At 43.4% G+C, this 243,793-nt stretch overlaps 4 protein-coding genes and 1 pseudogene across 10 annotated transcripts; 1 reads left to right on the top strand and 4 right to left on the bottom strand.

The window, feature by feature from the left end:
• Positions 1-5,448: 5,448 nt before the first annotated feature.
• On the bottom strand, positions 5,449-68,906 carry LOC138788054 (solute carrier family 22 member 6-B-like). Of its 4 annotated transcripts, none has more exons than XM_069965520.1 (11): positions 68,752-68,906; positions 25,112-25,918; positions 23,407-23,510; positions 18,607-18,761; positions 16,308-16,476; positions 15,070-15,190; positions 12,163-12,275; positions 10,506-10,720; positions 8,877-8,985; positions 7,369-7,572; positions 5,449-5,812 (listed from the first exon to the last, which is right to left on the bottom strand). In XM_069965520.1, exons 2-11 carry the CDS (start codon positions 25,406-25,408, stop codon positions 5,755-5,757), a joined length of 1,545 nt encoding a protein of 514 aa, XP_069821621.1. In that variant the 5' UTR covers positions 25,409-25,918; positions 68,752-68,906; the 3' UTR covers positions 5,449-5,754. The 4 variants fall into 4 exon arrangements, with proteins under 4 accessions (XP_069821621.1, XP_069821624.1, XP_069821622.1 ...); XM_069965523.1 differs by lacking the exon at positions 68,752-68,906 and adding an exon at positions 63,375-63,446; XM_069965521.1 differs by lacking the exon at positions 68,752-68,906 and adding an exon at positions 30,057-30,100.
• Positions 43,035-136,322, top strand: PPP2R5B (protein phosphatase 2 regulatory subunit B'beta). 2 transcript variants are annotated; one of them, XM_069965525.1, is made up of 14 exons: positions 43,035-43,133; positions 64,759-65,100; positions 98,698-98,894; positions 118,194-118,295; positions 121,625-121,717; positions 122,317-122,447; positions 123,569-123,628; positions 124,052-124,160; positions 124,727-124,780; positions 125,762-125,812; positions 129,290-129,409; positions 131,127-131,254; positions 132,372-132,473; positions 133,497-136,322. In XM_069965525.1, the coding sequence occupies exons 2-14, from the start codon at positions 64,908-64,910 to the stop codon at positions 133,630-133,632; spliced, it is 1,476 nt and encodes a 491-aa protein (XP_069821626.1). In that variant the 5' UTR covers positions 43,035-43,133; positions 64,759-64,907; the 3' UTR covers positions 133,633-136,322. The 2 variants fall into 2 exon arrangements, with proteins under 2 accessions (XP_069821626.1, XP_069821625.1); XM_069965524.1 differs by lacking the exon at positions 43,035-43,133 and adding an exon at positions 62,963-64,006.
• Positions 136,323-138,527: 2,205 nt separating this feature from the next.
• Positions 138,528-138,911, bottom strand: LOC138789573 (cytochrome c oxidase subunit 7B, mitochondrial pseudogene; annotated as a pseudogene).
• An 11,389-nt stretch (positions 138,912-150,300) lies between these two features.
• Positions 150,301-157,351, bottom strand: GPHA2 (glycoprotein hormone subunit alpha 2). Its single transcript, XM_069967852.1, has 4 exons — positions 157,209-157,351; positions 155,530-155,636; positions 154,545-154,729; positions 150,301-150,402 (listed from the first exon to the last, which is right to left on the bottom strand). The coding sequence occupies exons 1-4, from the start codon at positions 157,349-157,351 to the stop codon at positions 150,301-150,303; spliced, it is 537 nt and encodes a 178-aa protein (XP_069823953.1).
• A 16,401-nt stretch (positions 157,352-173,752) lies between these two features.
• MAJIN (membrane anchored junction protein) lies at positions 173,753-219,709 on the bottom strand. 3 transcript variants are annotated; one of them, XM_069968291.1, is made up of 11 exons: positions 219,422-219,709; positions 216,871-217,867; positions 213,905-214,021; positions 211,712-211,757; positions 205,089-205,164; positions 195,897-196,010; positions 195,166-195,203; positions 178,668-178,697; positions 177,032-177,071; positions 175,402-175,513; positions 173,753-173,925 (listed from the first exon to the last, which is right to left on the bottom strand). In XM_069968291.1, the coding sequence occupies exons 3-11, from the start codon at positions 214,003-214,005 to the stop codon at positions 173,880-173,882; spliced, it is 603 nt and encodes a 200-aa protein (XP_069824392.1). In that variant the 5' UTR covers positions 214,006-214,021; positions 216,871-217,867; positions 219,422-219,709; the 3' UTR covers positions 173,753-173,879. The 3 variants fall into 3 exon arrangements, with proteins under 3 accessions (XP_069824392.1, XP_069824391.1, XP_069824393.1); XM_069968290.1 differs by lacking the exon at positions 216,871-217,867; XM_069968292.1 differs by lacking the exons at positions 178,668-178,697; positions 216,871-217,867.
• Between the last annotated feature and the right edge of the window lie 24,084 nt (positions 219,710-243,793).

Here is a 243,793-nt window from a genome sequence, read left to right as displayed (position 1 = left end):
ACACGTCAGTATTTTTCATCAGTATTTGCTCATCAGCAAATACTGAATCCTTTGTAACCCATTAATTTGCTATTCATACATCCTGTAAATTTGTGGATCTGCAATCCGTGACACAAAAAACAGGACAGGTTGTGATACATCATTTTATGTAATCCAGCCCCCCCTCCCCCCTTGCGGATCCACAAGATGCGGAGCACAATAAGGATGCACTACAGATGACATGTAGAAGCTAAAATTATTATGTTAATTTGTTTTCCCTAAGACCCATTGGCATCACAACATATGGGGTAAATTCGCCCCTGCGAGCCCCTGGGACGAAGGAATATTTAATGAAAAAATAACAATTAAATTTTAATCCCCTCCTCCATGAGGTATAAATAGGCTCCACCTCCCCCTAGACCTCAGTCTAATTATAAAGAAACATAAAACACAGGGAGGGAGTCTTGTGATGCCAATGGGTCTTAGGGAAAACAAATTAACATAATAATTTTAGCTTCCCTTACGTCCCATTGGCATCACAACATATGGGGAATTAGCAAGCATTATCCCCAATGGGCGGGTTATTTATTACGTCCGCATTAAGAACAGATCTTGCAAAGGTTGTTCTTGACAAGAAAAGAAGTATCCAGCCTAAATATCTCACAAAGGTAGTCAAAGACGACCAGGTAGCTGCCTGGCATATGTCCTCAAGTGGCACAGCGGCACGCTCTGCCCAAGTGGAGGCCACAGCTCTAGTAGAGTGAGCCCTGGTAAATTCTGGTGGATCCAGATCAGCAGAGGAGTAACATAAGGCAATGGAGTCACAGATCCATCTGAATATTGAAGGTTTTGAAGCCTTTCTCCCCTTGTTCTTTCCTGCGAAAGGGATAAAGAAATTCTTGTCTTTACGAAAATCACCTACTCTATGTAGATAGATCTTGACAGCTCTGGATATGTCTAATAAAGAAAGATCCAAGTCTTCTTTAGATGATCCAGTAGGAGAAAATACAGGCAATACTATTGGCTGGTTGATGTTGGCAAATGAAGCCACCATAGGCAGGAATTCTGGAAGGAACCTAAGGATAACTTTGTCTTGGGAAAAAATCACGTATGGAGGTGCGGAGCCAAGGGCTTGAAGTTCTCCAACTCTCTTAGCAGAGGTAATGGCTAGTAAAAGAGAAACTTTCAATGTTAACTTGAAGTTTACTTCCTCCCAAGGCTTAAAGGGAGGAAGACACAGGCGTCTCAACACAAAGGATAAGTCCCATGGGTCTACCTGCTTTACCAGGTTAGGCCTAGTCTAGCCTTAACAAAATTCTTTACCTCCAAGATCTGAAAGAAACGTGAGTTTAGGTGTGCAGAGAGGGCTGCTATCTGCACCTTGATGGAACTAGGTTTTAATCCTTTATAGAAGCCTTCCTGTAAAAACTCCAATGACTGTGGAGTAGAAGGTTTAAGTCCATCAATACTCCTGCTTGCACACCAATCTTGAAAATCTTCCAAATACGTACCTAAGATTTATTTGTAGTGCTACTACGAGCGTGAGAAAGGGTATACTATACCTACTCAGAAAAACTAGAGTCTAATACGGTCCTCTCAGTCTCCAAGCTGTCAAGCTGAGGCTGGAAAGATTCCTGCACAGATGTTGACCCTGGGATATTAGATCCGGATGCAGAGGTAACCTCCAAAATTCCCCTCTGCTCATATTCATGGGCAGGGTGAACCATGCCCTCTTCGGCCAGAAGGGAGTTATTATTATTACTGACGACTGATCTAGACTGATCTTAGTCAAACTCTGGGAATCATGGCTATAGGAGGAAAGATATACGCCAGCTGGTATGTCCATGGTATTGTCATTGAGTCCACTACCGTGGGATTGTCTGCTCTGTAAAGGGAACAGAAAATCCTCAGTTTGGCATTGCTTGCTGATGCCATGAGGTCTCTCTGAGGAAGCCCCCACCTCTGGGTTAACTGAATGAACACTCTCCTTGAGAGAGACCATTCCCCCGGTAATGTCAGGCCTCGACTCAATCCGCCAATATATTGTCGACACCCCTGATATGAATCGCAGAGAGTCTGGTTATTCTGGTTTCTGCCCAACAGAAAAATCTTCTCTACTTCCCTGAGGAGAGAAAGGGATCTGGTACCTCCCTGTTTAGGTACGCCACACAGGTCATGTCGTTCATCCGGATTCTGACTGCTCTCTGTAAAATAGAAGGAGAAAAATGAAGAAGAGCTAGGTAAATCGCTCTGAGCTCCCTCACGTTGGAGGGCAGAGCGGATTCCTGTTGACTCCAAGATCCTGCAGTCGTGATGACTGTCAGATGAGCTCCCCAACCTGTTCCTGAAGCATCTGTCGTGATGGTTATCCAGTGTGGTTCTGAAAATAAAACTCCATGTTTGACTTGTCTCCACCACATTAGAGAATGTCTTGTTTGAGTCGATAGAACATCATCGCATCCAAGTCCTTCAGTCCTCGGTTCCATACTGTTAGTGCTTCTCTCTGAAGAAATCTCATGTGCCATAACGCCCATGGCACCGAGTCCGCAGCTGAGGCAAGGAGCCCTAGAAAGCGCATTTATGTTCTTATGGATACCTGACGAGGAGGAATTAGGAATTAAGTCTGATTTCTCTATGTTGATAAGCCAACCTAATTGTTGAAGTATGTCCTGGACATAGTTCAACTGAACTCTCAGAAGATCCTGAGTCTGAGTCATAATCAACCAATCGTCCAGGTAAGGGATAACTTTATCCCCTGTAAACGGAAGCGAACCATCATGGTGACACTACCTTAGTGAAAACAAAGGGTGCGGAGGTATTCCGGATGGAAGGACTTTGAATTGTAAGTGTCTTACCTTCCCCTGTATTTGGATGGCGAAGGCTCTCCTGTGAGCCTTCAGAATCGGTACATGAAGATATGCATCCGGTAGATCTATGGTGACCATAAAATCTCCCTCCTGGAGGATAGATTTTACCGATCTTATGTTCTCCATGTGGAACGTCTTCTTTACGATGCACCTGTTTAGATATCGCAAATCTATAATAAGCCTCCAATTTCCGGATGGCTTCAGCACTAGTAACACTGGGGAGTAAACTCCCTGACCGATCTCGGATAGAGGAACATCCTCTAAAGCCTCAATGGAAAGGAGGTAAAGAATTTCCGTCTCTAGGACTAAGTGTCTTTCTGGCTTAAGATTTCTTGACAAAAGAAATCTTGGAGGAGGAAGAGATGATAAATGAAGGACATAACCATTTTGAATAATATTTAACACCCAGTGATCTTTTCTTAATTCTTCCCAGGCAGGGAGAAACAAACTCAGACGTGTCCCCACTGGACAGCTTCTGGCATCAGAAGTCTGGTTTCTTGTTGGTGTCCTTATTCTGCTGCTTCCCGGAACCTCTTCTGGAATAGTTTCTTCCTCGACCTCTGTACTGGTATCTCCCTTTGCCTCGCTGAGGAGATTTTGCTCTGCGAAAGGAATCACCGCTCTTATAGGACAATGGTAGGGACTTCTCCTCCTTGTCAGACAATTCCTCCATTAATTTATCCAGCTCAGAGCCAAACAGCCTACCTGGCTGGAACTCCATATTACAGAGCTGAATTTTGGAGTTAGCATCTCCAACCCAGGGTTTTAACCATAGCGCCCTTCGGCAGCGGTTGAGAGCGTACTAGTTTTTTTACGCTAACCTGGTTCCCTGAGATGCATCATCGCAGAGGAAGTCAATGGCCATAATGACCTTTTTTAAGGAGCGAAGGACCTTGTCCCTGCTAGCTCTACCTTCCAAATTTTCCTGGACCTTGGTCAGCCATCTTCTTAGGCTTCTAGAAACCTCAAAGAAGAAATGGAGACTGCCCCTTGGGCTGCCGCTGCCGTATATGATCTCTTGAGGGCTACCTCCACCCTTCTATCCATCGGATCCTTAAGATTGGATCCGTCCTCCGCAGGCAGCACAGTACATTTTGACAGTTTGGCTATGGCCGGGTCCACCTTTGGAGGCTCAATCCAGTCCTTACATTGTTCTTCCTTGAGAACATATAAGGTCTTAAAACCTCTTGCTCAAACCCGGAGCCTTTTCCGGTTCCTTCCATTCCGCCTGTAACATAGACAATGAAGTCTTACCCACAGAAAAAGCCCTAGGCTTTTTTGAGGAGGACCAATCCTATCCTCTTCTATTTCCTCAGGGTGTATTTCAGCTTGCACAGCTTAGCAGAGCTTGTGAATTCTATCAGCTGTGAAATACCCCCTGAATAATTCTTTCTCATCTTCAGAAGTAGAAGAGGTTTCAGAAGAAGATGATGACCTAACTTCATCAATCACAGTAAAACTGAAAATGACCATAATCCTACAGCCATAAAGTAATATACTCACAGGCTGGGAGTAGAGAGAGAAATGCTCCATTTGGTCTTGAACTTAGGACACGGGCGGCGAATCTCATTAGCCGCTAAAGTCTTTTGCACATAGTCCTTGACCCATACAACTACCTCCTGAACATTAGGCTCCTCATAGGTTTAGGTCTGCATGAAGGACAGCGTACTTAGGCATTATAAATATTTTTAGGCATTCATAAATATTTTTATGAAAGAAAGGATGAATCTTATCTGGAAAAAATGATCCTCCTACGGTATCCATAGCCGTCAGGTAGAGGAGTCTCACACTCGGCACATGAAGTGCTTCCTTAGAAGGTCTTTTGCCAGCAGCAGGACTGGTCTCCATTTCAGACATCTGCAAATAATCAATGTATTACAATACATATAAACCACTAGCCTGGCTAGAGTGATATCGGAAAGAGACACTAGGTGGCAGCAACACTTACTTTTAAGTATATAGAAGAGAGATCACAGCACTTTGCACTCAGATGTTTTCTATTAGATCCAAATGAGCCACAGAAAATCCTTCCAGAGGAAGACAGCCAGACCTAGAGGTAGCAACAGCTTACCTTCTGCCTTGAACACACAGCTAATCCAGCATGCAGAGAGCGCGCGCCGCTGCCGGCCCCTGGAAGTGACATGGCGCTGATGCCGCAGTGCTGAGACGCACGCAGCGCCGATGCGTTCCACAGTCGAACGCAAATGGAAGAAAAGCCAGCGGCTCGGGTGACACGCAGAGTGCGTTCCAAGACGCACCAGGTAAGAAAAACTTAAAAGCTAAGACCTGCAGAAGCAAATATCAGGATACTACCTGGACACCGGCTCCAGCGGCATCCCAGCAATCATTACCTGGAGAGAAAACCTGAATGCAACAGGTTAACAAAGCATAAAAACGGAGGAGGGACAAAGTCCCCTAGGGCTAACAGCAACGAAGTAAAAAAAGACTGAGGTCTAGGGGGAGGTGGAGCCTATTTATACCTCATGGAGGAGGGGATTAAAATTTAATTGTTATTTTTTCATTAAATATTCCTTCGTCCCAGGGGCTCGCAGGGGCGAATTTACCCCATATGTTGTGATGCCAATGGGACGTAAGGGAAAAAAAATGTTGATCATGAATTCCATCCAACATACTGACGTGTAAATGTAGCCTAATCCTTACAATGTTCATTGGAGAATAGTAAATCAATCGTTTAATATAATTGCAGGTAGTTGCTTTGTGCTGGAATATAACATAAGGTAATCTTCGGTGAATGAGGTTAGGTCTAATAGTCTAATTTTTTTAACTATATACTACATATATAAGGGTATGGGGTAATAGGACAAATAGAAATGTAGCTCAGGATTGGCTCCTTGGGTGTCACTCAGGTCATCTGAAACACTCCATCTCCTGTGCAATGTGACAAGGATTAAAGTTTGGTGTTGTATTCCAATTCCTTCTTTTTTTCCAATTTTGCATTCCGATGTCTGAAAGTAGAGAAACATTAGCTGGAGGGTGGTAGGTGAAAATAGGTACAGTCCCAGCAATATAGCAAAAAAAAAGAATGCCCGGAGTACCTCTTTAATATATGGCAAATAACTGAATCAGGCATTCTAAAATGAACATCTATGACATATCCTATTCCCACAATCATCCCAAGGCCCCCCATCCTATTAGAATACTTACAGGCTAGCTGGACATTTTACACAGTTTGACCACTATAAACACTATGGAGTCAGTCAGAGAATCAAGTCTGAATAGTCTGTCTTTAGCTCTTATATCACTACTTATATCAGACAAACGGCCTAATTCATGTAATAGAAACCTATTACAAACAAACGTAGATTATGGGTGGGGATTGAACAGAATTAATTCTTTCTTACCCTTCCCTTATCGTTTCCCTTTAATTTTTTTGTTACTTTCCACAACCTGTACAGTGTCCTGTTATCAGTCCATCACACAAGTTACATTCACACATTTACAGAACACGGATATGGAATGCCTGTAACGGACTCTCCCGTAATTGGATGGTGGGAGCGGGGGAACTGTACAGATATGCGCTGCGCTGTATTGACAGCACCGCACGGCTGATTCATTACAGCACAGGGCACATCTGTACAGTTCCCCCGCTCCCAGCATCTTATCACAGATGCTGCCCGGGCCAAGGGGGAGAGTCTGTTACAGGCATACCACGTCTGTGTTCAGCGAGGAACATGGAACGTGTGAATGCAGCCTAATTCTCTGATGGCTTTGGTATCAGCCCATTTCTCTTCTTGTTGGTGTGACCCTTCACTTTGATTATTGGTGGCTACACATCCCGTTTACATAGGGTAATGTGTGGCCACCAATGAATAGATAAATCAATAAATAGACAGAAAGATACTTTGTTAACTGTGCAAAGTAGATAAAGCCAGTGGTGGGCAGATACTACAAGACAGGGGCGGGCTCCCGGCAGTTGGTGCAATGCATGCTGGAAGATGTAGTTTCCCTGCCGGGTGCCAGCCAGGGTGTACAACTGGGATCATTTGTAGAACTTTCAGTTTATGCTAGGAGGAGCGTAGTCAAAAAGGAAAGGTGTAAAATGATCTGTGGGAAATTGGTGAGTGCACCTAAATGCCTTTTGTGCATTTTATTTTTTTTATGGGATCGCTGGATCAATCATTACACTCTACAATCATTCTTAATTGGATGTACACCTTACAAACCCTTTAGTTTGGGAGGCTACACAGGGCTCTCTAGTCTAAACCCTTCAAGGGGTTATCCAGCGCTACAAGAACATGGCCACTTACTTCCAGAGACAGCACCACTCTTCTTGTCTCCAATTCAGATGTGGTTTGCAATTAAACTCCATTCACTTCAATGGAACCCAAACTAAAGACAAGAGAGGTGCTGTCTCTGGAAGAAAGTGGCTATGTAGCACTGGATAACTTATAATTTTTTATCTATTTTTCATCAGTTAGTGGTATAGCTTTTTTTTTATATTGTAGGGCCAGATAAGTGTTGTTTATTAAGACAAGACAACTTTTACTCTTTGAGCACTCACCTCGCTTCTACCTCTTCCACTGTGTCCATCAGTTGGCTACTTAGGGTCTCTGGCAGCCATAAGATAGGTAATCCACAAAGTACAGGTAACAATCCAAAAATAAGTGTGGGAAGAAATGGTGCGTACACCTTGGTCATCATCACCAGGGGCGCAGTGACAGCCCCTAATCTCATCATCATGTTGGTGAATCCCACTCCAGTCTGTCTGCAGCGAGAAGATATCACTCAATAGACATCAGTAAAGTATGTCGAACATTATTATTGAGAAAATAAAATAGAAAGATTAAACCACAAAAATAATGATTGGTTGCGCTGGCAACATTGTAAAGGTTGTTATGATAGTTCCAGTACAGGAACTTCTTCTACTTTATATAAAAGCAAATTGAGCTACGTATGAATCACATTCAATGCTCTTGGCAAGCTACATTGTACATAATGTGTTATCGATAGGAACAAGATTAGTGCCAAGTAAACAGCACTTAAAGTACAGAGCCGTGCATAGCCCTGGTCTGGCTGGGACCCTGTACTCCTAACATGCAGCAATATTATTCCTTCCTCAAATGGCAGGTTAAATGTACAGGTTTTTGGTTATACATTAAAGAATTATTTTGCCATTAACTAATTCATGACCAAAGGTCATTAATGCACGTATGTCCTGGTCACACTGAAGCAGTTTTTCTCCTCGCCTAAGAGCCATAATGCTTTAAACTTTTTTTGTGCCATGATCTATAGTTTTTACTGGTACCATATTGGTGGAAATGAGAGTTTTTGATTGCTTAATTCATATTTTTTTCTGATGTATTATATATAATAAAAAACAAAAACCAATGTTAGCGTTTTTTTTCCTCTTTTCGGTTAAACTGTTCCCTGTGTGGGAACAATATTGTTATATTTTATAAATAGATCTGACAATTCTGCAACACTAAGATACAAAATATGTTTATTTTATTTAATTATTTTAATATTTTTATTTGAAGAATGGGAAGGGGGGGGGAGATTTATAATATCTTTAAAAACAGGGGACTTATATGAGCAAGCATTAGTGCTTTTTACATAGTGGAATCGGCGCTCTGCAGGCAGACTCAGAGGTAAGTATTATTCCTCCATCTGTCAGGGAAACTTATCGTTTTGATCAGTCAGTGACAGGTACTGCACCCTAAAATGCTGCCCTTGCTATAGATTGCGCTGTTTGAAGGGGTCAAAGGGGAACTATCAGCAGGTTAGACAAATCTAACCTACTGATTTGTCCCTATTGCAGAGGAGGTGCTGAGGAGGAAGGTATGTGTCTTTCCTTCATCCTCAGCGCCATTCCCAAGTACATAGTCATTCACTCCATGGTCTAGTAAGACCGTTTGGAGCACTAAGGGGTCTCTCTGCCTGTCAATCATCTCCACAGAGATACTGAGGTATGTTGTCCGGTCAATCAGTTTAGGGACAAATACACTTTATATAATGTTATATTCTAGACCCAGTCAAACCTATTATACGTGTACGTCATGTACAACTTACCTGAGCTCAGTTGGAAAAAGTTCAAGAGTGTAAAGATACGAACAGACCATGCAAGATCCAACAAAGGATTTAGCACCGATAATGATAGACAACTGCATGGCTGTAAAATCTGAAATACAAAATGAAAACAAGTAATTTTAGAATAATTGTCAGGACAACTGCTCTTGAATGGATGACCCCTCCTGAACCTTGGGATCTGATTGCTGCAGGTCCAGATCCTGAAAACCAAAAATCTGTGGATTTGTATTCATTTATTTTCTATTTATTTATTTTTACTAATTTAATTTTCAAATGTTGGGTTCTAAAGGCTTATTTACACTATGATTGTGCCTCATGAGGAACATACAAATCAGCAACCTGTTAAAATGGGAAATGAGCATTGACAGCCATAGGTCCTATTGACTTCAATGACCCAAACATAGTCAACTAGTGGCTAGGCTTGATTGATTTTTCGTGCTAAGATGTCTTTTGTCTAATTAAAAAACATATATTCACTCAGAAAGTAACCCAAATGTAGTGTCTATGGATGCCCATATCTTATGGCGGATTATAGTGTGGGCTGTTTGGGTGGTTATCTGGGGCCCAAGGCTGTCCAAACCGCTGACATTTTCAGTGGCATTGTACATCACTCTGGGGCCCAATGGGGGATTTTTTGCACTGCAGCGCCGTTTCAGGAATCCCCTGTCCCAGATTACCAGGTGAAAACACTTCAGTTGCATGTGTGTCTTTAAGACACACATACAATTGACCCTCATCTAGGTGGCTGGGACAGGCAGCATCTGTAAAACACACTTTGTGTGCCTAAAGTCATAAGAGAGGAGGACCACATTGGGAGAGGAGGATTGGAAGCAATGGGAGAGTGTGTGGGAGGTGAGTTGTTTTTCTTTTCATCTTTTATGGGAGTTTACGGTATGCCATATATACTAAAAGGGGGGGGGGGACTACACAGGAAGGTGCCATTAACAAAAGGGGGTACTTCATTGGGGGCCATCTACTAAAGCGGGTACTACACTGGTGGCCATCTACTAAAGGGGGTACAACACTGGGGGCCATCTACTAAAGGGAGGGCTATACTGGGGGCCATCTACTAAAGGGGGACTACACTGGGATCCATCTACTAAAGGTGAGCCACACTGGGCTCCATCTACTAAAGGGGGACTACACAGGGGTCCAACTACTAAAAGAGGGACTACACAGAGGCCTATCTACTAAAGGGGAACTTCACAGGGGGACATCTACTAAAGGGGGACTACACAGGGGGCCATCTACTATATAGGGGATGCACAGAGGAACCTAATAGTATATGAAAGCTGCACAAAAAGGCCTAATATTACATGTTAGTGAGGCAGCACAGGCTAACCGATGCAAGCAAGCTTATTTTTCTAGGGTCCAGCGTCAGTGTGTCTGCGCACTGGGAAGGGGGGGCAGGTGGTTGGGTGGACAGTCCGAGGCCCAGGTACATATAATCTGCCCCTGCATTTATGTCTGCATCCTATTTCGACAGGTTGCTGGTGTATACGTCATGAAAGGCATTGTGGTTTGTACCCAGAGAAAGTCACTGAGGATTTCTGGACATCCATGTATATAAAAGCAGTATTAAAGCTGTTACATACAATGATGAACACCTACCAGAAGGAACTGCCAGACCGCACAATACAAAGACTCCAGAAATTACAAGGAAAATGGAAACAGGAAACCGTCTTCCTATATAGGCAGCAATGAGTGTACCCAGGATTCTAAAGGGGAGCTCCACAAAGCCAGAAATCACCTGTGTCAGATATAAATTGTATCCAAACCGCTGCATATCCAATGCAATAGCAAAAAAGCAGAAGCTGCTAGAGAACCTGAAATGGAGACATGGGGAAAAACAATGTAATGTGACATAACAATTCTTATCAACTATCAGTTTATGAACACTGCCTAACACATTATAGACTAGTTTTGGTTAGGCTCACACATAAGGGGAATTTATCATTGCTTTTTTCCCTTACAATCTCTGCGCTTGTTTTTTATTGTTGCATATATAAAAATGTGCATGCTGAGGCTGGAAACCTCAGCACACACGGAAGTTTTTTGTGCCAAAACCAGAAAACAGAACAGAACAAGAGAAAAGAGAAGGACAAGTCCTCCATTTATATTTTCCATCCCATTTGAATCTACTTCTGGTTTTGGCACAAAAACTGCATTGCCGTTTTCCAAAAAACTACTGTGTGTGTTGCCAGGCTGAGGGCCAGTTCACACTGAGTAAAACTGGTGGAATTCTGCCAGCCTCCATGTCATACAGGCTGTCTATGATTGATTCTAATGGAGCCGCGTCATACAGGGGAGGGAATTCCCTCCCACTGGGGACGGGCAGGCCGACCTTCAATGCTTCAGCACGGACCGGTACCGCTGGATAGAACGGCGCCATACATGGGAACCGGGCCGCGGTTCGAAGAACGGACCACGGCACCGGCTTCCCCATGACGGCGCCGATCTATCGGTGTGTTAAATTCAAGAGGATGTACCTGGTGGTACATCCTCTTTAAATGTAAACTGAAAGCATGGATATGCATTTATCCGTGCTGCCAGTTTCCAGACACCGATCACACAAGTGGTGTATACATACCTTTGGTGAAACGCTGTCATCTGGTGTCTTTGGTAAAAAGCTAATTTATTGTATCACAGTACCACAGAGGTGTTTCTGTAACACTGTCTGTGCCCGCACAGCCTCAGCCCACACGCTCTCCGGCCACCTCTGTATCTTTGGGCCACCGCCTGCCTCCTCATTGACAGCAGGGGCCGCCCTTAAGATACAGCAGCAGCTGAAGAACGGGCTGGGCTAAGGCTGGGCAGGGCGGGGGGTGACAGCGTCAGAGACACACTTCTGTGCCACTGTCAGCCCTGAATAAAGATGCTTTTTAATGAAGATGTCGGATCATTGCCAAAGACCTGTATGTATTGCTTGTGTGATCAACGTCTGGAAACTAGCTGCATAGATATATGCATAACGGTGCTGTCAGTTTCCCTTCACTGTGGATTTTTAACACTTTCCTGGTTTATGCACGCAAACAGGCGTAAAGCATGCAGAAATTAACACCTGCTCCAGAGTAAAAGTAGATTTCCGTGCGAGTCTTGAGACAGGGGCACGTCCCGCAGGGTCCCGCTCGCTTTATTTAGACCGGGTAAATGTGGCCGCGCTGTATCTGAGACTGGTGTATAAGTATGCCAGTTTTATTTAATGTCCCCATATGTACTTTACAAGATGAACAGGAATGAGATCAGGATCAGGAATAAGATTTATTACCATGACATTGAGAGGAAAAAGGTTATTTTTCGCATTCCTGGAGTACGAAATAGGTCAATTGGTGTTGGCATGGACACTCTTGTTGAGTTTTTTTCAAAGTAATTTTTCAACATCTGGAAAAGGGAATGAAAATAAGAAACGTGCAGAATCATAGAGACATAGAATCGCCCTTTCTCTGTACTGAGGAAGCAACTGTAATTAAAGGGTTATCCTCTCAAACATCACTTATGATATGTTGCTGCCCATGATGAGACTAACAATTAATTCCATACTTATTATTATCTATTCAGTCTCCTTCCCCCAGTTCTCAGCTGCTTTCTGCTTAAAACACAAAAATCTGTTTGTGAGCCTTTCTCTCTGTCTCCCCCTCCCTGTAAACATGTCCCTGTCTGGCTTTATCTGCAACATTGTAGCTTCTTTGTAATGCAGGGAGGGATAATCACAGTGAGTTCATTAGCAACTTGACCTCAGAATAACCCTCCCAGCATTACAATAAAGCTAAAGTGTTGCAGATAAATACCGCCAAGGGCTTGTTTACATCAGCTGTCTCAGAAGGGAGTGGGGAAAAGAGGGAGACAGAGAGAAAGGCTCACACACACCGATTTTTGTGGGGAAGGAGACTAAATAGAAACAGGTATGGAATGAATTGTTCCTCTCACCATGGGCAAGAACATATCAAAAATTATGTTTGAGTGCAATACCCCTTTAACCCCTTAAGGTCAAAGCCAATTTTCGTTTTTGCACTTTTGCTTTTTCCACTTTATGTTTAAAAGGCCATAGCGCTTGCATTTTTTCACCTAGAGACCCACATGAGCCCTTATTTTTTGCAAAACCAATTGTACTTTGCAATGACAGGCATTATTTTTCCATAACATATGCTGCGAAACCGGAAAAAAAATCATTTGCGCTGTCAAATTGAAAAAAAAAAGGAATTTGTTTTGTTTTCGGGGAGTTTTGCATTTACGTCGTTCGACCTATGGTAAAACTGACTTGTTATGCATGTTCCTCAAGTCGTTACGATTACAACGATATGTAACATGTATAACTTTTATATTGTCTGATGGCTTGTAAAAAATTCAAACCATTGTTAACAAATATATGTTCCTTAAAATCGCTCTATTCCCATGCTTATAGCGCTTTCATCCTTTGGTCTATGGGGCTGTGTCAGGTGTCATTTTTTGTGCCACGATGTTTACTTTTTATCGGTACCTTGATTGTGCGTATGCGACTTTTTGATCACTTTTTATTACATTTTTTCTAGATTTGATGCAACCAAAAATGCGCAATTTTGCACTTTGGAATTTTTTTGCGCTGACGCCGTTTACGGTGCGAGATCGGGAATGTGATTAATTAATAGTTCGGGCGATTACGTGCGCGGCAATACTAAATATGTTTATTTATTTGTTTATTTATTTATATTTATAAAATGGGAAAAGGGGGGTGATTTGGACTTTTATTAGGGGAGGGGATTTTTTATTAATAAAAACACTTTTTTACTTTTATTTTTACTGTAACTAGAAGCCCCCCTGGGGGACTTGTATATAAACAGCACTGATCTCTCATAGAGATCAATGCTGTGTATATACACAGCAAAGATCGATCAGATCGGTCATAGATTGCTTTGGCCTGCTGCAGGCCATAGCAATCTATTGCCGAGCCGGGATCAGCGTCATTCCGACTCTGAGGCCCGGCACGGGCAGAAGAACGGATCTCGATCGTGGGGGGGGAGATCCGTCCCACTAGACACCAGGGACATGTGGATCAAAGCCTCTAAGTGCAGCTGTCAGGTTTGACGTATCAGATACGTCATGGGTTGCTAAGGGGTTAATAATTAAGCTGTTGCATGTCAAAAGATGTTTTTTTTTTCGTGACAGTGCCTCTTTAAATGGCACTGTTCTATAATTTTCAAAATGTAAATTAACAGTAGAAGGGCAAGTACGCGGCTTAACGCATCCATAAATCAAACGACTACCTTGTGAGTGTGCAGATGACCAGACCATAACATGTGTTTAGTCTCTTTTTTTCAACCAGCACAAGACTAAAAGGGCTGCCTTCAGGAGACTAGACATGGATTTCAAGTAAATATAGCTTTATTGTAAAGCATGATAGCTTAAATTAATTGATAACATGATAAATTAAATTGCAAACAAGTTTTATATCACATCCCCTGCTGATTTGGAAAGTTATAATGACAGTGACACTTTAAATTATTATAAAATTACCATTGTTGCAGGTTTTACATTGGCCACTAGATGTCAGTCGAATCTGCATTTATAGGAGCAAACCACACTGCTTTTCAGCTTGCTGCTAAATCAGCAGGACATGTATGACTTTATTGTGGGTCAATATCATTATAATGATACCAAACCTAATAGTTTCTCATGTTTCTATAGTTTCTACTGCTAAAAAAGTAAAATCTTTAAAAAAAAAAAAACAACAAAAATTAACTGGTTTGTATTGCCATTCTGATCCCTATAATTTGATCATACTTCCATTTATCGATCTATAAACCTGTCGTTTTATTGATATATTGATATCATTTTGGGGTAGATGATTAGTGACTTTTTGGGATTTGCTAATTTTCACAGACAGCAGTCTGTGATCAATAACGTTATATGTAATTTAGGGATTTCCAAATGCAGCTATACCAAATAAGTATCCAAGTCATATGTTTAAAATTGTTATTCTTTTTTTATCCCCTCCCCCATTTTTAAAAATGTATGTATACTGCTAAGGGCCTGACTGGTGGGAGGAGGGCAGAGCCAATATGAATATATGGGCAAAAATAAATTTATGGGCTTTATAAAGTACTATTTATTGGTGTGTAAATGTGTCCATTTCCATGTATAACAATGTTCTTTAAGCTGTAATACTGACTGAAATGAATAATTTTGAACTGGACCTTACCTCAAGAGTAACAAAAGTTCCATCTTTTCTCCCATTGACCCTTGCTACTCGATTCAGGTTCCAAAGGGCCTGTTGTGAACGTTTCTTGATCGCAAGCCAACGGTATGATTCTGGGACCCACCTGTGTTCAGGAAATATTGGAGAGGGATGAGATTGATTATATTAATAAAACATCATATAGAACTATTTGAGGCGGAGTAATTCTCGCAGAAAAATCCCAGCGCGGCATGTCAATTCTTTGGGCGGACAACCCCTCTCTGTCATGGGAGAGGTTGATGGGGGTGCTGCAGAGGTAGGGGGCTGCATCGATGCTGATGATACTGGTGTCAATTAGGGATGAGCGAACCAGCCAAGGTTTGGGTTCGTATGAACCTGAACTATCGGCTTCTGATTCCCGCTGTCTGCCCACTCCGTAGAGAGGGTGGAAACAGCCTGAGGACCGCCTGGAAAACTGGCTATGGCTGTATCCCAGTTTTCCAGGCGGTCCTCAAGGTTGTATCCACCCTCTCCACGGAGCAGGCAGACAGCGGGAATCAGAAGCCCATAGTTCAGGTTCATACGAACCCGAACCTCGGCCGGTTCGCTCATCCCTAGTGTCAATGGGGTAGACTCTCTTTCCTCTGGGTAGGGTGTTAAGATGGCGGGGATGCCCTTAATGATGTAAGGTGCTGTGCAGCAAACCAGACAACAGGCAGATGAGGAGGGAGGTGGTGCAACAACAACAACTTTTACTAATAGTCTTAAAGGGGTTATCCAGCGTTAGAAAAACTTTGCCAATCTCTTCCAGAGACATTGGGTGGGGTTGTGCATCTCAGTTCTATTGATGTGAATAGAGCTTAAAAAAGGTTTTCCAGCTGTCGGCTTTTTTTTTTTAAATACCCTGTGGCCAGTGATTGGCTGAGGGGGCAGTCACTCCCAAGACCAGATCCTCTTGCAAGTGGAGGCTCTGCAGTCAGTGGGGGAAACCGATGACACCAGAGAAGGACACCAAGGGACAAGGTTTATCAAAGGGTGTAAAATTTACACTGGTGTAAACTGCCCACAGCAACCAATCACAGCCTCTCTTTCATTTTACCACAGCTGAAAGCTGAGCTGTGATTGGTTGCTGTGGACAGTTTACACCAGTCTATATTTTACACCCTGTGATAAATCTCCCCAACATGTCTATTGTTTTATATGCACCAGCAGCAAATATTAAAAAAGGCTACTAAAAAATACTTCTAATAAACCATACCTACCATGTCACAATGGGGAATATAAAGAAAGGTAAGGAGAGTGCCAGCTGCAGCCAGCGCCAGTCTGTTATACCATAAGCCACTGCTGCCAGCAGAACTTGCCCCAAGGTTATACAGATTCCTTGAATCATTGTTACGGTTGGGCGATATTTCTTTGGAGTCCATTCCATTGCTGCAAGAGAAGGAAGCTTCATTTACTGTCTCTGCTTCTACCAGTGTGTAACTACAGTAATATAATCAAGGCATCAGGTATGACTTCCAATTTGCCATCTAATGGTCCTATACTAGCAAAGGCAAATCCCCTTAACGTAGATGTTTTTTATGTATTCATTCTTAAAGGCCCTACTCCACGGAACGATTATCGGCCGATATCGGGCGTTACGGCCGATATTCGTCGGTAGAATACAAGGCAACGATCAACCCATGTCGTTCATGTCGGCTGATCATTGCAGTCTTTTGACAATGATATGCTGCTGCCGTCGCTCCGTCGAATAGGAGCGGCGGGAGCAGACCGCCGCTATATCCTATGGGCTGCCCAAACGGTGCCCCCCGAACCTACCTGCGTCCCCCTCCCCCGGACTCACCTGCTCGCTGCTGACGCGTGTAATAACGGCGGCAGCAAGTAAGGAACGAGGAGCAAACGAGCGCTAACAGCGCTCATTTGCTCCTCCTGTCGGTCCGTAGAATAGAGGGCAACGATCAACATGAATGATGTCAGCTGATCATTGCGTCGCTTGTTTTTCAAACATGTTAAAAACAAGCGACTATGATAGCAGCGATCTACTGCCGTCGCTCCGCGGAGCAGGAGTGGTGGCAGCAGACTGCTGCTATCCCCTATAGGCTGCCCGGGTGATCTAGAGATCGTCCGGGCAGCCCCTCTGCACCAACCCACAGCCCCTCCAGTACTCACCTGCTCGCTGCCGACACGTGGAATAGCAGCAGCGAGCGGGGAAGAATTTGCAAACAAGCCCTGACAGCGCTCGTTTGCTCCTCTGCATCGCCCTGTGGATAATGAAAAGTACTATGTAGACTATGCAGACTTTCTTTATATGGGACAGTGAAGAACCCAAATAAAAGCACTAAATAGATATCTGTCCATTAATTTATTATCTGAAATATAATTTGGAACAATTGACTTTTCATTAAAGGGATATTCCCATCTCAATTAATGTAGTCATACTTGTAGGATTCATCAAGTTAAATAAGTCCTACAAGTGCCACTGCCACCAGATCCCCCTCTCAACGCACGTTTTGTGTTGTATCGCTACCTCAGGAGGGCGTAACACCCTGAGGGGGATCTGGTGGCGGTGACACTTTTGCAGCAACCATATGGGTGAGTGTGATGTGGTATATATTAGTTACCAGGCTGTTACGAGTATATCCTATGTAAGCTTACAGCTATGTATTAGGAATAACTAGATGCATGCATGATGACATGCTCCCCTGAGAGATGGTATGGTAACCATATAAATGTATATATGCCGCTGTTGCACATTGACATTTTATTCTGGTCTGTTCTATTATTATATGTATTTTTTAGTTTGTTATTTTTTAATAAAGAGAGAATTTTATTGGGAACTAGCCTTATTTTTTTGAGTATACAATTAATCTGCAACATTGTAGCTTCCTTGTAATGCTGGGAGGATTAGTCACAGGTGAGTTCATTTGCAACTTTACCCCAGAATAAACCTCCCAGCGTTACAAAGTAGCTACAATGTTGCAGATAAAGACTGCCAGGGACTTGTTTACTTCAGCTGTCTTAAAAGGGAGGGGGAGACAGAGAGAAAAGCTCACACACAGATCTTTGTGTCTTCAGCAGAAAGCACCAACTGAGAACTGGGGGAAGGAGACTGAATAGATAATAACAAGTATGGAATGAATTGGTAGCCTCACCATGGGCAGCAACATAAGTTATGTTTGAGAGTAATACCCGTTTAATTGATTTTACAGACACACCCTAAAAGGGTCGTATGGAGATAAATGTTTTTGCGGCTGTCAGAGCTCTTATGGCTGCAGAAACACCTGCCGGTGTTCAGCCAGTACAACAACGGCCGTTGTTAAGCATGTTGTTATACTGTGTGTGAACATAGCCTCTGTATAGTATACCCAGTGAGGACCTAGCCTTACAGTCAAAAAATCTCCTCTCCTTTTCTTCAGAAAACACCAGAGGGCTCTTCAGACCAGAAGAAAGGGATCTCCTCAATCAGAATACATATTTCAAGCCTATATTTTTTTATACAGAATTTTCCATTTAAGATATGAGAAATTGTAAATTCTGCACCATAAATGAATACAGACTTACTTAGTCCAAGGTCATTAATGATATAGCCACAAATTCCCATGCCGGTCATAAAGCGGAAGACACAGTAGGCAGCAAAGTTAGGTGAGAACCCACAACCAACTCCCATTGATGCTATCTGCAAGAGACAGCATAGAATCACTGTCCGTCTCCCAAACCTGCAATGTATAAAAAGTCAGAAGGTTTTTATATTTTATATTACTATGGGACTTTGTACAAACATAATACCATTCATGCTAAAGAGTTTATTCATCTCTTTTCAATTATTGTTGCAAAAAGAGCAACCAAGTTTTTTATTAATAATAAGACCACTTTACAATACAAACATTATGCACCCAACTTTCAGCCAGTGCAACCCCAGTCTTAGAGATTAAAGGGATTTTCCAATTTAACCTTACTTGTCCCCTATCCACTGGATAGGGGACAGGTATGAGATTATGGGGATTTCTAGATTGGCGTCCTGGCTTCTTTGTTTTGAATAGGGCTGGAATGTACAGGACTCTGCTCTTTCTGGTGGCCCTATAGAAAATGAATGAAGCTGCGGGACATGCGCCGACCTGTGGCTCAATTCCAAACAAAGGAGGCAGGGCGTCATTCTAGAGATCTCAGGGGGGCACAAAAGTTAGACCCTATGCAACCGCATACTTGTTCCCTATCCTTATATGCCCCTGACCCTCACTGATCAGCTGTTTGGCTCTCGCACATAGAGCCAGAAGCAGTTCTTTCACTTGTAGTGTAGTGGCTGGACCTGGTTAATGCAGCTCAGCTCCCATTCATTGAATGGGAGCTGAGTTGTAGTTATAGGTCACCACCGCTACACAGTAACCAGAGACCTTTATCATAATGTGGAAAACAAACTATATGACAAATCCATCTCTATGCCATTTCACAGGATTAATTTACCCCAAAAATGCATATGACCAAAAATTACAAAAAATTTTGACCAAAAATACAATGACTAGTTAATATTGGTTGGTGAAATAAATGGTTTGGGAGGGATTCCTCTTACACAGTGCACTATGACATGATGGGGCTGATTTACTATCGTGTTCCCAGCAGTAAATTGCCAGGATTTTGACCATTTTCTCTGTCGGTTTAATGTTTTGAGATATAGGCGTGCGACAGAATTTTTCCAAAAACCCCATCAGGTTTTAGTTTTCTCTTGTGTAATACCTTCCAGATTTACCAAGAACATGCTCTATAATAATGAATTTGATGCAAAAAAAAACAAAACAAAAAACCTTTACACAACAGACAGCGTAACGGCTTAAAATTGCCGATTGTTAGTAAATGAGACCCGATATATTTATTTTGTGGGTCAGAGCAATTACAGTGACACCTGATTTGTATTGCTTTTGTTTTAAGGCTATGTTCACACTACGTATATGTCCGGTCGGACATATACGTGTGAACCTCCGGCCGAGGATTTACGTAAGTTGCGGCCGGCTACGTATGGTCCGCGCCCGTAGTCTACTTACGCTTCCCGAGCGCCGTACGTAGTGATCTGACAGCGGTCTTTTACTTGGAAATCTTCGGCTACCCCGGACACCCCACAGAACCTTTTGGATCGGCAAAGAAAAGTGCAAAAATGAAGAAATCACCACTCCGTACGGGACCGCATGTTACGCTACGGGTGTAAGTTACAGCATTTCCATCCTCAAAGGCGTAAGTTCTTACGTAGTGTGAGCTGCGCAGCCGTAGATCGTATACTTTCCATTGTACGCAAACTACGTAAATCTCCGTCCGCTTATTCACGGAACGCGCTACGGCCGTAAACTTACGTAGTGTGAACATAGCCCCCAACTGTAAAATAATGCTTAAATTTGGATAAAGTGTTTATTTATCCATGCTGTGTAGTGTAGTGCTGTGTGAGGGCTCATTTTTGCGCTGTCATCTGTAAACATTATGGGGGGGGGGGTTAAGCTCTTCCCCCTTTTTCGCGGCCTACGCCTTTTAGTGAATCCGGCTGGCTGTGCGCCCAAATCTGCGCCCGGCATACCGAATCTACACCAGCTTCCAGCAGGTGTAGATTTGCGTCATGATTTGCGCCTGCAAACAGGCATAAATCATGATAAATGAGGCACAGGAGGAGGCCACGCCTCCTCTCTGCCTCATTACACCCCCGCAAGGTCTGCCAGCCTGCCCATGGGGCAAACGGGCCACACAGGAGGTGTACTCCAAGGAGAAGGGGCGAATCTGCACCTTCTCCCAGGCGTACCGTTCGTAAATCCTCCCCTCATCTGTACCATTTTGGTATAGTAGGGATCATTTCATCATAGTAACCTATCAGCACCCAGAATAACATTGTGGGGTGACAGTCGGACACTCAACAGATGTGCAACCATGTCATTAAGCAATGCCATAATCTTAACCTTTAAAATAATATATGACCAACATTAGCGATCATGCTGATGTCAGTCATTTAGCAGAAGGTAGTAACTGTCTATAAAGCTGAGCTTATGTGTCTTCCTTATTGTCATGTTTCTGTCATACACAGAACAGACACTTGTTTTCCCCATAAATATAAAAAGGGGCGTCTTTCCTTAGAGCTCCTGTGCCATTCCTGTGTGATTCCCCCTGGAAATATATTGATAACAATAGGGTATGTCCAGGTATGGTAATCTGTAATTGGGCTTTGTGTGTAGAGACATACCCCATTAACAATGCCAACATCCAGAAGACAATTTATTTGTACATTTTCAGGAGGAACAATGCAATGCAAAAAATTAAGAAAAGATTTCCTAGAATTTCTGTTTTATGAGGGATACATGTTTTTTTTTTCTTTTCTCAGATACAGATATATTAGAAGGGAGGATGGATCCTTTTTAAATTCTTAGTTTTATCAAAAAGAAAACATGTTCTCCCCAGTCACAGTCAGTTTTTGTATGGTTTATCCATTTCTGCACAGTGGGATGGCTCTTCTATGATGGCTTGGTATATACCTGACACCTGCGCTGTCTGTGTGAACATGCTGACATGGGGAGAAAGCAGAAAGAGGGATGAATTGATTATAGAGATTGAGGCCTGGAGCAGAATACACAATGAAGACAGAATACTCAGCCCCCATAATATAAGAGGTTAAACGATGGAATGGAAGGTTGCATTCTCCTATCATACAAATGTAATGTCTAGTAAAGGTCTATGTGTGGGGCAGGGTAATGTGCTTGTTCACATGTCGCTGCATTTCAAGGGTGAGAAGGTGAAGAAAACGATGAAACATTGATGCTGCAGGGGAGCGGCAGTGCAGTGTGATAAAACTCAATGAAGATGATGAAGAAGCTGGTATGTACCTTACAGAGAGACTATATCCATCTCTGGTGTGAAGTGTTCTTATCATCACAGACCACATGGGAGGTGGAGTATTATTTGGACTCACATCAAATGCTACCACTTTTCTCACAGTCTTCCGGTAAACCAGTTCTGTGTTTCACATCAATGGATCATAGAGTGCGGGATCATTGTATTTATGAAGACGTTTCTGCGACTGAAAATCACTTCCATTTATTTGTATGGGGATATTTCAGATATGTCAAACACATGCAGAAATTTCTGCCAAATCTGCTACTTTTAAAAGCAACGTTGGCAACATTTGCAGGCATACTGTGATTTACAGTACACATATGGAAGGATGGCCCATATGAGGACAGGAGCTGAAACTTATAGGAGGTTTGGCTGGGAGAGAAGCTTCACACATACCGGATCCGCAGCAGATTTCACGCTGCTAGTTTGCAGTGAAATCTGCTGCGGATCTATGTAGTGTGAAGTTCTATGGGTTTACATATCCGCAGCGGAATTTTCATTCCACTGTGGATATGTAAGCCGGCCCCTTTAACCCCCTACCGCCCGCAGCCCCTGGCCCGGAGCATACATTACCTGCTCGACGCCGCGGCTGTGTGTGAGGTTCCCAGCTCCCCATCAGCCAATCAGTGCTGCTGTACACTGATTGGCTGATGGGGAGCGAGGGGAGTCGGGAGCCTCACACAAAGCCGCGGCGCTGAGCAGGTAATGTATGCTCCGGGCCAGGGGCTGCGGGCGGTAGGGGGTTAAAGGGAATCTTTCTTAGGGTATGTTCACACTGAGGAATAGGTGAGTATTCAGCGAGGAATTGAAGAGAAAATTTTCTGCTTAAAATTCCTCGGAAATTCTGCCGTGTGAACAACAGAGTGGAAATCCCATTGAACACAATAGGACATTGCTCTGTTCATATTTTACGCGAGGAATTTCAAGTAGAAATTAAGAGCGGATTCCTCTTCAATTCCTCACCTTTTCCTCACCTAGTCCTTAGTGTGAACATACCCTTAGAGTTGTTCTTTCCCTTCCATTTTTGACAGCTCGTTGTCTAGGTTACGGTCCACCACTCTGCTCTAAAAGCAGTGCTTGGACTGCATTATGCAGGCAATTTTGCTGAATTAATTAATGTAGTTGCAAAAATATTGAACTTCATGTACCCTACAAGTATAACTATGTAAGTAGAGATGAGATTATCTCTTTAGGGTACAAACACACTGGGCGTATCAGCATTGGATTTCTTGCTGCAAATTCGCAGCGAGATCCGCTGCAGATCTGTGCCCTGTACATTCTATGGGCAGACAAATTCGCAGCAGGATGTCCAGGTGAATTATACGCTCCGGCGGCGGGTGGTTAATGGGGCGGGCTGCTGACATACTTCCAGTGGGATGTCCATCCCTTATCGAATTCACAGCGAGAAAATCCGCTGCGGATACGCCCAGTGTGTTTTTACCCTTAATGTGCCCCAATATGATGTTAAAGCCACACAATTTATCACATTCATGCCCATCTCACCTGTCTGCAAGTGGTCCAAAGACCATTGCACCCACCAACACTCCTGCCATGTAAATAGACTGTGCCAGTTCCTTCATCCATTCTCGTTCGCAAACCAAATCCCACTGTTTAAGAGAAGAGAGGGGAGAAAGGTTACAGTTTGTACCAATGACACTAGCTCGTATTTGGTCATATGTATTTTTTTGTAAATAAATCCCTGTGTAATGGCATTGAGATGGATTTGTCATACAGTTTGTGTTGTATTATGCATTACATTATGATAATAGGTTTGCACTCTACGGCTACGTTCACACAACATAAAATTTCACATTGCATTACAGTCAGAGGGAATACCGTCTGGAGTGTATACACATACACATAGTAAACGCTCTGGCCGGGATTTCTAGCGGCCACAGTAAAAACTGACGTGTCAGTTTCGTGCGGCCACTATTCATTGAATAGCAGCTGCACACCACTGACTGTTCACACAATGGAGAGTGCGGCTCCGGCCGCACTTTCCATTGTGTGCTATGGTAAATTGGGATGCGGGCGCACATGGATGCGCCCGCAGCTTAGTTCAATAGAATTTAAGTTCATCCAGTACTGTTCAGGATGATCTTCACAGATACCGTCCGTTCTGTGACACGGTCAGGTCACATAAAAGCCGGTGTCCTACATAGTGTGAACCCAGCCTAATATCAAATTTACAAAACTAAAAGGAAAGAAGACAATGATTGCCCCTATCTTACTTATGACAGTATTAGGTATGACTATCCTACTGTCATGTGGATTTATTCTGACACACTGAGCAATTTTCAGATGAAGGTGTAGCAGTTGTTTCAGGAAAGAAGGCTATACACAGCAGCTCCCTGATGTCACATTTTAAAGGTAACTTTTACTTCAACGCAAGTCGGAAAACTCTCCAGAAGAAGGGGTTACTTATCTGTAGAAAGCTCTTTGCTTTGTGCTGACAAGTGGCAATAACCCCAAAACAGCTGTCCGCAGATGGGTAACCTCTTCTTCTGGAGAGTTTTTTTGGCTTCAGCAAAAATTCTAAGTCATGTTTTTAAGGCAGAGCACTGACTTGAAGGGAAAGTTACCCCAAAAAGGGGGCATCAGAGAGCTGCTTTTTATATCCTTTTCCCTAGAATTCCCAGTACAGCATGAATTACTCAAAAGTCTTCCTACTTCTTTATGACTCTCCCCTCAAGGAGAAACTTTTCTGCTTTAGTTCAAGTTGTTTCAGGTATCTTTTCAGGAGATGCTGTGATGTGTATATGTGAGGTGTGCTATGGTTTATGTGCTCTGTTTATGTTCATTATGCTTGAATGGGACCTTTTTTTACCAGTTTTCCCTTCTGCTTCCTCCATCTCTAATTTTCAGCTGTCCTGGACCTATTAGGTGGAGACTACCTGTTCATATTTTCCATACATGCCCACATAGAAAAGAAAAATACTGCTCACCACTATATGTTTAGCACATCCTAAAAAGCAACAGCATCAGCTTTAAGACATTATAGGGTTATACTAAGTAGTGTAGGCAGTAAATCTAGCATTTGGCTGACATATAACACTCACTAGAGCGTTCATCAAGGTCTATGTATCTCACTGTGTTAAATTCTACAGACAACAAGGCTAGTTTGCCATTTATGGCCTATATTTCCTCCACAGAATCTCAAATATATCCATATTAGATTCCTGCTGTAATGAGTTTATCTATCACTTACCTCACTGATAATGGTAGAAGTATATATACTCAAGTCATATTTCCTTTCCCCGTGCTTGCATGGTTCTGTATCATTTGACAGCGATGAAGTATATCGGGTACATGAATATTTTGGTATATAGGAGTTGTTAAGTGTAAGGTTTGATTGGCAATGAAAAGGTGGCATCGCAGCTGTGAAAATTTGCATCATATTATGGCTGCTGGTGAAGAAAAATGGCAAACTTAGAATAGTCACTGTGATTAACTGGAAGGGAGAGAACAGACTGTCCTCCTCTAGAGCATCCTTCACGGCCATCATGGAAGAAGCAGATTATTATTCTGCTCTTTTTGGATTGTTCTCAAATGGATATTTGTTTTCTATTGAAAGCTGCTTTCAGTGCAGATTGGCCTCCAATGGACACTTTCTAGAGATACCTCCGATACTGTTCTCAGAAATTAGACCAACTTCTAATGGTGGATACTTCCAAGGCTTCCACTGCTACAGTAAAGATTATTGCAGTACACTTTTCTGTCTTCAAAACTTCTGACTTCAAACAATGGAACCTGGTAATTGTTTCATGTGACTCAAATCCCATGAAGTCTCTAATTTCGTAGATCGATATTGTCCTCTAATTTAAAAAAAAAAGCCGTTATGTAGTAGAATTGACAAAAAATTCCGGTGAATAAGCCCAACTTGAAAATGGCACTTGTCTCCTAAAAATGTTGGCAGTCAGAGATAGAAAGTGACGGGGGATGGTTACCCATTAATACATTACATCCAGAAATGAAGACTACTGGGTAATTCCAAGGATTCCATAACTACTTGCTCCTGAAGAATGAGAGAGTTTGGGTGAGTTATAGAGACTATAAACTATACCAGACAGTAAGCATGACTTAGCATCTAGTTATACATGTTAAATATTCACATCATTGTCAAAGCAAAGTTAACCAGGTTCATATAAAGTTATTCTAACACTTCCCCAAATGGATACAAGAAAAAAAAAACAATCTCCTAAAAATCACTAGTGACATGAACAACAAATATAGGCAAGAACAAAAATGCCAAATAATAGAGGAGGAAGAGAAATACCAGTTTAGCAGCTCAGACGGTGCACAGATGTTACTGGGGGGGAAATGTATGTGGACTGTCTGAGACGGGTGATCCAAGTCAGTTTGTTTGTGATCACACTGGCAGGAGGGGTTTTCACAGGGTTGTCCCATGCTCCATGGACTAAACTATCTATCAGAGGTAGGAGCCCCTAATACTTATACCCTACTTTCTTCAGTAGCTAAAAATTAACTTTTATTTATCTCATTAAAAATTTTTCAAATGTGAGAACAGTGCAGTGGTTTAAAATGCCATTGCAGTTTGCCCTATTTAAAAGGTGCCTGTATATTGCACCCTTTAACAAAATGAGGGGTAGAAGTCCATGACATCCAGTAGTCAATGAACAAGCGAATAGGGAAAAATTTAGAAAGTACTGCCCGGCGTCCGCTCGCCATTGCCAATACATTGAAAAAGACACAGGAGTCTGACGAAACATGTTAGGGTGAAGGCATGTAATTTTAATTGTCATTGCAGCTAGCCACATTGTTACAGCACTAGAGTTAGAATACATGCAGCAAACGGAGATAGAGGAGGATGAGTTACCGAATGTGTACTGAGAAATCACTCATGGTAGGAGTATAACTTAAGCCCCTATTACACGGAGAGACTGTGAGGAGCAAAGGAGCACTGTCAGCGCTCGTTTGCTCTTCGTTCCCTGCTCGCTGCTGTCGCTATTACAAGTGGCCACAGCGAGTGGGTAAATACGGGGGGGGGGGGGGGGGAGGGGGGGGCGGGGAGCTGCAGGGGGGCTGATCAGAAGATCAGCCGACATGAACAATCTGCTGCCGTCGCTCCGTGGAATAGGATAAAGCGATCACCCGGGCAGCTCCCCCCTAGCGAGCGGGGTATGAGGTGCAAACGAGCACTGACAGCACTCATTTGCTCCTCATAGTCACCCCATGGAATAGGGGCTTTAGAGAGCTATATTTATTTAAAAAATGGATTCCCTATATCTCTGCATGTATTGTAGGAGTTCTACGCCTAGACACAGTAAGACAATAAGTAGTGAAGGTGTCTTCAGCTTTATTATTCACCACTTACGTTGTCAAAAACTTCACTGTTCATTATCAGGAAATCTCAACTTGTTTACATCAGACAAGCCCTGTCTAATCTATGGAGAGGGGAGGGGGAAGAGGGAGAGTAGTCACCAGCAGAGAGCAGAGAACAAAGGATTACACAGTGGGAGCTGTGTGAAAGCCGGTATTCAGAGGTCAGAGAGGTCAGTGCTGACTTCAGAGGAGATAGCCCAATGATGTAGCTGTAAATTAACTCTTTGTTGCCCTGGTTTGGTGCCTCATCTCCCTCCACCCCTCCCCTCCCCTCTCCATAGAGAACCATGAAGACAGGGGGGAGAGCTTCAAACTGCTTTTTCATGATAAAAATGCATTTTTCGGCTAATAAACCCAAATACAAAGTTTCTTAAAATCTCCTGTACTATTGATTTTTGCACAAAAATAAATAAAAAATTAAATGACAGTGACACTTTAAGTGCTAACTAATACCTCCCAGCTTAAGGCTTTGATCTATTGAATCTATACCGTGTAGTGGCTTGCACAGTGATATGTCTACACAAGTATAGTAGGTGGAAATGGTGCCTACAGGGTACTTCTTGTAAAGTGTCCAGGTGGATGATTTGTAGGGTGGTCATGATGTTATGGTGCAGGCAACAAGCCAGACACAAGAGTGGTAGTGCGGCTCTGTCACAGATCTGTCTATCTGTACAGTTTCCCTGCTGCCAGCAGCATATCAGAGACAGACTCCAGTACAGGCCTTCCATGTCTGTGTTCCGTGTGGAACACAGAACGCGTGAATGCGGCCGCAAGTGTAACTGTCAATTAAATGTCATTTTTCAGAAATTAATAAATATCAATAGTACAAGCCATTTTAGGAAACTCTGCAATAGGTTTTATTAAGCAAAAGAGTTTCCTTCTGTACTCCAAAAGCTGTTTTCCCACCTCCCGCCCCTACTTCAGAAGAAACATGACCTCTGTGTCTATTATGCTCTGTGGAGAGGGGAGAGGTCAAGGGGGGTAAGTGAGCATGGAGAGGAGAAAAAGCAGCCCTGCAAAACATTACATCCTGCAATCTTCTCTCCCAGATAAGCACTGACTTTTCTGACCTCTGAATCCACTGTTTTATGTTCCAGACAGTCTCCAAACTGCTGGGCTGCTTCTCTGCTCTCCCTACTCACTCATCCCCCTCCTGGCCCCTCCTCCCTTTATAGGTTATAATGGACCATGCAAACCAATCTTCACTTTGCTCCTTTGTAATGAAGACGGCTTTGCCTGATAATGAGCAGATAAGAAGTAAAGGGGGGGGGGCGCTAGGAAACAGCTTTTTGAGTACAGAAAGAGGGTTTTTAATTGCATAATAAAACCTATTACAGTTTTTTAAAATGGCTTGTTATATTGATTTCTGCAAAAAAAAGTTTTAAAAGACGGTTACACTTTGAGGCTGGGTTCACACTACGTATATTTCAGTCAGTATTGTGGTCCTCATAGCAACCAAAACCAGGAGTGGATTAAAAACACAGAAAGGCTCTGTTCACACAATGGTGAAATTGAGTGGATGGCCGCCATTTAATGGCAAATATTTGCTGTTATTTTAAAACAACGGCTGTTATATTGAAATAATGTCAGTTATTTACTGTTATATGGCGGCCATCCACTCAGTTTCTACATTGTGTGAACAGATCCTTTCTGTGTTTTTAATCCACTCCTGGTTTTGGTTGCTATGAGGACCACAATACTGACTGAAATATACATAGTGTGAACCCAGCCTAAATCTAGAAGAGGGCATTATCCTTAATAAGGCAAAATATATTGGAGCCCTAGAAACATTTAAACTTCATCTAGCCCACATGGTAGTTCTAGTCCCAAGTTCTCCTCCTAAAGGGGTATAGTGTGACTAGTTGGGACACTGCATAAGGCTTTGTGTACGCATAGAATTGTGGTTAGTATTTGATCAGTATTTTCTGGCAGTATTTTAGGCTAAACCAGGAACTAAAAACAGAGAAAAGTTCAAATATTTCCATTATACTTTTTGTCTCACTTTTAGTTTTAGCTACAAAAAATAATGAACATATACTGAACAAAAACTACACAGAAGCCATACATAGAAACCAAGCCTAAGTGCACAGGAATGGACCTGAAGATCCAGGGGAGACAAAATACAGAATGATATATATACAGTGGTGATTTGGATTATGAGCATAATTCGTTCCGGGACTGTGCTTGTAATCCATATCCACTCTTAAACCAAAGAAAATTTTCCCATAAGAAATAATTGAAATGCAGACAATTGGTTCCACACCCCAAAAATAATCATTTATTATTCTGAATATCATGTAAAACAGATTAAACAAACATTCAAAAACAGCAGAATATGTGACATTATAAGTTACTGTAGAGTAATGGAGAGGATGGGAAACACAAGGGCTTACAGAGACTGCAGGGAGCAGGAAGGAATGAGCGGGACATATGTGGGCACAGTATAGCAGCGCTCTCTGTCCAGGGAGAGAGGGGTTACAGCTATGAAGAGATTACCTCCACAGTCCTGTCCCCTGATGTAAGCCCCAGCCTGAAGTGGATCTGCCATGATTTGGTAGATAAGGGAGACTTCCTGGGTCAGAGTACAGGGCTGTAGACCCCGCTATGCAGACCATGCCCCTCCCTCACGCACGCTCCCACCCAGTACAGGGAGCTCTTAAACCAAAGCAATGCTCTTAAACCAAGTCACAATTTTGAAAAACTATGAGCTCTTAAACCAAAATGCTCTTAAACCAAGTTACTCTTAAACCAAGCTACCACTGTAAGGCTTGTCTATCCTAAAAGGGAATTATAAGAAGCAAAAGAAATACCTTTAGAATTCCAAATTCTGAAATTTCATATTATTCTCTCTTCATGAAAGTTTTAATGTACTCCAATGGTTAGGAAGTTGAAATAAACTTTGTGATGGGTGGAGGGTAGGATGGATGTTTGCTTAACAAAGCCTTAACATATGACCAAGTAAGTTAAACACCTTGTGGGGAATTTATCATTTGCGGTGCCTTTGACGTATGATCTACCTGTAGAATTCGGATGGTTTTTAGCTTGTTCGCCTAATTTATAAAATCAACACAATCCAGATGTAGTGGTCTTCAGATCTTTATTGAGGAACCAAGCATAAAATACTGTATGTATGTATGTATGTATGTTTGTCTGTATGTATGTATGTATGTTATGCTTGGTTCCCAATAAAGATTTGAAGACTACTCTATCTGGATGCTGTGGACTCTCCAGCGCACATCCACCACAATTTTAAACTTGGATCTATCGGTGCTGTTGGACTTTGCTTTCTTTCATTTTAATTTCATCTAGGTATATCAAAAGTTCATATCCTGCTATACTCTGTCTGGCCACCTGATTCAACTGATTATAGTCTATGGAGCTCTTGGATTGGGACAGAGATACTTGTTTATCTCAATTTTTTATGAAGTCTGGTTTTATCCTTATATATCTGGGCTAATCTATCCCTAAGTATACCAGCCTATCAGAGGGTCAACACTAGATCTGTTGTGAAGTGCCGATTTCATATGTGTAGAACACTTGTTTTAATAAATTTTTTACTTTTAATGCATATCTAATAAAAGTTAGATTTTATACGTGATTCTGGGAAATAGTCTATGGAGCTCCTCTCCTTCCAAAATTCAGATTGAGCAGCAGGCCAGGAAGCGTAGCCTGCTATAACTTACGATTACATTGGGTCTCAAGACTGAGACCCAGTATAATACAAATTGTTTTCCATGTCTGGATGACATTTTAAAAGTTTGAACCAATAACAGTACAGTACAAGTTAGCTGCACATTCATACCTGCGTGAAAACAGGTTCTGATGTGATTTCTGAAAGCTGACCTACACCAAAATCAATAAAGGAGAATATAATAATAATAATAATAATAATAATAATAATAATAATAATAATAAAGTCACTCATAATTTATCAAAATTAATCAAGTTCATTGGATCATCACAGAAAAAACAACAAGCATTAAAAGCAAGACCTGGGAGGTGGGGGACCACGTTACTGGGACAAGGTATTTTGAAGTGCTAGTGCATCCATATAGATGATTATGTAAACAATATATTATAGTTCATGTAGCATAAAGTGCATTGATAACTGCAAGTGCCATGTGCTACAGTACGCTAATCAGAACCGCATAGTGCAAACACTGCATATATGGATGCAAAAATACTACAGTATGTAGATCAGGTTCCAGTCCACTGGCCACCCACCTCACACTCCAACGCCGTATCCCCCCGCTTCGTCAATGAGTCTATGTTAGGCTGCCCTGGACTGGAGTCTACTCAAAATTTATCACCTAAAGTCAATTGTCACCATTTATAAATTTGTCTTCAGCTGTCACATTTGCTGTATGCACAATACTCCCAAATATACAAATGGTGGGGGCGCACAGCACAGTGATGCATAGCAGTGCTAGGGCCCAGGGAACAATAAGCCCCGCCTTGTTGACACTATTGATAGCCCGAATAAAAACTTTTTTTTTATGAAAATGAAAACACAGGCAACAAAGGTATTTTTTGAATGCTTTTATTGATATCTAGGCAGCTGTGTCGCCAGCTCAGTAGGCAGTCAGGCGCTATGTTCCCACTACATTTTTGAAAAGAAAAAATGATGTTTGAAATTTTGAGCTGTGCAGTGATGGCTGTTGGTACATTATTCTACAGTAGTTTAGGTGGACTAATTTTGGGTGTGTCCATTGAATTTAATAGTAAAAAGGACAGTGAAAAAAAAAAACTCTGTGTGAACTGAAAAATAACGTCTGCTGTTTGCAAAAGATGTCCGAAAATAATTGTCATTATTATTTTTACGTCCGCGCAGACCATGTCCATTATTTAATACACTGTGCGCATTGGATGTCCTTCATGACATTAACTTCAATGATATTGCATTGAAATCAATCAAAACGCTGCAAAAACGGACGCCTTATTAGATAAATTGAATGCCTTTTCTGCTTTTTAAATGTAGTGTTAACATAGCCAGGGGGTGACAGATTCACTTCAAACTTGACTCCAACAAGGCCTTGATATTGTTCATGGATTTTACAACTCTCTTGCGCTTTGGTCCGTTCACCTGGTATCTGTTGTTTTATCCCTGGATGTAAGTCCTGACTATTGCCTGACTTTGCTCCTGCCTTTTCCTATAGCCTGTTGCATCCTTGCATCCTTGACAGGTCATTGCAGCTTTAATAGTAATTGGGGTAGTTAGGGATCTGGGCAAAAAAAGAAGCCTGAGATATAGGGCCACATAGGATTCCGAAAAATAGTATTAGGCTATGTTCACACAATGTATGTTTTCGTAAAAGTACAGCTGTACTTTGTACGAAAACATACGTTGCCTTGCTTTCTATGGGATCCCGGCTGGAGTATATACACATAGGGGGACATTTATGAAGTCTGGCGTTTTTTACGCCGGACTTATAAATGTCCCCGCATCTCCGGCGCTACGGAGATTTATGTAGAGGCGGACCGCCTCTACATAAATCCCGTGCGCGTCGGTGCGCACAGCCGAAAACCTACGCCACCTGAAAGGTGGAGTAGGTTTTCGGCGTATCTTTGCGCTGAAAAAATGATAAATCGCGCGGACTCTGACTCCGCGCCCCCCGTAACGCCCCCTCCACACCCCTTCCCCGCCCCCCCCGGCGTACTCGGCGTGAAGTGCCGATATGCGAATATTTTATTCGCAAATCGGCCATCTGCGAATAAAAAAAATATGCAAATCGGCACTTTCCGCCGAAATTCATCCGTACGCCGGATGATACATGTCGCCCATAGTATACACTCTGGCTGGGATCTCTCGCGGCACCGTAGAAAACTGACATGTCAGTGTACACTATAGAACGAGTGGGGAGTTCTGATGCAGGCCCGCATCAGAACTCTGTGGCTGCAAAGATCATCTAGCTGTTACTGCAGCACCGGCCAGGGTGATCTTTTCAGAGACCGTCCGGGACGTAGCTGCCGGGTCACGGAACGGCCGGTCTCTTACTGTGTGTGAACATAGCCTTAGGCAGCATTCTGGTATGTCACAAGGAAAATTAGGTAGTCTGATGCTGGGTTTACACGTAGCGATAATTCGTCCGATCGTCCGATTAACGATTTCAAAGTAACAATTTTTTTTTTATAACGATCAGCATTTAGACGGAATGATACATTGTATGGAAAAATCGTTTTGCAATCGTTTTGCGATCGTTTAAGCCTATCTTGCACGTAGCTTAACCCCTTCGTGCTGCAGCTAGTTTGGGCCTTAACCCTTAGGGGACACAGCCAGTTTTCATTTTTGCGTTTTCGTTTTTCCCTCCTCGTGTATATAAGGCCATAGCGCCTGCATTTTTCCACCTAGAGACCCAAATGAGCCCTTATTTTTTGCGCAACTAATTGTACTTTGCTAAGGCAGATGTAATTTTTGCCTAAAATGTGCCGGGAAACCAGAAAAAAATTATATGTGTGGTGAAATTGAAAAAAAAAAACGCATTTCTTTTATTTGGGGGAAATGTGTTTTTACGCCATTCGCCCTGGGGTAAAACTGACTTGTTATGCATGTTCCTCAAGTCGTTACGATTAAAACGATATGTAACATGTATAACTTATATTGTATCTGATGGCCTGTATAAAATTCAAACCGTTGTTAACCAATATACGTTCCTTAAAATCGCTCCATTCCCGGGCTTATAGCGCTTTTATCCTTTGGTCTATGGGGCTGTGTGAGGTGTCATTTTTTGCGCCATGATGTGATCTTTCTATCGGTACCTTGATTGCGCATATATGACTTTTTGATCGCTTTTTATTACAATTATTCTGGATTTGATGCGACCAAAAATGCGCAATTTTGCACTTTGGGATTTTTTTGTGCTGACGCCGTTTACCGTGTGAGATCAGGAATGTGATTAATTAATAGTTCGGGCGATTACGCACGCGGCGATAGCAAACATGTTTGTTTATTAATTTATTTATTTATTTTTATTTATAAAATGGGGAAAGGGGGGTGATTCAGACTTTTATTAGGGGAGGGGGTTTTGTGTTATTAAAAATACTTTTTTCTTTTACTTTAGACATATACTAGAAGCCCCCCTGGGGGACTTCTAGTATATGCACTCTGATCTCTCATAGAGATCCATGCAGTATAGTTATACTGCATGAATCCATGAGATCGGTGTTCTATTACTTTTGGCTGCTGCAGCCAAAAGCAATAGAATGCCGAGCCGGGATCAGCGCCATTACGGAGCAGACCCCGGCCCGGTATGGATGCAGGGATCGCCCCCCCGCAATCGCGCCGCGGGGGGGCGATCCCCCCACTAGACCACCAGGGATGTGTAACCGCAAGTATTTAGAAGCAGCTGTCAACTTTGACAGCTGCTTCTAAGTACTTAATTAGCGGGCACGGCGATCGGACCGTGCCCGCTAATAGCCGCGAGCCCGGGCTACTCGCGGCACCCGGGATCGCGGCAGTTCAGAGGGTGGTCGCCGCGCGACCCCCCTCTGAACTCCCATAGCGGCACGAGGACGTTAAATAACGTCCTGGTGCAGCTATGGGTTAATGACCAGGCTAATTTTTCAAAATCTGACCTGTCTCACTTTATGCTCTTATAGCTCAGTGATGCTTTAACGTATGCTAGCGATTCTGAGATTGTTTTTTCGTGACATATGGCACTTTATGTTAGTGGCAAAATTTGGTCACTACTTTGTGTGTTTTTTGTGAAAAACATCAAAATATCATGAAAAATTAAAAAAATTTGCATTTTATGAACTTTGAAATTCTCTGCTTCTAAAAAAAGAAAGTCGTAGCACATAAATTAGTTACTAAGTCACATTACCAATATGTCTTCTTTATTCTGCCATAATTTGGTAAACATATTTTACTTTTTTAGGGTGTTATGGGGCTTAGAAATTTATCAGCAAATTATCACATTTTCGTGAAACTGATTTTTTTAGGGACCAGTTCTTTTTTTAAATGGATTTAGAAGTCTGATATCCTGAAAACCCCCATAATTGACCCCATTTTGGAAACTACACACCTTAAAGAATTAATCTAGGGGTATAATGAGCATTTTAACCCTACAGGGGCTGGAGGAAAGTATTCACAATTAGGCAGTAAAAAAATTGAAAATTTTAATTTTCCAATAATATATAAGTTTAGATTAAAGTTTCTCATTTTCAAAAGGAATATGAGACAAAAAGCACCCCAAAATTTGTAATGCAGGTTCTCTTGAGTACAACGGTACCCCATATGTGGGCGTAAACCACTGTATGGGCACACAGCAGGGCTCAGAAGAAAGGGAGCGCCAATTAGCTTTTCCAATGCAAATTTTGCTGAAGAAGTTTCTGAGCGCCAGGTGCGTTTGCAGTGCACCTGTAGTGTCAGCAGAGAGAAAACCCCCCATAAGTCACCCCATTTTGGAAAGTACACCCCTAAAAGAATTCATCTTGGTGTGTGCTGACCATTTTGACCCCACAGATATTACAGGAAAGTATTCAAAAGAAGACAGTAAAAATGAAAAACTCGAATTCTTCCAATAATATGTTCGTTTAGTTTGAAATTTCTCAATTTCACGAGGAACAAGAGGAAAAAAGTACCCCAAAATTTGTAACGCAGGTTCTCTTGAGTACAATGGTACCCCATATGTGGGCATAAACCACTGCATGGGCACACAGGAGGGCTCAGAAGGGAAGGAGCGCCAATTAGCTTTTTCAATGCAGATTTGCTGCAGAAGTTTCCGAGCGCCAGGTGCGTTTGCAGTGCCCCTGTAGTGCCAGCGGAGTAAAATCTCGCCATAAGTCACTCCATTTTGGAAAGTGCACCCCTCAAAGTATTCATCTTGGTGTGTGGTGACCATTTTGACCCCACAGGTATTAGAGGAAAGTATTCAAAAGTAGACAGTAAAAATGAAAAACTCAAATTTTTCCAATATTATGTTCTTTTAGTTTGAAATTTCTCAATTTTATGAGGAACAAGAGGAAAAAAGTACCCCAAAATTTGTAACGCAGGTTCTCCTAAGTGAAAAGGTACCTCATATGTGGGCATAAACCACTGCATGGGCACACAGGAGGGCTCAGAAGGAAAGGAGCGCCAATTAGCTTTTTCAATGCAGATTTTGCTGAAGAAGTTTCCGAGCGCCAGGTGCGTTTGCAGAGCCCCTGTAGTGTCCGCAGAGTAAAATCTCCCAATAAGTCACCCCATTTTAGAAAGTGCACCCCTCAAAGAATTTATTTTGGGGTGTGGTGAGCATTTTGACCCCACAGGTATTTGAGGAAAGTATTCAAAAGTAGACAGTAAAAATGAAAAACTCGAATTCTTCCAATAATATGTTCCTTTAGTTTGAAATTTCTCAATTTCTCGAGGAACAGGAGAGAAATGTCACCCCAATATATGTAAAGCAGGTTCTCCTGAGTAGAACGGTACCCCATATGTGGGCATAAACCACTGCATGGGCACACAGCCGGGCTCAGAAGGGAAGGAGCGCCAATTAGCATTTTCAGTGCAGATTTTTCTGAAGAAGTTTCTGAGCGCCAGGTGCGTTTGCAGAGCCCCTGTAGTGTCAGCAGAATAGATTCCCCCCAAAAGTCACCCCATTTTGGAAAGTGCACCCCTCAAAGAATTCATCTTGGGGTGTGGTGACCATTTTTACCCCACAGGTATTAGAGGAAAGTATTCAAAATTGGCCAGTAAAAATGAAAAACTCGAATTTTTCCAATAATATGTTGGTTTAGTTTGAAATTTCTCAATTTGACGAGGAACAGGAGAGAAAATGTACCCCAAAATCTGTAACGCAGGTTCTCCTGAGTACAACGGTACCCCATATGTGGGCATAAATCACTGTATGGGCACACAGCAGGGCTCAGAAGGGAAGGAGCGCCAATTTACAGGAGCAAAACCGCAGCTAGTAATGGTTATTAGAATAGCGCAGTTACTAAAATAAAATAAAAAAAATGAGATTACAGGTAATGTGGGGTGGTTACGGGCAACCAGGGGTGGTTATGGGCAACCTGAGGTGGTTACAGGTAATCTGGGGTGGTTACGGACAACATGGGGTGGTCACGGGCAACCTGCTGTGGTTACGGCAACCTGGGGTGGTTACAGGCAACGTGGGGTGGTTACGGCAACGAGGGGTGGTTATGGGCAACGTGTGGTGGTCACGGGCAACCTGCTGTGGTTACGGCAACGTGGGGTGGTTACAGGCAATGTGGGCTGGTTACAGGCAACGTGGGCTGGTTACAGGCAACGTGGGCTGGTTACGGGCAATCTGCTGTGCTTACAGACAATCTGGGATGGTTACGGGAAACGTGGGGTGGTTACGGGCAACCTGCAGTGCTTACAGACAATCTGGGGTGGATACGGGCAACGTGGGGTGGTTACGGGCAACCTGCAGTGCTTACAGACAATCTGAGGTGGTTACGGGCAACGTGGGGTGGTTACGGGCAACCTGCAGTGCTTACAGACAATCTGGGGTGGTTACGGGCAACGTGGGGTGGTTACGGGCAACCTGCAGTGCTTACTGACAATCTGGGGTGGTTACGGGCAACGTGGGGTGGTTACGGGCAATGTGGGGTGGTTACGGATAAACTGAAGTTCTTATAGGCAATCTGGGGTGGATACCTGTAATCTGGCATGGGCACCGCAATCTGGAGGGGGTCATTGGCAATTTGGGGTGGTCAGAGGCGCCGTGGCGTGGTCAGAGGCGACGTGTGGTGGTCAGAGGCGACGTGCGGTGGTCAGAGGCGACGTGCGGTGGTCAGAGGCGACGTGCGGTGGTCAGAGGCGACGTGGCGTGGTCAGAGGCGACGTGGCGTGGTCAGAGGCGACGTGGCGTGGTCAGAGGCAACGCGCGGTGGTTACGTGCAATCTGGGGGGGGGGTACATGTAATCTGGCATGATTACGGGGAACCTGGGGGGGTTATGTGCAACCTGGAAGGGTTACAGACAATCTGGGATTGTTACTGATAAACTGAAGTGCTTATAGGTAATCTGGGGTGGGTACATGTAATTTGGGGTGGTTACGGGCAATCGGGAGGGGGTCACTGGCAATTTGTGGTGGTTACGGCCAACGTGCGGTGGTTGCGGGCAACGTGCGGTGGTTACGGGTAATCTGGGGAGGGGTTAGGGGTAATTTGGGAGTAAACTGCAATTATTACTATAATAAAAAGTGTGTGTTTTATTTTTTTGTATGTTTGTCACTTTTTGTACTTTATACATTCATTTTCACTGTATTACTATGATTACTGTGATATTTTCTATCTCAGTAATCATAGTTCAGTGACAGAGACCAAATTGGTCTCTGTCACTTTAAATTTTCAGAGTTGGCTGGTTGTGAAGCGCATGCGCACTTCATAACCAGCCAGGACGTCGAGGAGGAAGGAGCTCCAGGAGCAGGTGAGTATATGGGGAAGGGGGGGGTGACTGGGGGACGGGGGTGACAGGGGGGGTGGGGGGCGACTTGGGGGGTGGGGGGACATCACTTTTTATCCCCTGTCACCAATCATTCATGGTGACAGGGGATAAAAAGTGCCGGGAGCACATGGTACAAGCGATCAGCGGTATATAGTATATACCGCTGATCGCTTGTACCGGGACCCAACAGGGGGGTCCCCGATGACTGCCCCATGCTCTCCGCTACCTCCGGTGGCGGAGAGCATGGGGCTTTCATTCATTTTAACTTTTCCATCACTGTGAACCGACATTAGTCGGTTCACAGCGATGGTGGCGGCCATCTTGGAAATGATGGCCGCCGGGGGAGGGGGGTTAGTGATCGCCCTACTAGGGGGGGCTGATCTGAGGTCTGGGGGACACTTATTTCATCTCCCCCCGCCGTAGATTCACGGCGGGGGGAGATGAAAGGCGGCGGCAGCACCGGTAATCTCCTTTACCGACGGTCGCCGCTATAACGTTAATAGCGGCGATCGTCCGTAAGGGGGGGGGGCCGGGACGGACCCCACACACTGCCCCAACCCCTCAGCTACCTCCGGTAGCCGGGGGGGATGGGGTGGGGGCCGTCCCGGCCCCGTAGCCTTATTCTCTGCCATCGCCGTAAAAAGCTGATGGCAGCAGAATAAGGACCCTTAGTGACCGCCGTAAAAAGCCGTATCGGCGGTCACTAAGGGGTTAAATCAGTGAACGACTGTTTACAAGGAACGATCTGCGAATTTTTTGCGAACAACCAACTACGATTTGAGAACATGTTCAAAGATCAAAATGAACGATTTCTCGCTGACTAATTCCAGTTATGGTCGTGATGATACAACATGTAGCTGCGCTGCATTCACAACATCCTCTCATAACTTTCCACCGCACAGCGAGTGGGCCTGTGTGCTCTGAAATGCCAGGGCTGATTTCAATCCCAGTCCGGCCCTGCTAACATGTAAGCAGTGTGTGTCGGCACTGGGGGTGCTGGGACCGGAACATGGACCATTGGGGGCTGGGGGGGAGGGGAGGCTGCCTGGCAGTGGGACACGACAATGGTTATTGAGGCAGGCTACATAGGGGGGCCAGATGGCCATATGTTAAGGGCAACAACAGAAAACCAGGTGGCAAGATGTTAATTGGGAGGGGGGGCACAGCAGAGGACCAGATGAGGTGGCAAGATGTTTATGGGGGGGGGGCCCAGGTTGGGTGGACAGCCCGGGGCCCAGGGTACATTTAATCCGATCGCTACAATGGTATTTCGATCTAATGGGCCTCTATCAGCCTTAGGTACATACACCAAAACTGTGGAATCCACTGGACACGTCTTTAAATTTCTTCAAAGAAACTTATTTCACATTTTTTCAGCCGATCTTTTCAAGTATTTTGCAGCATTTTCCCTTCAATCTTTAATGTTCTCTGCCTTTCAGAGCATTTTCAACCCATATCCTTCTTCTCCTATGGTATTGCCACATACATATCGTGCGCACTTGATGTCACACGAATGGGCTCCAGCAGATTCCGTTCCACAAACAACGCAACATGCTTTACTGTCACCGAAAGCCACTTTCCCTTCTGACGTGAGTAACACTACAAACGATTGGCCCAATAGGGTAAGCAATGCTCCAGGAACTCGTTCATTTCATCATTTCCCTTAAAGGGGTCAGGGATTTGACCAGACAAACATCATTTCCTCACCTTTTCCCTACCATCAGTCCCCAAATAATGCCTCATGTATTGTAGGTAAGAGAGATTTGGGGGCAGAGTAGGGAAATTGGATGGGTAGGTAATTTCCTCCCCTATAAAGTAGATTTCCCTAGGTCTTCCCATTAGGTAGAAGCCCCAAGTAGTAGAGTAGTAAAAAATCCCTCTGTAGGGAGGTAATCCCTTTATTAGATTAGATGCAAATGTAGCCAGAGCCAACATGACTGCCTGTTGGCAAAAATTATTTTTACAACCCTATTAATAAGTCACAGGGTAAAACATACTATTGTCTGACCTGAGTCATCTATCGCTTTGCTGCAGATCATACAGAGACTATAACACTCATCAAACACACTCAAAAGCAGTATAAACATTTACATCCAATGACTCATGTAGATTGTAAGCCCTCGCAGGCAGGGCCCTCTATCCCCATGTACCAGTCTGCCATTTTGCCTTATCCATGTAACATGCTTTGATGTTGTAACGTTCCTGTGTGTCACCCCCTGACACTTGAATAGTGCTCTGGGATCAAGGGCCCTTCAAAAATAAATAATAATACTAATAATAATAATAATAATAATAATAATAAAGTATTCCATAAATGTAATCAATCAGTACATTTGGAGGGCACTGAGCAGGGAGGGTGAGTTGCTATGAGCAGTTGATGGGAGTAGTAGTTCAGTGTAGTCCAGGGCGGCGGCGGCGGCGAGCGGTGGTTCGGCAGGCTTACCATGGAGATCGGCCCTGGTACTACTCCCCCATTATCTGCTCATACTATGAGCAAATGATGGGGAGTAGTACAGTGTGTATGTATGGCAGCAGCACCGAGCAGGGAGGGAGGGGGAGGTAGATGGCACTTCTCTCCCTCACTGCTCGGTGCCCTCCAAATGTACTGATTGATTACATTTATGGAATACTTTGGGGAGCAAGGACACTTGCTCCCCAAAGTATTCCATAAACGTATTCAATCAAAAACATACTGTATATTACATTTACATACACTGTATATTACATTACATACACATCCATTGTAATTCCAATGGAGTGTCCAGCAGGGGGGCACTATATATAGAAGTCAATGGTACTCCATTGTAATTACACCCCCGGTTCGTGACGTCACAGAATTTCAGAGAATCTGAAGTCTCCCTGATCTACTAAATTAAGGGAAATAGCCCTATATGTGCATTTCCCATAATTTATGTATATTTAAAATTTGCCTAACTTTCCGTAAGTAATAACATATTAAAAAATAGTTTTGGCCGGAGTTGTCCTTTAATGGAAGAATGGAAGAGGTGGTTAGCACTGTAGCCTTGCAACGCTGGGGTCCTGGGTTCCAATCCTACCAAGGGAAACATCTGTAAAGAGTTTGCATGTTCTCTCCGTGTTTGTGTGGATTTCTTCTGGGTACTCCGGTTTCCTCCCACACCCAAAAACATACAGATAGTTTAGACATTTGCATTTGGTTAGTAGACAGCAGAAATTTCTGGTTCTTGGGCATTCTTCTTTTTTCTATGTGATTTATCTGCTATGTCTGGAGAGAGTTTGGCAAGGTATCTGTCTATGCCATAGAAATGCAGCAAGGTAGGTGGTGAAGAAGGTTGTTGGCAAAAGAGATAGCAGAGTTGATGATTAATTAAAGCAGGAGGATTTCCACATTGTTGAAGACTTGAAGTGTAGTATCAGCGTAGAGTGAAAAAGGCTTATGGTATTTTATTAGCTGGCGATCGTTGAATATACACTAAGAACCCACAGTTGCCAATAGTAACAGTTTTGTCAGGACCTGGTTTTGAAGGGACAGTCAAGTTAATGTCCTGGGCCCCGGCAAAATAATGTCCTGGGTCAGCTCCCTATACTTTTTAACTATAAGCAGTAACGCAGACAGAGCAAGGAAGGCAATGATAGAAAAACAACAAAAGAAAATGCTTGGGGCCAAAGGCAGGGAAGGGGTTAAAGTTCCCTTCAGGGGCTTCATGTGGGCGTCAATGGAAAGTGTACAGTTTGCAGAGCTGGCTCTGGGTCTATTTGGGTGACAAAGTCTCAGTAGACTCCTTCGCAGTACAACTCATGTGGTGGCAGTGAAATGGCAAAAAAAACTAGAAACACAAAATGTAATCACTAGGCACTACAGACGAGCGAGCCAAGCCAAGATCCAGGTTCGTACGAAACTGAACCTCAGCCCGGCTCACTCATCTCTGCTAGGCACTGATGCTAATCTCTACTAGGCAATTTTCCATGTCTGATAATACACAGAAAACTGTATCTGAGCTGCTTAGTCCATCTATGCTCTCAACCCCCCTCTCTTCTGAGACGTCTCATGTACACAGCCCTCTGGCCGGCTGTTTATATGCTGTGTGAAGCGTAGGGTAATCTGAGGTTAAATAACACTAAACAGTTATTGGCCTTAAATAATCATTTAGTGTAATAATACATTGTAAAAGGCCACGATCAGTCGACATGCACAGTTTTCTATGTCTTTAACAGAAAGCAGCATGCTCAGAAATGGGGGAAGTAGAAAGAAAAGGTAATGACATGTATGGAATGAAGTGTTAGTCTCCATGAGGGGGACGATCCAACATATATTTTACCTAACCGAATAATCCCTTTAAGGACTGGGCCACTATGTTTTTGTATTTTTTTTCTCCTCCTCATTTATTCTTTCTTGCTTAGAGGCCATATGGGACCAATTGTAATGACATCCTCCATTTAACTATGAAATGTACTGCAAAACGGCCAAAAATGAATAATGAAGGGTGAAATTGAAAAAACACAATAATTTCTTCAGGTATGTATTAATGTATGATTACAATGCCCTATTTATATAGTTTTGTGTTTGTCATTTTAACATGTTAAAATGTAAATTAAAAATGCTTTGAATGGCTATATTCTGACCACTATAACACATTGATCACATTTTATTCTAGTATGTAGTGTAATTCTGGCATTTGGTATTTGTTTCTATTTACAAGATCAATAACTTTATATTTTAATTGTTTGGACAATTCTGCATGCGACAATATGTTTTTTTTTTTTTGCTCTTACAGAGCACTGCAATACAAATATATTGCATTGATCCATTCAATCGGCTGGGAGGCTGTAAATGTTGACCTGTCATTTTGGAAGTGCCTGTGGTTTTTCCCCCCTTAATTATGCAGATTGGGTTGAGTTCAGAGCTCTGTATGGCCCAGTCAAAGACTTCCACTGAAAACTCACCTTACGTTTTTAGGAGCCTTGTTTTGGGCACCGTATGCTGGAGTATTAGGATTTCCCTTTACTGGCACTAATGAGTCATAGTATTATTCCTCCTGGCACAATGTAGTCAGGATAGTACAAAATAGGTCATTTCTGGATTTAAACACATAAATCTTTTGAAGTAGCAATTTGTCCATGGAGCCCATTTTTAACAACAACTTTAATGGAGCAGTCAGTCAAGTACACAACCACCCACTTCTTCTGGCTCTATTTAGTGATTGGTGGACTCAGGGCAGCCATTTAAGTTGGGAGGGGAAGATACATTTGTTGGTGGAGTATCACTTTAAGTGACAGTAATGCTATAAAGCAGGGTTGGGAAACCTGCGTCCCTCCAAATGTTGCAAAACTACTCTACACCAAACTAAACACACCCATATTCCATAAGTATACAGCATGTAGCATGTATCTGGGGTGTGTGGACTGTGTTAGAATGGGATTTATGTTTACTTTGCAACCTTAGTGGACTGGAGTGGAGATATCCTGTATTAACCCCTCGCAGTTACACTCGACTGGTGTCATGTGCCGGTGAGGTGTGTACGTGCAATACACATTAGCAGTCTTCACTGTGAACTGTAAAATTATTATAATTACACTCACAGTTGTCTGTACCATCGCCACCTTCAAAGAAAAGGTTGTACCTAGCCAGCTGCCATTCATCAGCATTGCTTGACTTTTAATGTGCTGAATTTTATCCCTTGGTTGTATGCCTGAAGGTAGACATTAAATGGTGATAATGCTACCGCATGTGGCAGTCATTGTGTATGCAATATTTACATGTATTAATAAATAATGCCCACATCTTTAGAGACACCGCTGGCAAAGTGACAAAGAAAATCTGTGCAGCTTCTGCTAATGTTCAGGCAAAGTGCAGAGGGCTGCGAGATTCAATTGAAATCCTTGTCATGTGTCTGAAATGTACGTACAGGCTAAAGCCCACATAACACAGCCTTTACAGCTTTCATTCTTAGATGCCCAGGTGCTGAATATAATGTACATTTACTGTGAATATTTTATATTAGTGTATCATACAACCCTCATCCTGCCATAGAACAGCATGGTGTGTGAATCACTGAACATAAGACAAACAGTACTTTTTATTTCTTTTGTTTCATCACCCAATGAAACATAAATTATACATAACCAGGGGGCTATGGGGCAAATCAGCTAAACTAAACTACTGTTTTAGTATGACACTGGCCATTCCCTAACGGGATGAACTTCTCTGACCCCAGCCCTTCTGTGACACAGAATGGCCGGTGTCAGTGAAGGTAATCCCGGCCGGTACTGCAGTACCTTCATTTACAGTATTTAGAATTGGGATGCGGGCACATTCGGATGTGCCTGCATTCCAATTACCCATAGGCGACAATGTAAAAGGGGGCTGGAGCCGTACTTTACATTGTCTGCTCTGTCAGGTTTTTCTTCGGGATCTCAGCCAGAGTGTATACAAAGTAAACCATGTAATTGGCAATATTATTAAATAACAGCCTTGGTTGCAAACCTGCAACTACGGCCATTGTTTAAGGAAATTTAGGTGGTATAGAATCTAAGGGCACCTCTGAAATGGGAAAAAAGATTTTACCTGCTAGTGGTTTTTCAATTGAAAAATGTTGAACTAAGTTTGTGTCTGTAATGTTCATTTATTTTCAGACCCCTTAAAGTGTTATTTAGATATTCAGTTTGCAGCCTGCTCCTAGATTTACATTCTTCTCATGTGGCGTATCCTCTCAGTAACACATGCTGGATGTAAGCTCTGTGTGTTCCGCACTCAAGAGTTTGCTGTGGGTACTCTGCTTTCTCCCTACTCTTATCCTCTTCCTTATTTACAACATTTGTGAGCTGCCCTCCATGGATGCTCTCCCTTCTGTTCATATCTTGAGCTGCTGTGTACAACATCATTCCCCTCCCTGCTGCAATTTTAAAGAGAAATGACGGAGAGAGCAGACAGCTCTATCGTAATAATCGTAATAATGCTGGCACGGTATGTAGGCATTAGAAAGCACATGGCACATGGTGACATCTGGGCTGGCACTGCAGGGGGTACTTGGCCTGGAGACACCAAGGGTAGTGTTACACATTATGCGCTTGCTTCAATACTTTTAAGCTGGTAAACAAGGACCAGAATAGACACCATAGCCTCTGTATTGGACTGCCGTAGAATTGGACAGATGAGTAAAGAATTTTATGACTTTTATGTAAAGGGTGAATAACTCCTTAAAGTGACAGGTCACCCAGACATTGCTTGTGAACTGACCACTTTTGCTGTCCATAAGTTAGTTACTTACTATATACATCTGGGAATGGTTACATTTATACCTTACTTATTTACTATATTATTTTTTATGACAACAAGCGAAGTTTTATGCACAACGGGGAGTAAGTATAATAAGTGATTTATAATATGTAATAAACATGCTTATACAACGCTGCAGCCACACATTATACAAACTGTCTAGAAAAACTGTCATCATGCTTCATGAACAGCTTCTTCCCACTACAGTGGTACCTTGGTTTAAGAGTAACTTGGTTTAAGAGCGTTTTGGTTTAAGAGCTCACTGTTTTTCAAAAGTGATACTTGGTTTAAGAGCATTGCTTTGGTTTAAGAGCTCCCTGTACTGGGTGGGAGGGGGAGTGGGGGAGGGGCATGGTCTGCATAGCGTGATCTATAGCCCTGTACTCCATGGAAGTCTCCCTAACCTTCCAAATCATAGCAGATCCACTTCAGGCTGGGGCTTGCATAAGGGGACAGCACTGTGGAGGTAATCTCTTCATAGCTGTAACCCCTCTCTCCCCGGACAGAGAGTGCTGCATTTATGTGGCCACAGTAATTTATAATATCACATATTGCTTTTTCTGAATGTTTGTTTCATCTGTTTTACATGTTATTCAGGATAATAAATCATTATTTTTGGGGTGTGGAACCAATTGTCTGCATATCAGTGATTTCTTATGGGAAAATTTGCTTTGGTTTAAGAGTGATTTGGATTACAAGCACAGTCCCGGAACAAATTTTGCTCGTAATCCAAGGCGCCACTATATATTGATCCTGACTGATAGGTGTTTCCAAATAGGGATAAGCCAATCAGGGCTAAATTGTGGGGGCGGGGGGGGGGGGGCAGAAGCAACCTCAGACCACCCCGATTACTAGTTTAAGCAGCATGAAAGTAATAACTGGTTCATTTTAAGGCCAAAGTATTTTGTAAGGCTAGGTTCACACTGCATTTTTGCAATCCGTTTTTTATCAGTTTTCTGCAAAAAACGGATGCATCAGTTTTGATCAGTTTTTCCATTGACTTCCATTATAAAAAAAAAAAAACGGATCCATTTTTTTGGACAGACACAAAAGTATTGTTGACACTACTTTTATGTTCATCAAAAATAACTGATCCGTTTTGGTCCGTTTTTTTTTTTAATTATGGAAGTCAATGGAAAAACGGATCAAAACGGATGCATACAAATGCATCCGTTTTTTTTTTTTTGTTGCAAAAAAACGAATGAAAAAAAATGGATTGCAAAAACACATTGTGAACCTAGCCTAAAAGTAGAAAACCTTTATTTTATTTTAGTTGCTTCATAAACATCTGTGCTTTGGGAGACATCTAGGTAGGTCGATTAATATCCATTAACTTATTGTACATAGTGAGTGCCAACTCCACAGCTGACGCCTGCTGTCATTGCTAGCAATGTTCCACAGCCAGATCTGCAGCATGTAGTACCACCTGCTGGTAGAACAACACAATGCATTCTTTTCTTCAAAAATGTCTTTCAAGAAGTGTAATTTTGTACCTATTATATCTTAAAGGGGTTATTTAAGCTTAGAACAACACAACCACTTTCTTCTAGAAATAGCATTTCTCTTGCCCTCAGTCCAAGTGTAGTTTTGCAGCTCAGTTCCATTGCAGTGAATGGAGGTGAACTGTAATACCACTCACAACCTGAGGACAGATATGGTGCTGTTTTACAAGATTGCCCCTTTAATTCATGACTTTGTTCTTGTTCAGTTTACATCCATATAAGTTTAACATGTACCTGTCATTTGCCCCCTGGCCCTGTCCCCCAGTTGCTGTCTAGAGCCACAGTCGCCACCTTTCGCAGCGACCAAGCCCACAGCTCAATAAAAAAAAATGCCTGGGGATCTGAGATTTAAGGACCTTAAGTTGCATCTTTAAGACACACTGCACCTCTCAAACGCATGCACAGCTAATGGGAATGTCACGTTAGAGCAGAGACCTGTGCGCTTCCAGTGCAGGCAGCCTCTGTATATCAGTCTGCCTACACCGGATGCTAGAAGAGGATGAGTTTGCTGGAAGAAGAGCTGCGGGGAGCAGTGAGAGGTAAGTAGATGTTTATTTATTTTTTTTTTTGGGGGGGGGGGGGGGGGGTTGTACAGCAGGTGGGATATTAACTCTATCACAGCCAGTTAGAGGTTGACTTTGCAGACAATGAAAACTGCGGCTCTGGACGTAATTTACATTGTCTGCTATGGTTAATCGGAACACGGGCACACCCGAATGTGCCCGCTTTCCTATTCCAAAGAACGGATGTTCACCTGTCTGATACTGCAGTAGCTGTTGGGGAGAACTTCACAGACATCAGCTGTTCTGTGTTATGGCCGTGTCACAGAAGGGCCGCTGTCTTACAGCATCTGAACGTGGCCTGATGCTGTACATATCACTGTAACTAAATAACTGAACACAGCGGATCCTGTACGTGTGAACGCACCTTTAGGTTATGCTCACACAACGTATATTTTCATAAAATTATTAGGAAAATATACATTACCTCTCCGTCTATGGGATCCCGGACGGAGCGTATACACATAGTAAGTACTCCGGCCAGGATCCCTAGCGGCGCCGCAAACAACTGACATGTCAGTTTTCTGCGGCCGCTATTCAGTGAATAGCGGCTGCAGAAAACCCTGTCAGTGCACACTATGGAGCGAGCAGTTCCGGTCGCTCGCTCCATAGTGTGCTGTGGGGAGTTTTGATGCAGGCGCGCACGGATGCCCCTGCATCAGAACCCTGCGTCCGAAAAAGATCATCCGATCTTTTCAGAGACCGCCCGTTCCGTGACCCGGCTGGGTCACGGAACGGCCGGTCTAATACATAGTCTGCACATAGCCACATCATGCATAGAAAATAGTCTTACCTTTGCTAATATCCCATCTGGTCAAATGTTAGGTTTTTAACTAATAAATGCAGCACTCTTAGAAGTCATCCTAAATGTAGCTGTATGCTAGACAGGATAGATAGATATTGGATTGCTCATACATGTACGATCCCAACATGAGAATACAAGCTGCTGACACCTTGTAATGACTAAAAGTTTATTACCTAAACAGCCTTCATATGTAGTTAGAGATAGTCTGGGTAAGGGGTTATCCAGAATTAAAAAAGACATAGTTGCTCTCTTTCAAAAACAGTGCCACCCCTGCTCTTAGGCTGTTTATGGTATTACAACTTGGCTCCATTCACGTCATTGGAACTGAGCTGTAATACCACAAAACATGAGAAAAAGCATGATGTGGCATGTGGGCTTGAGGGGTGTGAATGCCAGGGCTGATTTTCAGTCCTAGTCTGGCCCAGCTTTACCAGCATTTTATACTCAGTATGATGGAGGTCACCCAGCTCTTCCAGCATATTATTCTTAGTATGATGGAGGTCACCCAGCTTTCCCAGCAACTTATACTTAGTATGATGGAGGTCACCCAGCTTTCCCTGCATCTTATACTGAGTATGATGGAGGTCACCCAGTTCTTCCGGCATCTGGTACTCAGTATGATGGAGGTTGCCCAGCTTTCCCAGCATCTTGTATTGTACTTTGTATGATGTGGTCACTCAGCTTTCCAGCATCTTATACTCAGTATAATGGGGCCACCCAATCCTCCCAGCATCTTATACTCGGTGAGATGGGGGTCACCCAGCTATCCAGAATCTTATACTTGGTATGATAGTGACCCAGCTTTCCCAGCATCTTGTACTCAGTATGATAAAGGTCACCCAGCTTTCTAGCATCTTGTACTCAGTATGATAGAGGCCACCCAGCTTTCCAGCATCTTGTACTTAGTATGATGGTGGTCACCCAGGGAGTACAGTACTGTGCAGTGGGGGTCAGAGGACACCCAGGAAGTACAGTACTACATAAAAGGGGCTTGTACTAAGGAGGCTGCGCAGAAGAGGGCAGGGTAAACTACAGAGGGGCCTATACTCCACAGAGGCTGCACAGAGGAAGGCTAAACTACAGAGAGGCCTATAATCCACAAAGGAAGGGCTATACAACAGAGGGGCCTATACTGCACAGAGGCTGCATAGAGGGGGCTACACTACAGATGAGTTTGTATAGAGATGAGGATGAAGCTGGAACGAGAAGCCTAAAATGTTTCTCTAGCAGATCCTGTGGAGATGAGTCATACTCGGAGAAGTCTTCACGATGGCTGGGCAAGATGGAGAACAATGGAAAAGCGAACAACTTTGTATATCAAAAATATCACCTGCAATTCATTCACAGAAGATGCCTCCTGTGAGTCACTGGATGTAACTGCACTGTAATGACTTAAAAGGTCTGCAGAACCTGTGTACAGCTGGATCTACCGCTATATGGTCACTGCTTAGAGAGAATATTGCTCATTATATAGTGAATATTATTCAGTATAGTGGTATTATCCAGTCACTGTATGCTGAGGGTAGTGGTCATGGTGTTTGTATTATTTGTCCTGTGTATACTGGTATTGTTAGTGAAATTTAGTTTATATAGTGGATATTATTCATTGAATGTATAGAGCACAGGTGTCAAACTGTGGCCCTCCTGCTGTTGCAGGCATGATGGGAATTGTGGTTTTGCAACAGCTGGAGGGCTGTTTGACACACTGGTTATAGTTGTATTAGCCATTATGCGGTGGTAATGGTAGTAGTCATGGTGTTAAGGTATTATTTGTTAACTGTATACTGGTATAATTGGTAATATAGGTCTTGGTATACTTGGTTTCGTCAGTAGCAATATGGCAGTAAGATGAATGGTGGTGATAGTTGCTTCTCGTACACTAGTGTTATTTGGAAGCTATGATGCTATTTAGAATGGAATGAGAAAATTCTAAGGTTATTATCTTTTATATACACAAAAATTTGCTGTAGCCTGTAGGTAGTATACAGTATGTGCCGCATGCTAGGCCATCAGCTATTGCACAGTCCTGGTGCTGCCCAATAGATATTAGACAGAAGAGATTGATAGATCTAATAGAAAATATCATGTTTCCTCAAAAATAAGACACCCTCCGAAAATAAGACACTCCATCCACTGTACCCTCTAACCTAAAGTAAGGCATCCACCCAAAAGTAAGGAACCCCCCATTCCCCGCCGCCCTGCCACCCAGGACTCACCTAATGCCCTCGTGGACCTCCGAAACCAGGACCGCAGACAGCCTGGTCCATGGTCCCCATGTCCTCCGCATATCCTGACGCGGAACGTCATGCCGCCGCCACCACCACACGCCTGACCTGACGCATGCCTGAACCAATGCCGCCGCATTCCTGACCGGACACCGCCGCACACCCAACCCGACGGCGCCGCACGCCTGACCTGCCGCTGACGGTGAGTATTCTGGGGAGGTCCAGGTAGAATGTCTTATTTCTCTCCCCCGGCCCAGAAATAAGACATCCCCCGAAAATAAGATATAGTGCCTGTTTTTTTGGGACAAAAAATATGAGGCACAGTCTTATTTTTGGGGAAACACAATAGATATCTAGCAGCTCATCAAATATATTGGATTACACCTACATGTACCATTCCAAGATGAGAGCACAACCAGCTAACACCTTGTAAGCAGTTGTTTGGAAAATTGCCATTGCAGTTTTCAAACCAAAAACGGTGGATTAAAAGTAATGGGTAAAAAAAAGGAAGCAGTTATACAGTATGTCTCCTACCTGCAGGATCCACTGCTGGCTTTGGCTCAAAAATTGCAGAGACTTGTCGGTAATTCCTGGCATCCCAAAGAGGGAGCCTGGGCTGTATCTTAAAGTGGTACTCAAGTGAAAATTTTTTCTTTCCAATCAACTGCTGTTAGAAAGTGTCAGAGATTTGTAATTTACTTCTAGCAGTCTCCAGTCTTTCAAGACTTATCATCTGCTGCATGTCCTGCAGAAAGTGGTGTATTCTCTCCATTCTGACACAGTGCCCTCTTGCTGCCACATCTGTCCATGACAGGAACTGTCAAGATCAGTTGCAAATCCCCATAAAAAAAACCCTTCTGCTGAAACACAGAGGGAACATCTCTCATATATGGTGGTTCTGCCCACTCATTCGGCCCTTTTGGGACCAGATCTTAACACTAATTGCACAACTACCAGGCCCCACCTTGGACATCACCCCTGAACTAGTCCTGCTGTGGACACCTTCCGCCTATTTCTCCCCTAAAAGAGAGAACCTAGTTACGCAGCTACTGGCTGCAGCCAAAATGATGATACCCTTATACTGGAGGTAGACTCCCCCCCCCCCCAGTTGCCAGGTGGATAGAGAAAGTTGAGGACGTTAGGCGCTTGGAGGAGGTCTGTAGTTGGCAAACCCTTTCCCATGATAAGCACTCCGCCTTATGGTCCCCTTGGACATCTCTACTGCAACAGCACTATAGTCCATCCTCATCTCAGTAGTTTGCTCACACGTTCAACCCCATTCCTCCCTCCCCCCTTGCCCAAGTTGCCCACTGTACTCCAGTTTCCCCCTCCCCCCCCCCTTGTTCCTTCTGTACACCTTCCACCCCCCCCCCACCCCCCAACTGCCCTTAGGCTCACCACTGTACCGACACCCACTGTGTTACCCCAATTCATGTATATCTTGTTTACCTGTATGCTTATGTGGCGGGTCGGGGAGGCCCTCTGTTTTCCTCCCCTTATGTTGTACCCTATGTTTATATGAAAAAACATGTCTTCAATAAAAAAGAGATTTCATAAGAAAAACCCTCCTGCTCTTCAGACTGGAAAGAATACACCACTTCCTGCAGTACATACAGCAGCTGATAAGTACTGGAAGAGTTGATATTTTTTAATAGAAGTAAATCACAAATCTCCTGCACTTTCTAGCAGCAGTTGATTTGAAAGACAACATTATTTGATGGATTACCCCTTTAAACACATAATAAATTATCCAGTTTTTTGTTGACAAAATTCTGCACATTTTCACTAGTTTATCTACCCCAGAGTGTTGGTTGGTATATGTGTTTGTAAGCATGCAACCATGAGGTGTCTTGAGAGAATTCTGTAAAGAATGGCAGCCTCGTTGCCCCAAGAATTCATAAAAGCTACACTAGTGACTGGTACAACCCCACAAGTAACAAGTAAGAGGTGTATCCTGACCGCATCTCATGTGGAGCAATGCATGGTCCCTCAGGCCCTGTAAGAGAGCACTCCAATTTGTTGACATTAGTACATTATTACATTTCCAGGCTGTTAAAGGGTAATATCCCATCAATTGTAAGTTGCAACCATCAAACCTATTATGCCATTCTTGTGACTGATTGTGACAACATACAAAGAGACACTTGTTCATACAAAGGCTTCTGCATCATTCTGCAGTCATGCCCCATCCCTTACAGAATATCCCATTCTTTATGTCATAATATTTAAAAAGAATAAAAAAAACCTCATATGCATTATATATAGTGACAACAGGTCACGTTAAATAGAGATTACTGCACGTGACTAGTATAGCACCAGAATTTGTCTCCTTTATTACGATAACAGGATAACAGTATATTTTGTGTCTTTTTATTGAAAGCTTTCCTGTTGGCAATAGCATCACTTGGATTATCTTCAAAGCTAAGCGAGTCATAGACAGCCCTTGAGTGCCAGCCCTGATCTGCAAGAACTAGGGTGGCCTGGGGGGTAACTCTTTCACTTTCCTATTTTCCAGCCTTAGCCTGAATTTACCATCTGTTAACATGCTGAGCAAGTGATTAGCCATTATAAATTATGGGATTTTTGCATGTATGTATATGTCAAGTTTAGCAAAACTATGAAATTGTATATTTGTAGTTTTATTAAGACCCAAGCTATACTGTGGCCTATTTGGCTTGTATATTCACTGAACATATGATAGGGCAGCTGAATACCAATAGAGTCTATTTACATGTGGCAAATTTGTGACTAGAAATTTCTACAGCTTTCTATTCATCTAAATGAGACTAGAAGAAAAATAAAATCACTGATTTTCAATTTCAGAAATTTCTGCACCAGATTGACCATGTCTGACAGTGCTGTGTTGATTTATACATTATCGAGTGGAAAGCTGTGCCACTGGTATGTTTCCAGAATATAATGTGTTGGCACACAATCTACAACTATAATTTTACAGCTGTAAAACTAAGGGCAAGTCCTTTATTGGCTTATTTAAAGCGTAACTGTCATTTCAGGGTCATTTTTCTGAAAACATTAAATATCAACAGAACAAGCGATTTTAAGAAACTCTGTAATAGGTTTTATGTACTAAAAGAGTTTCCTTCTGTACTGAAAAAGCAATCTCCCAGCCTCCCACCTCCCTTCAGAAGAAGCAGAATTTCTGTGTCTATTATTTGGCTATGGAGAGGGGAGGGGCTGTTAGGAGTGACTGAGCACAGAGGATTTCTGCACAGCACAACACCCTGCAATCTTCTCTCAGTAAGTTCATAGATAAGCACTGACCTTTCTGACACCTGAATTTAGCGTTTTAGGTGCCCAGAGAGTCTACAAACAGCTGACCTTCATGTCACCTCTTCCTGCTCCCTCATCTCCCTCAGCCCCTCCCCCCTTCATAGGCTTACAATGGAGAGAGCAGAGCCCGTCTTCACTGGCTTCTCTGTAATGAAGACGTGTTTGCCTGATAATGCACAGATAAGAAGTCAGGAGGGGAGGCTGGGAGATTGCTTCTTGAGTACAGAAGGAGGCTTTTTTGGCTGATGAAACCTATTACAGAGTTTCTTAAAATCGCTTATACTACTGATTTCTGCAATAAAAAAAAAACATAACAGTTACGCTTTAAGGCTCAAGAAATGTTTGGTTTATACCAATCCTGGAAGTGTGCATTATACCAATTCAGTGGGTGCTGTTGTGGCATTATACCAATTCTCTGGGTGTGCATTATACCAAGTCAATGGGTGCTGGCGTGGCATTATACCAATTCTTTGGGTGTTGTGAAAAATTTCATAATATCAGTCAGTGGGTTCTGTGAAAACAGTTGCTAATATCAGTCAGTGGATGCTGGAAATTTAGTGTCCATTCAAACCAGTCTGTAGGTGCGGTGCTTGAAGTTACCCAGTGTTCCTGCTCAGTGGAGTTCCTGCTTGGTTGGATTACTGGATAGTCGGTTCATGTAAATCTTTACTGTACTGTCTTGTAAAACACGTGACAAAAACACAAAAAAATCTCTATCAAACCCTTTCAAACCTCTGTACAATAAAGTATTTAACCCTTACATTCCTAGTGGACCCCCCCCATTTTGGTTAAATCTGTGGCCTGTCCCATCTATTGAGGCACCAGTAGTGGCACTGTCCCTCATATAAATAACTTATTTGGCTCCCTCTTAATTTAATTTGCTCTGTGTTCCCCTTTGTACCAGTAGGGGATGAGTGGTGACACACTGTGCTGTATTTGAGCCAGGAGTGGAGTTATGGTATATGTTTTAAATGTTTTTAAGCTTTTGGAGGTTTCTGTTAAAGCACAATTTTTAATAATGATATTTTTACATTATTGTGGTCGTGCAGTTCATATTTATCTGCTTCCTTTTTCCTTTTGGTTGTTTGCTATTGTTTGTAGCAGGTGGACTAACACCAATATTTGGCTACCTGTGTTGCCCACCTGGACTTTTGAGGTTGCTCAGCTGATCAATGACTTGGGTGGGACGCCGCTGCAGTCACTGATTGGCTGAGCGGGCAATCCATCAGCTGGAAAGGCATTTTCCCCCTCGTTGTGACATCATCAGGACTCGGGCAATAATGCCCGAGCCAGGGCAATAATGCTTCCAGCCAGGGTCCCAAAGCCTGTGTAGCGGCACGGCTTTCTGCAGTAAGTTCTCCCCTGCCACCTGCCTAGAAATAAAAAAGGCCGGACCTCTTCTTTAAAGACATCAATACAATGCAATGAAGTAAGACTGACTGTCTCATGGGATTACCGACTCACTGCCATCTTTAGTCAGGACCCATTTTCTTCTTCAGGACCTCAAGGTGCTTGGGCCCAGTGGGCCAGTCTGACACTGTGTTCAAACATTTTCAGCTCCTCTCATCTGGAGCAGATATTCATTCTTTAAATCAGGGATTGGGAACCTTCAGCACTCCATCTGTTGCAAAACCACAATTCCCATCATGCCTGGACAGCATAAGCTTAAAATATATTGCCAAACTGCTTGTTGCTTATCACAACCTCTGTTGATTTCTTAAAAAAAAAAAAATGCGACAATGACTCTTGAACTTTATGTAGGCATCCAGCTGGAGTTTATTGAGTGGCTTACATCAGGGCGCTGTCCCTCATAGATGCTTTACTTTTTTTTATGGTTCTCCCTGACAGAAAGTGAGAGCCAAGAACTCACCTCTTCCTTTGGCTTTGGCTTAAAAACTGCTGTGTGACACTTGCCTTAGAGGCATTTTCCCCACTGTATTTGTGGTGTTTTTCCTGCCATTGACCACTATAGGTTGAAAAAAAAACATCAGAAAAAATGGTTGTGTACTTGTATGTGTTATTTCTTCCCGGTGTTTTTCCCTCACTCTCTTTAATAGAAATCCTTGAATCACATGACTTGTCAAACTCAATTAGACAAACGTAGGGGGGGAAACACAATAGAAGAAACATATACTGCTAACACTATTTGGGTTCATTGCACAGTGGATCCTAGTGTGCAAAATAAGAGTCTGTGGAGCCTCGGTTGCGAGTCTCTAAACACGGGATAGCCAGATATCTCTAGCCTGTTGCCACGGGGTGCCTCCATGATGGGGAGAGCACCACACCACCCTGATAGGTAGCCCCTTAAGTCCCACTCGGTTGCGAGTATTGGAACCAGGGCCACTTTAACCTAGGTGCATATGGTGCACGTGCACCGGGCCCCCTGGTTCAGATCACGTGACAGTGGCCCCCTGGCTGAGTCGCCACAAATTTTCACCCCCGCTGAGGAGAGCAGTGAAGGGTAAAGAGCTGAAGACACAAGTGTCGGCGCTCTGTGACACCTGTGGCACTGCGGGGCTGGTGGTGGTCGGGAAGGAGGAGGACTGTAGCTGCTTCCTGTGAGACCCGGTCACCCTGCACAGTGCACAGTGACCGGGTCTTACAGGAAGCAGCTACAGGCTGCACTACATGCTCTGCTGGCCCTGTCTGCGGGGGAGCCCAGGAGGCAGTGCCGACTTCACAAGCATCCAGTCTCTCCCCAGGCAGAGTGTGTGGAGGCTGGGGAGCAGCACCTGCACCATGCATGTAAGTAGTAGCAAGCTGGGGGTGTGTGGAGGTGGCGAATTAAAGCTGGGGGCCCACTGACAGAGGATTTGCCCACCGGACCTGTCCGGAGTATGTCCTGATAAGCCCTGCCCTGGTCTCAAGCCCCGCCCCTGGCACAGACCGCGGGTGGTATTTTAACACTTACTGCCATTCAGAAGTCACCCAGCTTTCCTGCATCTTATATTGTTGTATGACTGAGGCCACCCAGCTTTCCCAGGATCTTAGTCTTAGTATGAAGGGGGGTCATAAGATCTTACAGACTAGAAGGACTGAGTCATTCTTCCTAGTCTGTAAGCCCCTAAGTCCTCCTAGTCTGTAAGCTCCTGTGCCCCCCAGTCCTCCTCCTAGTCTGTAAGCTCCTGTGCCCCCCAGTCCTCCTCCTAGTCTGTAAACTCCTGTGTCCCCCAGTCCTCCTCCTAGTCTGTAACCTCCTATGTCCCCCCCCAGTCCTCCTAGTGTGTAAGCTCCTGTGTCCCCCCAGTCCTCCTCCTAGTCTGTAAGCTCCTGTGTCCCCCCAGTCCTTCTCCTAGTCTGTAAGATCCTATGTCCCCCCAGTCCTCCTCCTAGTTTGTAAACTCCTATGTCCCACCAGTCCTCCTAGTCTGTAAGATCCTATGTCCCCCCAGTCCTCCCCCTAGTCTGTAAGATCCTATGTCCCCCCAGTCCTCCTCCTAGTCTGTAAGCTCCTATGTCCCCCAGTCCTCCTAGTCTTTAAGCTCCTGTGTCCCCCCAGTCCTCCTCCTAGTCTGTTAGATCCTATGTCCACCCAGTCCTCCTCCTAGTCTGTAAACTCCTATGTCCCACCAGTCCTCCTAGTCTGTAAGCTCCTGTGTCCCCCCAGTCCTCCTAGTCTGTAAGCTCCTGTGTCCCCCCCAGTCCTCCTCCTAGTCTGTAAGCTCCTGTGCCCCCCCCAGTCCTCCTCCTAGTCTGTAAACTCCTGTGTCCCCCAGTCCTCCTCCTAGTCTGTAAGCTCCTATGTCCCCCAGTCCTCCTAGTCTTTAAGCTCCTGTGTCCCCCCAGTCCTCCTAGTCTGTAAGATCCTATGTCCCCCCAGTCCTCCTCCTAGTCTGTAAGCTCCTATGTCCCACCAGTCCTCCTAGTCTGTAAGATCCTATGTCCCCCCAGTCCTCCTAGTCTGTAAGATCCTATGTCCCCCCAGTCCTCCTCCTAGTCTGTAAACTCCTATGTCCCACCAGTCCTCCTCCTAGTCTGTAAGCTCCTATGTCCCACCAGTCCTCCTAGTCTGTAAGATCCTATGTCCCCCCAGTCCTCCTAGTCTGTAAGATCCTATGTCCCCCCAGTCCTCCTCCTAGTCTGTAAACTCCTATGTCCCACCAGTCCTCCTCCTAGTCTGTAAGCTCCTATGTCCCCCCAGTCCTCCTCCTAGTCTGTAAGCTCCTGTGTCCCCCCAGTCCTCCTAGTCTGTAAGCTCCTATGTCCCCCCAGTCCTCCTCCTAGTCTGTAAGCTCCTGTGTCCCCCAGTCCTCCTCCTAGCCTGTAAGCTTCTGTGTCCCCCCAGTCCTCCTAGTCTGTAAGCTCCTATGTCCCCCCAGTCCTCCTCCTAGTCTGTAAGCTCCTGTGTCCCCCCAGTCCTCCTCCTAGCCTGTAAGCTTCTGTGTCCCCCCAGTCCTCCTAGTCTGTAAGCTCCTATGTCCCCAGTCCTCCTAGTGTGTAAGCTCTTGTGTCCCCCCAGTCCTCCTCCTACAGACTAGGAGGAGGACTGGGGGGACACAAGAGCTTATACACCCATACTCCCTACAGTGGGAACCTGTTATAGCCAGAAACTGTTCCAGTGGTGATATTAGGTCTGTACGTGCCCCCACTAGCTTCACTCTTCATTATTCATAAAGATTTAGGGGTATTGTACCTGACATAGGAATGCTCCCCGACCATACTCCCTTTTTATAACTTGTGATAAAACCTGATGCACTGAGTATAATGCACCAGTGAGAATACCTGATAAATATAACTCAGTTAAGCTTTATAAGGAGAGGGGGCCCACTCTTGAGGTCTGTGCACTGGGCCCACCAGTGTATTAAAACGGCCCTGATCGGAACATAAATAGGGAAACAACAGGGTGGCCCCTTTTTGTCAACGTCTAACTCACAGTGGATCCTAGGCAGACTTTAATTATATTTCTGGGAGTATTTTATTTAAAATGAAAATTTATGTATTACTCGCTGTCTATAAATCTGCATACTGCATGTACTGTAGTGCAGAGGTCACATAGGCTTGTTAGTGCCACATGCTCTGTTGTGCAGACAGGCATTATTGTCTTGCCAGAAGAAGATTAGATGACCAATGGGCTAGGGATTGTCAAAAACCTATTCTGTCATTCCAGAATATCAGATAATTTCCTGCTAATCTGGTATTGGGACTATTTGTTGAATACACTGGATCAATATGTGCCAGTTGAAGGGATTATTACTTCACTGCTGTGTTGGAAGTTAAAGCTGTGGGGGCTGTGGATAATACAGGAGCAACAATACATAAAGGCTGTGTTCACTGGCCAGCAAGGTTTTTGCTTCATTATAACAATGAACATTGTAAGTTTTCTTTTAGAATGGGAGAACACATAAGGATCAATCAAGTAGATTGGCGCAGCTCAATCTTTGTGCACACAGATGAGCGGTCTCGCAGCCTTTCACTTTCATCAATGACGATTGCACATTCCCTATTTACAAGAGGTGATGTGTGGCCAGATGAAACAGATTTTTAGGCCTGTTTGGCCTGTCCTGGCTTTGGCTTCAAATCTTTGGCAGATAATCTGTGAGATAATCTTTCTGTGTAAATGGACCCTAATGGTGCGTTTACACAGAAAGATTTATCTGACAGATTTTGGAAGCCAAAGCCAGGAATGGATTTGAAAAGAGGATAGATCCCAGTCTTTCCTTTATGACCTGATCTCTGTTTATAGTCTGTTCCTGGTTTTGGCTTCAAAGATCTGTCAGATAAATCTGTCTGTGTAAACGCACCATAATGCTAAGTTTACACGAGGCGATTATTGGTCCGATCGTACGATTAACGATTTTGAAGTAACGATTTTTTTTTATAACGATCAGCGTTTAGATGGAACGATATATCGTACAGAAAATTCGTTTTGCGATCGTTTTGCGATCGGTTAAGCCTATCTCACACATAGGTAAAATCAGTGAACGACTGTTTACACGGAACGATCGGCGAATTTTTTGCGATCGACGAACGACGATTTATGAACATGTTAAAAGATCAAAATGAACGATTTTTCGATCGTTCGCAGCGTTTACGCGTACGAATTCGATCGTTATCGCGAAAATTCGCCCGATAATCGTTCCGTGTAAACGTAGCATTAGGGTCAGTTTACACACACAGATTATCTGACAGATTTTGCAGCCAAAGCCAGGAATGGACTATAAACAGGGAACAGGTCATAAAGAAAAGACTGAGATTTCTCTTTTTTTTTCAAATCCATTTCTTGTTTTGGCTGCAAAAATCTGGCAGATATCTGTCAGATAATCTGTGTGTGTAAACGGTCCCTAATGGTGCGTTTACACAGAGAGATTTATCTGACAGATTTTTGAAGCCAAAGCCAGGAACAGACTATAAACAGGGTGCAGGTCATAAAGGAAAGACTGAGATTCCCTGTCTTTTTAAGTCCATTCCTGATTTTGGCTTCCAAAATTGGTCAGATAAATCTGCCTGTTTAAAAGCACCATAATGCTAAGTTTACACGAGGCGATTATTGGCCCGATCGTACGATTAATGATTTCGAAGTAACGATTTTTTTTTTATAACGATCAGCGTTTAGATGGAACGATATATCGTACAGAAAGTTTGTTTTGTGATCGCTTAAGCCTATCTCACACATAGGTAAAATCAGCAAACGACTGTTTACACGGAACGATCGGCGAATTTTTTGCGAACGACGATTTATGAACATGTTAAAAGATCAAAATGAACGATTTTTCGATTGTTCGCCGATTATCGTTCGAATTCGATCGTTATCGCGAAAATTCCCCCCTATAATTGTTCCGTGTAAACGTAGCATTAGGGCCCTTTTACACAGAAAGATTATCTGACAGATTATCTGCCAAAGATTTGAAGCCAAAGCCAGGAATGGATTTGAAAAGAGGAGAAATCTCAGGCTTTCATGTATGACCTGATCTCTGTTTATAGTCTGTTCCTGGTTTTGGCTTCAAATCTTTGGCAGATAATCTGTCAGATAATCTTTCTGTGTAAAAGGGCCCTAAGATTGTGCCTATTTACCAATGAAAGCGTTGCTGTTGCCCCATGTTAACCTGGACTCTCTGTTGTTCGCTTTCTCTTCACCTCACCAACATCAAGGAACGTCTCCACCAACACCTCAGGCTGCAGTAATAGAGAAACCCTAGGGGGGAAACTACAAGGTTCACCATCAATCACCACATTACACCTAGGTGCAGTCCCCCTCTTAACCTCCGTGGCGGTTTCACCTCAGTAGGAGAGTTGCATTTACTCAGCCTGTGACAAGGATTTTATTATTCATTCAGCATTCCCTCACTTATCCCTGATTTCCCCTCATTCTAGTCTGCTACAATGATGCCATAGGCTCCAAAGTCCGGTTCGTAGCACATCGACCACAATTACAGACTTTTCACAGGACGTGTGAATAGCCTCTTACTATTGCGAACCCGACAATAAAATTTTGGGTTTTGTACCTAAACTGTGGTGCTGTGGAAATGCATCGTAATGTGCGTAAAGTTTGCCACAAATTGAGTGACAACCTGGCATAGTCTTCAGACTGCAGGGGAAAATGTTAAAAAAAGGGGCGTGGTCTCATGATTTCCCAACTGGCGATAGATTTAACAACATTCCCAACTAACTAAGTAGGAACTGAGGGGGAGATTTATCAAACAAGGTGTAAAGTGATACTGGCTCAGTTGCCGCTAGCAACCAATCAGATTCCACCTTTCATTTTCCAAAGAGTCTTTGAGATATGAAATCTGATTGGTTGCTAGGGGCAACTGAGCCAGTTTCACTTTACACAATGTTTGATAAATCTCCCCCTATATGGGTATTTTTTCACAACGGAATTGTTTGTATAAAATTAACATTTACATTATGCAAAATCTAAATATAGATGTATATGTATATGCACATACATATATACATAAAGCTAATATTGTCTATCTGTACACTTCTTCTCCAGTATAGGTACCTGAGTGCCTAAACCATTTCAACCTGTTTAGTTACTACATTTGGTCTACTAACACCTGGCCGTGTTGCAGGTGCATCACTGTATATATCGAAACACCTTCTTGACAGTATTACAATGTATACCGGTGGTGCTTACCTAAAATGTGATGTGAATGGGGCCCTAGGTTGTAACATTTCTGCAAATTTTGGCAATATATAACAATACAAAAAAAAAATAATAATAATAACACGGCTAAAAATAATGTGAATGGGTATATATAAATGAATAGTATACATATATAAATCGATGAATAAACAACAATGAATTTCTACCCATACACTGTAGACAATTATATAAGATGCATTTGCAGTTGCAGAAATGCAGACATAGAGATGGGAGCTTCACCCTGTGTTTGTAGGTATAGATCTGTATGAACATTTTGCTATTGTGCCTTTAGAATATTCACATGTGTTTGACTACTACTCAGTAGTAGCTAGAAATGTGTATTGCTATGGTATACATGTATCTTCTCCATACACACGGCTTCCTCACTCTTAATAGAGCAGCACAGCACTACTGCACAGGCAGCTGTCTCTTTAAATCCAGCATGACTGCAACCAATGGTTTTATAGAGAAGTGACATCACCCCCCAGCAGTGACGCAGACCCTATTATTAAAAGGCCAATCGCCTGCTCATTCATGGTCACATGACATTTTGGGAGAAGTGCAGGGGGGAGGAATAGGTTTGGGTTTTGTCATTGTACTGATCCTGCAGCTAGAGATAAACCAAGGCTTGTCTTGTTGAAGGAGAAAAACAGGGGAATCCTCCTAATTCCATATAATCATTGCATCTGCCTATTAACCGGAGACAGGGAAACTGCAGAGCATTCCAATCCCGTGAAGACGGCTTCTATGGATCAAGGACAGGTTGACGGAAAGGAGGGTCACAGGGGCCTATGCAAAATCCCATAAAGGAGGAAAACCTAAAACTAGGAACCTATTGAGTACAGACGGTCTCAGCTGTGCCAGCTCCTTCTATAATTACCATCCTGCAGAATTTCTTATAATTACAGGTCCCACAAGCGGGGCTGGGGCTCATCTCAATGCAATGCCAGAATTATTTTATGCTCCTCCACCTGATCCCACAGGAAAGCTAGAAGGGAAAAGGTGATTCTACCTTACGTTACTTCATCTGCAGCTGGATTTTCATTCATATTGATGCTCCTGGCTCAGAGGTGGTTGAAGGGTTAATGCAGAATCGCCAGGCCTCAAGTCCTATTAAAAAAAATCGGAATGCACTGGTTCAGTACACCACACCGGCTGCCAATATCAATTTCCTGAATATATTATTCTCCTGGATTGTGCTCAGCCCGTACGTTGGTTTCTCTGTGTCCTAGAGGGGGTTTCATTCTCTGGAATACTGACAGCTGTGTACAGCCCGAGGATATAGCATTAACTCTATAAACCACAGAATTGGTTTTCCAATATATAACCAAACCATATATATTTATATCAGGAATTGCGTAAATTCTGCATGGTGCTGCCTTGTGTGGGAATCATCTGTGCTTATTCTAGAACGTCTTGAAGGATCTACTTCTACACATCTCGAGGAGAGGCGGAAAATACTTGGCTTTGCCTTGGGACGTTTGGGCCAAGTGATCCGGATTTCGTTGGACTGTAAATTAAAATTTCATCCTGCTCGCGGCCCAATCTTCATTGATCAGTTAGACACTGGATGCAGATTCCATACAAAGATCTTCACGGGAAGGTGAATTATTAAAGGAAGAGCCTATAGGCAAAGCTGCAGCTGTAAGTTATCCCTTATGATGGGAGGGGGGTGGTATTACACAAAGGATTTCTATTGCCTAAAATCACTGTAAAATCATTGTTCATGAATGCAATTTTAGTCTGAAATGTCAATTAAAAAAAAAAACCCTGAAGTTGCCCATGAAGCCAATGCAGATTTCAACACAGATTTTTACATCCTAGTTTTGTATGTATTTTGTCATTTGGGTTTGTTATGCATTATAATGTACAGACTTGTAATGAAGGATCTGGCACTTTAATATGTGCTAATATAGGCATACGTCTTCTTAAAATTGACACTGACTGCAGCATATATTAAGGCCTGAGGATGACCATGGCAGCGGTGTAGACCGGGGACATCTAGGACTGGGCCACGAGAAGTTTGTCAGCACAAATCCTGCAACACATGATGCAAACAGGAGAATGCGACCTAGTTCATCCTCCTTGTGTTATAGCAAGTCATGGGCATCTTCACTGCAGTATCTTCGTACATTTTAGTGACAGACATCTTAAATGACACAGCCTTTTATCTTCCATTGCTTTATATGTGGGACGAGATTATATTACCCAGTACTAGGCATTTGCCCCCAAGTTTAGGGCATCAGTTGGCATATATTACTATGCTTATAGGGACTCTTTGTAGATTACATCTCTGTAATCTACAATGTTACTTTGCGGCATATATAGTATTGCTTGGTAAATCCTTTCATTTCCATATAGTGCGTGGGATAGTTAATCATATTTTCTTCTTCCAGCTGCTCCATTTGCTGCCCATGGGTGATCCTGCTTCCACTAGGACCCACCTGGGCCTAGACTACTAATAGTTCCCCAGTGTGTGTCCATCATCTTCAGCGGCGCCAACAACCACCAACATCTTCCTACTGCTGCTGCCTTGAACATACTAATGGAGACCAAGCTTCCCATTACCCCCACCAGTCCATCCTCCCCAGGACTTTCCCCCGTCTTGGCTGCAGACAAAGTAGATGGCTTTTCTCGTCGCACTCTTCCTCGCTCCCGTCAGAGAAGATCACACAGCTCCTCTCAGTTCCGCTACCAGAGCAAGCAACAAGAGCTAACACCCTTACCTCCTCTGAAAGGTACGCTTGTCTTCCTAAGTGTCCTGCCACTGCTTAATGTCTCCTATTCAGCTGATCATAAATAATTTTAGACTGCCATTACTGGAGGATTTCCTTGGTTGCCTAACCCATCTGACCTCCAGATGTAGCAGAGCTGAATCCTGGGCTGCATTATTTGTGTATAATGATAACTGTCAGTTTATATAATACAGGCCCCAGTGGTGGTTTGTGCCAATGAGAAACTCAGCTCAGCAACATCTGTGTAAGGGCACCCTGCATAACCCAATATGAAGCCTATGACTACTGCAGGCCTATACTCATCGTGATCTTGCATTATCTGTTTTTCCATGACTTCATCTGTCATTACTATTATACTGTATACGGTATTTTCCTGCTGTTTCCACATAATTATGCAAAACGAAATGATCTTATTGAAAAGGATTTGATCACTAAGCCCCTTGTTTCATCATTCTGTCTACATGTCTCAGCCTTCTCCTCCTGACCATTTTACGTTGCCACCCTCCATATCTATTTTACTTCTCTCTCCCTTCCAGCTCATCCATCCTCCCTGCCCCTCCTTTCACTCTCCGTGATGCTGATCCTCAGATCAATAGCTCTAACTGTACAGATAACATTATCATCTTTTATAATACCATTCTAGAGGCCGGGTCCATCCTGCCTTTATCCTTCCCACTTCTCTCGCTTCTATTCTCCCACAGTCTTCTGGGAGATGCTAACCACTATGCAGTATGTGCACTACCTAGGCAGACAGTGTTATTCTTATATAATGCAGAGCATTCATTGTGGCATATTCCATACACCCTCCATCCTGATGTTAAATATTAATGTGCACTGCATGCTAGTGCCTCTCCTTAGCTGAGTGCACGCACAATAAGGATGCAAATACTATAAAGCACAGCATGGCTCCATTCTTAATTTACAGCGCAGAGACACGAGCTGCCTTTTACCAGTATATACACATTGACTTATATTTGGATGTGAGTTTTCTTTAGCTATTTGGCTTTGTCATGATGGACAAAGAAAGAAGTAGCAGGATACAAATAGTTAAAGGGAAACTATGACCTTCACAAAACATGACAGCGCTAGATAGGTTACATAAAAATAAGTTTAATTATACGTATATGTTAATGGACACAGGAGTAGCATAACCAAGAAACATAAAATTTAAAGGCGCTTAATGGAGAAATGTTTTACATTTAAATGTGCTTAGGAAAGAAATAAAGAAACCTATACTCTCCTGCCACTCATCCCACTGTTCTGCCGGTGCCACTACCTGCTGTCAGTGCTTTCTGTTCTCTGTTGTGACACACAGGAAATGCCTGCTCAGCCAATCACTTGCTGGGTCACTATTGAGGCCTGTGATTGGCTGAGTGGCTATTTCCTCACAGGAGGCACTGACAGAAGGGACCAGCACAGAATGGCATCTGTGGGTGATAGGCGGCAGGTGAGTACTGGAATATTTGAATCCCTTTAAACACTCAAGTGCCATATGCTAATTAGATGCTAAGGGTCCACTGGGCGTTCCCTATGCAGGCAAGTATCCTGTTGTTTGGGCAGTAAATCCTACAAAACTTCTCCCTCTGTTCTAATGGCTTCATCCCCTCCTATGACACAGTGGGCCACCAAAGCTGTCACTCAAGGACAGTAAGGAAGCGTTTGGAATGTTTTCTGCCCAAAGCTTAGGATACTAAAAAACAGCTGGAGGACACTTGGCACCTAATCAGCATAAGACATGCGAGCATGTTAAAACATTTTTTCTAAGTATAATGCTATTGATATCAAGATAGGCACGATTCAACATATTTCCAGGCCAACTATCTAGCCCTGTCAGCAGTTTTTTGTGGGTGCTGCAAGTTTCATTCACCGATTATAATTCTTAGATTCTTATTATCTGTCCGTAGTACACTGAGTGCACAGGGTTACTGTGTTATGACCACTCTGAGGACATGACTGGCTCATTGATGTTTTAATACCCATAGTTTAATCAGCATAAAACTGATGACAGATCCCTTTAAAAAGATAGGCTGCAAGTGCTGTAAAATGATGACTGACCATGTAATACACAGATGGCCTCTCTCTTCATAGATCATAAAGGGGAGTCTCAAGCTAACTTCCTAAAATAAAACTGATAAAAAAAGGTAAAATAGTAAAAAAAAAGTTAAAAATCTTGCCAGGAAACTCTGGGGTCCCTCCCCGCACCGAATGGACAAGTCCATAGTCCCATCACATTACGTATAGGCCATGGCTCCAGTCAACAGAAGCCTGGTTTGGCGTGTGAACTTCTGAAGTGAGTTGCTGCCATTTTCAGCACATGGAAGGGGAACTATCAATATTACAACATGGAGGACATACTATAATTTCAAACATACTTGAGATTTCTTCCCAATGCATTTTAATAGAGACGATTTCTTATCATTTTTATTTTTAGCATTCCTTCTAAAATAAGGCAAGGTGTCACCATATATTGTAAACCCGACATCTAGCTCATTGATAACATTCAGTGAAGCCTGCATGCTGACAATATACTCTTCTTATACCATATACCTCATACCATATAGCCAGGTAATACAATCTAAATGGCTATGTATCATTCAATACATTATTTGTGCCTCCATGGTCATTATTCAGTATATTATGCTATTTTTTAACATGTTCTTGGCACCAGCTAGGGCTTCGATAGTTTTGTGAGTGAGGCATATGGTGACAGAGGCGCTATGTGGGTGTCCTTGGTTACAGTCTCTGTAGGCTTGCTCCCATGTGTATCTGTCTCTGCCGTATGTCTCCTAATTCTGCCTTGTATATCCCAGTCTCTCTCCATTGCTGCTTGTTATATACCGTCTCTCATCTTTTCCTCTCTCTTTATCTCTGGCTAATAAATATCTGTCTCATCTACATTTTCCCTCCTGTCAAACCAACCCATCCTCTCTGCTCTTTCTCTGACTCCAGATTTCCCTGTCCCCCCCCCTTCTTTCCATTCACCTTTCCCCCTGTGTATTGTTCTATGCTCATCTTACTCTCATTTCTTTCTGCTGTCAGCAAATCATTATCCAGCCACTCAGGAAATGAAATAAAACACAAACCGCGTCATACAGTCTATGCTATATTAGATTTTCTTCAGGGAGAGATGATTTTTTTTTTTTATAATTTATGGCTGTTTGACATGGATAGACACTGTATAAGATAGGTGGACCAATAGATAGATAGATAGATAGATATGAACAATACATGGAGTAGGTACCATAGGTTCCTAAAAAGCGAGGTCTTATTCCAGGTTGATCTAGTCCCTATTGAGCAATTCTGAAAATTGGATTGGGGCATCAGGACTTCCTATTTTGAGTGATTGGGATTTTAGTGCCTGAAAGATGAAGCCCACTGGATAGATTACAGATCTATAGATCTATCAAAAACCATTACAGTATATAGACATGAATAGATAGACTGTTTCAGATTGAAAATGATCAGATTGATGTCACTTTCTTTGCACCTGCAGATTGAGGCAGCAGCTATTCTTAGTCAATGTTCACACAGTGACCCAGATTTACTACATCTCACTCATATACAGTCTGAGGCTATGTTCACACAGTGTGTAGCCAAACCCCAAAAATATGATTTTCTCATTATTAAAAAGCTTAGGGTTCCCCGATTGCTTACCTTGTTACAGTTTACAGTCCCCGACCTTCTGGATCCATTCCATTGCCTTCTATTTGTATCTTATTGGTAACTTTCCCTGTTTGTGGCATAGGAACCACTCAGGTGACCACTGGTGAAAAGTTGTATATTAGCAGTATAGTTGCTGCTGCCCTCCGTCTATGTGTCCAAAAAAGAGCTGACAAACGCATTATAAAGTGTCTGTGCATACACCAGTATGGGCACGCCTTTGGAAATGATTGTAATGCTGTTAGCTATGTTAAAGTGCTTGTAGGGGCAATAAATAATCACGTTACAACAACGTGAGATTTATTCGAAATGGCAAGGAAACAAAGAACTGTCACTAGATATAAATTAATGTAGCAAACTATATTAATTTAAATACTGTAGATTATTTGCTATGAGTATGATATTACCATACCTTGTAGTTATACCTTACCAATGTAGCTCCATACAACAGTAGTTCCCAACCACTTAGTTGTGATTGTTTGCTAAGTGCAGCTCCACTACATTTACCCCCTCTGTTTCTTTAAAGGGGTCGTCCAGGATAATCCAATTAATGGCCTATTCACAGGCTAGGCAATCAATAATTGATCGGTGGCAAAACGCCTGCCGATCAGCTGTTTAGTAGCCAGGGTACTGCAGCCTTTGCTCCTAAAAAAAAGTGAATACAAGCTGAGGCTGCAGTATTCTGGTGCCTCCACCACCCAGGGACAAGAGCCAACAAAAGGTTCTGGCACCATTCTCACTGTAGTGCGGGCACCAAACTTCTGTGCCAACACCCAATACCCTACCGATCAACTATTGATAGCCTATGCTGTGAATAGGCTATTAAAGGGATAGTTCACAAAAAAATAATTTCAACTGGCACCATAAAGTACCAGAAATTTGTAATTTACTTCTATTAAAAATCTCCAGTCTTCCAGTACTTATCAACTGCTGTAAGTCCTGCAGGAAGTGGTATTCTTTTCAGTCTGGAGAGCAGGAGATGATTTCTATGGGGATTTGCTACTACTCTGGAAAGTTCCTGTCATGGACAGAGGTGGCAGCAGAGAGCGCTGGGTCAGACTGGAAATGATACAACACATCCTGCAGGACATACAGCAGCTGATAAGACCTGGAAGACAGGAGATTTTTTAAAAGAAGTATATTACAAATCTCTGGCACCAGTTGATTTGAAAGAATTTTTTTTTGTGAACTACCCCTTTAATTGTTTTCTCATTGAAAACCTCTTTAAGGCCCTATTAACATGACATTTTGGGTTACATTGCTGGTAACATCAGCATTTTGATGCATACTTTGGAATAACCAAGGCACGCCTATCAAGTTTAATAGACTGAATGTAGTCTAATACAGGGCCGGATTAAGGTTGGTGGAGGCCCTGGGCAAAAATTTTGTTGGGGGCCCCCCCCATTTTTTTCCCCCAAATATATCCCATACAGCGATCTATACAGGTGGCTATTTACTGTAGCAGACTTAGCACCTACCCCTCCTCACTCCTGGCTGTGTGGCTCAGCATCCTCCTCTGTTTTGCATGTGATGGTCACTACAGGCTGCAGTCCAGAGGAAGATGCCAGGCCCTAGAGACAGGATGGGGAGGGGTGTATTCCCACTCAGGGTGTATTCCCACTTTGTGTTTATGTTAATAATGCAATGCGAGAACATAGCCCTTCAGTACTTTCTGTGCTCTCCTGCCCCCTGTGTTAGCCCCCACAGCAGCATATGCAGATGTGAATCGCTGAAGGAACCTGGACTTGCAAGTCTAAGTCCCATCTGCAGTTCCCAACCATGTACAATACCTGAAGCAGTAAGGAGCAACCAGAAAGTACTTAAAGGCTGTGTAGAATATATAGCGGATATGGTACATGTGAACATACCCAAAGGATTAAAATACACAGCTGTGTGCAGCCCATGATATGGCATATATAGCCTGTGTGCAGAATATGACATACATAGGATACACACCATACATTGCTCTCAGGCTATATATCATATGCTGCACACAGGCTATATATCATCCACTGCTCTCAGGCTATACTGTATATCATATGCTGCACACAGACTATATACAGTATATACCATATGCTGCACACAGGCTATATGACATATGCTGCACACAGAATATATACAGTATATACCATATGCTGCACACAGACTATATACAGTATATACCATATGCTGCACACAGGCTATATACAGTATATACCATATGCTGCACACAGGCTATATACAGTATATACCATATGCTGCACACAGGCTATATACAGTATATACCATATGCTGCACACAGGCTATATACAGTATATACCATATGCTGCACACAGGCTATATACAGTATATACCATATGCTGCACACAGGCTATATACAGTATATACCATATGCTGCACACAGGCTATATACAGTATATACCATATGCTGCACACAGGCTATATACAGTATATACCATATGCTGCACACAGGCTATATACAGTATATACCATATGCTGCACACAGGCTATATACAGTATATACCATATGCTGCACACAGGCTATATACAGTATATACCATATGCTGCACACAGGCTATATACAGTATATACCATATGCGGCACACAGGCTATATACAGTATATACCATATGCTGCACACAGGCTATATACAGTATATACCATATGCTGCACACAGACTATATACAGTATATACCATATGCTGCACACAGACTATATACAGTATATACTATATGCTGCACACAAACTATATACAGTATATACCATATGCTGCACACAGGCTATATACAGTATATACCATATGCTGCACCCAGAGTATATACAGTATATACCATATGCTGCACACAGACTATATACAGTATATACTATATGCTGCACACAGGCTATATATCATATGCTGCACACAGACTATATACAGTATATACCACATGCTGCACACAGACTGTATACAGTATATACCATATGCTGCACACAGACTACAGAATTATTTTCTCATGCAGTTTTGCCACAATTTCAGCTGATACAGTAAAACGCTGCTATTAAAAAGCAGTGTGTGTATTATGGCAAAGAGCAATATTTCCCTTTTCACTTCAGGGCCCCCTACCAAATAGTTTTCTACAAAAAAACAAAGAAAAAACATGTAATTTAGTGACTCACAGGTGACGTCTTCTTAATCTCAGGTGTCACTTTCCTTTTCCTCCAGGATGATTTCTTGCAGCTACAATTCTTCTCTTTACAACCTGCAAGACAAACATCTCAGGCTCCGCACATTTCCTTCAATTTCCTTCCCTTTTTTCTTAATGAGTGTGTGGGTTGTCCCCTGTATGTAGCATCCTCTGCTGTGCTCCCATATAGTAATAATGTCCCCTGTGCCCACATATAGTAATAATATCTCCTGTTGTGCCTCCGTATAGTAATAAAGTCCTAATGTTGTGCCCACCTATAGTAATATTGCCCCCCTGCTGTGCCATCATATAGTAATAATGTTCAGCCCTGCTGTGCCCCCTGCTGTAATGTGCCCCCATAGTATATACCCCCTGCTCTAATGTGCCTCCATAGTATATGGCCCATGCTCTGATATGTGTCCCCATACATAGTATATACCCCATTTCTAATATGTGTCTCCATCAGAATGGGCTCTGATGTGCCTCCATAGTATATGCCCCCTTACATAGTATATGCCCCCTGCTCTGATATGTGTCCCCATACATAGTATATACCCCCTGCTCTAATGTGCCCCCATAGTATATACCACCTTCTCGAATGTGCCCCCATAGTATATGCCCCCTGCTCTGATATGTGACCCCATACATAGTACAGTATATGCCCCCTGCTGTAATGTCCCCATACATAGTATATACCCCCTGCTCTGATATGTGTCCCCATACATAGTATATACCCCATGCTGTAATGTCCTCCATAGTATATATACCCCTGCTGTAATGTCCTCCATAGTATATACCCCTGCTGTAATGTCCCCCATGGTATATATACCCCTGCTGTAATGTCCCCCATGGTATATATACCCCTGTTGTAATGTCCTCCATAGTATATACCCCTGCTGTAATGTCCACTCATACTCACCTGATCTGGGCGGGGGATGGGTCTTCTCTCTTCTCTCCTGGTTCCTTCAGCATGGCAGCCGCTGTGACAGATCGTCCAGCTAAAGAAATCAGGTTTCCTACCACTTGAGGTCCCGTCGGCGCACTGTCCTCTCCTCAGTGAGGTCAGAGGGGAGGAGGGGGGTGGGGGGTGGGGTCGCAGCAGGAGAGTGTTGTTCGGGATCCTCCAGGAAGCCTCTATCAGGGGGAAGTCTGAGGAGCCTGCCGGGCGGGAGATGTGTCAACACACAGTTAACCCTACACCCAGGCCTGTATTTAGAGTTCATGCTGCCCTAGGCACTTTGCATGCTGAGGCGCCCTCCCCCCCCCCCCTTCCCCTCGGCACTGACAGGTTACCTGCATGGTGCATACTGGGAGCTGGAGGCCGGCACTCCAGCACCCAGTACTACTGAGAGGCACCCCCCGGCTGGCAGTAGTACTAGGTACTGGGGTGCCGCTTTGCTTGATGCCCGCTCTTCTCATCAAACAGACGTGATGGAGGAAGGAAGGAGGCCGGGGACTTAATTTGGGGACCGCTTCTGTCCAGTGTCGGACTGGGGCACCTGGGGCCCACCAGTATAGAACCAGTGAAATGTGACATGCTGACCCGCTCCTTTCCTGGATTCATCTGTATCTGTGACAAATCCCTTGTGGCAGATCAGAATACATAGATCTGTGGGGGCTCAGTGCAGGGAAGTGACCCCAGAACATCACTAATAGGGGACAGAACAAAAACATCTCCCCCTATCCCCTATTAGTGCTGTTCTGGGGTCACTTCCCTACACTGAGCCCCCACAGATCTATGTATTCTGATCTCCCAAAAAGCATCCAGTGTATAATGCACCCAGGACCCAACTACAACAGCTGCAGGCACTACAACGCCCAGCATTTACTGACAGTCTGCAGCCCTCAGCATACGCTGGGAGTTGTAGTGCCTGCACCTCTTGTAGTTGGGTCCTAGTTTAAAAATTTGCGCTAGTGTACTGTAGTGACCCCGGGGCTGTGTCAGTACACTACCGCAAACGATACACTGACCCATTAAGACCCCAATGGTGCACAGGCTCTGCACAGTATAGAAGTGATTATAGTGCAGTTACTAATGACTCACAGGTGACGTCTTCTCCTATTGCCGTTGCTCACACTTCGCTTTCTTCTCCATCTGGAGCAGCCATCATGAAGACTTCTCCGACCACAACTCATCTGCAGGCGGGCAGCTGGGGGTGACTGGGGAAGGGAGGCAGGGATAGCAGCTGGGGCAACAGGGGGAGGGGAAGAAGCTGGGGGGCAGGGAGAGCAGCTGGGGCGACCGGGGAGGGGGAGAATCTGGGGAACAGGAGGAGCAGCTGGGGTGACAGGGGGAGAAGATGGGAGGGCAGCTGGGGTGGCAGGGGGAGGGGGAGAAGCTGGGGTGACAGGGGGAGAAGATGGGAGGGCAGCTGGGGTGGCAGGGGGAGAAGCTGGGGGGCAGGAAGAGCAGCTGGGGCGACTGGGGGAGGGGGAGAACCTGGGGAACAGGGGGGGCAGCTGGGGCAACAGGGGGAGAAGATGGGCGGGCAGCTGGGGTGGCAGGGGGAGAAGATGGGAGGGCGGCTGGGGTTGCAGGGGGAGAAGATGGGGGGGCGGCTGGGGTTGCAGGGGGAGAAGATGGGGGGGGCGGCTGGGGTTGCAGGGGGAGAAGATGGGAGGGCGGCTGGGGTTGCAGGGGGAGAAGATGGGGGGCGGCTGGGGTTGCAGGGGGAGAAGATGGGGGGCGGCTGGGGTTGCAGGGGGAGAAGATGGGGGCGGCTGGGGTTGCAGGGGGAGAAGATGGGGGGCGGCTGGGGTTGCAGGGGGAGAAGATGGGAGGGCAGCTGGGGTGGCAGGGGGAGGGGGAGAAGATGGGGTGGCAGGGGGAGAAGCTGGGGGGCAGGGAGAGCAGCTGGGGCGACTGGGGGAGGGGGAGAACCTGGGGAACAGGGGGGGCAGCTGGGGCAACAGGGGGAGAAGATGGGCGGGCAGCTGGGGTGGCAGGGGGAGAAGATGGGAGGGCGGCTGGGGTTGCAGGGGGAGAAGATGGGGGGCGGCTCGGGTTGCAGGGGGAGAAGATGGGGGGCGGCTGGGGTTGCAGGGGGAGAAGATGGGGGGCGGCTCGGGTTGCAGGGGGAGAAGACGGGGGCGGCTGGGGTTGCAGGGGGAGAAGATGGGGGGCGGCTGGGGTTGCAGGGGGAGAAGATGGGGGGCGGCTGGGGTTGCAGGGGGAGAAGATGGGAGGGCGGCTGGGGTTGCATGGGCATAAGATCGGGGGCTGGGGGAGAAGATCGGGGTAAGCTGGGGTGGCAGGGGGTGAGGATGGGTGGGGGCAGCTGAGGTGACAGGCAGGGAGGGAAGAGTGAGCGGTGGGGGGGCTGAGGGATCAGCTGGGTGGCAGGGAGACCAGCCGGGGGTCCGGGGGATTAGCCGGCTGGCAGATCAGCAGGGCGGGCGGTACAGGCTGAAAAAGTCTCCCCCATGCAGGGTCGGCGTGAGCTTCCGGTACAGACAGGCCGGAAGCTCACAGTGCAGCCCCGCGATGCCCGAACTTCTTCCCCGCTCAGCAGCGTGCGTGTGACGTCATCACGCCGCTGCCAAACAGAAGAGAGGTTCGGGCATCGCGGGGCTGCACTGTGAGCTTCCGGCCTGTCTGTACCGGAAGCTCACGCCGGCCCTGCATGGGGGAGACTTTTTCAGCCTGCCTCTGTACCTGCCTGATCTCCCGGCCGACCCATCACTCCCCTGAGCCCCCCCCTCCCCCCCAAAACCGCCCGGGCGCGGATGTTAGCGCCGGGGCGGCGGAGGGGCTTAACAAAAAAAAAAAAAAATTGCTCCAGAACTCCCCTTCCGGGTTCCAGTTGGTGGGGGCCCCCAAGTGGTGGAGGCCCAGGGGCACGTGCCCCTTGTGCCCCCTCTTTAATCCGGCCATGGTCTAATACCCCCTTTGTGTTCTGCTATATTGAGTCTACTAAATGTAATGGATATGCTGTAGTATAAACTCAAAGATGCAGGCCAGTATGAGGATATACTACAAGTCAAAGCTTACCAGTTTACGTTGTTCCTTCTAGGCCAAGCATCTGAAAAAACAAATCCATTTAAAGTGTCACTGTCGTTTTTGTTTTTTTTTGCTGAAAACAATAGTACAGGCGATTTTAAGAAACTCTGTAATAGGGTTTATTAGGCAAATATGCCATTATCTGCATTCAAAAAGACTTTTCCCAGCTCCCCCCTCTTTCTCTCATTAACTGCTCATTATCATGAAATCCTGACTCTTTTACATCAGTAGAGCCCTGTGTAACCTCTGAAGAGGGGAATGGGGAGAAGGGAGGAGGGAGATTAGTCGCCAGCAGAGAACAAAGGATTACACAGCGGGACCTGTGTGAAAGCCGCTATTCAGAGGTCAGAGAGGTCAGTGCTGACTTTAGAGGAGATAGCCCGGTGATATAGCTGTAAATTAAAGGGGTAGTGCGGCGGTAAAAAATTATTCACAGAATAACACACATTACAAAGTTATACAACTTTGTAATGTATGTTATGTCTGTGAATGGCCCCCTTCCCCGTGTCCCACCACCCCCACCCGTGTACCCAGAAGTGTAGTGCATTATACATACCTGATCCGTGTCGACACGCGTCCGCCATCTTGTGCCAAACGACGTGGCCGCGTCATCAGCCGCTGAGCCGCGATTGGCCAAGCACAGTTATGCTCAGCCAATCGCGGCTGAGCAGCTGATGACGCGGCAGAGGGCGGCCGGCGCAAGATGGCGGGCGGGCGCGACACGGATCAGGTAATGTATAATGCACTACACTTCCGGGTACACGGGTGGGGGTGCAGGGGCGTAACTAGAAATGGCTGGGCCCCATAGCAAACTTTTGATTGGGGCCCCCACCCCCTCAATCGACCACTACGCCATCAACACACTCAGCTCTACACAGGTTCTGTACACCATATAAATTACAGTACAGTTATATTAAGTGACTCACAGGGGACGTCTTCTCTGATCGGAGTTGTTTCCTTCATTTTCTTCTTCATCCTTCCTGGGCCATTAGAACTTCTCCGAGCCACGAATCCACAGAATCTGCCAGAGAAACATATTAGGCTCCTCACTCTGGCACCATCCTCATCTCTATACAAACTGCACATCTGTATTGGACCCTTTGCCCTCTTGTTTAGTGGATAGCCCTGACACTATGTGATCCCCTTATAGTATATGCCCCTCTGTGTATTCCCCCTTACCGATGCCACCCTTGTTGGCCCCTTATAAATTACCCCCTGTGTTGTCCATCCCCCTTAAAGATGGTCCCCCATGTTGTCCCCCTATAGATGCCCTCTCATTTGGTCCCCTTATAAATGCCCCCTCATGGTGTCCCCCTATAGATGGCCCCCTGTATTATCCCCCTATGTATACCTACCTGTATAATCCACCATAGATTGGCACCCCTGTATTATCCCCCATAGATGGCCCCCTGTATATCCCCCATAGATGGCCCCCTGTATATCCCCCATAGATGGCCCCCTGTATATCCCCCATAGATGCCCCCCCTGTATATCCCCCATAGATGGCCCCCTGTATATTCCCAATAGATGTCCCCCCTGTATATCCCCTGTAGATGGCCCCCTGTATTATCCCCCATAGATGGCCCCCCTGTATATCCCCCATAGATGTCCCCCCTGTATATCCCCCATAGATGGCCCCCTGTATTATCCCCCTATATATACCCCCCTGTATATCCCCCATAGATGGCCCCCTGTATATCCCCATAGATGGCCCCCCTGTATATCCCCCATAGATGTCCCCCCTGTATATCCCCCATAGATGGCCCCCTGTATATCCCCCATAGATGGCCCCCCTGTATATCCCCCATAGATGTCCCCCCTGTATATTCCCCATAGATGGCCCCCTGTATATCCCCCATAGATGTCCCCCCTGTATATCCCCCATAGATGTACCCCCTGTATATCCCCCATAGATGTGCCCCTGTATATCCCCCATAGATGTACCCCCTGTATATCCCCCATAGATGGCCCCCCTGTATATCCCCCATAGATGGCCCCCCTGTATATCCCTCATAGATGGCCCCCTGTATATACCCCATAGATGGCCCCACCCTGTATTATCCCCCTTTGCAAAGCAGATAGAAAATTAAAAAAAACACAACTCACCTAACTCCCCCGTCGGCTGTCTTCTCCTCTTCTCCCGGGGGGGGGGGGGGGGGGGGGGGCGGTCTGGGTATTCCCAGGCAGCACAGGTTTTGGGTTCAGAGTGGCTCAGTGTCCGCCGGGGCAAGTACTTCCGGCGCAGGGTGCATCTCTAACAAGTGCTCCTGTGCCGGAAGTACAGGCTGGGGGCGGACGCTGAGCTCACCGGTACCTGTGCTGCCGGGACAGCAATACGGTGGCAAGGGGGGGCAGCATCCCCGGAAGCACTGGTACCAGTAAGCTCAGCGTCCGCCCCTAGCCTGTACACAGGAGCGCTTGTTAGTGCTTGAAGTCCCTGCGCCAGAAGTACTTACCCTGGCCCCCGGCGGACGCCAAGCCACTCCGAGCCTGTCACCTGTGCTGCCTGGGAATCCCCGGGACACCCCTGGACCCAGGGGCGTAGCTAATGTCTCCTGGGCCCTGGTGCGAGAGGCCAACTTGCCCCCCCCCCTCCTTTCACGACCAAGTGATGCTATTGGTGTGTGTGTGTGTGTATATATATATATATATATATATATATATATATATATATATACACCAAGACAGATATTACCAATAACACCAGCATATTGGAAGAGAAAGTATTATCACCGTACATATTACCGCCATACTGTTACCGACCAAATCCTGTATACTGAGACCAATATCACCAGTAATACCAGTATATAGGAAGGAAACATTACTGCCACACCACAACCACTACCATCACCACCATATTGTTACTGACCAAATCCAGTACACTAAATCACCTCATCCAGTCATATAGAGGTGGCCACAGCTCTACACAGGTTCTATACACCATATACATTACAGTACAGTTATATCAGGTGCCCTGCAGGTTATAGGTCCCACTAACCTCAACCTAACACCCTGCTGTTCATCCCTTCCCTCTTTTTGGCCACACACGGACCGGGATACACACATATCAGGGTCTCCCGAGTGTAGACTTTATAAGCGATCTGGTGTGTGGACCTCTTGTAACCGGCAATTTGGTTTTTTCATTGTCAGTCAACAAGCTTACGATAATTTTGGTATTTTTCTATATGTTTGTGTGTATTATCCTAGATTAGGTTTTTTAGATTTTTTCAAATAAAAGTTACATTTTAGTTTTATTCTGTGATTCCGTTTTGGTATGAACTAGACTAGTATCAATTTCAGTGATTATACGATGCCCCCCTCTTTCCCCCCACTCTCATAGATGCCTTCCTCTTTCCCCCCACCCTCATAGATGCCCCCCTCTTTCCCCTCACCCTCATAGATGCCCCCCTCCTTCCCCCCACCCTGCAGGCTGATAAAAAAACAAAACTTAACTCACCTGACAACGCGCTCCCACGTCGATCCTCACTCCTCCTGGTCTGTCCCCGGCTGCTGCGCGGCTGCCGGGGGTGTCACGTCTTATCCCCGGCAGCGTGCATCCCAGAGCTCCCTGCGCGCCGGAACCGAAAGTCAGGGCCCAAGGCGCGCAGGGAGTTCAGGGATGCGCGGCTGCCGGGGATAAGACATGACACCCCCGGCAGCCGCGCAGCAGCCGGGGACAGACGGAGCCGGACTCTTGTGACCGCAAGCAAAACAATGCTTGCGGTCACAAGAGTGACTGATCAGGAGGGCCCCGCGGGCCCCCCTTCGTGGCCACTGCCTGGACCCCAAACAGCTGTAGCACCCGGAAGGCCTGCTCGGCCGCCGGGTGCTACAGGCTACGTGAGCTTTGGGGGCCCGCGCCACGGGCCCCCGATACGGCGGGGCCCCGTAGCGGCCGCTACGGCGGTAGTTCCGCCACTGTGGGGGTGGTGGGACACGGGGAAGGGGGCCATTCACAGACATAACATACATTACAAAGTTGTATAACTTTGTAATGTGTGTTATTCTGTGAATAATTTTTTACTGCCGCACTACCCCTTTAACTCTTTGTTGTCCTGTTTTGGTGCCTCATCTCCCTCAACCCCTCTCCATAAGAGAACCATGAAGACAGGGGGGAGAGCTTCAAACTGCTTTTACATGATAAAAATGCCTTTTTCGTCTAATAAACCCAATTACAAAGTTTCTTAAAATCGCCTGGACTATTGGTTTCTGCAAAAAAAAATAAAAATAAATAAATGACAGTGACATTTTAAATTTACATGTATAGTATATGTCCACAGCCCGTGTATGAATAACACGTAGCCATAGGCCATATGTGTTTCATCAGTATGGGACTCAGCCTACGCTTAGAGGGTAAAGCCTACTGAATGGGTTTGATCTGCAGTATTCGGTACAGCCATTGTATGTACAAGCTACTTTTGAAGGCAATGAAAGGGAGAATCTATTCCAAGGATAGGCCTTCTTTATTTAAAGGGGTTATCCAGCGCTAAAAAAACATGGCCACTTTTCCTTCTCCAGTTCAGGTGCAGTTTGAAATTAAGCTCCATTTACTTCAATGGAACTGAGTTTCAAAACCCCGCCCAAACTGGAGACAACAGTAGAGGGAAAGTGGCCATGTTCTTGTAGCGCTGGATAACCCCTTTAAAGTGATCTGTCATCTGCAATCCCCCTTTCAAACTGCTGACACTGTTAGAGCGAGGAGACACATGGCACCTTTCATATATCCGTCTGTGCTTCCAATGCTTCTCTACTTTGGTGGAAAGGGTCGAAGAGATGTTCCCAGGCCCCTGAAATACTGAGGGCTGTAATGACCCCCTCTCCCCTCATCTCTGTCACTGGATGACTGATGGTCTGCTTCCAGCAGTGCAGTTTGGAATGTGAATTGTAGCTGACAGGCGCAGATTTTCTGACTGATTACAGAAACATACCGAAACGTGTTCTTTTTCTTGTTTATACATAAAAAATAATTATGTCAGAAAGAAATATTGGATTGCTGCAAAACTCAGCATGCATTTGTCTCAGGCAGCTATGGAAAGGATTACAAAGGTGGTCGGATGAGACACTGGGTCTTGCCATAACACCATTGCCCTGAATAAAGGCTCCCAGAGGCTACTTTTCAGTAGTTTACCTTTTGTTAAGAAACCAGCGACTGCTAGATATGTCCTTTATGATGTACTCAAAAACATTTTGCCCAGTTGATAGAGCTTGAGAGAAGGAGCACGATTGGACTGAGGGAAGTAGGATTGCTGTCTATACCACCAGTAGAGATGATTATTGGTCTTATGACAAGCTTGAGCAGCTCCCACAGTCAGGCCGCAAAGTGCCAACAAAGTGAGTGAAAAAAAAATCCACATGGGTCAGAACTGCTGGGAAATTTACTCGCAGATTGTAGACTCGGCCATTATGTTGTGGATTTGGATTGATTTCACCATTTTCTTTGTAAGGGCCCGGTCACACTACAGAATCCGCATGGATAAGCTCCAGTGGATTCTGTGCGCAATCCCGCTTGAACATCTGCCCATCCCATAGGCTCCATTCTATGGTCAGAAGAATTCCGCCATCCGCCCAAAGAATTGATATGAATTTGCCTGAATAGAATGGATTCTATGGGACAGCCAGATGATCAAGTGGGGGTGGGGGGGGAGGGGTTAGAGCACACGGAATCTGCCTAAGCTTCTGTGCGTGGATTCTGTACTGTGAATGTGCCCTATAGGGGTGAGATCTACAGTGACTCACCCCTATAAAATCTGCATGTAGTTTTCCCACTATATGTCCTGTCATTGACAGCCAGCCACTGATGCCTTTGTATGCAGTGGTACCAGGGCCGTTTTAATACATTGGTGGGCCCAGTGCATAGCCCTCAAGAGTGGCCCCACCCCCCAACCCAGCATTATCAGAATCAAAGCTCCACACACAGTATAATGCCCTGAAAATGCCCCCACACTGTATTAAGAGCCCCAATACATACGGTAGTTACCTTATAAAGATATCACCAATGATACCATTACATAATACCGCCACACCATGACCACTATCACTACAGACCCTATAACAGTTACATCCATTTACTCACAGGGGGTCTTCTCTGATCAGAGTCTTTCACCTTTTCTTTCACTCCGTTCAGCGTAGGCCACCTTTAAGTCTTCCCCTGGCTGTGAATCTTCTCTCCAGAATCTGCCAGAGAAACATTTTAGGCTCCAAGACATACAGTAGTAAGGTCCCCTGTACCCCTATACAGTAGTTACCCCCCTCTGTGCCTCTATTTAGTAGTTACACCCCTCTGGGCTCCCACTTAATAATTAGGTATGCTCTGTGCCCCAACATAGTAGTAAGGTCCCTATATAATATAGGCACCTCTGTGCAGCCCCAATGTTAGTATGGACCCGTGTGCTGCCCCCCCCCAGTAGTATAGACCTCCGTGTGCTGCCCCCAGTAGTATAGAAAGCTGTGTGCTGCCCCCAGTAGTATAGACCCCCTGTGTGCTGCCCCCAGTAGTATATAGACCCCTATGTGCTGCCCCCAGTAGTATATAGACACCTGTGTGCTGCCCCCAGTAGTATATAGACCCCCTGTGTGCTGCCCCCAGTAGTATATAGACCCCATTGTGCTGCCCTCAGTAGTATATAGACCACTAGGTGCTGCCCCCAGTAGTATATAGCCCCCTCTGTGCTCCCCCAGTTATATATACCCACCCGTGCATCCCCCAGTAGTATATATACCCCCCTGTGCACCCCCAGTAGTATATATAACCCCTGTTCGCCCCAGTAGTATATAGTCCCCCTGTGCACCCCCTAGTAGTATATGTATCCCCTGTGCACCCCCAGTACGCTTTCCCAGTTATATATACCTCCTGTGCACACCCCCAGTTATATACATATATCCCCTGTGCGCCCCCAAGTAGTACATAGCCCCCATGTGCTCTCCCCGTTATATATACCAGTTATATATACCACCCTGTGCGCCCCCAGTTATATATACCCCACTGTGCACCCCTCCAGTTGTTTATATATCCCCTGTGCGTCCCCAGTTATATATACCTTCCTGTGCACCCCCAGTTATATATACCCCCATGCACCACCAGTAGTATATAGCCCCCTCTGCGCTCCCCCAGTTATATATACCCCCCGTGCACCCCCCCCAGTAGTATATAGCCCCCCCGTGCACTCCCCGAGTTATATATACCCCACTGTGCACCCCCCCTTTTATATAATCCCCCCTGTGCGCTCCCCCAGTTATATATACCCCCTGTATGCCCCCCAGTTATATATACCCCCCTGTGCACACACCCCTAGTAGTATATAGCCCCCTGTGCTCTCCCTGAGTTATATATAACCCCCTGTGCATCCCCCAGATATATATATATATATACCCCCTGTGTGTCCCCCTAGTTATATATACCCCCCTGTGTGCCCCATACCCCCCCAGTAGTATATAGGCCCCCCCCTGTGGCACCCTTAGTAGTATAGACCACCGCTGTGTGCTGCCCCCCGTTATATAGCCCCCCTTTGTGCTTCCCCCTCCCATATAGCCAATAACAAAAAAATAAAACACGTATACTCACCTGGGTCCGCGCGTTCCTCTTCTCTTCACCTCACCTCATCCTTGTGGCAGCAGACAGTGCTTTTCCTGTGGTCACAAGAGCGGCCTCTTGTGACCGCAGGCAGAGCACTGCCTGCGGCCACAAGGATAACTGACAGGGAGGGAGCCAATGGCTCTCACCCTATCAGTGCCGCTGCTGCCTGTACCTATGAGTGCTCGTTACGAGCGGTCATAGCTACAGTGCAGTGCGCATCAGCAGGCGGGGGGGGGGGGGGGCAGGGGGCGCCATAGATGAGTAACTTACCTATCCCCATGGCGCCCCCATGGCAGGCTGGTGGCCGGAGCACTGTGCAACCTGCTCAGGGTGGGCCCCTTTAGCCAGTGGGCCCGGTGCACGTGCACCATGTGCCCTCTGGTTAAAGCGGCCCTAGTTGCTCCCCACACTGAAGGATTTCCCAGGAATGTCTGCTCCAGATTGCAATGCTTCCTTGGCTGCCGGGTCACCAGACTTGTCATCAGTCGGACATTTATGGGAGCAGCTGGGATGCTAGCAAACTAAGATTGTGCTGGACTTATAGGCACATCTCCAACATCTGTGGGCAAATGTGACACAGGATGCCATACAGAATCTGTATACCTCCATGCCCAACCATATCCAGGGCTGGCCTCTGGCTTCATGGTCCCCCCCCCCCCCCCCCCTGGTTCCCAGACTGCTGTATTTCACGTCTGCCTAGTTATATAGTGATACATTGTCCCATATACAACAAGACAGACTTTGCATTTAGGCCTCTAGGAAAGCAGAGTGAGGGCACTGGTATTACTGCATGATAGATACCGGATACAGCAGATGGATATGCAGTATATCACTGATGCATCCTGGGTGTTTTACATGATCAATTAATCCTTCACCACAGCTCCCCACAGGTTGTTGCATAGCTTTCCCGCCATATCTGCCTAGGTTCCCAATTCATGTATAGAATAACTAGTCAGATTTGTTATCCGGGAGGCAGGAGAAGTTGGGTAAGAATCTAAATCGACTTCTAAATCTACCTAATCAGGCAGATTTACCTTTCAGGGCCTTGGGAAAGCTGGTTGATAAACTGTGGTGGTGTAATAGAGACGGCAACCAATATAATTTGCTCTTGCAGCACAATGAACATGAGTTCTCTAGGCCATCACATAATAATAAGTGTCCATGCACTTCTTGTTTCTGCTGAAATTCATTGGACATGGTCACTCTTCTAAAGTGCTTTATAAATGAATATTTATTGAGAATGATGACTTTGTGCCTGGATAATGCTGTCTTTATGTATGGTATTACGTATCCCTGATTTTATCTGTGAGTTATAAATACATTCATTTCCTCCTTGTCATATGACTTTATATCTGAAGAAGGAAAGGGTTAACTACTGTTGGGATCCTGTACACAGTGGAAAGAAACAATGGTGGAATTCTGCATATTTGTCTATCTTCCATTACTGAGGTTCTGAATTATTTATGTAATCATAAAATGTATTGCATGTACTGACGCAGATCTCAGGGGTACTCCTACCTCTAGGCTCCGAGCCTTCACCAAAAACATGACAGCGGAGTTCCTGAGCCCATTAAAGTTGTCTGAGTACACTGTGGATAGCCAACCAGAAGGGACATCATGATATCATTAGGGTCCATTTACACAGAAAGATATTCTGACAGATTATCTGCCAAAGATTTGAAGCCAAAGCCAGAAACAAACTATAAACAAAGATCAGGTCATAAAGGTAAGCCTGAGAGTTTTCCTCATTTCAAATCCATTCCTGGCTTTGGCTTAAAATCTTTGGCAGATAACCTGTCAGATAATCTTTCTGTGTAAATGGACCCTTAGGTGATGTAATTGAAGATGCAGAAGGAGATGGAGATGCAATCGATGGTTGGTTCACCATCCTCAATCTTCATATTCAGTCCCATTTTGTTGCTTTGTTCTCATCTCCAATGCAGACTCCATCAAAATTCTCAAGCTAAATAGCCAGACACCATGAGGGAAGTCTGATGGGCCCCATTAAATTCAGTGGGGTTTGTTGGGCACCATCATTCAGCACCGCATTTTTTTTTTTTTCATTTTTCCTGTGAAGTTTCACATTACTCCAAAAATAAGACCTAGCTTCATTTCAGGGGCCCAAAAATAAGCCCTAGTTACAGTCAGCTGACCAAGTGCCAAGCATAAATCGACCTCTGCCAGACTTGTTATGCTCTGCCCCCACCTGCTCTATACAAGCTGCAGGGGAGGCAGTAGGGGTAATAGTATGCACAGTATGGGACAGTGAATATCTGGGACAGAGGGTGTGTTGGCTAACTACAGAGGGGGGAGTCATAAAGTATGGGGACTACCTGCAAAGGGGATGTATACAAGATGAGAAAACAACTACAGAGGTGGGAGGAAGCTATAAAGTATAGGGACTACCTGCAAAGTGGGGATGTATACAGTATGGGGGAAGAACTACAGAGGGAGTGGGAGGTATACAGTATGTGGAGCCTTACTGCACAGGAGGGATGTATACAGTATGGGGGAAGATCTACAAAGGGGGGAGGAAGGTATACAGTATGTGGGGCCTTACTGCAGGGGGGGCATGTATACAGTATGGAGGCCTAACTACAGGGGAACTCACAGTATACCGTGTTTCCCCCAAAATAATACACCTTCCTAAAATAAGACACCCCAACTACCCTACCAACCAGCCTAAAGTAAGGCACCTCCCCAAAAATAAGGCACCCCCTAATCTAAACTAGGGCACCCCACGAAAGTAAGGCGCCCCTCAAAAATAAGGCTACCCGTTGCCACCCGCCGCTACCCAGGACTCACCTAATGCCCTTGTGGACCTTCACAGCCAGTGCCTCACGCATGGTCCCCAGGTCCCCTGCACACTGCCATGAGGGAGCATGTCTTATCCCCCCGAGAAATAAGACATCTCCCAACATAGTGCCTGCTATGCCGGTGTAACAGGCCAGAGTATACCCCCAGCCCAGACTATACCCGGGGTTAAAATGGCCTAGGCTAGATTATACCCCGGGTATATTTTGGCCTAGGCTATTTTATACCCCAGGGTATATTTCGGCCTAGGCCAATTCATACCCCCCCAGGCCATTTTATACCCCCATGAAATCAGCAGCAGTGATAGACACAAGAATTCCTTACTTTTTCACCATTTTATTGGGGATTCGGCTTTGTCTGCTGAGATAAGTGAGAAGCTGCTGATGGAAATCTTAAAAAGTCTAAATACATTGGGTCAGATTTATCATTGTGTTTGCACTATTGTTTTATTTAAATTTTTTGCTAATAAGGAGATTTGTGCAAAATCTGTGCAAGATTTATTAAGGGTTTTGCGCTATTTTCCATGAGTTTCCGCCACCTGCACCTTTTTTTAATGTTTGCACTGGGAGGGGGCGGGGTTTTCTAGTAACTTTATCTCTAGTAACTTTTATCATTAGATTTATCATGTGCAAATTTTCAGTTTTTGCGCAAAATCCTCCCCTAGCGTAGCTTTTTAGCAAAGCTGTGTTAGGCCGGGTTCACACTGCATTTTTGCAGTCTGTTTTTTTCCATCCACTTTTCGCAAAAAACGGATGAAAAATGGATGAAGAATACGGATGCATTTGTGTGCCTCCATTTTGATCCGTTTTTCCATTGATTTCCATATTAAAAAAAGGATAAAAAAGTGATCAAAATGCATCAGTTTTTTTAGTGTACACAAAAATATGGTCCACCACGTTTTTATGTACGCTAAAAAAAGATACATTTTGATTCTTTTAAATCTGTTTTATTTACAAAAATGGATGAAAAAAAAACAGACAGCAAAAAATGCTGTGTGAATCCGGCCTTAGACATAAAAGATGTATCAAGGCACTTGCATCTAATAATGATTTTTGCGCAACAACCGTAAAATTTTGCGCAGCCCATACAAAGCACCGCCTGCTCAAAAAAAAAAAGTGTAGATGATAAATGCCACCATAGACTTTTATTACTTCAACCAGAAGTTGAAGTAATATAAGGAAATCATAACATCCTGAAACTTTAACTTTACATTGGCCAATTATCGGGTGAATATGAATCAGTCACCTGATCAGCACATGACGTGTGATATAATGATCAGCACATGACGTGTCATACAGGGGTCAGTACATGATGTGTAATACACCGATCAGCACATGAAGTGTCCTACATGGATCAGCACATGACAAGTAATACACCGATTAGCACATGACGTGTCCTAAACCGATCAGCACATGACGTGTCCTAAACCGATCAGCACATGACGTGTCCTAAACCGATCAGCACATAACGTGTCATACACTGATCAGCACATGACGTGTAATACACCGATCAGCACGTGACGTGTCCTAAACCGATCAGCACATGACGTGTAATACACCGATCAGCACGGTGGTACTTCGGTTTTCAAACAGCTTGGAACTTAAACTGTATTTTCAGGGTGCATTCACACAAACAGGAGCAGCAGCAGATTTGATGGAGCAGATTTGATGCTGTGTTCAGTTACTTACATTAAACCTGCTGCGGATCCGCAGCATAAAATTCGCTGCGATATGGTGTGTGTGTGAAGCTACTGTACCCTCAAGTAAAGTTGCTTTGGTTCTTAAACTCATGTTTGGTTCTCAAACACTTTTCGGGCACCCAGTCTTGAAGTACTCGGTATCTGAACATCCTGTACTGTATAAGATTGCTGGAGTGCATATACACAGTGTTGGACTGGGGTACCTGGGGCCCACCAGAGGAAATGATCCTTGGGGCCCACCAATATAGAAACAGTGAGACACGACATGCTGACCCGCTCCTTGGTGGCTCCTGGTGGCTGCAATCTGTGGGTGACAACCATCAGCCTTGAAAGTCCAGCAATACATCTGTCTACACTGTACTACCACTCCGAGCATATCCTGAGGGGTGTAGACTGTCAGTACATGCTGGGAGATGTAGTTGGGTCCTACATGCTTTATACACTGGATGCTTTGTGGCATATAAGAATGAATAGATCTGTGGGGGCTCAGTGCAGGGATGTGACCCCAGAACAGCACTGATAGGGGATAGAACAAAAACATCTCCCCCTATCCCCTATAAGTGATGTTCTGGGGTCACTTTCCTACACTGAGCACCCACAGATCTATGTATTCTTATATGTCACAATGCATCCAGTGTATAATGCACCCAGGACCCAACTACAACAGCTGCAGGCACTACAACTCCCAGCATTTACTGACAGTCTGCAGCCCTGGACTGGACCTGGGAGCACGTAGGCAGTTTAAAACAAAAATTGTGCAAAACAAGGTGAAACCTCGACTCATAAAGAGTCATTCTCCAGCACTCAGGAGAGGAAAAAACCCCTGTGGAGGAAACCTCTAGACAAGCATGGCTGAAGGATTTCCCTTCCCTTGGGCTTAGAGGCTTAATCCGAAGCTGTAACTAATCAAACGAAAACCAAATCAATTTTGTCATTGCATATGGTACAATACACAAACATAATATTTACAATACATGCATTATTACACTTACAAAAGAAAATTAGTTTTAAAGTAAAGATAGAAAATGACAACAGGCAGTGGATAGTAGATTGCAGGGAGGTGACACAACTAGTGGTCAAGATTTTAGAGATTTTTTCTTGGATAAGGGGACATTTCTGGTAAATCAAGTTGCAGGTACCCAGGGTTGCTAGATGTAATATAGCTGGGAAATATGGTGGTGTACCAATGAGGCATGACCAATGACATTACAAAGTGATTTACAAATATTTACAAATATGAACATTTAACATAATTTCTAGTTTTCCATTTCCAACTAAATACAGTTCAGTCTTTCAGCTGTGGACAAGGTGGCAAGGGGGCATTTCATGCCATGTTATGGTGTCATCAAATTTATAGGAGTTGGGACTGAAAATATAGAATTTACTATTGTCAATTTACTGCCTGCTTTAACGTTTTTCCCTGAGTTGTAGTAGTTTTCACAGACAGCTGTCAGCTATGGATGCGGGAAGATATTGCGTCAAAGTTCTGGCTGTAACCATCTTCCGCTTGCTTTCTTTCCTCCTAAAATACTGATTATCGGGATTCATTTTTAACTTGAATAATTTGTGAGGTAATGACGTATTTCCTTTGTGCATTGTACACAGGCTTTTATGTGAATATAAATTTATTTCCTCTTATGAAATGAACAAAAACCATCTGACTCATTGTGATGCTGATATCCAATCTCCACCACCTACAATCCCTCTAGAGACATATAAAATAGAAAGTATTATACCCTGCACACCATTGCAATAAACTGTGAACATCCTTCTATATATGTCACCTCTAACCTAGAAATTTACTAGCACTGTATATTTTATACAGGGGCGTACACAGGATTTTTTCAAACTCATTATGAATCGTTGGTCGGACTCCGGGTGTTGTGAGTGCTATGATGAGTATGATGAGTATTATTAGTGAGGGTTCTCATCCAGTGCTAGGACAGGCTATGTACAGTCCAAAAGGTTTGCTATGCAGAGGATATGGCTGATGGTGTTCGGGGGAAAAAACAGCCACATCATCTGCTCAGAAGGTTACTGTAACATACACAGCCTCTATACAGTAGTCACATAGTTACTGTGCAATATCACTGTACAAGGGCCAAATAATATTACCTTCTCATAACCACATCTTACCTCCAATACTGTTAACGAATAATACCTTCACACCAGAACCACATATTATGACTGCATTGTGGTTTAAAGGGTTAAAATGATTTGAATAAAAGCAAGTAGTTTTTACATAGAAGAATTGTGAATAGCTCACTTAAATAAATCAGTCTTTAAATCATCCAAAGGTTTTAAACATAAAAAAAGACAAGGAATTATTTTTTATACTGTCAGTTTTCTACTCTGCAATACTAGTCACCCATATCCACATCCTAAGGGCCCTATTACACAGGATGATTATCGTGTGAAAAATCGTTATATCGTTCAAATTTAACGATAATTGTACACTTCACCAAGTAAGATAAAGATGAGGCACTCACCCTTCTTGTCTTCCTAAAAGTAGATAAAGTTTATTTTACGGATAAAAGAAACGTATTCCAGCAGTCCAATAAAATCCGGTATTTATTGTATAGATTCCATAAAATCGTTACATACAAAAAACGTAGAAAACTGCTAGACGCGTTTCGGCCCGCTCTGAGCCTTGATCACAGCATATAACAAAGTTGTGTACAGACTGACTTATAAGCATGAGAAATTACACACCTTCACCTGGAAACAATTACATCACATGACACATGGTGACCAACCTTCCACTGAGGAGGGCGGAGCTATTGCACACATACAAAGAAGGAAAAATAAAAATAAATGCCAAAAACCATACATATAAAACAGAACACAAAGAAAATTTAAAAACAAAATCCAAAAAACATGATGTAGAGAGCACACTATAATGTGTAATACTATGTTATTCCAATAGTTGTGCTTCACTCCCATCATGTATCATTATAGAAAGTCATGTCCCAGAAACTGCACAGTATACTCAAATGATCTCACAAAATGAAATATAGTATTACTTATGAAGAGGAGGGTGAACAATTAAATATATAATAACACAACTATAAACTGAGGAAAAAAAAACTTTCAATAAATGTAAAATAAATCCGATCTATAATTCATTCCATTTGGTATTCTGGTTTGTAATTTCAAAATCCAGAATGCCTCCCGGTTTAATAAAGTACGTTGTGTGTTGCCTCCTCTGACGTTCTGACGTATTTTTTCTATTCCAAAAAACCTGAGTGTGTGAACTTGTCCTTGATGATCATTAATGAAATGTCTGGCTGCACCTGAGGTGTTAACTGTTGTTTGGTATCGTATGTCATGAATGTGTTCTGAGATGCGATCTTTTAATTTTCGGATTGTGCATCCAACATAAATGAGATTACATGTTGTGCATGTTATACAATAAACAACTCCTTTGCTGTTACAATTAATGAATGATTGTATGGAATATGTTGTTTGTTGTTTGGAATCACTAAAGGTTTGGGTTTTGTGTGTGAACTGGCACATATTACATCTAGCTCCATTGCAAGGAAAAAATCCTTTCTGTGTTAACCAAGTGGTGTTGGATTTGTTTTGTTTCAGTACAGTAGGTGAAACTATATTGCCAATGGAAACACCTCTTTTTGCCACAATTCTGCAATTGTCCCGCAAAAACTGTTCTTGGTATAAATGGGTAAATATTTTTGGATTATGTGTTTAATGGCTGGGAATTGTTTGCTATAAGCTGTGGAAAAAACAACATTACTTTCAGTTTTTTTACTATTCTCATGACGTGCACTGTGGTTGGACAATAAGTCCTCCCTATGTCTGTTGTCCGCTATTGTTTTGGCTCTAGTTATCATCCAGTGTGGATAACCACGTTGTTTTAACCTTAGAGATAATGTAGATGCAAGGTGTTCATAATCATGGTTTTCTGAGCAAGATCTTTTTAATCTCAAAAATTCTCCCACTGGTACCGCTTTTATTGTGTGGGAGGGGTGGCAACTATCAGCTTGCTATATGCTGTTGCCAGCAGTTGGCTTCCTAAATTGCGAAGTTACCACCCTTTGTTCAGTGGAGTCCCCCCTCAGACACAAATCCAAAAAATTTACTTTATCAAAAAACAAATCACTCGTGAAATGTAAATTTAAATGATTAGAATTGAGAAAGGAGACGAAGTCCGGTACCGCCGCCAGATCACGACCCCATATAAACAAGAGGTCAAAAAAGGATTTTGTACATTGAACAAAAAAAAGCTCTTCCCACCATGACATATAAAGATTAGCAAGCGTGGGCGAGAAACAGGAGCCCATCGGGGCTCCTGTGATCTGCAAAAAAAACTGACCTTCAAATAAAAAATAATTGTATCTGAGGAGGTACTCCACTGATTTAATGATAAATTCATTTAAAGTGTAACTATATAGGTTACATCTATTCAAATGAAAACGCAATGCTGAAATCGCAAGATCATGAGGGATGTGTATATACAACCCTATGACATCACAGGTTAACCAATGCATACCCTCTTTCCACTGAAAATTCTTTAGAGAGGTTAGCACCTGTTTACTATCCCGCAAGTATGCCTGACAGGATTGAGCCATTGGTTGCAATAATCCATCTATCCACACACTTAATTTTTCTTGGAGAGACCCAATGATGGGGCGCAGACTGGGGGGGGGGGGAATTACTTTTGTGAATCTTTGCTAACCCATGAAACACGGGCAACAACGGATGTTCTACTGTAAAATATTTTTTTTCAGTTTCAGAAAAAATCCCCATCTGCACCCCATCATCCAGCAGTGAGTCTAACGCTTTTTTAGAAACACTAAAAAAATCACAAGAAAGCCTGCGGTATGTGCAAGTATCATTGAGGATCTCAAAGGCTTGTTTTAAATATAATTCCCTATCCAGGACCACCACTGAGCCTCCTTTATCCGCCTGTTTAATAACTAAGCTGGTATTTTTACTTAAATCTTGAAGGACAGTGGTGGTCCTGGATCTGGATGGTTCGGAAATCACATCATCATGCAGTTGTTTCAAATCCCCTTCTAGTTTATTTTACATAACTGCAGGTACAGACACAGACAGGGCCGAGAGGAAGCGTGCAGTGACGCACGCGAAACAGGCTGTCGCCCGTCCACATGTCTGTGTCTGTACCTGCAGTTATGTAAAATAAACTTTATCTGCTTTTAGAAGACAAGAAGGGTGAGTGCCTCATCTTTATCTTACTTGGTAAAGTGTATTCCGGATGGACTTTCATGGATGAATGAGCACCACCCATTGTTACATAAGGTCTTCTTGGAGAGTGTTCAGAAAGTCCGGTTCACCTGCGGTAGACACTTTTTCTGTGGTGATTAATTAATTAACGATAATTGTTCTGTGCAATTGCAGGCAAGGATTGAAAAATCGTTCATGTGTCGTTGATCGTTGATTTAGATCTGACCCTAAATTGTTAATTGTTTGCTAATCGTTCGATGTAATTCCACAATGGTTCGCTCACGTTTCGCATTTGTTCACTAATCGTTCAGTGTAATTGCACATTGTTCTTTTTTTTGCTGAGATGGAGTAAACGATTGTAGTAACAATCGCAGTAAAGATCATAGTAACGATCGAAACTAACGACTATCGTTCCGTGTAATATGGTCAACGATTTCAGGTTAACGATAAACAATCCCGTTTGCGAGCATTTATCGTTAGTCGTTAATCGTTTTGCCTAATAGGACCCTAAGAAGGTAGATAGAGTTTTAACAATCCCCCTTGCACATGGCCTAATACAACTTCTGTTCTGTACATCCAGGCTTCCAAGGGTACTTATTGTACCTTCTCATCTTCAATCTTGTATGAAGGTTCCCTCTGATATCATTGACCTATTCTACCCCTAACACATTGATTCTCTACTATATGGTGCCATACTGGTGTTGTATACAGTAGCATATGGAATCCCTAGCCCACTAGTGACTCTGTGCACCACCATACAGACTTATGCAATAACCCTGATGTGTGCATAAAGCCCTATGGCTGAATGTTGCTACAACAATTCTTACTGCCACAGATATTTTACAGAGAGTATAGTTTTTAAGGTTTACAAAGGAAATAACATTGAGGACACGAATAACTAACTTGCTCGGGGAACGGCACTTGCTGGCTACAGCCGATTGGCCCGTGTAAAAGGGCCTTCACTCTCCTGCTTCCCTTGTGAAAAGCTCTGATCCATTTAAAAAAACAGATGACATTCGGTACAGCCCCATACACCTTATACTGGAGCAGCAAGTGTAGACTACAAAAGTCTAAGGTGTATAAAGGACCTTAACATATCAGACTTGCTCGAACCTTTAAAAACATCCTGAAAACTTACGTCTTCAGAAAAGCCTAGAACCCACAAGGACCCTGCTGCCTATACCTGTAGATTATAAGCCCTCACCAGCAAGAACCTCTTTCCTTTTTTACTAGTCTTTATTTCATTCATGTCTATTGTACTTGTCTCTTATCATGTTATATACATAAATCTATCCTTTCATATGTACAGAACCCTGGAGTTATTGGAGCATTAAAATAAATAATTACACTCTTGCACATGTGAATTGAATGAGACTATAAAGGATAAATCATCTTTCCACATTCACTACTAAAAACACCTACTGAATCATAGTAAAAAAAGGGGCTAGGAGCTAGCTATACATTTTTTTTCAACATTGTGGGAAGGTTTAATTGTAAAAGAGGTGTACCCATCTGAGATATTTATGGCATATCCACCTTTGGCACCCACACCTATCTTCAGACCAAGGGCTCCCTGGCTTCTTCTGGCCTGTTTGCGGCCGCCGGAAGTGGTCAGAAGGTTGAAAACAGCCAAAAACTGCAAGCTAAAAGCTCCTAAACAGCATAGCTCACAAAGCTACGTCATCTGTGCAATTCCCATTAAAGTCAATGGGAGCAATGCAAATTGAGTAACTTAAAGGATTAGATGTTTTTGGCTTCCCAACCACTTTTAGTGGCTGCAAACAGCGGCTGGAGAGGGCTTGGGAGCCCTGGATTTGAAAATGATTTCATAAAAATATCATAAATAAAGGAAAACTCTTTTAGAAATAAAAGGGGATAAGAGAATAATTATGAATTCATTGAATTTTTAAAATACAGAAGAGAGCCAACAATTATTCTTTTCTCTCTATTTTATGTCATATGGTCATTCCACTATAGTACAAAACGTAAGGCCTTTCGGTACACACTTATTTCATTTCATTCTTACTCAAATATTTTCATATGTTATGTTAATTTGTATTATTACACCTTTCCTGCTTTTTCCCAACCGGTCATTTTTATTTAGAACATCTGGAACGTTGGGAATATATATGATCTCTGTAAATTATCTTTAAGTACATGTATCATAACTTGTTATAGCAGAAAAATTTCAAAAAACTGAGGTCACTATACATCAAATTGATTGTATCTCTGAGCAAGGAACTGCGTATTCCCTAATGCTTATTGTATATGCTTAACTGACCTTTTCAATAAAATAAGTTTGGAGAAAAAAAAAATACAGAATTAACAAAGCAGCATCTGATATAGTGTAAATTATATTAAAAAAAATAGCATGACACCACATAACATAAAGGGACATTAGAAGAGAGGCAGAAGAGGCAAGGGGAAAGAGAAAGACAAAAAAAGGAGAGGGGGGTGGTGGAGGGAATCCATATCACTGGCCTAGGAGGGACTTAAATTCCTCTGTGAATTAGTTCCAGTAGTACCAGGTTCAGAAGAAGAAGCAGGAAGTCCGTCATATAGCTGAGCCGTGAGGTCTTTCATGCGTCAGATTTCCTCCACCTTCATGAGGTGATGGAGTACTGAGCAACGATACAATTTAATTGGATTGTCTGAGATGTGGAGGAGGAAGAATCCTAGAGAGAAGGAAACCTGGTGATCTGTGAAGGTAGTATATCAAGGAGACACACACAGTGGTATTCTTTTAACTTTGCACTTTTTAGTAGTTTTTCAAACTTTACATGGTAAATTTCTACCACATATTTATTTCACATGTCCATGAGAAACAAAAGACGCCCCATCTTGGGGAGCGTGGGGGAGCCTGGTTTCGGCCACATGCATTTCTCTACATGTAGAAACATTGTCTGAATTGCTTTTTCATGGTTTTTAACGGCTTAACACATAAATTTCCACATTGAATCAATGATTAGAGCAGCCTGCACATTGTCTGAGGGTATTCTCACCACAGGATTGGTAGACTGGTAGGTAATAGCTCCAGGCGTCACAGCCATTTCAGGCGAGAACAACACCACCACACCAGACCTGATCATACCTACCCCCCAACCCCCCTCAAAAAGACATCAGATTTACTGGCAAGTCTGATGGGGAGGTGAGAGACTAAAAAAATAAAAACAAAACAAAAAGTTTTTACCTTCCCCCTGCTCCCTGGTGCTGCCCTAGGCACCGGACCTGGGGTGCCTAGTGGTAAATCCGGCCCTGGGTGCAAGTAAAGGTCTGCACGCAACTGTAATGTACTGTAATGAGCACCATTGGTGATACAGCAAGGAGTCGCTCATTGTAAGTGATTAGTGTACAAAACACTCTTTCCTTGGCTGATTGCTGGCTCTTTTACACAGGCCAGTTATCGGGAACAAGTATTCCTACAAGCACATTGAATGATTGACCCATGTAAAAGGGCCCTAACGTAAAGTACATCCACACCCCAAACTGCAAACAAACAAGTGCGGGATAAGAAGATGCTGTTCTATGTATCTGCAGCAGCTCGCAAAACCATTTTACACTGCTGGATATCAACTGCTCCGCCTACCATGCAACTCTTTTTGGAGAAAATTGTATACCTCTTCCGTATGGACTGGATAGAATGCTCCCTTCTTAAAGAAAAGAGGGTGAAGAAATTCTTCCACACCTGGGAAAGATTTATCCCTATTCTTCCCTTTCATTTCAGGGACAATTTGAAACAATGCTTTGATACTACTACCTGGTACTTGGAGCAGGAAGTAGCTGGGAAAGACCCATCGCATATAAATACAGCTAACTCCTGATCTGACCGTTATGTTCCCATGATGTGAATCTCCTCCCCCCCCTTCCACACACACACACCTCTTTTGTTCAGGTATTGTGATACTCAATGATTCAAATAGAATGTAGTAATCTGTGTTCCTAATTGGTATGATAAAATGGAATGTAAATGTCATATGTTTACATGGCTAATGTATCTTTACTGATTGCTACTACTCTTAAGCTTCTCCTTCCCCTTCTCCTTTCTGTAATTCCCTTCCTCATTTTATTCAAAAGTTAATAAAAGCATAATTAAAAAAAAAAAAGTACATCCACACCCTTCCTACTTAGCGGAGGGTCTGGACTGGGAAGTATAAAAAGGAGAGTATGAGACAATTGGATTTCATGGACACTGTTGTTTCCAGCCTAATGTAGTTATCTTCATACTGATAATTCTGGAGTCACATCTGCATATTGATTCGCTCAAGGTTACACAAACCCAATGCAACAGTCATCAGCTGTGAGTAGCATTAGGTACAGTACATTTTGCTGCATGTTATTTGAAGGGCTTTCATAATTGGTTCTCTCTGCTTCTGATCTGTGTTCACACAAGGGCTCAGTCATCAACATTTCTTGATTGTCAAATTCCAGATGTACGAAATATAACTGTATATAAGAATTTGAATACCAGCATTAAATCTCTTTTAATGACAGTACATTGCAATATACACAGTAGGTATTGCAGTGTACTGTATAGGTGATCAAGATAGCACATAGTAAAAATGTAATTAAAGGTAAACTAACACAAGCTTAGAAGATGCTCCAGAAGGAGGAGGGGTCGAATGTTCAGTTTTAACTAATAAGAAAATAAAGTGGTTTAGAACACTGGGGGCAGGATTGCAGCCTTCAGTGCCTCAATCTGGTGCTCCTGCCCATTGTCATATGAAAAATTTTCTAATTTTTCAAATAAAAAAATCTTACAGCAAAATAATCTAAAGCGCATGGGGCGCTGAGGATAAAGATGAGGTTCTTACCTTCATTCTCTGTGTCATTTCCATGTTATTAGCAGTTTAACCCCTATGCTAATGAGGCATTTTGGTGAACTGGGGACAGGACTACCAATCCGCCTTGGCCAGCTCGTCCCCCAGGTGGTGCGCTCTTGCTTTCATCCTCAGGACCCTTTGCGCTATAGGGACATATTAACAAATTACATTATTTCCCTTTAAATCTCATTGATGTTTTACATGCTGTTTTAAATTAATTCCTTTATTACAAATGTGTTGTTTTTGTGTGTGTGTGTGTGTGTGTGTGTGTGTGTGTGTGTGTGTGTGTGTGTGTGTGTTTTATGCAGCGTATGTGCAATAAAATGCATGTCATACTAAATCACTTTCTTTGTGGTGGGTAATTTTTTTTTTATTATTAGAAAATGTCACTTAGAATTTGAAGTTCTTTTACATATAAATAAATACACTATATAGTCCTATAATAAATTATATATATATATATATATAGTATATGTGCTGTATTGTTACAGCCTGGTTGCTGCCCATCTGATTAGGAAGAGACAGGTACTTCAGATGGGGGAATGGTATATTCATACAACATTTCAACCACCTGCTACCATGAAATATGAGTTTGTTCAGGGAACAGGTTTCCTCTGGCTTTTTAACTGCAGAACCTTTTCAATATCCCAAGCACCATTGACTCTTGTTTTCTGCTTCATTTTGCAGATGCTCCCGTGTCTGAGCTCCATGACTTGTTCTGTAAGAAGCTACAACAATGCTCAGTTATCTTCCATTTTATGGACTGTGTGGCCGACCTGAAAGGCAAGGAGATTAAGAGGGCTGCCTTGAACGAGCTGGTCGAGTGTATTGCCACAAACAGAGGAGTGCTCATAGAACCAGTTTATCCGGAGATCATTAAAATGGTGAGTATTTCATATGAAGATTGATTATAATTGTACTAAATAATAACGACAACTCCTGAAATCCTGTGCAATACCAATCCCCCCATCATTTACTCCAATTTGTGGCATAGGCTATTGAAAAATCTGTCGGACACCCTACCAGTAACCTTACCCATGTCCTTCCGACTTAGCACCAAATATGAGCACCAATCAACTAGATCTTCACAGAAAAGTACTAGATACTTAGATTACTTAATTTACCCTCAAGGCTTGTTTACATCACTATTTGCCTATACTGTACATGGCACTTTTACATCATCCTGTTAAATGGGTACAGGCAGGAGCCCAATACACCTTTTACTTGGCTGAATTACTACGTTCAGGCCATGTAAATTCTGGCTATTTCCTGCACTGTTTATTAAGTGGGACTCAAAGGCGATGCTCACCACCCATTTTAGTCCTGAGAAGTAAAAGTATATGTGCAGAAAATGGCTGAAAATGGCCCTTAGTTGACTAGGTTTAGGCCATTTATGTGAATGGGACAACTGCTCATACGTACTGCCAAATGTCCGCATCCCATTTTTATAGGATGCCAACATATACTTGTCACCCAGCCTGAAAACAAACATTACAAATACCGCCACAGTACTATCTCTGTAACATCCATCACAATTTGTGACACGGTTACAGATGGTGCATTTTAGCATGTACGATCTCATTACATTGTATATTATAAAAACATTAGACAGGGTTTCCAACATGTTTTGCAGACTTTTAGCATCCTCAGGGATGATAGAGTACTAACAAATTTTTACACTAGTTTGGATTTCACTTATAGGTTCATTGTATAAACAGTCACTATACAAAGTGTTTGAGTTTATAGTAACTTTTTTGGAAATTCTCGTTTGGGCGATAAGGTAAATAACATTCCTGTTGGAACATTTCCTCATCTGAACAGTTGCTTTTTGTTTTTCAAGTGTGGAGGTGGGGTTTGGTGATGACTATTCCAGCAAAATAAGCTATTTGTAGCAGTAGTCCTTCAAAAGACGTCTGTCAGGACAAGGCCCCCTCGGACCAGTGAGATATTCTGGGAAATTCTAGGATACAGGAAATTATTGGTGTTTTCATTAATTCATGATGAAAACTTCAAATAAAAATTTACCAATGTCTCCCCAAAAATAATGTTCTGATGTATCTACCCCAAAATAATGTCATTGGAAAAAATGGTGCAAACTGTGCCCATTGAGGTGCCTTTTAGTTATTGATAGAACTTACCAAATGTGAACAAAAATTATTTGGAAGATTGACAAAAATGTGTTTTTAGATATGGGCCTCATTGAAGGTTCTAGTACCCGTTTTTTCCAAATGCAGTTCTTTTAAAATATGACTTGCCGCCGCTTCTCTTATCTGTAGCTGTATTAACATTAATTTTTGGATTCTTGTGATCCTTATGGAGTGCTGGGTATAGCACAAAGAACACTATCTATGGTCCATGTGAAGTGGTCACAGTTTGGTGTCAGAGTATATGACATGCCCTTTCTAAGAAGAGATAGTTGTGTGTCATTTAAACTGATTGAAGATAGATTGTAAATCTGCATGGTCTCGTCTTTAGACCGAGGTGAATCGTCCATTATCTCAGCTGTTCCCCCTTGTACCTTCTTCCCTTTCTGTCTTGGACCTGTATCCCTAAGGGCTCTAAAAAGAAAAAAAAAGTGGACAAATCATATTGCCCATAGTAGGTAGTGGAGCTACTGTGATTGGATTTAACGTTAAAGCTGAGATATCACACAGATAAGAATGAAGACAAAATGGAAGAATTTTCTGACATGATGGATTTGCTGTTCCTATGGAGCCTGAATTGCTTAAATTGGCCTGACATACTGTATGTTATTGGAAATGTGTGGTCTCTATGTAGGGTGAGACTTTCTGGAACACTTATACCTGTATATTGTGAATGATTGGTGTTGACTCATTCATCTGCACCAGATATGGATGATTCTAAGAGGTCTGTGAATATTCCGTTTATTTCACAATTTGTATATTCAACCATTGTCACAATGTCCCCTGCTGGGTATATTTTCATAGTGTTTTCTTTCTTTAATATGTGACTGAAAAATCTCAGCGTTCTTCTGTAATTTCTGTTCAGAGCTGACAAAGGATCTGTGTGATATCATTGTATTTCACTAATTTCCCTGTTACAGTGAGAAGGAAGGAAATCTACTCACATTCTAGTAAATAATTTAGCATGCACAGTGTGTTCTCAGTTATTAATTGTTGATACCGTTTAATAAATCTTCCTAATGCCAGTTAGGGGGATAGTGTAATATGAAGTCCTCTATGTACAACAGGCTGGTGATCTCTTACCACAATGCTATATATTGTTGATATGTTTCTTGCAAATGTTTCAACCCAGAATGACTCTAAGTTTAGAGTGAGGCTCCGAGGATGCCGAAACTTGGTGAAACATGTCTGGGGTGGGGAGTGTCCTAATCTGATGATTTTAATTGCACTAAATTCTGCCAGCAAGTGTTTAATGTGCCCGCAGTGCCACCCCAGAGAAATTAAGTATTTACCTTTACATACTGAAATTCTGGTGGGTTTCTGACCTCCAGGACACCTGCTGATCAACACCGACAAAGTATTTTGTACATACTAATGTCAGTGCCTATAGAAGTGCCCATTTGGGGGCAATTTAGTACTAATCCCAAAATTGTTACTTATTCGTGTTAAACATAAATATCACACAATGCAGAATTAGGCTATGTTCACACAACGTATATTTTCGTAAAATCACGGCCATTGTACAACGGCCGTGATTATTACGAGAATATACGTTGCATTGCTGTTTATGGGATTCCGGATGGAGTGTATACACATAATATACGCTCCGTCCGGGATCCCTAGCGGCGCCGCAAACAACTGACATGTCAGTTTTCTGTGGCTGCTATTCGGTGAATAGCGGCCACAAAAAACCATGTCAGCGCACAATGTGGAGCAAGCGGATTCGGCCGCTCGCTCCATAGTGGCCAGTGTAGAGTTCTGATGCGGGGCGTACGGATGCGCCTGCATCAGAACACTGCGGCCCAAAAGATCATCTGGCTGGTACTGCAGTACCGGCCGCATGATCTTTTCCGAGACCAGCCGTTCCGTGACCCGGCCAGTCTCTTACGCTATGAGAACATAGCCTTAAATGTTAATTGATCTACATTAAGAAGCAGAGTCGCGTCTAGTTTCTCTGCACTTGAGGTAAAAAGTAAAATGCTTGTCTTTCTCTGTGACTAAATAATACCTCAATATAGATGCCAATAACACCACAAGAGCAAAAGTAATAACAACAAAAGAACCACAGCGTAACTAAGAACACTGCACAGTGGCTGAATAATCATGCTATATATTGACCAAACAATTCACCATGCTGCTACAGAATAATACTGCCATATAGTCACTGAGGTACCATCATACAGTAATGAAATAACATTCATTATATAATCCAAGAATGGGGAACCATCGGCCCCCCAGCTGTTGCAAAACTACAATTCCCATCATGCCTGGACAGCCAAAGCTTTAAGAGGAATTGTAGTTTTCCAACAGCTGGAGGGCCAAAGTCATACACTGACTGAATACTATTACCACACAGTCACCCTATAATACTGCCATATGGTAAATAAATAATGCCACAGTGAGGCCCCCTTCACACGTCCGGAAAAACCACCCGGATTTCCTATCAGGAAATCCGGACGGATTTCCGGACGCATAGACTTTCATTGGACACGGACACCCTTCCGGAATTTTCCGGAGGGCTGTCCGTTCCGGAAAATAGGACTGGATTTTTTAGAACCGGTCCTATTTCTGTCCGGAAATCCGGCCCGGACGCCCCCATAGGAGTCTATGGGAGTGCCCGGGCCCCGGACGCTTTCCTGATGCACATCAGGAAAGCGTCCGGAGTTCCACTCACCTTCCGCCTCTGCTCCTGCTGCCTCTTCGCCGCAGGTACCCCCGGCAGCCACTCGCGGCACCCCCGCACCCCCCCCCCCCCCCCGCGGCCACTCGCGGCACCCCCGCACCCACTCGCGGCACCCCCCCTGCGGCCACTCGCGGCACCCCCCCCCCCCCGGCCACTCGCGGTACCCCCGCACCCCCCTGCGGCCACTCGCGGCACCCGCACCCCCCGGCGGCCAGGAGACCAGGACAGGTGAGATTAAAACTCCCATCATGCCCTGCTGACAGGCCATGATGGGAGTTGTACTTGTGCAGCCTGTGGCCATCCAGGTGGCAGAAGTACAACTCCCACCATGCCTTGCTGACAGGCCATGATGGGAGTTGTAATTCTGCAAGCTATGACCATCCAGTTTGCAGAAATACATGTCCTATTTTTTTTCTCATCAGGAAATCCTGAAGGTTTTTCCTGATGGTTTCCTGGAGGTAAAAACGGATTACTGTCAGGAAATCCTGATACTACCCTGATGACATTTAAGGCCTCCTGATCAGGATTTCAAAACAGTAAAAACTGACACGGACGTGTGAATGGGGCCTGACTGAATACTGAGGTCATTTGCCTTTTTTTCATTTCTCCATCATCATATTATTAAGGCTACTTCGGCATCTATATTTATTATGGCTTTCTTTAAACGGGTTATCCAGTGCTACAAAAACATAGCCACTTATTCAGTTCAGGTGCAGTTTGCAATTAAGCTCCATTTACTTCAATGGAACTGAGTTTCAAAACCTCACCCAAACTGGAGACAACAGTAGGGGGAAAGTGGTCATGTTTTTGTAGCGCTGGATAACCCCTTTAACCTCTAACAATACAGCCCCCCACCTTTTTTTTTTTTTTTTGGTAACAGACACATACAAACTTTTAAAGTGTCACTGTCGTTTCAAAAAACTTTTCACATGTCAGAAAGACATGTAAAACGTTTTGATCGGTCCTGGTTTGAGTGTTCAGACACTGACTGATTGCTACCGTGTGGTCCACAGTCGGGATCATAGACTTAAAACAGTCAGGCGCATAGACCTACATTATGAGTTTGACTGATCATGTGACACGTGAGATGGGAGAGAAATACATTACACACAAACTTCTCCCGACTCTTTCTCCTCATCAAATAACATAAGACTAGCGGAACATTAGGAATCAAGTGGGAGATCAAGTGTCTACCTCATCACACTTTACACACAAGGCTTCATGAGGGATCTGCCTAACCAGTGGCTTAGCTATAGAACCTGAGAGTCGCAGCTGCAATAAGGGGGGCTCCAGAGGCCTCTAAACCACGTTAAGGTTGACTGCTTATGCCTGACCAGATAAGGGTGCTGTCACACTACGCGGTTTTGCAAAAAAATGGCAATAGTAATAGCAAAATTGGTTTATTTTTTTTTTAAAGCTACAAAAAGTGTAAGCCAGATGTAAGGTGAGAGTCAATAAGGGCATTAAATCAAATTAATTGCCCACCCCTGCCTTAAAGCTTACCTGTCACAATTTTTTTTTAACCCTTAAAGTCAAAGCCAATTTACGTTTTTGTGCTTTTTCTTTTTCCACTTTATGTTTAAAAGGCCATCGCACTTGCATTTTATCAGCTAGAGACCCACATGAGCCCTTATTTTTTGTGACACAAATTGTACTTTGCAATGACAGACTTTATTTTCCCATAAAATATGCTGTAAAACCAGAAAAAAATCATTTGCGCTGTCAAATTGAAAAAAAAAAGGAATTTGTTTTCATTTCAGGGAATTTCGTGTTTACGCCCTTCACCTGGGGTAAAACTGACTTGTTATATATGTTCCTCAAGTCATTACGATTACAACGATATGTAACATGTATAACTTTTATTTTATGTGATGGCTTTTAAAAAATTGTTAACAAATATATGTTCCTTAAAATCGCTCCATTCCCAGGCTTATAGCGCTTTTATCCTTTGGTCTATGGGGCTGTGTGAGGTGTCATTTTTTGCGCCATGATATGTACTTTCTATCGGTACCTTGATTGCTCATATGTGACTTTTTGATTGCTTTTTATTACATTTTTTCTGGATTTGATGCGACCAAAAACTTTTATCATGGGAGGGGATTTTTTATTAATAAAAAAACATTTTTACTTTTTTTTTTACATTAACTAGAAGTCCCCCTGGTGGACTTCTAAATACACAGCATTGATCTCTCATAGATAGGGTTGGTCCGAACCCGCCGAGGTTCGGGTTCGAATGAACCCGAACGCTCGGAATCGGATTCCAACTGTCTGGCTGCTCCGTGCAGCGGGCGGATCCAGTGGGAAGACTGCCTGGAAAAATGGGATACAGCCTATGGCTATGGCTGTATCCCATTTTTCCAGGCGGTCCTCCCGCTGGATCCGCCCGCTGCACGGAGCGGGCAGACAGCGGGAATAATTACCGAGGGTTCGGGTTCGTACAAACTCGGTTCGGACCATCCCTACTCATAGAGATCAATGCTGTGTATATACACAGCAATGATCAGTGAGATCGGTGATACATTGCTTTGGCCTGCTGCAGGCCAGTGCAATGTATTGCCGAGTCGGGATCAGCGTCATTGCGACGCTGAGGCCCAGCATGGGCAGAAGGATGGATCTCCCCCCGCAATCGCATCGACCCACTAGACACCAGGGACGTGCAGAGCAAAGCATCTAAATGCAGCTGTCAGGTTTGACAGCTGGATTTAGAGGCTTAATTAGCCGGCGCGGCAACGAGACCCGTGCCGGCTAATAGAGGTGCTCTCCAGCTGCAGATGGGAGTGGCGCCGTTCAGAGCGGGGTCTGAACTCCCCCCGCGACACCATGACGTATCAGATACGTCATGGGTCGCTAAGGGGTTAAAGAAATCAACAAAGGTTACGGTCACAAGTAGTTTTGCAATATACTTGCTGCACTTATGTTTAAATCAACCTTATACATGTAGCCAAACTGTGCTCCATGCCTTCTACGTGACAATATTTGGTCTTTTCATTGTTTAAAAAAAGAGACCAAACACAGTAAGTCCCAGTCCTTTGTGTGCATACGCAAGAAAACACACCTATTGATCATGCAGATTGTATATCAACCGAAGGCAACTAACTTGGGATTATTATATTATTAAATTTTGCTAATTATATTATCAACTATGCTGCTTACCAGGAGACACATATGCTCTTTGTTATGTAACAATTTAGTCAGTATAATGTCACTGTGTGGTTACAGATGTTTCTGTGCTGTGTGACAGGAGAGATGACCATACAATGCGAGCACCCCCAGGATTCTCTGCTTCTGAATATGGGCATGCAGCAGCTGTACATATGCACAGTGAAGACTTGGCCTGCTCCTAGGAGATCCTGTGTTTGGTCTCTTTTTTTATTTAAACACAGAAAAGACCAAATATCGGCACTGAGGCAGCATGGACCACAGTTTGACAGGAAAGGAGACACCTAGTAGACATATGTTTAATGTTGATTCAAACATAAAAAACTTTAATAAACATGGTGTTTTAGGAGTATCAGGGACGGAAGCAGTACCTATCACTGACCAATCTGAACCCCTGCAAAGTGATTGCTTGGGTTCTGATTCCTTTCCCTGACACACAGAAGCTCTCTTTCCAAGCTATATCCTGTTGGATTAACGATCAGGCAGACTCCTAGGGGGACTTAAAAGGTGTAAAAGACAAACTTTAAAGGTAGCTTCACACGTACCGTATCACAGCTGATTTTCAGCTGCTGATCCGCAGCAGATCCGCAGAAGATTTGGCTAAATGAATGAACACAGCATTAAATCCGCACTGTGTTCATTCATTTAGTCAAATGTGCTGCGGATCTGCTGCAGATCCACAGCAGAAAACCAGCTGCGATATGGTACGTATGAAGCTACCCTAAAAATGTTTTTAAAATATTATGAACCCCCTCCCTTGATAAAAGTTAAAACTTTCCTATTTTAGGCTATGTTCACACAACGTTTTTTTAGCTGTTTAAAATGACGTCCGTTATTTTGAGTCTAAAATAACGGAAGTCATTTAGCAGCCTTGCCTCTCCTTAGTGCAATGACTGGTGTTTGCACATTATTCTAGTTTGGGGTTTCTAATTGGCCTTTGAGTGTGGCTTAATTGAAAAGTCCATTGAATTTAATAGTAAAAACTGAGAAAGAACGGTGGAAAAAGAAAAACTGTGTGTGAACTACTAATAAAAAACATCCACTGTTTGCAAAAGACGTCTGAAAATAATGATCATGTCCGTTATTCAATACATTGTGTGCATTGAACGTCCGTCTTCCCATTGACTTCAATGCATTGCCATTGCAGTCAGTCATTGCTGCAAAAATGGACGTCTTTTTAAATATGAAAATCGTCCGCCTTCTCTCTATTTTTGACATTGTGTGAACATAGCCATACAATTAGGAATATGGAAGATAAATTAATACATAAAATAAACATATTTGGTATTATAGCATGCAAAATTGTAAAATATAATATTGTTCCCACACGGTGAACAGTGTAAATGAAAAGAGGGTAAAAAAGCACCAGGATTGCTGATTTTTTTAATTATATATCTGATTTTTTTTTTTTTATAAAAAGCGATTAACGTTCCCATTTAGGCCAATATGTCACCAATAAAAGCGATGGATCGTGGTGCAAAAATGACCCCAACACAGCCCTGTAGGTGGAAAAGTAAAAATGTTATGGCTCTTAGAAGGCGGGGAACACTGCTTCAGTCTGACCTGGACGTACTGTATATGCATCAATGACTTTTGGTCATGAAGGGGTTAAACTTACTGATTACTCTAGTTTGTGAGTGTGAGGGTTTGGAAGTGACAGAGTTCCTGTAAAGACGTATGCCAAGGCCAGACCTCTATCTCAGTAAAGGGTTAGTGATGATTCCTGAAGCCCTGGATTGGTATTCCAGCATACACATACTGTACCTGCTATTCTGAAGACTCTTATGCATATGCATCCCGGTGCTGTGATAGATGTCACTGCCGCATCAGCCATGCCAATCATTAGGAGCCCGAGTCTAGTTTGTCTTCAGTCAATGTATGTATGGATGCACTGATTTGCAATACAAAAAAGCAGTAGCGTCACATAGAAATGTCAACAATAGAGCACGTTTCTGAAGGTGAGCGTTTTTTTTTTTTAATAGTCTTTTTATACTGGATTTGCTGCGTGAAAAGGAGATTCCGTATGCATGGGGTTTCCCTTTCCATTTAATTGTGAGAAGAAGTGGTCGTCGCTATGAACTTCGGGGACCTGAAGGCCTCCCGGACTTTCTCTCTGCGTTGGACCTGCCCCCAGTGTCACTTCCAGCTTGGTCCTTGATGCCTTTGCTGCCAAGCCGCTCCGGTTCTGGGGCAGTTACAGGGGCGACGGCGGCTGAAGATGCGGGCCGCTGAAATTGCAGTTGCGGCCCTAACTACAAGTGCCTTTTCCAGTATCCTTTCTAGATGGACTAAGAGACTACTCGTTTGCAACGTCGATAGGGTAGAAGTAGTTACACTAGCAGTTCGTATGCCTACTATATCCGGTCATGTTCTGGTTCCCAGTTTATCTCATGTAACCATTTACGGGGCTCGGGGGGGGGGGGGGGGGGTCGGGGGGGCAGTCTGACATTAGAGTTCCTTGGGTGGGTCAGGGTCAGAGGCGGACATATGGGTTTCTGTTCGGTTGTGGGGGGGGGGGGGGGGGGGAGTTGGCTCCAATTGTGTTTTGCTTTCTTCTCTTTTCTTGCCGTTTCTCTGAGAGGTGAAGGGTGTATCTATGTCTGTTTTGCATTAACATTCCCCTGGGCAGGGTCTCTACTCTACTTATCGCTAGACTAATCCCTACTTAGGTGGACGCCATAGGCGTTGTTCCCGTATTCACGGGGGTTTCTTTCTGCAAGAGGTTAGTTCTCTTGCAGCAGTGGGAGCTTGTCTGTGGGCTCTCCTATTGTTTATCTTCTTCTTTCTCTTTTCTTAGTTTTGTTTTCTTTATGGTCTGGTTTTTGTTTTTTTCCCCTCTCCGTCCGGGTCTGTGGATAATCCTTATGGCTCTAGTATCCTTGAGATTGGCCTCCTTGAATGCTAGGGGGCTCAATGAGCCTTCTAAGCGTTCGCATATCACTTACTCTATGCACCGCCAGCGCATTCACGTTCTTCTTCTCCAAGAGACGCATTTTCAGACAAATCATATCCCCACGATGCGTTCTCCGCACTACCCGTATTGGGTACATAGCTCTTATTCGGCTTCCAAGTCTCGGGGTGTCTCGATCGCCTTACATAAGACGCTGCAGCATCAAGTCCTCGACACCTTGGTGAGCCCTGAAGGTAGATTTGTCTTTTTGAACTTGCTGGTGGCTTCCACTACGTATACCATTGGCAATATTTACCTCCCTAACTCTAATCAGGGATCTGTATTGAGAGATATCCTACTGGAAGTGGACCACTTTGTAGAAGGGGTGTTGGTAGTGGGGGGAGATTTCAACTTGGTTTTAGACCCCTCTGTAGATACCTCTACTGGCAGGTCGGTGGTTCCCCAATCCTCTAGAGCTCAGGCGCTTAAAGCACTTAGTCTGCATCGTCTGGTGGACGTGTGGAGGATTCTACACCCACAAGATAGGGATTATACCTATTTCTCCCCAGCGCATGGCACCCATAGCAGGCTAGACATGTTCCTAGTATCACAAATGTCTCTACTATCTGACCCCTCCGCCTCTATAGGGACGGCAATATGGTCAGATCATGCTCCGGTTTATCTCTCTATTGCAGTGCCTGGCGGGGTACCACGAGAATGGTCCTGGCGACTCAACGAGACACTCCTGAAAGATGTGGTGTGCAGGGCCGAGGTTGAGAAGGCGATCTCTGCATTTATAGCTGTGCATGAATCGGACCAGACGCCACACCCGATCCAATGGGAGGCCCTTAAATGTGTGGTAAGGGGGGTCTTCATTCAGCAGGGGGCACGGTTGAAGAGGGAACGTGGAGCTAAGCTTAAATCCCTTTGTGAGAAGCTAGACACGGCAGTTAGATCCCACAAATCCTCATCAGCTCATGATTTATGGGTCCAGATTACTTTACTGAGAGACAGCATTAAGGCTTTGGTCTCCCAGACAGCGGTCAGGAGACAGGAGAGGTTTCGCAGTTACTTATATGAGCAGGCGAATAAGTGCGGTAGAGCTCTCGCCAGATTTCTCCACCCGCAGCATGCCCCTACATATGTCCCGGCCCTGCGACTCCCTAATGGTGACCTTATACAACATCCTCGTGCGATTGCGAATGCGTTCGGGACCTTTTATAAAGACCTTTATAATCTCAAAGGCGCATATTCTGATATGTCGGAATCCACCCTAGAGGCTAAGATCCAAACCTATGTCAGGGAAACAGCTCTGCCGGAGATCGATCCAGAGGGGATGGAACTCTTGGACTCCCCCTTCTCTGTTGGGGAGATTGAGACAGCTATTTCAGCACTCAAGAATGGCAAAAGCCCGGGACCTGATGGCTTCACAGCCCCGTTCTACAAGGCTTTTAAGTCCCTTTTAGCCCCATTGATGCTTAAAGCCTTCAATAACATCTCACCTTCCTGCCCATTTCCACGTCAATCACTAGAGGCTCACGTGGTGGTGCTGCCCAAGCCCAACAAAGACCCCTTGCTGTGCGGGAGTTACCGCCCAATTTCATTGCTCAATTGTGACATTAAACTTTATTCTAAGCTCCTTGCTAATCGCTTGGGCGCAGTGATCCCAGGGGTAATCCACTTGGATCAGGTGGGCTTCGTCCCTGGTCGTGAGGCTAGAGATAATACCCTCCGAACTATTACGTTGATAGCCCACGCCCAGAGATCGAAGGTTCCTCTATGTCTTCTTTCAATAGATGCGGAGAAGGCCTTCGACAGGGTGCACTGGCGCTTCCTTCGCCTATCTTTGGCGCAGATTGGGGCGGGCCAAGCCTTTATAGATCGGGTGATGGCTCTCTATACGAACCCCGGGGCCAGAGTCCGAGTCAATGGCATCCTGTCGGAGGCCTTCAGCATTCGCAACGGAACGAGACAGGGTTGTCCTTTGTCTCCTCTGTTATATATTCTAACGATGGAGCATCTGGCAGTCGCCCTGAGGCGGAATCCAGATGTGAGGGGACTTGGTATTGGGCAGGATCACCATAAGTTGGCTCTATATGCAGATGATCTGCTACTGTATGTGACTTCACCCCATGTCTCTATCCCAACTATCCTCTCTGAATTTGATAGATTCGGTAGACTCAGTAATTTTCGGGTGAACCTCTCCAAGACCGAAGCACTTAACATCTCTTTGTCCCCCTCGGTGTTACAGGGGCTTAGACAAAATTTCACCTGTAAATGGAGGGAAGATCATATCACATATCTCGGTGTTCAGATCCCATCCCAGCTCCACCTCCTGTTCCCGCTCAACTACGTTCCCTTGCAGACCAAAATCCTAGCGAAACTGACCTCCTACCACACAAAATTTCTGTCCTGGTTCGGCCGTATGGCCGTGCTTAAAATGGATATTCTTCCCAGGTTTTTGTACCTATTTCAGACTGTTCCCATTCATGTATCAGCTGGTTTCTTTAGGTCACTTCAGCGCGCATTTACACGCTTCGTGTGGGCTGCGTCGAGACCAAGGTTGCGACACACACTCTTGTCCAAACCACGACACCTGGGCGGAGCGGGGGTTCCGGACATTCAGCTGTACCATGAAGCGGCAATTCTCACCCGCTTATTAGATTGGTCTCACGCGGCTCCTGTAAAGCGGTGGGTGTTGCTGGAGAGGTCCACCTCCCCCTCTGATCTTCTCATGGCCCCATGGCTCTCTAGGGGCGCGAGAGGGGAGCCGGCTTCTTGGCCCTTCCTGGTGCCGCATGTGTTCTGCATCTGGGATAAATGGGTTGCGAGATTTGGAATCTCTTCCCAGCCTGGCCTTATGTCTCCCCTGTTTGGAAATCCTGAGTTTTTACCGGGATTGACTAGATGCACCTTTCTGGCGTGGGACAAAACTGAGGGGATTCGCCTGTCGCGGGTGTTCCCACGGGGGGTTCTGCCCTCACTGGATTCGCTAATGTCTAGCTATCCAGATGCGCAGATCTCCTGGTTGGAATATGGGCAACTCCAATCCTTTTATAGGACCCTTGTGGCCTCGGCAGCTCTGCCAACATCGCTTTCTGACTTTGATAACTGGTTCCTCTCTGATGCGCTGGGGCCACGGACCTTGTCCCGGCTATATCAACTACTCCAATCTCTAAGCAATGCCGGACGTGCCCGTTTCTTTGGGAAATGGGAGGCGGATTGCTCTCTGACGTTTACGGATGATCAGGTCCAGAAAATTTGTACACTTACTCATGGTCTCTCCGTGGCCTCGCACGCAAAAGAGAAGAATTACAAAATTCTTTCTAGATGGTACCGCTGTCCTGCCGATATTCATCGTATGTATCCTTCCGCTTCGGGGGACTGTTGGAGATGCGGCTCTGCAGATGGGGGCATCCTACATATCTGGTGGGCTTACCCTATGCTTAAGCCTTTCTGGGATAATATCTTTTCCCTATATGAAAAATATTCTGGGAGAAAAGTGGTTAATTCCCCCCAATGCGCCCTCTTGAGCCTTATCCCAGGTTCTCTGTCCTCTATTAAAAAAGGGGTCTTGAGACATTTCCTGACGGCTGCCCGGTTGGTCATCCCGAGACACTGGAAGACGCAAATCTGTCCCTCTATGTTAGAATGGCTAACAGAGCTTAATACGATCTGCAGATATGAGGAGCTGATTGCGGAAGACAATGATCGCAATACTACGTTCACCAAGGTGTGGGGGGGTTGGATCCTGTTTCGGGATTCTGCAGATTTCCCAAGCTTGATGATTGGTTGAGCTTGAATCATTATATACCGGTGGTCTCTTGGACTTGGAGTAGGTGTTGGAGCCCTACTGTACTGGTGTCCGATGTCCCGGACGGAGAAATTCTTTTCCCCTTTTCTTATTCTTGCTATTGTCCTATTCCCTTCTTTTCTTACTTATAGCGTGCTAGCATTAGCTATATGCTGGCACTGTATGGGCCATCGCACTAGTATTTGTTTTCTTTTCTTTTCTCTTCCTCTTGCATTCGAAGTTATGGTACTAAGAGGTTGGGATGTGGTTGCCGTATGGGCTGGACTTCTTACTTTCAGTTATGCTAGATTTCTGTTTACTAAGAGTTTGTCCGTTTACTCATGTTTCTGCTGTTGTGCATATCCCCGCCTGCGTGCGGCGGTTGTTTTGTTTGTTCATAGCCATATTCTGGCACGGTATTACATATTACTTCTGTTTCCTTTCTAAAATTCTTTAATAAAATCAGAATACACATAATAGTCTTTTTAGATTTTTCATTTAGTGTGTTATCCCAATGTATAATGGCAACTAGCCTAAAAAAAAAACATGATGCAAATAAGACTTTTACATAGTAACTACATTTCTTTAATGGTTAAAATTGTAAATGTATATGTTGTTTCTCCCCTGCATAGAGATGGCAAATATGCATACATAATGTAATGTATGTCGGATGCTATGATGCTAAGAACAAAGAGCCCATCTCTGCATATTCTCTAGCGCCTCCTGTCCCTCTGCGGCATACCTAATGCCATAGAATGTGGGGATAGATAGATAGATAGATAGATAGATAGTCTATCTATATCATATAAATATGAAGAGGTTATAGTTGCATGTATACACAGGCCAATAGGCATATAGGCCACTAGACATATACACATGTATTTCATATATATCCGAAAAAATCACCACACTATACGTTACACTGCATTGAAATGATTCTAAAACTGTAAACATTGGAAAGAGGTTCATAATGTAAAGCGTCATCAGCTGCTCAGCCGCGATTGGCTGAGCACAGTTATGCTCAGCCAATCACGGCTGAGCATCGGATGACGCTGCAGAGGGCGGCCAGAAGACGTCACTGACTGAAGAGTGACTCACGTGACAGGTGAGTATAGCGCACCACACTTCCGGGTACACGGGTGGGGGTGGTGGGACATGGGAAAGGGGGCCATTCACAGACATAACATACATTACAAAGTTGTATAACTTTGTAATGTGTGTTATTCTGTGAATAATTCTTTACCGCCGCACTACCCCTTTAACATCCTTTATTAAATTGCTTCATAGTCCAAAACTAGGCCCTGGCTTATGTAGGTTAAAGTATGTCAGGGTGAAGCAGGAAAGTGTTATGGCTGAACAATCTGTGCCGCTGGGGGGGCACCATGAATCAGTGTCTGCAGAAAAGCCTGGGTATTGGTGCCCTGAACCAGAAGTCAGACACCCTTGACACAAGCCCTGCGAGGAGTCCGCTGTGTGGGTGGTGATGCTTCTATCTATGCAAATTCCAATTGGAAGCATTTATTCCCTTCCTCTGGTACATAATGGTAATGGGAGAAGGCCAACACCCCCATCAGTGTATCAGTGCTCCCCCACCTACTCCTCGTGACAAATTCTTACCAAAAGAGCCTTCTAGAAGGTGTTCCTTTATTACTATGACTAAAATAGGTATAGAGCGGTGATGTGATGCTGCATGTTTTTCAGCTGCATATCTATATTTAGTCCATTGATTCATGTTGTACCAGTGACAATACAAAGGCAGTAGGCACGAATAGCATCTCATGCCACAATGATGCAATGGGCTATGATGAATTTTCTAGAGAACTCTTTTTTGTGCTCTCCAACAAGGTTCCAAAGCGACTCTGACCCATAATGTAGTGGATGCCAGGTAAATGCGGCTATGTATAATATCTTCATGTTACTCTTTCCTTCTTAGATTTTAAGCTCTTTTCGACAGGGTTCTGTCTGTATTAATATGTCATTTATTTTACTCATATTTATTTGGGGTAAAAATACATTGAATATGTACAGCACCCTGGAATTAAAGGTGCCCTAAACTCAATAATCTTCTAGGAACGGTGCCATACTTTACCACAGGTTGTCTGTGGTATTACCATCCCATTTACTTAAAGGGGTTGGACACTTTATAGTAAAATAGTTCAGTATACAGTATTAGTAAGTGTACTCACAGTCCTTACTGACAGCAGCTCCCTGTGTACCTCATAGAGCTAAAATCAGACTCCCCTTCACCAGGCTGTGCTGCCATGCTCTGTGGTGAGTCTGTCCAGAAGATGGCTGACATGGAGGAGCATGTGACGATGCCCCACCCCCCAGTGTGCTTCATAGACATATACAGGCTAAGTGGCAGACACAGGGGGCAGGGCATGGTCACATGCTCCTCCATGTCGGCCATTTTATGAACAGAAACACCACAGGGCAGCCCAGCCTGGAGGAGGGGAGTCTGATTTTATCTCTATAAGGTACACAGGGACCTGCAGCCAGTAAATACAATGAGTACACTTACTAAGGCTATGTTCATACTATGTTAAAAACACGGCTGTATTTCATAAAACCGGACGTAATTGCGCAAACAACGGACGTTATTTGTGAAATAACAGTCGTTTGCGCAATTACGGACGGTTTTATGAAATACGGCCGTGTTTTTTACGCAGTCTGAACCAGGCCTAATACTGTACTCTGAGCTATTTTACTATGTGGCCAACCCCTTTAAGTGGAGATCAGCTGCAATGCATAAGACACAACACAGACAGGCGTAGCGACTTTTTTGAAGAAATCTGCCAGATTTATCTAATTCAGTTGAGCCCATTTAGGACTCTTTTCCACACTGTGGTCATGAATAGCTGTGTAGAGTTGCCAGGATTGATTGCCAACATTGCATGGCTATTGGTGACCACATGGATCACCGGCACTACAACTCCAGAATTGGAGAATGCCCTAGCTTTGATCTTCCCTGTCACTTCTCTACATTTCTGTTTCATAGTGAGATACACAATGACCTCAGTGTTTCCTAGGATGTAGAGAAGATTGCGCCTTGCACTTACATGTGTCAGCCCCTTTATACCTCTATCCCTGCTGTGATGTCAGTGACCATACATAAGAACACTGTGTTCCATAGAGATAGAGCAAATATAGTTTTATTTCTTATTAGTGTCTGTGTCCTCTAGATAGAGAAGCATTAGAGTTGAAATGCTTATCGGGTCTCAGGGATGTGAAGTATTTCAGCAAACTGTGCATGCGTCTGCATTTGAATAAACTAAGGCGCAAACAGAAGCCTAAAGATTTCTACTTTTTAATGTTGTCATGCATATTAAGAAATAACCCGTCAGCATTTTTGCTTTTTATTTCTCTTGGAAATGTATAAACAAATTGACAATGGGGCATGTACAGTACTTACAGGTTTTGACCCTGTTAGTACAGATTAGACGTTATCATAGCCAAATTATGTAGGCACACACAACATTGTGGGTAATACCCAGATGTCAATTTATTCATACATTAAAAAAAAAAAACTTTAGTTTAGCATTATACTAAAAAGTTCATCACAGTTTCATAACAGAAGATTGATTTTTTTTCCAAACATAACAATTGATTTCGCTTTAGGAATCTTTAACTTTAATGCTAGGAATCACATAGGCTATCACAATTAAAGGGAACCAATCAACACAATGACTAGTCACGCCCAGACGACTAGTCATGGCTCTCCCCCTGCCTCGTGATTAAAATGCGATTTACTGGAGCCTGAAGCTATGGAGCCCGGATCCCCTGACTCCACAGGAGACCCGGCTGCCAGGTAGCTGTGAGGGAGCCTAATCAGCACAAATGTTCCCTTTAAGGAAAGTAGTTTGAAACATCAGTGACCTGTCAGCATGGTTTAGCATACCAAACCAAGCTGATGGTCAAGTAGGGCATTTAAACAGGATTCTGGGCACACCTTTAATTTGTGTTATTTGTCCCCCTCCAGTGCTGGGCTCCACAGATTTTTATTAATCTGCCCCTGGGGGGAATCTGTCCACAAGAGCCCAGCTTTGTATAGCCCAGCTGCTCAGAAACACCACTTCTGTGTCGCTCTGTGTACGCCCCTCTATTTGTGAACGATAGCTGCAGGGCTGCCTGTGCTAACCTGCCTCTCAATTGAAATCTCATGTGCCTGGCGAGCAGTGGCAGCCCGGTGACTGTCAATCATGCACGAAGGAGAGTTAGCAGAGCAGTAGAGATGATTGGCCTCATTTACTAACAATGCGTAAATTTTAAGCTGTTATGCTGTCTTTTGTGTCTGTTTTTTTTCGCATCAAATTCTTTAATGTGTTGTATGCCCTATGTAAATCTGGAAGGTCTGTGCGGGCTGTGGCTGCTGGAGTGGATGATGGCAGGGGCACACTGAGGGACACAGGGCACTGGAGGGACACAGGGCATCCCTCTGCCATCATCCTCTCCAGCAGCCACAGCCGCACAGCCCTGGGAGTCAGGTCGTGACATCACCATTTTATCCAGGAAGTGAAGCCTTGATGTATTAGTAAGTGCAGGGAAAAAAGCACTTTATATGCATTTCCCATAATAAGTGTATATTGGTGATTTGTATAACGTTTGGGGGGGCAATACAATACTTAAAAAAAAATTTCGCTGGACTTCTACTTTAATAAATCAGTCCGTTGCAGCCGGGAACACGTTATTAAATCAGCCCCAATGTGTTTTGTAGTGGCTGGGCCATACTAAGTTGGGTTCTTGAAGGCAGGGAAATGTACCCCTTTGCACTTGTGCCTTATTAGCTTATTAATAAAAAGCTATGGATCTCTGCACATAATAGAAATATAGGTATACTGGGAATCATGTTCAGATGCACCATCTAGCCAGGTGCTTGCTTTTGTATACTAATCCATGCTGACACGTCCACTTTAACAATTTTGTACAATTTGTTAACGGGATTTACGAACGGTATGATAGAGGCGTAAGCCAGGGAGAAGGTGCAGATTCGGCCCTTCTCCCTGACGTACACCTCCCGTACGCCCGGCTCGCCTGATGGGTGGGCTGGAGGAGCTTGCGGGGGCATGTTAAGGCGAGGAGAAGGCGTGGCCTCCTCCTACGCCTTATTTATCATGATTTACGCCTGCTCGCAGACACAAATCATGACGCAAATCTACATCTGCTGGAAGCAGGTGTAGATTTGGTATGCCGGGCGCAAATTCGGGCGCCCAGCCGTCCGGATTCACTAAGAGGCATACACCTCTAAGTGAATCCTATGTAACTATGTAATCCTGCCACGAAAAAGGGGGCGGAGCTTGATATAAAACCATTGTACTTGTATGCCGGTCTTCATAAATCCCCCCCTTGTGTTCTAAACTGGGCAACCGTTTATATATATATATATATATATATATATACTATAGGTCCTATACGCATATACATGCTTTCATAGTTTCAGTGAAGATTGATAAAAATGAGACCATTCATACTGTAGCTTTAAGACAAGTAATAACATTTTATGCTTTTCACCCCCAGATCTCAGTGAATATATTTCGGACACTGCCTCCGACTGACAACCCAGAGTTTGACCCTGAGGAGGATGAGCCAAATTTTGAGCCTTCCTGGCCACACCTTCAGGTAAATGTGCATGGGCACGAAAGAAATGTTGAGTTGTTGCCCCCTACAAGCCTAAAATGGTGAGGCAAGGGCAGAATCCACGGCCCAGACTATTTGCACATAAATAAATAAAATAAATAAATAAAACATAATGTAACATTTTATTTCTAGGCTTCTTGTGCGGATGATGCAGCATATAACAATGGTCGATTACTTACTATCTGTGCCCAGAACATGCTTCCTCACTGTGCACATTCTCAGACTTCCTGCACAGTCACTAGAAGGAAATGCCCAATATTAATCTATTCTTGTGTAGTAGCAACAATACATGCAAGGAAGAGTACAGAAGAGCTGGAGCCTGTAAGGTTCCTAGGATGTAGCAGAGCCAAATGTGTCATTTTACTGCCTCTTTGCTTTTGGTGGCAACTTATCACTGTTTCAAAAACCATATTTCTGTTCCTGGCCATTACTTATTACACCCAGTAATCCTGATAAGAGTGTGTTTACACTATGGAGTTCTTGCAGGTAACATCCTGCAGATTGCTCCCACTTCACTCTCTGCCCGTCCCATAGATTCCATTCTATGCTCGGGCAGATTCCACCTTCCTCCCTAAGAATTGACATGCCAATTCTTTGGGCGGATGGCAGAATCTGTCTGAGCATAGGATGTAGTCTATGGGATGGGCAGAGAGTGAAGTTGGAGCGGGGGGGGGGGGGGTGGGGAAATGTTATCCGCGAGTATTCTGTAGTGTTGAAGCACCCTAAGGCCATGTTCACACAACGTAAGTAAAGTGCAACAGCTAGAGGGAATACTGGACGGAGTGTATACACATAGCATACACTCTGGCCTGGATCCCTAATGGCCACGCAAAAAACTGACATTGAATAGCGTCCGCAGAGAACCTGTCAGTTCACACAATGGAGCGCGCGGCTCCAGTAGCGGCCAGGGTGATCTTCAATAACACCGGTCGTTCTGTGACCCAGCCGGGTCACTGAATGGCCAGTGTTTTACATAGTGTGAACATGGCCTAAAGGTGGAAAGATCTAGCACAATATTTTAATATAAAAGGTTTTTTTCTCCTAGAAATTAAATTTTTTTGTGACTCCTTTTCGGTGTTTCTTGTCTTTTGGGGTGACCTCAGAGTGAATGGTTGTTCACAGTATATTATAAATGGAAAATTTTAGGGGCACAGCTATAAGGAGTCCTGAAAAGACCCCTTGGCTAAATAAGAAGATTATAAGCATTATAAATGACACCCATACGTGTACTGGTGCACTCCTGATATGGGTTCATTTAAATGCATCTTCTCAATACGGAATACATTTAATACATTACGCCGCATATCTCGAAGCCTAAATTTCTGTGTGTTTCTTGTTGCCAATTTCTCAATTTCATGGTATCTATTTTAGGAAGTGATGCTGCGTACTTAAGATGAGGCCGCACTAATGCTCTGAACAGCGGCAAAATGATGTCTAAGCAATAGATTGAAGTGTTATATCATTTTTTTTTATTTTGACCCAAATCCCCCAATTCTGCACCCCACCCCCAGCATGTATAAAGCTCGCACTATAATGTGATGAATCAATTTTACCTTTACCTATATTAAATCCTCTTACCAGGTATTACCCAAAAATGCAGTGTGCCTAGGCCAGCCTGCAAATATACTGTATTTCACGATGCTAAGAAAACCATGTTCAATATCATAAGTTGAGCTAAACCTTTGGACAGTAGAGTACCTAGAGTGTTACTCATTGAAGACAGTCTTTAACTAGGGACACCAATAACTATGTAATGGTTGATTTTTTTAGCAGTAAATTCAGCATCTGGTCACTAACTTAAAAGTTATGGTTATGCACTTCTTTTATTATTGCATCATTACTTGCGCACAATTTTACTTATTGTTTTTCTGCAGTATGTTCTTACATATAATGCTGGCTACTTAAAATCCATATGAGAAGCTGACTGTTGGATTGGTTTTGGGTAGTTGTGGATAAATGCTAGTACAACTGCTTACTCCAATAACACAGCAGAGTATACAACTGCGTATTCTAGCTGTATACAGTCCAGTATACTATACCACTATTACTATCAGTATGCTGTATAAGGCCAAGTTCACATTACGTATAACACCGGCCGTTCTGTGACCCGGCCGGGTCACAGAACGGCCAATGTTACTGAAGATCATTCCGGCCAGTACTGCAGTACCATCCGGATGATCTTCATTTCTGCATAAATCCGAATTTACCACTGTACACAATGGAGCATGCGGCCGGAGATGCACGCTCTATTGTGTGCACTGACATGTCTTGTCAGTTTTCTGCGGCCGCTATTCATTGAATAGTTCGCAAAAAACTGACATGGCAGTTTTTTGCATGGCTACCAGCGATTCCGGACGGACTGTATACTATGGGGGACATTTATCAACCAATAAAGTTCTATTTTTTGGCAGAAATTGGACAGATGTGAATAAATGTATTCGCAAATGGCCGTTTTGCGAAAAAAATTTTGCATCTGGCCATTTTCCGCAAGCTTCGCCAGGGGGGCGGGGAGCGGGTGTGGAGGGGTGTAATGGGGGGCACGGACTCTGGGTCCACTTAATTTATCATTTTTTACGCCGAAAAATGATTAGTAAACCTACGCCAGGTCTGAGCTGGCGTAGGTTGCATTGGCGCACACACTGATGCGCACGGATTTATGTAGAGGCATAGAACACAAAGTGTTGGCGATGCGGGGACATTTTTAGGCCCGATGCAGAAAACGCTGGACTTAATAAATGTCCCCCTACATGTATACACTCCGGCCGGGATTCCCTCAGCCTGCAGTACAATGTAAGTTAAGTATTAATACTTAACTTACGTTGTGTGAACATGGCCTAATACTGGTATATTATTAGTACATTTTTTTTTTTTTTACTAGTCCTGAAAAAGACTTTTGGGTGTTTGTCACTACCTCTGTCCCTGCTCTAGCTAATAGAACGCAGGTGAATCGAGCATTAGGTGACATAGTTCTATATACACCCAGATCTCCTGCCAAAAAAATGTTTTAAAAGGAATTTCTGGGATGAAAACATTTCTGAAGTTGAACTAGATACATCCCAGATAGACTTAAATGAACACCACAGCCTCCTCATTCTAATGGTCAATGGGAGACTCTGAGTTCACTCCTTTACCTATGTAACTTTGATGCGTATTCTAAGGACATGATCAGCAGTCTCCATAAAACCATATGTCAAATTCACTTAGTTTAACAATTTAAGAATAGCTTTCATATCTCTATCATAGACATGACTCTGTAACCATTGCTTCTGCCTCTTATGCCGATCCTTATTTGACTTTGTGTCTATCTCTAGTTGGTATATGAATTCTTTCTCCGATTCCTGGAAAGTCAGGACTTCCAGCCTTCACTGGCCAAGAGATACGTGGACCAGAAGTTTGTCCTTATGGTGAGTGTACTTGGTAACCTAGTTCTAGTACAAACCAGGCTGCTCTACCACTGTACGATGCTCCGAGCTCACAACATAATCCGACCTGAGTGTAATTACTACAATCAGCACAAACATACTTAATATTGATGTTACTAGGTAACCGTTCTTATGCAGACAGATATATTACCTTCTCTCCAGTTTGCATTACTGTCTGTCTTCTACCATCTTCTACATTATTTGTCTCTCTTAATAGCTATAAATTGTAAATATGGAACTAAAATTGCTACTGCTCCTGTACTATGCTAATCACTTGAATTTTCGAGACATTACTAAGATGTTTTGTATGATAGTAATGTATCTTAGTCCTCATTCAGACAGGTATATTGTACTCAATTTTATATCTTGAGGTCTATTGATCTGAACTTGTAGTACTATAGATAATACTTACCAGCAGACTTGATTTTGGCAAATTTCCAGATTTTAGAAATGTAAATGTTGGCATATATTCATAGATCACAATGGACTCATAAACCCATATACAATATGCCCATCTGAATGAGGTCTTAATTTGCTGGGATTTTTACCTCCTTACTAATATAATCTCTGTAATTTTATAGCTACTGGAGCTGTTTGACAGTGAGGACCCCCGTGAGCGGGAATATTTGAAGACTATTCTGCATCGTGTTTATGGGAAATTTCTGGGACTCAGAGCTTATATCAGAAAACAGTGCAACAATATCTTTCTCAGGTAGGGACTATAATGTGTACATGTATTTACAGAATCATAATGACAGTATAAGGCTGGTTATCAGTGAATCAACCTATTGGAAATAAAATCTAGAGATAAGAGGTAAGAGAAAAATAAGGGCCCTGTTAGGACTGTATTAGCCAAATCGATACCCCAAGTAAGTGAGTGGCAAGGACTGACATATGCTTAAAGGGCTTATTATACAGCCTAATTAATGTGTGGCAAGGGCTGTCGGGCATCATTAACAATATCCATGAAGCTTTTCTTTATATAGTTAATAATAAAGTTTTATACTTACCTCTCCCTGCTCCCCGGTGTCATTCTAGCTTTTTCCCGCTGACCACAGCTGCTCCTGAAGCTTAAACATCTGTCTCTGAAGTGACAGGCAGGTCACCAATCACTGATCATGACATTGGTCACTTCAGAGATGGCTGTAGAATCTGGGCAGAGTGGACAGGTAAGTTTAAGGCTCACTACATTTATAATATACAAAAAAGGCGTCCATTTTTGCTGCAATTTAATTGACTTCAATGCAGTGCATTAAAGTCAATGGAATGACAGCCTTCCAATGCACACAGTGTTTAAAATGACGAACGTTGTCTGTTTTTTTTCTTTTCAAAAATGGAGAGGAAAAAAACATTGTGTGAACATAGCTTTAAACTTTAATATTTTCTATATGCGTTTGCGCACCTCCTATTAATATGCTGAAAGACAACAATCAGCTCCTTGGCTGATCATTGCCTTTATTACTCGGAAAGCTATCTACCTGAATCGGCCTGATTGAGCAGATAATCTCCCCATGTAATAGGGCCCTTAGGTGGGCCGACATGTTGGTAAATTACTACTGATCTCATAGACACCAGGGGATGCACTGTAGTCTAAGGGGCCTGACCAACTGAACAAGAAGAAGAATTTACTTCTGGTAAGCTCTTTAGATAGATTCATCAAGCAAACATTTTATTGGTCTGGATCCAAATATTTTAACACTCTTGTCCCCGGGTTCCTAAGCTCCTAGTGTTTTACCAAAAATTTACTGAGATCATAAAGTCTAAAACATAACAAAGGTTTTATGAGAGGTTGCTCTGTTCAATGTATCAAGTAATGTTTCTTTTGTGTTGCAGATTTATCTATGAGACAGAACGATTTAATGGTGTGGCCGAACTGCTTGAGATCCTGGGCAGGTGAGTGGCTAGTGTTCAGACTAAACTCAGATTACTAGTCTCTTAAAGGGGTTTTCTCGGTTTCTTATAATTCTTCATACAGTTAACAAGTGTGTTTGGTTGGGCTTGGTCCAGGGAATCAAGAACATTTACAATCCTTTAAAAGAGACATTGAATAGTTATAACAAGTGATAAAACCAATACCCAAGCTCCACATATATACCTAATATAACTGACAATATAATAGCTGTTTAGTAAAGAAACTTTTAGTAAAAAAAATCCTTTTGCCAGAGGTGAAAGTTCTTACCTTGTGCGACTGGATGAGACTATGTTAGTTAATTGATTTCAATGCCTTTCTGTTAGTCTGTCTAAAAGTGTCCTCATAGATAGATCTTTATCCTAAGAGTGAATATAAACTGACCCTCCTTTCTTCATTTTGTATAGTATCATCAATGGATTTGCTTTACCTCTAAAATCTGAACACAAACAGTTTCTTGTCCGAGTATTGATACCTCTGCACTCTGCAAAATCCCTTTCCATATTTCATGCACAGGTAAGAGATGTGATCAGAGAGAAGCTTCCCCTCATGTCCTAGAAGCAACCCCAGAGATGAATGCCCATATGTTCCATGAAGTGGCATCTAATGATTAAGGGTGCTTAAAGCTTGTACATCTGCTTTCTTTGTGGTGACTTAGGAGTGGGATCTTATGTATAAGACCTAATGCACCTAGCTTTATCAGTAATCTGCTATTGACCCGTATTGTCCCTCCATTGCAGAATAGTCCCTAATCAGGCACTGTGTTTATGAACCCTGATAGTATTGCCCTTTTATAGAAAGTATCAATGTGATTGTGGTTTATTGGTATGTTGCATTTCATTTTTTTTTAAATTAAATATACTAACAATGTATAAAATAATAATTTTTAAAGTAAAACGAAAAGTTCCATATGTATAATACATGATTTATGGTGCGTTCACACCTACAGGATCTGCAGCTGATTTTCTGCAGCAGATTTCATTTAAATAACTGAACACAGCATCAAATCTGCTGCAGATCCTGTAGGTGTGAACGCACCCTTATACAATTTCCACCTAACAGCTCATGTTCTCTATCCACAGCTTGCTTATTGTGCCGTTCAGTTCCTGGAAAAAGACTCTTCATTAACAGAGCATGTAAGTGCCATTGTGTTATCACTTACAATGGGTTTGTATCTATATAAATATGAGTACAGGAATCTACACAAGGCAATGTTTCAGGGCTCCTACCAGACTAGTGGATTCTAAAGGTGCTTATACACACAGGTGAACATTTGGTGGTGGGAAGCTGGTGGTGGCTTCCCTCCCTGAGAACATATACACTTTAGAAAGCAGTCGGCAGGAAACGTGCTGGCACATCACCTAGCACGCTTCCCAAACATCCCCCTGTACCCTCGGTGCCGCCCTCTATTAGACCGTATTCATACTTTTATGATGTCCCGCAATGTTTGTAAATGCCGGGCAAGTAGTCATGGTGGGCGTATCTAGTCACGGTACTGGGCGGTTGGAATCGCTGTGATCACGCCCAGAGAGGCGTGATTGAAACCCCTGCGTTCCGCCGACGTCACCCAGGGCCTGCGTTCTACGTCGGTGGCGTGCTGATGTCTTCGCAGTACGTCAGCATCTTCTCCCGCAGTACAGTGCATGCGCGGCATGCCTGCGCCGCCGACGTGGAACGGTGACGTCGGCGGAACGCTGGTCTTTCAATCACGCCCCTCTGGGCGTGATTACAGCGATACCACCGCCCAGGACCGTGACTGCATACGCCCAGGACCGTGACTAGATACGCCCAGGACCGTAACTAGATACGCCCACTGTGATTACTTGCCCGGCATTTACATACAGCGCGGGACATCATAAAAGTAAGAATACGGTCTAATAGAGGGGGGCATGGAGGGTACAGGGGGATGTTTGGGAAGCTTGCTGGGTGATGTGCCAGCACGTTTCCATTAGGGCGATTTTCAGCATGATTGGTTCCCTTTAAGTGTATGATAACCTTAAGGGTTGGTACAGATTTGGCATTGAACAATGTCATTTTTACATAGTGTAAACCTAGCCGTAGACTGATAAATATCAGCCATTCAGGAGCGATAACAATGTCCTTTTTACTCTTTTCAGGTAATTCGAGGTTTGTTAAAATATTGGCCAAAGACCTGTACCCAGAAAGAGGTAAATCAATGTCTAAGAAATGATAAAGGGTGAATAAATAGAAAAGGAGCATTCCAAGCCTTTAGGGTACGTGCACACTGCGGAATAGCGACGGATAACACATTGCGCACTCCGCAGCTCGCAGCCGCTGTCGGACTGAGGCGGGCGGGCGTCTCCGTCCGTGTCATAGACTCCATTCTATGCACTGGCGGATTCTGCCCTCCGTCCAAAGAATGAACGTGCTCATTCTTTGGACGAACTATGGAATCTGCCTGTGCATAGAATGGAGTCTATGACAGGGGCGGAGACGCGCGCGCCCGCCTCAGTCCAACAGCGGGTGCGAGCTGCGGAGTGCGCAATGTGTAATCTGTCGCCATTCTGCAGTGTGCACATACCCTTACTGCACAAATTATAGGAAGGCAAGCTGGATCTATAAAATGCCAAAACTACTACTAAATATAAGGAGGACAATTTGTGCCAACAAGGTGAATTTAATTGTTGTGGCCTGGGCCCTGGACTTTACAGAAGACAGTATACTATGATATTTATTGCCACTAAATTTCTACCTACAGTGCAAGGATTTCTTAAATTAATAGAATATATTGATATATTTAGAAAGAATGGTGACATGATCCAGTAGTGCAATGTGGGGGTGTCTGCAGCAGCCGCTCTCGGAGTCCAGGGCCGTGTTAGGTAATATATCAGGCACTCTGGTGTTATGTGTCACTATCAGTTGATGATCACACAGCTATTGTGCCCATCATTCCTTAGCAACGCTGGTATCCATGGAAACAGTTATACTAGCGATAGCTTATCTGTCTTATTCCGGGGATTGCTAAACCACAAATCTAACAATTTTGCACCTTATTAACCAATATAAATTGGCAATTGAAATTTTGTTGGTCATATATATTAAATATATATCGACATGCTCACAATGTAAGATTCATACAAAGACAAAGACATTGAACGATACCCAGAATAAATGTCACTATATGATCTCCTTACCACTGTCAGTATTGTTGCATATACCATTTCAGAATGAAAGCATTGAAAAATCTTCTGTCACTTTCCCAGGATGCTCCCTGCTACCTTAATGCATTATATGGTCCAGACATTTTGATTTTCCATCCATCTCTAGGTGTCTTGACACTTGTGGGATCTTCTAGAACAGGGATGGGGAACGGGCGGCCCTCCAGCTGCTGCTAAACTACAAACCTCATCATGCCTGGAGGTTGGCTTTGTCTCTACAAGCATGATGGGAATTGTAGTTTTGTAGCAGCTGGAGGGTTTTAGAAGTAGGACAGTAAGAACAGACCCTCAATGCATCATTAATGTACATTAAAAAAGCGGACGTGAAGTTTAACCCCTTAAGGACCGCGCCAATTTTCACTTTTACATTTTCGTTTTTTCCTCCTCGGCTTCTAAGAGCTATAACCTTTTATTACAGGGCCATGTGAACAGGTGTACTTTGCAATGGTGCCTTTCAATCCACCATAAAATTAATGACAAAACCCCAAAAATATCATTTATGGGGTGAAACTGGGATAAAAAATGCAATTCTGCATATTTTGTGGGGCTTCCGTGTTTACGTAATGCACTTTCCAGTAAAACTGACATTTTATCTTTATTCTATAGGTCAAATAGATGTGATTACAATGACCCTATTGTAACTCCTATAGTGCTGTTATTTTACCACCTACGGGGCTCTATGGGGCATAATTTTTTGCGCCATTATCTCTAGTTTTTATTAGTATCACATTTGTGTAGATCAGATGTATTGATCACTTTTTATTAATTTTTTTATATATATATATATATATATATATATATATATATATATATATAAATTGTAATAAAAATCAACAATCCTGGTGTTTGTTTTTACCGCTTTTTGCTTACGCCGTTATTGTTTTATTTTAATAGATCGGACAATTACGCACGTTACGACATATAATATGTTAATTAATTGTGTTATATGTGTTTTAATTTAAAAAAATGGGAAGGGGGTGATTTAGACTTTTATTGGGGGAGGGGCACATTTTTAAAAACATTTATTTATTTATTTATTCATTTTTTAATACTTTTTAAGTTCCCAGGGGACTATTACATACACACATTAGATCAGTGATCAGTGTTATCTGCGATCTTCTGATAGAGCTTCCCTGTGGCAGACTCTATCAGAAGACTGAATACCTGACTATACGGAGGAAGGTAAGAGACCCCCAGCAGTCAGGCAATGCGATCGGGACCCCCACAGACATGCTGCCAGGGGTCCTGATCGGTAAGTGACAGGAGCTGCTCCTGTCACTTACACCTGAACGTCACAGTGGGCGCAATTAAGGGGTTAATGGCGGGCTGTAGAAAGTGCCCAAAGAGCAGAAGATAGAATGGGAGATGTTTTCATTGAACTATTGTAAAGGAAATGAGGCAGCTGCCCTAGCAACCAATCAGATTCCAGCTCCCTTTGAAAATAAAAGTAGTAATCGTATTGCTTGCTGAGGCTTCAGTATACCTTCCCAACTACCAACTATTGTGTGTGAGAGGAGGGGGGTGTGGTCAGACCCTGACATCATCTTTGTGAGGTAAAATCTGATCTCCAGAACATTCTACCATTTATTTCTATGGGTCTGTTCTCCTCGTGAGCTCCCACCAGGCCTGGCTGTCATATCTGTGACTGTGATTCCTTGTATCTGCACAATTATGTCTATAGCTCTGGCTGAGGCTAATTCCCTCTCCTGTGCATTGCTGGTGAGACACACAGCTCTAATGATGTTACCTGTGTGTAAAGTGTGGAAATTCTCCCACTGATTTCTATGGGGCGGTCTTCCCCATCCCCCTCCTCTCTTGTACATCTGGCAAGGACGAGCATTCGGAAGTCTATAGAGGACAGACAGATTTATTTATTTTTATCATATAGATATGCAAAATGCAGTAGTGGATTATAATATGTGCGTTTCGGGCGGCAGCCCGGGGCCCTGAGCTCCTGGGGGGCCCATGACCACCCAAAAAGACTTATACTTTCAGTGGTGTACTGTCTCCTGGCTACACTTCCGCCATGATTTGCAAAAAATCACTGTTTTTTAATGGCAATTTTGCACAAATCAGGACATCATGACATTATCTGTCCTGTACTATGAACGCCAGGCTAGTGCTGCCATAGTTACAGTGGGGTGGGGGGGCCCAGGCTTGGTGAACAGCCCGGGGCCTATGGCAAAGTTAATCCGCCCCTGGCAAAATGGGGCAAGAAGCAGACAGCTCCATACATTGTGTAGTGGCTGTGCTGGGTTACTGCAGCTAAGCTCCCATTCGCTTAAATGAAACCTGAGCTCTAGTTGTAGCAAGTCATCTGCTTCCAGCTCCATTCTCTGTATATGTTGTTGCTGCGCCAAAGATTTAATCAGTAATGGTGCCAGTTGATAGACCACATTGTTTTGACCTCCTAACCTACAGCTGTGACACCTCACTAGCACTATAATCCATGCTGTCTCCTAACAGGTGATGTTCCTTGGAGAGTTGGAAGAGATTTTGGATGTCATTGAACCATCCCAGTTTGTCAAGATCCAGGAACCACTTTTTAAGCAAATCGCCCGTTGTGTCTCAAGCCCACATTTCCAGGTATGAATCTAAGTCTTGTTAATATATGCATAAATAGATAGATAGATAGATAGATAGATATAGATATAATACAATGTTAGAGAGAAAGATACGTTTATTGGGGAACACTGCACAATGGAAAGGAGGCTCAGGTACCCTATGGGGCTACCTCTTGCGGGGCTTTGATTCAAGAAGAAATGACATATGGCTGGCCATGGAGGATACAGGTTCTGTACGGCATCCTACAGCACTTGGTACTCCTTTTTTTTTTTTTTTTTTTTTGCAGAAATCAATAGTACAAACGGTTTTAAGAAATTCTGTAATAGGTTTTATTAGGCAAAAAAGTCTCTTCCTGTACTCAAAAAGCTGTTTCCCAGCCTCCCCCCTCAATTCTTATCTGTTCATTATCAGGCAAAATGGTCTTCATTTCAGAGAAGCAAAGTGAAGATGGGTTATACTGTGTCCATTATAACCTATAGAGTGGGGAGGGGCCGAGGGGGGATGAGTAACAGTTTGTAGACTGTCTGGGCATATTGGGGCTGGGTTCACACTACGTATATTTCCGTCAGTATTGCAACCAAAACCAGGAGTGGATTAAAAACACAGAAAGGCTCTGTTCACACAATGTTGAAATTGAGTGGATGGCCGCCATTTAATGGCAAATATTTGCTGTTATTTTAGAACAACGGCTGTTATATTGAAATAATGGCAGTTTACTGTTATATGGCGGCCATCCACTCAATTTCACCATTGTGTGAACAGATCCTTTCTGTGTTTTCAATCCACTCCTGGTTTTGGTTGCAATATGAGGACCACAATACTGACTGAAATATACGTATTGTGAACATAGCCAGAGGGTGCATTCACACGTACAGGATCCGCAGCAGATTTGGTGCTGTGTTCAGTTGTTTAGATCAAATCTGCTGCGGATCAGCAGCATAAAATCCGCTGCGATATGGTGAGTGTGAAACTACCCTAAACGCTGGATTCACATGTCAGAAAGGTCACTCTGGGAGCTTGGAGAGAGAAGATGGCAGGATGTTGTGTTTTGCAGGGCTGTTTGTCTCCTCTCTGTGCTCACTCATCCCCCTCAGCCCCTCCATAGAGCATAATGGACACAGAAATCTTGCTTCTTCTGTGAGGGAGGGAGGTAAGAAAACAGCTTTTTGAATACAGAAGACAACTCTTTTACTTAATAAAACTTATAACAAAGTTTCATAAAATCGCTTGTACTATTGATACTGATTGATTGCTGAAAAATGACATTTAAATGACGGTTACATAGATTTATCCACACTTTCTGCCATAATAAATAGCGTGGACGAATGGCCCACAACTAGTCAGACAAAAATGAATGCATTTCAACTGTGTCATAAAGGCTACAAACACACATGCTGGATCCACAAATTCCTTTAACCATTAACAGTATTTCCATCGTCTCTACTAACCTGCAAAGTAGTAATGTCTCGCATTGGCTTACAGAGGGACTATTTACTATTAGCATAAATCAATGTAGCCCTGATAACTTACCTATTCATCTGGTCACCCTTCTCTCAGAAGTGCAGACTCATCTTGAGTATGCAGTCCCGTTTTAGGTACTGGTTCATAATAAAAGATAGATAGATAGATAGATAGATAGATTGATTATCCATTGCTTACTGTCTGTTTCCTTTTTTCATTTCTATGATCCTGACTATTACCTCATCATGATGTTGCATCTCTGAATATTATCTCTCAGGTCGCTGAGCGGGCACTTTATTTCTGGAACAATGAGTACATCCTTAGTCTGATAGAGGAGAACTGTCACACCATCCTGCCTCTGATATTTGGCACTCTCTACCAGGTCTCCAAAGAACATTGGAACCAGTAAGTGTTTGCCCAGAAGTGAAGATTGGTCGTAAGTCTCTCTACCAGAAATACACTGCATTCATACATGGATTGTTATTGGGCCTGTCAGTGATTTGTGCTTTTGCTGCCTTATAGTTAACAAACCTCTAGAAAAGCTTTCCTGCATGTAACCCTTATTACATTTGTGTTTCTTAAAGTTTTTATCAGAGATTTGGACCTTGAAACACTCCACTGATCACTAGAACAAGCAGGGAGAAGAAATCTATGGGGCCCTTCTCTTGCAGTGAGCATAGAGACAGGGAGAGAAGCACTCAGCCAATTGCTTCTCCCTGTTCTTCTCTCAATCATTTGGGGGTCCTGACCAATTGACACTTTTGACATATCTCTATGACATATGAAAAGTTTTTGGAAATAATAACACTACACCATTAACACTTTAAGTCACAAAGTACACCACAGTGGCACATAGAGAGTCCATAGAGCTCTTTTCTATATTGTGGTTGAAGTAGCATGGTGCAGTTTTTCTTTCTCTTGAATTCCATATTGGTCAGAGATTCTTAAGAAAATATGGTTGCATATAAAATTGGAGATAGAAATACAGTACAATGCATCAACGCAGACCTTACACAAAGCCATAATACTGCCGTCTTCATGATGTTTGGCGTTGATAAAACTTGTAGCCGTACATATATATTGTACAACACTATGCAGCACATTAGGATTAGGATGTATTTCATTCTAAGGCTGGGTTCACACTACGTATATTTCAGTCAGTATTGTGGTCCTCATATTGCAACCAAAACCAGGAGTGGATTAAAAACACAGAAAGTATCTGTTCACACAATGGTGAAATTGAGTGGATGGCCGCCATTTAATGGCAAATATTTTCTGTTATTTTAAAACAACGGCTGTTATATTGAAATAATGGCAGTTATTTACTGTTATATGGCGGCCATCCACTCAATTTCATCATTGTGTGAACAGAGCCTTTCTGTGTTCTCAATCCACTCCTGGTTTTGGTTGCAATATGAGGACCACAATACTGACTGAAATATACGTAGTGGGAACCCAGCCTAAATATGTATGGTTTTTGCTTTTTCATCCTTTATCTTACTTATTTTTTGTGTGTTTACAGGACAATTGTCTCCTTGATTTACAATGTCCTAAAAACTTTCATGGAGATGAACGGTAAACTCTTTGATGAACTGACAGCATCATATAAGCTGGACAGACAACAGTAAGTCATATAGACAGATGTAGAGGGGGAACAGAGAGCAATGGCCCCCCTTGAATAAAAAATTTCAACCCTATTACTGCCTAGCAACTAATACATGGCCATCCACACAACCGAAATTTCCAGTTTAGTTGGGACTCGCCAACCATCTAATTTGGCCTATAAGGTGGCCTCTCCTGAAAAAGATGATCGCAGAGAGAGGGATCGGCTGTTAAATTTCTACATATTTTTGTTTGCAGTAAAGATAGGCCACCGGAGGTGTCTGGCAGCAGCTTACTTCCACTTGAATACACATGCATTCTTGACCAGGCCAACATGCCTTCGTATAGGGAGGTCAGGAAAGATATATGTCTGCAAATTAAACTGGTCGTATACCTTAAAGCGAATGTACTATTAGTACGTTCGCTTTAAATGTTGCATATGAATGGTGCCACGGTCCTTTTTTTGAACCGTGGCCCAGTTCCTGCAGACAGCACCATTCTATTTCCGGGCACTGCCCCAGGCTGAAGCCAAGGAGGTGGGCCAGCCCACCCCCAGTGGGAGGAAACCACTGCACCTCATTAGAATCAATGGGGCCGCATCATAGAGGGGGTCTCATCCCACTGGAAACGGGCAGGCGTTCAGTGCCTCACCCCTGGCTGGTGACCCTGGCACCGGCTACCCTGCGCCGGGCCCGTTCTATCCATGTGCAAAGCCTAAAGCCAATGTACTGATGGTACATTCACTTTAAATAGCCTTAAAGACCTGAGGGTGACTTGTTGATCACCAGATTTTGGCCCTAATGGTTTACCACATCTTGCAGTCTATCAGTAAGCCATCATAGGAATAAGTGCATTCCCTTATAAATTAGTATGAATTACTATAATCAGCTTTTATAGATAACAGCTTCCCAGGGTAGCTGCACATATGAAATGCCTGCAGTGATGAAATGTGGTTTTCAAGGAAAATCTTTCATACACCTATTATAAATTACATGTGTATATTATTGATACGTAAGTCACTACATTTGTCTACTTTATCCTACAGGGAGTTGAAGCGAGAAAAAGATCGTCAGGAGCTGTGGAGAAAACTGGATGAACTTCGGCTTAAAAAATTGAATGGCCTAGAAGAAGCGCAGATGAACCAGCTTAATTTACAGCACAGCCGAGGGAGCAAAAGTTAGAAGACCCCAACACCACTTTCCACTAAGACCACTGCAGCCAATCCGCACCCCTCCTCCCCATATTATACCCTCTCTTTGTTTCAAAAAATTCCTCACTTGTTCCCTAAGAAGAGGAAAGCAGCAGCTGCCGCTGTTATCATTGAACCTTCGATGGCACGTGGTTTAGAGCATTACAGGTCTTCTTTTCATGATGTAGCTGGTGCATTTCCTTTTCCTAGGGGGGGGGGGGGCAATACATTTTCAAGGCTTGTGTACAAATCACTAACCCCCTTTGGCAACATCAGAGACTTTTGGGAATAGCCATTGACCATCTCTTGTTACGTCTTATCAAATTGTGAAGTCACACGAAGAAGGTTCTCTGCACCGGTCTCTACCATGTGAAAGGCTCCTTGGAGAAGAATACGGAACCAATTTGTCATTCTCTGTCCAGTGGAAGCAGGGGCTTCTGGGAAGTTCCCTGGACCTATCACTCTTTGTCAAAGTAAAGGCTTCCGGGCAAGCCTGTCACAGATCAACTTCAGTCATATTCTGACCATGACAGCTGAGGCTTCTGGGAAAGCCTTCTTAATACTCAATCATCGTCACTTTCTGTTTGTAAAAACAGAGGCTTCTGGAAAGGCCTGTGTCTCCTGTCTGTTACTTTCTGTGTGAGAGCAGAGACTTCTGGGAAAGTCTCTCCAACAATCATCTTTATTCTGTCAATAAGAGACAAAGCTTCTGGGAAGCCACTTCTGAACCACTACCAATGACCACCTCTGCCCCCCAACCACACAGACTGCAACTCTTATAAGAAAGCATATGAGAAAAAAGAATGTCAAACCAACATCAGTCTCTGGACTTAACACCATGCTGGCTTCATGGGCGCAAAGTATTCAAGGTAGCCTGTCCTGTCCTGTCACCTGCCAGTAGAAGGCTTGCATCCTAGGAATGCACACAACCATTTATCAATGCTTTTGAGTAAGATGGTGAATTGAAAGAAATTAGAAATAATGGATTCCAAAAATGCATGAAAGACAATGAGTTTAAGTCTAATAATTTGCGATGGAAAGTTTTACATAACAATTGGCATTGGCTCAGATACTTTCTTTCAATCCGAAGACTTTCCGAAAGATTTCAAGCTGCTGAATGAAGTGATTGCGAGAAGTTGCATTGTGATCCCGCCGCATTGTTCATGGAATATTACAGAGGGAAACCTATTTTTTAACCAGAGCAAATGATTCATGTTTATCTAGCTTTCCCTATGCAGATAATTCTTGCGTCGTCTATCAATCTTTTCCCCCGGTTGTAGAAGAATAACAAGATGAACAAGCATTTCATATGCATCTAGATGGATTAAAAGAAGCGGCTTCATCTTCAGCAGCAAATGGCTTGATGGTAATTACCCATCTCCGATTCCAGTTTGTCCCCTTTGTCATCTGTCACAGCAAAGGATTCTGGGTTTCACAGCAGACAACTGAACAGTGCTGTGGTCAGCTGGACTGGCTGAACTGACCATGAGGACCTTATGCTTGCTACAAAGCCAGAAGACTGAACATAAAGTTAAAGGCTTTTTCTGGTCAAGCTTAGGCCTCCATAAAAATTAGTCAAGACCTAGCAAGCCAGATACCCAGTAGCTACATTGTTCGATTTTACTGCAATAAGATGTCCACTTGGTGTCTATCATGTCCAGAGTTGACAATAATCTAACAGTTTATTTCCATGTTCTTGGTAAAAAAAAGGTGTCTTTTAGGTAAAGAGCCAGTATCGTACTAGTTTACAACATGGCCGAAGGAACATATGATTGTATCAAATATAACCCTATTCTTGTCATTGATCTGTGTAACCCTCACTTTTCCGAAACCACTAAATTCTTGTTTCTTTTAGCAGAAACGATGATTTGCAGAGATGACCTGGCCACTAGGTTAAGACAGACTTTTTTTAATTTTTTTTTTTTTTTTAAAGGATTCCGGGGAAATATAGACTGACCTCTACTGTGAGCATGAGTCAGACCGTGACATTCCTTTAAATGAGGATCAATACCACCCCTCTAAATAAGCCCACCAGACAGAGTCCTAGATCTCAGATGTTCTTCTCTGAGTTCAAGTAAAGAAATATCCATTAGCCACCATAAAATAGAAGCAGAATATTTCTGTATTCGGGTGTGTGTGTAGGGGGGGGAAGGCCTTGTTCCTCTTATTAACGGTCTAAAATAGCCTATTCGCAAAGAGTATATATAAATATGAATATATTGCGTGCAATGTTTTCATTTTTAAGTTTATTTTTTTAAATAATTATTTATTGTATTATTTATTTGGTATTTAATATGGTCAGCGTTTGATCTGTTTAGTTCACGGAGGGAAGGGGGAGGAGCGGGGGTGACTATGATATTTAACCTGTTCACTGCTGAATTAAATGCTGGGTCTCAGAAATATGTCCTGTTTTTATGTCTACACTTGCGATACCGTATACTCATTCGCACACATAGTCATTAGCTTTAAGAAGAAATAAAAAGCAGAAAAGGAAGAAATGTCATAGAGAAATCGACTTGAATATTCGTACGATTCCACTGTCCATGACTGTATAACAGGATGCTTAGTACCTAGATAGTTAGGTCCGGTGCGTATTAGGGATTCTTTTTAAACAAACATAATACTGAAAGATGTATTATTTTTTAAAAACGATATGTTTTGCATGACTCTTCTTGCTGAGTAAAATAAGGGTAACAATCCTGTCTGAGTGATGCTTTGTTTAAGAGTACTGACATTGTTTTAATTTACTGGAAATCTTAAAGGGGCTTAAAAACCTTAACGCTTTCTTCCAGATATAAAAGAAGTCTTGTCCTCAGTCTGGGTTTGGGTTTTGAAGTTCAGCTCCATTGAAGTGAATGGAACTGAATTGTAATACCACATACAACCTGATGACAGGGGGATGCTGTTTTTGCTTTTATCATCTTGAATAACCCCTTTAATACATTTGATATATAAACATCGGTCCCAAACAATAGGACCACCACTGGTTAACAAAACTACATTTTACAGTGACTCAGGTACTGGAGAGTTGCAAGGATTGCATTAGGGTAAGTTCACACCTGAAACTACAGTGGTATGAGTTGTACAGGTTTGTGTTATTGATCACAGCTGAGTAAGGTCCTTGGGGGGAGGGTGTTATTGAACACTGTGGAGCAAGGTTTGAGGGTGTGGGGGTGTTCTTTGAAGAGGCGGTGTGTATTGTGAAAGAGCAGTGCTTCCCAACTTTTTTCACCTAGGGACAACCCGTGAAGAATGTTGCAGCTCAGGGAACCCGTATTAAATAATGTTCTGCAAAATACAAAAAAAAGTCATTTAATCACTCACTCTTCTTTGATCTGAGGCGTCACTTTCCCTTTTCCTCACCATCTGCCCCAGACCACCAGGAAGATTTCTTCCAGCTACAATTAATCTCTTCAGAACCTGCCAGACATCTTAGGCCCCCTGTATTTAGAATCTAGAGATGAGAGAATCGCTTATCTAAATGAAGCGGTTTGTTTGATCAGCGCTACGCTTATTAAGCTGGCTGGCTGTCAGTGCTGCTCCGCTCCCTGCCTCTCCACCTCGGGTGCTGGGGTAAAGCTGGATCCAATCCTGGGAAACTGTGAGAAGTTTCCCAGGATTGGATCCAGCTTTTTCCGGCATCCTGAGAGGAGTGGCAGGGAGCGTAGCGCTGACAGCCAGCCGGCTTAATAAGCGTAGCGCTGATCAAACAAACCGCTTCATTTAGATAAGCGATTCGCTCATCTCTAGTAGGATCCCCTGTTGTGATTTATAGTAATAATGCCCTCCTGTGCCCCATATAGTAAATAATACATGCTGCTGTGCCCTCCATATAGTAATAATACCACCTGCTGTGCCCTCTCCATATAATAATGCACCCTCCATATAGTAATAATGCACCCTGCCCTGCTGTGCCCTCCATATAGTAATAATACCCCCTGCCCTGCTGTGTTCTCATAGTAATTATGCCCCTTTCCTGCTGTGCCCCCATAGTAAATGCCCCCTGCCCTTTTGTGCCTCCGTAAGGGGGTGGTTGGGTGCTGAGTGAGGTCCAGGGGAGGGGGTAGTTCGGGCTGCTGCTGGAGCCCCCTAGCTGTCGGCGCCCCGTGCAATCACTCAGCTCACATGGTGCTAAGAACGGTCCTGTGTACCGTAGCTTCAAATGTGAACTCACCCATAGGAACAATTCCCATGAAGCAGATTTACTGCAGACATTTTTGTCCTACACATTCCAACAAATTCTTTAGAAAGGTGTATGGCACAGACATTCGGTTGCTGAAATTCCTGCGACGGTCTGTGGCATGTGAATGGAAAGCAACAAATAGCCACACATTGATAAATGTGTAACAATCTGCAGATAACTATTTGTTAGGTGAAAATCCTATGCTGGGACTTGTATCTGTATAATGGCGGCACCTCTGTTTTTCTGATACAGAGCTTCGGAGCGCCTGGATGGACATTTAAAACCAATAATATTCTGGTAACCTGCAGCTCTTACTATAGTTTATTGCATACTGGTTAGAAAAGAGCTGTATGTATAAGAGCATTCAATAAACTACTTTAAAGCATAATTTTCAGTAACTTTCATTAGACGACATGTCAAAGTTACTGATCACACCGGATCTCATTCCTGACATGATTCCTGCTGCGATCTTGAGATACAGCCAAGGGGAGTGTGTAAGAGTTTGGCTGGCCAAACATAGTACCTCTATCTGTATCTCTGAATCACAGCCGGTCTCAGGAGAAAAACCAAGTGTGATCAGTATGTTTTCACATATCTGACTTGTTACATGTCAGAAGTTACTGGAAATAGCAGTAACCCTTCCAAGGGGTTTTTCCTTCCCACATCGCTGCCATGCAGAAAAACCAGCACTGTGCCCCCTTCACTTTTTTTTTTTTTTTTCACTTTGTTCCACATTTATTACAGCAGGAACCTCATCACCACTGAGGCTGTAGATAAGGTATATACACAAAGCATATGCTTGTTATAAGAGGCAAGTCTGTTCTATTGGTCCTTCCATTCCTTTGGAGTAAGTTTGCCAACCGGAGACAGGTTCCAGCAGATTCCAGTTTGCGTGATCACATATCCCCAGATAGAGACACAGAACAACGCTCCTGATGCCAGGATGAGGTTTCCATACTTGTCATGAAAGTCAGGACCTGCTTTGTGATGTGCCTGCCTGGACACCGATCTCTGCACGCCACGGGCGGCCAGTAACAGCGCAGACCTAGCCAGAGGAAACATGCCTCTACCTCTGCTGTACCCTTGAAGCAATCCCCCTTCACTTTTAGTATCCTGGGTTCCCAGATGTTGGATCCCTATCAATCATGAGAGCATATCCTATCAATATACCATCACCTTATAAGAGAAAACTGAAACTTTGAAGTCACACATAATAGCATTGATGCCATTCAGGTGCAGTGGTGTCGCTAGGTATAATCTTACGGGGCCTAAGCCCTGAATAAATTCTGCCTAGCCCCGAAAGTGATTTGCTGCGGCCACCCGCCAGCGCCAAATTTGCAGCAGCCGCACCCTCTGACCTCTGGCCTGACCCGCACCTCGGATTGGCCGCCCTCAGGTACCGATCAGACGCATCTTCAGTGACATCACTCATGGATAGAATGCGTGCGCCGCGGCCTGCCTAGCCCAGCCTCTCTACTCTCTCCGGGACCAGGAAGTCACCCAGCAAGCTCCTGCCCCGCCGCACTTCTTCACCACAGGGCAATCACTGCTCAAGTGAGGTAGCGTGTGGGGTGGGGGTGGTTAACATGGGGCCTATGTGGGGTAATATGTATGTGTGGATGGGGTCAGGTGAGGTAGTGTGTGTTTTGGGGGCGGGGGAGTTTAAGATGGGGCCCAGGTGGGGTAGTATGCATGTGTGTGGAGGGGGTCTGGTGAGGGTGTGTGTGTGGGGGGGGAGGGTCAGATGGGGTAGTATGTTTGTGTGGAGGGGGTCAGGTTGGGTAGTGTGTGTGGGGGGGCAGGTGGGGTAGTATGCGTGTGTGTAGGGTGTCTGGTGATGTTGTGTGTGTGTGTTTGTGGGGGAGTGAGGGTCAGGTGGGGTAGTGTGTGGGGGGGGGTCAGATGGGGTAGTGTGTGGGCGGATGGCGGTCAGGTTAATTGCGGGCATAAGGGGAACTTAAATACTATGGTGGGTGCAGCAGGGAGCATTATTACTATATGAGGGCACAGCAGGGGCATTATTACTATATAGGGGCACAGTAGGGGACATTATTACTATACAAGGGCACAGCAGGGGACATTATTACTATATGGGGGCACAGCAGGAGACATTATTACTTTATAGAGGACCAGCAGGGGGCATTATTACTAAATAGGGGCACAACAGGGGGCATTATTACTATATGAAGGGGACAGCAGGGACATTATTACTATATAGAACACAGCAGGGGCATTATTACTATATGGGGAACAGCAGGGGGCATTATTACTATATAAGGAAGCACAGCAGGGGGGCATTTTACAATGTAGGATAACAGCAGGAGGCATTATTACTATGGGGCACAACACTGGGCATTATTACTATTTGGGACCACAGCAGAGGATCCTACATACAGGGGGCAACACACTTACCTGCCTACTCACTGACACCAAGCAGTGGAATTACTATTGTATAGGAGCCTATAGGTGGGAAAAGGGAAGGAAGTTGAAGAAAAATTGCGGAACCTAAGATGTTTGTCTGGCAGGTTCTGAGGAGATGAATTGCAGATGGAAGAAATCATCATGGTGGTCTGTGCCGGATGAAGAAGAAAAGGGAAAGAGAACAACACGGATGCGCCCGCATCCCAATTCAACAGGAATGAAGATAATCCGGCCGGTACTGTAGCTGGCCAACACCGTGACATAGCAGGGTCACAGAACGGCCGAAGCCATGTGAACATCGCCTAAGGCTATGTTTGTACACAGTATTTTGGTCAGTATTTTGCAGCCAAAACCAGGAGTGGATTGAAAACACAGAAAGGTTATGTTCACACACTGTTAAAACTGAGTGGATTTCCACCATTTAACGGCAAATAACAGCCATTTTAAAATAACACCAACTATTTGCCATTAATTTGTGGCCATCTACTTAATTTCAGTGTGTGAACAAAGCCTTTCTGCGTTTTCAATCCACTCCTGATTTTAGTTGCAAAATACTGACCAAAAATACTTTGTGAGAACATAGCCTAAGCCTTTAAAGTTAAAAGTTAACTGGCACACCCTAAGACTTTCTAGTCTAAGTTAAAAAGTAGATGTATTTTATTTATCTCCCATGTGTTAATCCAGCCTAAACAAAGCAATGCCCATCAATGATTTTCTTGGTAAACTCTCAGATGTTGGTAACCATGAACTTGAGGTCTCATCTACAGTGTAAACTTTGTTCTCTTCAGTAAGATCAATAAATGATAGGCAGACTGGTTTACATAGCCCAACAGATAGAAAAATTCATGCAAGGGTTTTAAAGGGTGAAACAGTGACACCTAATGGTAGAAAAAATAAAATGCAGACAGATTTTATCTGCCAAGTCTCTTGCCTGATGAAATACAGAGAAATATTGGTAGCACCACATGACCTGCTGTTTAGGAGATGCTCTCATCCAGTCATCTACAATTTATTTTATCAGAGTCACTCAGATCCTTAAACTTGACCATTGTTTTCTACTTCTAACACATCAACTTCAATAACAGACTGTTCACTTCATCCTTTATAAATTTAAAATTCTGATAGGCACCATTGAATATTAAACAGATTGCTAATAGAGCAATTACATAAAATTTTCCATACAGCACTATAACACTATAGACACAATTTAATACCTATTCACAGTTTGTCAGGGAAGAAAAGTCAGTATACAGTACTCACCTTCTGTGGATCTAGTTGTGAGGTTTCCCTGGCCCCCCAACCAGTCCCTGTACTCCCAGCTCTAATGACATATACACACATGTGACTGCAGACGCATATCATTGGCTTTAGTATTTATCTGTCCTGGCATGTCAGGAAAAGAAGCAAGTAAACCAAGATGGATGTGGGGGACGTGGTGTGGGAGTTACCAAACACTTGGAAGGTAAGTATTATTATATTTTATTTTACACAATTCCAAAATACAAGGATTTGTGGAATTTCACTTTTCAGTTAAAGTAATTCAGGAATATCCACAAAAAAATATCTGTACCGCTTCTGTATCAGAAATGATCATGAACTTGAAAATCCACCGGCCAGTTCCTGCATGAACAATTTCAGCAGCATGTGGATCAGACTCTGAGGGCAGCTCAATCTCCTAGCTTAAAGTGTCCTTTTTTTTTTTTTTTTTTTTTTTTTGCAGAAATCAATAGCCCAGACGATTTTAAGAAACTTTGTAATTGGGTTTATTAGGCACATATGCCATTATCTGCATTCAAAAAGACTTTTCCCGGGTCCCCCCCCCCCTCCCTCCTCTCTCTCATTCACTGCTTATTATCAGGAAATCTCGACTGGTTTACATCAGTCGGGCCCTGTCTGTTCTATGGAGAGGGGGGAGGAGGAAGGAGGGAGATTAATCGGCAGCAGAGAGCAGAGAACAAAGGATTACACAGCGGGAATTGTGTGAAAGCAGATAATCAGAGTTGTAAATTAACTCTTTGTTGTCCTGTTTTGGTGCCTCATCTCCCTCCACCCCTCCTCTCTCCATAGAGACCAATAAATACAGGGGGGAGAGCTTTAAACTGCTTTTTCATGATAAAAATGCATTTTTCGTCTAATAAACCCAATTACAAAGTTTCTTAAAATTGCCTGTACTATTGATTTCTGCAAAAAAAAAAAAAAAAAGGAAACAACAGTGACACTTTAAGCTGCATCTCTTCATGTTGAACACGTGGCAGTACATAGTGACAGGTTGTCATGCAAGAGCCGACCTAGACATAATATTCAGAATAGGAGACCAGTGCTGGACTAATTATGCCCTGCCAACAAAAACGCATGGAAAGAATCCTATTCTCCTGCATATTAGGAGAATGGCTGAACAGGATGATGTAAGTAATACACCGATCTGTTCAGCATTTCTGTCACTAGTTTATGCTGCCCTCATTTAAGGTGGAATAAAACTAGTGACAGATTTCCTTTAACTAACACTCTATGGCCTGTTTCATGCATGTAGGATGAAGGATCTAGGATCTACTCCATGTGCCTTTGATTTATATGCATCTAAGAGAAATAAAATATTGGCATGTTTCCAAGATATAACATTTAGCCAAGTTCACATGAATTTATTGCAGATAATTCCTAGAAAATCAAAACAAAATGTTTATTTTTTGTGAGGATTTTGCTGCAGAATTTTCAATAGATGATCCAAAAAAAGTCAGTATACTCATCCTCTGTGGATCCTGTTGTGAGGCTTCCCTGACCCCCCATCGAGTCTCTGTAATCAGGGGCGTAGCTAATGTCTCCTGGGCCCTGGTGCGAGAGGTCAACTTGGGCCCCCCCCCTCCTTTTACGACTAAGTGATGCTATTGATATATATATATATACACACACCAAGACAGATATTACCAATAACACCAGCACATAGGAAGAGAAAATATCATCGTCATACTGTTACTGACCAAATCCTGTATACTGAGACCAATATTACCAGTATATAGGAAGGATATATTACCGCCACACCACAACCACTACCATCACCACGATATTGTTACTGACCAAATCCATACTGAGACCAATAAAACACAGTACCAGATAAAAGTAACAAATATTACCACCACATACTAATACCATCACATACTCACTAACACCACTGCCGCTACTAAATAACACCACCACATACTTACACCACCGCTGCTACTGACTAATACGACCACGTACTGACTAACCCCACCGCTGCTACTGAATAATCCACTGTACACAGATCATTATCACCTCATACAGTCATATAGAGGTAGCCCCAGCTCTCTACAGGTTTTTTACACTATATACATTACAGTGCAGTTATATCAAGTGACTCACAGGGGACGTCTTCTCTGATCAGAGTTGTTTTCAGTTTTCATTTTCTTCTCCAACTCTTCTGGGCCATTATGAGAACTATTCCGAGCCATGAATCCACCGAATCTGCCCGACAGACATATTAGGCTCCTCACTCTGGCACCATTCTCATCTATAAACTGCACATCTGTATTGGCCCCTTTATGCCCTCATTTAGTGGGTAGGCTGACACTATGTGATTCCCCCTTATAGTATAAGCACCCCTCTATGTAGCCTCCTTATAGATGGCCCCCTCTCCCCCCTTTACTTATACCCCCTTATAGATGCACCCCCTTACTTATACCCCCTTATAGATGGCCCCCTCTTCCCCCACCACCCTTATAGATGGCCCCCTCTCCCCTCTCCCTTATAGATGGCCCCCCCTTACTTATACCCCCTTATAGATGGCCCCCTCTCCCCCTCCGTTATAGATGCCCCCCTTTCCCCCTCCCTTATAGATGCCCCCCTCTCCCCCTCCCTTATAGATGCCCCCCTTACTTATACCCCCTTATAGATGGCCCCCTCTCCCTCCCCCTCCCTTATAGATGGCCCCCTCTCCCCCTCTCTTATAGATGCCCCCCTTATGTATACCCCCTTATAGATGGCCCCCTCTCCCCCCTCCCTTATTGATGGCTTCCCTCTCCCCCCTCCCTTTTAGATGGCCCCCTCTCCCCCATCGATCGCCTCCTCCCTTATAGATGGCCCCCTCTCCTTCCCATTATAGATGCCGCCCTCTCCCCCTTTCTTATAGATGGCCTCCCTCTCCCCTTTCTTATAGATTGGCCCCCTCTCCCCCTTCTTATAGATTGGACCCCTCTCCCCCCTTCTTATAGCTTGGCCCCCTCTCCCCCCCTTCTTATAGATTGGCCCCTCTCTCCCCCCTTCTTATAGATGGCCCCCCCTCTCCCCCCTTCTTATAGATTGGCCCCCTCTCCCCCCTTCTTATAGATGGCCCCCTCTCCCCCTTCTTATAGATTGGCCCCCCCTATCCCCCCTTATTATAGATTGCCCCCCTATTATAGATGGCCCCCCTCTCCCCCCTTATTATAGATGCCCCCCCCTCCTCCCTTCTTATAGATGTCCCCCTTTCCCTCCTTCTTATAGATGGCCCCCCTTTCCCCCCTTCTGATAGATGGCCCCCCTCTCCCCCCTTATTATAGATTGGCCCCCCTTCCCCCCTTATTATAGATGGCCCCACCTCTCCCCCCTTCTTATAGATGGCCCCCCTTTCCCCCCTTCTTATAGATGGCCCCCTCCCCCTTCTTATGGATGCCCCCCCTCTCCCCCTTCTTATAGATTGGTCCCACTTTTCCCCCTTATTATAGATGGCCCCCCCCCCTCTCCCCCTTTCCTAAAGATTGGCCCCCCTCTCCCCCTTCTTATAGATGGCCCCCTCTCCCCCCTTATTATAGATGGCCCCCCTTTCCCCCCTTATTATAGATGGCCCCCCTCTCCCCCTTCTGATAGATGGCCCCCCTCTTCCCCCTTATTATAGATGGTCCCCCTTTCCCCCCTTATTATAGATGGTCCCCCTTTCCCCCCTTATTATAGATGGCCCCCCTCTCCCCCTTCTGATAGCCCCCCTCTCCCCCTTCTGATAGATGGCCCCCCTCTCCCCCTTCTGATAGATGGCCCCCCTCTCCCCCTTCTGATAGATGGCCCCCCTCTCCCCCTTCTTATAGATTGGCCCCTCTCCCCCCTTATTATAGATGGCCCCCCTTTCCCCCCTTCTGATAGATGGCCCCCTCTCTCCCCTTATTATAGATGGCCCCCCTCTCCCCCCTTCTGATAGATGGCCCCCCTCTCCCCCTTCTGATAGATGCCCCCCTTTCCCCCCTTATTATAGATGGCCCCCCTTTCCCCCCTTATTATAGATGGCCCCCCTTGCCCCCCTTATTATAGATGCCCCCCTCTTCCCCTCTCCCCCCCAGTGCACAGCAGATTAAAAAAAAAAAAAAAAAAAAAAACAACTCACCTGCCATTCGCTCCCCCGTCGAACCTCTCGCCTCCTGCTCTTGCTGTCTGCGGCTGATGTGCGGCTGCTGGGGGTGTCCCTTCCTATACCTGGCAGCGCGCGCATCAGAAAGCTCCCCGTGCGCCGGGGCTGGGATTTCCGACACAGGGGCGTCTCTGACGTGCGCTTCCTGTGCCGGAAGTCAGGGCCCATGGCGGCACAGGGAGTACACTGATGCGCGCGCTGCCGGGGATAGGACGGGACACCCCCGGCAGCCGCGCATCAGCCGCAGACAGCAAGAGCAGGACTCTTGTGACCACAAGCAAAACAATGCTTGCGATCACAAGAGAGTGCAGTGGCGAGGAGGGGCCTTGCGGGCCCTGGTAGCTACGCCACTGTCTGTAATCCCAGTTCTAATGACATATACACACATGTAACTGCAGAAGCGTATCAACGGCAGAATGGCAAAATCTGAACGATATGTTCACACGGTATTTTGATAATGACTGCAGGATGTTATACTTGGCTTCACTTCCTAATACCAATAACCCTTTTTCACCTAAACCCCTGTACCTCCTGGTTACAGATGCAAAAAAACTTAGATAAATACTGACCAAAATACTATGTGTGCCACGACCACACATCTTTATTTTGATGTTTGACAGCCATTTCTTGGACAGCCGTCATTTTATGCCCAAATAACAGCCTATTATTGTTTTGAAAAAAGCGTCCGTCAAATGGACAAAAAAGACGTTGTCTGGTCGTAGTCCTAACATGGATGCTAAATAAGCTAGTGTTCCCACATATGAGACCAAATAACGGCTGTTTAACAGCCAAATATGGCCTCAAACACCAAAAAAAAACATTGTAGAAACATAGCCTATTTCTGCATTTTCTGATATCTTATACTAGAAAATTTACCAGGCGCTGCCCGGGTATAAAGTGTCAGTGTCCTGTATACCTGCAGGGTCGTATTTACCATTAGGCACCCATGGTCTGGTGCGTAGGGTAGCACCTTGCAGAGGGGCAGTACCCTCCTGTTCAGACTTGCCAGAAAATCTGGTGTCTTTTCGAGGGGGGAATGGCGGTATTGGTCTGGTATATTGGTGTTATCCAGTCACAATATGGCGGTATTGGTCAGGTCTGGTATGGCAGTGTTATCCAGTCACAGTATGGCGGTATCGGTCAGGTGTGGTATGACAGTGTTATCCAGTTACAGGATGGCGGTATTGGTCAGGTGTGGTATAGCGGTGTTCTCCAGTCACAGTATGGTGGTATTGGTCAGGTCTGTTATGGCAGTGTTATCCAGTCACAGTGTGGCGGTATTGGTCAGGTCTGGTATGGCAGTGTTATCCAGTCACAGTATGGCGGTATTGGTCTGGTATGACAGTGTTATCCAGCACAGTATGACGGTATTGGTCAGGTCTGGTGTGGCAGTGTTACCCAGTCACAGTATGGCGGTATTGGTCAGGTCTGGTATGACAGTGTTATCCAGCACAGTGTGGCGGTATTGGTCAGGTCTGGTATGGCAGTGTTATCCAGTCACAGTATGGTGGAATTGGTCAGGTCTGGTATGACAGTGTTATCCAGCACAGTATGGCGGTATTGGTCAGGTCTGGTATGGCAGTGTTATCCAGTCACAGTATGGCGGTATTGGTCAGGTCTGGTATGACAGTGTTATCCAGGACAGTATGGCGGTATTGGTCAGGTCTGGTGTGGCAGTGTTACCCAGTCACAGTATGGCGGTATTGGTCAGGTCTGGTATGGCAGTGTTATCCAGTCACAGTGTGGCGGTATTGGTCAGGTCTGGCATGGCAGTGTTATCCAGTCACAGTATGGCGGTATTAGTCAGGTCTGGTATGGAGGTGTTACCCAGTCACAGTGTGGCGGTATTGGTCAGGTGTGTTATGACAGTGTTATCCAGCACAGTATGGCAGTATTGGTCAGGTCTGGTATGGCGGTGTTATCCAGCACAGTATGGCGGTATTGGTCAGGTCTGGTGTGGCAGTGTTACCCAGTCACAGTTTGATATACCTGTCCTGTAGTGCCCTGTATATACATGTACTGTATAGATGGAGTAGGGGGTCCTGTATACATGTACTGCATAGATGGAGTAGGGGGTCCTGTATACATGTACTGTATAGATGCAGTAGGGGGTCTTGTATATACATGTACTGTATAGATGCAGTAGGGGGTCCTGTATATACATGTACTGCATAGATGGAGTAGGGGGTCCTGTATATACATGTACTGTATAGATGGAGTAGGGGGCCCTGTATATACATGTACTGTATAGATGGGGTAGGAGGTCCTGTATATACATGTACTGCATAGATGGAGTAGGGGGTCCTGTATATACATGTACTGCATAGATGGAGTAGGGGGTCCTGTATATACATGTACTGTATAGATGGAGTAGGGGGCCCTGTATACATGTACTGTATAGATGGAGTAGGGGGCCCTGTATATACATGTACTGTATAGATGGAGTAGTGGGTCCTGTATATACATGTACTGTATGGATGGAGTAGGGGGTCCTGTATATACATGTACTGTATAGATGGAGTAGGGGGTCCTGTATATACATGTACTGTATAGATGGAGTAGGGGGCCCTGTATATACATGTACTGTATAGATGGAGTAGGGGTCCTGTATATACATGTACTGTATAGATGGAGTAGGGGGTCCTGTATATATATGTACTGTATAGATGGAGTAGGGGGTCCTGTATATACATGTACTGTATAGATGGAGTAGGGGGTCCTGTATATACATGTACTGTATAGATGGAGTAGGGGGCCCTGTATATACATGTACTGTATAGATGGAGTAGGGGGCCCTGTATATACATGTACTGTATAGATGGAGTAGGGGGCCCTGTATATACATGTACTGTATAGATGGAGTAGGTTGCCCTGTATATACATGTACAGTATAGATGGAGTAGGGGGTCTTGTATATACATGTACTGTATAGATGGAGTAAGTTGCCCTGTATATACATGTACTGTATAGATGGAGTAGGGGGTCCTGTATATACATGTACTGTATAGATGGAGTAGGGGGTCCTGTATATACATGTACTGTATAGATGGAGTAGGGGGCCCTGTATATACATGTACTGTATAGATGGAGTAGGTTGCCCTGTATATACATGTACAGTATAGATGGAGTAGGGGGTCTTGTATATACATGTACTGTATAGATGGAGTAAGTTGCCCTGTATATACATGTACTGTATAGATGGAGTAGGGGGTCCTGTATATACATGTACTGTATAGATGGAGTAGGGGGTCCTGTATATACATGTACTGTATAGATGGAGTAGGGAGTCTACCAGTTATTACTGTGGATGTTGTGAGGCAGCTTCCCTAGCAACCATTGCTCCCTGTGAAAATGAAAGCAGTAATCCTATTGGTTGCTAAGGCTCCAACTGCCGTGTCTGCTGCAGCTAATTATATCACCTGTGTTTGCAGTGAGGAGATTTTCCAATTCATCTCTATGGGGCGCCGCTCTTCCCCCTCCCCCTTCTCTCCTGTACATCTGGCGGGGACGGGACCTTTGCTAAAACCTTCCCGGGCACCCAATGTATCTGTGTGCCAAATTTGGGTTCAAACGGTTTAGGCGTTTGGAAGTCTATTTGGGACAGACAGACAGACAGACTTTCATTTTTATTATATAGATGAATGTTAACAGGTATTCAGTCCTAGAAGCTGCTTTCATTGCTGACACACCATATAGTGTTTATGCCTCAATAATATGGAACTGCAGAGACTCTGTGTATAGCCTTACAGGGTCCTTGCATACAACTTTAGGCTATGTTCACACTACGTAAGTTACGTATTAATCACGGCCGTTGTTGCCCATTTGCAACAACAGCCGTGATTAATACGTAACTTACGTAGTCCTGCCCTCTATGAAATCCCGGCCAGAGTGTATACACATAATATACACTCCAGCCGGGATCCCTAGCGGTGCCACAAGAAACTGACATGTCAGTTTTCTGTGTCCACTATTCACTCAATAGTGTCCGCAGAAAACCTGTCAGTGCACACAATGGAGCGTGCGGGGAATTCAGATGCGGGTGCGTCAGTAAAGATCATACGGTCGGTACTGCAGTACTGGCCAGGATTATTTTCTCTGACACCGGCCAGATCACAGAACGGCCGGTGTCTTACTACGTGTAAACATAGCCTTACTGTGTGCATGGACCCATATATGTAAATTCTTTCTATGAGAAAAAAAAAAGAAAATACTGATCCCAATAAATATAATGTATACTTTTATTGTAAAATGATCCAACCATAATTATCATAAATAGTTAAATAAAACAACATCACATGAAAAAACAGAATCTCCATTCAGATCTGGGCCAATCACAGATTCACAAATCACTTTATAAATAAAGTTAAAAACTAAACATAAATAAAGATAAAGACTAGAACGAGAATATTTATAAAGCCGACAAGAGAATGACGTCTATGATCTTGCTGCTGTGGGTTACAGCTTTATATTCTTTAGTACCAGCTTGTGTAAAAGTATATATAGTGCATGGAGGGCAGCAGGCTTACAGTATGAAGAGAAGGTGACCTGTAGTAGATGTGGGCAATCTTGTTTCTTTTCACTGCAAAGTAATGCAAGCGCTGCTGTGACCTTTATGAATTAATGGTAGATTAAAGCCTCTTCTACTAGCATTGTGCGTCTGGAAGGACTTAGTAACGGGATAAGCGACAAGTGGCGCACTGGCACGACTCCGCTGAACCGATCTCTATTTCTTCCCATCGAGATGCCCCACAAAGTAGACGAACCTTCACCTGTGAAATACAATGGTATGGTTTAATTGATTTCTGTAATGAATTGTTATATACCTTTTAGTAGAATTCTAAATCTAAAGTTTCTCTCTCATTCCTCCTGGAGATGTGTTAATAAATTGTCGTCTGGATCTTACTATCACCCGGTCACGTGTTTGCCTACATACTGTAGATCAACTATGATACTTTTCAGTCTGTGAGAATGGTATAACCCAGTTGTGAGAACAGTAACATTACCTTCTCACCACTACGAAGGGTTAATCTAATGGAAACATGCAGCTGTGGATATCGTGTACCTGGATTTTGCTAAAGCGTTTGACACAGTTCCTCATGGACGTCTGATGGGTAAGTTAAAGTCTATTGGTTTGGAAAATTTAATGTGTAACTGGATTGAAAACTGGCTTAATAATCGTACCCAGAGAGTGGTGGTCAATGATTCCTACTCCGAATGGTCCCCGGTAATAAGTGGTGTACCCCAAGGGTCAGTACTGGGCCCTCTTCTGTTTAACTTGTTTATTAATGATATTGAGAATGGAATTAACAGCAATGTTTCTATCTTTGCAGATGACCCCAAGCTTTGTAGTACAGTACAGTCTATGGAGGATGTGCAGATGTTACAGGATGACTTAGACACTCTGAGTGTTTGGGCGTCCACTTGGCAAATGAGGTTCAATGTGGATAAATGTAAAGTTATGCACCTGGGTACTAATAACCCGCATGCATCATATGTCCTGGGGGGAGTTACTCTGGGAGAGTCGCTGATGGAGAAGGATCTGGGTGTACTTGTAGATAATAGACTACAGAACAGCACACAATGTCAGTCAGCTGCTTCTAAGGCCAGCAGGATATTGTCATGCATTAAAACAGGCATGGACTCACGGGACAGGGATATAATATTACCGCTTTATAAAGCTTTGGTGCGGCCCCATCTGGAGTATGCTGTCCAGTTTTGGAACCCGATTCATAAAAAGGATGTTCTAGAGCTGGAGAGGGTACAAAGACGGGCAACTAAACTAATAAGGGGAATGGAGCATCTTCGTTATGAGGAGAGATTAAAAGAATTTAATTTGTTTAGTCTGGAGAAGAGACGTTTAAGGGGAGATATGATTAATTTATTTAAAGCGTAACTGTCATTTCAGGGTCATTTTTCTGAAAACATTAAATATCAACAGTACAAGCGATTTTAAGAAACTCTGTAATAGGTTTTATGTACTAAAAGAGTTTCCTTCTGTACTGAAAAAGCCTCCCAGCCTCCCCCCTCACATCAAATGAAGCAGGATTTCTGACTCCATTATGTGGCTATGGAGAGGGGAGGGGCTGTTAGGAGTGACTGAGCACGGAGGATTTCTGCACAGCACAACACTCTGCAATCTTCTCTCAGTAAGTTCATAGATAAGCACTGACCTTTCTGACCCCAGAATCCTGCGGTTTAGGTGCCCAGAGTGTCTACAAACAGCTGACCTTCATGTCACCTCTTCCTGCTCCCTCATCTCCCTCAGCCCCTCCCCCCTTCATAGGCTTACAATGGAGAGAGCAGAGCCCGTCTTCACTGGCTTCTCTGTAATGAAGACGTGTTTGCCTGATAATGCACAGATAAGAAGTCAGGGGGGGGGGGGGGGAGGCTGGGAGATTGCTTCTTGAGAACAGAAGGAGGCTTTTTTGGCTGATAAAACCTATTACAGAGTTTCTTAAAATCGCTTATACTACTGATTTCTGCAATAAAAAACATGACAGTTACGCTTTAACCCCTAGACGACCCAGGGCGTATAGTTACGCCATGGAAGTCTGTCCGCAGACGACCTAGGGCGTAACTGTACGCCCTGGGTGTTTCTCCCGCTATGAAGCGTGCTCCGGAGCAGAGCGCGCTTCATAGCAGGTGGGGGCCGGCTGCAATCAGCAGCCGGGACCTCACCAGTAATGACACGCTGCAGCAATCGCGCTGCCGCGTGTCATTAACTCCTTTAACGACCGCGGCGTTTAAGTGTAAGTGACAGGGGGAGTCCCCTGTCACTTACCGATCGGGACCCCCGCAGTGTGACTGCGGGGGTCCCGATCGGTAAAAGCGGACTGCCGGAGGTCTCTCACCTGCCTCCGTGCGGTCCGATCGGCGATCTGCTACACTGAGCCTGCACAGTCAGGCTCAATGAGCAGATCGCCGATAACACTGATCAATGCTATGCCTATGGCATAGCATTCATCAATGTAGAAATCAAACTAGTGTATGTAGAAGTCCCCCAAAGGGACTTCAAATGTGTAAAAAAAAAAAAGTTAAAAACACCAATACACTACCCCAAAACCCCTCCCCCAATAAAAGTTGAAATCACCCCCCTTTCCCATTATATAAATAAAACATATAAAAATAAATAAACAAATAAACATATATTATACCGTAGCGTGCGTAATTGTCCGATCTATTAAAATATAACAAGCGTCATTGCGAACGGTAAACAGTGTACACGAAAAGAGGGAAAAAAGTGCGCGGATTACCGATTTTATGTTACATTATATATAAAAAAAATTTTTTATAAAAAGTGATCAAAACGTCCGATCTTCACAAATATGGTATTAATAAAAACTAGAGATCATGGCGGAAAAAATGACACCCCATACAGCCCCGTAGGTGAAAAAATAAAACCGTTATAAGTGTCACAATAGGCCCATTTTATTTATAATTAATTGCCAAAAAAAAGGATTTCATTTTAAAAAATTTATAACATTAGAGAATCTGTGGAAATCTGCATGTGGTTGTGTTCGGACTGACCTATAGAATAATAGTATCATGTCGCTTTTACCATATAGTGCATTACGTAGACACAGGAACCCCCCAAACGTTATCATATTGCATTCTTTTTTGCAATTTCACCAATTTATATCTTCATAAATAATATATTTGGAATTCCGTCATACATGTTATAGTAAAATGAATGACGCCATTACACAGTACAACTATTCCTGTAACAAATAAGCCATTACATGGCTTGTAGATAAAAAACTGAAAGTGCTAGAGCTCTTAGAAGGGGAGGAGGGAAAAACGGAAACACTAAGATCAAAATTTGCGCGGTCCACTGGGTCATTTTGGGCCTGGTCCTCAAAGGGTTAAGTATATAAATGGCCCCTACAAGAAATATGGGGAAAAGATGTTCCAGGTAAAACCCCCTCAAAGGACAAGAGGGCACTGCCTCCGCCTGGAGAAAAAAAGGTTCAATCTCCGGAGGCGACAAGTCTTCTTTACCATGAGAACAGTGAATCTGTGGAACAGTCTACCACAGGATCTGGTCACAGCAAAAACAGTAGAGGGCTTCAAAACCGGCCTAGACAAGTTCTTAGAGCAAAATAATATAAATGCATATGTATAGAACCTATCGCCCCTCCCCCTTCCCTGTATCCATCCCCTCCTTGGTTGAATTTGATGGACATCTTTTTTCAACCGTATTAACTATGTAACTATGTAACTATGTAACTATGTAAGGTTTTTAAAAGGTAGGATTTAAAAAATGTCAGAAAAACTTGTGTTAGATTTGTAATGACCAGAAGAAAATGCATTTTACAACTGTATGGGGTGGAGCCAGGAAGGCTTTTAAAAAACAATGTGAAAAATAAAAAAAAATGCTGGAAAAGGAGGTCTAATTCCAATCCCATATGCATGATATGCATATGCATATCTTTTGTCCCATGTCATCAGTATAAGGTGTATGGGGCTCTAGTAACCACCCACTGATAGATGATATTGGTTGAGACAGGGGTGGAGCATGATGGAAAATCAGCACTTTGTTCTGGGAAAGATCTTTGTCCGTCAGTTATTGAAGGTGTATGGCCACCTTAAAAAAAAACTAGTGACAGAGAAGCTAAACAGAATGATGTATCCTCCTGAATAACAAGGACAATAAGTAGTCCTCTCCATTATGTGCGTATGCTCAGTAGACCTGGATATTCATAAGCCTTAGCTCCCTCTGCCTACCAGCTGCTGAATGGCTATCTATACTGTGTATATATACTGTATATAGGCAAACATTCAAGGCAGCATAAATCCAGTGGCAGATTCCCTTTAAGGACAACAGAAACAGATAGAACTAGAAATAACAGCTGACATCTCCACTCAGTGACTCTGACGCCCCACTTTCACTCTTTTGGCTATGTATTCTTACCTTCTGTAGTTTGCTTATGGCACAGCATTGAGATACAGATGTGATGTTGTGCTTGTACCCGCTGGCCACCAACACTGAATACTTGGATGGGAATGCACTGGATTCACAGTATCCCACGCAGGCATTGATGACTTGAGTCCCTCTGCAAGTTCCTTTGCGGTCACTTCTAATTGTGACGTTAAATGCTGTAATATAATTAAAAAAAAATTGGATAACATTAATTGGTGGGCAGGAGTTAATTACATATATAGGGGTTACCTAAGTGGCGTATGGTACGAAACCACTGAAGCCAGGGAATTGGTTGCGATGTTAATGAAATAAATCAGTGATGTCAAGGGTCCCATAATGCACTGATATAGTGGTAAATGAGGCCCGGGGGTGTGTGAGGGGGGAATAAACAACCCCTTTAAAGTTAATGCCATAAAATATATACAAAAATAATTATTTCAAGGGGTTTTCAACCATCATACATTGATGGCTTATCTTTGGGACAAGACATCAATGTCTGAGTGACAGGGTGCCGACACCTATGATGGCCACAGATCAGCTGTTCAGTGAGACACTGCTTCAGTACCGACATAATACAGATTTTAATCATTCAAACAAAGACGGCTAGTGACTACATCTGGGTCTTTTCCTGAACCTATGCGTTTATTTTCATGAAATAAGAAATACGGTCTACTTTCCTTTTGAGTCAAGGTAAAAACAAGTAAATATCTGGGAAGAGAACTGAAAGTAGCCACTAGATGGAGTCAATGGAGCCCATGCATGTATACATAGGCATTCCATTTTGACGTATACTTGCACAATTGTAATGGGAACCTTCTTACAGATGGACAAAAAACACATAGCTTGTTGCAGTGATTATATAAATTTATACCATTATCACAATATTTGACACAAATTTACACTCTGGATCAATTTGTGCTTATAATTTTCTTCCCTATTTGTTATAGTAACCTATCCTTCTGCAAGCATCACTTACGATGGAGGTGACATCCTGGAGTGGTGGCATCAAAGCTTTGCGTTTCGAAACTCAAGACGACCAACATGAGGAAGACTGAGGCTGAAGTAAGGGACATGGTGAAATATCTGCGGAGCCAATGAATGTAGCATTACACGTCAAAGATTCAAATCCAACAAGATCATATTGAGGCTAAATTCTCTCTCTCTCTACACACACACACACACACACACATAGATAATTATATATATTTGCTATAATGAAAAATAAGTAAATATCTTACCTGAGTGATAGGTGATTATCATGTGTTAGGAAACATCTCTGGATCCCAGGGGGTATATATACGCCTATGACACACCCATCCACACCTGATTCACACCTCCATCCTTCCCCGTCATACCTAGCCTTCCCTAAGGGGTTCTCCAAATGATCACTAAAAGGTATTTCATTCATCACCATTGTACTGGAAAATCTGGCATGTTGTTTGATGCCCAATGTGTAGTACATTCCTATAAAGAGATAAGTAATGCGTGGAACACGTCAGTATTATTCATGTGCAATAAACAAGAGACTGTCGGTGTAAGTGATATCATTTCAATGGTCTGATATGACTAATAATGGAGAATGCTGACCCTTCATTATAAAGATTTTGTGAAATATCCTAGCTTATCCCCTTCTCACAAAACAAGATATATGTACGTCATCAATGGGAAAAAATTCCTTAATTTCAGTATATATATATATATATATATATATATATATATATATATATATATATATATATGTCAGAGATAATTTTTTAGTTGTCCTCTCAATGTATATGATAATAACTCTGACAGGCTGGTGTTAGTGCTGGCCTGAGGGTGACAGCACTGTTATTGAGATGGTGCCTGATCCTTCTCTTCCCTAACATCTTCTCTCTAGGGGGAGTCAGGAGGCCCCCATTCACATTAGATTTTCATATGCCGACATTGTTTGACTAAAGCATATGGACACATTTACTTGTGAAGTCTAAAACACTCAGATCAGGTGCCTCAAGTTGTATCTGACTCTACTGTGAAGTGAAGTCTACATTACAAGTCTATTATTCAGTCTCTGTACCTTGAACCAGGGGCATGGTGCCACATAGTCTCAATTGTGTTCAGTGGCATAGCTAAAGATGCATGGACCCCATTGCATATGCTTGGATTGGGCCCCTACCATCTATTATGCTTTCTTATATATCATATTGTTGATGTGGACATAAGCTTGTGTCAAAGCTGTTGGTCAGTGACATTTTCCCCCATCAGCTTGCTCAGGCAGAATCAGTTGGCTAAGTATCATCCCCTGCAGACCAATGTAGATGTGCAGGATCCCGCTGCAGGCATCACTCTTTGCTATATTAAAATACCAAATCCATTTTACCTAAGAGGTAGGAGAGCAAGACCTGGAACTAGAGGTCCAGGAGCTGCGATGCTAATTAGCTTTGTATAACAAAGAGGTAAATTGATTTATTTTTAACCTTTGTTGTTGGACAGCAGGCAGATGGTGTCCTGACAAATGGGGAGCAGAGGGTTAACACACTCACTGTTCTTGCCAACACAGCCTGTTTTATTACTTTAACCCAGGGCCTACAGGGCACTGCACAATCTTTAATGATTCAGGGTCACACTTGGCCTTTAACAGTCCACAATCTCAGAGGTCTCTCCATCCGCCCTTACTGCCTCACTAAGTAGGCCTCATCTGCCACTTTGTTGGTTACTGACGACAATCCAATGGCACACTTTTTCCCACAGCCTAATAAGCAGTCTAATGGGTCAGGACTCAGCTTCTCCCACTTCACTTGCCACCGAGAAACACCCATTCGCATCTCCAGTAGACATATTTATTTAATACCCCTATACCATTGATGGCTTTTTACACTCCTGGGGCTACTGTTCATAAGTTAGGATATTCACGTAGGCAAAAATAACATGAACTGTAAGCTATTTCTTCTTAAAATTAACCTACTAATGACTGTGCACCCCAATACACTCCTGTATAAATTGTTGATGTAACACTTATTCTTTGCACAGCAATGTTTCACCATAAAACCATCATGTCCAATAACAACCACAATATAATGTATACAAGGTGCGACTCCACCCGGCACACTCCATTCAGCCTGTACAACCCACCCAATAAGTCGAGAGTTTTTGAAAACATAAAAAGCATCTTAGATAATAAGAAAACAAGAAAGAAAGGTGAGGTTAGTAATCTGTTAATCCACGCGTCACATTTTCCACATCCTGATGGAAAAATATTATCACTGCGGAAAAAAGTCTTCTGTTTAGTAAAACAAATGATTTCCAGAAAGGTCTGTGCTACTACTAGGGCACTGTCTTGCTAATAACCAGGAAGGATGCTACTAGAGGAATGAAGCACCTGTGGGCAGGCTGGGCTTTGTTGTTCACAGCTTTGTCACAGTTATGTCAATTTGGTCCCCGCATGTGTGCTTAGTCCCTACTGTGGGTTGTAGCAGATCTGCTGCAGCACTAAGGAACATTGTGGCAGTAGAAGTAAAGAAATAGGTGCAAAGATGACACCTGATAGACATAAACAGGAATTCCTGGGAGACCTGTCACTTTTTTTTTCTTAAATAATTTTTTAAAAAGTGTGCAGTCCGCCATATTTTCCATGAAGAGCCAGATCCAAACTAAGCTGTAACAGCCTGTCATCATGAGGTGGTAAGAGCCATTTATTTTGGCCATCCCCAGACTAATAGTGCCAGTCTGTTACCACCCCAGACTCAGACTGCCATTTTTTTACTGTCTGCGCCCACCGGTACCCAGCATTCCCAGTACACATGTCGCGGTAGTTCCGGGATAATAAGAGGGGAGGTTAGCATTAGCCATCTGATGGGCTAACACTAAGCCTCATCTTCTCCAAAGCAACATCCACTACTAAGCCACATATAAGAAAATAAGACACACGTTAAAGAAAAAACTTTTTTGAAATAAAACTTTCAGAGGCATCTCACTAAAGAGAATCTGTAGCCAACCCCCCAAAAAACAGATGCTATTACCATTAAAGGGAACCTGTCACCCCCCCCCGTGCGGGGGTAAAGGCTGCCCAACCCACCGCTAGAGCCCCAGATACTTCCCGACTCCTTTGTCATTGCACTAGATAGGCTCTGTAGTCTTACTATAGATGTGCAATAGTCCATACACTTAATATGGAGCCAATTCTGTGCAGCAATTAGTGAAGCAGGTAGAGAATAGTGATGAGCGGACCGTCCGTTGGACTTTTGGTCTGACGGCATCCGCGCTGTATTATAATGGCTGTGATCCCAGCCGCATAGTTGCGATCCCGCGAATATGCGGCCAGGATATTCCATGGAACTCCAGATCGATTCCCTGGAATATCCTGGCCGCATATTCCCGGGAGTGCAACTATGCGGCCGGGATCACAGGCATGCCGATAGAGTGAGCTGCTTTCGGACCAAAACTCCGAAAGATTCGCTCATCTCTAGTAGAGAATCGCTTAGTCAAGCTTAGGGCCGCATTACATGTGACGAATATCGATCAAAAAATTGTTAGATTGTTCGGATTTAAACAATAATCATTTTGTGTAATAGCAGGCAACGATTAAATGACCAAAGAGAAATCGTTGATCGTTTGATAGAATCTGGACCTATTTTCACAGTTGATCATTCATTCATTCAATTTTCACAAATCATTCAAATATCATTCGATGTAATAACACGTCGTTTGGTCGTTCCCTAGTCTATCAGTTAGGAAAGGACAGGCGCAAGAACAACGGTAAGTAACGATCATCGTCCTGTGTAAGGCCCCCTTCACACGTCCGGAAAAACCATCCGGATTTCCTATCAGGAAATCCGGACGGATTTCCGGACCCATAGACTTTCATTAGGCACGGACACCCTTCCGGATTTTTCCGGAAGGGTGTCCGTTCCGGAAAATAGAACCGGATTTTTTAGAACCGGTCCTATTTTCGTCCGGAATTCCGGCCCAGACGCCCCCATAGAAGTCTATGGGAGCGCCCGAGCTCCGGACGCTTTCTTGATGCATGTCAGGAAAGTGTCCGGATTCCGGACTCTCTACACCCCCCCCACCCGTACCCTCTACCCCCGAACTCACCGGCCTGCACCCGGCTCCGTCGGCTGCGCTGCTCCTGGTCTGCCCCGGCTTTTGGATGGTGCCGTACCGCCACCCGCCGCTCCCCCGCACATCAACGTCCGCACCCCCCTCCCCCGCCGGACCACATCGCCAATCGCCTGCCGCCCATACCCCGACCCCCCACCCGGACCTCATCACCCGCCGCCCGCAATCGCGCCCCCCGGACCACATCGCCCGACGCCTGCCGCCCATACCCCGACCCCCCCCCCGGACCTCATCACCCGCCGCCCGCAATGCCCGTCCCGCCCCCCCTCCCCAGACCACATCCCCGGCGCCTGCCGCCCGTACGCCGACCCCCCCCCCCGGACCTCATCACCCGCCGCCCGCAATGCCCGTTCCCCCTCCCCGGACCACATCCCCGGCGCCTGCCGCCCGTACGCCGACCCCCCCCCCCGGACCTCATCACCCGACGCCCGCAATGCCCGTGACCCCCCCCTCCCCGGACCACGTCCCCTGCACTTGCCGCCCGTACCCCGACCCCCCCCACCCGGACCTCATCACCCGACGCCCGCAATACCCGTCCCCCCCCGCGGACCACATCCCCGGCGCCTGCCGCCCGTACCCCGGCCCCCCCACCCGGACCTCATCAAGAAGAGGACCAGGGACGCCAGGATCCAGGACAGGTGAGATTATCCCCCTAAAACTACTACTCCCACCATGTCTGCTGACAAGTCCAGGATGGGAGTTGTACTTTTGCAACAAGTGGCCATTTAGGTTGCAGAACTACTCCTCCCATCATGTCCCACAGACAGTCCATGATGGGAGTTGTAGTTTTGCAACATGTGGCCATTCAGGTTGCAGAACTACTCCTCACATCATGTCCCACTGACAGTCCATGATGGGAGTTGTAGTTTTGCAACATTTGGCCATTCAGGTTGCAGAACTACTCCTCCCATCATGTCCCACTGACAGTCCATGATATGAGTTGTAGTTTTGCAACATTTGGCCATTCAGGTTGCAGAACTACTCCTCCCATCATGCCCCACTGACAGTCCATGATGGGAGTTGTAGTTTTGCAACATGTGGCCATTCAGGTTGCAGAACTACTCCTCCCATCATGTCCCACTGACAGTCCATGATGGGAGTTGTAGTTTAGCAACATGTGGCCATCTAGGTTGCAGAAGTACAACTCCCATCATGCCTTGCTGACAGGTCATGATGGGAGTTGTACTCCTGCTGCCTGTGGCCATCCAGGTTGCAGAAGTACAACTCTCATCATGCCTCTATTGGCAGGCCATGATGGGAGTTGTAGTTCTGCAGCCTGTGGCCATCCAGGTTGCAGAAGTACAACTCCCATCATGCTTTGCTGACAGGTCATGATGGGAGTTGTAGTTCTGCAGCCTGTGGCCATCCAGGTTGCTGAAGTACAACTCCCATCATGCCCTACTGACAGGTCATGATGGGAGTTGTACTTCTGCAGCCTGTGGCCATACAGGTACACTAGGGGCTGTGTGGGTACCTGTGATTTATGTTGACCATATTAAGAACTATTTTTTTTTTCTCATCAGGAAATCCTGAAGGTTTTTCCTGATGGTTTCCTGATGGTAAAAACGGATTACTGTCAGGAAATCCTGATACTTTCCTGATGACATTTAAGGCCTCCTGATCAGGATTTCCTGACAGTAAAAACTGACACGGACGTGTGAATGGGGCCTAATAGGGTGAGCGATTTAAGATGGTTCGTCATAGTGGTGGTTTAAGATCATTCATTGTTAATCGTCAAAAAATTGTCCAGTGTAATACCACCCTTAATCTTCAATCTAGCATTTGGTGGGGTCTGAACAACCAGATCTCAACAAAACAAAACTTTTACATACAAATAATTCTTCTCCAGAATGTTGTGTGTCTTTTGGTGGGTCTTCTAAGTATCTGATTATTAGATCTGATCAGCCAATACATTGATTATTAATTATCTAATTAATAGATCTGGTCAGTCAATAATTTGATTATTAAGTATCTGATTAATAGATCTGATCAGCCAATACAATGATTATTAATCATCTGATTGATAGATCTGATCAGCCAATACATTGATTATTAACTATCTGATTATTCAGCCAATACATTGATTATTAATTATCTAATCAATAAATCTGATCAGTCAATACATTGATTATTAATTATCTAATTAATAGATCTGGTCAGTCAATAATTTGATTATTAAGTATCTGATTAATAGATCTGATCAGCCAATACAATGATTATTAATCATCTGATTGATAGATCTGATCAGCCAATACATTGATTATTAACTATCTGATTATTCAGCCAATACATTGATTATTAATTATCTAATCAATAAATCTGATCAGTCAATACATTGATTATTAATTATCTGATTAATAGATCTGATCAGCCAACAAATAATCACTTTTTTGTCCACTTTCAGAAAACTAAATTCCTCTTGAAGTCAGACTATATTCTAAGATGCTAGAAATGTCATATGTATGAAGCTCTGTGATCCATTCTGAAGGTCAAGTGGCTTGTCTAAATGTCAGCCTGGGATCAGCTGTGTTTTTATTGTCATTGCTGAGTGGTCTGTGAACAATCTGTGTTTGCCTCTCTGGATCTCAGATTAGTAATATTACAATATTGTGATACCTAACCTTTAGCTTATTTTTAATTACAAATTCTGTGTGGTGAAAGTTCTACAGGGCCATGTGTGGCAGTAATTCTGAGGTTTCTGAAACTTTCTGGAGGTATGGAATGGCGCCAAGCGTAAGCTGAATACAGAACATTGTTCCTTTAGGAATTATATGGCAGGTAGCACTTTGACAATGTATTCTCTATGCTGGAAGGGAGAATCTTTTGCTCAGTTTCACATGACACATTAAATATTTCACAAATTCAGAAATTATTTTCGAAGAAACAGCAGGATTCACTGTTGCTTATCTGGTTTTGCCCTTTAAACATTCTGCTTCTGTAATTGATTGAGGAATTGGTGCATGACTAATATACACTACGTGTCCTAATACAGATGCAAGCCTCAGTTTACCTGTGATGTAAGGTGATAGCCCTTAAAAACCATAATACAGTACCATTACTAAAGGAAATTGCAATTTCGCAAACTTTTGCTCCAGAGTTGGGCATGAAGTCCTGCATAGCCGATGTGAATCACTAGTTATATGATATTCTTTATTATGTTATAAATCCAAAGAGATCTGGCTGGGTTCACACTTGACGACTCTGTTTGGCGCCTTTGCCACAGGTTTTGTCAAAAATACCAGGCCACATAGTGTATTGTATGCTGGACACCAAACCAAAAACCTAATTGATCCCATTAAAGTTAATATACTATCTATGCTGAGGGGGATTTTTCTGTCTGCATGGCATGTCATTGGAAACATTGAGGAAGAGACCATTGGGAGAACTGAGGCAGAGACCAGGCAATCGGGAAGCCAGCAACAGCAGGGAAGAGGGCCAGGTAAGGGCTGATGATCCACAACGTCCACTACTAATTCACATATAAGAAAAATAACTAAAAATAATCTGTAGCCAACCCCCCAAAAACATGATCATTTCATCAGCTAATCGATGTCTCTATTACACGGAGCGATAATCGTCCCGATTTGGCCGGTTATGGCTCCGCGTAATAGAGACAACGATCAGCCGATGAAACGATCATCAGCTGATCATTTTATTAGGCCCTAACCTAAAATCATCAGTCATCAGGCTATTCGATGTAGCTATTCAATGGGCTATTCGACGTAGCGATGCACGGCCAACGCTGATGATTGAACAAACAGTTAGTACGTTACCTGTCCACGCTTCAGGTCTTCTCTGCTCTCTTCACAGCATGCTACAACTTCTCTGAGCTGGCAGGCCGCTCAGCCAATCACTGGCTACGGTGGTCCCGGCCAGTGATTGGCTGAGCAGCATGTCAGCTCAGAGACCACTCTGAAGCTGCAGCCGCGAGACCGGGAAGCATGCAGAGCACAGGAAAAGACCAGAAGCGTGGACAGGTAATGTATTAACTCTTTGGGCAAAGGCTGCATGGACGTTGCTAATGATGTCCATGCAGCCCTTGCTAAACAATTATCAGGTTGTGTAATAGTCCCAGTAAACGAGCGTCGATTTAGCATATTGGCGCTCGTTTACAATATTGATCGGGCCTTCATAGGCACGTGTAATAGTAACCTAAGCATACATCTTTGTTATTTTCTATGAAACCCAAGCAACATAGTAAAAACATTTGCTGCCCAGACAACCACTTCAGCAAACCTAACACATGAAATTAATGCAGTTTTTTTGGTGTAATACGCACCACAATTTTGCAGCTTTTGTACAGAAAATCTGCCCCACTGAAGCTTTTAATAAAGCACAGAAGAATCGATCTCCATACAGTCCACGGCTTGTGCCTTGTCTCTATAATCAAACAAAACACATCTGTTACCTGTCTACGTGCTAAAGTCAATGTGAGCCATATGGAGAGGAAAAGTCTGTTATGTAATTAGTGGAACTAATCTAATTTGCCAATGAGTCAGTGGGTCAGTGATTGTTCTATGAACAGGAACAGGTTTATATTATGGTTTACCTGTAAATACAAAGGAAGGGGGGTTTTATATTGTTGATTTTTATAACAAGTCATTTAGACCTGATCCAGGCTGCCAAATCCAGAGAGCATGAGGATCAGTCTGTGGCTTGTACAGGGAATTGTTGCACTCAACTGGAAGTATCATAAAAGCTATTTATGCTGTATACGAGATATTTAGGTTAGAGAAAGCTAGTTATGGTGGATTGGGTATTTATTAAAGTTCTTACATCACTAATTCTAGAATTGACATGTCAATTCTTTGAGCAGAGAGCCGCATAGTGAGTGGAGGCGCCCTATACATAACAGTGAGGAAGGCAGGATTCCGAGTGAAGTCTGCGGCGGGAATTCAGCTTAGAATCTTAGCCTGGTTTCCTCAGTGTGAATGCACCCTGACACAGTGATCTCTGCTGCCACCCCAGTCTGAGACAGGAACTGTCCAGAGCAGTACCAAATCCTTATAGAAAACCTCTCCTGCTCTGGACAGTTCCTGATGTGGAAAGAGGTGGCAGCAGAGAGCACTGTGTTAGAAAGAATACACCACTTCAGGCCAGGCATACAGCAGCTGATAAGTAATGGAAGGCTTAAGTTTTTTAATTAATTTACAAATCTGTATAACCTCTTTAACAAAAATTCACTATTCTTGCTGCAGCATTTTTGTATTTAAAGGCAAAATCACAATGAAAATGCAGTGAGAAACAGAAAAAGTGCACAAATTCATCCTATGTTACTTACAAAAAAGTATGGTAAATTTATAACAAAGGGGGAGATTTATCAAACTGGTGTAAAATAGAATTGCCTTGGTTTCTCCTAGCAACCAATCAGATTCCAACTTTCATTTTTTTAAAGAATCTGTGAGGAATGAAAAGTGGAATCTGATTGGTTGTTAGGGGCAACTAAGACAATTCTACTTCACACCAGTTTGATAAATCTCCCCCAAAATGTTAGTTTTTTGCTAAAATTTTGCTTTTGTAGGATACATAATAAAAAATGTAAGACCAACATAGCTTTTTGCCAGTGTAAAAGGTTTAACGCCTTAAGGACCCATGACGTACCCATACACTGTGACCCTTCTCTGTACGGCACTGCTCCCCGCACCGCTCAGGGACCGTGGATATTAGCACCCGCGAGGCGATTACCATGCTCAGCTAATTAACCAATTAAATGACTGCTGTGAAAACTAACAGCGCCATTTAAATGCTGATAAAAATCCTTCCTTTCTGCTGGCCCAGGCCTCAGCGAGGTAATGACGCTGATCCCAGCTATGCAATCCTTTAATATAGTCTAAGCCCTCAGTAATAGAGCACCGATTGCAAAGATTAATACAGTATAATCTTTGCATAGTTCATAGAAGTCTCCTGGGAAGAACAATAAATTACTGTTAAATTAATATAAAATCCAATCCCATTCCTATACAATAACTACTATACCTGTGCTTGCATAACATATTGAGACAAAACCATGTTAACATTAATAAAATATTTATTACACACCCAACTTATTCTAAACAGTTATACAAGTAACATATAATAATAATAATAATAATAATAATAATAATAATAATATCATCAACAATAATAATCTCCAACACCTAACTATATTCCCACCCATGTATTTAATATACATACAATACTTTACCAACCCACCAAGACCTATCACCAAACTATCCCTAAACAAATTGTTAGAAAGGGACAGGGAAAGAAGGGGTTCAGTGGTTGTGTAGGAACAGAGGGGAGGTGAACAGGAGTGGAGACTGGGACTTCAGGGGTGAGAGAGAGGAGAGGCCGGGAGTAACAGAGGTGAAGCGGGGAGGATACTTAGATCACTTTTTGTGTAGGGATGATCCTGTGGAGCAGACATATCTTGGGGATACATTTCCCCTTTTACATATGGTTACATCAAATCCGGAAAGATTAGGAAAAAAAGGGATCAAAAAGTCGCATATACCAATACCGATAGGAAGTACACATCATGGCGCAAAAAACGATGACTCAAATAGCAACATAGACCAAAAAATAAATGCATTTAAGGCGGTAATAGATTAATTTTAAAACATTTTTTTTTTAAGTTTGAAATTTTTTAAAAGCAGTCAAATAAAATAAAGTTTGCCTATCATACTGACTTAGGAACATAGATAACATGTCAGTTTTCCTGTAAGACCAACAGCGTAAGTACAACCAAAATATCAGATATCAAGGGAGGTTTTTATGCAAATTCAATACAACTGCAAGCAATGCAGTTCCAGCAAAACTAAAACTCAGTTTTTCACTATTTACAGTGATTTCCTGTAAAGTCATTGATACTGTTTATCTAATAAAATGTAGATATGGCCTTCAGTATATTAGCAGCACTTCCCAACAGATAAACAATCAAGGCTGGAACGTCAGCATATACACTATTGTGTTTCCACATATCAAAACCATGTGAGTTCCCAAACACCATAGTGATTTTAAAATGTTCCCCAAGCCTCCTTATATGACCTGATATGCGACCGTGTATTCACATTAGAATAGACACCTTAAAATTCATATGCTGCATGTTGCATGTCTTTATATGAAAGTAAAATGTCAAAAGGAGAAAAGAGGAGAAATCAAGAATGAAGGACTTTCTTTCAGTCATGGCACTAGGATTTACTGGCATCTTATATAATAAGCCTAAATATTCCCCCCAAACTTATAAGCATAAATTAAGCCATACAACCTATAACCATTGTAAGTGATGATCTATGGAGCTGAAAATTTCTGATCTTGTTGCGAGGCGTGTGAGTGGATGAAGGAGGCTTTGTGTCTTAGTTCTTGGAAAGTATGCACTAATGGAAACCTGAGAAAGAGGATTATTTAGATCATGGAACTTCCAAAAATATTAAGAATGTTCCCAAAATATACAGTGAAAATGAAAAGGAGGAAGGGAGGTGGAGATGGTGAAATGTTGGATAGAACAATGCAAACTCTTAAAGTATACTTGTCGTTATAACTTTCAAAACCTAAATCAACAGTAGATGTGATATAAAGCAAGTTTGCAATTTACATTCATTATTTATTTTTTAGTTATCATGAAGAACACGGCACTTCCTGTGTTCTGACTCTTTTTTTCCCCAAAAAGCCTAAACACAGGAAGTCATGTGTTTCCCAGGCCATCTGAGCGCTCACAGAGAGAAAAAATGTGACTGATGGGCACATTGAGCCGTGACTCTGTATTGGCCAGAATTCCTGTGTTTAGTATCTTTTAAACCAGCACAAGACTAAAAAGTTTCAGGAGGCTGGACCTGGATTTTTGGTAAGTACAACTTTGTTTTACAGCATGCTACATTTATATTACATCTACTGTTGATTTAGATTTTGAAAGTTATAAAGACAGGTACACTTTAAATATTGACTTCTTCTATTCTATATGAAGTTGAATATAAGTTCTCTTAATCATCACTTATACCAAAGGATTGTAAATCTGGTTACTCATTCCTTTATGATGTCCATATGCCATAATAGGCCAGGACACAATCCCCTTTACAAAACACATCTTCTGAAAAATATGACTAAGGCTCGTGTTCTCTTTTTCATTAGACCATGGCTTGATGTTTATGTTTATGGTCTAATTCCTCAACTTTATAGCAGCAGGATAAATCGGTCTATATATAACATGGAAATCAGATAATTTTCTTGGAAGTCCTAAATACATAACTTTCTATAGATATGTCAGCTTATTTGGTATAGATACTATACTGTATAAGTTAGTCTGTATGCACTTAATATACGAAAGTTAACATTTGATACCTTACAAAGTTCTGAAATGCATGTTCCTTACAGACACTAACAACACCTTTACATGACGTGACTTTACCCATGGCTAAATCTATGAGGGTTGGAGCCATCTTATAATAAACATGAGAAAGTTTCCATGACATCAGTATTCCTAGTTTTCCATGGGGTGGATGGTTGGATAGCTATAAAGTATGAGAACAAGATGAGACACCTAACATCGCTCAAGCAATATCCACCCATGGTGTTTCTCCATGTTGCTAAGTGATAGTATATATAGTATATATATATAATAGAGCACCACTAATCCATATTACTTATAAATCGTGGGACAATGTTTGGAGGCCTTGATGTGGCTTATTCTTTGTCAATCCAAATGAATTCCATTAAAGGCCAAAACTGAATGGCAAAATCTAAGGAACAATAGCTTGTTATAATCCCCATGGATGAAAAGAAATTAATTTGGCAAACAAGAAGTTTTAAAAGAAGGAAAACATAGCAACAACTATATAAATTGGGGATTACTGTAATTGTATTGACCAGTGAACAGAAAATGGCATACAAACAAAAATTTTCAAAAGTTAAAGATTTGCATTTGTTTGTTTGTTTTTTTACCCCAGAATTCTTTTTATTTTTTATTTTTTTATATTTTATGGTAAAATTAAAGGTGCAATTACTAATTACAAAGAATAAAGCCCTCATGTGGTTGTGTCAATGGAAAAATAGAAAAATCTATGTAAATGGATTATCCTACAATTAAGAAAAAGTAGTCTTCTATTAAAAGCACATTAAAAGTTATATAGATGTGTCTATACAATGTATTACCATATCTGTACGGTTCTGCTACACTGGTAGCTGATTGACATCCAGGAAGTGAAGAAAAATGGCCTCTGTGCCAATCCACATTGTCTCCTGCTCCCACTGCTCTCCCACCTTAGGAGACAAATCTTCCATGCCTCTGTCTCACATTGTGTATGTTTGCTGAGATCAGGCTGATGATGCAGACAGGGGGCAGGGCATGATGGCACAGGAGGCTTGGCTGGATCCCCCAATCCCCTTAGTGATTCACCATCTCTGACCAGCCATAAGCAGGTGCAGCAACTTCCCTGATTCTGCAGAAGTGTGCAGTGAAATTAGAGCCATGTTCACACATGTTGGAGTGCCTATGCAGTACTGCAGTGTATTCACAAAAATGATGCAATTACATGATGCTAAACGGCAGAGAGGATCAGAGCCGGCACTGCCAATCCCACCTGCACAAAAAACAAGGCATAAACAGCATATCCCATGTAAGATAATATCGGATAAAGTCCTTATTGTGGGGCTAAACCTCAAAGATAAAAGATGCTTGATCATAATATGTGTGTGGAGATGAAAAGAAAAAAAAAATAAATTAAATTTAAAAAGTTCTTTACTTTATTCCAAGATCGGCATTATAGATAGAGAATAAAGTGTGCTGTTTGGGTGGGAACACAATGAAATGATAAAGTACTGCAAATAATTCAGTAACACAATGAAACTGCAATGTGTGAACACAGCCTAGATGAATGGGGGAATGGGCAGGGTGGAGGACTGTGATGAACAGCTGAGGGAAAGCATTGCACTCTGGAACCAGTACTGCATTCTGGGAACTGCTCAACCAGGAAGTACAGAAACACAATACAGAACAAAGACCCCCAAAGCAAATGCACTTTTGGCAGTTTTAAAAACTGGGATAGACAGGTAAGTAATGCTATATGCTTCAGCAGAAGTTTCATCCCCCCCCCCCTTTACCTGGAGTTCCCCTTTAAAGGAAACCTGTCACTTGTTTCATGCTTCCCAAACCATGGGCAGCATGAAAAAGATGCAGGCAGCAGCATGCCGAAACACTGTGACTTAGGCTGTGTTTACACACACAGGTAATTGACCAATTTATCTGACAGAGGAATAGATTTGAAAAGAGGAGAAATCTCAGTCTTTCCTTTATCACCTGTTTTCTGTTTATAGTCTATTCCTGGCTTAGGCTTCAAAAATCTGTCAGATAAATTGGTCAATTATCTCTGTGTGCAAATGCAGCCTTATTCTTAAAGAGAAATCATAGTTTGGAAAAGTTGCCTTGACTTAAGTAACTTCTCTTTAAGTTAACTTTTCTTGTGTGTCCAGATATTGTTATTTTCATGACCCCTGCTGATCTTTTGATTCCCTCTCAGAAAATCTTCCTAATGTTTTCAGAGAGATAGTAGTTTCTGTTGCTGTGTTATGTATTGTACCCTTACACTTGCCTAAGCAGGTTATTGTCATTGTTCCCGTTTCTTTGTGGTTGGCAGCATGGCCGCCATATGACTGTAAATGATGAGTGCCTATCATGTGTGTTAAGAAAGCAGACAGTTAAGAAGTAAAGCTGTGCCGACAGTAATCTGACAGAGACCTATGGATGCAGTGATCAATTCTGACCTGTGGAACTAGTGTGTGCGATGTGAAGAGCAGCAGCATGTGAGATTCTCATCAGTAACAGGGATGGTATTGGTAGTGGACAACACCCGCCAACAGATATATTGAGACCCAGCTGAGATTAGAACAACTGATTACTACTAATAAAAGGAATCTATCATTAGGTTTTGCAATACTTACCTTTTCTCACTTTACACTTTACCCATCGGACAAATCATCATCAAGTTTGGTTTTCAGTACCATCTCTATGCTGATGATACCCAGCTCTATACCTCCTCCCGTGACATCACCCCCGCTCTTCTACAGAACACCAGTAACTGTCTGTCTGCCGTTTCTAACGCTATGTCCTCCCTATTCCTAAAACTAAACCTTGTTAAGACTGAGCTTCTTGTATTCCCTCCCTCTGCTAACCGCCCCCCCCCCCCTTTTGACATCTCCATCTCTGTCTGTGGTGCGACCATAACCCCTACCCAGCAAGCCCGCTGCCTTGGGGTTATGTTTGACTCGGATCTCTCCTTTACTCCTCATATTAAATCTCTTTCACGTTCCTGTAATCTGCATCTAAAAAACATCTCTAAAATCCATTCCTTCCTTCCTGTCGAATCTGCTAAAACTCTCATTGTCGCTCTGATTCATTCCCGTCTTGACTACTGCAATTCCTTACTAATCGGCCTTCCTTCCTCTAAACTCTCCTCTCTCCAGTCCATTCTCAATACAGCGGCCAGGCTCATCTCCCTGTCCAGCCGCTATACCGATGCCTCCCCCCTGCTCCAGTCACTACATTGGCTCCCTATTAAACACAGGATACAATATAAAGTCCTCCTGCTCACCCATAAAGCTCTCCACAGTGCTGCACTTCCTTATATCTCCTCCCTCATCTCTGTCCACCGTCCTACCCGTGCCTTACGCTCCTCTAATGACTTACGACTAACATCCACCTTGATCCGCATCTCTCACTCCCGTCTCCAGGACTTCACCCGAGCTGCACCAGTTCTATAGAATGCATTACCCAAGACTGTCAGACTCACCTCCAATACACAACGTTTCAAACGTCCCTAATTTTGACTGCTACCCTCAACCCCCCTCTCCCTACACACACACACACCTCCACCACGTGCACACACACACACACATACATACACACATGCCAAGCATTTAAGCACTTAGACCTGTGCATGCAGGCATTGGCTGGTGACAGGTTCACCCACCCTTACCTGCACTGCCTTATTTATAAAGATGGCCGGACCATAAGAACTGCAGTTTGCCCCTCTGCCATTCTGTCTCGCACCCCCTCCTGATAGTGTGTAAGCTTATGCATGCGAGCAGGGACCTCACTCCTCATGTATGGATAATTATATGTAGATCTCTGTAATGTCTATTTTTTGTCTATGTATGTACCCCAGAATTGTAAAGTGCTGCGGAATCTGTTGGCGCTATATAAATTATATATATAATTACTGTATTTGATGTAGAAGCCCATGGCACTCTGACCCCAACACTACTTTCAATTTAAAAAACCATTGTGCCGTTCCAAAGTTATAGTTAAAAATAAAATAATACAAATGAGCTGCTTTGGAACACTGACGGTTGCCCCATGCCACCAAGTGCACCATTTAGCCTTCCCGACAACTTATAAAAAGGAGGTCCCCTTTGAAAATGTATGCCCTTCCCTATCACTAATGTACCGTTCTTTGATGAGCTGCCAGTCGGACTAAAAACTGCACTATTTTCTCAGGGTAGCTATACTTGTGGAAGCACAAGGGGCACCAGAAGGCAGAGAAATGAGGGAAGAAGCAATAGGGTGGGGAAAACATAGGGATATTGCTGGAAAAGTAAGTTATCTAAGTTACTAAAGTTGGAGGCCCACTTGTTGTTTAAATGTGCCCCCCCCCCTTCCACTCCCATAAGGAAAACCTAGAAATCCTAGTACCTCTGGTTGTATTATAATAGTGTGGTATTGAACCTTTGCATTATTTTTAATGATTGTAGATGTGGGTAATTTTACATTTTACTTTGGCAAGTGACTAGGAAGTAGGTGCTTTTTGGAGATATGGAATGATGCCAAGTGTAAGCTGAATACAGAACTCTGTTCCCTGGTTACACCTTTATATGAATTATAGAATTATGTGGCAGGTAGCATTTTGACAATGTAATCTATGTGCTAGGAGGGAAGAATCTTTTGCTCAGTTTCACATGACACATTAAATATTTCACAAATTTAGAAATTACTTTCAAGGAAACAGTTGAATTCTCTATCACCAATCTGGCATTGCTCAACATACTAAACCATTTGCTTCTAATATGATGAATTATTGCATGTCAAGCATACCTGCTACACGGAGGTGTCCTGATATAGATGTTAACCAGATTTCACCCATAATGTAAGGTGACTGCCCTTAAAAACCATGAACACAGTAACATTACTGAAGCAAATTACAACATTGTCCTAAACAGGAAACACCTAAGATTGGAAAATGGCTGATCACCACAATCAGTATTAATGACCACATGAAAAAGACCCATGAACTGATGCAGCCCTCTTCTTTTTACTGTTGAGATGACAGCAATAAAGGGAAATAGTCTCAACGGCTGTCCATATCACAATGATCTAAAGCACGGATGGGAACCTTCGGCCCTCCAGCTGTTGCAAAGCTACAATTCCCATCATGCCTGGACAGCCAAAGCTGGAGGGCTAAAGGTTCCCCATCTCTGATCTAAAGTGTAAAGTGAAAGTGTAATTCAAGGCTTTTACCTAAATGTTTGCCCTTTGGAGAACATTTATGGTTGTAAGGATCTATGGTGCCCATGCGCATGTCCTCAAGTAGCCTTTTCTCTCTGATTCACTGCACTGAACCAGGAAATGGGGGACAACTGAAGATGCCAACTGGAGCTGACGGGAACCGCGGATGGTGGGAAATTAAATTTTATTACTGTCAGAGTTATTCTTTAATAGTTGCAGAATAGTTGCAGTTTTTTTACAATTTTGACCCCCCCTCCCCCCGATTTTTTTTTTCAGTTTTACAGTATGATTTATGCTAAAGTGAAGCATGTCATTGAAAAGATGTATTTGGCCTGAAAAAAATAAGCATTTGACGCTTTTAATGTGAGGAGTTAGCAATTTGCCCAAAAATCTTGTATGGGGGAAGGGGTTAGGTTATGGCACTTTAGTTAATCTGTCCTTTTGTTACACAATTTTAACTCATATCATATGCTTGTGTAGATGTGCCAATTTGCATTTAATTTGCATCACAACAATTCGGTGGTATTTTTATCTCTGTTTTCATCCTATTCTACTATTCTCTATAATTAGTCTCATATTTTCTCAAAAAGAAAAATGCAAAAAAAAAAAGAGACAATGCAAAACGTTTTGAAAAGTATTTTGAAGTTGGTCTAGTTTCTACAAAGGATAAACACATTTAATTAGGAATAAAATATTAACTGAATAGAAAGATAGCATGAATGGTTCCTCAGGGGTTCACAATTTGACCTGGTTGGGCCTCATTCAGTCTGTCCTCTCCTGAACAGGTACTTGAGCGGAGTTAAGCTGAAAACAAAGACAACATTATTAAACTAAACCCATCTGTAAGGTCATTATGAAAAGTAGCAGTCTGCTCTCCTGACATGTATGTTTCAGTAAATATTTGTATCGCCCATCAAATATTAATGTTGGAGCATCCATTCTTAGTAGTCTATTTTGTGTCATTCCTCTGTTATTCTTTCTGGAAATGTATAAATAAATTGACAACTGAGTGTAATTATTCCTCTTTTTTTGCATATGTTCAGTGTTTTCACCACATATAAGAGCTTATACTGCAACATTTTCTGTTAGCTGTGTTGTAGCAGAAACCAGGAGGAAAATATATAAAGAGCTGTTTTTAGGAAGTTATTCAGTATGTGGTTATCAAAAACACAGTCAGGCAATGACTTGCACTTGTAATATAGACCCTAAAGAGTCTAAAGAGTAGGAAACTTCTACACAGTATGTAAGAATAACTGAATATTGCAGATTTAGTAACATTCGGATTACCCGAATCCCGTGGAGAGGGTGGATACCCAAAGCCCGCTCCGTGGAGAGGGTAAATACAGCGGGAGGACCGCCTGGAAAACTGGGATACAGCCATAGCCATAGGCTGTATCCCAGTTTCCCAGGCGGTCCTCCCGCTGTATCCACCCGCTGCACGGAGCGGCCAGACAGCGGGAATCTGATGCCAAGCGTTCGGGTTCATACGAACCCGAACCTCGGCAGGTTCGGACCATCCGTAGTGCAGACTATTATATATCCTTATACTGCGTTTACACGGAGAGATAATTTGCCCAATCGAACAATTAACGATTTCAAAGTAACAATGTGTTTTTTATAACAATCAGCGTTTAGATGGAACGATATATCGTTTGGAAAAATCATTATTGAGATAGTTTTAAGATCGCCCATCTCACACATAGGGTGAATCGGTGAAAGACTGTTTACACAAAGCAATCAGCTAATTTTTATCAAACAACCAATGAGGATTTGAGAACTTGTTGAAAGATCACAACGAACGATTTCACGCTTATCGCTTGATCGTTCGCTGTGTTTACACGAGCCGATTGCTGCTCCAATGCGATCATTATCGCAAAAATTCGAACGATATTCGTTTCATGTAAATGCACCATTATGGAAAAGGATAAAGCATAGTTTATTGATTGTTATTATTTATTTTTGCATCCATGTTTAGGAGTCTAGTGGGCGAGCCTATTGAGTTATATTATCCACTGGACTCCTATAAATAGCAAAAGCAGGGATAGCATGGTGCCGATATATAAGGCCCCTTTCACACATACATTAATTCTGTCTGCAATATGGACCCATTTATTTCTATGGCCTCATACACACATACATACGTGGTACAGATGCGTGAATTGTGCCTGCAGTAGCATTTTCATGGTGGATTTATGTTTCCCTGTGGACTGTTTGTGGATTTGCTGTGAAAAGTTTGTGCAGAAAATCCGTTGTTTGTACATTTTTATCTTAATTAGTTACCTCAGTAGGAATTCCACAAAGCCCCCAGTGCTCTGAGTGTCATGATCCATAGCTGGGCACAGAGTCCCGCATAGCTTATCTGAATCACCCGATACAAGATATCCTTTATTATCTGCAACAAATTCAAATTTACGATTAATCTAGTAAGATGTCTGAAAAGAATTTCTTACCAGGCATACAGTGTCCATATTAGGATATAGTCAGAAGTCATTTTTATAGTCATTTTTACACAAGTGTGACATTTGACTCTGAGTATTGACAACTAACTTCTGATAACTGACTACTGACTTTGACTACTGACTTTGACTTCTGACTTTGACTACTGACTTTGCATACTGACTTTGACTACTGACTTTGGCTACTGACTTAGACTTCTGACTTTGACTACTGCTTCTGACTACTGACTTTGACTACTGACTTTGACTACTGCTTCTGACTACTGACTTTGACTACTGACTTCGACTACTGACTTTGATTTCTGACTCTGACTACTGACTTTGACTACTGATTACTGACTACTAACTTTGACTACTGACTTCTGACTACTGACTTTGACTACTAACAACTGACTTCTGACTATCGATCATTGACACCTGACAACTGACTTTTGACTCCTTACTTCTGACTACTTATACCTGACTTCTAATAAAATAATGTGTGATATCTGATCTCTGAAAAGTCAGTAGTTAGGTATTACAAGTTCTCATTCAGTTTGAGTTTAACTTTCACTTCAATTGACAGGCAGCCCCTAGCTTGTATCATTCAGGTAACAAAAGTGAAGTGATATCTGATCTCTGACTTGTCAGGAGTGAGAAGTCAGACATCCTGTCTCCCTTGTTGATTACATACAGAGCTGAGTTTTGAAACATTGTATTTGTTTTAGTTTTGCACACAGCTAACTCTGTATGTAATCAACAAGGGAGACAGGATGTCTGACTTCTCACTCCTGACAAGTCAGAGATCAGATATCACTTTACTTTTGTTACCTGAATTATGCAAGCTAGGTGCTGCCTGGCAATTGAAGTGAAAGTAAAACTCAAACTGAATGGGGACTTGTAATACTTGACTACTGACATCTCAGAGATGAGATATCACACATTATTTTATCAGAAGTCAAGTATAAGTAGTAAGGAGTCAAAAGTCAGTTGTCAGGTGTTAATCATCAGTAGTCGGAAATCAGTTGTCAGTAGTCTAAGTCAGTAGGCAGAAGTCAGTAGTTAAAGTCAGTAATCAGTAAATCAAAGTCAAAAGTCAGTAGTCAAAGTCAGAAATCAAAGTCAGTAATCAGTAGTCAGAAGTCAATAGTCGAAGTTAGTAGTCAGTAGTCAGTAGTCAAAGTCAGTAGTCAGTAGTCAGTCAGTGTTCAAAGTCAGAAGTCAGTGTTCAAAGTCAGAAGTCAGTAGTCATAGTCAGAAGTCAGTATTCATAGTCAGAAGTCAGTGTTCAAAGTCAGAAGTCAGTGTTCAAAGTCAGAAATCATTTATCAGAAGTTAGTTGTCAATTGAGTTGTCAATAGAGTCAAGTGTCACACTTGTGTAAAAATGATTCTTCACTCTGACTTCTGACTATGTCCTAATATGGACATGCAACAAAACAGAAGCAGCTGGGGAAAATGAGGATGTCTACTCACCCTTGTTCATGTAGGCTTCTTTGTCCTGGATTTCTTCATCCTTAATCACAGGAAATACAACTCTTAAGTTGATGCAACAGAGATTTGTGCAAAATTGCTAAAGTAGTATACCCTCTCTAAAACGTATTGTATTTTAAAGGGGTTTTCTCAACATTTTTTTAAATAATGGCTTATCCTAAGGATAGACTATCAATATCTAAATGGTACTAAAGATCCCACCTAAAAGATCAGCTATTTGACAGAGCCACGTCACCTGCAATGCACAATAAGTGAAACCAGAAGCAAGCAGCTGTGCAGTGGCAGTTCCTGCAACACAGCTTCTATTGAAGAGAATAGGATGAGTTGCAATGCTGAAAATTGCTGTGTGTCTAGTAAGTGATGCATTCATGTGCAATCAGCTTATCGCCAGGGGTTCTCAGACTTAGGTTGGGATCACAAGTAATATTTGGTCAGTATTTGTAGTCAAAATAAAGAGTGGAACCAATACAGAGAAACATTATGGCCCAGATTTGCTAAACAATATCCCTCCATTTCCTGTACACTTAGTGCAATTTGGCACTGCTGTTTCTGGAAGAAAACAAACATGTTTTTTTAAAGCCTGGTTAATCACTTTAAAGATACTCTGTCAGCAGGTATATGCGGTCCTATCTAATGGTAGCATAAACTAGTGACAGAGAAGCTGAACAGAATGATGTATCACTTACATTGTTATGTGCAGCTGGTTCAGAGATATCCTCCTGAATAACATGGACAATAGGTAGTCCTCTCCATTATGTGCATGAGACCAGTAGTCCTGGATATTCATGAGAATCAGAAAACTCTGCCCACCAGCTGCTCATTGGCAGTTATCTATCCATGCTGTAGTCACCTGTCAATCAGCAGCTGGAGGGCGGGGGAGTGGTGCGGCAAGAATCCTATTCTCCTGCGTATTAGGAAAAAGGCTGAACAGAATGATGTAAGTAATACACAGATCTGTACAGCATTTCTGTCACTAGTTTATGCTGCCCTTATTTAATGTGCCATAAACCTATTGACAGATTCCCTTTAAGACAAGGATTGTACCAATAGTGTTGCATAACCATGGCTTCAAATTGACCAAGTTAAATGAAATAGAGTAAACATGGATCTTTACAACTCAGGCCTTAAAGGGAACCAATCAGCCCAATTGAGCTAATATGGTTCCCTGGAGCAATGTATGAAGCTCCTGCAGCAGCCGCGGCACATACCGGCTGCGGGTGCAGCAGGAGCTATATACGGGGGGAAAATGACTTTTATTTCCCCTGCTCGTAACAGACACGGATGGGGAAGTAGTCATCTGGGCGGCTCCCCGCCCGTGTCTAGTCACCGCTTTCTGCCTGTCAGCGTGCTCCGCGGGAATGATTTACAGGCAGAGAGGTCCGTTACTGGCGGAGCGCGATGATAACATAACCATATTTGTTACCTCTCGGTAACAATCATAATCTAATCTGCTAATGAGTCAATGGGTGAAATTGTTCTGTGAACAGGATCAACTTTACATTATGATTTGTCTGTAAATACAACAGAGTTTCTACATTATAGAATATTTAAAACAAGTCATTTAGACCTGATCCCAGCAGATCAGTCTGTGGCTTCCATATAGAAATCCTGCACTTACCTGGGTCACCTCTGCTGGATCCTCACCAATCTGAATGGAAAATATCATATAAGCCATTTATGGGAACTCTGTTTTACATGAGCTATTTATGTTGATGTAAAGCAGACATGGTGTAAAGCACATTTATGAAAGTTTTTCAACTAATTCAGGTCTAAAACTAGAACTGCATCACAAATAAAAACAATTTGTATTTTAAAATGCTTGTTAAAAAAAGTGTTTTGGTGACATTTATGAACATAAAAAGTCAATTGGATTGAAGAATGAAAAAAATGCAGTGTATACAGCTCAATGCTAGGGCCGCTCACCTACCGGTTTACACAACCAGGAATGACAGCCTGTCACGCTGCTTGGTTGAACAATCCCTTTACTCATACATGTGAATGGGGTTGCACTGTGACCCACCACCGTATTGCATTTTTGCAGAGCTACCCCATTCACTTACTGTATGAGTGAAGGGGTCACACGACCAAGCTGCACGACAAGTAGTGCAGTGCTGTGATTCCTTATTGTGCAAGCAATATTTTCTGTATGTCCCCAGCCTAAAAGACACATGATTTTTTTAAGCATTAAAGGGGTTGTCCGGCGATAAAAAATTATTCACAGAATAACACACATTACAAAGTTATACAACTTTGTAATGTATATTATGTCTGTGAATGGCCCCCTTCCCCGTGTCCCCCCACCCCCCACCCGTGTACCCGGAAGTGTGGTGCGCTATACATACCTGTCACGTGCCGACCACGGTCTCCGATCCTCAGCAGTGACGTCTTCTTCGGGCGGCCAGCGGATCTTCCCGAGTGCTGGCCGCCCTCTGCAGCGTCATCCGAAGCTCAGCCGCGATTGGCTGAGCATAACTGTGCCGCGTCATCAGCCGCTCAGCCACTAACCCGCTCCCTCCCCCGGCGGCCATCACATCCAAGATGGCCGCCGCCATCGCTGTGAACAGAGTATATCTGTTCACACCGATCGATGGTAATGTAAAAATGAATCAAAACCCCATGCTCTCCGCCACCGGAGGTAGCGGAGAGCATGGGGCAGTGATCGGGGACCCCAGTCACCCCCGTCCCCCAGTCACCCCCCCCCCTTCCCCATATACTCACCTGATCCTGGGAGGTCCTTCCTCTTCGGCATCCTGGCTGGTTCTGATGTGCGCATGCGTCTCAGAACCAGCCATCTCTGAAAATTTAAAGTGACAGAGACCAATTTGGTCTCTGTCACTGAACTATGATTACTGTGATAGAAAATATCACAGTAATCATAGTAATATAGTGAAAATAAATGTGTAAAAGTGCAAAAAGTGAAAAACATACAAAAAAATAAAACACACACTTTTTATTATAGTAATAATTGCAGTTTACTCCGAAATTACCCCTAACCCCCCCCCCCCCCCCCCCAGATTACCCGTAACCACCGCAGGTTGCCCGTAACCACCCCAGGTTGTCCGTAATCATGTCAGATTGCACGTAACAACAGCACGTTGCCCGTAACCACCGCACGTTGCCCGTAACCACCGCACGTTGCCTGTAACCACCGCACGTTGCCAGTGACCCCCTCCAGATTGTCCGTAATCACCCCAAATTGCCTGTAACCCCCCCAAATTACATGTACCCACCCCAGATTACCTATAAGCACTTCAGTCTATCCGTAACAATTCTAGATTGTCTGTAACCCCCCCATGCCAGATTACATGTAACCCCCCAGATTACACGCAACCACCGCAGGTTGCCTCTGACCACCACACGTCGCCTCTGACCACCACAAGTCGTCTCTGACCACCGCACGTCGCCTTTGACCACCGCACCTTGCCTCTGACCACCGCACCTTGCCTCTGACCACCACACGTCGCCAAATTGCCAATGATACAGTACAAAGAGTAAAGGAATTGGCACTCACCCAGGATGTAAAATCTTCTTTATTGTAGTAATATCTCCATTAAAAAAAACGCAGGGAGAGGGAGCTTGGCAATCAGGTCACAGCGACGCACGTTTCGTGTTCAGCTGAACACTTCCTCTAGCTGGCGATTGACAGCATCATGTTACACATCACATGACTATAACTCCATCCCTGGGTGACGTACAAAGCACAATACATGTAACTTCGCAAAACATTAAAAACATTAAAGGAACACGTGTAGCTCGTTTCTATCGTTCAAGCCTAGTGGACCTAGCGCTTCAAAATAGGATATGAGGTATGCTTCTCTTTGTAACAATTTAAGGTGTCTGTCTCCACCCTCCTTGGAGAACCCAATTCTCTCTAAGCCAGCAAACCGTAGAGCATTACGATCCCCACTGTGTACTTCTCTCATGTGGGTTATCATTCTCATGGACCCTTTACCAGTAACTAATGAGTGGCAGTGTTCCCTAAAACGTTTGTTTAATTGCCTTTTTGTTTTGCCGATGTAATAGTACTGACAAGGACAAAACAAAACGTATACTACATAAGTACTTCTACATGTGATTAATTCTTTCACTCGTCACTCTTTACTCCCGATCTTTAGATAATTAGCAGAAATGAATTTATTACAGTGTGTGCAATTGTGGCATTTCTTGTTACCTTTTGGTGAACCTTTTTCTAGCCATGTTTCTTGTCTCTCTGCACTACTCTGACTTTTCAACTTATCTGCTATTGTGTAATTACGTTTATATGTAACAATAGGTCTTACACTGGTTTTTTCTTTGAGTGCTGTATCACTTTGTAAAATATACCAATATTTGCTGATAGCGTTTTTTATAGCATTATTCATGGGTGTATTTTCAAAAGAAAAACAAAACCTGTCTATTTTCTCATCCCTTTCTCTTTTTCTTCCTTTCATTAGTTGTACTCTATCTTTCTTTTCTGCTCTCATATAGGCTTTATCTAAGACGTTTTTGGGGTACTCTCTTTCTTCTAACCTAGTAAGCAGTTCTTTTGCTTGCTTCTGATATCCTTCTGGTTGGCTATTCAATCTCTTGAGTCTTAGAAGCTGTCCATAAGGTATGGCCTTCTTTACTGTCAGTGGATATGAACTCTTAAAATGAAATAAGGTGTTACTAGTGGTGGGTTTTCTGTAACCCTCAGTTATTATTTTACTTTGTTCAATCCTCACCATTACATCCAAGAATTCCAGGCTCTGATCACCAAAGTTTCCTGTAAAAGACATATTCATAGTGTTTGAGAGAAGTACACAGTGGGGATCGTAATGCTCTACGGTTTGCTGGCTTAGAGAGAATTGGGTTCTCCAAGGAGGGTGGAGACAGACACCTTAAATTGTTACAAAGAGAAGCATACCTCATATCCTATTTTGAAGCGCTAGGTCCACTAGGCTTGAACGATAGAAACGAGCTACACGTGTTCCTTTAATGTTTTTAATGTTTTGCGAAGTTACATGTATTGTGCTTTGTACGTCACCCAGGAGTGGAGTATATAGTCATGTGATGTGTAACATGATGCTGTCAATCACCAGCTAGAGGAAGTGTTCAGCTGAACACGAAACGTGCGTCGCTGTGACCCAGTGGCGGATTAAATGTACCCTGGGCCCCGGGCTGTCCACCCAACCTGGGCCCCCCCCCCCCAGTCAATTCGCCCACATTATAATCTGCTACTGCGCCTCCCCCCCCCCACACACACTGTCCCCAATAAACACTGCCTGCCTGCCTCCCCTCCCTGCTGGCCCCAATAAACATAATGTTTGGTCCCTTGCTGCTACCCCCAGTAAGCATTGCCCACCCCACCTCCACTGCCCCCAATAAACATATCGCCACCTCACCTGGTCCCCTGATGTTGCCCCCCCCCCCAAGGTCACAGCAGCACAGAGGATGTCAGGAGAAGAGGGTGCTGATCTTATAGGAGAGGTCCAAGCAGCACAGAGGATGTCAGGAGAAGAGGGTGCTGATCTTATAGGAGAGGTCCCAGCAGCACAGAGGATGTCAGGAGAGGAGGGTGCTGATCTATAGGGGAGCTCCCAGCAGCACAGAGGATGTCAGGAGAGGAGGGTGCTAATCCTATAGGAGATAGTCCCCCTTTATAGATGGTCTCCCTCTTTCCCCCCCTATAGATGGCCCCCTCTTTCCCCCTTATAGATGGTCCCCCTCTTTCCCCCTTATAGATGGTCTCCCTCTTTCCCCCCCTATAGATGGTCCCCCTCTTTCCCCCTTATAGATGGTCCCCCTTTTCCCCCCTTATAGATGGTCCCCCTCTTTCCCCCCTTATAGATGGTCCCCCTCTTCCCTCTCCCCCCTTATAGCTGGTCCTCCTTTCCCCCCTTATAGCTGGTCCCCCTCTTTCCCCCTTATAGATGGTCCCCCTCTTTCCCCCCTTATAGATGGTCCCCCTCTTTCCCCCCTTATAGATGGTCCCCCTCTTTCCCCCCTTATAGCTGGTCCCCCTCCCCCTCCCTTATAGATGGTCCCCCTCTTTCCCCCTTATAGATGGTCCCCCTCTTTCCCCCCTTATAGATGGTCCCCCTCTTCCCTCTCCCCCCTTATAGCTGGTCCTCCTTTCCCCCCTTATAGCTGGTCCCCCTCTTTCCCCCTTAAAGATGGTCCCCCTCTTTCCCCCCTTATAGATGGTCCCCCTCTTTCCCCCCTTATAGATGGTCCCCCTCTTTCCCCCCTTATAGCTGGTCCCCCTCCCCCTCCCTTATAGATGGTCCCCCTCTTTCCCCCTCTATAGATTGTCCCCCTCTTTCCCCCGTATAGATGGTCCCCCTCTTTCCCCCCTTATAGATGGTCCCCCTCTTTCCCCCTCTATACATGGTCCCCCTCTTTCCCCCCTTTATAGATGGTCCCCCTCTTCCCCCCTTATAGATGGTCCCCCTCTTTCCCCCCTTATAGCTGGTCCCCCTCCCCCTCCCTTATAGATGGTCCCCCTCTTTCCCCCTTTATAGATGGTCCCCCTCTTTCCCCTTTTATAGATGGTCCCCCTCTTCCCCCTCTTATAGATGGTCCCCCTCTTTCCCCCTTATAGATGGTCCCCCTCTTCCCCCCCTTATAGATGGTCCCCCTCTTTCCCCCCTTATAGATGGTCTTCCTCTTCCCTCTCCCCCTCTTCCCTCTTATAGCTGGTCCTCCTTTCCCCCCTTATAGCTGGTCCCCCTCTCCCCCCCCCTTATAGCTGGTCCCCCTCTTCCCCCCCCCTTATAGCTGGTCCCCCTCTTTCCCCCCCCCCCTTATAGCTGGTCCCCCTCTTCCCCCCCCCCCTTATAGCTGGTCCCCCTCTTTCCCCCCTTTCCCCCCCCCCCCCTTATAGCTGGTCCCCCTCTCCCCCCCCCCCTTATAGCTGGTCCCCCTCTTCCCCCCCCCCCCCTTATAGCTGGTCCCCCTCTTCTCCCCTTTATAGAAGCCCCCCCAGTCAGTAAATAACACACAAATAACAAAATACAACTCACCTACCCTGCGTTCCCCCGTCGATCCTCTCTCCGTCTGCAGTCTCCGGCTGATGCGCGGCTGCCGGGGGTGTCCCGTCCTCTCCCCGGCAGCGCGCGCATCACACAGCTCCTAGTGCCGCCTGGGCCCTGACTTCCGGTACGTGCGCCCCCAGAAACAATGCTTGCGGTCACAAGAGTGCAGTGGCGAGGGGGCCTCCCGGGCGGCATTATAATGTGGGCGGCAAGGCATGGGCCCCCCCGGAGCCTCGGGCCCCGGGCGGCCGCCCAAACCGCCTACATTATAATCCGCCATTGCTGTGACCTGATTGCCAAGCTCCCTCTCCCTGCATTTTTTTTTATGGAGATATTACTACAATAAAGAAGATTTTACATCCTGGGTGAGTGCCGATTCCTTTACTCTTTGTACTGTATCAGATTTGGACTTCGCATGATCAGAGCACCCCCATATAGGATGCATTTAAAGTGTCTAGTGTGAGTTACAATAGCGGGCCAAGCCTAAGCAGTAGTGCCGAGTACATTTTCTTCTGGAGACCAAATTGCCAATGACCCCCTCCAGATTGCCCGTAACCATGCCAGATTACAGGTATCCACCTCAGATTACCTATAAGCACTTCAGTTTATCCGTAACCACCCCAGATTGTCTGTAACCACCCCAGATTGTCCATAACCATACCAGATTGTCCGTAACCACCCCAGATTGTCCGTAACCACACCAGATTGTCCGTAACCACCCCAGATTGTCTGTAACCACCGCAGGTTGCCCGTAACCACCCCAGGTTGTCCGTAATCACCCCAAATTGCCTGTAACCACCCCAAATTACATGTACCCACCCCAGATTACCTATAAGCACTTCAGTCTATCCGTAACAATTCTAGATTGTCTGTAACCCCTCCAGGTTGCCCGTAATCACCGCAGGTTGCGCATAACCACCCCAGGTTGCCCGTAATCATGCTAGATTACATGTAACCCCCCAGATTGCACGCAACCACCGCAGGTTGCCTCTGACCACCGCACGTCGCCTCTGACCACCGCACGTCGCCTCTGACCACCGCACCTTGCCTCTGACCACCGCACCTTGCCTCTGACCACCACACGTCGCCTCTGACCACCGCACCTTGCCTCTGACCACCGCACCTTGCCTCTGACCACTGCACCTTGCCTCTGACCACTGCACCAGATTGCCAATGACCCCCTCCAGATTGCCCGTAACCACGCCAGATTACAGGTATCCACCTCCGATTACCTATAAGCACTTCAGAGTTTTTGATCTGAAGTGTGTTTTTGTCTCAAGTGTGGGACTTTAATATTCTGGGACTTTAGATTCGGGGAGTTTTAGAGGAAAACTAATTGTTTATTTGCTTTTGAACACATTGTTTGCTTTTGTTGCTTGTTTGTTTTTTCTTTCTTTCTACATAATATCCCCATATAAATGAGCGCCATGTTTGACAATGCGGCCCAATGTACATCTTGTGCGATGTATGCAATCCTTGATCAACCGATCGAGGGTGCATACCATTGTGGGAGATGTGTGCATGTTGCTGGTTTGGAAGCCCAGATCCTGGATCTAAATGAGCAGCTGCAACGATTAAGATGCATTAGCAAACTGGAAAGGGGTCTGGTGCTCACTGAGCAAGCGCTCCAAGGGGTAGATGGGGGAGAGAGTGATAGCATGGAGGTACAGGAGGAAGAGGCAGCTAGTTGGGTCACAGTTAGAAAAAGGGGTAGAGGGAAGAGTGTGAGGGAGGCCAGTCCTGATCTGGCACACCCCAACAAGTTTGCCAAATTGGCGGATGAGGGGGATGTTGATTTAGGGGTGGCATTGCTGCAGCAGGACACTGCCTCTGAAAGCCAGGGGGGTGTCTGCTCCAGTAAGGTGGGAAACAGGAGTTCAGGGCAGGCCAGGCAGGTACTGGTAGTGGGGGACTCAATTATTAGGGGGACAGACAGGGCAATCTGTCACAAAGACCGGGATCGTCGAACAGTGTGTTGCCTTCCTGGCTCTCGAGTTCGTCACATCACGGATCGGGCTGACAGATTACTGGGAGGGGCTGGCGATGACCCAGCAGTCATGGTGCACATTGGCACCAATGATAAAGTTAGAGGTAGGTGGCGGGTCCTTAAAAACGATTTCAGGGACTTAGGCAGGAAGCTTAAAACTAGGACCTCCAAGGTGATATTTTCCGAAATATTACCTGTACCACGAGCCACACCTGAGAGACAGCGGGAGATTAGGGAGGTAAATAAGTGGCTCAAGAGCTGGTGTAGGATAGAGGGGTTTGGGTTCATGGAGAACTGGGCCGACTTCTCGGTCGGTTACAGGCTCTACGGTAGGGACAGGCTGCATCTCAATGGGGAGGGTGCAGCCGTGCTGGGGGAGAAGATGGCTAAGAGGTTGGGGGAGTGTTTAAACTAGGGAAGTAAAGACAAAGTAGATGGAGAGCTGGGCCTAGATTATGGAACTGGGGGTGGAGCGGCGGGAGGGGTTAGAATAGTCACTAGTGATAAAAGGAAAGGGAATATGGACAAATATATTACATGTATGTATACTAATGCTCTAAGCCTCACTAATAAAGCTGAGGAATTAGAACTCATACTGGTTGAAGAGAAATATGATATAGTGGGGATAAGCGAGACATGGCTGGATGAGAGTTATGACTGGGCCGTTAATATCCAGGGTTATAGTCTATTCAGAAATGACCGTAAAAATAAGAAAGGGGGAGGGGTCTGTCTATATGTTAAATCATGCCTTTAGCCTATTCTGCGGGAGGATATATGTGATGATAATGTGGAGTCTCTTTGGGTAGAAATAAGGGGAGGGACGAAGAATAATAAAATTCTTATAGGAGTGAGTTATAAACATCCAAGTATAGTGGAAGAATCAGAAAATCTTCTTATAAGACAAATAGATGTGGCAGCGAAGCAGGGGGAAGTCATTATTATGGGGGACTTTAACTACCCAATTATCAACTGGAAAGCAGAAACCTGCAGCTCCAGGAAGGGAAGCGTGTTTTTGGAAATAGTAAAATATAATTACCTTTCCCAACTAGTGCAGGAACCAACAAGAGGGGGGCACTCCTGGACTTAATCTTAACCAATAGGCCCGACAGAATATCAAAAATAGAGGTGGGGGGGTCACCTAGGTAATAGTGACCATAACATAGTAAGTTTTCAATTATCCTTCAATAAAATTATTAGTAGAGGGGCTACAAAAACATTAAATTTCAGGAAGGCTAATTTCCAAAAACTAAGAGAGGACCTTGGGAACATAGACTGGGACAATGCCTTCAGAAATAAAAGTACACAAGAGAAATGGGACATATTTAAGAGCATCCGGGGTAAATCGTGTGAACGACACATACCATATGGGAATAAACGTAGTAGAAATAAGAGAAATCCAATGTGGTTAACTACAGCTGTAAGGGGTGCAATAAATGATAAGAAACAAGCATTCAGACTACTAAAACAAGAAGGTAGTGGGGAAGTATTGAGCAACTATAGACAGAAGAATAGAATGTGTAAAACGCAAATAAAAGAAGCAAAAATAGCAACAGAAAGAAGGATAGCCACAGAAAGTAAAACAAATCCCAAAATGTTCTTCACCTATAAAATATATGAATGGACAGTACAGAGATCTTTGTAGTGGTCTTTTTACTCCTAGGTCTGTAACAATGACAAGGGGGCATCCTCTACGTCTAGAGGAAAGAAGATTTCATCATCAGCATCGACGCGGGTTCTTTACTGTACGAGCGGTAAGACTGTGGAACTCTCTGCCACATGAGGTTGTCATGGCCGATTCATTAAATAAGTTCAAGGGAGGCCTTGATACTTTTCTTGAACAATATAATATTACAAGTTATGGGCATTAGATTTCTGGTGATACGTTGATCCGAGGATTGTTCTGGTTGCCATTGCAGTCGGGGGGGGGGGGGGGGGGGAGTTTCTCCCTGTGGTGGGGCGGTTGTCTTCTGCCCCATAGGGGTTTTTCGCCTTCCTGGATCAACACAGTAGGATTCACCTAGGTTGAACCTGATGGACTCTTGTCTTCTTTCAACCTTATTTACTATGTTAATATGTTACTATGTTACTATGTAACCACCCCAGATTGTCTGCAACCACCCCAGATTGTCCATAACCATACCAGATTGTCCGTAACCACCCTAGATTGTCCGTAACCATACCAGATTGTCCGTAACCACCCCAGATTGTCTTTAACCACCCCACGTTGCCCGTAACCACAGCAGGTCGCTGTAACCACCCTAGATTGTCTGTAACCACAGCAGGTTGTTCGTATCCACCCCACGTTGCCCGTAACCACCCCAGGTTGCCTGTAACCACCCCAGGTTGCCGTAACCACCCCAGACTGCCCGTGACCACCCAATGTTGACCGTATCCACCCCAGATTACCTGTAACCACCCCAGGTTGCCCATAACCACCTCCAGATTACCCGGAACCACCTCAGACTGCCCGTAACCACCTCCAGATTACCCATAACCACCCCAAACTGTCCGTTAGCACCCCACATTACCTGTAATCTCATTTTTTAATTTTATTTTAGTAACTGCGCTATTCTAATAACTATTACTAGCTGCGGTTTTGCTCCAGCAAATTGGCGCTCCTTCCCTTCTGAGCCCTGCTGTGTGCCCATACAGTGGTTTAGGCCCAAATATGGGGTACCTTTGTACTCAGAACATGCATTACAGATTTTGGGGTACATTTTTTCTCCTGTTCCTTGTGAAATTTAGAAATTTCAAACTAAACCAACATATTATTGGAAAAATTAAAGTTTTTTTATTTTTACTGGCAAATTTTGAATACTTTACCTGTGGGGCCAAAATGCTCATCCTACCCCAAGATGAATTCTTTGAGGGGTGTACTTTCCAAAATGGGGTGACTTTTGGGGGGGTTCTATTCTGTAGACACTATAGGGGCGCTGCAAACGTACCTGGCGCTCAGAAACTTCTTTAGAAAAATTTGCACGTAAAATGCTAATTGAAGCTCCTTCCCTTCTGAGCCCTGCTGTGTGCCCATACAGGGGTTTATGCCTACATATGGGGTACCGTTCTACTCAGGAGAACCTGTGTTACAGATATTGGGGTGAATTTTCTCTCCTGTTCCTCGTGAAATTAAGAGATTTCAAACTAAAGAAACATATTATTGGAAAAATTCGAGTTTTTCATTTTTACTCTCTACTTTTGAATACTTTCCTCTAATACCTGTGGGGTCAAAATGCTCATCACACCCCAAAATGAATTCATTGACGGGTGCACTTTGCAAAATTGGGTGACTTTTGGCGAGATTTTACTCCGCTGGCACTACAGGGGCACTGCAAACACACCTGGCGCTCAGAAACTTCTTAATCAAAATCTGCATTGAAAAAGCTAATTGGCGCTCCTTTCCTTCTGAGCCCCGCTGTGTGCCCATGCACATGAGGTACCTTTTTACTCAGGAGAACCTGTGTTACAAATTTTGGGGTACTTTTTTCTCTTGTTCCTCGTGAAATTGAGAAATTTCAAACTAAACGAACATATTATTGGAAAAATTAGAAGTTTTTCATTTTTACTGTCTAATTTTGAATACTTTTCTCTAACACCTGTGGGGTCAAAATGCTCATCCTACCCCAAGATGAATTCTTAGAGGGGTGCACTTTCCAAAATGGGGTGACTTATGGGGGGTTTTCTCTCTGCTGACACTACAAGGGCTCTGCAAATTGTCACGGCCGCGGCGGCTACCCGCGTTCCGGGTCGCCGCCGCGACCGCCTCCTGTCCCATGCAGCCGCCGGGGTCCTTGTGTAGGGACCCGGCGCTGCTGCTAGTTCGGCCCCTGGGGCGCCTCACCTCTCCTCCGTTCCTGTCTCGGTCTGTGTCGGCCGGCGCGCGCGTCCCCGCCTCCTAGGGCGCGCGCGCGCCGGCTGTCTCAGATTTAAAGGGCCAGTCCGCCCTTAATTGGTTAGTTGCACCAATCACTCCCCTATAAATCCCAGCATGCCCTGTCCCTTGGGTTGGAGCCTCTACATGCTTCCCATAGCATTTGGCCCAGCTCCCTGTTGTTCCTGACCTTAGTCCTTGTCCCTGGTTCCTGTCCTTAGTCCTTGTCCCTATCCTTGCCCGCTGCCTTCCCATTGTTCCTGAGTCCTGTCCGCCACCTGCGAGCACGCCTTCTGTCCTCTGCCTGCACGATCTCCTGCCTACTGCTCCTGCCACGCCTCGCCTGCCGTCACCAGCAACCAAGCCAGGGGTAGCGACCTGGGGGTCGCCTGCCGCAGCAAGTCCATCCCGCCTTGGGGCGGGCTCTGGTGAAAACCAGCGGCCCCTTAGACTCCGCTCCCTGGTGAGGTTAGTGCCATCGCTGGTGACGGTCCAGTGGATCCACTACTCCAGGCATTACACAAATGCACCTGGCGCTCGGAAACTTCTTTAGCAAAATCTGCAATGGCAAAGCTAATTGGCGCTTCCTTCCTTCTGAGCCCTGCTGTGTGCCCATACAGTGGCTTACGCCCACATATGGGGTACGGTAGTACTCAAGAGAACCTGCATTACACATTTTGGGGTGCTTTTTCTCTCATGTTCCTTTTGAAAATGAGAAACTTTAATCTAAACGTATATATTATTGGAAAATTTAAATTTTTCATTTTTTTACGGCCTAATGGTGAATACTTTCCTCCAGCCCCTGTAGGGTTAAAATGCTCATTATACCCATAGATTAATTCTTTAAGGTGTGCAGTTTCCAAAATGGGGTCACTTATGGGGGTTTCCAGTATACAAACCTCCTAAATGAACTTAAAAAAAGAACTGGTCCCTAAAAAAAATCAGTTTTAGAAACTTTCACGAAAATGTGGTAATTTGCTGATAAATTTCTAAGCCCCGTAACACCCTAAATAAGTAAAATATGTTTATGAAATGAAGCCATAATAAAGAGGACATATCGGTAATGTGACTTAGTAACTAATTTATGTGATACGACTTTCTTTTTTTAGAAGCAGAGAATTTCAAAGTTCATAAAATGCTAATTATTTTTATTTTTCATGATATTTTGATGTTTTTCACAAAAAACACACAAAGTAGTGACCAAATTTTGCCACTAATATAAAGTGCCATATGTGACGAAAAAACTGTCTCAGAATCGCTAGCATACGTCAAAGCATCACTGAGCTATAAGCGCATAAAGTGAGACAGGTCAGATTTTGAAAAATGAGCCTGGTCTTTTAGGTGCAAATAGGCTTGGTCTTGAAGGGGTTAAATAGAAATACATTACAAATCTATATAACTTAATGAAACCAGTTGATTTTAAAGAAATTATTTTTGCCATGGTACCCCTTTAATAAATGACTAAAGAAAAAAACTATAGACAACTATCTAAGACATTCTTAATAACTCTGGGTAATTGAGTCTGTCTGGAATAATATAACAGGAGGCTTTAAAGGGAACCAATCACCGGAAAAACGCATATAGAGCTTTTGAAATGTGCTGTTAGAGCACACAGCACACTTGCCACACGTGTTTCCATAGCCTCCGTGCCTTCCCTGTGTAAGCCGCAAAGTAACTTTATAAAACTGGCGCCCTGTATGCTAATTACCTGAGGTAGTCACCTGGGCGGTGTTCGGCTAGCAGGTAGTCACTGTCCCCTGGGCGTTCTACCGCTGTAATCACGCCCCTCTGGGCGTGATTCAAATGGCCGAGTAGCTGTGACATTCTGATGCCGGACGCCGCCGCACATGCGCAGTGCAGCCGCTTCCATTCCGGCGGTACTGCGCCTGTGCAGAATAGCCTCGAATAGCCTGTTAGCCGGAGTTCGAGGCTATTCTGCACAGGCGCAGTCCAACCGGAATGGAAGCGGCTGCACTGCGCACGTGCGGCGGCGTCCGGCATCAGTACGTAAGCGCGCCGACGTTGGGCACGGCGCGCTCCCGAGTGACGCCACAGCCACTCTGCCATTTGAATCACGCCCAGAGGGGCGTGATTACAGCGGAAGAACGCCCAGGGGACCGTGACTACCTGCTAGCCGAACACCGCCCAGGTGACTACCTCAGGTAATTAGCATACAGGGCGCCAGTTTTATAAAGTTACTTTGCGGCTTACAGGGGGGAGGCAGGGAGGCTATGGAAACACGTGTGGCAAGTGTGCTGTGTGCTCTAACAGCACATTTCAAAAGCTCTATATGCTTTTTTCCAGTGATTGGTTCCCTTTAAGCAAGCCTACATCCATAGAAGGTATGGGGTTAGTTCTCCAAGATGTCTGCAACAACCTCTGCTGAGATACTTCAAAAACTGTGTGTAAGTACCTATAAGAATTGATGCTGTTCTGCAGGTCAGTAATGATCTGATTTTGTTTTCTCTTCTGTTCACTCACTTTGCATATTGTTAACTGTTAAAAAAACCCATTAACATTATTGCCCAGATTTTCTTAAACTATGTAACTGCAAACTTTGAGTAGACAATCTTTAAAGGGGTATTCCACCCATAATCTTTTTTTTTTTTTTTTTTTTTTGTATTGTTAACCCTTTGAGGACCAGGCCCAAAATGACCCAGTGAACAAATTTTGATCTTAGTGTTTTCCTTTTTTCCTCCTCCCCTTCTAAGAGCTCTAGCACTTTCATTTTTTTTTATTTACAGGGCCATGTAAGGGGTAGAGATAAGCCAATAGTGAAATATTCAATTCGATTAGATTCGACCCAAATAGCTCCCGATATTCGACTATTCGGTCGAATATCGAATCCCATTATAGTCTATGGGAGAAAAATCCTTGGGACCTGGAAACCAAGATTCAACGAATCGGAGGTCACCAAGTCCAAGACCTCTTTAGAAAGTGATGCAAACACCTCTGGAATGCATCTGGGAAAGCAGGGAAGCAGTATTTTACAAGGCACGGTATTAGCGGCAATTAGCAATTGCCAGCAATAATGCCGATCCCTGTAATAGTTAATATTTAATTATTAAAACAAAGCTTCGTTCTAAAAAAGATATTTTTGTTGTTCAATAGCTTAATTAAAATGAATCCATGCTTTTGCAATTAAATATACTGTTAACAAAAAAATAAATACGGTATATAAATAAATGTATATATATATTTATTTATTTACAGTATATTTAATTGCAAAAGTATGTATTTGTTTTAATTAGGCTATTGAACAACGAAAATAACTTTATTAGAATGAAAATGTGTTTTATTATTAAATATTAACTATTACAGGAAGCTCTATTAATGCCAGCAATTTCTATTGCCGATAATAAAGCTCAATGTAATAATTAATACTTTACTTTAATTAAAATAGCAAATGTTTCTTCTAATGATGCTATTTTTTTTATCACAATAGCAACATTAGAAGAAACATTTAGATTTTTTTTTTTTATAAAACGGTCAACAAGGGGTGTGGGGGTGTTTTTATTTGAATAAAAAATATTTTTCACTTGTGTCTTGCCTTTATTTCTTTACTATATAGACTTAGTAGGGGAAGCTGTCTAATATACGGAATCCAATACTAAGTCGGGGCTTAGTGTTAGCCGGTATAAAATGGCTAACACTAACCCCCCCATTATTACCCCAGTACCCAATGTACTGGGAAGAGCGGGGTGCCAGTGGTCCCGGAGTGTCACAATTGGCACTCCTGGACTGGGTGGCAGCAGGCTGGTAATATTAAGGCTGGAGAGGGCCAAAAACAATGGCCCTTTCCACCCTGGTGTTACTAGGCTGTTGTTGCTTGGTTTTTAACCCGGCTGGTTGTGAAAATAGGTAGAACTCTACACGCTTTTTTAAAATTATTTATAAAAAAAAAAAAAAAGGGGTAGTGTATTAGTGATTTTAACTTTCTTTTTAACACATTTTAAGTCCCTTAGGGGGACTTTTACATACATTAGTTTGATTTCTACACTAATCATTGCTATGCCATAGGCATAGCATTGATCAGTGTGATAGGCGATCTGCTCATTAAGCCTGCCTGTGCAGGCTCAGTGAGCAGATCGCCGATGGGACCGCACAGAGGAAGGTAAGAGACCTCCGGAGGTCCATTTCAACGATCGGGACCCCTGCAGTCACACTGGGGGGGCCCGATCGGTAACTCCCGATCAGTAAGTCACTTACACTTAAACGCCACGTATACTTAAACAATCGCGGCGTTTAAGGAGTTAATGACACACTGCAGCATGATCGCTGCAGCCTGTCATTAATGGTGAGGTGCCGGCCCCCACCTCCTATGAAGCTCGCTCCGCTCTAGAGCTCGCTTCATAGCAGAAACACCCTGGACGTACAGTTACGCCCAGGGTCGTCTGGTGACAGACATCCATGACGTGACTGTATGTGCAGGGTCGTCTAGGGGTTAAATAGCCTACCCATATGTCAATATAGTGCTCAAAGCAAGTAATTAGGTGTTTTGAGCTATTTTCAAGGGCGTAACTACCACTGTAGCAGCCATAGCAGCTGCTATAGGGCCCGCCATATCATGGGGCCAGTGACCCGCTCCTGCAGTACAATGGGCCCCCTGAGCCGTCATCATCTGCAACACTAGGTGGCCTACTGGGTTCTGCAGATGTCCCTTTACTGCAAGCACTCCTGACGAGTGCTTGCAGTTATGCAGCTATGACTACACTTGACGGCTTAGTGGTCAGTCAGGAAGGGGGGGCAATCAAAAGTTTGCTATAGGGTCCAGTCATCTATAGCCTATGGCTATGGCTGTATCCCAGTTTTCAAGGTGGTCCTCCCGCTGGATCCGCCCGCTGCACGGAGCGGGCAGACAGCGGGAATCATTACCGAGGGTTCGTACGAACCCGAACCGAACTCGGTTCGGACCATCCCTACTAACATCCATTGTTTCCATTGACTTCAATTGAAATCATTAAAGACTGAAAACAACTGCCATTGTTTTGAATATCAAATAATGTCTATTATTTAAATTTTTAAAAACTGTGTGCGAACCAGTGTGTGGCCTTACTTTGCATTTGTCCAGAGCCTGCCTAAAACTTTTGCACAGTATTGTATGTAGGTCATGAGGTGGTCTAAGAAAACAAAATAATATACCATAAATGCCATGTAAGCTACTAACGTTTACACCTAGACATCTAAAAATACTATTGATAACTCTATTGATAGTCTATTGAAACTTTTGATTTACTAGGAAGATAATGATTCAATATGGAAATACCTGACTTTCCTGCTCACTGGTGCTGTCAACACAAGAATCTGCAGTGGTAAATAAAAGTATAGGAAATCAGGATGAACAATAGCCTATGATGTTTAAAGGTTATTCCTACCTTTCACATTCATTGTATATCCTCAGAATAAACCATAAGGCTATGTTCACACAACATATAACAAAGGCCGTTCTGTGACCCGGCCGAGTATAGTATGCAGATTTCTACCGGGACTAGAAAAGATGGTGTTGTCATAGTAATTAAAAGGGCCTGGGTGCTGAGAAATTCCATTTAAAGCTTTCCTTACACTCTTCTGTTGCACACATTGGTAGAGATTTATCAAAGGGTGTAAAATTTAGACTGGTGCAAACTGGCCACAGTAACCAATCACAGCTCAGCTTCCAGCTCTGGTGAAAGGAAAAAGGGGCACCAGTCTAAATTTTACACCCTTTGATAAATCTCCCCCATTAAGTTAATAGTAACTTGTCACAAGAAGAAGTGGTGACTGACTGCTGAAGATGATTGTGTGTCAAACCATTGTAAGCCTGCTGCAGCACTGATCAATGGAGGACCTTCTTAAACAATGATATACCGACATAATCACCAGGGTTGTTGTCACTTTGGAGACAACCTAACACATCACAAAGTTTGTTAAATCAGTTGCTTGTAGATAAGTGTTCATTTATGAATACTGTGTAATAAGCTTACATAATATGTATTTTACAGTACTGTAAACACTTACCAGAAACTAAAGTGTAAGGCTCAACATATATTGTGAACACATATGGAAATGGTTGGAGTAATTTTTGTCCATGTTTAAACCTTAGACGAGAAGCACTGTCCCATTTACTCTTGTCTGGGGTATAGAAGTCAAAGAAAAAGAAGTGTTACAAAGTAAGAAACACAATCTATAACTTCATGACATGAGTTCTGGTCAATCTGTTTTTTATCAGATATTCTATTTAAAGAAAACTATCAGCAAGTTAGAAGCCTCCTGCTGATATGTCCCTATACCGCACAGGGTGCTGAGGATGAGGGTAACTTTCTTATCTTAATCCTCTGCGTCATTTTGGGGACATCCCTTTGGAATCAATATCCAAAAAATTCAAAAAAGCCGCTTTACAGAGGGGAGGGGTTTCCTCCAATTGGGGGCCAGCCGGCCCACCTCCAGTGCTTCAGGCTGGGCTGGTGACCAGGAATAGACCACTGCAGTTGTTTTAAGCCTACACACTGGCCATGAAGGATCCAGCTAATGGTATGCTGAGAATTTTTTTCTGAAGCAGTTTTGCATTTCTAAATATCTATATTTATATATCTTGGCATTGGCTGCGCGCCCTTTTCTGTATTTTAACCATAGCAGTGTGCAACTGCACAGTGTGAATAGTGGCATTGGATGTGCTGACCATTATTTGTTTGTCTATGTTACAAGTGTCAAACTCAGGCCCTCCAGCTGTTACAAAACTACAATTTCCATCATGCCTGGACAGCCAAAGCTTTAGCTTTGGCTGTCCAGCAAAACACAGTAATCACTGAACTCAAGGAGAACAGTGAAAAAAACTCCAATGGAGTACTCAATAAAGAGTCTCCACTGATGCCCCCAAAAATTTAAATATGCAAAACAAGAGTCCGTGGAGTCTCGGTTGCGAGTCTCAAAACACGGGATAGCCAGATATCTCTAGCCTGGTGCCACGGGGTGCCTCCATGATGGGGAGAGCACCACACCGCCCTGATAAATAGCCCCTTAAGTCCCACTTGGTTGCGAGTATTGGAACATATAAAGGGAAATACCAGGGTGGCCCCTTTTGGCAATGTCAAACTCAAGGTACGAGTATTGCAATCATGGCAAGGGCTTGTGAAGGCAGGCTTCCATCCACAGACAGCCGTTTCAGGGCATTTGCCCCTCGTCAGTGTGGAGTAGGATTCTGGCTAGTTGGGGCAATGACAAATCAACCAACAAAACACAGTAATCACTGAACTCAAGGAGAACAGTGAAAAAAACTCCAATGGAGTACTCAATAAAGAGTCTCCACTGATGCCCCCCAAAATTTAAATATGCAAAACAAGAGTCCGTGGAGTCTCGGTTGCGAGTCTCAAAACACGGGATAGCCAGATATCTCTAGCCTGTTGCCAGGGGGTGCCTCCATGATGCGGAGAGCACCACACCACCCTAATAAATAGCCCCTTAAGTCCCACTCGGTTGCGAGTATTGGAACATAAATAGGGAAATACCAGGGTGGCCCCTTTTTGTCAATGTCAAACTCAAGGTACGAGTATTGCAATCATGACAAGGGCTTGTGAAGGCAGGCTTCCATCCACAGACAGCCGTTTCAGGGTATTTGCCCCTCGTCAGTATGGAGTAGGATTCTGGCTAGTTGGGGCAATGACAAATCAACCAACAAAACACAGTAATCACTGAACTCAAGGAGAACAGTAAAAAAAAAACTCCAATGGAGTACTTAATAGTCTCCACTGATGCCCCCAAAAATTTAAATATGCAAAACAAGAGTCCGTGGAGTCTCTAGCTTTGGCTGTCCAGGCATGATGGGAATTGTAGTTCTGAAACAGCTGGAGGACCTGAGTTTGACAACCCTGGTGTATGTCATCAGGCATGTCAAAAGTAATTGATTGCAACGGATCGCTCGCTTATTCAGACACAGCACCAATAAAGTCCATGAGGCTAACGTGTCAGAATTAACGAGCAGCCAGGGACCGCAGCTATTACCCGCCGCAGGCTGATCACCATATTCGGCTAATTAACCATTTAAATGCAGCAGTCAAAACAGACAGCTGCATTTAAATGCTGCTAAAAAGACCCATACATGATGGTCTAGCAGATTTCCCCTCCTCCACTCGGCCCATAATGTGATCGCGGAGGGTCAATCCGTCCTTCTGGCTGAACTTATGTAAACAGGTCCATGGCCAGCTGTTCCCACACTGTTTCTTCTCTCTGTGAGGCCAGAAGGGTTAATCACAGTAAGGTCACAAGTAACTTTTTTTTTTTTTTTTTTCAGTTGCAATTCAGACCATCCGCTTTATTTAAAGATGCAGGAGTAGCGGGGGAGACAGGATACTCCTGCATCTTTTGTATTTAAATCTTTTATTTTTCCAATAGAACACTCCACCACACAAACATATTTGTGAAGGACAGTAAGAAAATAATCACATTATATACATTTATAAACCCACCCCCCCTTTCCCCCCTCCCCCCTCCCCACCTTACCACCCACCCCACGAGGAAGAGAGAAAGACAAGCAACACACACACAAAAAAAAACAAACAAAAAAAAACCGCTAAACACCAATTATATATCTATAAATAAATAAATATTTGCAAGAATTTACCTAGGGGGAAACCCAAAAAGCAAGGGAAAGGAGGAGGTCCATTTATCAGTTATCTTTCAAAAATTACCCCCACAGTTATCCCATTTTCTCCAAATATTCCTACATCTTCTTTCTGATTTTACAGAGTTCTTCTTAGCTAACATTAATTCATATTTACATATTTTATCTACTAATTCCATCCACTGCCCAAAACTGGGAGAATCAGTCCCTCCCCACTTCCTAGCAATCATCACCTTAACCAAAAGGAACAATTTATTTTTAAGGGAACCCTCCTTTCCGTCATTTGGGAATCCCCCCAATAGTATTTGGGAAAGATCTGACCCAGACTCCATTTGCAGATCATCTCGCATATATGCCATAACCTTTTTCCATAGTATTTGGACTTTTTCACAGTCCCATAATAGATGCATAAAGTCAGCTTGTTCCCTCAGACATTTTGGACACTCTGAGTTATTTCTGTATCCTCTCTTCATTGCATTTAAAGGGGTAAAATAAACCCTATACAAAATTTTTAGTACTATAAGTCTATAGGGCTCATTACAACTAACCAAACCAGAATTAGCAATGATAGTACTCCAATTATCTCCATGGATTTCTCCAATAAGTAAGTCCCATTTATCTTTCAGCATCTCTAATTGCCCTTTTCCTGTTTCTCTGATCAGCATTCTATATAAAGGGGTTAGGAACTTCCCAGCTGTACCTGACTCTTTAATGTACTCAATTATACTGTGATCAGTGATATTCCACAATTCCTTATTTATTGTATGTGTAAAAGCATTTTTAATTTGTGCATACCAAAATACTTGTGAGTCTAACAACCCCCAATCCCTCTTACATTCTTCCCACGTAATTAATTTACCATCTCTTACTACCTGTGATAGATAATTTACCCCTTTCTGTCTCCAGAACTGTGTATCAGTAATCTTAAAAAACTCTTTCAGATTGCTATTTTGCCATAGTGGGGTGAACCCTAACCCTCCCTTTATTTTGCATATTCTCTTAATGCTTACCCATACTTTACTATACATATCTGATTGTGTAAGTGAACTTTTACCCCCAAAGTTAGCCTCAACAGCTTCTACTACATCCTTGTGCACCCCTTTACCTAACCCCAACATATAATTGAGCACTGCCGACTTCTGCCCTCGCTTAATATCTTGTGCCTTTGCTGCCAAAAAGTATTTTTGAAAATCCGGCAATCCTATCCCTCCTTCCCCCGTTCTCTGTGTCCATGTACTATATTTTAACTTTGGCTTCTTCCCACCCCAAATAAAAAAATTCATCATTTTCATTAATTTTTGGAACCATGCATTAGAAATCCAGATCGGGGACGCATAAAGAAAAAATAATACCTGCGGTAAAAAAATCATTTTAATAATTGCAATCCGATCTGCTATAGATATAGGCATCTTAATCCATATCTCTATTTTACTCCGGATTTTTTTCATCAACGGCTGTAAGTTTAGCTCTGAGAATTTAGCAATCTGCGCGGGGATTAATATTCCCAAATACTCTAACGCTACTCCCGGCTTCAAAACCGCGACGGGGAGAGAAACCCCAGTTATGTCTTCTCCGATTGGCAGCAGGGACGATTTCTCCCAATTAATTTTCAGCCCAGAAAATTGTCCATACTCCTCGATTACAGCCATAACTTTCGGGATGCCATCCCTCCAATCCCTCAGAAAAACCAGCACATCATCTGCATAAAAAAGAAATCTATCCTTTACCCCTTCTAAACCAAACCCCTCCAGCTCTTCCATTTCCCTAAATTTCATTGCCAAAGGCTCCATATAAAAGGCAAACAGTAGCGGCGAAAGGGGGCACCCCTGCCTAGTCCCCCTGGTAAGGTTAAACCACCCAGTATGCCCCTCATTTACCGCCACCCTCGCCCTAGGAGTCTCGTATAACAGTTTTACCCAACTTAAAAATTGTCCCCCAAATCAAATGCCTCCAAAACCTTCCAGAGGAACCCCCACTCCACCCTATCAAACGCCTTCATTGCATCTAAGGACAGGATGGAGTGGGGGGCCTCTGTTTCTAACTGAACATTCGCAAAAACTCTACTAATATTATCAAATATAGATCTCCCCGGGACAAATCCAGCTTGCTCTCCACCAATCAGCTCAGGAGCAACTTTTGCCAGCCTAAGTGCTAGCATTTTAGCTATGATCTTATAGTCTGTATTTAGCAATGATATGGGGTGATATGACTCAATTCTGCTACTATCTTTATTCTTCTTCCTAATCAGTGATATGCTGGCTTCATACATAGAGGGTGGAAGGATGGCATCTTTACAGGATTCATTAAACATTTTATGCAACAGGGGAGCTAGAACCTCAGCGTGTTCCTTATATAATTCGGATGGGAGACCATCCGTTCCAGGGGCAGATTGGCCTCTACAACTCCTGATAGCTTCCAGAATTTCCTGCACCGTAAACGGATTGTTTAGCATCCCTTTCCTAGCTGCGCTGATTTTAGGTAGTGAGATAGAATTTAAATAGCTCTTATATTCCTGACCCTGATGAGTATCAGAAGATGTATATAAATCTGAAAAAAATCAAAAACTATACTCTCCATTTCTATTGAGTTATTCACAACATTACCTTCTTTGTTAACTAGGGAAGGAATATATTTCTTTTCCTCTTGGGACCTAATTATCCCTGCCACCAATTTCCCCGGCTTCCCTCCTTCTGAAAAATATTTCTGTCCCCCCAAAAAAATCTTCTGCTGTGCTTTTTCCTTAAGGTAGTCCGCAAAGGACTTTTGCGTCTCCCCTACTTTCCCTCCATTCTCCAATGTTGGAGATAGACCAAAAGTCTCCTCTGCCGATCTTACTGCTTCTTTAAGTTCCAATTCTTTAGCATAGAAGGATTTCTTCTTATAAGTAATATCCCTAACATAAATCCCTCTAAGGTAAGCCTTAAGGGCATCCCATACATATCCTATCCTGGTAGACTCCTTATTACGTTCCCAAAACATTAATATCTCTCCCTTTATAACTTGTTTATTATCTAGTAAGGACAACCAATGCGGATTCAGCCTAAAGGGCCTCCTCCCCCCGTTTCCCCCTGCAAGACCTCCAATCACTGCCACCATCGGAGAGTGGTCGGATACCGACCTAACCTCATATGACATTTTAGAAATATACCTCAGCGCCCGGTCGTTCCCGAACATCAGGTCAATTCTGGAGGCTGACCCAGAGGACGTTCCAAAACAAGAAAATGCCACTGAATCACCATATAAATATCTCCAAACGTCCTTCAGGCCAGCCTCCGTCATGACCCTATTCAATGGGGACTCTCCCACCTGTACTCTCTGCATTTTCCCCCTTCTATCTTCGTATGAGTTCATGACTGCGTTAAAGTCCCCACAAACAAAAACAGGTAGGTTTGGTCTTATCATTAGATATTCAATTAGGTCGATGATCGGTTGTCGTGCAAACGGTGGAGGGATATAAAAAGCAGCTAACACCATCTCAGTATTGTACACTACACAATGTAAAAAAATAAAGCGCCCTTTATTGTCTATTTTCTTATGGAGCAATCTGAAAGGAACTTTTTTGTGTATATATATTGACACTCCTGCCGAATAGTTAGTAAATACTGCGTGAAACTCATGGCTAGCCCACTTACGAAGCATCCTATTCTTGGTTTCTAAAGTGCCATGAGTCTCACCCAGACATATAATAGCCGGTAACTGTCTAGTAATTAAATCATAAATCGCACACCTCTTAATTTTGTCCGCCATACCCCTTACATTCCAGTAAAATAACTTAACTCTACTTAACTCCATTTAAGGGGAAAAAAAGAAAAAAAAAAAAAAAAAAATCCTCTCCCTCTTCCTCGTGGTTCCCTCCCTCCCCCCTTTTCCCCTCCTCCCCCCTCCCCCTCCCCCCAACCCAACTGGTCAACCTTCATGGCTCTGGGCCAATATCAGGTCTCCCTCTTTACCTATCGTATATACCTCTCCTCTCTCACTCCCTCCCTCCCTCCTCATTATTCATACTAATCCCTTCTCTCTCCAACCAGTCCAGAGCCTCCGATGCTGTATCAAAAAAAAGAACTTTATCCTTAAAAGAGACTCTAAGCCTGGAAGGAAAGATCAGGGAGAAAGGAATATCCGCCTGGCGTAGCTTAATCCTGACATCTTTAAACGATTTTCTTTTTAATTGTGTCTCCTTAGAGTAATCTGGAAAGAAAAAAATCTGGTTTCCACTAAACATAATATCCTTTCTCTGCCGGGCTGCCCTTAAAATACTATCCCGATCCCCTGAGCACAATGCCTTAATGATCATAGTTCTTGGCAGACTACCCGGTGGAAGAGGCTTCAAGGGAATCCTATGTGCCCTTTCTAACTTAAACAGTTCTGACAACGTATCCTTAGGAAAAGTTTCACCAATCCATTCTTGACAGAATTTCACAGGGTCATTTACTTCTGCCCCTTCAGGGAGGCCAACTACACGAATATTAGACCTTCTAGATCTGTCCTCTAGGTCAGTGACCTTGGCTCTCAAATCTTTAATTTGTTTTTCATGGCTTTTAGCAACCCTCCTTATCTCCCCAATATCCTTCTGCATAGCTGGGACAGTCTGTTCCAGAGAGCTTACTTTCTCTCTGATTTTATTTAGATCTTCTCTTATAAATGTGACATCTGTAGTCAAAGTTCCCACATTAGCCGTAAGCTCTATCAGAGATTTTCCACATGATTGCACTTTAGATAGGATAGATTGTAGTACCGCTGGAGACCCTTGCACAACAGGCTCCTCCTCCTCCTCTCCATTGTCAGTGTCATGTAACACAGAGTAACGTGAGCCAGGACACTCTGCCTCCGTATTAACTGCCATATTTTGCTGAGTATTTCTAGTTTTAGCCGCACCCACCGGAGACTTTAAATATTTATCCATTTTCGTTGCTCTCCCATTACTTTTAGCCGGTGTAAAACCTCCAGATTTCCTTGGCTGCGCCTTAGGAGCCATGAATAGAGTGTACCCGTGATTGCCCGGCGACAGTCACCAACTAGGGACAAAGAGGGATGCATTTTAGCCATGTTTGTCTTTCCCTAAGAGCCAGGGTTATTACCCACAGTACTCCAAGCTTACTATTACAGTCCTAATCGCCCCATTAGTATATCACACATTGGTTCTTTTACCTCAGGAGTTTCAGTATAAAAAATCCACTTCCAACTTATCTCTTGTATGGAGAAACACTGCCGCCAAACTTTACTTCACCCCAGCCAGTGGGTGCTTTTACATATGTCAGCGCTGTACCTGAGAGGAGCCAAATTTAAAATAGCTTTAAAGAGCAAGCCAAGCAGAAACAATCAGTTCATATCTCCACACTTCAGTCCTCCCTCTGGCCCTCTGTATATCACCTCAGATCCGCTTTTATGGGTCCAGTATAAAGCACAGAGTTCAACATCATATGCACAAAAAACAGTTACCTTATTATGCAGAGGGAACCAAGAGGAGTGACCAAATAATAATGATAGTTGCACGTTCTTAGTCAAAGGCGTTCAGCTGGCTTTCCTCCATACCCCGCCACCGCTGACCATCTGCATCTGGGGGCCTATTTATACCCTTTCTCTTACCAGAAGTGTCCAGAGAGAATGCCTGTCCGATCTGGACCCATAGAATCGCTCCCTCCCAGAGCGCCAGAGGAACTGGTCGGCAGGACGGCAGTGCTCTAGACTCGGCAACGAGTCGTCACCAGTCCTTACTATCGCCGACGGTGGTGCTCCACGGTCCTGCGGCACAACAGGCAGCCGCCGAGCCCACCATGCAGGGGGCCTGAGCTCCGGATGCTTCGGCGATACTCGGCTCCATTCGGAATCGGAGAGAGGCGGGGGCAAGAGAGCCCTTTGCTTCGGGCAGTTCCGGAGTCTCTCCGGCCGCGCCACGGCAGGCGACGCTTCCACCATCATCACGAAGTCACGGAGGGAGAGGAGGGAGGAGTCGAGGACGAGGTCCGGCGTCCTACCTCATGACGCCACGACGCCTCAAGGTCACAAGTAACTTGACCTTAGATTACCCTCCCAGTTTCACACAGTGTATAAATAGCCGGCCCATAGATGCTGTTTACATGAACCGTCTCAGAAGGGAGGAGGGAAAGACAGTGAAAAGCTCAGATACAGCTTTCTGTGTCTTTAGCAGAAAACAGCAGCTCAGAACTGGGGAAAGGAGACAGATAAGATAATGACACGTATGTAATGAATTGTTAGTCTTCAGGAAGGGGATGATTCAATATATATTTTCCCTAACCGGATAATCCCTTTTATAACAATTTCTGTTAAAAAACATCATTCCCTATCCACAGGATAGTGGATAACAAAATGATATGTAGAGTCCAATTACACAGTGCTCATCAATATTTAGCAACACTGTAGAGTGTGAATGAAGCACAGATCATGCACATGTGCTGCACTTCATTTATTTAGTGGCCTAGCAGTTGCCAATCTGTTCCAATGTGCTTGTTATCCCCTATCCTGTGGATATGGTAAAACTTTTGATGTTGCCTGATATCATGCTGATCCATATAGTAAAAAGAATACAATAGCTACAATATATTATTAAATGTTCAATATCATTTAAAGGATACAGGGAAAAATTATGAAATTCTTTGTAGAAAAAGGTTGTAAATTTTCAGAGTTGGCAAGTATGGCCCTAATGGAATCCTATAAAGAAATAGCATAAGAAAGCAAATCAATATACTGTAAAAGCCACCTGATAAAACTCAGTTATTTCAATGGCAGATTTGTATATAGTATAAAATCAACTGTTATTAGATGGTTAGCAGGAAATAAGTCAGTGTGTGACTGAATCCACATGAGAGACAAATTTACTGTTAGGGTAGCCTCACACGTACTAGATCCTCAGCAAATTTCACGCTGCGAGTTTGCAGAGAAATCTGCTGCAGATCCTGGTGGTGTGAAGTGAATGGGTCACATACCCACTGCGGAATTTTCATTCTGCTGCCAGTATGTGACCCAACCCCTTTAACCTCCCGCATCCCACCGCCCGCAGCCCCCGGCCCAGAGCATACATTACCTGCTCGACGCCGCAGATGTGTGTGAGGCTCCCAGAGCCTCACACAGCCATGGCGTCGAGCAGATAATGTATGCTCTGGGCCGGGGGCTGCAGCCGGCGGGATGTGGGGGGTTTAAAGGGGCCGGCTTACATATCTGCAGTGGAATAAATATTCCGCTGCGGATATGTTACCCCCACAGATCTTCACACTACATGGATCCGCAGCAGATTTCACTGCAAACTCGCAGCAAGAAATCCGCTGCGGAACCGGTACGTGTACCGTATCGCTGCGTATTTAACGCTGTGTATTTATCGCTGCGTGTTTGGTGCGATTTTTACATGCGAGTTTTGATTTTCACATGAAAATGATGTGAAAATCAAAACTCGCATGTAAAAATTGCACCAAACATGCAGCGATAAAAACGCAGCGATAAATACGCAGTGATACGGTGATGGTGAAGCTACCCTTAAAGTGTCACTGTCGTGAAATTTTTTTTTTGCAGAAATCAATAGTCCAGGCGATTTTAAGAAACTTTGTAATTGGGTTTATTATCCGAAAAATGCATTTTTATCATGAAAAAGCAGTCTGAAGTCCCTCCTTCCTCCTCCCCCCTCCCCTCTCCCTAGAACAGACAGGGTACGTCTCCTGCAACAAGTCACAATTTTCAGATTTTTCAGAGTGGATGAAAAAGAGGAAGGAGGGGGGGACCTGGGAAAAGGCTTTTTACATGCAGATAATGGCAGATTTGGCTAATAAACCCAATTACAAAGTTTCTTAAAATCGCCTGGACTATTGATTTCTGCAAAAAAAAAAATACGACAGTGACTCTTTAACCCTTTGAGGACCAGGCCCAAAATGACCCAGTGGACCGCGCAAATTTTGATCTTAGTGTTTCCGTTTTTCCCTCCTTCCCTTCTAAGAGCTCCAGCACTCTCAGTTTTTTATCTACAGGCCATGTAAGGGCTTATTTGTTACAGGAATAGTTGTACTGTGTAATGGCGTCATTCATTTTACCATAACATGTATGATGGAATCCCAAATATATTATTTATGAAGATATAAATTGGTGAAATCGCAAAAAAGAATGCAATATGGTAACGTTTGGGGGGTTCCTGTGTCTACGTAATGCACTATATGGTAAAAGCGACATGATACCATTACTCTATAGGTCAGTACGAACACAACCATATGCAGGTTTACGCAGATTCTCTAATGTTATATATTTTTTTTAAATGAAATCCTTTTTTTTGGCAATTAATTATAAATAAAATGGGACTATTGTGACGCTTATAACGGTTTTATTTTTTCACCTACGGGGCTGTTTGGGGTGTCATTTTTTCCGCCATGATCTCTAGTTTTTATTAATACCATATTTGTGAAGATCGGACGTTTTGATCACTTTTTATTAATTTTTTTATATATATAATGTAACATAAAATCGGTAATCCGCGCACTTTTTTCCCTCTTTTCGTGTACGCCGTTTACCGTTTGCAATGACGCTTGTTATATTTTAATAGATCGGACAATTACGCACGCTACGGTATATTATATGTTTATCTATTTATTTATTTTTATATGTTTTATTTATATAATGGGAAAGGGGGGTGATTTAGACTTTTATTGGGGGAGGGGTTTTGGGGTAGTGTGTTAGTGTTTTTAACTTTTTTTTTTTTACACATTTGAAGTCCCTTTGGGGGACTTTTACATTCACTACTTGGATTTTTACACTGATGAATGCTATGCCATAGGCATAGCATTGATCAGTGTTATCGGCGCTCTGCTCATTGAGCCTGCCTGTGCAGGCTCAGTGTAGCAGATCGCCGATCGGACCGCACGGAGGCAGGTGAGAGAGCTCCGGCGGCCCGTTTTACCGATCGGGACCCCCGCAGTCACACTGCGGGGGTCCCGATCGGTAAGTGACAGGGGACTCCCCCTGTCACTTACACTTAAACGCCGCGGTCGCGCCGCGATCGCGGCGTTTAAGGAGTTAATGACACGCGGCAGCGCGATCGCTGCAGCGTGTCATTGCCGGTGAGGTCCCGGCTGCTGATTGCAGCCGGCCCCCACCTGCTATGAAGCGCGCTCCGCTCCGGAGCACGCTTCATAGCGGGAGAAACACCCAGGGCGTACAGTTACGCCCTAGGTCGTCTGGGGACAGACTTCCATGGCGTAACTATACGCCCTGGGTCGTCTAAGGGTTAAGCTGGGTTCACACTACCAACGTGGCCTCTGTGGCACATATACATTGGTAACCTGTGAAAATAGGCTAGTGTCAGTGTTTAAGTCTTAGGGTATAAACCCACAAACCGTATACGCAGCGTATTTACTGCTGCGATACGCAGCAAATACGCAGCACATACGCAGCAGCTTAGATCTAAATAACTGAACACAGCATCAAATCTGCACCATCAAATTTGCTGCGTATTTTTGGCGTATCTGCAGATATAGTAGTGCAGATTTGATGCTGTGTTCAGTTATTTAGATCTAATCTGCTGCGTATTTGCTGCGTATCGCAGCAGTAAATAAGCTGTGTATACGGTGTGTGGGTTTATACACTTATACTTTTTGAACTTGGACTTGCAGCACACTATGCTTTTGAGTTGTTAAAGAGGTTATCCAGCGCTACAAAAACATGGCCACTTTTCCCCCTCTTTTGTCTCCATTTCAGGTGTAGTTTGCAATTAAGCTCCATTTACTTCAAGTGAACTGAGTTTGAAACCCCACCCAATCTGGAGACAAGAGAGGGGAGATAGCCATGTTTTTGTAACTTATCTCGTATCCACAGGAGACAAAAAGGAAACGGTAGCAAGGGAGAACCCTGGTCTATTATAGTTAACTGCATTGTGTAATGCTGCGTTTACACGAATCGATAATTCGCCCAATCGATCGAACGATTTTGAAGCAACGATTTGGTTTTTATAACGATCAGCGTTAAGATGAATAAATCGTTAGAAAAATCGTTATTGCGATCGTTTTTAAGATCGCTTAAGCCCATCTTTTACATAGGGTGAATCTTTGAAAGACTGTTTACACGAAGCGATCTGTGAGTTTTTAGCGAACGATGAACGACGATTTCTGAACATGTTGAAAGATCAAAATGAACGATTTTTCGCTCGTCGCTTGATCTTTTGCTGTGTTTACACGGAACGATTACCGGTCAAATGCGATCATTATAGTGAAAATTCGAACGATAATCGTTCCGTGTAAACGCAGCATAAGACTTCTAAACATTGTTGGGGCAGAATAGACTTTAGCTCTGGGACATTGCTCCTCTGGGGGCCCTAGTACAATGTTGGGCTGTGGACAATGTTTTGGTCCAGGGAGGTTAGACTGCATTATGTACTAATCGGATCCCTAAATTGCTCCCCCCTTAGTAATATTCCTCCCCCTGTGCTCTGCTCCCCCCCCATAGTAATATTCCTGCCCCTGTGCTCTGCTCCCCCATAGTAATATTCCTCCCCCTGTGCTCTGCTCCCCCCTCCCATAGTAATATTCCTCCCCCTGTGCTCTGCTCCCCCCCATAGTAATAATCCTCCCCCTGTGCTCTGCTCCCTCCCATAGTAATATTCCTCCCCCTGTGCTTTGCTCCCCCCCAGTAATATTTCCCCCCTGTGCTCTGCTCCCCCCCCCCCCCGAGTAAAAATCCCCCCTGTGCTATGCTCCCCCCTGCATTGCTTAACACACACAAAAAAAAAAAAAAACCATTATACTCACCTTATTCTGGCATACGGTGGGTCCCTCTCTCCTCTTCTCCCCAGCCTGCGAGGAGCAGGTGCGCGCAGCTCAGTGGAGTCTGGGGGGTGCCACCAGCGCCCCCTAGCTGTAGGTGCCCCGTGCGGTCGCCCGGCCCGTCCACCTCTAGAAATGGCCCTGATCAGAATCTCTGAAATAGTCTACCCCAGGAACTGGTCACAGCAAAAGCAGTGGAGACTTTACAACATGCTTAGGCTATGTTCACATTATTTTGTAAAGTGAAAAACTGCTCTATTATACACAGTGGCGGTCTTTGGCACCAAGCACCCCAAGCGATCGGTTGGGGCCCCCAACATCCAGGGGGGCCCCCACGCCCTGCTTTTGTGCTCAAGACCGCTGGACAGGGCCGCTGCCCCGCTCGCTGCTGCCATCTGAACTGTAACTATGAGCACTCGTAATGAGCGCTCATAGTTACATGCAGCAGCACTGACAGGGCGGGAGACATTGGCCCCCTTCCTGTCAGTCACTCTTGTGGCCGCAGGAAGGGTTTTCCTTGTGGTCACAAGTGGCAGCTTTGTCCTTGTGGTGCCGGCGCTCCAGTGACATCACTGGAGAATCGGCGACAGGACAAGGGGAGTGCGGCCTCTTGTGATCGCAGGGAAAACCCTTCCTGTGGCCACAAGAGTGAAGAGAAGAGGAGACGCCCGGACCCAGGTAAGTATAAGTGTTTGTTTTATTGTGTTATATACTATATGGGAGGGGGAGCACACAGGGGTCTGTTTAACTGGGGGAGTGCACATTGGGGGTCTATATAAATGGGGGGTGCACACAGGGGGGCTATAGACTACTTGGAGCAGCAGAATGGGGTCTATATACAACTTGGAGAGCACACAGGAGGTCTATATCCAAGTGGGGGAGCACACAGGGGGGCTATATACTACTTGGAGAGCACACAGGGGTCTATATACTACTGGTGGGGCACACAGGGGGTCTATATACTACTGGGGGAACATACAGGGGGTCTATATACTACTTGTGAGGCACACAGGTGGTCTATATATGTTTACTCTGAATTTATTAAGTTTTTCATATTTTACAGAAGACAAAAAAATATATAAAGGCCAATATGCTCTACACATAAGAGCTTAAGTGGTAAACAATCAACAATGGAACCGCAACATATCTATGCATATTATCTTAGTCAGGTACATTAACTCGAAACATGCGAAATGAAAACCGCGGGACAAATCCGCCCCTTTGAACTCATCTGTGAATCATGCAGAGAAAACAATAATGAACTAGCGCCTGACAACAACCGTTAGCTCTAACAGTGCAAGGACATCACATATATACACAAGGACAAGACACAGAAGGGAAAAAGAAAAAAAAAAGGGGGGGGGGGGTGACATAAAGAAAAGGGGGGGGGGGAGTAAAGAAGGGGGGGGGGGGTAGAGAAGCACCAAAAAGAGCTCTTTGATGTAATAGGTCAGCAGGCACACAGGTGGTCTATATATAACTGGCGTAGCACACAGGGGTCTGTATACTACTGGGGCAGCACACAAGGGGTCTATATAATACTGGTGGGGCACACAGGGGGTCTATATACTACTGGGGGACCCACACAGGGGGTTTATATACTACTCAAGGAGCACACAGGGGTCTATATCCAAGTGGGGGAGCACACAGGAGGTCTATGTCCAAGTGGGGGAGCACACAGGGGGGGCTAAATACCCCTGAGGGAGCACACAGGGGGACTATATACTAGTGAGGGAGCACACAGGGGGTATATACAACTAGGGGCAGCACACAGGGGGTCTATATACAACTGGGGCAGCACACAGGAGGTCTATATAATTCGGGGGGAGCACACTGGGGGCTATATATAACTGGGGGAACACACAGGGGTCTATATACTACTGGGGGAAGCAAACAAGGGGTATAAACTACTGGGGGCAGGACACAAGGGGTATATACTATTGGGGGCAGCACACAAGGAGTATATATTACTGGCGGTAGCGCACAAGGGGTATATACTACTGGGGGCAACATACAGCGGTCTATTGTTTTGGAACACGTGTCGAGGGGGGGCCCCAGACATATCTTCGCTTGGGGCCCCAGAAATGCCAAGACCGCCCCTGATTATACACACAGCTGTTGTTTTTACATAGTGTGAACATACTGCAGCCTAATGCTAACGGACCTCTCTGTCTGTCAATCATTCCCACGGAGCACAGTGACAGACAGAGCGCTGTGACTAGACATGGGCGGGGGGCCGCCTAGATGACTATTGCCCCGTCCGTGTCTGTCATGAACCGGGGGAATAAAAGTCATTTTTCCCCGGTATAAAGCTCCTGCTGCAGCCGCGGCTGGTACGTGGCGCTGCTGCTGCAGAAGCTTTATACATTGCTCCAGGGAACCATATCAGCCCAATTGGGCTGATTGGTTCCCTTTAATTAAACTTATTCATGTTCTATTTGTTATATTTCTTTTTCTTTACTTACCAATAATTCCTTGCTGACCTGCTCCTTGTTTTCTGTGTTTTCTGAGCTAAAAAGACATAAATAGGTGTGGGACTAAAGCTGACCACATACCACCCCACCACTTGTGTGCAATATATGTATAGTGCAAAGAGCTAGCTTAAATAGCCATGCTTGTAACTCTCTTAGTGGTGGCTTTTTTACAGACAGGAGCCTTACTGGTCTGGCTATATTACTTATTACGCACATCACACCAGCCAACAGCATTTCCTCTGTACACTGGAAGTCACATTCACCATGTCCTTCTATGGGATGGGCATTAAAGAGTATCTGTCATTACAAATAACTTTTGACATGTCATCAGACTTACAGAAAAATGGCCAGAACAAACCAACACCACCATTCACACTATGCAGGTGAGCACTGCCATGGCTAAGAAGAGTGCAACAGCATCTGCAATTGCTAATACATACTGTATACATAATATAGATGTTTAGAATGGCAAAACCACTTCGCTAATGGTTTGCTAAGAACCTCATTTTTTCAGATTTTTCTTCAGCAGTTTGGTCATTCTAAATAACTATATTATGTATACAGTATGTCTGATCAATTGCAGATGCTGTTGCACTCTTCTCTTAGTGCATAGTGTGAATGGTGGTGTTGGTTGTGCTGGCTATTATTTTGTTTTTCTGCACAACATGTGGGGGGTGGGGGTGGGGGGGGCTACCTCCATTTGGGTGTTTTTGTTTTTATAGTTTTTATTAAAATTTTCAACAAAGTGCATACATGTCATAGTATACAATATTAAAGCACATCCTAAAGACCAAACACAGTCATTTGTAACAGAAAAACAAACTTTAAATCCATGTTAAGCATATTACATAAGCTCATTAGCTTTATCAAACATCTGCACAGTTACCACTACCGGGGCTTTTAAAACACCCCTAAATGTGTGAGAGGAAAGGGATCTGGCGCTGCTGTGCAAGAGGAGACAACTTCCGGTTCAGATAGCTGTGTGTCGCACAAGCTGCTGCAGATTGAAGGAGAGCATTTTTTTTTTTGTTTTACACAGTGGGGGCCCATACTATACTGCAGAATATGGGCCTGTATAATAAGGGTAATGCTGCGGGTGTTGTATACTTTATGGGGGATGCTGTAGGGGAGGAGGTTATACAATAGGGGGGTTGCTGTAGGGGGGGCCTATATTATATAGGTAATACTGTAGAGGTGGAGGTTATACTATATGGGGGATGCTGTAGGGGGGCCTATATTATATAGGTAATACTGTAGAGGTGGAGGTTATACTATATGGGGGATGCTGTAGGGGGGCCTATAATATATGAGGGATGCTGTAGAGGCGGAGGTTATACTATATGGGGGATGCTGTAGAGGGGGAGGTTATACTATATGGGGGATGCTGTAGAGGGGGAGGTTATACTATGATCGTTATACTATGATTGCCTGATCCAACAGTGTCAGATCAGATGTGGGCGGCTTTGGACGGCCATAGGCCTCCCCAGGAGCCTCGGAAGCACCCACATTATGATGATCGAACAGCAGAAAATCTTAGGTTCTATAGAACTCGAACCTTGTTGAACCTTCCACATTTGATTCCAGATGCCTTCCCGGTCCGTCGAGTTGTATAGAACCTAAGATTTTCCGCTGTTCGATCATCTCTAATTATAATTAGCCGCTGGGTGGAGTCTGTATGGGCCTAGGAGGGGCTTAGTTAAGGGGATTGTTTGACAAAAAGAAATTTGCTGTGCTAAGTACGCCACCTTGTATGCCCCTCTTTCCTCTATGTAATAGTTGGGACGTAAGCTGGTCACATAATGTACAGTAATAGAAGGACTGACTGGGATCCTGTTTTGAAACTAAAGCCGCCAGTTAAAAAAATTACATGCACTGCTGGTTAGCCTAGGAATATTACTGTTGGGGGGATATTCCAGATGTTTTACTTTAAACCTACTTACTTTATACAAACATTGCGTACCCGGATGAGTGACTGCCTGCTCAGCCAATCAATGACTGGGGCAGGACACCACCCCAGTCACTGACTGGCTGAGTGGGCAACCACTCATCTGTTATATGGTGCAACTGGAAGAGCCAGACTCTAGCCAAAAATGACAGCCGGCGGCGGTCAACGGGACCCGCATCCCTTAGCCTGCTGCCTATTTTCAGTTTCATGGGATTTTCTCTTTAAATGTTAATTCTTACCAAACATGGACACCATATCGGATTTTGAACTTGTAGACATATTTCGAAGTATGGAAAAATCGTGTTTCTGGGAGAGGAAAGGAGAATGGCTTGATGGGCATTTTACCAGGAATGATCCTGCACATAAAAGAAAAATGGAAATGAACATATTTCTCTTAAAAAGAATGAGTAAAAAACCCTCTGCAGAACAACATGTAAACACGGCACAAGGCGACAAGCCTTCTTACCCTTTCAGTTTGATTTAGCAACACCCAAACACAATGTAATTGCACATGATGGGTGAATAAATTCACTTCTTTATTCACTGTATTGGAGTGCCGCCTCATCGCTATTCGCTGTGGATTCCAGTGGAGTCGGGGTCTGACTTCCTTAGAGCTGTGCACCCACCTGAGCATTTTTGCCGCACAGTGCCGTCTACACACAAATACTTTCCTACCAAATACGATGTAATGTGTCACTAGCAGCATATTTTTATATTTTTAGAATCAGCACCCTGCTGATTGGGAATTGCAGTGCCTACATTTGTGCCGCCTAGTGCCATGATGATCATTAAGCACAACCCCTCTTCACTGTAGTAACCCAGCAAGTGTGCAAGGTGGTATGGGGAAACCTCAGTGTCCCCCCGACCCGCACACCCCATTACCAGATCGGCCTCTTTGTTTTGAATAGAACCAGGGGTCCATTCATTTTCTATGGAGCCACTGGAAAGAGCCAGGTGCTGTATTCTGCTCTTTCCGGAGGCTTCATACAGAACAAATGGAGCTGCAGGTCACGCACCTTCAGAGATTGTGTGTGCAAGCTGAATCCTCTTTACATTTGCTGAACTATGGATTTCCTTTGCAGGATATGGCACACTGATTTTCATAGCATCTTGGGAGCAGAAATTAAATAAATCTTTCAGTAAATGAAATGAAATTAAACAAAAAAAAAGTTTTTTTTTTTTACTAACTCTACAGCTTTCCCTGTAGATGTGTGACGTTTGTTGAATTATGGAGCACATTTACCAAGTGTGCAAATAATCAGCGGATATGAGAGGATATAACTGCCTTAAGTAATTATTTGTAGACTTTGGGGGGGATTTATGAAGCTTACGCTAGAGGCGTACACCAAGGAGAAGGTGCAGATTAGCCCCTTTTCCCTAGCGTATGCCTGCTGTGCGCCCTGCTTGCCCGATGGGCGGGCTGGCAGAGCTTGCGGGGGCGCAATGAGGTGGGTAGGAGGCGTGGCTCCTCCTGCACCTCATTTATCATGATTTACGCCTGCTCGCGGGTGCAAATCATGCCGCAAATCTACATCTGCTTCCAGATTTGGTAAGCCAATTCCTGATTTGGTACGCCGAGCGCAGATTCGGGCACCCGGCCGGATTCACTAAGAGGCGCCTCTTAGTGAATCCTGCCGCATTAAAGGGGCGGAGCTTAACCCCTAGACGACCCTGGTACATCCTGGGCCGCCTAGGGGTGTTCAGCGCGGCCCCGCTCTGAACCACCGTGGTCCCGGTGCCGCTTGTAGCCCGGGACCGTGGCTATTAGCGGGGATGGTCCGATCGCCATGGCCGCTAATTAAGTAATCAGATTCAGCTGTCAAAGTTGACAGCTGCATCTGATTACTACATGCAGCCGATTCCCTGGGGTCTAGTGGGGGGATCGCCCCCCCGCGACGCGGAGGGGCAATCCCCATGTCCTTACCCGGCCGGGGTCTGCACCGTAATGTCGCTGATCCCGGCTTGGCACTCGGTTGATTTCGGCTGCCGAGTGCCGATCTCATTGATCTATGCAGCATAACTATACAGCATAGATCTCAATGAGAGATCAGTGTACTTATACTGGAATCACCCCCCTTTTCCCATATTATAAATAAAAATAAATAAATAAATATATAAGCATGTTTGGTAATCGCCCAATATATTATTTTATCACATTTCTGATCTCTTAGGGTAAACGGCGTAAGCGCCATAAAATCCCAAAGTGCAAAATTGCGCATTTTTGATCGCATTAAATACAGAAAAATTGTAATAAAAAGCGATCAAAAAGTCGCTTATGCGCAATCAAGGTACCGATAGAAAGTACAGATCATGGCGCAAAAAATGACACCTGAGACAGCCCCATAGACCAAAGAATAAAAGTGTTATAAGCCTGGGAATAGAGCGATTTTAAGGAACATATATTTGTTAACAATGGTTTGAATTTTTTACAGGCCATCACATAATATAAAAGTTATACATGTTACATATCGTTGTAATTGTAACGACTTGAGGAACATACATCACAAGACACTTTTACCCCAGGGCGGAAGGCGTAAAAACAAAAACCCTCCAAATAAAAAAAAATGTGTTTCATCACACATTTAATTTTCTCCTGCTTTTGCAGTGTACTTTATGAAAAAATTCAGCCTGTCATTGCAAAGTACAATTAATGGCGCAATAAATAAGGGCTCATGTGGGTTTCTAGGTGAAAAAATGCAAGTGCTATGGCCTTTTAAGCACAAGGAGGAAAAAACGAAAAAGCAAAATTTTAAATTGGCCCGGTCCTCAAAGGGTTAATATAAGACCGGCGTACTTGTACTCCGGTCTTCATAAATCCCGGCCTTTGTGTTCTCCCTGCTTCTTCTCACTATAGAACGCAATGGTAAAAGTACTTACAAGGCTGATATTGCGGCAACTGAAAAACAACTTATGGCTCTTATCTCCCCCACTGATATCCTTAACCCCTTAGGATATGTGCACATTACGGAATAGGCACAGAAATTTCAAATGGAGTCTATGTGGCGGATTCTGCTTGAAGTTCTGCCTGTCCCATAAACTCAATGATATTCTCAAATGAACCCGCCATCCGCCCAAAGAATTGAGTTGTTTTGTCCTTTTTTTTTTTTAATCTAACATATGCTAAAACACTACAAAAACGTAAAAAAAGAGAGCTGCTTTACACCGAGAAGCAGCTTGAACAACAGAAAAAAAAGTCACATTTTACCTCAAAATGATTGTGAGGGGGAATCAGAGTTACAGGATGAAGGGTTGTTATGACTGGAGGCTCTGGTTGTGGAGGTTGGAGAAGAGATGAGGCTATGGAGGGATTATCCAGGGAGATGGTGGTGCACAGTACAGTCAGTGGGGCGGGTAACACCACACAGAATAGGCAGAAGAGAAGGAGGGATTTTGTGCTGTGAGGAAGAGGCTCCTTCATTGCCATTGGATCAGCTTAGTCATGTGACCACACTGCATAGTGGACCTTATCTATCAAACTAAACTAGCACTGACAGAAAGCAACCAATCAGCTTCTAGAAATGGTTACAACATGGCGGAAATGGTTGTACTCTGCTTACAGTGTGTGCGGCTCCACCACAGGAGTAACTGTATAACTACAACTCCTGGCAGGCCATAACAACCTGCAACTCTCAGAGCATGCTGGGAATTGTAGTTTTCTAACAGCTGAAGAATTACAGGTTGTAGGGGGCACCACTGAAAAAATGTCTGTGCACACATTGTAAAAAAATTATATTTCTATTCCATAGACTTAAATGTGGACAACCTGTCTGTGGCAAACCGCTGATCACCAGGATGATCAAATATTAAGGGATTATCCTGAGAATATGTCATCAATACATTTTGCTCTCAACCCCCTTTCATGCAGACTAAGCCTTCGGCTATGTGATGCCCGAAGTGCCCATGGCAACATGGCAAGGCTTGTGGAGCTCTCTGTGTCAGATGGATATCACACAGCACCGCACCATCACAATACACAAATCATATGTTTATTTCACAGTGTGAACTGCATGTTCTGGAGATGTATATGGATATAATGGTTATGCCGAGTCTTCTTCTTCATCTGCCACTTCTTTGTCTTCCTCTTCTATGTTCCATAGAATTAGATGTCCAGAACTGGATTCACTGTCTAACAAATTCTTCAAAATCCTCATTATATCTGTATTGTTGGTAGAGACACTATCCAGTAGGTTCCTTTGTTGTTCCTGGTCACAGAACAGAAAACAGTTTATATATCATAGTGTAGTTTTGGTTTCCCATCTATCTATAAGACTACATACTTTCTAATTGATGGCCTATAGCAGGGGTGCCAAAATTTTCACACAGGGGGCCACTGTCCCTGTCCCTAAGACCATCGGAGGGCCGGACTATAGAAAAACAAAGTATAATCAAATCCCAGTGAAAAATGCCACAATCCCCCCCCCCCCCCCCCCAAAGTTAAACCATCCCTCTTTCTTTCCACCCCTCACCCCCCCTTCAGCCAGCCACCTTACTCCCCCTTCACACCCTCAACCAGCCCACCCTAACTCCCCCTTCACACCCTCAACCAGCCCCCTCACCCCACTTTCAACTCCCCCCACTTCACCTTCACCCCCTCAAGCAGCACTGAAGCAGGTATGTGGGTTACCCCCTGTATGTAGGATCCCCTGCTGTGCCCCCATATAGTAATAATGTCCCCTGCATTTTCCTCCATATACTAATAATGACGTCGCTGCACCTGCTGGGGGATCCCTCCGGTGACTGACCAGAGGGATTCCAAGAGTGCGAGGGGCTCGGCCCGCCCGGGTATGACGACAGCAGCGGCGTGGATGTGGGGCAAGGCAGGGATAGGCAGCAGTGTGGAAGTCCGGTGGGGGCCGGATAAATAGCCTCGGGGGTCTGCATGCGGCCCGCGGGCCGTAGTTTGGGGACCCCTGGCCTATAGTAATCAATATCAAATCAGCGGGGTTCGACATCTGGCAACTGTGATCAGCTGTAGGCCAGGGACACGCAGTGCATATACAGTAATAGGAAATAGAAGCAGACAGCTCCGTACATTGTGCAGTGGCTGCACTGAGTTACTGCAGCTCATCTCCAGTTCACTACAATAGTAGCTAAGCTACGACATCCAGCAAAGCAAATACACAGTGGATGGGGCCATCTGCTTCTGGTTGTTTTACTAGCCTCAGCATTCCCCCTCTGTTGTTCAATCTAGGCTGCCCCATATGCAGACACGTCAACTATCTGAGTTATCGGGGGTCAATAAAGTAAAAATCTAAATAGATTAGTGTCAAACAGAAAGAACAGCAGCGTAGTAGCTTGGCAGCATATAGTCTAGTCCAGCGGTCTAGTGCTTGTTGTGGAAGAGGGAGATGTCAAAAGGAAGCTGTCACACTGAAAATATGGTCCAGCCTGTAACCATCATGTTATAGAGCAGTCCGATATTATTATGAGGGGTCTAGTCTGGGATCTTATATTAAAGGGGGTACTTCACCAAAAAATATATATTAATATTTCAAATCAACTGCTATTATTTGTGATTTACTTCTAATAAAAAATTTTCCAGTATTCCAACACTTATTAGCTGCTGTATGTCCTGCAGGAGGTGGTGTATTCTTCCCAGTTTGGAGAGCAGGAGAGGTTTTCTATAGGGATTTGTGACTGCTCTGGACATTTACTGTCAGGTACAGAGGTAGCAGCAGAAAGCATCTGAATTTGAATATGAATTTGCTGTCCATATATATATATATATATATATATATATATATATATATACTTACTTCATACCAGTCTAGGAAAGCTTCTACAAACATACAGACAAGCAATCCCAGTACTATGATTGAAGAGATGATCCCCATCACTGGCCATCCCTCCTGGACCTCTTCTTCTCTTTTTCGTATCCATGGCTTACTTTGGCAGGATTCCTCTCCCTCAACCCAGCAACCTAGACAGAGCAGGATACACAATACATAGGCCAATATCATTGGTCCCAACATATCTGAACTATACTGTATCTTGCTTCGAGAAAAAACATAGGGCCTCAATTATCTAAACAAACAGCAACTGTTGCCCATAGCAACCAATCACAGCTCAGCTTTCATTTTTCAAACTGCTCTTGGAAAATGAAAGCTGAGCTGCGATTGGTTGTTATATGTACCAGAGCCAGCCCTGTAAAAATGAAAGTTGAGTTGTGATTGGTTGTTATATGTACCAGAGCCAGCTCTGTAAAATTGAGAGCTGAGTTGTGATTAGTTGTTATATGTACCAGAGCCAGCCCTGTAAAAATGAGAGCTGAGTTGTGATTGGTTGCTATGGCTACCACAGACAGCTCTCTAAAGATGAAAGCTGAGCTATTGTTCTACCAAATGTGCTATTGTACAATTATGTTATGTTATATTTTGTTTGTACTGCCAAAGATTTGTATCCTTGTTAAAGCTTTATTTAACTAAAATAACTTCAATAAAAACAATTGAACAAGAAAGCTGAGCTCTGATTGTAAATACATACATTGCTTGTTTCTATAAGACACTACAATACATATACAGTATATTGTACTATGAAGCTGCTATGGCTACAGATTGGCACCCTGCGATTACATGGCAGAGCAGATAGGACAGAAGTAAGGACTGATTGAAAGAATTTTCAGAATTGGACTGAAGAGGCCATGTGTGCCAGAGTGTTCAATGGAGAGACAGGAACAAGCCACTGCCAGACCCCTCTGCCAGTGGCAAACACAAAGGCTTTGGCATCTTAAAATTCTACACGTTCAATCCTTACCGACACCCAGGGCCGTATTTACCACTAGGCACCCGTGGTCCGGTGCCTAGGGCAGCACCTTGCAGGGGGGCAGCACCAGGGAGCAGGGGAAGGAAAAAACTTTTTTTTTTGTTTTTATTTTTTTAGTCTCCCACCTCCTGTTCAGACTTGCCAGTAAATCTGGTGTCTTTTCCAGGGGGGTGGGGGGTATGGTGGTATTGGTCAGGTCTGGTAAGGCCAATCAGTGTGTGAAGATTGGGCGTCTTCAGGTTTAGTCATATATATAGAGAAGGGCTGGCGGCACTATAGGGTTAAACGTGAATGTTTCTGAAAAGTATATATATATAGTCAGTCGAGGAAATGGCTGGACTAGGGGGTGCTCACTGAAAACAGCAGTATCAAATCCAAAAACGGAAGAAAGAATAGCCAGTAGCACTCACCCAAGAAGTCTTCTGCTGTTTATTTCATTTTAAAAGCAAGGACACAGTGCGGACATTTTGCGAGCAGGCGCTCGGTGCAAGGAGTGGTGACAGTCTGTTTCACGCTCTAACGCGCTTCTACGGACCTCCTCCTTCTGTTACGTGAACACGCTATTCAAATAGCCTAATCAAATTGTGACGTAACAAAAACATGTGAAGTGAACATATAGTGAGGGACATATAGGGTTAAAAACAATACAAAAATGAGCATAATAAACTGTTTACAACAAATATCTTCTATCTACCCGTTCATTAAGACCTCCTGGTCCTTCTGCACTTGTTTTTATTATCCACTTTAACTCTGTTTTTAGTAGCATACAGTGATTGTCTTGTCCCCTTTTGCTGTATATTCTTTCAATCCCGGCTACTTTTAATATTGATGCGTCCCCTCCGTGAACCTCTCTCACATGCTCAATCAAACGTGGGGCGCCTGCACCGGTTTTTAGGGAATAGACATGTTCACGAAATCGTGTACAGAGTGATCTTTTAGTTTGACCGATATAAAAACGGCCACATGGGCATGAAATAGAGTAGATAACGGCACAGGTTTTACAGCAAATAAAATCTTTTATAGATATTTTTATTCCATTTAGTGTAAGTGAGGGACCTTTTTGTATATATTTACACCAATTACAAGAACCGCATTGGTAGTTGCCTTTTAAATCATTACTCAGCCAGGTTTTTTCCTTTTTGTTTTTAGATGTGAATTTAGTATGAACTAAAATGTCTTTTAAATTTGAGCTACGTCTGAAGGCTATATGAGGTTTTTCCTTGGTCCATTCATCAAGATCGGAATCTCCTTGTAGTATATACCAATGTTTAGCAATGGCTTTACGAATAGGTATTGCCATAGCGGATAATTTAAAGGCAAAGGCAAACTTTTTATTTTTATTTTTGTTATTGTATTTTTTGGGATTAAGTAAAAGTGTGCGATCTTTACTTGCTGCCTTATCCTTGGCTTCTTTTAGGAGATCTGCAGGGTAGCCTCTATGTAAAAGGCGGAGATATAAATTTTCTGCCTGCTCCTCAAACATTTCCAGGCTGCTGTTGATACGACGCAGCCTAAGAAACTGGCCATATGGCAGTTTCTTAGGCTGCGTCGTATCAACAGCAGCCTGGAAATGTTTGAGGAGCAGGCAGAAAATTTATATCTCCGCCTTTTACATAGAGGCTACCCTGCAGATCTCCTAAAAGAAGCCAAGGATAAGGCAGCAAGTAAAGATCGCACACTTTTACTTAATCCCAAAAAATACAATAACAAAAATAAAAATAAAAAGTTTGCCTTTGCCTTTAAATTATCCGCTATGGCAATACCTATTCGTAAAGCCATTGCTAAACATTGGTATATACTACAAGGAGATTCCGATCTTGATGAATGGACCAAGGAAAAACCTCATATAGCCTTCAGACGTAGCTCAAATTTAAAAGACATTTTAGTTCATACTAAATTCACATCTAAAAACAAAAAGGAAAAAACCTGGCTGAGTAATGATTTAAAAGGCAACTACCAATGCGGTTCTTGTAATTGGTGTAAATATATACAAAAAGGTCCCTCACTTACACTAAATGGAATAAAAATATCTATAAAAGATTTTATTTGCTGTAAAACCTGTGCCGTTATCTACTCTATTTCATGCCCATGTGGCCGTTTTTATATCGGTCAAACTAAAAGATCACTCTGTACACGATTTCGTGAACATGTCTATTCCCTAAAAACCGGTGCAGGCGCCCCACGTTTGATTGAGCATGTGAGAGAGGCTCACGGAGGGGACGCATCAATATTAAAAGTAGCCGGGATTGAAAGAATATACAGCAAAAGGGGACAAGACAATCACTGTATGCTACTAAAAACAGAGTTAAAGTGGATAATAAAAACAAGTGCAGAAGGACCAGGAGGTCTTAATGAACGGGTAGATAGAAGATATTTGTTGTAAACAGTTTATTATGCTCATTTTTGTATTGTTTTTAACCCTATATGTCCCTCACTATATGTTCACTTCACATGTTTTTGTTACGTCACAATTTGATTAGGCTATTTGAATAGCGTGTTCACGTAACAGAAGGAGGAGGTCCGTAGAAGCGCGTTAGAGCGTGAAACAGACTGTCACCACTCCTTGCACCGAGCGCCTGCTCGCAAAATGTCCGCACTGTGTCCTTGCTTTTAAAATGAAATAAACAGCAGAAGACTTCTTTTGTCTTCAGGTTTAGTGCCTAGGGCAGCAGCAGTTGTTAATACGGCCCTGCCGACACCTGCCATCAGGGAAAGTCGAGACACATTTGTACACATTAGCTGATCCAGCCAAAATTTGAGGGTGCAGCTGACTTTTATCTAATATGCATAGGCACCCTAAGAATTGTAAAGAGTATATGCAGTGTTGTCTGCTTTATTATCAAAATGCTTCAGTCTGAGCCGAGTCTAATACAAATGCGTTTTTGCACTTGTATAGATGATGCAAATACAAATGGGACATTTCTTCCATAATAAACTCATCTGAAATCATCTATTTGATCATGGTACGGAGATTGCTTTCTATATGTGTGGATATGTTCATTCTCGCAAAGTATATAGTATACTTATGTAGAACAAATAAAAATGTACATCATATTTTTGGCCTAACAATATACAATGTTGGTGTAAGGAGCTGGAAATTTGTGATCATGGTGCAGGGCGTGTAAGTGGAAGGTAGATGACACTGGTGACAAGCTGTGGTTTAGGAAGAAGCTTTGTCTCAGTCCTTGGAAAGTATGTACTCATGGAAACTTGAGAGAGCTATTCAGATTAGGGAACTTCCTAAAAGATTATAAATAAAAAAAAATAAGGGGGATGGGAAAGGGGTTATTAGATTAATGGGAACTATTATATTCCAGGGGGGTGTCTGAACACTTGTTTTCACTGTGTAGAGGACCCCCTTTATTAAATCCATATGCTCTAAGGAGGCATAAGTCAATCCCTTTTTATTCTTTTTATTATTTTAAGGTATAAATGACAAATTATATAACAAGAAATATATTCAAAACAAAGACAACATAGAAGCGCAATGTACTCAGGGAGATCATGAATGCTTTAGTACATGTTAGATGCTCAACAGGAGTTATAACAACTATATATGTAACAAACCAAATAAAAATTGTTACTTATTTCTCCATGAGAGTCTGGAATTGTGTACAGTTGCAGCAATCTTCATATATGTAAGTTTGAAGAGCCTAGAACTCCCTGTTTAACCCATAGATTATAAAATGGGACAATGAAGGACACACAACAGGACAAGTCAAAGGGAAGGTAAGTATAATACATAGACAAGCAAGGAGGTTGGTGCCCTATAGATAGATCTTTTGATCCAGGTTGACTTCCCCAAAGGACCCAATATGTATCCCATCTATCCCAAGACAATCTCTTTTCCCTTTAACACACCATTTTTTGATGATTAGTCAGTTTTTCAACCTTGAGCCTTCCTTTGCTATGTTGGTGTGTTCCCTGGTCTACCTTTTTGCATTTGTGGTAGTTTTTTTTAGCTACCGGAAAACTATAGCTCGAAAAATGCCTATTCCAATTTGGGCCAAATTTTGTGCAATTTACAGCCCAAAATATGCACCAGAAATGCAATGGTTCAAAAGAAGCTCACTTTAAGGGATTATCCAGTGTTAGAAAAACATGGCCGCTTACTTCCAGAGTCAACACGACTCTAGTCTCCAGTTCAGGTGTGGTTTGCAATTAAGCTCTATTCACTTCAATGGAAATGAGTAGCAATACCTACCCCCAAACTGTAGACAAGAGTGGTGCTGTCTCTGGAAGAAAGTGACCATGTTTTTGTAGTGCTGTAGTCCTTTAAGACCCTAAATGTATGTGTGGCAACAAGGGGCTATCTTTGGGTCAGTGCAGGAGGTATCAGCACAATATAAATGATATATTCACCATAAACAAAATACATTAAAAGCAGCAATGATACAGTAAATGTGTAGCATCTTCTATATTATGCTGTGTATTGTCTATTTGTAACTAGGTGTTTTCAGGAAACTCACAATCTTTCACACCAATAAACACAATATAATTTAATAGCATATAAAAACATTGCTGATCCAGAAGAAGAGGATAATGCCCTTTAACACTTCTAAATCCTAATTCACAGCAAAATGTAAATCCCTGAACTCAAGTTCAATCAAGGAAAATGACACCTTGTAATTCTTCAGTAGGTAAATGTCCTCACAAGTGACGTCACATTTTATAGGCGTATGTAAAATAACACAGCAACATCTGCAAAACAGTCATTTAGTGTTATAAATTGAAGGTCGAGTGCACACGTTTCACAGTATGGTGTGTCAGCTCATATCCTTTATGAGAATTTTTTTTCTTTCACCAAGATAAAAACAATTGCTAAAATAATTGATTGTTATGGATTTTGGTTCACATGGGAGTACTTGTCCGCTTCTAGTCACCCTGGCTGCACCCTCCCCTCCCTCCCTGTCAGGCTTGATTTACAAGTTATGGTTGGGGTTTTCTCTAGTCCAGGCCCATAGTGCCAGCTGGAAAACAGCCATTCTGCTGGTGTGACAGCCTCTCTGCCCTAAATGATCACCATCACATACGTACAGTATATATTACATACTGCAAAAGTCAGGGCCATATATACAGATAGTGCTGCCCTAGGTCTTATCATATTCCGTTTGGGTGATTCCACATTCTTCAGAACCCTTAGCATTGTTATTTAATGATACATTTTCAACTCCTGGGACCATTACTAGTGGGGGCTTAATGCAGAATGATATATACAGCCAGAAGCTCATCCTTAGGAAGCCGATCAACTACCTTTTGTGATGGCTACAGGCATCCAGAATTATATCATTCAGCCACGTGGCTGTGTGTAGCAGGGTAATTGGAGCTAATAGATCTCTGACCCCTCAAAAAATGTTATTCTAAACTAATCATCAAACAACCTTTGGACATTAGGTATGTTTTAAAGAGGATCTGTCGTCAGTATGAAAAAAAAAATCACTTAATAGCCTCTAGTGCCCTAAATCTGCTGTTTTTATGTTGTTGCAATGCTTCTCCATTTCCGAGATTTAATAATTTTCTTGTCTATCTGCCTTGGTATTAAACAAAAAAAAAAAATGCATAAATGCTGGGGTCTGAATATATGGCTAAAAGGGTGTAAATACTATGCAAGGGAAGTGAATCAGGCTCACACCCGTTTTATTTAAAGTTCTCGCCCATCTGACAATTTAGGGAAAAGTAAAGATAGAAGCGGAAAAGTAAACTAAAAACTAAACAAAAAATATAAATAAATATAAAACGTTTCTTTTACTTTTCTATACACCCTTTTAAGAAAAGTGGGGAATATATAAAAAAGTGGAAAATGCTGACTGGCATTAGGTAGACAATAACATGTGATATTTAAAGATCAGTAAATGTTCCTGTATCGTTTAAGCTAAACAAGGGCTCTGGCTGCAGTAACTCCAGGATGATGTCCGGTGACAGAAGAATACAGGTGTCCTCATGTTGCTCTAAGACTTTAGTCCAGTATGTTCTTTCTTGTTGCAGCTTCTGGATCTCTCTATGGAGGGCGGCATTGTCCTTCTCTAATTTCTCAAATTCCTTCACAAGAAAGATAACAGCAATATAAGTCAGTGTATACAAGCTATAAAGCGTTACACAGCACAATTTATATAGATAGAATTTATATTTTACATTTTATACTCAACAAGGACACAAGTTCTCATACGCTACAGACACAAATGACTTGACATGACGTGACTTTACCCAAAGCTAACACTATGATGGTAGGAGCTGACAGATGGTAAACCTTAGAAAGTTTCCATGACATCAGTATTCCTAGTTTTCCATGGGGTGGATGGTTGGATAGCTATAAAGTATCAGAACAAGATGAGACACCTAACATCGCTCAAGCAATATCCACCCACAATGTTTCTCCATGTTGCTAAGTGATAGAATATATAGTATATATATATAATAGAGCACCACTAATCCATATTACCTGTAAATCACAGGACAGTGTTTGGAGGCCTTGTTGTGACTTATTCTTTGTCAAACCTAATGAATTCCATTAAAGGCCAAAACTGAATGGCAACACCTATGGAACAATAGCTTGTTATAAGCCCTATGGCTGAGAGGAAATTTGTCATAGTCAATGAATGTCGAGCAATAGACAATCCATTTAGATGGGGAAACAAATGGCAATGTGGCTTAGCAGAAGATTCAACACAGGAATCCAAACTCTAATGTGTCTGCACTTCAATAGATCTGAATATAGATCACTATAGGATTAGATATATTAAGAAATCTGTATATTAATTTTAGAAGAGGCTGAAGAATAATGCAGGATTAATGGATCTCAAAGGTGGCTACAATTCAGGCTCATACACGAGTCTCTTATACCTCCATACCATCTCCGAAGCAGTGGAGCCATAATATGGCCCTCATGATTTTGTACTGGGCTCTACTTAAAGCGAATGTACCATCAGTTCACTCGCTTTAAGTGTTTTAAATGGATAGAACGGCGCCAGCGTGAGGGAGCCGATGCCGCAGTCCTTTTTTTTAACGACAGCCAGGTTCCTGCCTACGGCGCCGTTCTATCCATGTAAAACACTTAAAGCACTGATGGTACTGTACATTTGCTTTAACTATTTTATTCAGAGACAAGGAGGTTCTGTTTTATTCCATATGAACCCAACAGAGGACATGAGGGTGGACATCTATGAGGCATACCCACTTGGCGTATGCCACAAAAGAGATTCTAAAGTGGTACTAGTGTCCCCCACAGTTTACTATACAGCAGTACCGGCCGGGATGATCTTATCTGAGACCGACCTTTCCGTACGGCCGGTGTCTCACGTTGTGTGAACATAGCCTAAAACAGCGACACCACTGTCCTCAGATTGTTTGTGGTATTACAACTGGATAACCCCTTTAATGTTCTAATTCTGGCTGTGTTTACACATAGGTTTTATTTTGTGCTTATGATGCGTTTTTGCTACAATTTTAATGCCATTTTGCTGCAATTTGTGCAATTGCTGTAAAATAGCACCATTCACAGCAAAATTGCCATAAAATGCATAAAAAAACCATGATTGATGCAAAATATGTTAACACAGCCTAACTCAAAATGTCAGCTTTCAGGTCAAGCATGCTGAGTTATATATATATATATATATATATATATATATATATATATATATATATGTGTGTGTGTGTGTGTGTGTGTGTGTATATGCGAACCATCAGCTGCAGCCAGTCACTGTTTTTCTTCTTAGAATCATGAGCTACAGTGGTATAGGGCATTATTGTTTGCTTTATATACTGTACTATATGTTGCTATTTCTATTATCATTCACTCAACCACAAAGCTCAATATGCACAGTCTACCGGCTCCTCTGGAACGGTGGGAGCTTTACTGACATCTAGTGTTCAATATAAAAATAGTTTAGCAATTGATAACTATGTTGAAAGAAATCTCAAAAGGAACCATTAAAGGGTACCTATCATTAAAACAAACTTCTGACAAATCATAACCACATGCTGGAGGTTTGTTTCAGGAGGTCCGGGTGCTGAGACTCCCAACGATTGCTAGAATGAAGGGGCACATGCGCTCTGCCTCTTCATCTTCACTGTCACTGCTAAAGTAGCTAAAGACAGAATCAAAATGGGAGCCTATGGAACTTCCGGTAGACACGATTGACGGTACTTCAATAGAGTCCATTATAGTTCCGTCGACTGCTTTACCAGTTAGAACGGAGATAAAGGGGCAGAGCGTGCACTGCTAAGAGCCTCTCCCGCTGTATTCTAGCGACTGGCTGGGGTCTCAGCACCCGGACCCCCACTGATACAAACCTCTAACGTGAGGCTATGACAAGTTGTTGTAATGATAGCTATGCTTTAAAGTGCTGTTTAATCTACTAATTGAGATGAGCGAATCTCGAGCAGCATTTGATTACCGGTGGCTGCAGAAGTTGGATGGAAAACATGGATACAGTCTATGGCTTTACTACTGATATAATACTATAGAGCAGGAGAAGCTGAGCAGATTGATATTGATGTATAGATTTGTGGGACTCCCACAGGACTTCCCAGCCTGGAAGAAGCAGAGGTTTTGATCAATAAATATGGAATCTTTCTTACACAACTATACATCAATCTGCCCAGCTTCTCTGCTGTGTAACATGATGCCTGCAGATTGGACTATATTTCTACTTGCATCACTTTCATGCTTCCATGAGTCATGGAGGTGGTCCCTGGTGGCTTCTGCCTGACCCACCAGCTTTGAGTCATAGATATTAGGCCTAATTCACACATCCGTTCTTTTGTCCGCGATTGCGTATTCAATGGCCTGTTCACACGTCCGTACGTGTATACGGGTTTGCGATCCGTGCCGCAAAAAAAACGGACATGGACTGTTTTTTTGCGGCACGGATCGCTAGGGTAATGGAGTGTGAACGTAGTGCTCGACTGCAGTACGGGTGTTTGAATACAGCCTTAGGCTATGTTCACACTACGTAAAGCAGGGGTGGGGAACCTCCGGCCCGCGGGCCGCATCCGGCCCCTGACACCTCCGGATGTGGCCCGCGGCTCCCCTGTGACATGCGCCGCTCTGGAGGAGAAGGAGCCGACACACACGGCATCCTCCTGTGTCTGTGACAGCTGCCAGGAGGATGCTGTGAGTGCCGGCTCCTTCCCCTCAGAGCGGTGCACATCTTCTGACTCCTGCCCTCCTGTGACATGCGCCGCGCTGGTGAGGCAGGAGCTGGCACAGACACAGGAAGATGTGTTGTATGCCGGCTCCTGCCTCACCAGCGCGGCGCAGAGCGGCGCACGTCTTCTGACTCCTGCGGGCCGCGCGCGATGACGTCATTTCATCGCGCGCCACCTGCAGGAGAAGACCGGCACAGAAGAGAGGAGGGAGAAGAGGACCTGGACAGCGTGGGAGCGGAGGAAAGGTGAGTGGGATGTTTATTTTTTTCATTTGGGGCAGACACTGGGGGTTAACTAGGCCACCAGGGACATGACTGGGGGGGGGGGGGGGTTAACTAGGCTACCAGGGACATGACTGGGGGGTTAACTAGGCTACCAGGGACATGACTGGGGGGGGGGTTAACTAGGCTACCAGGGACATGACTGGGGGGTTAACTAGGCTACCAGGGACATGACTGGGGGGTTAACTAGGCTACCAGGGACATGACTGGGGGGGTTAACTAGGCCACCAGGGACATGACTGAGGGGTTAACTAGGCCACCAGGGACATGACTGAGGAGTTAACTAGGCCACCAGAGACATGACTGAGGAGTTAACTAGGCCACCAGGAACATGACTGAGGAGTTAACTAGGCCACCAGGGACATGACTGAGGAGTTAACTAGGCCACCAGGGACATGACTGAGGAGTTAACTAGGCCACCAGGGACATGAATGAGGAGTTAACTAGGCCACCAGGGACATGATTGAGGAGTTAACTATGCTACCAGGGAAATGACTGAGGAGTTAACTAGGCCACCAGGGACATGACTGAGGAGTTAACTAGGCTACCAGGGACATGACTGGGGGGGTTAACTAGGCCACGAGGGACATGACTGAGGAGTTAACTAGGCTACCAGGGACATGACTGATGGGTTAACTAGGCCACCAGGGACATGACTGAGGAGTTAACTAGGCTACCAGGGACATGGCTGGGGGGTTAACTAGGCTACCAGGGGCATCACTAAGGATTCAAATCAGGTACAAGGGGCATCACAGAGGGTTAACTACAATAGTAGGGGCATTAGGGGAACAATACTTTGCCTTGTTCGGGTGCTGCAAACCCCTGCTATTAACTGCCGCGCACGGTATAACATTGAGTGCGGCCCTCAAATGATTTTATTAAGGCCCGACCGGCCCTCGACATGGAAAAGGTTCCCCACCCCTGACGTAAAATAACTTGCGTTGTCCGCGCCGCAAAACTACGGCCGTTGTTTTGAGGTTCCCTTTAATGACTGCAATGCAATGTAACTACGGCCATTGAATTCACACCACGTATCAGATACCGGCCGTTGTTTATACGGCCCCCGTGAAAAATGAACATGTCAATTATTTCCGGCCGGTAATACTGCAACAACGGCCGCGAACATAAAACTTATATCTGCCAAATTAAACTTGATTTTGATGTAAAAAAAATTTCTGAGTGGTTTCTCGGGCTGGGCGCAGTATTCAAAGTAAATGACCTGTTTCATCCCGTTTATAATCATGCTAGGAATCAAAATTAAACAACGTTGTTTTGGCCTCAGAATAACGGCCGTTGAAAATAAAGGGGGTTATTTTACGCAGTGTGAACATAGCCTTAACCTGCATTCTTTCTTTTTCTGGACAACTTCTCCAAAACTACAGTCAATATTCTGTTATGGACAAACGGGAAAATGATAATGGTTGATACAGATTATAGTGTCTATATTTCAGTATACTTATATTGACCATGTGTGTTACGCTGTTTTCACACATGGCATAGACAGAAGCTGTGCTGCGTCCCCCTAAATGGCGCAGTGAATCTGGATCACTTGGCTTCTTCGGTATACATGTTGTACCTGGTGTAGAGCATCAGCTCGCTCCGTATGCTTTTTCCGGCTCTTATAGGCAGATTCTCGGTTTCTCTCCTTTTTATTCTGTTTTCGAAGTTCTTTTTTCCCATCCTGCTGATGAATAGAATATATATCATAGCCTTAGTAGTCTTATTATTTCAGTCATATAGTATATTAGAAGTTATATCCCATCTCATTCACTTCCTGTTCCTAGTTCCGTATGTCGTCTCTTCCCTATCTTCTATGCCTGACTTTCATGCTTTCTGGTTTACAGTTTATCTTTTATTTTGCTGTTCCTGTCCCACTTAGTATTTTTGGGCTTTGTGAGCCAGATTGTACAGTATAAGGCTATGTTCACACGCCAGAGGAGACCGGCCGTTCCGTGATCCGGCCGGATGATCTTTCCGACCACAGTGTTCTGATGTGGGACATACTTTTACGCTGTGTGAACATAGCCTAAAGGGTTTATTGATTTTGGTGCATTACTCAGAATACATCTGTTTTTTGGCACTGGTTTAGTCTGCATGCAGTATACTTTGTTAAAGGGAAACTATCAGCAGGTTAGACAAATGTAACCTGCTGATAGCCCCCTATTGCACAGGAGACGCAAGAACAAAGGTATGTCTCTTACCTTTCCCCTCGGCGCCGTTCCTGTGCTGTTAGCAGTATACTGTTAGAACTCCCCCATGCCCATTATGCAAACATAGCCTTAGTTGTGTTTTCAATTTATTAATTTTTTTTAAATCCAATTATTATTTTTAGACTACACTGACATTAATATCAAGCAACGAGTTTCAAGGCTCAATATATAGATAGACCTGCACCTGACTACAGTTGAAGAAATATCTATAATGAGATTTAAACAAATAATAAAAAAATTAACACAAAATTTCATTTAGAACATGCTATTATTTCTGCATATTTATATATTTTACGTTTTGGATACCGTAGGTATTATAGAAAACATAAGTAATTCAGAATCAGTAGCATGGCACTATAGCTCCACCTACTGGCTGGCCTGACATATAATACATTCAATGTAACGTATTTCCTATTTACATGACGCCAGACCCATTAGAGATCAACATCATTTTACATTTTTCATAATGGGCCCATCCCTACTAGCTATTTTTTCCTATTCACAGGATATCTTATCAATGGGGTCCAAACCCTGGGATCTTCACCAATCACAAGAACAAATGAAAACTGTCTCCTGAGTGAATGATGGGCACTGCAAGCGATTATCGTCTGTACTTGGGCGATTACTGTCCAATAATCTTTTCATGTAATAGGTCATGTTTTAAATCAACAATCAGCCGACATGCACTACGTTGGCTGACCTAAAATCGCGATCGCCGCTCTCTCCTATGGGCCATCTGGACGATCTAAAGATCATCCGGACAGCCCCTCCCATTGCTCCCCACTGCTTAATGTCAATGCGCGTAATAGCACCAACAGCAAGCGGGTAACGAAGAGCCTTGCTTAGCTGTGGGGGGTCCATGTTTTTTGGAACCATTTTTGTGTACATCACTTTTTCATCACTTTCTTTTCTCTGTTAGTGAGATAAAATACAGCAATTCTGGCTTTTTTCTCTTTTTTTCACAGCGTTCATCATGAGATAGTATTAGGCATTACAGACATGACAATACTTAATATATTTAGTTTTCTGTTTGAGATAAAAACTGCGTTTGGAAAGAGAAATTTTTTTTATTTTCATTCTAGGGGACAGAGATTTTATTTTATTATATATATTTTTTTAAAATTGTATTCGTCCTAAAATGGGACATTGTCATGTTCATATAATACTACTGCTGTACGGTTTATTATGCCTGTTAACATAGGGAGAGGGGAGAAGGGGGAGAGAAAAGCTCATACACAGTTTCTGTGTCTTCAGCAGAAAGCAGCAGCTATGAACTCGAGGAAGGAGACTGAATAGATAATAACAAGTATGGAATAAATTGTTAATCTCACCATGGGCAGTAACATATCTAAAGTTATGTTTAAGCAGAATATCTCTTTAATAATTTCTCTTTTTCAATCGATTCTTAACTTTGGCCAAAAAACAGAATGTGGCCCCCCTCACATTTCCGTGGCCCTCTTTACAGTCAGGAAAGACTTATCAGGAAGCCTTTCAGGAAGCTTCAGGAAACAGCAGTGTTTGTTTTCTGACCATAAAAACACTCTCTTACTTACTTCTTTAGCTTTTCCTTCTGTCTTCAGGCTTTGGAGAACAAGAGAGTGGCCTCTGGAGGCATAATGCTGCCTCTGGCCAGAAGTGTAATGGCTCTCAGCCCTGTCAAACACAGAGTCACATTGCATGTGCTTCTGATCAGGAGCACGTATAGTTAAAGGACCAGCGTCAGCTAAGGGCGGCAATTGCCTGGGTGCTGTCTGTCAAGCAATGGATCTGGAATTCTGGCCAGTTTCCAGATGCGCATCCAGAGCTGTCTAGAATTCTGGATGCCCCATAGGGCTCTATGGGGCATCCATGACAGAATTTTGAACTATAGCACACATCCTATAATTCTGGTCCTATTTTCCGGCACGGATACCCTTCAGGAAAAAATCCTGAAAGGTGTCTGTGCCCAATAGAACCCCATGGGTCAGGAAATCTATTTTTATTTCCTGATAAGATATCCAGATAGATTTTCCTGAAGTGTGAAGGGGGCCTAAGGCCAATTTCACACAACAGTATTTTTCGCATTATTTTCTATCAGTTGTAGATGGAGATGTAACCAGGAATGGAATAAATCGACAAGGCTTAAAGAAGTCATACCTGTAGCGATTAGCTAATATATATGATACTAAATGATCCTTGCATACTAAAGGAGAAGAAATAAAAAAAATGTAGAGCTGTAAATGAATAAACTGAAAATAATAGCACTATAATGATGGAAATAGTAACACTGTATAATAAAAAAAAACAATTGTGGTACTATATTAGTATATTGTTACTTTTAAGCTTTTATGATCTGACAGAAATATCAAAGAATAATCTCACACTTACACCATTCCGCGTGCTACACGTTGTCACTGTTTCTGTCCTTCCACAGATATCTTCTTCCTTCATTTTCATAGTTTCATAAAAAATTGTGTTATAAATAATTCAGTCAATACATCAGGCGTAGATAATAAATATGCATCAGTGTCAGGTATTAGCTAGAAAAAATAAATCTAGCATAAAAACATTACTCTAGATAATATGCCTTATACTGAAAAATGTATCTGTATAGCGCAGGATTGTGATGTCCCATATCTAATATAGGAACCTATACAAAGAGCTAGTGATGCACGTGCACACCTAGGATGTATGTGGAGGTAATGCTCTGTGGATTCTCAGGCTATTGTGTAATAGAATGAGGATTCTAGTTTCACTTTCCTCTAACCACATATTAACTGGAAGAGGTCACGTTGCCAGTGTATTCCCACTCCCCCCACTCCTGATTTGTCTCACGTCAGGAATGCAGAACACTAAGAAAGTGAAAGCTGCAAATGAGGAGCTAGGCTTACTGCTAAACCACGTGTTAGCTAATAATTCAGTGCTGGTAGGGAGGTATGCTTAGGGAAAGTCACATGCAATACTAGGCCATGAGCTATGTGGAGCTTTAGGTTTTATAAGATTTTTTCCAAGTTACAATAAATGTAGGTATTCTAATCACTGGCTGCCCCATTTTAGTCAGTGATTGGCTCAGAGGACTGTTACTACCCAGAAGAGTCCGTCTCCGAAGTGGTGGGACCCAAAGATGCTGCAGGAGGACCCCAGGGGAGTGTGGATATGTAAGAATAGGCCCTTTATCATGTTCTATATAAGACCAGTAAAACAATTTAAAGGGCCAGAGAACTCCTTAAACAGGCGATCTTCGGGGCCCCTCTGGACGTGCTGCTATGACATCCCGTCATAGATATAATACATGCAGGAGACCCCTGTGATTGGTTATGTCCCAATGTATACAACCAGGGCCACATTCATAGCTGGTGCTGCCCTAGGCACACAGACTGAATAAATCTTATTCGGGTGAATCCACACATGAATATTTTTTTTTTCAAGAGGATGTGTCACAAATACACAGCAAAAACCCCATGCGATACAGGCAGATTGTGTTGTAGATTCATGATGGATCTTAACATTATACAGTGGTGCCTTTGATTACGAGCATTATTCATTCCAGGACTGTGCTTGTAATCCAAATCCACTCTTAAACCAAAGCAAATTTTCCCATAAGAAATCACTGATATGCAGACAATTGGTTCCACACTCCAAAAATAATGATTTTTTTATTCTGAATAACATGTAGAAAAGATGAAACAAACAATGAGAAGCTGGATATGTCATATTATAAGTTACTGTACAGTATAGCAATCAGCATGTGGAGTATAATGTATAGTAAGTGCATAACCCTGAATAAACTACAGCTGTTTGTAGATACAGGATGAAACTGCAGATCCCATTAATGCAGTAGTGTAGTACAACAGGCTAGAATAGAGAAGCAGGGCTGCTGTCAGCGGTCTGTGTGGTCACATTACAGCAATGGGGGAGGGGTGTGTGTTCAGTATGGACCAATCAGGAAGTGAGAATCACAGAGCAGTGCAGGAGGTCAGTGACAGAAACCTTTCTATACAGCAGTGTGAATGGCTGAGTGTAAATGCAGGCACATTAAAGCAGCAGAGTGTATAGCTGAGTGTAAGTGCAGGCACCTTATACCAGCAGTGTGTGTAGCTGAATGTAAGTGCAGGCACCTTATAGCAGCAGTGTGAGTGCAGTCATATTATAGGATGGGAAACACAAAGGCTGACAGAGACTGCAGGGAGTATGAAGGAATGAGCAGGGCATATGTGGGTACAGTATAGGAGCACTCTCTGTCCGTGGAGAGAGATGTTACAGCTATGAAGAGATTACCTCCCCAGTCCTGTCCCCTGATGCAAGCCCCAGCCGGAAGTGGATCTGCAATGATTTGGAAGGCGAGGGAGACTTCCTGGGTGAGAGTACAGTGTTGTAGACCCCGCTATGCAGCCCATGCCTCTCCCCCGCTCCCACCCAGTACAGGGAGCAGTAAAAACCGAAGCGATGCTCTTACACCAAGTTACAATTTTGAAAAACTGTGAGCTCTTCTTGCAAAACGCTCTCAATCCAAGTTACTATTGATTAAACAATTTTTTAAACATTTTTTTAACCCACTTAATTGCTGCCTGCCCACACATCATCACAGTGCCTCTGATAGGGAACACAGTAGCAGTGGTTGTTATGGAGTAACAACAAATTTAGAGTTGAATATACAAGGGTTTTTGTTGTACCCCATCACAGCCTGTAGGGATTTTTATTTAAATACTGTACAACCCCTTAAACTCCATTGATTAGGCTCATATAGGTACTACCGGTACAGAAAAAGCTGATCTTTAGTATGAAATCCCCACCAAATGACTCACCATTTACCAGCTTCCAGAATTCCTCTTTGTGTAATATAGGACTGCAAATAAAAGACATGTGGCAAAAACATCCTCATGGCCAAATAGAATTGAACTTTACTTCTATGGGAGAGTATTCTAGGCATGCTTTGTGACCAGTGCAGGTCATTGTGCAGGGAGGGGGGAACTGTGACCATCACTTACTGTTAGTGACAATCCCATTTTATCTAAATACTGCGGTTACCTTTAAGTGTAATCCTGTCTTTGATGATAAGGAGAAGCTGGTTTACACAATAAGCTATTTTCTGAGTAATGTTCACCGATCGTAGGTGTGACAGCTGAGCAGCACACTTATCTTTACAACCTTTTACAGGAAACGCCTCTTGTGATTGCTCTTGGTGGGAAATGTACAGCTCTACGATAAACACTGGTTGAATATTTACACATTGTATAGGAATAGTTAGATGGCGCCAGACAAAAATGTGTTTTAGCATGACAGGTGGAATGCACCAAGATTCGCAGCCAGAAAACTGAACATTTTGAAGATACGCTGTAGTCCCTGAGAACCAAGATTCCCGGTGTCGAATTTTCCCTGCAGTAAAGTTGCAATATATATAGAGCATTATACAGTGGCCATTGAAACTAATGCATCATCTATAATGCACAGACTAGAGATAAACAAATCTGGAGCACGGTTGGGGTTGTCTGAACCTTAAAGCTCTGCATTTGATTACTGGTGGCTGAAGAAATTGGATGCAACCCTGTAGGGCCAGTTCTCCTGGAGTAAAATCAGCAGAATTCCACAGCGGAATCCTGCCTGCCTCTCTATGGGAGGGCTCACGTGCCTCTGCTCAAAGAATTGACATTGCTGATTTTACCCCATGTGAACTGGCCCTAAGGCTGCTTGGAAAACATGGATATGGCCATAGGCTGTATTCATGTTTTCCAGGACTGCCTAGCAGGAGTGGATTAACTTTACTATAGGCCCTGGGCTGTTCACCAAGCCTAGGCCCCCCACCTCACTCTAACTATGGCAGCACTAGCCCTGATTTGTGCAAAATTGCCAAAAAGGACCTATTATAATCCGCTACTGCTGCCTAGGGCTGCATCCATCCTCCGGTAATCCAGATACGTTCATCTCTTGCACAGACAAGACCAGCCTTCCAGAGAGAGACTTGGGAGATATTAGAAGCCTAGTGGATGCCAATCAAGCAGTAGGACGTTGATAGAAGTGAGCACAATGGTATTGCAGGCAAGCACTGGAGTGTACATACAGTAGCTGGGCTTTGTTGTGTATTTGCTGCTGCTGAATTGCTGCGACAATAGTATTGAATATATTTATCCCACACAAACCAGTTTTATTAGTTTTTCCATGATTTATCTACATTGCTCAGCATCTCGAACTTGTTTTTAGCAGTTCTGAAAGTCCTTTGATAGCAGATGTGTCACATAAATGCCCAATTACTTCTCCTACATTGTGTCATTTAGCTACCAGGAACAAGAAAAAAACTTTGATTTATTCATGAGGTGGATACTACTTCCATCACTCACGGCAGTGACTCATGGCTGGCTGCTGTATCATCAGCCCAACAATCCCACTGTCCTACACTTAAATAACTAGTATTGAGTCAGGTGAGGAAGATGCAACTATGGGCCAACAATCTACCATGACCACCTTCTGTTAGGAACATAAAAACATTGGGAAAAAAGTAAAAACGTAAGTCGGTTTTCTAGTAAACAAAAGTCACAAAAATTAATGCCCTACCCTGCACTTCTCCCAGAACTTTCCAAAAAGTGGGCAGGGTGTAAAGGGAAGAGGCATGGTCTACCACAGCCCAACAAATGGACTATAATTTCCAGCAGTAACTAGCACAAATTATAGCTGAATTCTTCTCCAGCTCATAGCTAGGGTAGATTTCAGCTTAAGGCTATGTTCAGACTATGTAAAAGTACGGCTGTTGTTGCCATCGGCACCAACGGCGGTACTTTGTACGGTGTGGAACACTGCCTTATCTGCTATGGGATCCCGTCCGGAGCATATACACATAGTATACGCTCAGGACGGGATCCCATACGGTGCCGCAAAGAACTGACATGTCAGTTTTCTGCGGCCACAATTCAGTGAATTGCCGCCACAGAAAGACCTGTCAGTTCACATAATGAAGCGAGCCACTCCCGCCGCTTCCTTCATTGTGTGCTGTGTTAAGTTCTAATGCGGGCGCGCGCTGATGCAGCAGAACACTGCGGCCGGAAAGATCATCCGGCCATTACTGCAGGTCACGGAATGGCCGGTCCAATACGTTGTGTGAACATAGCCTGAAAGAGCACGCTGTGTGTCTACATCCTGAAACACACCTAACAATGCAGTGTGAGGAGTGGGTTAAATATTTATGGGCTAAGAATACAATTAGGGGAACTGTCACAATCCAAGTGACAGCTGATAAAACATTTGTTTTCACATAAAGGGAAAATAAAAGTGAAAGTATAGAAAAGCATTGTTTTAACCTGGACTCTGCTATTTGAGGAATGGCAGATTTTGTATCTACTTACAATAATTTACAGGTTGTTACCAAAGAGCAGTTTTAAGAATTAACACATTGTGTAACGGCTGCAAAACTCTCTGACCATCTGGCAATGTGGTAAATATGTACTAGGTCTCTGGCTCCTGCTGGAAGTCTACGCCTATGAATGTCAATGTCTGGCACTAAATATATGATGTAGGAGGATAAAACGAAGCAGTCTCAGCTTTGTACACCTCTGGAATTATAGATAATAATACCAATGATAAAGTTGTCTGGCTCAGATTGCGGATAGATGCAAGATTTGCTGCATTTGTTCCCAACTTTATCTCAAAACTCCACAAATTACAACTTTGGTTGGGTTACGTCCACCTGGGCCTTGGTTCACGTGGCATGTATAGGTCATGTAATATGTGCCACACAGAAGCATAATGTATACCTCAGCCTCCCCAGGTTGTAGATGAAGTTCAGCAACATAACAAGATCATGGTGCAAGCAAACTACCATAAATATTGTTTCCATAGATGCTTCCTTTTCAAGCTGCAACCCATCTTCAAAGGATCGGCCTTTAGTGTACTAGTGGGTGGCAGCTCCAACAACAGGGGAACTATCAGCAGGTTAGACGAGAATCAAACCCGCTGATAGCTCCCAACTGCGCAGGAGGCGCTGAGGAAGGGGGTATGTCTCTTACCTTAAACCTCAGCACTGTTCCAGTGCACTTAGTCCCTTACTCCCTGGTCTAGTGAGACCCTTTGGAGCACTGCCCTGCCCCTATAGCGCTGCTCTGCCGATACACAATTTATAAATCCGTTACATAGCAGCCAAGTGATTGTTCTATAGAAGCTCCGTACAACAGGCAATAGAGAAGAAAAATAACTAGTCAAAGACAATTAAACAACTTGAATTTTTATTTTAAATATAAAAATGCTATAAAATAAACCATGTGAAACAAGATAAAAGTAGACAATCCCTCCCCCTGGCTTATTCCATGTGCTGCTGTGAGCTGGACAAAAGAGACTACGCATCCATTCACTGAGACCCAACAAGCAGACATAGGAATTAAGAAAACTACAAATACACACTGCGCTGAATGGGCTTTTTGAGGCGTAAAACATTGGATTCATGGTCCAGAAGATCGCTGCATTCAATCCACATACAAGCGTGCTCTGGAGCTTTAGTATATTTAAAGAATTTATGGTTTTCTGAATGTTACCCAAAGTAAAATGCAAATGACTATACTGTTTGTATTGTAAGAAAGAGCTTCTTGTTTGCTTGACTGCATCTGCAGGCTATCTCCGGAATCATGGATGAGAATGAAGTGAGGAATAAGCCTCCGTACCACTGTTCTCTCTAATGTGAGCTGCTATGTCCCAAGCTAGTCCATAGTCTACAGAAATGTGCATGCTACAGCAGCAAATCGGATATACCGCTGCTGTCCTATTGTCAGACTGTAGACAACATTGATGCAAACCCAGAGGTGCTAACTTCAATCTATACAGGTAGAAAAACCCATAATTGTGAACACATAACCCTGTAATGACTTCCATGTACTACATAACGGCAGTCACTATTCAGCTCAGAACAAGAAGGGATTGTTTGTAGCACATGAATTATTACTACGGAGAGACATAAATGTGCCTGCAGAGGCATTGTGGATGGGAAATTGCTGAAGAAGTGAGTTAGCTGAGAAGAGTGGATTGTTCAAAGATGGTGGTGGGCTGTGTACTGTGGGAAGTTAGCGGAATGTCCTAATAGCTGGTGTACTTATACGGCCATTGCTGTATATTACAGACATGGGATTTCTGTAGTGTATTGGGGGGAAAGGCCTAGAGTGCTACATGACCCATTCCTAGATTCATATACGATATTATTGGATGGACTGTCAGGCATAAAGAACACTTAGGGGGACATTTATTAAGTCCAAAGTTTTTTTACGGCGGACTTAAAAATGTCCCTGCATCTCTGGCACTACGGAAATTTATGTAGAGGCGGACTGCCTCTACAGAAATCCCGTGCGCACGGCGGAAAACTTACGCCAGCTGAGAGCTGGAGTAGGTTTTCGGCGTAACTTTAAGAGAAAAAAATAATGGATCGCACGGACTATGAGTCTGCGGCCCCCGGCGTACAGTGCCGTTTTGCGAATATTTTATTCACAAAATGGCCGTTTTGCGAATAAAATATTCGTAAATCGGCACTTTCCGCCGAAAATCAAAGATATGCCAGATGATACATGTCCCCTTTAGTTTTTTAATCCCAGTGCATTATGGTTAATGAAAATATCTAATTGCAGTCACTTCTTCCCTAAACCTTTACTTACTGGAGGTCTTTTACTGTGAAGGGTTTTAAACATGAAATCTTACTTACTTTTTTCTAAGTCCTGTATATGTCAGCTAGGTTGTGTTGCCTTAAAGTGTACCTGTCATTATAACTTTCAAAATTTAAATCAACAGTAGATGTAATATAATGCAAATTTTCAATTTACATTCTTTATTTATTTTTTAGTTATCATGGAAAACATGGCACTTCCTGTTTTCTGACTTTTTTTTCTAAAAAAAAAAAAAAAAAAAAACAACAGGGAAAAGTCAAAAAACAGGAAGTTCTGTACACCCCGGGCTATCTAAGAGCTCACAGAGAGAAGGCAGTCATGTGACTCATTGAGCCGTGACTCTCTGTACTGGCCAGAATTCCTGTGTTTAGTCTGTTTTTTTCAACCAGCACAAGTCAGAAAATCTGCCTTTAGGAGACTGGACCTGGATTTCTGGTAAGTTCAGCTTTGTTTTACAGCATGATAACAAAAAGAATAATGAATATAAATTGCAAACTTGCTTTATTTCACTCAGGATCTGATCAAACAAGTGGATTTATTGCTCCCATTTGTACATATTTGGGCTATGTTCACACTACGTATATTTGAGGCTGTACCAAAACAAGGAATGGATTGAAAACACAGAAAGGATCTGTTCACATAATGTTGTAATTGAGTGGATGGCCGTCATTTAATGGCAAATATGTGCTGTTATTTTAAAACAACGGCTGTTGTATTGAAATAATGGCCGTTATTTACTGTTATATGGCGGCCATCCACTCAATTACAACATTATGTGAACAGAGCCTTTCTGTGTTTTCAATCCACTTCTGGTTTTGGTTCGTATGAGGACCTGACATGAGGACCAAATACAGACTCAAATATACATAGTGTGAACCCAGCCTTAAATATAATATATACAGATAAGGTAACTCTTTTTATGAATTTAGAAACAATCACAGATTTTTGTTGGCCCATATGGTGCACACTCACCATAATTATTCCTGCAGTGTCATCTGTTTCATTCTAGCTCTGCTGCATTATTAAATTTTATTACTGTATCTGGGTCATGTCATTTCCGATCAGCCACTAACTTGACTTTTAGATTCAAACAAAATTTTCCACCCTTTCATACCTGTTATTAATTCGCCAGCATCACATGGACAGCTAGAGCAAGTACCATATCTGCCTTCTGGGAGGACTGTGTAATAATCCTGTGTAATCAGCAGTAACTGTTATGGGAAATTCTGTATCCTCCCTGTGAAGAGATTGAATGGAATAGTCCATGCAGCTTCATCATACAGAGTTTGCTGGCTGAGACAATGACTCCATTGAGAGCACAGAAATACTACAAATTTCCAGGCGGGTCATCATGTGATCATATGACTCAAGTCAAGGTAAGAATTCTATGGAATTTTCAGATACAGAGGAAAAACTAAAAAAAAAAAAAAAAAAAAAGCCTTAGGTGGTGATTTTATTGCGTAGTTGATAAATAATATTTTATGCTGACATTGCAATTATGCTGAAGCTTCCATCAGGTGGTTTGCCACTCAGTCTTTGATTCCCTTTTGGCAAATACTAAGGGAAATGATCAAATTTTCTAGAGATATCTATTTGAGAAAAGTCTTATAATTTTATATACTGTCCCATTTTGTGTTTTTCCCAGAACTGATAGGTCCTCTTTAATTGTGGAGCCCGCTGTATGAATTGTTTAGGTCTACTGAAATATTTAACACCCCAGCCCCCCGCCACTAAAGTTTTTTAAGATTAATCCATTAAAGTTTTTGCAAAAAGCAAGATTCGGCTTTGAATGATTTCTTTAGTTAAGTGATACATAAATTAAACACAAAAAATGCACAATGTAGTATTTGTGTGTAACAGTATATTATGATAGCCATGTCACAGTTATTTAACCCTTATATAATATAGTTGTTTTTAAAGCTTTCCAGGTTTTTCTGGTCTAAATTGGAGTTGAAACATAAGTAAACCATTGGAACCTCTATACAGAACCCACATTTGCATCAGCTGTGATCCATACCTGTATAATAATCCTACCCAAGAAGTTATTCAAGGTCAGAAGAGCTTCCATAATAGCTGAGAGGAGACTTTTTCATCACACCTTAAGGGCCTAAGGTTCT

The sequence above is a fragment of the Dendropsophus ebraccatus genome, chromosome 4 (genome assembly GCF_027789765.1).
Source record: "Dendropsophus ebraccatus isolate aDenEbr1 chromosome 4, aDenEbr1.pat, whole genome shotgun sequence".
In the NCBI taxonomy this organism is placed as follows: Eukaryota; Metazoa; Chordata; class Amphibia; order Anura; family Hylidae; genus Dendropsophus; species Dendropsophus ebraccatus.
This window is presented reverse-complemented; position numbering and strand designations above follow the sequence as displayed.

What these genes read in the sequence shown, in the direction of transcription:
- LOC138788054 (XM_069965520.1), bottom strand. Translation starts at nt 25,408, where the DNA reads ATGATGGCCGTGAAGGATGCTCTAGAGGAGGACAGTCTGTTCTCTCCC. An exon ending in GAACTTTTGTTACTCTTGAG is followed by an intron (nt 12,276 to 15,069) that starts GTAAGGTCCAGT and finishes TCCCTTTTCCAG; the next exon opens with ATGTTGAAAAATTACTTTGA. An exon ending in CGGTCTGGCAGTTCCTTCTG is followed by an intron (nt 8,986 to 10,505) that starts GTAGGTGTTCAT and finishes TTTGTATTTCAG; the next exon opens with ATTTTACAGCCATGCAGTTG.
- GPHA2 (XM_069967852.1), bottom strand. Translation starts at nt 157,351, where the DNA reads ATGGGTGTTTCTCGGTGGCAAGTGAAGTGGGAGAAGCTGAGTCCTGAC. An exon ending in GAGGCCTACTTAGTGAGGCA is followed by an intron (nt 155,637 to 157,208) that starts GTAAGGGCGGAT and finishes TTGGCTCCGCAG; the next exon opens with ATATTTCACCATGTCCCTTA. An exon ending in CCATAAGCAAACTACAGAAG is followed by an intron (nt 150,403 to 154,544) that starts GTAAGAATACAT and finishes TGTATTTCACAG; the next exon opens with GTGAAGGTTCGTCTACTTTG.
- MAJIN (XM_069968290.1), bottom strand. An exon ending in CCAGTGAGCAGGAAAGTCAG is followed by an intron (nt 178,698 to 195,165) that starts GTATTTCCATAT and finishes TTTTCCATTCAG; the next exon opens with ATTGGTGAGGATCCAGCAGA. An exon ending in AGAAGCCTACATGAACAAGG is followed by an intron (nt 175,514 to 177,031) that starts GTGAGTAGACAT and finishes AATTTGTTGCAG; the next exon opens with ATAATAAAGGATATCTTGTA.
- PPP2R5B (XM_069965525.1), top strand. Translation starts at nt 64,908, where the DNA reads ATGGAGACCAAGCTTCCCATTACCCCCACCAGTCCATCCTCCCCAGGA. An exon ending in ACCCTTACCTCCTCTGAAAG is followed by an intron (nt 65,101 to 98,697) that starts GTACGCTTGTCT and finishes TTCATTTTGCAG; the next exon opens with ATGCTCCCGTGTCTGAGCTC. An exon ending in TGCAACAATATCTTTCTCAG is followed by an intron (nt 122,448 to 123,568) that starts GTAGGGACTATA and finishes TTTGTGTTGCAG; the next exon opens with ATTTATCTATGAGACAGAAC.